The sequence below is a fragment of the Rhinolophus hipposideros genome (genome assembly GCF_964194185.1).
Source record: "Rhinolophus hipposideros genome assembly, chromosome: 16".
Lineage (NCBI taxonomy): Eukaryota > Metazoa > Chordata > Mammalia > Chiroptera > Rhinolophidae > Rhinolophus > Rhinolophus hipposideros.
Genome location: NC_138062.1, coordinates 50,766,974 through 50,988,207, shown reverse-complemented (window position 1 = coordinate 50,988,207; position 221,234 = coordinate 50,766,974). Strand labels below are relative to the sequence as shown.

The window sequence follows — 221,234 nt, the reverse complement described above, 5'->3', positions numbered from 1 at the left end:
TTCCATACCTTTAGCAAGTTCTACACCTTTAGCAAGAAATGGGCTGTAGGGACAGAGCCAGGAGTGCAGTTTCCAGGCTCTCAGCCTCACGTGGAAAGATGCAGGCTCAGGTAGTAAATGGCCATCAACTGTGATTGGATGGCCATCAGCTATGGCTAGTTGGCCGTCAGCTGTAACCAGTGAGCCATTGGCCACTAATATAACTGCCATGGCTACGCTAGCAGAAAATGGGGGCTAGCAAGAAAATGGTGGCTGAGCTAGCAAGAGCGGATTGCAGTTAGCACGGCGAATTGCACCTAGCAAGTGAAGTTGGTTGGCAGAGAGAAGCAGACGGCGGAGTGTGGATTGCGGATCTTGTGTCTCCTGCTTCCTGTGTCTCCAACCCAGCCGCCAGCGAGAATATAGTGGTATGACTCCCCTATCTATGGCTCTGTGGGTGTTCCTTTTTGACCTCAAGATATCCTGCATTCTTTTTTTTTATTTATTTATTTATTTTTATTTTTTCATTTCTCTTTATTATTCAATAAAGGTTAAAATAAGCTTTGTGATTTAATTTCTGATTTTTGTTATTTCCTTTCTTCTGCTGACGTTGGGTTTCACTTGTCCTTCTTTTTCTAGTTCTTTAAGTAGTAACATGAGGTTATTTATTTGGGATTTTTTTTGTTTCTTGAGATAAGCCTGTAACGATATAAATTTCCCTCTTAAAACTGCTTTCACTGCATCCCAAAAATTTTGGTAGGATGTATTTTCATTGTCATTTGTTTCTATGTATCTTTTGATCTCTCCTCTAATTTCTTCTTTGACCCAGTCGTTCTTTAAAAGTATGTTGTTTAATCTCCATGTATTTGTGTTTTTTCCTGCTTTCTTTTTGCAGTTGATATCCAATTTCAAAGCCTTGTGATCAGAGAATATGCTTGGTATGATTTCAATCTTCTTAAATTTGCTGAGGCTGATTTTATGTCCCAATATATGGTCTATTCTTGAGAATGTTCCATGGACACTCAAAAAGAATGTATAGTCTGATGTTTTAGGATGAAGTGCTCTATATATGTCAATTATGTCCATTTCATCTAATGTGTCATTTAAGGCTGCTATTTCGTTATTTATTTTCTGTTTGGATGATCAATGATGTATTTAAGTCCCCTAGTATAATTGTGTTTTGATCAATTTCTCCCTTTAGTTCTGTTAGTAGTTGCTTGGTATATTTTGTTGCTCCCTGATTGGGCATAAATATTGATGACTGTTATGTCTTCTTGTTGTATAGTCCCCTTTACCATTATGAAATGTCCATCTTTGTCTCTTGTTATCTTTTTCACACTGAAGTCTCTTTCATCTGATATCATTATGGCTACACCTGATTTTCTCTGGGTACCATTTGCTTGGAGTGTCAATTTCCACCGTTTCACTTTGTTTGAGTCTATGCTTGTCCTTGTAGCTGAGATGTGTCTCTTGGAGACAGCATATGGTTGGGTTTAGCTTTTTGATCCAATCTGCTACTCTGTGCCTTTTTATTGGTGAGTTCAGTCCATTTACATTTAGGGTGATTATTGATATGTGAGGATTTCCTGTCATTCTATCTTTAGTTTTCTGGTAAGACTGTGTCTCCATTTTTTCTTGGCCTTTTTGTTGTTGTCTATTATTTCTGTGTGGTGGTATTCTATGATGTTTCCCTCTGTTTCTTCTTTTAGTACAGTATATATTTCAGTTCTGGATTTATTTTGAGTGGTTACCATTAAGTTTATGTAAAAGAAAGTTTGATATTTAGAGTATTCCATTTTCTTCAGCACGCTTACTTTCTCCATTCCCATACTGAGGTTCAGGCCTTTACTCTCCCCCTTTTTATGTTGCCACAAATTGTCCCTGTTGGTGGTGGTTGAATAGCCTCCTTTAGTATTTCTTGTAGTGCAGGTCGTGTATTAGAAAATTCCCTCAGCTTCTGTATGTCTGGAAAGGTCTTTATTCCTCCTTCATATCTAAAGGATATCTTTGCTGGATATATAATTCTTGGCTCATAATTTCTTTCTTTCAATAGTTTGAATATTTGGTTCCACTCCCTCCTGGCTTGTAGAGTTTCTGCTGAAAAATCTGATGATAATCTAATGGGCTTTCCTTTGTAGGTTACTGTCTTCTCTTCTCTGGCCAACTTGAGAATTCTTTCTTTGTCATTGATTTTAGACAAATTTCAATACAATGTGCCTTGGAGAAGGCCTGTTGGGATTGAGGTAATTAGGTGTTCTATTTGCTTCTTGGATTCGAGGATCCAGTTCTGTCTACAAGTTTGGGAAGTTCTGATCAACAATTTGTTTGAATATATTCTCTGTTCCCTTGTCTCTTTCTTCTCCTTCTGGTATGCCCATTATTCTTGTATTGCTCTTTCTGATAGAGTCAGAAAGTTCTTGTAGAGTTCTTTCATTTCTTTTAAGTCTCAAGTCTCTTTCTTCTTCCATCTGTGTAATTTCCAGGTTTCTATCTTCGATGTCACTGGTTCTTTCCTCCATCTGGTCAACTCTACTACCTAAGCTGATTATTTCATTCTTAATTTCTTCTATTGAGTTCTTAATCTCCAGAAATTCCATTTGGTTCTTTTTTAAAATTTCAATCTGTTTCGTAAAATGCTCATGTTGTTCTTTGATTGCATTTCTGAGTTCATTAAATTGCCTTTCTGTGTTTCCTTGCATCTCGTTGAGTTTTTTCAGAACTGCAATCTTGAATTCTCTGTCATTTAAGTCACATATTTCCATTTCTTTAAGTTCCTTTTCTGGAGACTTTTCACTTTCTTTCTGAGCTGTCTTGTTGCCTTGGTTATTCATAGCAATTACTGATTTATTATTTCTCTTCATAGACATCTACAGGAGTGGCTTCTGCAACAGGTTGATTGGAAGAGGTCTTTCTTTTGTTTGCCAATACTTGTTGGTAGAATGTTTTATTTTCTCTCCGACTGCAGCCTTTTTTTTCCTCTCTCACACAGTAGTGCTATGTTTTCTCTGCACTATTCCAGCTCCCCACACAATGGGGGGATTCCCTGGGAAACGGGCTTCTCCTCTGTTAACAGTTCGCCTGGGTCATAGGGCGCCACGTCCCTGTGGGGATGCAAAGAGCTTTTGAGGTTCCAAAGCTCTTTCTGCACCAGATTCAGAGCCCGTATGTTTCAGCAGTTCTGTTTCCTCCTGCAGGGATCCGCCCAGATAGGTGGGGCCAGAGGCGGGGTGAGTTGTGAGAGGTGGCCCAGAGCAATGGCAGCGACCACCACCACAGCAGGTCCCGCTTCCACAGCTCCCCCTCCTTTTGCCGGAACTAGTCAGGCTGCGAATCTGTGTCTGCGGTCCACAGTTCTCAGAACAGCAAATATTCTGTTCTTTTGATCTGTCACTGCTACTGTTCTGCTTCTAGCACAGAGCAGGTGGGGGCAGGGCAAGCTCTGGGAGGGTAGGGAGGTGGCGGCTAGTCTCAGTGCCTAAGGCTTTCGTTCTCTGCTCAGCAGTGAGGGCTTAAACCACCGTTTTCAGCCTTCTTCCCTCAGTCTTTTCTCCGAGGTCTCTGCCGTGAGCGTTGGGTTCAGTCGTGTTATATGCTGCCCCCTCAGCCCTGTGGGCCGTAAGCGGAGCCCTAGCAGTCCGAGTTCTTCCCTCTCCTGCAGCTGCGGTAGTTCCCGGATGCAGCGAGCTCAGAGCACTGAGCTAGGTCTGCGTCCTGCGCCCGCGGGGCTCCGTACTTCTCTTTTCCCTCCTCCCCTACTCGCGCGATTCTCCCACCTTTAGGTGAATTCAGTAGTGGGCCTGTTCATCTTGCCTGTCTGCTGTGCAGGGAGTCCTTTGTGGAGTTATTGTTGTTCGATTAGTTGTAAATTCCAGGGCAGCTTTACAGAGGCTCACCTCACACTGCCATTTTGATGACATCTATGTGTGTCTCTGCATTCTTATGTGAGGAGCGGGACTAGAGACCCCACCTGACACCCTGCATGACAGGGCCTTGAGAGAAATTGTGGTAACTTATAAAGCTTTGGAAGTTATCGCTAACATTCTTTAAACAGACTTTGGAGTAACAGAGCAAAGGTCTATCACGCCTACTCTCCATGGTACAATTCTGAGTGAATCATCTCCTTATACTAGAGTTATTTTGGGTTTTAGAGTCACTGTGAGAGTTCTGGGATATTTCTGGAGTAGAATTCTAGAAAGACATATTTGGACTCTAGAATGACTCTCCCTCATTTTCTTCATATGCTCCTCTTCTTTGGATTGGGGGTTAATAAATTTTTTCTGTAAAGGTCTAGATAGTAAATTAGGCTTTATGGCCATATGGTCTCTCTATACTACTTAACTCTGCCATTGTAGTGCAAAAGTAGCTGTGATATATCAATGAATGACACCGCTGTGCACCAATATCACTTTATTTATAAAAACAGCCAGCTAGTCCATAGGCCACTGGTTTAATGAAGAACTAAAAATTCTGGCTTGTGTTTTAAACCCCCTCGGCATTCTCAGTGGTACCCACTGAAAGATATACACAGTACTCCAGAGCAACCTTCGCCATGACTCTCATTTCACCAGAAGTTTCATACTCACCCACCTGGGGGACCCGTGTAGGAGGGGAGGTAGCTGGAGAGGGAAATTGTGGTAAGCCAGCGTTCCAGACCAGCCCTACCCTCCAACCCCCGACCTTATCCCCACGGTAAGCCATGGCACCCTGGCAGGGTTAGGGGACAGGGATGCCCATTCTGAGGGAACACACAGCCATACCCTGAGGAAGTCTCAGGGATCTGGTGGAGAAGAGAAGGCCCTTCATGAGACAAAGACATGAAGACGAGAACTGATTCAGACCTTTGGAGAAGCTTAGTCATTCCCTACGGTAACTGAACTCACCACGACCAGCAGACAGTACCCCCAAACACAGCAGCTCAACACAGAGAAGGCCAAAGATGTTAAGGTTTCCAACCTAAGGAAGTCCATGTACCCATCCACTCCTTATGCCTTCACCTCAGGCCATGCCTATGTCGGGATAGGGAGATTCCAGAATGAATGACTCATGCCTGATAGAGATTAGGACTCAGCGATCTAGACACCCAGCCCAGGTCTATGTCCAAAAGCCTCACCCACTCATGGGCCTCGGGGTGCTGGAGAGAAAAAAGGGCCCTGTCTAGAGGAGGAAGCTGGGATCTGAAGCTGGCTTGGCTGGGTTTCCCTGGGCTCCCCCACCTCTGTTAGGCCAGCTGGAGGAATAAGTCTTGGGAGACAAAAATTGGTCTGTTAGAATTTATTTGGCATGGCTGAGCTGTGGGAGGTCAGGCTAGAAAGTACCATAACCTCTCAGATCAAAAAGGGGTGTGGAGTTGTACAAGAGGGGGTAAACTGGGCTGTTCCCCCTTCAATGCTTCAGGGGGTTTTCATTGCATTGTCTCTAACAACCAAGGGTTTTGGGGCATGACCAAGCCCTCTGACTCCATCCCCTGCCCCCTCCCCTCTGGACCACCCAGGCTCCCCAGGTCGGCTGATCACAAGCCCCTAGGAGAGAAAACAAAGTATAAAGCAAGACAGGAAAGATGGTTTCTACTTTCTACACAGCTTCTCCAAGCCTAAGGCAAACACAAGCCTGCAGATACAAGGTACAAAGCAAGACAGGATAAGATGGTTTTTAAGATAAAAAGGTTTCTGTTCCTGGCCTAAATATGGTCTAACAACCTTCATCTCACTCATCACACACGTGAGCTCTCTGAAGCAGAGGGGACTGGGCAAAGCTATGGTCTGGGCACTGGACATGGATGATTTTGCTGGCTCCTTCTGTAGCCTAAGCCGATATCCCCTCCTACACTGCAGCCAGAGCTAAGTGAGAAAGGGGCCATGGACCACAGGCAGAATGCAGGGATAGAGTATGAACCCCCCACTCCCTGAACTGCAGATTTTGGCTCCTTCTGAGGAAATGACTGCCCGAGTCCTACGATTTGCCAAGTTTCATGCACACCCCAGGAGCTGAGGAAACTGTTGAAACAATTCTCTTTTCATGCTCTTCTTCCTCTTTCTGTTTGTAGCAATGCCTTCCTGAGGTGTTGGTAACAGGGCTTCCCTCCAGGGGCCCTCAGACTGGGAGCAACAGCTTGCTTCTGTCTTCTTCAGAAGAAAACCTGTACTCCTTCCTCCTGTAGTGTGAGACCTCTGCAGGCCCTCACCAGTATGTGGCTGGGCTTTGCAGATGGTAGATGGCGTTGACTGCCTGTTACACGTATAGCCCCAGTGTTTTCTGTTGAGCTGTGCTGTGGCCCTAGATGTGGCTGTTGTCTGGCTGTTCTCTGCCTGTGGGGTGTGGGGTGTTGAGCTGATGCCTGCCTGTGCTTGCTGACTGTGCACGTGGCCTGTGGGTTTGGGATCTCTTAGGATTTCCTGGGTTTGGGGATCTTCTCGGTATGTGGCCTTGGGCCTCCCTAAGTCCATTTCCTCACGTGGAAAGTGTGAGAATCTACCTCTCTCACAGGTTCTCCTGAGGACTCAGTATCATATTAGTATCATCATTGTTCTTGCCCTCACCCCTCCAGGTGGAGCCCAGGAGAAAGTTCTGCACAGTCCCTTCCTGCTCTGAACCTTATCACTACCCTGTGAGGCCTGCAACACAGGATCATCATCCCTCCATCTCCCAAATGAGGAGACAGAGGCCCAAAGAGGGGCAGTGACCTGCTCAGGGGCCCACAGAGGAGAGGCCACTTGCCCCTCCCAGCCAGAGGCTTCGTCCCGGCTGCCTTCACCTAACCTTAGCACCACCACTGACCACAGCCCTGACTGCTGGGCTCTCAAGTTGTGCCCAGGCCCCCATCTGGCCCAAGCCATGGATGGAGAAGGACGGGGTGTCTCAGGAGCCTGGTCGAGCAGCTCCTGCCTGCCCTAGCCCCCTGGAGTCTCTGCCCAGTAAGCTAGAACCAAGGCCATGCCACGCCTTCACTTCCCCAAGGAACACCTCGGGACATTTCCCTGCACAGCAGTTTCTTCATCTACTCGGGAACAGGAGCCCCAAGGTACCACATCTGATTGATAGGGTACGGGGTGACAAGACACTTTGCTTCTTCGTTTACATGAAGTTTCTGAGGTCCATTCAGGAAGCATTCACTAAGAATCTATCAATTCCCCAGACCCCACAAGCCATCTGGGGCATGTGTTATTGCCGACTAGACACCCATGTGAGAATCCTGACCGTGACTGACTAGCAGTGACTCTTACAGGCGCACCATAGGAAGTTATAGAGTACACAGTATCTGTCTCTGATCCAGCAATCTGAGCCTGAAGCCAAGCAGACTTTCTGTTCACCTGGCCCGTGGGAATCCACGGCAAAGCCCATCTCTGGGGCAGGCAGGGTGCCCTCCCCTTGGGGATGTGCTGAAGATAGAAGGAGCAGCAGGGGCTTGACTTCCTGAGGATAAGGTGGCCTGGTTTAAGGAAAGAAGGTACCCCACCCGATTCACCAAACAGGATTCTTCCAAGCCTGGAAGAAGCAAAGTGCCAACAGGATGGACAAGCATGGAAACCAGAGACCCGCTAAATCTGCCATCTTAGCGTCCCCGCCAGCACAGCCCGACCCCACCACTTTATGCCATGACTGAGGCCTCCTGCCCCTCAAACTGTCCCCCACCTGTCTGTGGACCAAACAAGCCCCTCTTCCTGTTAATCAGCACAAGATACAGTAAAATTTTCCAGAGAAACTTTAAGAGACACATTATCAAAGTCGCATCCTACCCAGTCCCCCATTCCCTCTCACCCTCCTCCTTCGAGACCTCAAGCCTCCCCCTACCTTGATGAGCTGTTTTCTGTCCAGAGAGTAGTCTTTACTACACAGCTTTTTCAATGTTCGAGAGCTCTTCCCCAACAGAGGAGAAAGAAGGAAAGAGATGTTTAGGATAATGTGTGGGAAAGGGATTAACTGCAAATTCTTTTTATTTGAGAACCTAAAAGATTCAAACTGCCTGGATAAAGGTTTTCACGAGGTTCCTCCGAGCAGGAAGGTCTCTGTGCGACTGGGGCAGGAGCTCTCCTTCCTGTTAGTCACCTGGGCCTCCACTCCCATTTCTATCGAGCAGCTGTTTTGACCAGTTTCAGTTTCAACGGGGCATAGAGGTCAGTTGCTGTAAAGTGCACACTTGAAAATCAGTTTTGCTCAAGCCAGTATCTGACATTTGAGGAACTTTATTCCTAAAGCAGAACTAGTGACCTTAGGACCCAGGAAAGCTGAGACCCCGCCCACCAGCCCAGTCCCTGTCCTGTGTTGGCTGCCTCCCAGGAGGTCCCAGCTGCTGAGGGGACAATGGCAGACATGTGGGAGATGCCTCACCACCGTGGTCCTCCAATGGATGGAGGCCTATGGTTTTCCCCCATGGCTTCTTTAGACGGTGAATCCAGGAACTCTGCAGAGCACAGAGGATGGCGTGCAGTGAGAAGTTCCTGAGGGTTTATTTGGGGAAGGGAAGAGATAAGCTGTGAGGTGGGGAGCTGGAGCTCTGATTGCTCTAGCTTCAGTCCCCCTCAACTTCCTTCTCCCCTTCTGGGTTGAACAGATGCTCAGGGAGCCTAGAGAGGGCACACGTAGGACCCAAAGAGTAACACTCAGAGAGGATTTTAGCTCAACCCAAGGAAGGAGCCAGGTAGAAAATGAGCTTCCCACCACTGGGACCTGAGTCAAGGTCAGCTTTCCCAGGGTGGGAGGGGCCTAGGGACTATGCAGCGGCTCCGGCTACAGACTTCACCCCTGTGAGCTGATAAGGAACAGAGACTCCGGGTAGGGACTCCGTGGGCCTCCCGTAGCACACCCTGGCCACCTTGGTCCAGTGCTCCACCATTCTGGCCCTGTCATGCTCAGATTCCCGAGGCAGGTGGTGATGACGCAGTTGACCACACTGTTGAACTGGGTGACAGTGGCATGAACAGGGGGTGTCAGGTGCTCATTGCCAGGCTTTTTCCTCTGCGACCATATTGAACCCAGGAATTGGTGAGGCACCACCTTCTTGCACAGCTCCTGGGGAGAATGGGGAGTGTCTCCCAGCCCTGGCCCACCCCAACTCAGTGGCCACAGTCCCCCAAAGTCCCAGACAGGTGGCACTGGTCAGACTGGAGCTCAGGAAGCTGAGGATGTGGTGTGAGCCCTATGGGAGTCCCTGGGTTTCTTTTTCTGTCCACCGAGGGGACCCAGGATGCAGTAATGGCAGGGATAAATGTCTGCTGTTTACACCACCCAATCTGTGCTACTATGTTATGGCAGTCTGAACAAAACATACCAATACAGTCCATTAGGACACATTTAAGTGTTCCTGGCAGCACTGATGAAATGGCACCTGAATTGAGTTACCTCAAGGTCCAATAGCACTGAAAGGCGGCATCCCTGTGGCAAATGGCCTCTCTCATGGAATATTATAAATACAAGTAAAGCCACAGTTCCTGACCTGGCAGGTCATGGTGGTATGTTCTGCGAGGTGACAAGTTGCAGAGAAATGTATAGAATAACTTAATCCCGTACCCCCTGTTCTGTGTATAAACCATCCTGTTAGTGTGATGATGTGTAAGGGCTTGGAGAAGGTCTGTAAGGGCAGTTGAGCTGACTGCTACACAGGATACCTGAGGCAGGTTGGTAAAAAAACATAACAGCAAAATGCAAAGATGCTCATAGTCTCCTGTGAAATGAAAACAGCATAAATTATTTTCTCAAATATTCCTACCCTCCCATGTACATGGAGGAAGTAGAGGTGCAGATTCCTTTGGGAGTGGGACTGTGGGACAGTCGAATGGAAAGTCCTGCGAGGGCCCCAGACAGTTCCCAGATCTGGGCCCTCCCTGGTCATCTGGGGGTCCTGGATGTGGAGACTCCTCTACGCCAGCTGCCTGAGGGGTCCCATGGGAGGACCAATGACTGTAAAGGGCCTGGCAGGTGAAAAAGCAGCCTAGTTATGAGGACTTCATATCTGAACTGCTCAGGAGAGTCCCAATTTCAAACGTACTCTCAAACTTGTGATCTTACATCTCAGATTTATTCACCCAGCGGTATTGGACACATCTTCATTGCCAGGTGCTAGGCTAGGGACCTGTAACATACACAGAACCAAGGTGTGGCCTCTGCTCTCGGAGGGCTGAGCAACGATCAAACTATCATACAGAGTGAAGACCAGTCGTAGGCCAAGTGCCAGTTGATTAAAACCATCACCTTGTCTCTCTCCCACAATAATGATACCATTTTTCACTATTCTGACCCTGAGGCTCTTTTAGAATATAGAAGATTTCAGCAAAGTGCCTCAGGGGAAAGCAGACTCAGTGCTTTCAGGATAGTAGCCAGGTGGACCCGACCTTGGCTGTGCTGAATAGATCTCCTATTTGGACAGATTCCCCTGGGCTCTCCCGCATTTTACCTTCACCAAGTATCCCAGGGTTTCAGCAACATTTCCAGAGTCTTATAGCACAAAGCAGGGGCAACGTGATTGACAAATATCTTGCTACCCAAAGATTCATATCACAAAAAAGGGGCAATATGATTGACATATACATCTAATACATCACATCTAAGGTCAAAAGATATTTAACAAAGAAAAATATTTATAGATGGGTGGAGGGAAAGGGGAAGGATAGAGGTGAACACAGTCGGGGGTCAGACACATAATTTTATATTGTCTGTATGTGTCACGAGAGACATCTTCCTGTCGGTGGATCATCTTATATTTGGCATTTGTAGTGGATTTTCATTATCTTCTAAATCAAATCGAAGAAGAAAAGCAAATAAATATTCCTTAAAGAAATCCTCTAAGGTTATAAAATATGTTCTTAAGAAGGCTAGCTAGTAAAGGAACCTTGGAGGAGCAGTCATTGTCATGAGCACACACACACACACACACACACACACACACACACACACACACACGGCCCTCTGGTGGCTAAGTGAGAAATGGCATGAGTGTTCAGGACTCAAGGCTCTGTCAGCAATACTAGCCAACACCAAACAAGTGAGACATCTTCCCAGACTTGCAGTTAGCCCAAAATAAATTATGTCAGATGTAATGTTCTGGGGTGCATTCCAGTGGAAGTAATTGTCTTGCTATTTCTCACTGTGAAAAAAAAATAGGCCAGTTCCCAAGTGCGGTATTTCAGGGAGTATTTATTGAGCACCCAAGTCAAGTACAGGGTTCCAGGATAGAAAAATAGGGAAAAAGTGTTAGGAATAAATTGTCTACATCATAGCCCATGTGTCTGGTTTTTAAAACTTAGTATATCAAACCAAAGGATATTTATGAAATCCTTCTGATAATATGAAAACTAAAATGTTTTAGAAAATTGGAAAATCACAACTCAGCCTATCTTGTAAAATTTCATCTAAATTGATAGTTTTTTAAAAAGAATCACTCTATATTCGTGGTCATTTTTTCACTCAGCATAAACAATTATTCCCTCCCTATAAAATTTCAGAAAATGTGCTTTTCATTGCTGTATAGTATTCCTTCTAGTAACTGGTACATTGGTATATAAATGACCTGCTTCTATCCTTCCTGCTGCTATCTTCCTCCACAAACCATATTTTGTTCATCTCTGGAAGTGGAGTTCTCTTGCAGTCATCTCCAGACAGCTCCCAAATCTAGAATTAGTTACTGAACTTCCAGAGCGTTCCCACTCCATTGCTTTCTCCTAGGATGGCAGGCACTTTATATTATATCCTATCTCCTTTTTCAGATGTAGAGCTTCTCCCAGACCGAGATTCTGCTCACTCACATCTCAGTTCTGGGGCCGGCCCGGTGGCTTAGGCGGTTAGAGCTCCATGCTCCTAACTCCAAAGGCTGCAGGTTCGATTCCCACATGGGCCAGTGGGCTCTCAACCACAAGGTTGCAAGTTCGATTCCTCGAGTCCTGCAAGGGATGGTGGGCTTCGTCCCCTGCAACTAAGATTGAACACATCACCTTGAGCTGAGCTGCCTCCGGGATGGCTCAGTTGGTTGGAGCGCGGCTCTCAACCACAAGGTTGCCAGTTCAATTCCTCGACTCCTGCAAGGGATGGTGGGCTGTGCCCCCTGCAACTAGCAATGGCAACTGGACCTGGAGCTGAGCTGCGCCCTCCACAACTAAGACTGAAAGGACAACAACTTGAAGCTGAACGGCACCCTCCACAACTAAGATTGAAAGGACAACTTAACTTGGAAAAAGGCCTGGAAGTACACACTGTTCCCCAATAAAGTCCTGTTCCCCTTCCCCAATAAAATTTTTAAAAACAAACAAAAAAAGAAAAAAAAAAAGCTCATTCCAGCTCTTGGTACAGCACTTGGCATATAATAAATACTCAATAATGATTTGAAAAACACTGTAAATCTGAATGACTTACTCACTGTTGCAGAGAACTTTACCTATCCATCAATATCAATTCTACCCTCTTGGGGCTCATGGCTGGACTGCATTGCCTGGCCTCCCTTGTGGCCCTATGACCATGTCATTGCCAATGGAAGAAGAAAGGAACTGACATGGTCCACTGCAGGCCTGGCCTGTGAAATCCTCCCAACATGCCTTTCTCCACACTCTCCCCACTTCTGCTGACAAATGCAGATGGGGATGAAATCCTAGGAATGGAGAAGGCACATGATAAAAAACTCTGGGTTCCTGAATGACTACGTGAAGAAGTACAGTCTCTTGCCAACCTGAACACCCACCCAGCACTGTTATTTGGAATAATATATAGTGGTATGTTGATAAAATAATTGGTAATTCAGCATAATATACCAACAAAAATTTAATCACAGGAATCACTTAAATAGGCCTCAATCTAATACATTAAAAATAACAAAATTTAATTTGGCCGTGCTAGTTTTACCCTCCATTGTAACCCTGCTATTCTAACCTAGTCCTTTTACCTCAGAAACTTCAATCACTCAAAATATTTTGATTCTGGATGTAAAAACACTGAAATCAAAATCATAACATTTTCAAATGTTTGTGGGAAAGTATTTTCCAGAGAAAACTCAGTAAGACATTTTAATTCCTTGATCCCGCTTGAAAATAGAGCACAGTACACTAACTGTAGTTTTTCATGTTTATTTTTAATTTGTTGACGTGTTTTAATTGGGATCAATTTTGTTTTAAATCTACATGGCAGGATTTCTTGTCTACATCATAATTTACTGACAGTAGATTCTGCCTTTTGCCTTCTCTAATTTGGAACTGCATTGAAAATTCTAATGAGAAAACAATTACAGTAAAGCAGAAATATACATGTTGTTTCTCCAAAACTCTGATGATCTTTGAAAAGGCCACGAGGAGCCCCGACGAGGAAGAACTGACTGCCCGGTAAGTTGTTCAGTGTTATGCCAAAAACTCATACAGCAAAAGAAATGACTCATTTTTGGAAATAAGACTGCTTCAGAATTCAAAATGTCATCGGTAAAGGACACTCAAACTAAATAATACAGTCTGTTTCTTTCCTAAATATGTAACTATTTGGAATCCAATTTTGATTTCACAACTTCAAATGTACCTCTATGCTTTAAAACCATTCTCCCTGAGAAAGGGAGGTTTCATTTACGACGACATCCAATGTGCTTGCGAGTGTTCAAAAATAATGAACATTTTGGACACAGATAGCAGCATATAATTATTTTGCAAATGCAAAGACCTGGTTGACAAATAGCTGGTTTACAAAACAAACCTGTTTGAGAGAGTTAGAAACGAATTCCTGAAAATCAAAAAGTCTGTTGTTGCTGGTAAATAAAATATATGCTGAAAGGCTTTAGCTGAGAGGGTATGGAGCATTGGAACGACACCAAGAATTAGAGTAATTGTGAGCTTGATAAGAGAATGGACGCAAGTCCAAGTGATGTCACCTTTGATCGCTTAGTTTTATCACTAGGTGAAAGAAAAGGATTCAGTTCCTTCAGAGAAGTATTATTAGAAAAGAGAACTGAAAGAGTTAAAACATCCTAGTGTGTAACTGTCCAGAAATTAATGTCATATATTTTGTTAAATATATTTTTTAATATATTTTTATTTTTTATTTTGTTAAATATATTTTGTTAAATATATTTTTATTAAATATATTTTAAATATACTTATTAAATATATTTACATATTTAATAAATTAAATATATTTATTTAAATATATTTGTTAAATATATTTTTATTAAACATATTTTTATTAAACATTATCTAAGTCCTACTGCATTTAAGTTCTCCTTTTACAAAGTCTTCCACTTATGTACTCGTATCTTAAGAATATGCCACAATGCAGCCTAGAAATTTAAATAGCCAACAGAGTTTAGAAAGTCGTTCAAATAAATTGCTGTACCAGAGGACACAAAGAAATATTACAAAAATATTGTTATACTGTTTTCTCCCACATGCTGCTTCATTAATCCTACTGTTCATTACCATTGTCACTGTTAAAGCAGTTCTATTGTGGTTTTGTTCACATGACGGCATGTATGTAACAGGAAAGTAAATACAGAAGAAGACAGCATTTCAAACAAGCACCAATTTTCCATATTTGTATGTTCAAGTAGTAACTCTGTGCGTATTTAACTATCGGTTACGTGACAGCTCTCGGCCAGCGTGGCTGTGTCCTGGGTGGGCTCCCTGACCCTGCCGCAGTCCCGCCCAGGACTCCAAAGGAGGGACCCAGCCCGGCCCAGGAGACTAACCTGGGACACACGGTAAATCCCACCCGTCAGCGCGACGAGGCCCGGTTCTCCGCACGCGGGCTTGTCACTGCCCGGCCCCGCTTCCGCCGCGTCCCGGCGTCGCCCCTGGCGCCCCACACAGGCCGGGGCCGGTGCAGCCCCGGAGGAGGGCCAGCCGCTTCCGGTTCAGGTTGTCAAAGTGGCGCCCAGCCCCCTTGCCGCGTGTGTTCCGGGCTCAGGGCGGCGTGGCAGGGCAGGGAGGCGCCGGAGCTCTTTCAGACCCGCTCTGTCATGGCGGCGCCCGGACGCTCTTTCCGGCCAATCCTGTCATGGCGACACCCTGAGTAGCCGCTTCCAGCCCCAGCCCCCTACGCTGTCCTGGCTCTTTCGTACTCGCGGCCGCTGTGGCAGCGCCCAGGGGTCACCGGATGTAAAGCATCGGAAGTGAGGCGGGGCCTCTGCCCGGAAGCGAGCGCGGCGCTGGGAAAGATGGCGGCGGCGGTGGCTGTGAGCAACGCGGTGCCTTCCGGGGCCCGGCATTGCGGGGCTCGGCCCGGCGGGCAGCCCAAACCGCGGCCGCAGCCGCGCACGCTCCTGGCCGCCGGGCCGGCGCTCATAGCGAACGGCGACGAGCTGGTCGCCGCCGTGTGGCCATACCGGCGGCTGGCGCTGCTGCGGCGTCTCACGGTGCTGCCGTTCGCTGGGCTGCTCTACCCGGCCTGGCTGAGCGCCGCGGCCGCCGGCTGCTGGGGCTGGGGCAGCAGCTGGGCGCAGATCCCCGAGGCCGCGCTGCTCGTGCTCGCCACTATCTGCCTCGCGCACGCGCTCACCGTCCTCTCGGGGCATTGGTCGGTGCACGCTCACTGCGCGCTCACCTGCACCCCGGTAAGTGCACGGGCACGACCGCGACCCCGCACCGTCGGGCCTCGCCGCGGGTCCTAGGCGCGGCGTTCGTGTCGATGCCCGATCCGGGCCTCTCCTGCTCACTTGGGTCCCCAGGGGCGCACTGCACCCTTTAGCGCTGGCATCATTCTGGTCCCACTCCGACTCGTTATGCGATCGTGGTGCAGCTTACCTCCCTTGTCTGGAATTCCTCTCCGGTGTGGGTATTTAGATTCCATAAGGTGAAAACCTATAAAAAGTTTAGAGCAGGGCCTTGCATGTGTTACTGTGTGACAGGGCCAGTTAATGGTTGCTCCCCTCCTAGCGAGTACTCTATTGTTTCTCCTGGAAACGGTCCTACCTTCCTGGACGTCTCTCTCCCACCTTGGTTTTCAAAGTGTGAGGCTACACCTGCGGGGTGGATTTTCCTGTCTGGGAAGCTTTGTTTGAAAACTGAACATGATTCCTGCTGTCCAGTGCTCAGAGGCCTCCAGTACTGCGACCAAAATGAGCTTGAAATGCAGTTAATCACTGCATTGAGAGGAGCAGGAGCTATTTGTGAGCAAGTGACTTAACTGCTTGGCGTCTCTTATGTCCATCTGCAAGATGAGGGTGATGATGGTGAGGACTGCTGTCAGGATGTGACCCTTGCACCCAAATCTGGATGAGAAATATCTGCTGGGTCAGCAGTTGATATCCGTAATTGTGCTACTGCGGCCCTCTGGGCGTCCCTCAGATAACACTGGCTGGTTTGGAGCCATGGGCACTGAGGTCAGCCTCCACTTTGATCCCAGGTTTGTGCCAGCTGAAAGAAGAGGGAAAGGGAACTGCACCAGGGGCTGCAGAAAGAGACAGGAGTCCCCATCTTTAACTCCAAATCTGAACTGAATCCTCCTCTTCTGAGAGTGAAATCTCCCTATCCTAACAAGCCTTATTCCAGGAGTGGGGCTCAAACTTCTGGGCTTGGTGGATTCAAGTCAGTACAATGAAAGACCTCAACGAGGGACAGAAAAATAGAAGGGAGTTGGGGGGAGTGTGACCCCCACCCCCCAATCTTCCAACTGCCTTTTGGTCCAAAGCTTAAATATGTGACTTAATTTCCTTTCCAGGGATGGAGAACAAGGAGGAGCTAAGCAGCTGTGGGGTTAGGACAGGCAGTTCTGGGATTGCATTAGAGATCTCAGATGCCAGTTCTTCTGCTCTCTGGGTTTCAGTTTCCCCTTGTGTCAAGTGAGAACTGTAACACTTACCTCAGGGTGCCATTGTGAGAAGAAATAGATAACATCTGCAAAGCACTTTGTATGGGCTAGCCCTGTGTAGTACTTTGCACTTTTTTCCAATGGCATTACCAGAGTTCGTAATGTTATGTCATTATTTTCTGCCTGTTTCCATTGTCCATGAACTCTCTGAGGGGCAGGACCTTGTTTTTCAGGATCACCACTGTGACACACACACACATACACACACATATGTGCCTTGCCCTCAAATACATATGCAGTGCTTGGTCTAGCACAGCAGCAGTGGGGTGGATGCACTCATGACTGAGGAGTGTTAATTGAGCTCCATTCGATGCCTACATTGTCTTAGGTACTGAGGAAACAGCAGTGAACAAAACAGACAAAGCCCATTGCCTTCATGGTGTTAGTGGGGGAGATAGAACTCATACTTTGCAATCAACACTAAAGAGAGAGAATTCTCAAAGGCTCTTCCAAGCACAGCATGGACAGCAGACATCTGCAGATTTCTTTCTGGCTCCCGCTAGGTGGCCCTGCGCTGAAATAGACCTACAGCAAATCCCCTCAAAGGTGGTCCTGGGGCTGGCTTCCCCCAGTGGCCAGCCTCAAAAGGAGCTGGAGCATCTCCTCTCGTTCTCCAAGTACAACACACCCAAGGGGCGAATTGGGCAGAGTCCCACAGAGGTTGATCCTGCTCTGTAGGATCAGCCCTGGCACAACAACCCTTCTACTGTAGTCAAGGCCAGTCCTTACAAACAGTGAGCCCAAGGGCCAGTCCCTCACATTGATGTGTGATTATCATCCAAGGCTCCCTATGAGAGGAGGGCACACAAAACCCACACAAGGTACATACCTGGAGCACATGGCTCAGGTGACCAGAAAGACTGTGCCACTGAACCCCACAACACACCTACTACATAAGGCTACTCTGCTAAGACCAGAAGACATAGCAGCCCTACCTAATACATAGAAACAAACACAGGGAGGCAGCCAAAATGGGAAGACAAAGAAACATGTCCCAAATGAAAGAACAGAACAAAGCTCCAGAAAAAGAACTAAGTGAAACGGAGGTAAGCAATCTATCAGACGCAGAGTTCCAAACACTGGTTATAAGAATGCTCAGTGATCTCATAAAAATGGAAATGAAAAACATGAAAAAGAACCAGTCAGAAATAAATGATACAACAAAGGAAATGAAGATTACAGGGAATCAACAGTAGATTAGATGAAGTAGAGGATCCAACCAGCAATGTAGAAGATAAGGGAGCAAAAAACACCCATCTAGAACAGCAAAAAGAAAAAAAGCCAAAAAATTGAGAGTTTAAGGGTCCTCTGGGACAATATCAATATCAAGTGTACCAACATTCACATTACAGGGGTACCCGAAGGAGAAGACAGAGCAAGGAATTGAAAACCTATTTGAAGAAATAATGATAGAAAACTTTCCTAACCTAGATCCTAGGAAATGGACATACAAGCCCAGGAAGTACAGAGTCTCAAACAAGATAAACCCAAAGAGGCCAACACCATGGCGCATCATAATTAAAGTGCCAAAGGTTAAATACAAAGAGGGAATCTTAAAAGCAGCAAGAAAAAAGCAGTTAGTTGCCTGCAAGGGAGCCCCCATAAGACTGGCAGCTGATTTCTCAACAGAAACTTTGCAGGCCAGAACATGGCAGGAAATATTCTAAGTGATGAAAATCAATGACATACAATCAAGATTGCTCTACCCAGCAAAGCTATCGTTTAGAATTGAAGGATAGATAAGGAGCTTCCCAGGCAAGGAAAAGCTGAAGGAGTTCATCACCACCAAACAGTATTATAAGGACTCTTAGAGGGACTTCTTTAAGATGGGAGGAGGGCTAAGGATGTGTGAAAGGGGAAGGGATTAAGAAGAATAAATTGGTTGTTATACAGTCGTCATGGGGATGTAGGGTATAGTATAAGGAATATAGTCAAAAATATTGTAATAAGTAGGTATAGTGCCAGAAAGGGACTAGATCTGTCAGGGTGATCGATGGGAATGTGTTTGGGGGCAGGTGAAAAAAGTAAGGTGTTAAGAAATACAAGTTGATAGCTAATACAGTATGGGGAATATAATCAACAATATTGTAAAGACCATGTAGGGTGCCAGATGGGCACTGGACTTACCAGGGGGATCACGTCACAGACTGTGTAGATGCCTGACCAATGTGCTATGCACATGAAGAGCTGAAGTAGAATATTGCATGTCAACTATAACTAAACATATAGGTGTATATAGTCACGGGATGTGGAGCATAATATAGGGAAGATACCAGCTATATAAGATGTCAGAGGGGTAGTGGCTTGGGGAGTGGATTATCACTTTAGGAGGGGTTTAAATGTCTACTATGTTGCTTTGTACACCTGAAACTAATTTTTTAAAAAATTTAAAAAATAAAATAGAGAATAGCGATGAGGATAGAGATGTCATGAGGGAGCTTTACCTGGGGCATCCAGAGGTGGCCTCCTGAGATGACATTTGAGTAAAGGCCTGTTTTACTGTGTCTAGGCACAGAGAACAGCACATGCCAAGCCACTTAGCTGAGGCAAGGACAAGCCTTCAGCCTCATGCGTCGTCCTTGCGGGAGGACACAGCGAGAGTAGTATGGAGTGGGGGTAGGAAGCTGAGCCGCTGCAGGCCAGGTGGGCTGTGACAGGGCTTGGCTCACGTGGATCAAGGGTTTACCTTGTGCTGGACAGTGTTCTTCCTCTTTGAGTTCATGTCACCTGTCAACAGAGCCCTGGGCATTGCATGCTGTCTGATGCCCTGACTTGATGACATGGGACCAAAGGAATGACTTGATGGTGTCCCTTGTCCCAGTGACAGACTGGGGAGTGGCCAATCCAGCACCCGGAGCCCAGTGGGGGCTGTGGGGTTGAGAAGGGCTCAGCGGCATCGCTTTGCCTCTCGCAGGAGTACGACCTCAGCAAAGCAACCTTCGTGAAGGTAGTGCCAACCCCCAACAATGGCTCCACGGAGCTCGTGGCCCTGCACCGTGATGAGGTAGGGACCTCCTGCCAGACCGCCCAACTCAGGGCTTGGGTGGGATTCCCAGGCGCTGACACCCCCAGGTGAGGGGCCTCTGCCACAAACACGCCTTCTCCTGCAGGGCGAAGGTGGGCAGGAGGTGCTGTCCTTCGAATTCCAGAAGATCAAGTATTCCTATGATGCCCTGGAGAAGAAACGCTTCCTCCCCGTGGCCTTTCCTGTGGGAAACTCCTTCTCTTACTATCAGAGCAACAGAGGGTTCCAAGAGGACTCAGAGATCCGAGCAGCTGAGAAGAAGTTTGGGAGCAACAAGTGAGTCCTGACATCCTCGTGGGTTGTACCTGTCCCGGCCGGTAGCCCCTTTCCCGTATCTGCCCCTTCCCACTCCTGAGTCCAGGGGCCTGAGAAGTGGGGTGGAGGAGTCCACCTTTTCCATGAAACTTCCCAGGTGAAGGTGGCACCCTTTGAGAAATGTGCTCTAGTGCAGTTTCCCCTGAACTGGCCCGCTGACAGAAGCCCTTGAGGGCTCGCGGCCAGGAGTCCTCAGGTCTTCCTGGGGAGCTTGGGCTATGGCCTACAAGAATTGACTGTTCACCTTTGTTTTTGTAAGCCTCCTCTTCATTTCGAATTCTTCCTTTAAATGCAGTTTCTTGCCACTCTCCTCATACACATCCTGGCACTTAAAGAATGGTGATAAAAAAGACGTCATTGATCAGAGTAGCTCTTCTTTGTACCAGGTAGAAGCAGGTGCTCTGTGTGTGCACTTGCACCTTTAATCTTCATCAAAACTGCCAGTGCTGACACGCGGCTGGGACAGGGCAGAGCCCCCGTCCTGGCCACCATGACAGGAGACCTGAAAAGACTCGGAATCTCTAGGGAATTCTTTCCTGACTTAATTGTGTACCACAACTGTCAATCCAATAGGAAGATTTGCAAGAAATGTTTACCGATCCCCAACCACCAGGCCAGCCACAGTGGCAGCCTGGGACATCCCCTCTCACCCCATTGTTGCTCATGTAATGGCACCCAGTGCAATACAGGGTGGGACCACTGTGGTTTCTTTCTCTCACATCCCCCGTCCAGGACATCCCTACGGTTCAAGGGCAGAACGAGGACGGCCCTAGTTGACCTGGCTGGTCCTCTGGTCAGAGGGCGCCCACTATACACAGTGCTGCAGGACAGGCCCTGCTCCTCACATTCCGAAGCATTGATTCGGGGAGTTTTTTGGAAAATCCTGGCTCCAGACCTTCCCTCTCCAGGGTGGGGTGAGGCTCAGGCACCATATTGCAGGCCCAGTGGGGCTTCTTGGCATCGGGCTGCCGGGCCTCCTTCAGGGCTCTAGTCCCAGTCAGATGTTCCTTCTCCACTTGCCTTATCACCCAACCAGATGAGGAGTTCTCATCCCTCACCAGCCCCACTTGGGGGCAGCTGCCTGAAGGACCTGTTGCTACTTCAGAAGCTTCATCTGGGTTCTGCAGAGCAGGGGGCCGCAGCAGTCAGTCTGCCTGCCCTGGTGCTCCGGGGACGGGGACAGCGACAGCCATAGTTGGATGGAGTGTCCTATCTAGAAGCTTGCCAGGGCTTCTCATTTCCTGGGGAGGCCCAGGAAGAGGTGTCAGGGTGGGGCCTCCAAGGCCTGCCCCCATGAGTAGGGCCTGGGGTCTGGTTTCTTGCAGGGCCGAGATGGTGGTGCCTGACTTCTCAGAGCTGTTCAAGGAGAGAGCCACGGCACCCTTCTTTGTGTTCCAGGTAAAATTGCAGCTCTGGCCCTTCTCCCCACCCCGTTCTTTAGGGCTTTCACAGCCAGAGCGACCTGCATCCAATTCCAAACCCCAAAAGCTCCCTGTCCCGGTGGGTCAGAGTCCCTGGGTAGAACAGGCCTCGGGGTGCAGCAGGCATCCTCATTGCATTCCCGGGGACAGGTGTTCTGCGTGGGGCTCTGGTGCCTGGACGAGTACTGGTACTACAGCGTCTTCACGCTGTCCATGCTGGTGGCCTTCGAGGCGTCTCTGGTGCAGCAGCAGATGCGAAACATGTCTGAGATCCGAAAGATGGGCAACAAGCCGCACATGATCCAGGTGAGGTCAGCAGGGTCCCTGCAGTCTCGGCTAGGCATGGTGCGGGCACGTTCCCAAAGCTGACCGCACCCCACCCCACCCAGGTCTACCGAAGCCGCAAATGGAGGCCCATTGCCAGCGACGAGATTGTTCCCGGGGACATCGTCTCCATCGGTGAGGCCCATTCTGCTCCCATCTGGGTGGCAGCCCAGCCGCGGTTTCTCCTTGACCCTCTGGCCCTGTCCTGCAGGCCGCTCGCCACAGGAGAACCTGGTGCCATGCGATGTGCTGCTGCTGCGGGGCCGCTGCATCGTGGACGAGGCCATGCTCACAGGGGAGTCAGTGCCACAGATGAAGGTGCGTGGCAGGGCCGTCCACTCGGGCGCATTGCTGACCCATTCTCAGAGGAGCCCCAACCCAGGAGTCGGGAGGAGGCAGAGTGGGGGTGGCATCTGGATTGAGCTGCCAGGTCTCCTGGCGGGGTCAGTGCCCTGGACGGAGGAAAGGTCGCTGGTAGTGGAAGAGAAGACGAGAGTTTCACGGCATTGGGACATCTAGGTGCCCTGAGGTAACAGACCGACATGGACTGAGGGCAACGGGGAAGGTATGGTTCCTGGGAGAGACCAGGTTACAGGGCGTGGACGCAGGTGCAGAGAAGACCAGGTGGGGCCTGTGTCCCTGGTGAGATGTGCTGGGCCTGGCGAGGAGCTCTGTAAGGAGCAGGTGGGCTCCTCCAGGCCCAGGCTCCAGGTCTCCAGAGACGGCCTGGAGAAGGAGGCCGAGGGGCCCGGCCGTCAGCTTCACTGTCCGCTCCTTCTCCCCAGGAGCCCATCGAAGACCTCAGCCCCAACCGTGTGCTGGACCTGCAGGCCGACTCCCGGCTCCATGTCATCTTTGGGGGCACCAAGGTGGTGCAGCACATCCCCCCACAGAAGGCCACCACGGGCCTGAAGCGTAGGTGCCTTGGGGTGTCTGGGGGTGTCCTGGCCCCACCACCCCCACCCCTCCACGTCTGCTTGGCCGTGAGGGAGTTCAGAGGAACAGACCAAAACAACGCTGGCTCTGCTTTTCTCCACAGCGGTCGACAGTGGGTGTGTCGCCTACGTTCTGAGGACTGGATTCAACACATCCCAGGTGTGGCGCCTCACCTGGCTCTGGGAGGGGGGGGCCCAGGACAGGTAATGGACACTCAAGACAGCAGCCCTGTCAGACCCCAAAACGTGCACCCCACTCCTGGGCCAGAGGTCGTGCGGATGTCAGCCCCAGACCAGGCCCACTCTCCCCAACTGAGGGAACTGGTGGGGAGCAGACAGCAGACCAGCTGTTACCATGTGCTTTGGGGTCGTAAATAGAATGGAGCTCATAAACTCGGTAAAGCAACAGGTGGACGGCCTGGTAGAGGTGATGGCCAGACCTCCTTCCAGGAGCTCATGTGCCCACCTCAGCCACGTCCTTCCCCAGCACCCAGGCCTCAGCCGTTGGTCTCCATGGCTCTTGGCTGAGTTGCAGATGCCCATGTAGCCATGTGGTTTGGGCGTCATCAGTTGCAGGACTCATGGGTCCTCCCAGGGCACGTGCTTCCTGTGAGCTGCGGGAGTATCTGGCCCTGATGCCCTCAGGCAGGGGACGCTGCCACCCCCACACCCCCCGCTTAGGAAAGGCCCCATGTCTGTCCCTCCAGGGTAAGCTGCTGCGCACGATCCTCTTCGGAGTCAAGAGAGTGACTGCGAACAACCTGGAGACGTTTGTCTTCATCCTCTTTCTCCTGGTCTTTGCCATCGCAGCAGCTGCCTATGTGTGGGTGGAAGGTAAGCGCCATGCCCCCCCCCCCCGTCTGCTGGGTCTTGTGCCCACTGCGCCAGGCTGGCAGGCCCTGTCTCCGCAGGCACCAAGGACCCCAGCCGCAACCGCTACAAGCTGTTTCTGGAATGCACACTGATCCTCACGTCAGTCGTGCCCCCTGAGCTGCCCATCGAGCTGTCTCTGGCCGTCAATACCTCCCTAATCGCCCTGGCCAAGCTCTGTGAGTGCCTGGGGCAGGGCCAGGGCACCGAGTGGTGGGGCCTGGTGGCAGGACCCCTGACCTTGGCTCTGTCTCCCAGACATGTACTGTACGGAGCCCTTCCGGATCCCCTTTGCTGGCAAGGTGGAGGTGTGCTGCTTTGACAAAACAGGGACCTTGACCAGCGACAGCCTGGTGGTGCGCGGTGTGGCCGGGCTCAGGTGAGTGTGGAGGCCTGTGCCACGAGGCACCTAAGCCAGTAGCGGGCTTTCTGGGAGCTCCAGGGACTAACCGCTGCCCTTCCCAAGGCCCCAAACTGAGGGCCTGTCAGAGACCCTACTACCCAGTCTTGGCGTGAGTGACAGTGACATGGGAGTTACCTTGGGCTCCGAGCAGCCACGTGACCTCTAGGGACATCCATGAGACAGGCGCAGGTGTAACGAGGGACACATGAACATCCCATAACCCCCCACAGTGACTGGCATGAAGTATGGGGGCCCATCCCTTATTCTAGCTGGCACTTCCCAGGGGTCCCTCCACTCTGTAACCAGCTGTTTCCCATCCTTGCAGAGACGGGAAGGAGGTGACCCCCGTGTCCAACATCCCCATAGAAACGCACCGGGCCCTGGCCTCATGCCACTCCCTCATGCAGCTGGACGACGGCACCCTGGTGGGTGACCCCCTTGAGAAGGCCATGCTGACAGCTGTGGACTGGACACTGACCAAAGGTGAGGGGCTGGAATCTCGGACCCAGTGCAGGCACACTGCCGGCTCTCAGGCCCGGGCAGGCAGGCCAGACCCTGAGAGACTGTCCAACTCGGGCTGGTGGGTGGACACAGGCACCTCTGACCTGGGGCAGGCCACACTCTTGGGTTCTCAGTTGGAGCCAACCACACCTAAAGCTACGGGGCGGGGTCCTCCAAGCCCAGGTCTCCCGCTTCTGACCCCCTGAAGCCATGAGCCCCCGCAGGCCCTGGTTCTGGGGGTGGGGGGAGCGAGGAGGGGCAGGCGGGGGCCTGGCTGCCTCTTTGGAGCGAAGGCCCTCAGGACTCGTACTTATTTGTTTCCAGATGAGAAAGTATTCCCCCGAAGTATTAAAACTCAGGGGCTGAAAATTCACCAGCGCTTTCATTTTGCCAGTGCCCTAAAGCGAATGTCCGTGCTCGCCTCCTATGAGAAGCCGGGCTCCACAGACCTCTGCTACATCGCGGCTGTGAAGGGGGCCCCTGAAACCCTGCACTCTATGGTGAGCCAGGCCCAGCCTTGGGGTTTGGGGGAGAGGTTGGTGCGAGGCAGTCGCTGACGTCCCCTGCGTTCCCTGCAGTTCGCCCAGTGCCCACCCAACTATCACCATATCCACACGGAGATTTCCCGGGAAGGAGCCCGCGTCCTGGCTCTGGGATACAAGGAGCTGGGGCACCTCACTCACCAGCAGGTAAGGGCCCAGGCTCCCCATCTATCAGCCTCCCGTCTGCGTCACCCTGTGTCCCCACAGTGCCACTGTGAGCAAACCTGATTTCATCTTCCTCCTCCCCAGCCTCTACCTTTGGAGGCTCCAGGTGGCACACAGTCCTCAGTCCCTTCTCCTCTGCTGGGTGCCCTGCCCACATGGGACTATCTCATGGGACCACTTCGGCCTCCTATACCCACACCCACGGGGCCTCACCCACCCTTGGGGAACGTCATCTTAGATGGGCAGGAGCAGTTTCCAGCCCAGCCCTGCCCTTCCTAGCCCAGCCACCTGGTCACTGAATGGTTTGGGGGATCCGCAGCTCCGGGTCAAACCCCACATCTCATCAGCTCTCCCACCTTTGCTGCCAACTTTGCTCCTTCGCCTGCTTCCACCTTGGCCCTCATGCAGCCTGCACCCAGTGAAGGAGAAGAGACCAAGGGATCCTTCCAGCATACACACCTCGGCACATCCCTCTCCGAGCCGCTCCTGCTCGACCTCACCCCTGGCCCTGTCTGCCCTGTTCCTCTGCCTTCATTTCTCTCATCACATTCAGCACTCTGATCCTGATTTTTCTTTATTGCATACTTCTTCTGGTAGACAAGTTCCACGGGAGTGGGGATTTTTTGGTTTCTGCTGTGACATGTGTGAGGATGAGTGTGTGCTAGGTAGTTAACAAAGGAGAGTCCCTGACTTTAATGACAGCAGCCAAGGCACAAGGTCTCTGCAATGTGCCATGTCCACACCAGGGAGCACAAGCACCCGTCAGGCGGGGAGCACCCACTTACTGTCAAGCCCCTGTACCCCAAGGGAGGATACGGCCTTCTTCTGACCTACCCACCCACCCTTGGGAAATTGAGGAGAGACGGGTCATGAGGGTATCCCCATGTCCATCCAGGCCCGGGAGGTCAAGCGGGAGGCCTTGGAGTGCAACCTCAAGTTCGTCGGCTTCATCGTGGTCTCCTGCCCACTCAAGGCTGATTCCAAGGCTGTGATCCGGGAGATTCAGAACGCCTCCCACCGGGTACGGCTGCTGGGCCTCTCCACCCCGGGCCCCTCTGGTGGTGGGCTGGTGGGTCTCAGCTCCTCCTTACCGGGGCGGAATGTGATAGCAGAGGACACTTACACCCTCGGCAGCAAGGGGGTGTGGGTGTCCGGGTTTCAGCAGTGGATGCTGTGGATTTGGGCCAAGCTCCATTATGGCTTGGGCATTCGTGCTGCTGGGCTGAGAGGCTCTGGGACCCAACCCAGGCCTGCCCTTCTCGCTGTGCATCTTTGGGCCTCCAGCATCCCTGGGGGACTGAGGCTGAGTCAGAAGCCATGGCGGCAATACCCAGGCCGGCCACATCTGTGTGTCCCATGGCTTTGATCTGTATGTCCTGGTGGTTGGTATTCTCTAGTTTGAGACTCAGGATGCAGTGTAGGGGGTGGTAGATAAGTGAGCAGTCTGGGAGAGAGGGTGGTGACGTGGTTAGTCCTCGCCTGGCATTTAGTAGGCCTCGCCAGCTCTAAGCTGGGAGGCTGGAGTGTGGGGTTCCCCCCACCCCGGACACAGCCTCCTGGGCACTTACCAAGCCAAGAAGGTCCACACCAAGGTTCGTAGTTTATACTGCAAAGAAAAGTAATGGGTGTTCTCAGGAAGACACACATCCATGTGTCGTTTTCATGAAACACCCCTGGGTGGGCGGATTGTGGCCCTGGAAGCCCAGTCCCCAGTGAGAGGCAGGACCTTCCTCTGTGGCCTTTGTTAGAGGGAATTCAGTCACCGGGTCTCCAGGTTAGAATTCTGCCCCCCTGAGCCTCCACCCTCTCCCCAGGTGATCATGATCACAGGTGACAACCCTCTCACTGCCTGCCATGTGGCTCAGGAGCTACACTTCATTGAGAAGGCACACACGCTAATTCTGCAGCCCCCCACAGAGAAAGGTGAGAGCCTGAGTGGCGGGGGGGACTGTGAGTCCAAGAACAGCTCCTGTCCTGGTGGCTCTCCTGCATTCCTGACCTGAGTGAGCATGCCCAGTTCATTGAGTACCTGTGATGGTGGCAGCAGTGTGACATGGGCCTATGAGTCACAGCCCTGCTCCTTGGGCCATGTGGTCGAGGAGCTCCATACCCATGTGTCAGTCACTGGCTCCTAGATGAAGGATGGCTTCCGACCTCAAGGCAATTGAGTGTAGTCACATCAGCCCGCATTTCATATTGTCGTGCCCACCTTGGGCCTGGCAAGCTGCCTGTGCACAGCATGTGCCCCCCTCCCAAGCTCAGAGACTGCTGGTGCCGGTGCTTGGCGTGGCCAGGCCCTGGGCAGAGGGCTTGGTGTACATTGCCACAGCCCTCCGCCCTGCACAGGAGGGCTTGCCATTCCCATGCCACCTAGGGACCCTGCTTTATAGACATTGAAACAGAAGTGAACCCACCCACCCAGGTCAGTCAGTGTTACATTTAAACCCAGTTAAACCCAGGCCTGACTCCAGACATTGACCACTTCTGAGTGGCCAAAAACTGGTCCCTCAGTTCTCTGCAAAGTGGTGCCCCAGAGTTGCATCAATCAAGGTGGGATGGGGTCTGTCAGGTGCCAAAGGATGGTACCCAGCGCAGGGCCTGGCAACATATAACCAGGGATATCACGGGGCTACAGGCCAGGGGAGGGTGTTGGTAGTGCCCAGCCAGGGCGGCTTCTGGAACCTCCCAGCCTTTCAGTCTGCACTGCTGGTCCCTGGGCTCCGTCCAGCTCTAAGTGCTGGGCTCTTCAGAGCCCAGGGGTTGTTGGCAGGTGGCTGTTAGGTCTGTTGATTGGCAAGCGCAGCTGCTCTAACAAAAGCACAACGAAAGCTGGGTGGAAGTTGGGTTTCCTGCCCAGCCGAGACAGTCCAGGGTGAGCCATCCAGTCCCGGGAGGGCTAGTGGGCCTGTCAGCTGGAAAGAGGAAATGGATAGCAAGTGTCTGGCTGGAGGAAGTGACTTGCAGTGCTCCGACCCGGGAAGAATGGGGTTTCAGGCAGGCTGCAGGGCTAATTAAGTAACAGGCTGAGGATATGCCTGGGTTCGAATCTGACCCCTTCATATGGTCTCAGGAGAGTGGCTCAGGCCCTGGGTCCTGTGGATGACCTCTGTGGGGGACCCTGTTGTCCCAAGTGCATGAGGTTATGGAGGTATAAGGACGGACAGGGATCACGAAGGTGTCCAGAGAGGAGAGACAGGGACCAGGCCTGTGAGGTCCGCGTGAGGGGGTCTGCCCGGGCAGCTGAGCCCCATCACTGACCCTGGACACTTGGCCCTGCAGGTCAGCCTTGTGAGTGGTGCTCCATCGATGGCAGCATAGTGCTGCCCCTGGTCCAGGGCTCCCCGAAGGCACTGGCCCTGGAGCATGCGCTGTGCCTCACAGGCGATGGCCTGGCCTACCTGCAGGCCACGGACCCCCAGCAGCTGCTGCGCCTCATCCCCCACGTGCAGGTGTTCGCCCGCGTGGCCCCCAAACAGAAGGTAGGTGCAGGGGTGACAGGCGGGCAGAGCGATGGGGTGGCACACAGCGCTTACTTGGCCCTTCTCTACCCATGTAGGAGTTTGTCATCACCAGCCTGAAGGAGCTGGGCTACGTGACCCTCATGTGTGGGGATGGCACCAATGACGTGGGTGCCCTGAAGCACGCTGATGTGGGTAAGCCCCATGGGCAAGGGCTGTTCCTTCCTTCACTGTTCTGCCAACATGGGCTCAGCATCAGGGACGTGTCACCATGCATGAGGAGGCAGTGTGGGGATGGGCAGGGCCAATAGGATTAGGAATACAAGGTCAGGAGGGACACAGATATGTGAGGAACAGTGTGGCTGGGGCTGCAGGGAGGCTCCGGGGGGCAAATGCTACTTGGTTTGTTCGGGCCCTCTGACCAGAGAAAGATGGGACAAGTGGGGACTCACTGCTGGGGCTGAAGCATTTGCCGGTGGTTCACGGCCTTCAGTCTGTGTTGATGGAACATATTTGTTGGCTTTATTTATTGACTACAGCCTTTATCAAGTGTTATTTACCTCCTGGGATCCTTGGCAATAAACTTTAGAAATCAGTTTTTGACCCATTTAGTGTTATCTGCCTATAGGTTTTTGTTTTTAAGTAACTTGTAGAAAGTAAGATAGGTGCTCTCTGAGGTGCTTCTTGGGGAGGTCTGGCTCAGGCCTGTGGCACTGCCTTGATGTTGAGCGGGCACCCCGATCTGGCCTGATGCCGGGGATCCCCTGGATCCTGACATATACCACCCCCAGGTGTGGCACTCCTGGCCAATGCCCCCGAGCGGGTCGTCGAGCGCAGGCGGCGCCCCCGGGACAGCCCCATCCTGAGCAACAGCGGTGGCAGGGCCCCCTCCAGGGCTGCTAAGCAGAGGCCCGGGCTCTCGCCCTCAGACGAGCAGCTCATCTCCCAGAGGGTGAGTCTTGGGAGGGAGGGCACCAGCACCCCCTTGTGGCTAGATCTCACCCCCTGCGGCCCCCCCACAGGACCGCCTGAGCCAGGTGCTGCGGGACCTGGAAGATGAGACTATGCCCATTGTGAAGCTGGGGGACGCCAGCATCGCGGCGCCCTTCACGTCCAAGCTGTCGTCCATTCAGTGCAGTGAGTGCCACCGCCCTCCGTGTCCCCCCGCCCACCCTGCATGGCACCCATGCCCACACCTACCTCCCCCACCCCCTGTCCACACAGTCTGCCACGTGATCAAGCAAGGCCGCTGCACGCTCGTGACCACACTGCAGATGTTCAAGATCCTGGCGCTCAATGCCCTCATCCTAGCGTACAGTCAGAGCGTCCTCTACCTGGAGGGCGTCAAGTTCAGCGACTTCCAAGCCACGCTGCAGGGGCTGCTGCTGGCTGGCTGCTTCCTTTTCATCTCCCGCTCCAAGGTGGGCTGGCACCCCAGGCAAAGCAGGCTCCCACCCCAGCCACGGGCCCCCTCTGCCTCGCTGAGCCACGGCATCCTGGAGATGCTGAGAGGTTTCGTGGCCGAGGACGCCCTCAGGATGGGAGCTGTTGTCTGCCCATTACAGATGGGGGCGGGGGACAGGGCAGGTGCCGACTGAGGCTCTTTCGAGGGGCACAACACGGGCCCTAACATGGGCCCTAGCACTGGCCACAAGCGAGCAGGGTTCTGGGGGCTGGCGCCAACCCGTGGCCTCAGGATGTGGTGACCGCTCTGCGCCTGGCCTGCAGAAGGCAGGCTTGGTGGGTGGCCCACAGCACTCTAGGCTTGAATACCCATCTGTCTCCTCACACACACCCCCACCACTGCAGCCCCTCAAGACCCTGTCTCGAGAGCGGCCCCTGCCCAATATCTTCAACCTGTACACCATCCTCACGGTCCTGCTCCAGTTCTGCGTGCACTTCCTGAGTCTCGTCTACCTGTACCGGGAGGCCCAGGCCCGGAGCCCTGAGAAGTGAGTGCTGCCCCAGCAGGGGGTGCAGGGAGTACCCAGAGGAGGCAGTGTCCATGCGGTGGGATGTGGGAGATGGGAGGAGGGTGCACTTGCAGATGTCAGCCTGGGACAGCCGGGGCCAGGCAGAGCCCGGGCTCCGCGCAGAGGCAGCCGCAGAGCGGCCCTGACGCCCCTGTAGGCAGGAGCCGTTCGTGGACCTGTACAAGGAGTTCGAGCCGAGCCTGGTCAACAGCACCGTGTACATCATGGCCATGGCCATGCAGATGGCCACGTTCGCCATCAACTACAAGGTCAGCCCCCGCCCCAGCCCCAGCAGGCTTTGCCCAGCCGCCCAGCCCCCACACCACCCAGCCATCCGTCTGTGTCCCCACAGGGCCCGCCTTTTATGGAGAGCCTGCCCGAGAACAGGCCTCTGGTGTGGAGCCTGGCAGTGTCGCTCCTGGCCATCGTGGGCCTGCTCCTTGGTTCCTCCCCTGACTTCAACAGCCAGTTTGGCCTCGTGGACATCCCAATAGAGGTGAGTGGCCCTGCGGATGTGGCCCCAGGACTCAAACTGGGCGCATCTGGGGGCACCCAGCTCACCGTCACTCCCTGCCCTGCAGTTCAAACTAGTCATCGCCCAGGTCCTAATCCTCGACTTCTGCTTGGCACTCCTGGCCGACCGCGTCCTGCAGTTCTTCCTGGGGACACCGAAGCTGAAAGTGCCTTCCTGAGACAGCAGTGCCACCACCTATTGGTCACCCTGCTGCCGCTAGGCAGGAGCCCCATGTGGGCCCCGCGAGGGAACACTGCCCCACAGCAAGGCTGCCCCAGCCTTGCCCACCAAGACTGAGCTGGGACCCCCCGCCCATGGCTGTCCACAGGCCTGGCTGGCAGAACCAGCCCCTGGGCAGCACCTTTGGTAAATAAAGAAGCATCCACAATTTTAAGAAGCCCTGCCTCTCCATCTGTCTGCACCACACAAGGGGACACTGGGAGGCCGGGTGGTCACCGAGGATGGTCCTGGCGTCCTCCCAGAGGCTGTGTGAGGTGAACGACACTGCAGTCAGCACTTGAATGGGCTGACCTTCGAGTACGGAGAGTTGTGCGTGTGTCCTGAGTGGCCAAGCACCTCCATATTCCTGTGGTCTCAGCTTCACATTTGGCATCTCACTGGGGGGAGTCTTAGGATCTATGACATTTTCCCCTTTTCAATAATATGCAAACAGCATGCCTCCCTCCTGTGGGGTCTTAGATGGGAGGAAGTTACAAATACTGACTCAGGTCACACTCGTTGGAGTCCTGGGGTTCTGAGCCACACAGGTGCTGTGCCACCGCAGTCAGCCTGGCTCAGCCCTCGTAGTGGCACTGCCCTTCCTTCTGCCTTTCAAAGGGCCCTCACTGCGATTCAAGGATGTCAGAGTAGGCAGCCTGAGAGCTAAAAATCACAGCCAGTTGGAGATAGGCCTTTCCAACAGCCAAACACTTCAGGAAGCAGTTATTTCCAGACAGAAATCCCACTGCGTGAAGGGTGTGGGTGCTTTTTTCTTTGGTAACTGACAAGCATGTGACAACCTCAGACCAGGGGACCCAGGCCCAGGCTTCTGGGCAACTTGTCCCTCCCATGCTCAGTGGGGCAGCATCTCAGCCCTTTCCAGCCCTGGCCCCTTGGCCATCCTCAGCAGCCCACTCCTGTCCGGCTTCCCCATAGAGAAGTGTGGCGTATAGTCCCAGGAAGGTATTGAGAAGCAGAGTGACCAGCCTATGAGCATCACGTGGGCCTTGAGTGCTGGCCAAGGTCTCCAGAGTGGTAGTGGCCCCAGACCCCACCCAGCAGAAGAGTGGCTGTGGTCATGTGGAATGTAGGTCACTAAATCCCTAAGACAACTTGAAGTGACTGGAAAGAGCACTCTGAAATTGGGTTTGCCGGGGATGATTCTTTGGAGGCTTAAGACAGGGTCTCTGTGCCCCTCTTCCCAGAGATGCCAGGGGCGCTTCTGGCTGCACTATAATCGGGACCTCAAGAGCCTGATCTGGGAATCCCCTCCAAGCCGGGTGTCCCTGGCCACAAACCGTTAGGAGACTAAAGATTCGCCTGGAATTGGGCAGGACATCAAGCGTCCACCAGGGGGCTCCATGGCTCAGGTCGGGCGGAATGGGTTCAAGAGTTCCGGAGACCCCTGGGCAGGGCTGTCACTGGGAGTTTGGAAGGTTCAGGTTTGGGAACAGGCAGACTCTGGGGTCACTCCGGGGGAAAGTGTGCTAGGAAGGGAGTCTTGGCCGGGATGGAATCCTGGGGTGTCCAGGTCTGGGAAGTTTCGGCCTGGGGTGGTCGCCCTTACAGCACGTCTGGCCGTTCTCCGCTCGGGCCGGGGGCGCGGTCTGCGGTTTGCGGACCTCAGGGCGGGGCCTACAGGCAAGGGCGTGGTCTGGGCGGGGCCTCCACTGGATGAGGGCGTGGCCGGCAGCGGGGCGGGGCAACGCGGAAGCCTGGCGGCAGCAGCCGCAGGAGGAAATCGGGGCTAGGCCCCTGCGCTGCGCGATCCCATCCCAGTCCCAGTCCCCGCCGAGCGATCCCTGGTCCGGGCCATGGACGCAGCAGAGCCGGGTAGGCGGTCTGGGATACGGGATCCGAGAGGGGCATCCCCCGGCTTACCCCACTTGAGGGGCCAGGGCTGTCCCTCTCCGTCCACAGAGCAGGGAGAAGAAATGTTGAATGGGGAGAACTCTGGGATCCTCCACTGTGCGGACCCCCAAGCCCAGAGGGGCCTGGGACATCAGTCCCTGACCTCCCTCCCCCTTTGGAGTCTTCACCCCGGATGCCTGGGGGAGGGGGCCCAGGAAGGGGAAGTGGCCGCTTCTGCTTCTGATATTTGTGATGGGGGCAGGGTGTCATGACCGCTGATGGAGAGGGCGACGCGGCAGGATCCCCGCCCGGCTCCTCCAAAGCCCAGGGAGAGGAAATGCTGATCTGGAGACCCTGGGGCGGGGGGGCTGTGGCAGAAATGTGGCAAGGTCTGACCTGTGTTTGGGGCTGTCTTTTGTGTCTCTGCTGTGTATGTTGAGTGTCATTCGGTCTTTAGGTGCCTCGTGGTTTCAGTCTGCCCCATGTGTGTTTCTGCCACAGCTCTGCGCCTGTCTGTCCCGTGTGTATTTCCATCTGTCTGGCCTGAGATCTTTGTAGTTCCATTGTCAAGTTAGCTGTCCCTTAGGGACAGCGTGGCTGCATCTGGGGCATCTGTTTTGTCGCTTTGCTTCTGAGCTTGTGCATTTGTGGGTATCTCTGCTCTCTGTGTTGTGCCTGAGTCCATCTGCCTGCCCTGAGTCAGCCCCACCCAAGCGCAGGCTCTTTGCATCCTAGCTCAGACACCCACACCATACCATACTCCCCAAGGAGCCAGAACTTTCTGTCTCTGTCTCTCCTCTTTCTGTCTCTCTTCCCCACCCTCCAAACAACCAGCCAAGGTGCTGTGGGTGGAGGGAGGCTTCTGTTGGCCCATGTGTGACATTCCCCTCCCCCAGGGCTACCCCCGGCCTCCGAAAGCAGGAAGAGGTACAGTGACATCTTCCGGAGCCTGGACAACCTTGAGATCTCACTGGGGAACGTGTGAGTCTAAGCCTGCCCCCCTGGGTCACCCCCAAATCCTGCCAGGATCTCCAAAACACCTGAATATCCCCAAATTCAACCCCCCAAATCCACTGGCAATCCCCAAAGTAGTCCTAGAACACTCACATATCCTTGTGACCCCTTTAAACATTTGAGATCCCTATCATCCCACTCTGTGGACCCCAAAGTTACCTGTAACCCTTCAAACTCTGTCTCAATCCCATAAAAAAAACTCACCTGGTTTCTCACCCCCCTGCCCCCACCTCCCACCCCATCCCTCAGAGGTTTCAGATATAAGAGATGTCACAGAGTTGATATCCAAGACCATCCCCCAAGCTATCCTGGGGTCCCCAGCACCCCTAGGCAGGACAGACTGGGTGGAGGGTGGTATCCTAACACCCTTACCTCCCAGGACCCTTGAGATGCTGGCTGGAGAACCTGCGCTTTCAGGAGAACCAGAGCCTGACAAGACCCCCACAGCCTCTGTGGTGAGGGGTGGGGCCACGGGGACAGGGCGGAGGGGGCCTCTGGGAGCAGGGGCCTCTGTTCTACATGCTCCTGAATACTGTCTCCCTCCCTCTTAGACCAGTGAAACCAGCCATTGGAGTGGCCCCTCCCCAGAGGCTCCTGCACCCCTTACAGGTAGCGGACTTTGAGGACAGGGGGTGGAGGCAGAAGGAAGTCAGTCCCTCAACAAGTCATCACCGACTGCTTGTCCCGTGCATGTGGGACACTGCAGTGTACACAGCAGAGCTGAGCCCCTGTCCTCAGGGAGCCCCAGTCTAGGTGGAGAATGAGTGTAAAATTGAAACCTGGGCAAGTCATCACAAAGGGGTGTTTGGGGGAGCCTTAGGGTGTAGAATAAGGGCCACTGGTCTGGTCTGGGGGCTCAGGGAAGGTCAGGGTTCCGTGAGAGGTCAAGGTTCATAGGTCACAGATCCACCTGTCTGCCCCAGGGGAGGAACTGGACTTGCGGCTCATTCGGACCAAGGGGGGTGTGGATGCAGCCCTGGAGTATGCCAAGACCTGGAGCCGCTATGCCAAGGAGCTACTGGCCTGGACCGAAAAGAGAGCCAGCCTCGGTGAGGGCCCTTCCGCCTAGCCCCAGGCTCCAAGCCCCAGGCCCCAGACCGCAGGCAGCGCCCACACCCTACCTGACTCAGACCCCTGCTGTCTCCCCCAGAGCTGGAATTTGCCAAAAGCATCATGAAGATCGCTGAGACGGGCAAGGTGTCGATCCACCAGCAGGTAACCATAGCCGGAACCTCCCAGAACCCCAGCCCAACCCCCCTAGATTCTCAGCATCCTCCAACCCACCGCACTCCTCACCCCCAGAGCCACATGCCCCTGCAGTATATCTATACCCTGTTTCTGGAGCATGACCTCAGCCTCGGAGCCCTGGCCATGGAGACAGTGGCCCAGCAGAAAAGAGACTACTACCAGGTGAGGGAGCCCTGCTGTCCCTGCATCATTCTGTCACAACCACCCAGCAGGAAGGCACTGTTACCAACAGTGCCGTTTTGCTGACGAGGAAGCTTAGGCCCCTGGATGCTGAGGAACTTGCCCAAGGTTACCCCGCAGAGATTCAAACCAGGCTTCCTGTGCGATTGCAAAACTGTGCTTTTGTTTGTTGGTGGGGCACAGGGAGGTACTGAGTGTTCCAGGAAGAGAGCCTTGGCATCTCTGGGTCCAGACAGAAAGGATAAAGTGACCACTAAGACTCCGGAGACATGGGGGCGGGGGAGAACAGGTCTGGGTGAGAAGACCCCCGAGAGAGTGAAAGTCGCATGGCCTCGGGTAACGGAAGGACCCCGAGGCCCTGAGGCAGTATCCCCATCCCTCATCCTCGCCAGCCTCTGGCTGCCAAGCGGACTGAGATTGAGAAGTGGCGCAAGGAGTTCAAGGAGCAGTGGATGAAAGAGCAGAAGCGTATGGTGAGGCCCAGGCTGGGCGAGGGCACCCTAGGGAAGGAGAGGAAGGAGCGCTGCCCCTGACCGTGCTCCTGGCCCGTCCTCAGAATGAGGCGGTGCAGGCGCTCCGGCGGGCCCAGCTCCAGTATGTACAACGCAGCGAGGATCTGCGGGTGCGTTCCCAGGCATCGCCCGAGGACCCAGCCCCCCAGGCCTCGCCCGGACCCAGCAAGCAGCAGGAGCGACGGCGGCGCTCGCGCGAGGAAGCCCAGGCCAAGGTGGGGACCCCCACTGCGTGCCCCACCGCAGTGCTTTGGGGCCCCCTGGTCCGTGCTGTCTCCCACATGCGCCGGGCCTTGGTTCCTCCAGGCGCAGGAGGCTGAGGCCCTGTACCAGGGCTGCGTCCGCGAGGCCAACGCAAGGCAGCAGGACTTAGAGGCTGCCAAGCAGCGGATTGTGTCCCACATACGCAAGCTGGTGCTGCAGGGGGACGAAGTGATGAGGCGGGTGAGACCCTTCTCCCCACCCCCTCCGCACCCTTCTGGTTTGGGCCCCAGCTGGGTGCCCCTACTACCAGGATGACGGCCCAGCTTTGACCCGTCACTACCCTCCTCCCTAAGCCACCTCCCACTGCCGGGCCCCGCCCCCTAACTGAGTAAGCTGGCGCCTCCAATGGTCAGCTCCCTGCCTCCACCCTCCTCTCTCACGTGTGGTCTCCACCTGGCAGGTGACCCTGAGACTGTTCAGGCTGCGGGGGGCACAAGCAGAGCGTGGTCCCCGCTCCTTTGCCGCATTGGCAGAGTGCTGTGCACCCTTCGAGCCCGGTCAGCGCTACCAGGAGTTCGTGAGGGCACTGCGGCCTGAGGCCCCCCCACCTCCACCGCCTGCCTTCTCTTTCCAGGAGTTCGTGCCTTCCCTGCACAGGTGGGCCTCTAAGATCACTGTCAGGTGGAGAGGGAGCTCCAGAGTCACAGTGCCAATTGTTGGCATCATGAGGCTTACAACTCAGGGTCAGAAAACTCAAAGCCTCAGTACTTGGACTTAGTACCCAAGACTCTCTTTTTGGAGGTGGGGAGCTTGTCCCAGTCCTGAGAGGGTCAAGACTTTGGGCTTACTGCACTGGGGGCCACCGATACGCATGCACATCAGGGCTTGCAGACCCTAGTACTTGGAGTTGGATCCAAGGCACGATGCCTGAGTAGTTACCCCTGGCCAGTGTCCTGGTTCTTAGAGCCCTCAAACCTCTCTTCTCAGCTCCCCTCAAGACACAAGAAAAAAGCTCTCCGGCCCCCCACCTCCACAGCTGGATGAGAGTGCTGAGCCAGGCCCTTGGGAGGACACAGGCACAGGCTGGCAGGGTGAGTGTAGTGAAGGTTGGGCAGGAACCATGGTGGGACAGAGGGTCATCCTAATTGGCTTGTCCCCTCCTAGGGACTCCGGGCCCCACTCCAGGCAGTGATGTGGACAGCGTGGGCGGTGGCAGCGAGTCTCGGTCCCTGGATTCTCCCACGTCCAGCCCAGGTGGGGCCAGGACCTGGCCTGACCCACTCCTGATCTCTGATCATCCTCCAGCCCCTGGCCAGGCTCTGACCTTCAGTCTCTAACCTATCCTTTGACCTACCCACACCCTTGACCTATTTCCTCAACCTCTGAACTATCTGACCCCATCATGACCTCTATCACTTTCCCCAAAGGGCATCTGTGGGTGGTTCTGGAAGGCCTGAAAACTAGAAATGTCTCCTTCAACTTGGAGCCTCCCCATGAGCCCTGTGACCCCCGACTTCTGTGACCCTCTGACTCCAGGTCCTGGCATGAGGCGACTGGTGAAGATCTCGTCCATAGGCACCGAGTCCTCGGATGATTTTGAGGAGCGAGACCCTGGTGAGGCTGGAAGCAGGTTGGGCAGGTGGGGAAGTGGTGGCCAGGACCCCTGACCCTATTTTCCTGCAGACCTGGGAGATGGGCTCGAGAATGGGTCAGGCAGCCCCTTCAGGAAGTGGACGCTGTCCAGCGCAGCCCAGACCCACCGGCTGCGGCGGCTGAGGGGCCCAGCCAAGTGCCGGGAGTGTGAGGCCTTCATGGTCAGCGGGACCGAGTGTGAGGAGGTATGTCCTGGGCCGATGACTCAGTGCCCTCTGCTGACCACCAGTGACCTCCCTCACCCCAGGCACCTCCATGACCTGATCTTCCTGTGACCTTCCCTCCCCTAGGACTAACCCTAATCTGATGACTTCCATGAGCTTCCCATTCCCTGAGGATCCTTACACCCTTCCCTTCCCTTGCTGACCCGCAATGACCTCCCTGACCCTGTGACTTTCCCCCCAGTGCTTTCTGACCTGCCACAAGCGCTGCCTCGAGACTCTGCTGATCCTCTGTGGGCACAGGCGGCTCCCAGCCCGGACAGCCCTTTTTGGGGTCGACTTCCTGCAGCTGCCCAGGGACTTCCCAGAGGAGGTGCCCTTTGTAGTCACCCGATGCACAGCCGAGATAGAACAGCGCGCCCTGGGTGTGCAGGTGCCACTTTGATCCTTAACTTTTGACCATTCCCAGCAGTGACCCAGACCTCTATGGCTGTATTAAAACCTAGGTGTCTATTTCCCACCCTACCCTGCAGGGCATTTATCGAGTCAGCGGGTCCCGCGTCCGTGTGGAACGGCTATGCCAAGCTTTCGAGAACGGCCGAGCGTTGGTGGACCTGTCAGGAAACTCACCTCATGATGTCTCATGTGTCCTCAAGCGGTTCCTGCAGGAGGTGGGTGCTCGGGGGGCAGGGGGCAGGGGGCAGGGTGGGCTTAGGCTAAGGAACCTCTGCAGCCCACCCACACCCATGTCCCCGCTGCCCTTCCACCCCCAGCTCACTGACCCTGTGGTCCCCTTCCACTTCTACGACGCCTTCATCTCTCTGGCTAAGACCCTGCATGCAGACCCTGGGCACGACCCTGGGACCCCCAGCCCCAGCCCTGAGGTTATCCGCTTGCTGAAGACCCTCTTGACACAGCTGCCTGACTCTAACTACAATACTCTGCGGCACTTGGTGGCCCATCTGTTCAGGTGTGCACTGTCCCTGACCTAGAAACAGGACTTCTGACCTGAGGCATGGATCTATGATCCCTTCCCTGGACATGTGTGTCTACTGACCCCTGGGACTGACCCCTGACACTGACCTCTGACCTCTGCATGTATTTCCTGAGCTCCAAACCTTAATACATGACTCCTGACTTTGGGTGCCTACCCCTGAACCCTATAGCTGGGCATGTAACTGCTGGTCTTAAACAATGACCAGGACCACTCACCCGTGACTTAGGCAAGTCGCCACTAGCCTGGCCTTCAGGTCCTACCCAATGGCCATTGACTGTGTACTCTGTGCCCTTACCCTTCTCCTCACCCCATCCCCAGAGTGGCTGCACAGTTTGAGGAAAACAAGATGTCTGCCAACAACTTGGGCATTGTGTTTGGGCCCACACTGCTGCGGCCACCGGACAGTCCTGGGGCAGCTGGCACCGGCTCTGTTACTTACCTCCTGGACTCCGGGCACCAGGCCCAGCTTGTCGAGTTCCTCATCGTGCACTACGAGCAGATCTTCGGGATGGACGAGCTCCCCCTGGCCACTGAGCCTCCACCTCAAGACCCCAGCCCAGCCCCGGGGTCCCTCACAACCAGCTCCCAGCCACCACCCCCACATCTTGCCCCGGATCCCTTGCCCACAGCCCCAGCCTCAGACCCTGACACAGACCCTGAGCCCCAATGTGCCCTGGAAAAGCATCCCGAAGCCACGCCTCCCGAGGTAGGAACCTGCTGGGTGAACAGACATGAGGAGGATCTTCTCTCTGTTTCATCATCTTTCCTGTCTTCCTTTCCTTTTAAAGGTGTCTCTTTTGTTCCTTCCTTATTTACCCTGGGCTCATTTTTGAAGGAAAAGTGAGGAATGGTGTAGTGGGTAATGGAGTAACATTAGGGTAGACTCCTGCAGAGGTACTAACATGGGTGATCATTTCTTCAACAGAATATTTATTGAACACCTACTGTGTGCTAAGCATTGTTCTAGGCATTACAGATATCTCAGTGAGCAGAATACTCAAAGACACCATTCTCTTGGTACCTGCATTCTCCTGGGAAAGAAATCAACGAAAAACAAGAAATATGATACAGAGTCAGTTATATAGGATATTAGAAGGTAACAAGTACTATAGAGAAAAGAAAGGGTAGCATAAGGTAAGCGATATCAGGGGCACCAAAGTGAGAGGTGATGGGCAGTTTGTAGCAGTAAGTAGGATGGTGTGAGCACGTCTCATTAGAAGGTGAATTTGAGCAAAGATTGGAAGGATGTGAAGGAGGATTAAAGCAGGAGGAGATCAGAGGGAGTGTCTCCCAGGCAAAGGGAATAGCCAGTGCAAAAGCCCTGAGGTTGGAGCATACATACCTGGTATGTCCAGGGCCCAGTTCAATACTGTGATGAATGAGTGAGGGGAATGTGGTTGAAAGTGACACCAAAGAGAGGTCTGTAGGCCACCACTTACTATGCACAGACGCTTTATCAGCTTCCTGTCATCCTCACCACAGCCCCGAGTGATGGATACTGTTAGTGAAAAACATTTATAAATGAGACTCCTAGGGGGATTTCCCTGTCCTTCAGATCCTGCTACACCTGCCGTTTCTGAGTGCACAGACCTCCTCCACAACCCCCTAGAGCTACCAGTGTGCTGTTGGATTCTGAGAACTGGAATTGCTCAGAACTGCTCAGGACAGTATCTGACATATAGAACTTCAGCTGCTGTTAGCATTTAGCTAAAGGTAGAACTGAGAATAAAGAGCTAAAAAGTAGGTATAAGGTTGCAGAAAACAGCAGGAGGGAGATTCATCTCATCCTAGTGTGGAGATGGCTAAGTCACAACCTGGCCTGGCTCTCTGCTAAACAAGGACATTCCTGCCCTCAGGGAGCCCACAGTTGAGACTAATGACGTTGCCCGGCACGACGGGACAAGCAATACCCTGTTAAGGGCATCATCTCTCCCTCGACACCAAAACTGCAAAGGAACTTGCATGTCCAGGAACAAACCCTCAGTTCTCCAAGAGTCTTGAGTCTCAAAAAAACTGGGATTTTATTGTTGGCGTCTTGGTCTTGGATTTCTCCCTGCAGATTCCCGCTCCACAGAGTGACCTGAGAGGGGAAGTGGCTAAAGACACCAACGAAGAGAGAGTGGAAGGTGAGTGTTTGGAAGGAATCCAGGCGTTCTGGGGTTGCCCAGGGGAGCTTGACTGAGAGATGAGTCCTGGGGGGATATCCAGAGGACTTAGGGATGCTCAGTATTGACTACCCCATCCCACAGTGTCCAGCCAAGGCCCCGATGACTCACTCCTGGGGACACAGTCTCGTGGCCACTTCAGCCGCCAGCCAGTGAAGTATCCCCGGGGCGGTGTGCGGCCTGTCACCCACCAGCTGTCGAGCTTGGCCCTGGTTGCTTCCAAATTGTGTGAGGAGATCCCTGTCACACAAGGGTACCAAGGGAGCTTGGGGAGGAAGGGGCCCGGTCCTCCTGCTGCCTCCCGGGACGGCAGCCCCCTGCGCCGCGCCCCACTGCCCAAGCATTTTGAGATCACCCAGGAGACCGCGCGGCTACTCTCCAAGCTGCACAGTGAGGCTGTGCCCAAGGCCACCTGCTGCCCAGACCTCCAACCTGAGGAAGTCGAAGACCATCTCTGACCATCCCAGCACTCTAACCAAGCTGTCCAGGACTGAGGAGATGGACACATTTATCCCTAGAAGTTCTATGTTAGAGGGTCTCAAGAGTTCATAAAGAAAAACTACACTCCTGGGGTAGACTAAAACCCTTTTGGGGGTAATGTAGCAGCATCTCCCCACTACACACAGGTCGCTGCCAAACATCAGGGCCACTCATGTTCAGAGGTCACTCAGGGTTAATACTCAGGTGCAGTACAGGTCACAAGATCCTTGGGATCCATCCTGATTTCAGACCTTTGGGACAGGGGTGCCTTTTGCCACTTTGGTTGTAGCCACTTCCCACTGCCCTACCTCCACCTGCCTCCTTAGCTGGCCCCAAGTGACCAGCTATTGGAGGGGGAGAAGGACAGCTCAGACACATCCCTGGTGGTGCCTGGGGTCTGATAACCTCTGAATAAAATGTGTCTTTATACGCTTGAGTGTTTTTCTTTGCCAGGTGAGGGCAGCATCCTCTGGCCCCATTTTACCTATCAGGAAAACTGAGGCCTCCTTTCTTTGAGCACCTACAGGCAGTCTGGGCTGGACTTGGGCACCGGGCTGAGTCACACCGGTCCGGCCTTCCCGGAGCTCCGCATCCCCACTCGGCCATGCCTAATCAAACAAATAGAACACAGTGTAGATAACCGGGACAATGGGGCTGTGTGCTCTGGGCCGTGGGAGCCCAGGGCCACCACAGGCCTGGATTGGGCAGGGGATAGAGCCGCCGGGGGCGGGGGCGTGGGGGCGTGATTGCAAGAAACTCGAGTGTGTTAGTACGGTCAGCTGAGGCCGAAGAGGTCCACAGGACTCGGGAGGCCGCGGCGCGCGGCAGCTCAGCTTTGGGGAAGCTGAGACTGGGAGGGGGTCCGGGCGGTGGGAGCCCGGTCGGATCAGGGCGTGGCTTGGAACTCGGCGGCGGATTGGACGCGAGGGAGCGGGGTGGGGCCGGGACGGGGGTGCGGACCCTGGGACCACCCGGAGCTGAGCCCGGGCGCCGTGAGGTCACCGCGGGAATTCTCCGGCCGCGAGTGACTCAGCTGCCCCGAAGGCCCGAAACTGCGGGCGCGCGAGGTGTGCGGGGACCGGGAGGGGTCCCACGCCGGAAGTGGGAAGGGGTGACCAAGGAGCCTCGAGGCAGGCAGGAAATGGGGGGCTACGGTTCCGGGCGACCCAATCCTCGCGGGGCCGCGGAGGCGGGGCTCCTCCAGGTGGCGGGGCTGGGGCGGGGCTTCCCCAGGTGGCGGGGGCGGGGCGCCGGGGCTGGACGGGGACGGAGCGTCGCGGGCGGGACCCCGCCTCCCGCGCTCTCTCTGCCGCCCGCGCTAGGCGCACCCGCACGCTACTCCGCTCCCGCCGGTTTACTGGGCCATGGGTCTACCGGCCGCCCCGACCCCCGGCGAGGCCGCTCCGTCTGCGGCGTGACGGGCGGCCCAGGTGAGGCCAGCATGGACGGGGGCGGGTGGACACGGGTCCCGGGGAGGGCGTGGCACGTGCCCGCGGGGCTCGGGCGCCCACCCCTTTTCTCCTTCCCCGCCCCCCGCTCCTCCCTCGGCCTTGGGGGCTCTGGGAAGCCCCTCCAGCCGCTGCCACCTTGGGTCCCAGAGGCCACCAGGGTCCTCCGTCCCACCCGGAAGAGCCCGATGCCCCGCCTGCTTCAGGAGCGCTCTTGCCCAAACCCTGCCGTCCAACTTTTGGAGCTGTCTCGGAAGTCACCTCCACGACCAAGCACTGGCCTCCTGCAAAGTCCCAAAAATGACCCCACCCTGCAAACATGCCCCCTGGGCTCTATTCTCTGCAGTGACTCCGACACCAAAGTGACCCCCCTCTACTTTCACATCTGACCCCTTTGTCCTGCCCCAACACTCTCCACCAACACAGATTGGACCCAGATCGGCAGCATGTGGTCAGAGGGGTTTTCTTTAGATTAAAAAAGGAAACCAATTGGAAAAGAAAAAAACAAATAAATAAATCCAGCCAGTAGTTTGACTTGGGAGATATCTTTGTCACAGTCTTAATAGTAAATAAGTGACAGGTGTCCCTATCCATCCAGCTTCTTTTCCAGGTCACCGTGGTCCCCACTACCACCACTTTGCCCTGAGGCATTTGAGTTTGAGACCCTTGTCCTTTCTGTCCTGACCCTCTCCTCTGGGTGCTGCTGCTTTCACCAAGCTCTGCCTGCATTGACCTTTCCCTCTGTGCATCTAGATGGTCACCATGGGCCAATGTTACTACAACGAGACCATCGGCTTCTTCTACAACAACAGTGGCAAGGAGCTCAGCTCCCACTGGCGGCCCAAAGATGTGGTTGTGGTGGCACTGGGGCTGACTGTCAGTGTGCTGGTGCTGCTGACCAACCTGCTGGTCATCGCAGCCATCGCCTCCAACCGTCGCTTCCACCAGCCTATTTACTACCTGCTTGGCAACCTGGCTGCAGCCGACCTCTTTGCTGGCGTGGCCTACCTCTTCCTCATGTTCCATACCGGCCCGCGCACAGCTCGGCTCTCCCTCCAGGGCTGGTTCGTGCGGCAGGGCCTGCTGGACACAAGCCTGACAGCGTCAGTGGCCACACTGCTGGCTATCGCCATGGAGCGGCACCGCAGCGTGATGGCCGTGCAACTGCACAGCCGCCTGCCCCGCGGCCGTGTTGTCATGCTCATTGTGGGCGTGTGGGTGGCCGCTCTGGGCCTGGGGCTGCTGCCTGCCCACTCCTGGCACTGCCTCTGTGCCCTGGACAGCTGCTCACGCATGGCCCCCCTGCTCAGCCGCTCATACCTGGCCGTCTGGGCCCTGTCCAGCCTGCTCGTCTTCCTGCTCATGGTGGCTGTCTACACCCGCATTTTCTTCTATGTGCGACGACGGGTTCAGCGCATGGCGGAGCATGTCAGCTGCCACCCCCGCTACCGCGAGACCACGCTCAGCTTGGTCAAGACTGTTGTCATCATCCTGGGTGAGTGGGACCCCACTTCCCCCAACTCCTCCAAGACCTGATGGAGTATGATGGGAGGCGATGATTGGGTGGGGAATGTTCTCCAAGGAGGTGATATCTCAGCAGATACCTGAATGCTGGAGGAGGGAAAAGAGTTCCAAGCAGACAAAACAAGAAGGTGAGAGTCCAGGCAGGACCCGGCCAGCACCTCCAGAGAGGAGAGGAGGTCAGCATGGCCTCAAAGGGCACAGACGGCAGTCTAATTTTGTTCTGAGTTCTGTGGGAAGCCCTTAAGAGTTTTTAGTAGGGAGTAATGTGGTCACTCTGGCTGTTGAAATGTAGGGTGGTCTTTGTGGAGGTGACAGGAGGCTTTCCTGTTAGGACACACACACACACACAGACACACACACACATGGAGCAACTCTTCCCAATGATCCCCTTCTCCCCACCAAGTAACTGGTCTGTCCCACAGTGACCTCCTTTCCCCCATAAAACAATCCTCCTCCTTTGTGTGTGTAGAACCATCCAGGCCTAGAGCCACCACGTACCAGATAGGAAAGGTGCCCCCTCTTTGCAGTTCTGCCTTATCACACTGCCAAGGCAGCAAGACAGACCACCCTGGCACTGCGAACCACTGTCCAAGCTCTCCATACCCCTCCAGTCCTGAGCTCAGAGCCGTGGGTGCCAGGCCCCCCGACAGCTGACCCTGCTCACCTCAGGCTCCATCCCACAGGGGCATTTGTGGTCTGCTGGACACCGGCCCAGGTGGTGCTGCTCCTGGATGGTCTGGACTGCAAGTCTTGCAACGTCCTGGCTGTGGAGAAGTATTTCCTACTCTTGGCTGAGGCCAACTCGCTGGTCAATGCCGTGGTGTACTCGTGTCGGGATGCCGAGATGCGCCGCACCTTCCGCCGCCTCCTCTGCTGTCTGTGCCTGCGCCAGTCCACCCGCGAGTCCACCCGCAGTGCATCCTCTGCCCGGATAGGGGCCAGCACTCGCATCATGATTCCTGAGAATGGCCACCCATTGATGGACTCCACCCTTTAGCCAACCTTGGACTTCAACAGGACGCAGCAAGTGCCGGAGGGCACCCCTGACAACTCGTGGAGGTGCCTGGCGCAACCCAATCTGAGGGACAGAATTAAAGGCAGACCCTTGGTCTAGATGGCACGACACCACTGCCAGGCCTTCCCAGATACAACTCTACCCCAGGGCCTGTGGGTGTGGGCCTCTGGCTCTTCAGTGATCTCAGGTTGTGGGGTTCTTAATGAACTATTTTCTGTTTTTACTGCACATCCCTGGTAAACCCTGTGGACTTCTTCCTTGTCCATGGTGGCATGGCTGTTAAAGGTGGGAGAGATGCGGTCTCTCTCAGGCCACGCTGCCCAGTGTGACAAAGACGGACCGTAGCTACACCGTCTATCTGCCTGAGGCTGATTCTCCAGGGGCACAGACTGAGGGGTGCTCATTGGGAGCTAGGAAAGCTGTGTGGCCCCTTGCAGCCTCTGGAGCTTGCCTGTCCCCATTAGACTTAGGGGCTCCCATGGGGGAAGGGCATGTTAAGGAGTAAACCCTTCTTTCTCCTCTGAGGTCTCCAAAGCACTTTCTGTCATCAACTCGGTCTGTCGCTGTGTCTCAGAATTGTCCTCCTCAGCTTTAGCCGGGCAGGGATCCTTCCACGTGGCCTCTCCTCAGTCCTGTTCTCATTCCCCTTCAGTCTCTGACTGGCTGTCACTCCATCTCTCTTGGAGTCTTGCGTCTGTTCCCTCTTGCCTGTCTTCTCCACTTCTTCCCCTGCCTCCAACTTGCTGCCTGCCTGTCTCCATCCTCTGGAACCCAGAGTCGTCTGTGACCTGTGGGAGTCTTCTCTCTCCCACCTGCCCTTTTATCCGAGCCCAGGTTGTTACCAGTTAGGTGTGTCCATCCCATTGCACACCACACTTACGGGCCAGAGGTACTGGGGTCCATGGAGCAGGGTGAAAATTCGACTGTTGCCATTTCTCAGGCTCCTCTGATGTTACCTGGCACACTGACAAGCATTTTAGGTGCATTATTTTTTCATTACCTGCAGGTATTACACTTATTTGCATGTGAGGACAGTGGCTCAGAGAGGTTGAAATCTGGCCCATGGGTACACAGCTTTGAAGGGGCACAGAGATGCATCGAGGGACACTATAGAGGCCCCTGGAGAAAGGGATTCAGGTTCCCACAAAGTGCGGAATTGACCACAAGCTCAGCCTGGTTTTCCCCTCACCTCACTGCCCCCCAAGGCCTCAGACATGCCATACTCGTGATGATGAGCCCCCTCTTTGATGCTCATAGCTAAATGTGGTATAGACCAGGATCTGGATTCTCTGCTTCCACCTAAGGAGGAGACAGGGTGATGACCCACTTCACGTGCACATTGAATAACAGCCCAATTGGAACCCAGACCCTCCATCAGCGGCCAAATTCTTAAACTAGTAAAGTATGCATTGCCAAAGAACCAAAAACATCTAGGTCCTTCTACATTAAATGAGGCTGGGATTCCCTTTGAGAAAACCCCCTGCCCTAAGGCAGCTCTGTGAGGAAGCAAAATGAACTGGGGCACTGGGTAGTTCTCCAAGGTCCAAGGTGGGCAGCACAGCTCCTAGGACCTGGGACCTGTACCTCCAGAGGTGATGACCCAAGCCAGCAGCTTCCACCATGTGCCTGGCCACATGCCCATGAAAGATGCCATCCTTGCCTCCATGGAGCTTTGGGCTTTTTGACAGACATGTCACTTTGGGGGCCAAGGAAGCCAAGCAATTCCTATAGTTTCCAAAAGGCAGCTCTGTGTTTTACCTGCTTTGAGATGGCTACTCTTACAATCAGTATCCTCCAGATTCTAACTCACACTCCTTAAATATCCTTTGGGATTTGGTCCCTTCAGTTTTTCCCTCTTGTAGGTCTCTCTTCTCTACCAGGTGACTTCAAGTTTTCATCTCTGCTGGTCCTTGAAGCTTTGAAACATCCACCCACCCACCCCCACCTCATTCTCTGAAGGACACCAACGTTACCATTTTCAGGCCTCCTGTGCAAGTGCTGTGCCAGCAGCTAGCTGACATTTTGTACACGGCATCTGCTGTCTATGGTGTCCACATGTTCTAGTACTTCCTGTTATGGGGGCAAAGTGGGGGGTTTCCTTTGTTAGGGAGCTTTCGAAGTTGTTCTTACACTGGCCCACGTCATTCATTTCCATTCCCTGCTGTCTCTTTTGGAGTCCCCCAATCAAATCACACCAGATGGTTATTGCATTTCTTCTCCAGCAGCAATGGGAAAAAGACCCTGCCCTGAAGGGTTGGCAGCCAGGCTGACCTTTTATGAGCCTCCATCTGGAGTCTGCCCTCAAAGCAAACAAGCTCAAGGCGGTCCCATGACTTTGGAGAAGTAATTCGTGTCCAGTTTGTTCCTTTTCTGTCACACTCGGGGGTGCATCACAAAGTAGGTCTTCTGGAAGCACCCATTCATTCGGTAACCAAGTGCTAGGGTTTTCTAGGTCTGGAATGCTGCAAAGAGAATGAATAAAAGAGGGGTCACGTTTAAGCCAGATCTTGACAGGTGAATAGAATTGACTTCTACAGCTGAGAAAATCATTGTTCTACTCTCCCAGCCACCGTCATCACAAAACTGTTCCCCTCATGGAAAGCTCCCAGGGAAGAACCAGGAGGCTGGGAGTCCTAGTGACCCACCTGATGGGACTGAGAGGAGCATGAGGGGGTTGAGCAGGGTTCTGGGGCTCGGACTTCTAGAGATGAATGGGGTGTTGAGAGCCACGGGAGGTTCTGAGGACGAGTGAGCTGCTCTGAGAAAGGGGACTCAGGAGATGTGCAGGTCTCAGGAGTGGGAGGCTCAGATATGAGGGCCTCAGGAAGAGTGGGGGCTCTGAAAAGGAGTGGAGATCGAGGAGTGAGGTTCTGAGCGCGAGATGCGAGAGGCGGATATGGGGGGGGGGCTCTGAAATGGGGCGGAGCCAACCTCACCCTCTCTAGGGCAAGAGGAGGGTGGAAAGTGCCGTTGCCTCGGCAACCCCGAACCGAGTCCCGGGCCGCGGAGGGCAGCTGTTAGGGGCGTGTCCGTGGGCGGTGCGCGGCGGCCCGGTCGGGGGCAGGGGCCCGGCCCAGGCGCGCGCGGCTCCCCGGCGGCGGCGGCGGTTGGCGGCGGCGCGAGCGCGAAGTGCTCCAGGCCCGGCGGCTCCTCCTCAGCGCCCGCCCGGCCCCACAGCCCATGGACGCCCCGCCGCGCCCCGCGCTGCCGCCCCCCGCCCCGTCCCTCCCGCCGCCCGGGCCCCCTCCGGGCCAGGACACGGGCGACGTCCTGCAGCAGATCATGGCCATCACCGACCAGAGCCTGGAGGAGGCGCAGGCCAGGTGCTGCTCGGGGGCGGGGGCCACCCAAAGCGGAGGCCGTGAGGGGGGCGGGTCGAGGGGCCAGAGCCTGGGCGGCGAGGGGTGTGAAGCTGAGGAGAGGGCTGGGCGAGATTGTGGGGTGCGTCTCTGAGCCGGGATGGCAGACGTGGGGGCCTTGAGGAGGACAACGAAGGTATTTATGGGGTTAAAATGGAACGGACTGAACGGCCGATGGAGGTAAGCAGAGGGCAGTGGGTTTTAGGAGCTCATCTTGGTGCGAAAGGGGTGGGTTTAAGGGGAGTTTGTAGATGGGGAGGTTTATGGTGAAAGGTGGTTTCGGGGTTTATGCAATGTAAGGGGAGTGTTGGGGGATGTAAGTGGATGGGTTAGTGGGATTCGTGAGGGTGGGAAGTTTTGAGGGCAGATAAAGGAGAGTGAGTTGTGGGACTTGGGAAAGAATAGACGGTTGACTCGGTTGTGGGAACTGTCGGGGAAAGTGGTTAGTGGGGGAGCTGGGTGGAAGCGAAGGACGCTTTTTAAATTAATTTGGTAAATATTCATTAGACACTATATGCAGAGCACCTAGCTGGGTGCTGACATAGTTGCTGTTCTCGAGCTCATGGTTGGAGGGAGAGAACGTAGGTGCAAAACACTAAGTATAAATTGTGAGAAAAGCTGTAGTAAGAAAATGGATGGCGTGCAGTGGGAAGCCAGATGGATGAGGCACAGCACTGTCAGAGGCCCAGAGGTGGGAAACAGCAGAAAGAAAGCAGAGCCAAGAACTGAAAATCCCCAGCTGAGTCTGGAGAGAGGCCGGAACCAGATCACACAGAGTCTACAAGTCTCAGAGTTTGAGGTTTTTGTTTGTTTGTTTTTCAGCTGCCATGGGAAAATCACAGCAGTTTTAAGACCACTGCCCACTTACCTCCACTCACCACTGTCAGCTGGCCAGGATTGGTAAAATCTGCTTCACAAAGGCAGCACATTGTGTTTGGGACTTGCTGGAATTACACTGGTACTTCGGTTTTCCAACGTAATCCGTTCCGGAAGACCGTTCGAGTTCTGAAACGTTCGACAACAGCCAACAGCTAGGCCTCAGGATCTTGCACTCAGCGGAAGCCGCATGACATGTTCGACTTCCGAGGTGTGTTTGAAAACCAAAGCATTTACTCCTGGGTTTATGGCGTTCATAAACCGAAATGTTCGTCAACGGAGACGTTCAAAAACCGAGGTACTACTGTATAGAAAATAGGAAAGGACCAAAGTCCTTTTGGAGGGTAAGGCCTTGTTGAATGGGGGCTTGTTTGAGGGAGGAGGATGGTCCCTGGATGGGATCAGGGTTTGGTGGTGGTGGACTGTGCAGTCATTAGAGCCCTCTAGTGAGGAGGGGTTAAAAAGCTACCGTGTTTCCCCGAAAATAAGACCTAGCCGGACCGTCAGCTCTAATGCGTCTTTGGGAGCAGATTATATAGGACTGGGTCTTAAATTAATTTTTGCTCCAAAAGACGCATTAGAGCTGACGGTCCGTCTAGGTCTTATTTTCAGCCCCAGGAAAGAGGAGATAAAGTAAAAGGTGGATGCGGCATTCATTTGTTCTTCGTCCTTTCCTTTGCTTCTTGTGGAAAGTCAACTCTGCAGTTTCATAACCTCTACCTGAAAGTTAGGGGTGTCACCCCACCACCGTGTTCACTCTGCTTTTTGGAGCATTGTGCTGGGTGCTAGAGAAACCAAGATGGCTAAGATATTCTCTGCCCTCTTGGAACTCATTGAGAAGTAGGGTGTGTGGGAGACTGATTTATAAATAGTGATATCAAGAGTATGCTGAGTAGAGATAATTCTGGGCACGAAAGAGCTGGGCTGGGAGAGGGTGTCTTTGTGTGATGCCCTGTTTGCTAGACTAGCCAGAGAGCAGTGTCTTTGTTGTGCTTTCCTTTGTATTCCCAGAGCTGTGCACAATAGCGTTCGTAAAGTTTTGTGGCACTTAGATTCTGGAAGGATTCGCAGGATGTGGGGGAGAGGGGGCATGGGCTCTTCATACCCAAGTGCTCTTCGGTTTGTGGTGCGACCTGTGTATCTTCTGTTCTAGGGGGGAAGAGTTGCTTAACCAGTGAGCTCTGCCCAGCTGTGGCCTTCCTCAGGCACCTGTCACCCCAGCACAGCCACAAAGCTGTTTTCTTGTAGCAATCTCTTGAGACTCCCCTAGACAGGCTTTAGAATAAAATGCAGTCAGTCACCTCTTCCTTGCTGTTCTTGAAGACAGCTCTTCTTTTCAGGCTAAGAAATTGAATAGTGGGGCATTATGCATGCTGACAACATGGCTGTTAGATAAGCTGGTTCTGGATTTCTTTCTGTGGTAGAAAAGACTCCCTGGGGCTTTTATTTTGAGCTCTGGCAGCTTCAGATCTGCCCCTCTTCATTGGATGTAGCCTTTAGATGAACTCTAAGCCCTGAAAGTCCCACAAGTGCAGACAACAGTCACTCCCCAGGTGGGCCACTTATACCACTCTGGAGCAAACAGCTTGGATGGGTCTTTTCCTCAGTATCCTCTGCAGCCTGGTGAGATCATCAACCTGAGATCATTCCGCACCCCCCCACACCCCCACGGGAAATTGTGTCTCTAACATCTTTCTACATTATCAGGGAGGCAGCTCCAAGGGCTTTTGAATAATTTATTTTGTCATTATGGCTAACTAGTCTCAGGATAGTCACTGTATATTGTTCTTCCTTCTGACTACACAGATAGGGGGGCGAGATCAGGAACTTTGGCACGCACCATCGTAGTTTAGATGCAGCCCAAGTCAGCTGGAGACTTTCTGTGTAAGTGGCGACCAGTCTCCTTGAGTGATCTTGTGACCTTAGGCTATACCCTGACCTCTTCCTGGAGAAGGGATAGTTCCTCATCTTCTGATTTGAACCTTTCACTGATCACAAAGGCTGATGGAATGCTTTTTTCCCTAGTAGTGAGATTCCTAAGAAGTCAGTATGAAAACTCTAGAGCTAGGAATGGCTGAGGGGTGAGTTTTGGAAACCCGATCAAAAATAGGGGGCAAAAATGGTCAGCAGTGTCATCCTGGAGACCCCAGGCTCCATACCTGACATTCTGGTAGAAGCAGCTGAAGAGGACTGACCCTTCTTGAAGTCGTTCTGCCTATTGGAACGACAGGTTAGTTGTGTTGCAGGATTGGCAGATTTGGCTGTCATGGTTGCTTCTTGACTCTTTGTTTGCAGGTGCCTTCAGATACGCTTGAGAGCTGCACTGTCCAATGTGTGTAGCCCCTCCCACATGCCTTTTTAAATGAAAAGAAATTAAAGTGAAATAAACATTCAGTTCTTCAATTGCGCTGGTCACATTTCAAGTGCTCGGTAGCCACGTATGGCTAGTGGCTATGATATTAGCCCAGATGGAGAACATTTCCATCATTGCAGAAAAGTCTCCTGGACAGTGGTACATTACAACAGTGCTTCTTACGCTCATGTGCAGCACAGCTCTGTGGGAATCTTAGTGCAATGCGAGTTGTGATGTAGGAGGTCTGGATGTGGGGGGGCAAGAGTCCACATTTTTAACAAGCTCCCAAGGCTGCCAGTGCTGCTGACCCCAGGCCATACTTGGAGAGGTCAGGCTCTCAAGAGTGGAGATGATAGGGTCCCATTTATTTCAATTTTCATAAATCAGTTTACCTAATAGACTGTTAATCTGACAAACGAAAATTATTTTTGAGCCAAAATTATATTTGTGGGCATATGGATTTTAAATTAATCACAAGGGTCACATGTTAGCATTGTTTTGCCTACTTAATGTAGAAAGAAAATTAAATTAGAAATAAATAAAATTCAGAAAATAGTTGTGTTTTTTTTTTCTCTAAATGAAACACTCGGCCTGGAGCTATGGGGCCCTGTTGTTTCAGGATCTGTTTGTATTTTCAGGAAATCAGGTTTTAGAGGGTCCAGGGTTGTTTCTGTATTTCCTTTGTATATAGTCTATAAAACCACAGTTCAAATTTTGTTGTTTGTAGAACTTAAGTGTAATAGAAAATGACCATGGAGGAATGGTAATAAGGCTTTTAGGGGGAAAAAGAGAAACTTTACATATAGTGAATAAAAGTATGGTGGAGAATGGTCACTGTTATACATGTTTTAGGAGCAAGCAATATGGTATATGCAGGAGGTGGTGTGCCTAAAACTAAAATTACATTTAGAAATTAGCTTTGAGGAAATGTAACAGGTACTACAATTAGGGCCTTCATAGCATTTCTTAGGAAGAAAATTCTCTGAACTGATGACTTCTTTAATATTTTCTCCCAGTAGAAATTCACATGACTTTCCTTTTTTGTTTCTTCTTTTTTCTTTTCTTTTTTTCTTTGTTGCTTGACTTTCTTAATTCCTCCAGTGTTTCTGCAGATTGACTTTGCTTATGATATAGATTCAATTCTAATTATTAAAGGGAGATTATGTAGCTTTGACTATCCTTAGAACTTAACCAAATGGCCAGGCATAAACCGTCCACTGACTGGTGTGATCCTCATCTCAGTACCTCTAGAATCCTAAATAAGGGGACATAGACCTTCAGAAGTATGCACGTTAATGCATGTCAGCCGCAGCTTTCAGCATGCGCATTCAAAGAATGCGAGAGGTCAGAGGAGGAATTTGTGATGTGGAATTTCCCAAAGCCAGATAGCAATAGCATGAGAGACTGTTAGTCCAAACCTGGGAAGTAGAACTTGCATTGAAATTTTCTTTTTCATCATCCTGAAGGAGCTTCATTAGATGCTAGTCAGCTTAGTGCCTACAGTCTTTGTTCTTAGCCTGCTTACAGGTTTTAGCTTTGTGCTTTGGTTAACATGCTTAGCTTGTCTTGGTCTCGTGCCAAAGGAAAGTCTTAATGTCCTTGTGTACTTGGAGTTGAATTTTATTGGTTTTAGAACGATTTCCTGAAGCTATCCAAAATCTAGGATCACAACACAATCCCTTTTGAAGTAATTTTATTAATAAGTAAAACAATATGCAGAATGTTTCAGAAAAGTTTCACAAATGAGCAATTCATTCCTTTAAGTGACAGTTACTGAATACAAACCTCCCCAGAGCCCTAGGAAGTGGGTGGTTTTTCAGTGAATCTCTAGATGAGGAACTGCTCCGAGTGAGTAAGAACTTGTCTGAGGTCAGACAACTAGGGGGTGGTTGGGTGGAGATTTGGCCTTGTTCCCTTGAGCTCTGGTGCTGACCTGCCGCCCTCCCTGCTTTTCTCAGAGCTCCTGCAGGCTCACTAAAATAGGACATCCCTTCCTGCTTCAGGTGCTGTGGGATTTCAGACAGTTGGTCTAAGGCTTCAGAGGAGCAGAAAGAGGCTGATGAGGAATTCGCCAGGGCGAGGGAGGCCACCTGTCAGCAAAAGGAGAGCTTCTACGATGGGATCCTAGAATCCAGCTGAAGTCAGGCTTGGCCACAGGAGCATGCCCCAAGGAGCCGACCGTGATCTGGACGAGGCTTTTTGCCCAGCAGAGAAAGGAAGTGTGGCATTCTAGGCTAGAGGCAAGCATGTGCGCAGGGAAAGCTCAGAGTGGGAAAGCATGTAGCATGGTTCCATCAGGCCTGAGTGGAGGGCATAGCCTTTGAAGGAGAACTTGGGAGGGCGACTGCTTGCCTTAGCTGCTGTGCAATCAGGCATGACCTTGAACTCCTTGGCAAGCAAGGAGTGAGCATGCAGTTTGTTCTGTTCATTGTTTCTTCTCAAAGTATTCTGACCTGAGGTATTTGTTCTGGATCAGAAGAAAGAGTCATCGCATCTCTTTCTCTGACCACAGCGGGGAGTTTGTGCAGTTTTAAGGCTGAGAGTGTGATTAAATTGGGTCCGTCTGCATAATCCGGATTAATCTCCCATTCTCAAAATCCTTAATCTTAATCACATCTGCAGAGTGTTTTCCCTTGTAAGGCAACATATTCATGGTTCCGAGGATTAGCACGTGGACATTTTTAGGGAACATTCTTCTGCCAACCACAGTTCCCATCACAGGCAAACAAAAGCCAGAGTCATTCCCTGGCACACAGGCTGTCCCAGTCAGCCCCACTTGTCTCTCTAACTTCACCACATGGCTCTCTCGCTCACCTATTACCCTATAGCATCCTGGTTTCATAAAATGCCAAGTGTGTTGGGGCGGCCAGATGGCTCAGTTGGTTAGAGCATGAGCTCTCAACAAGGTTGCCTGTTCAATTCCCGCATGGGATGGTGGGCTGTGCCCCCTGCAACTAAGATTGAAAATGGTAACTGGACTGGGAGCTGAGCTGTGCCCTCCGCAACTAGATTGAAGGACAATGACTTGGAGCTGATGGGCCCTGGAGAAACACACTGTTCCCCAACATTCCCCATTAAAAACTTTTTAAAAAGCCAAGTGTGTTCCACTCAGGGCCTTACTGGTTATTTCCTCTGCCTAAATTATTACTCTCTTCAGCCCTTCTCTTGCCTAACGTTTTGGCTTAGATGTCACCTCAGACACATATAAACTCCAATAAAGCTTCTATCCATCACCCTAGTTTACGTCTTCACAAAGCACCTGACACAGCGGGTGGTTTTCTTGCCTGTGTGTATGTTTGGTGTCTCTCCCCCCCTCCATCTTAACTGCTACATGGGTACAAATCTCATCTGTCTGTGTCTCTGTGACACTAGAATGGTGTGTGACACATAGTAGGTGTTCAGTAAACACTTGCAAAGATCACATCGCACAGCACAGGTAGGATGGCTGGGGTTTCTGCACCAAAGTGCCGCCACAGGGCAATAGCAGCTTTCAAATCCCTGCACCTTGAAATTTCATAGTTCTTGATGAGTTTTGGCATTGTTTAAATTATACATATGAGGGGAAATTTTTGAATATTCGTATATGGCTCTACTTAAACTTTGCACAAATCGAATTCATATGAAATGCTATGGTACTGTATCTTCCTAAGGGATTTTCAGGAGAACGGGCCGACTCAATATGGAGGATCTTTATTCTGACTGGCAGGATGACGTTTCTCTCACATGCTCCTCTGTCGCCTCTCTTACAGAAAGCATGCTCTGAATTGCCATCGGATGAAGCCTGCTCTCTTCAGTGTGCTCTGTGAGATCAAGGAAAAGACAGGTAGGCTGTTGGGAAGACACTTCCCATGTAGATCCAGGACCCAGGCAACCGCACACCTCTCATCCTGGCTCAGCCCTAGCATGCATCATGGACCATCTTGCCCAGATCACATCGCTTTCTGGCAGCAGATGACTCATTTCTGTCTTGTCGGAGCCCTGCTTTCTGGTGTCTCACATCCTTTTATTTTGCAGTCTGTAACTGGAGCGATACTGTTGCCAGTGAGTAACAAGCAGCTGCATTTGTCTTAAGCAAGACCGAAGAGATGCTGGGGCATTCAGTTGTTTTGGAAAAGGAAAAGATGATAGAGTTAGAAAGGTGGAATAATAATAATTTTGTTTTGTTTTAAGTATGCATTGTAATCCCCACGGAAAGCATCTGCTACTGCAAATCCGTTGTTCAAAAACAAACAAACCAGAAAAAACGTTTTATTTTGAATTAGTTTTAGATTTGCAGGAAAGTTGAGAAAAATAGTACAGAGAGTTCTCGTCTACCCTCCCCCCAGCTTCCTCTAAGGTTAGCACCTTCAGAACCATAGCACAATGATGAAAACCAAGAAGTTAACCTTCGCACAGTGCTCTTTCACTGATGACAGGCCTTATTCGGATTTCCCTCGTTTTCACCCTAATGCCCTTTTTCTGGTTCCGGCTCCCACATTGCATTTAGCCTTCGTGTCTCCTTCGAGTCTCCTCCAATCTGTGACAGTTCCTCGGTCTTTTCTCATCGTCCACAACCCACACTCCTTTGCTGACAACTGCTCAGTCATTTGTAGAGTGTCCCTCGCTGCGGTCTGTCTGATGTTTCCTCGTGAATAGACTGAGGCAGTGAGTCTTTGGCAGGAATCCTGCAGAAGTGATGCTGTGTCCTTTTCAGTGCGTTTTGTCAGAGATACATGCTGTTGATATTATCACTGGTGGTGCTGACCTTGATCACTTGGTCAAGGTTAATAACAATTTGGAGATCGTTTACAAGAGAGTCCACCAAATAAAATGAAAATATCATTGAAACCAAAGATCATCAACAGAAAGGTTGTCACTTGAATTCTTCAAGTGAGTTGGTCTCTTGAGATCAATTATTTGAATTTTCTCTGTCACTTCGGAGCATAGCACTTCAGATATCCTGGGGCTCATGGAAAGTGTGTATGTGGTACAAAAGTATGTTTCTTTCAAACATGGTTTTGGTGCGAGATTGACATGTAGTTGACGTGGACAGTAGCCAAAAGCAGCAATAGGGTCTGAATTCTGCTTCACCTCTGCATGAGCCTGGTGTGACCGAACCTTTCTGTCTTCAGTCCTCCTCTGTGAGTTGGGGACAGTGATAACACTTAGCTCCCGGTTACTGAGGACTGTGTGAGTTCATACATGTAAGGCTGTGGGTACGGTGCTGGCCTCCGGCAGTTATCTGGTGCCTGAAAGAGAAATTCAATTTTAAACCTACGTTTAAGTTTCACCCAAATGCTGTAAGGATGTGTGATATTCTTTATTTCTTCCACAGTTTGAGTATTTTTTTTATTATGATAAAACATATATAACGTAAAATTTACTGCTTTACCCATTTTTAAGGGTACAGTTCAACTGCATTAAGTGCATTCACACTGTTGTGAAACCGTCACCACCATCCATCTCCAGAACTTTTCATCTTCCCAAACTGAAACTCTGTCCCCATTAAACACTCACGGCCCGTTTCCCCTCCCCAAGCCTCTGGTAACCACCATTCCACTTTCTTTATGATTTCGACTGCTCTACGAGTAAGTACCTCACATAAGTGGAATTATACAGCATTTGTCCGTTTGAGCCTGACTTATTTCACTCAGCATAATGACTTCAAGTTTTCGCCATGGGTGAGCATGTCAATTTCATTTCTTTTTTAAGACTGAGTAATTCCGGTATGTGGATAGACTACATTTTGCTTATCCAGTCATCCATTGTAGAACATTTGGGTGGTTTTCCACTTTTTGGCTATTGTGAATAATGCTGCTGTCAATATGTATGTACAAATATCTTTTTGATCCCCACTTTCAGTTCTTCGGTTACGCACGCAGGAGTGGGATTTCTGGATCATATGATCATTCCATGTTTAACTTTTTGAGGAACTGCGAGACTGTTTTCCACAGTGCGTGCACCATTTTACATTATTATTAGCAGTGCATAAAGGTTCCAATTTCTCCACATCCTTACCAACACTTGTTATTTCCTGTTTTTGGGGGGTTTTTTTTAGATGTGATAGCCATCATAGTGGGTGTATCTCATTGTGGTGAACATGATATTCTTTTATTATTGTTTGACATTTTAAAGACTCTTTATTTGATGACAGCAGATTTGGGGAACCATATTAGTTCAAAGAACTATCTCATGGGTCTTCACAGTGTCATTCCTTAAGCCAGGTAGAAGTCAACATTTTATCTGTTATCTTTACTACTTTCCCTTTTCATAGGAGCTAGCCTGTGCTATATTTCGGTTCTAATTCTTTTTCCTTTTCCCTTCTAGTGCATTTTATAACCCGAAAAGTTATATTCCTTTTGGTTTACAAAACCATTGTAGCTTGAGTGCTACATTTCTTCTCAGAGGTTTGTTTGTGCATGTTTAACTTTTTATTGTGAAATAATCACAGATTTACAGAAATGTTCATTACATTTTCCGTTTATTTATTTTAGTGTCAGTTTGGATTCATGGAGTCCTATTTTATCATGGTCATTTACTATTATCATTCATTTTGATGCTCAAATGTTCCCAGATTTGGATAGTAGGAGCCCTTTCAAGGTGACCTTGCGTCCTTCTGATGTGTCCCCATCATCCTTTTGAGCACGTCCTTTCTTGCTGGTAAAAGGTTCTATATCCAATTTCCATCGTGTGGCGAGAGGTTTTCTCACACCACCGAGTAAGTCTTGGACACCAGCTGAGTGTCCTACCGGTCAACTCAATCCTGACACTGTCTACCTGGGCATAATCGTCAGACCCCACAGGTAAAGGGCTCAGTCCCACAAGACTGCACACTCTCACCTTTCACTTCAGATGCCAGTCTCAAGCCCAGGTTGTCACCTGTGATTCTGACCCACTGGCTATAGATTGGAGATTCCAGTGGTCCCTCTTTGGGCTCGATAAATTTGCTAGAGTGGCTCACAGAACTTAGAAAAACATTTCAATTACTAAATTGCCAGTTTATTATAAAAGGATATAACTCAGGAATAGCCAGATGGAAGAGATGCTTAGGGCAAGGGGCTCAGAGCTTCCATGTCCTCTCTGAGCGTGCCGCTCTCCCCAGTCTTCACATGTTCACCAATCCAGAAGCTCTGAGCCCTCTCCTTTTGGGTTTTTATGGAAGCTTCATTACCTAGGCATCATTGATGAAATCATTGGCCATGTTGATCTCTTCAACCCCAGCCCCTCTCCCCTCCATGGGAGTCTGGAGGTTGGGGGAGGGACATGACTGAAAGGTCCAACCCTCAAATCACATGAATAGGTCCCCCAGCAACCAACCCCCTAGTCTTAGGTGCTGTCCCAAAGTCACCTTATTTACTTAACAAAAGACACCTTTTCCAAGACTTTAGGAGTTCTGCCAGAAATGGGGACAAGACCAAATATATATTTCTCATTATAAATCACAATATGACAGCTGCCTAACATATTGGGGGCTCAGACTGTACTCTCTGCCCTGGCCAGAGGCAGCCATTTCTCCCAGGAGCCCTGGCTCCCTTTAGAGTAGATCTTGGCTGTAGGCGTGCTCATGCTACCGAGGTATTCCTGCTTTGATCCCTCTTGGGACTGAGCCAAAGAATATTTGTGGGTGATACATACATATTCACATCTAGTTTTTCTATATCTGCATAGATTGAAAACTGTGAGTTCATTCCTATATATTTCATTCTAGTTTAGTACCACAGGGTTCATTGTTTTTCTCTTTCCAGATTTGTGACTCCCATCTCTGGTAGTAAGAACCCTGCTCCCTTAGCCTCTGTACTTACACTTATTTAATCAGCCATCCCCTTACCGTGCACACCCAGGCTGCCTGCCCCGCTCCCCTCTTCTCTCCCTCTGCTCCCCCGAGAGCCCACTGCTGCTGACAGCGCACGCATGATGCCCTACTCACCTTTCTTGGGCTGCAACACCCACGACCAAGCCGCCCTCCTCCCAAGACACCCCCTTGCCCGACTGGGCCAGAACGTCCCCTCACTCAGGTGCCTCACAGATGGTCTGTGTCACCTGTTCTTTATTTAAATTATGGAGAGCAGATATGATGGCTTTCAGTACATGGGAGCGCAAAGGTCGGCCTTTTGTGGGGTTTAAACAAGTTTGCCCTCAACCCCTCACAGCACTCCCTTCAGTGTTTTATATGAACTGCCTAAGCAGCATTCCTGAGACGGAATGAGCAATACACCAGACAGCCCCGTGGGCTGGGAGACACTGCGCACAGGGGCCGTGCCAGCCAGCGCGCGTCTGTCTCCGAGAGACACTGGCTCCTTAGTGCGGTGAATTGTGTATGTTGCTCACCCTGAGAGGGGTGCCCTTCAGCCTTGGGTCACGTTTGCTGTCCTCACCTTGCCCAGTCTGTCCCTCCCAAGCTCCTGGTCTTATCTTCTCCATCAGCACCTGAGGACACAGCCAAGGAGAGGCCTCCCTGCCCTGTCTGACTTGAAGCAGTGCTGCTAAGGGGCCCCTAGTAAGTCTGAGTGTGCCGTGCGGTTTGGGGAGATGACTGTGACCAGGTTAAGGAGCGTTCTGTCTATTCCTGGTTTGCTAAGGGTTTTTATCGTTAATGTCGTTTTGCTTTTTTTTCATTTTGTATATTTTGAGTTATGGTTTTTCTCCTTTAGGTTACTGCAATGATATATACACCGATAGATTTTCATTCACACTGATGAAAATTCAGTGTATCCATTTATGCTGATGATTCACACTGACAGATTTGAAAGCGCCTGTGTGCAGAGATAAATCCTCTTGGTCATGATTCGTGTGTTTATGCACATACACACACATACAGATGCCACTGGCTTTAGTGTAGTGGTTTATTGAACTGTTTTGGCTCTTCATGAATGAGGCTGGGCTGTGATTTCCTCATGGAGCCCCCGTCTTGAGTTCTCTGTATGGTGAATAGGTGGCTTTTCTTAAGTCTCATCTCTGAAGAAGTTTGTTGGAGAAAGGGGCTCTCTCTTCCTTGAGGGCCTGATAATTCTAGTCCATAAAATGTCCTGGTGGCCTTCAGGGGGAGATTGCTTAGCACAAGTCCTCTTTCTGGAGCATAAGTCTGCAAGGCCAGGTATGTTTCAGGAGCTGGGGCGATGGCAGTGAACAAGGTAGCCAGGGTCCCTAGTGAGCAGGGTCGTTCCACACAGCGATAATGACAGCTGTGCCCCGCTAGGTCCGTGGGGAGTGCTGGGGGCATTCCTGGGCCTCAAGCCATGGTCTGATGGGGTTTCACAGCACCAGCATCTCCCAGGTACCGAGGTGCGTCTATGTGGGGGAGAGTACGCTCCATGCTTCCCTGGTGGTCTCATTGACTCCTCATGTGTGGAACTAAGTTCCTCATGCAGGAACTGAGGCTCAGACACTGCCCGGTACCAGTAACAACTAGCACTGAATCTGTATCAAACTGGTTTCCTGTCAGGAAGCTTCTGATCTGTAGCCCCTGCCAGCTCCCAGAGCCTCCAGGGCAATTTGGGGCTGCCAGACATAGTTTCATGGCTCCCAGTTGAGTCCGGAGTTGGTTTGGGAGACCTCTAGCCTATTGGATGAAATGATAGGAAAAGACTCCTGGGCCCCATGCACATGCTCCATCGGTATCCATCCGAGGGAGGGACCCAGGAGACACCCAAGAGGTAGCAGCCACAGAATCAGAAAGAGCAACTGCAGGCCATCGAGACTTTCTCTGTAGCTGGAGTTTTTCTTAAGCAGTTGCAGTCCAGGTACAGACGGGTATTTACCTCCTGCCGCCAGTTTCCACATCCTCTGATGTGAGAGGCATCGTTTAGGGAGGACGCGCTCTCACAAAAGATGGTGAAGGTGGTTGTTGGGATTAGCACTTTGCACAGTACTAATTTCCTTACTACTTCTGTACAATTTCCTTATTACCTCTGCTTCTTTGACTAGAAGAGCTGCTGGAGCTGGTGGGAGCTGAGCTCAAGTTCGAGAATGAGGACAGGAAAGGTTAACCTCAGCACAGGGCACAGTAACCATGCTTGGTGCACACCTGGAGGTTCCTGTTCCTGCCAAGATTTAGCCCCCAAAGCCGCTATTTATGCCCAGCACTTAGTTGGTGCTCAGCAAGTGATCAGAAAAGCATCAAAAGGTTTCTGGAAGCAACAATTCCTCAAGTTTTTCTTCCTAATGATCTTTCTCATCCGTGGCTTCCAGACTGTTCTGCGGACGGGCATGCAGGCAGACGGATAGGGGGACTGGTCTGACCAGAACGATCCCGACTGTAGGTGCTCAGCCTGTGTTTGCAACCCTGGGGCTCAGGACCCTACTCCTGAGTTCCCAACACCAGGCTCAGACTTCCTGTTGTGAGAGGGCTCCTTAGAAACAGTTTGGTCACCGTATCTTTCACTCAGCTCAACGCCTCTTTCTGTTCTAGCTTCTCGAAACTTAATCCATCTTAAGTGATGGGTAGTGGAGGCCCCACCGTGCAGGTGAGGGAGGCCTGGTTGCTAGTCCCCTAGCCTGGGGGCCCAGAACCTGCCCATGGTGCGTGAGGGCAGCAGCGAGGGAAGAAGAGAGGTGAGCGTTTTGCTGAGTCCCACTCTTTGGTGGGCTCCAAACCAGGCTTGTCCTGTGTCATCAATGAAAAAAAAAACCCTGAATCTCTGAAAATAACTAGAATGATTTTTACTTAGGGTCTTGCTGAGAACTATAGCCCGGGAGGACAGTTTCAAGAAGCCTTGAAGCAGTGCTTCAACTTCGAAAAAGTGGGGGAGCTTATGTAGGCAGAGGAGTGAGTGGAAAGTACATGTGGTGCCTCAGAGGTTTCGGTTAGGTTGCAAAGGGATCAATGACTCAGAGTTTACACCAAATGGAAGGAATGTATAGGAAGGAGAAGGTTGAGTTGCTGTGCCCCTTGGCGTCAGGAAACTACTTCCACACTTCAAGGTGATTTTTATGAGGCTATAGAAAGAACAGGCACTGTTTTCTATAATCACTGGTCTTTAGTGTTGAAACTGTGTAGGTCGTATAATAATTATCCAGATGGTTTGTGCTTAATAGGAAATTTCAGGAAAGCTCACTCTTCTCATGGTCACTGATTAAGTAGGCGCCCTCTCCTTTCCTCCGTCCCCTCCCCAGCCAAGGGCTGGCTGCCCGTGCTGCTTTTACAGTCACATGGTCAGAAAGTGGCTAATCAGAGGGACCTGTCAGGTCATCGGCCAGCCCTGGTGCTCAGCGGTGGCGTAAATTTCCTGCTGGGCATTCGGAGGTTCTCGAGTGGCTCCCCCCAGCCTTCCATCCCAGCACAGGGGAAGCTGGAGCATGTCCTGCTGCTAAGCACCAGCACCGCCAAAGGGATGAGCATACAGGCCAGGGAGCAGGGGGCAGTGTGGGGGCGTCAGGGCGAAGGAGGCTCCCCTCTGAGCCTTCCTTCCTCCCCAGATAGCCACGCCTTTGTTCCATGAGAAAAGAAAAATAAAAACAACGTAGGGTCACGTTTCTGTCTTGGTCTGCTGGGGCTGCCATAGCAGAAGGACGACACGGACTGGGCGGCTCACACAGCCACCATCTATTTCCACCCAGTGGTGGGGGCTGGAAGTCCAGGATCAAGGAGGCAGCTGATTCAGCCCTAGTGAGGGCCGCTTCCCGGTCTGCAGCCGGCTGCTCGCTGTGCCCCAAAGGGGGTGGGGTGGGGAAGAGGTCTCTGCTCCTCTTAGAAGGCCACAGTCCTGCAGACCAGGGCCCAACCTCGTGGCCTCGTTTGACTTGAATCGCCTCCTCACATGCCGTCTCCACATACAGGACACGGGGTGCTAGGGCTTCCACGTGTCATTGGGGCTGGGGGAGGATGCAATCCAGCCCACAGTAGTTCCGTGTTGTTTCTTACAAAAAACAACGTGTTGATAGTCACAGTTTTCTTTTACTTCGTTTGGTTTGCTAAGGCTGTTTTCACATTCAGTAAGTTGGGAACAGAAGGAAGTCTGGCAGTTGGGGAAGAGGGGTGCCTCAGACAGATAGTGTCCCTGAGCTGAGCTCCTGGTCCCCGAGGCCTCCCTCCCACCCGCCACCGTCCAGGGCCCTGGAGGAGCTGAGGAGCACAAACTCCACTCTGGAGCAGCCGAGCGGAAATAAGCTTGTTGTAATGGAAGGTGACGAGTGTCTAATGGCATGATTAGGCCAGTGACAGTGCACAGGGAGGACACTGTGCGCAGGAGGGGCCGTGGGTGGAGGCAACAGGCACTGCGACACGGTGAATGAAGCCCAAACAGCGCGCTTGGCATGGCCGCGTCTGCAGCTGGGGCTGGTGGTGGTGACCGAGGCCCGGGGTAACTTGTTTTTTTGTGTTTTGCTTTTACTCATCTATGTACATACTGCAACAATGTACAGTCTTAAAGAAATAAGACTTGTAGCGTGTGACTGCTTGTCATACAGCACCTCAGACATAAGCTCGGTTACCAGCGTGAGGTCTGACGGGAATGGTGTCTGCTCGTGGACATCTGGGCAGTTTCTGTTTTCCATTATCAACAGTGCGGTCGTGTGCACTGTAAGGGGTCAGTGTTCCTGTGGGATAAATTCTCAGGACAGGAGTTTGGAGATCAAAGGACTTTTTCATTGTTAATCAGCATTTCAAACCTGCCCTCCAAAAAAAGGCTGCACCAGTACATACCCCTGGAAGAGAAATAAGAAAACCCTCAGGTGTGCTCTTCATTGTGTGAGAGTTTTCATTTTGAAAACAATAAGTTTCTTATTTTTTGGTCCCTGGCTTGTGATGGGGTCTCAGATGTTTGCTGTTGCATAAATAAAAGAAAAACTGCCACGCCCCACAGCATCATGCGTGCACACACGCATGAACACACGGGCCCCACACACCCCTTCACTAAGCTGTGCGTTCCAACCCTGACCACTCCTTTCCCTAACCGAACTGAAGCTGGACTGGAAGGTGTGGAGTGGCCTCTCCACCCCCAGGTGTCAGGGCATGCTGAGGGCCCTGAGGGAGGGCCTGGGAACTGTGTGCCTCTTCGTCCACTTCTGACCCCGGCCTGGACTCAGGGAGGAGCTGCTCGAATCAGCCTGGAACAGGAGCAGAGCGTCTGCGCACTGTCAGAGGGCCGAGCAAGGCCCAGTAGAGGGAAAGTTCATGAAGGTGGGTTTGGAAGGACGTCAGGCAAGACTGTGTGCCAGATGTCGGGCTCCAGGCCCTACCTGTGGGTACCAGGGAGATGCTGAAGTCTTGGAACAGAAGACTGGTGTGGGAAACAGCGTTGGGAAGCGGTCGGCCTGCAGGTGTGCACCATGGATCAGAGGGGAGAGGGTTTTCCTCCGCAGGTCACGGCGGACAGGAGAGGAGTGGCATGGCGGGGCCCAGGAACAGCATTAGGGAGGCGATGAATGGTGGGTTGATTGTAGAGGCGGAATCAGTAGGATGTGAAAACAGGGACTGAGGGAGGAGGGCGACCGGGAGAGGGTGGCGGGGGCTTACAGCTCACTGTGCAGGTGAACTCTGGGACAGACTTCGGGGCCCGTGCAGGAACGCCCAGCTGCTGAGGCTGCCTCCCAGCTCTGCTAGGACCAGGTGGGGACGTGCACAGCCTGTGAGCGCCCACAGCTGAGAAGGCTGCCCTGGCTCACGGGCCTAAAACTTTCATCTGGTGCTTCTTAAAGATCAAGTAAGGTTGTTAGAGACTTGGAACTGGACGGGTAGTGGGGAACTGATAAAAGGGGCGCTTCTCCTTCAGTTCTTGCAGAAAGAGCCTCGTTGCAACCCAGTGAGACTGAGGAGGTGCCACGGGTCCCTGAATGTGAGGAGGGGAGGGTCCCTGCATGTGAGGAAACTTCCTACAAGGATATCTGTTGAGCTCCTTCCGTTCTCCCTAGTGAGTTTTTGACAGAAAAGGTAAATCTGTTCTAGGGAATAAGAAAGGGACAAGTGATTAATAAGTAAGTAATATGATTAAACTCAATTTTTATTTCAGCCCTTAAGTCAGTGAGTAGCGGATAGTATTAAGAGAGACTGTTCCCAAGAAAACACTTTAAACTTTGTTTTTCTGGAAAGTCAGAACTAGATGGACATCATTCCCTGCTCCATCACCTCAGGAGGCGCCCCACCTCAGTCTCCCACCTGTGCCTTTCTCTGCTAACGTGGCTTCTTTCACTGAAGAAGCAAACGAAACACAGGCCCCGCTGGACTGCCCTCCTCAGACCTGTGCCTGGTTCTGCCGCCCCTGTGCCACCTGGCGCCCAAACATCTGGAACGTTCTCGCTGGGCTCCACCCCGCCACACCCTACCACTGCTCTTGCAGAGGTTACTGACACTGTCCCGATGACTAAGCCCGTGTTTCATTCCTCTGTGGCTGCTGCTGGTTTCTCTTCAGCCTACCTGACCATTCTCTCCATCTCCTTCTTTGCCTGTCCCTGAAATGTTGGTTTCCTGGCATTCTTCCCAGAAGTGTAGCTGCAGGTACAGGTAGATACGTTCAGATTTCCCAACCACAGATTTCACGTCAGTACCCGTCTCCCGCCCCAACTTGTTAGCTCGGCCCGACGCCCAGTGAGCAGCTGCCTCTCAGCCACCTGGACCCGTGTGCTTAGACCAGGCTGCAGTGCCTTGTCACCTGCCCACTTGCTGCTCTCTGCGGTGTTTGACAGAATGCTGCACCATCTAGGGCAAATGTGGCAGTCGCCCTGGCCTCTTTCTTTCTCTCCTATCCACCTCCAGTGGTCACAGATCCTGGGGACCGTCTCCCTGGTCACCCCATAGCTGACCTGCTTCCACCCGGATGGCAGCAGCTGTCCCCACCCTCTTCCCTCCCTGCCAGTCTTGCCATTGAGCAAATCACCCTCTCTGCCCAACAGGGATGGCTTTTCCAAGTTGCAGGGCCAATTGTCTCATTTCTCTGCTTAAAATCTCTCAGTGGGTTAGTTCATCTTCTCTGGCACCTCCTGGATCAGGCTTTTCCTCTCTGATTCTATAGCAACAACCTCCTTCCACACACACAGCAGAGGCCCAGACACCCCAGGCGCAGCCCTGGGCCAATGCCAGGCTGCTGCGCCCCTTTGTATCCACACCTGTGCTGGGCGTGTCTGCAATGTGCCATCTTGCTTCAGGAGAGACACTGCAGGGCTTCAGGCATCTCCAGCGCCCGTGCCGCCCTGCCCCTGCCCAGACACCCCTGTGTGGGCCCAGCTGTGGGCTGTGAGTTCTGCCCTCACAGCCACACTGAGCTGTGGCCTGTCTGTCCCCGCAGACTGTGCTCCTAAGTGTGGTTCCTGGACAGTGTCACAGTGAGTAACTCGGTGTCTGTTGCCAGATAAAAGGAAGTCTTCCCTCCTCCCCAAGGTCTCTGTGAAGAATGCTCAGACGTGGCGCCAGCGCTGACAATCTGTTGCGGTTGTTTTCACTCAGACAGCGGACACTGATTCGGTCCGGTCTCTCTTATCCAGTGTTAAACCTCCGGGGCGTTCAGGAAGAGGGTCTCCCCGACGCTCAGCTCATGAGGCTGGATAACATGCTGCTGGCCGAGGGCGTGTCCAGGCCGGAGAAGCAAGCAAGAGGAGGACCGGCGGTGGCGGCCGGCACAGCAACACCAGGTGGCTGTCCAAATGACAATAGCCTTGAGCACTCTGACTACAGGGCCAAGCTGTCCCAGATCCGACAGATTTACCACTCTGAGCTAGAGAAATATGAACAGGTGATCTTTCTGCATGGAAGAGTTTCTATCATGTGAATGCACATTTGTCAAAGCAAAACATGGACCGCTAATCGCCTTTCTTTTGTGGCACAGACCAGGGAATTCACACGCTTGGTCTCGTGGCAAAGGTGCCGGTTTTCCTGGAAGCCCTTTGCATCCACTTCCCCGTAGCCAGTCTCTGTGGGAGCCGAGGGGGGCGGCAGGGGGCTGGTCCCTGGGGGGCCCTGAGCCAGCCTGCTGGGTAGTCACAGGCTGGCGTGTGTGTCCCTGCCCCAGGCCTGCCGTGAGTTTACCACACACGTCACCAACCTTCTCCAGGAGCAGAGCAGGACGAGGCCCGTCTTGCCCGAGGAGATGGAGCGCATGGTTGGTGTGATCCACAGCAAGTTCCGCGCCATCCAAATGCAGCTGAAGCAGAGCACCTGCGAGGCCGTGATGACCCTGCGCTCGCGGTTCCTTGATGCCAGGTCAGGCCCTGCCCGCCCCCCCCCAAGTCCAGGGTCAGCGTTTAGGAGGAGGAGCTGAGTGGGTGCTGGCTTGGGCTTAAGTCCCCTGGTGGCCTTCAGGGGTTCTGGCCACGGCTGCGGGGGTAGCCCTCACGCAGCCTCTTGGAAGGCGAGGGGAAGTGTTGGCTGCTGTTTCTATAACCTCCGTAATCATCGGTGGGGATGAGGGGACATCGATAGAGTCCCAGCCCATGAACCTGGCTGCGGTTGTCTTTGCAGGCGTAAGCGGCGGAACTTCAGCAAGCATGCCACAGAAGTGCTGAATGAATACTTTTACTCCCATTTGAGCAACCCTTACCCCAGCGAGGAAGCTAAACAAGAGCTGGCCAGGAAGGGCGGCATCACCGTCTCCCAGGTGACAGGCCTCTCCTGCCATGCTTCCCTGAACCCAGAATGGGAAGAAGGTTAGACCCGGTGAGGAGGACACCGAGGGCACTTCGCTAAATGTGTGGAGCAGGAGCCGAGTGTCCAGGCGTGGAGTCAGCCTGACCGGCTCAGATTCCGGCTCTGTGCTACGGGACTCAGGCATGGGACCCCCAGAGGTGATGCTGGTAGAGTGTAGCCCATGGTGCTCAGTGAATTGTAGCATTTACTATTTACTGTTCTCGTATCAGAGGAATGTGCTGTGTTGCGTGAGAGAGGTGGGATTATAAGCTTAGGAGAAGAAAAAGAACTTGGAGCAAAATTAGGTCTTGTTACGATAGACCAGCTCTCGAGCTCAAGTACCAATTCAGTCATACTGGGATAAGTTCCGGCGCATGCATGCTTGTTTGCTTCTCAGATAGTCCAGTGTGAGTGACGGGGGTACGAGACAGGCAACGTCGGGCCCCAGATGGGGAATGCCGGTGCAGAGGAGAGATGGGACCTGGACGGCCTTGGGAGACCCTGGTAGTCTTCTCAGTGGAATTGGAGGCAAGGGAGGGAGAGCTAAGAAACAGCCCAAGAAACATTTCAGAAGGTTTTAAAGTGGGAACGAGGATTACAGGCAGCGCACCAGCTCGAGGCGGGGCCAGGCCACACCCACAGGCAGTGACAGTGTGCGTGTGGGGGGGTCTGGGCAGGGCCACCCACGCCTCAGGCAGCCAGGGTGACGGGTGCTAATGCTTCCTCATACTGGCTTACGGAGGTGCCCTCTGAGGCAGCCCCCTCCGCCCTCGGTGTGGTTGGAGGGGCTGTTTCCAGCCTAGTCTGGCTGCCGCCAGGGCCTGTGCCCTTAGCCACTACCCTGTGCTCCAGCCCAGGCCGCGTTCAGCGGTTACTTTGTGATGAAGGCACTCCAGAGCCCCAAGGGGTCATGCAGACAGCAAAACCTTGCAGATGTCCTCATCACAGCTGACGTCACCCTCCTGGAACTGCCGGGGTGCCCTCAACATCAAGGCCAGAACTTAAGCGAGGGGCCGCACCTCTGGGGCTCCAAGACCCCGACAGAAGCGTGAGGCCTGGCAACCTGTTTACCACCATGAGCAGTTGTCTGAAGAACAGCCAGGTTCCCTTCAGGGCCCGGCACCTCCGAAGAACAGATAGGTCTTGGGTCGAAGACTTTATCTGAGGAGAGGGTTCATTGCAAACAGAATTTTGAGAAGCACCAGCCACATTCTAGTGACTCCCACTCCGTGACCAGGCCCTGAGACCCTCACCCACCAGCAGCAGAATTGAAAGCTTCTCCCCACTCAGTGGGTCCACCAAGTCGCAGGACAACTTGAAATGGCTGACAATTTGATGAGGGAGGGTTGCAAAGTTGGGGTGCAGATATCATGGAGGCTGTAAGGTTCGCCTAAGGAGAAGGTAGTGAGAAGGGAGAGCACCATTAGGCAAAGGGTGTCACAGATGAAGCCACAGACATTTTCAGGACAGAATCAGCTGCAACTCCAGGTGAGGAGGCCTGAGGGAGAAAGGGGCAGGAGAGCTGAGGCACTGGATGGGGGGCAGTGGGGAACCTGGGCAGCTGCAGCTGGCTTGGCTAGAGGGACGGGGTGGAGTGGCCAGTGGCTCCAAGCTACAGCCAGTGGAGAGGATATCTAGAAGCCCGTGCTACACCCGCACCTGTGTGAGGTGCATGTTGGGGCACTTCCCACTGGGAGGAGTGGACCCTGGCCGGGGACCAGCTCTACCAACCACTGGACCCACCCATCAGCCTAGGAAGAGGGCCAGCCTCCCCTCCCACCCACATAGGAAGTTTGCTCTTTGTCCCTCGAAAATGCAAATTGAATTCAACGTGGGAAACTGCTTGCTGCCATTTGCCTGCAAACTTAGTTCCACAAAGACATTTCGGCACATTCCTTGGAGATAAGTGGGAACCAAGAGGAGGGTGGGGTCACTGTGTGAGGAGCAGGGAACACACACTCAGGTGCTCTTTTCATGGTTAACATTGAGAGGGGGATATAGGAACTTTAAAGGAGGAGAAAAAGTTGTCCACAATCTGCCACCGCAACTCAGCTGTTTATTTCTTTTTTTTTTTTCAGACATTTTGAGCTACTTTTTTTTTTTAGACATTTTGAGCTACTTTCTTTGGGGTGTGGGAAGGGGAACCAGATTTTATTGGGGAACCGTGTGTACTTCCAGGACTTTTTCCAAGTCAAGTTGTCCTTTCAGCCTTAGTTGTGGAGGGCGCGGCTCAGCTCCAGGTCCAGTTGCCATTGCTAGTTGCAGGGGGCACAGCCCACCATCCCTTGCGGGAGTTGAACCAGCAACCTTGTGGTTGAGAGGACGCGCTTCAACCAACTGAGCCATCTGGCACTGGCCCATGTGGGAATCAAACCGGCAGCCTTCGGCGTTGGGAGCACGGACTGCCTGAGCCTCCAGGCCGGCCCCAGCTGTTTATTTCTGTTTGATTAAATGTGTAAACATCTCAGTGCAGCGACAGCTGCTCCACTTTGGGGTATTGAGGTATTTCCAGCTGTGCATATCTCTACTCTCGGAGGCAGGCGCTGGCTCAGGGTCCTACCTAGGCAATTCTGTCCCTAGGGGACGTTTTCATCGTCAATACCAAGGGGTGAGGGACAGGGACACTGCTCCACACCCAACAGTGCCCAGGATGGCCTCACCCAGAGAACAACCTCCGGGGGAAGCCCTGGCCTGGGGGTGTGCTTCATGCGGGGAGACTGCTGGCTGACAGAACGGGTGTGATGACCCCCCTCCCCCCAAGCTGGCTATGAGCACTAAACCACGAGCACAGGTGACAAGGTGCTTAGCTCAGCGCTCAGGATGCGTGTCTCCTGGCTCTGGCTTTCCCTAAAGAGGAGTCCAGGATTTAATCTGTTGCCTGCCCCTGCGGCTCTGAGTGTGTCGCAGACGTGCCTGTTTTCCTTCCAGCAACACCTTCGGCAGCATGGTTCCTCTTCTGTAAGACATGCCAGCTCTAGGATGTCCTCAGCCCCCTGCAGACATTTCCCTGGGTCCACGGTTCAATCAGCACCACCTTCTCCTGGCTCAGGACTCACCACCATGAGTCCCGGCCCCTCATGCAGCCCCATGGCTACATGTTGTCACTCAAAGATGTTCCTCCTGGGTGGCGGAAGCAGGGGCACCTCAGAAGGAACCTGCCATCTGTTCATCTCATCACTGGGTCAGCTCTTTCCAGCAACTTCTGTCTCGGTGTCCACAGGTTTCCAACTGGTTCGGCAACAAAAGAATCCGGTATAAAAAGAACATGGGGAAGTTTCAAGAAGAGGCGACCATTTACACGGCTAACACGGAGGGAAACACCACCGAAGCTGGGGGTCCAAGGAGCCAGGCCAGCTGCCCGTCCACACCCAGCTCTGGTGAGTGAGGCCTCCCGGTTCAGGGGCCATAGTTGCCATGCGGCTGGGCCCACTGAGCTATGAGGAGGGAATTGGTGAGAGGACCACACAGTCCCCTCCGGACCTGTCACTGCATGCGCCTCTTTCCTTCATTGAAATCATGAGATTTCTATTCTCGATGGCAATGATCCTGATCAAGTCAGCAGATCCTTGTAGGCTGTGCTGGTGCTGTGGGGACCAGAGCCTCCTCCCCCACCCGTGGGCGGCCTCTGCGTTCACGGCCTCTTCCTGGTGAGGGCCAGTGGATCCCACCTGAGGAGTCGCTGCAACTTGGGGGCTGGCACACTTGTCCTGACTCCTCCCACCCCTCCAGGTTCCTCCGGACACTTCCCGCTGACCAGTGCTGGGGATGCGCTTATCACCCTGCAGACACTGGCCGCTCTCCCGCCCGCCCTTGGCAGAGGCGGCGTGTGGTCCCAGGTGAGTGTCAGGGCATAACCCTGAGGGTGTCCTCAAGATTCCTGATGGGGTGTCGGGGCGGACACACGGAGCCCAGGGGGGTGGCGGGTCCTCGGAACAGGCCGTCTCGTCCTCCTCTTGGCCTCTGCAAGACTTCCCCGAGGTGCTGGCAACGAGGCAGGCCTGTTGGTCACTCTGAGTCCATCATCGTGATGGCTGCAGGTTGGCAGAGCCGCCTGGGGGCACAGTTCTGTGGGGCCTACTCTGCAATGACCTGTGCCATGCACCTCCCCTCGCAGGACTCAGTAACTGGCCACAGCCGTTGAGTGGTGGAGGTAAGGCCCCGAAACCGCTAAGTGGTGGCTGCTGAAGGGAAGCCACCTGCCTCTCAGGGAACAAGTGCACTCCGTGGGAGGAGGGGCCAGGCAGACAAGGCCCTGACGCCTGACCATGGGGACGTGCAGGCAGCCCTGCTGGGCCCAGAGCCGCTGCCCTGTTGGTGCCTGGGCAGTGCCAGCCTGGCGGCCCCCTTGGCTGGTGCCCAGCTGGGCCACAGTGAAGATCTCCTTTGGTGACTGGGAAGAAAATACGCCAGGGACCTTGGGCACCTGAGGACTCGCCCCCCCCAACTTCCTTAGGGTATGGGACAGTGTGCCCGGCCAGCCAGGATCGGGGGTCCCTGGGGCCTCCCCAGCCTCCCACTGATGGGCCCTGGGGCCCGACCCCACACGCGGGGTCATCATGAAGAGGCCGCCCAGGCACAGGCGTGCCGTGTCCATGGGAGGCTGGGTGAGCCCTTATACAGCCCACCTGTCTCCTTCACATGGGTGTTCGCTGCCGTGCCAGAGTCGACCCCCCCACTGATTTACTCCCAGCCCTTAGGAGGGGTACAGGGGATGATGCCTTCAGAAAGTGATGCATCTCCCGTCACCATAGCAACCCCACTGCCCATAACACACACCTGGGCTGAGCTCAGCGCTTCTATCAGTGGGCGCAAGTGAATCAAAGTGAGTGTCCCAGCAGGGGGCCCTGGCAGTCAAGGCTGACCCTTAACCCTGGAGCCATCCCCAGGAGGTCCGGAGCTTCTTATGTCCCCATGCGGCTTCCCCAGACCATGACCTTGTAGTAAGTGGGAACGTTGGGGTCCTGGTGCAGATACCACACCCTGTGAGCACCCCTGCCTGTGCCACCCGTATCCCTCCCAGCTTATGGCAGTCCCCTGCCTGGGCTCTTTCAGAGAGCACATCTCCGTGACTGAGGCCACCCAGGCTGGGAGCTGTCACCTCTGCCCTGGGTGCCCAAGGAATTTCTGAGCTGCCCTTTGGCTCCCAGTCCCACCCCTGAGTGCCAGCCTATAACCTCCCGGTCCTGCAGGTGGACACCTCCCCTCACCACTCATGTCCACCTTTCTGGAACACAAGTGTCTATCCGAGGGCAGAGTGTCACCCTGAGACAAGTGTCCTCATCCCAGCTGCTCTCAGACTGATGGTGGAGTAGCCCCAGTCTCTTGGTGCCTCATGTCATGTGCTGACACAGCCCTCAAAGGAAATCTTTTCATGCACTTGCCCAACACTGTCCTCTGAGGTACAAGCACCGTAGCAGCTTCTTGAGACACATGTGAGGAAATACCTGAGACGAGAGGGGGCCAGGCGGTTTGGATGGGGGTAGAGTGCCATCAGGAGGTCTTAGCCTATAAAGGAAAGTGTGGGAGAGGAAGGTGAAGGGGCTCACTGTCCAATGGCAGCGACCCTGATCTTAGGTAGTGTCAGGAGGGCTGAGCCCTCAGGGTCACATGGAGGGGGTGACATCTGGGCACCTGCGAATGGTTGGTTCAGGAGCCAACCCCAAGCCTGAGTTGGGAAGGGGAACAAACAGCCCTGCTCTCGTGGGCTGCAAACAGGACTTGCCACGGAGCAGGCCACCCAAGATGAGTCATTTTCAGTGGTGCTTTCCATTGGGTGGAGGGGTCCATGGACAAACATCCCCAGGTCACGTGTGCCCAGGACGTCTCTCCACCGCAGACGCAGCGCCTGAGCCTCTTCCCGCTCACTGCACCCCGCCATGATGTTTCAATCATCATCAGCTCCACACCTGACTGAGTCTCCCCAACCCTCAGACTGTGTAGAAACCCCAGCTGTCCTCAGATGCCACATCATTCCTTCGCCATAGCCCCATGGAGTGGCCCATGGAGGCAGGGAGGCTGGCTGTGACTGAGGACTGAGGACCGCTGTCCCTCCCGTCTCCTTTTCTTGGTTCTTGGCGAAATAGGGGCAAGACAGGCGGTCAGTCTCCTGGCTACCCCTCTGACGCTCTGTTGCTATCTTTTCAGGCCGGGGAAAGCTGGCAGGGGACCACCCCATCGGTGTCGACTGCTTCCCCTGCTGGAGATCCCGGCAGTGTCAACTCAGATGCATCTAATTAAGCTTGGGGGACGAGCAGAAAAGAGGATGTGTGACCTACCGTGGTTTGCCAGCATTGGTGTTTTTACTGTGCGTCGCAGCTGATTACCTCAGAAAACCCAGAACTGACAGCAGACAGTGCTCCCCGAGCCACACCGCCTGGGACACCTCTCCGTTTCTTGCTTGTCAGCTGGGATTTGAAATGGGCAGAGACACTGTTCATTTTCACAACTCAGTTTGGTGGTTGTTTTTTAAATAGTAATTTTATGGCAAAACTATGAATTGTCTCTTCTAGGACTTGTCAGAAATTCTCCCATTAAAATTTTTGGTTTTCATTTCGATATTGTTCACCAGCAGCTCTGTGTCCGGCAGTGGTTGACAGAACGGGGGCAGTGTCGTAGCTCCGCAGTGGAGCGAGCTGTGATCCCATCCATGTATTTGCCTATTCGTGTGCCAGCTCGCCAGGACACTGTGCTATTGTATGATTTCCTACGGTTTGCATTGGTCTCTTGTGGGCTCTGAATTTTACTGGGGATTAGTTGGAATTTTTGTTTGTTTGTTTCTTAATACAAGTTCTACCATTTTCAATTGAAATGTTATTAAAGATCATGACGGGGTGTTTTCAAGGAAAATGAGACGGTTGCCAGAGCCGGGAAGTGCCACTTTGGCACACACGTGCCCACTTGTGGCCGTGGTGTGAATGCAGATCATGGTTCACTGGGCCGCTGACTTCAAGCTGGGTCTTTTGGAAGGAAATTGAAGGAAATGCCCTGTCATACAGGGTGTCATGAGGGGTCTCTGGTCCCACTCCCCACATAACATGGTGAGGCCAAAAAGGAACACCCACGGAGCCATAGATAGGGGGGTCATACCACTATAGTCTCACTGGCAGCTGGGTTGGAGACACAGGAAGCAGGAGCCACACGCTCCGCAACCCGCTATCTGCTTCTCTGCCAACCCACCTCACTTGCTAACTGCAGCCTGCCTCTCTGCAATCCACAACCCGCAATTCACACTTGCTCCCTCAGCCCTGGGAGTTATATTAGTGGCCAAAGGCCATCTGGTTACAGCTGACGGCCATCTACTACCCAAGCCAGCCTCTTTCCACGTGAGGCCGAGAGCCTGAAAGCTGCTCTCTGGGACTCTGTCCCCACATGCCCTAGGTCAAATTCTACACGTAAATGTGCATTTTACACCATTTTGTATTGCACTATTCAAAAATACCTGCAATGCGGCCACATGACAGTAATCAAGCTGTAAAGATTACAGGAGCACAAAAGAGTCACCCCAGCACACACTGATCCTGCCCTGCTGGCCTGGAGCTTCCATGCCACAGAGGGGGACGCTGAGGTTTGGAAGCTTCCTGACCTGCCCCAGGCCCCCAGTTAGGAGAGACTGGGAGAGCCAGGGCTGTGAGCCTAAAGGCAGTGTTGGTGGGACTGCTTGTCGGTACAGTTGCTCAAAACAGCAGTTTTCTGGAATCTATTAATGTTAAAAATGTACGCTTTCCTTCATCAATTCCCTCTTCTAGGAATTTTTCTACAGATACATGGATATGAGTGCAAAATGATGCATTTCTTGCCACATTTTGTACAAACTGAAAGCAAACATCTGTCAGGCGGGGACTGTTTAAATCAGTGGTTGCCCAGCCACACCGTGGAATACTATAAAACTGTTAGAAAGAGTAATGGGGCTTTTCTCTACATTAGTGTTCAAGTGGGGTGGGTGGGTGGACTGACCAGTGGCTCAGGCCGCTGGAGTGCCATGCTCCGAAAGCCGCAGGCCGCTGTTTCCATTCCCACGTGGCCGGCTGCCGTGAGCAGCATTTGGCGACCGACTGCCTCAGCCGGGGATGGGGTGCGCGAGGCTCAGAATACCAGAACGGGTCAGGGAGCCGTGTCCTACACCACTAGGCTGAGAAACAACGGCTGGAACCAGCATGGGGAAGGAGGCGTGGAAAGAGTAGGGAGCGCAACACTCTACGTACATTTTTTGAATTGGGGGGAGGGACTTTGATCCAGATATATAATCTGGAAGAAAACACAGGTCACAGCTGTGGCCTCTGGGGAGGGAACCAGGGATTTGGGGGTTGGCGGGAGGCTGTTTCTTGTTTCCCTTTGGACAGTTTGTATTTTTAAAATCCCTAACTGTCTGGTGTAAGAGCCAGAGTCCTTGAAACTGATTACTCCCCTCAGCCGGTCCTGCTCATTATCCTCCCACTAACCGGACGCCTGGAGGTGGGTGATCAGGGCTTTCAGTGAGAAGGGATGCACCAGGAAGGAGAGGTGAAGGCCACAGCACACAGAAGGGTTGGGATGAGGTGAGAGGTTCAGCGTTGTGTCCCACACTGGCCACCAGGGGTCGCTGTGTCCCACAGATCTTGCAAAGAGAGAAGTCTGAAGTCCTGGAGACCTACCTCTTCTGAGCTGGGGCCCCTGGGATGTAAGAACCCCCTCACTGTGTGGTTGTAGGGTCCAAAGGCTGATCCACATAAAGGACTGGTGTCATGCAGGATGGCATGCAGGGTCTCTAGTCCCGCTCCCCGCAAAAGAACGCAGGACATAGTGAGGCCAAAAGGAACACCCACAGAGCCATAGACAGGGGGGTCATACCGCTATAGTCTCGCTGGCGGCTGGGCTGGAGACTCAGGAAGCAGGAGCCACACGATCCACAATCGCCGTCCACTTGTCTCTGCGAAACAACCTCACTTGCTAGCTGCCATCCGCCTCTCTGCAATCGCCATCCACACTCCGCCTCCTGCTAGGTTAAGCCACCACAGTTATATCAGTGGCCAATGGCTCACTGGTAACAGCTGACGGCCAACTAGTCACAGCTGACGGCCATCTACTACCCGAGCCAGCACCTTTCCACGTGAGCCGGAGGGCCTGGAAACTAACTGCTCTCTGGGGCTCTGTCCCCACACTCCACCCCTACAGGGTCTGGCCTCACAATCTATGCAACAAGCGTCTTCCGCGAGGGTCCCTGTGCCATATTAGCCTACAGGCACTTACAGACGGAAAGAAACGGTAGTCTTAGGAACCAACAATGGCAAATCCCTTCCATCTGGGAGGATACACGCTAGCTTTTTGTCCTGGGAAAGGAGGGTCGCTGCCACTGGCACCTTTCCCAGTTTATGGTACCAGACTTTATAGCAGTGCTTGGGGTCCCTTGCGTAGTTTCAACATGTAACAGAACAGGGGACCCCATAATAGGCCATAGTGAGAGCACATAGGTTCCCCGCAAAATCATCCCGGTATCGGGACCTCCGTATACTACAGTCACTTGAGGTGGCCACTCAGGCACCACCCCTGGCGTCACTTGCAAATCATGAGTCAAACCGGCCCCCCATGGGGCCACCAGGCCCAACGATCGACAGTGGAGGCTTTTGACCTATCAGGGTCAAGTCCATTGCTGCCGTTCCCCTGCTTTCAAGCATGTGGGTGCTGGCAGCAAAATGTTTCCATTCCTGCCGTAGCCTGACTTTAACAGTCTCACTGGTGGTAACTTGTAATTGAATGGGAGCGGCCGTTCGATGTAGCAGAGCTTCTACTGGTGCGGGCCCTCCCTTCCGTGGTCTCTCATTCAAGATTCTCAAGATGTCCCAGACGCGAGACCCAGGTGCGCATCGCGGGAGGGTGTTTTGACACCCAGAAGCCTTGCTTCAAAAGGCCGTTGTAGCGTTCAATCATGCCAGCTGCTTGTGGGGTATACGGAGCATGAAACAACCATTGCACGTCCATCCTGGCAGCCCAGTGCTGCACTTCTTGCCCCGTAAAATGGGTACCCCTGTCACTTTCAGTGGAGGGTGCATGGAGGGTAAGAGCGACCACTGTGTGCCGCTGATCCGCAGCTGGACACAGCCAAGCAAACATCAACCCCGCAGCAGTGTCCACTGCTGTAAACGTGTGTATCGCATTGCGGGCCTTAGGCAGGGGTCCAATGTAATCCACTTGCCAGCGAGTGAGGGGCACCCTCCCTCGCGTTATCTGCTGTGTCTCCCAGAGGAGCCTCCGCCTTTGGGGACTGTACTGGGCACAAATGACAGTCATAGCAGGCATCTGCTATTTCCTGCCATTTCAAAGGCAGACCCCAGCGTCTGCTCACCTGCCACATGGTTCGGCTTCCGGCGTGCTGCAATTTCCTGTGCAGCCAATGGGCCACATCAGTGGCAGGAGCTCGTTGTAACCATCGGACCCGTGCTAGGGCATCTGCTTCATCATTACCTGGGGACACTAAGGGGGAGTGACCTGTGACATGCATTAGGGTCACCTCCTTTCTCTGCCCTAGGTCCCAGAGGTCCTGCTACATGGTTTGATCCCACAGTGGACGGTGTCCTACCAACCTGTTTTGATGTTTCCATGTAGGGAGCCACAACATTAGGCCCCAAAACACTGCCCAGCTGTCAGTAACTAGGGGCCCAGACTCATGGCTGATTACCATCCACACAGCCCGTAGCTCAGCCCACTGGCTACTCTGGCCCTTCCCAGTATCAAACCAAATGGTGTCTGTTTTGGGCTGCACACAAATAGCCGTCCAAACAGGTGCAGCTCTTCAGCTAGAACCATTGGTAAACCAGGCATCCTCAGGCACTGGGGGCTGTTCTTCTCTGTAGGGCGAGGGCTCCAAGTCCTCCCCTCTAGGCAGAGCGCTTGGCTGGTCTGGGCACAAGCTCCACAGGCCCCAGGACCTGTTGTAGCTCTGTGCTCAAAGGGCTTGAACTAAGGGTGCTACGTTGCTCCAAGTAGGCACCCCACTTGGCGAGGGTGGTGGTCTGTGCCACCCCCGTTTTTGGTCCCTGGGTCCACGTATGGACCCACCCCTGGACAGGATAGGTTGTTTGAACCAACACCCGTGCCGTTCCTGTAATGGCTTCTGTGGCCACTAGGGCTGCGTACACAGAGGCCAGCTGTTTCTCTATTAGAGAGTAGCGGACCTCCGCTCCCTTCCATAATTGGGACCAAAATCCCACTGGCAACCGGAGACGCTCCTGCCGTTGCCAGAGGCCCCGTCCATATCCTTCTTGAGTTACATGAACATCAAGTTCAAACGGGCGGCCGGGGTCCACTACTTGCAGAGCCTGTGTCTGCTGCACTGCCCGTTTCGTGGCAACGAAGGCTTGCTCTATAGCCTCTGTCCAACCCCATGAGGCCCCTTTTTTATCATATTGTACAAGGGCCTTCCTATTTGTGCTAAATGGGATACAAACGCCCGCCATATCCTAGCAGACCCAAATATGTCTGCAGTTGGGAGACCTTGGTCGTCCGAGGAAAGGCTTGTATCTTATCAATAATGGCCTCAGGTATAACCTTTGTCTTACCCGACCACACAACACCCAAAAACTTGACGGATAAGCCAGGGCCTTGGACCTTTTCCTCATTCACCGCCCAGCCACGTGACTTCAGGTGGCGGAGAAGAGAGGGAGCTGCTTGCTCTAAATCAGAAAGAGAATCTGATGTTAATAGAATCTCATCAACATAATGAAACAAGGCCACAGAGGATGGGCGATCCCACTGTGCCAAATCCTGGGCCACGAGCCCGTGGCAGATAGTGGGGCTGTGCAAGTATCCTTGCGGAAGGACTTGAAAAGTCCACTGCCGCCCGTCCCAAGTAAAAGCAAACTGCTCTTGACACTCGGGCGCAATGTCAATGGAGAAAAAAAGCATTGGCCAAGTCCACTACATAGTGATATGTCCCCAGGCTGACAGTCAGACGATCCATCAAATCGTGTATTGAAGGCACTGCAGCGTGCAAGGGTGGTGTCACCTTGTTTAACTCCCTATAGTCCACAGTCATTCGCCAGGTCCCATCTGGCTTCTTGACAGGCCATACTGGGGAGTTAGAGGGACTGTCCATTGGCCTCACAATATGTGCCTTCTCCAATTCCAATATTGTACGACCAATCTCCTCCTGCCCTCCTGGCAGGCGGTACTGTCGCACTGTAACCACGCGCCAGGGCTGTGGCAACACTTGAGGAGGGTGGTGAGCATGCCTGCGTGTCACCGCTTTCACCACCTGGATCCAGAGACGGAACTCTCCACCGACGTCTATAAGCTGAGGCCATGTAGCACGTCCACCCCTAGAATATACTCCGGGGGAGACATAAACCTTGTAGGTACGAGAGGGAAGCCTTCCTATACCCAGTGGTAAGGAAACGGTTTTCACAGTCACAGTCTTTCCCCCGTAGCCATCAATGCAGATTGCTGGTCCGGGGAACAGTTCTAGGTTCCCATAAAGAAGACTGCAGTGTGCGCCAGTGTCAATTAGGGCCAAAACCCTCTGCACATTAGAAGGGGACCAATGTATGGACCGTTCCACGTGGGGCCTCCAGTCCCTGCTTGTCTTCTCTGACTGGGTATCTTGGCCCGACCCCTAATCAAGCTGGAAGGAGTCGGCCTCAAGTGGCCACATGAAGTCCTGGAGGGACACGGGTCACGCTTTCCCAGACTTCTCCTTTAGACTTCTCTGGAATTGCAGTTCCGAACGCAACTGTTTCCAAATTTCCAGTAGGAGTGCATTGGGTTGTCGGTCTATTTTCTTCCCATCGACCCCTGCTGCCACGAGATCACGCCACATCTGTGCGCATGTTACTCTCTGAGGCCCGCGACCTCGCCCCTTTACCTTTGGTTTGGGCTTCCAGGTCTCAACTGCGCGGACCTCCTGTCTTAACTTCCTTTGCCGCCGGCTTTCAACATCCCCTAGGGTGGCCATGGCAGTTGTAACTTCATGGATCCTGCTGCCCCACATAGGGCGTTGAGAATGGACCAAGGATCCAAAAGCACTCGCAGGGGCAGTATCCAAAACCAGATCTCTCCTGCTGGCTGTAAAATGCTCGTCATCCGGCCCCTGCATATTAGGGTTGAAGATAGCATGTCTCCTACCCATTTCACAGATGATTTTCCTATTTTTTCCTTCCTCCTTTTTTAAAATTTCCATTGGGAAACAATGCACGCTTCCAGCACCCATCAGCTCCATGTCAGGTCACTACTCTCAATCCAGTTGTGGAGGGCACAGCTCATTGGCCCGTGAGGGAACTGAACCGGCAACCCTGGAGCCATGAGCAGTGCGCTCCAGCCACTGAGCCAACCCGTTGCCCATCGGTGGCTCAGCTCCAAGCTCAAGCCGTTGTTTCTCACTAGCCCATGTGGGATTCGAACCGGCAACCTGCCTGGGCGTGGAGTCCACACATGACGCCTATTGCTTGGGGCAGAGTGCTGGGCTGTCAGATCCTTATGGGTCCTCATTGTGGAATAGCAAGAATTTGGAAAGAGAGGGACGGCACTTGTCATCTCAAAACATATCCAAATCTGTAAGAACCTGAGGTGGGGGAGCCAGAGAACCTGAATTTTAAAGTAAATTACAGGTCATCGTGTCCCCATGTTGCCACGACGGGAAGACAGGAGGCCGATCATCTGATGGAGAGCTACCACGGTGAAGGGGCTCCCCCTGGTCCATGAAGACACCAGTTGATGTGAGAATCACCATTAGGCACTAAAACCAATGAGGGAACGTTTGAGGATGGAGGTGGTGCATTGTCATTCACCTCCCTCAACCAAAAAATCAGGGAAACTGAGGCACAAGGCGGGGTCCTGGGGCGGGGGATACAGGTGCAGGCTTCCTCCCCCGCATTCTGGACTCTTCAGCCCCCCACCCTGCCCGCCTACCTGCAGCCTTCACAGGTCCTCACTGCCTCCTCCAACTCCTGACCTGGCCCAGCAGCCTGGCCAGGCCTCCTCACACCAGGGACACCTTACACCAGGGACACCTGTCAGGAGGGGCTAGACTGCCACCAGGGACTGGCCTCGCCTGCCAGAACCCAAATTCAGGTCCTGCCTCTACAGCCCATGTGCTCCCTGAGCTTCAGTTTCCTGTTCTATGAATTGGAAATACAAGTAGCTTCACCTGTAGGGCTCCGTGGGACTCTCATAAGTACATCCCTTCCAAGTGCTGAGCATGGTGTCCACACTTGCAGAGAGTCTGGGGTTATATTGTCTGCATTCTGCCAAGGGGACACCAAAACAGGAAGACAGGGGCCCGTCGTCGGACCAAGTTCGGCCTTACTCAGGCTGCCACACCTTCTGTGACCCGCCATAGAGTGGACCAGTCCCGCCTCCCTGTCGGTTCTCCACTGTGCCACCAGAGGGCCATCTTACAATGATCCCGGCCTGTTTACTTACTGGGCACTGGTTTCCCTTCCCTCTAAATCCAGTCCCCCCTCCTCTCCCACCAGGCCCTACTGGGTCCGACTTTGACATCATCTCCCTCTTCACCGGCCCCCTCAGGACTTCTCCCATAAGTACATTTCTACCCCAGGGCCTTTGCACTGGTCATTCCCTCTGCCTGAGCGTCCTCTCTTCCCTTCTTGGCCTAGCTAACTGCCTTACCCTTCTCCTCTACTCCCAACCCCTGCCCCCTCTTCCCAACCTGACCCCTCCCCAACTTTCTTCTGCCTTGAGCCTCCTCCTCCTCACTGGCCAGCCAGCATCCTAGGACCTCAGACAAGGGCTAAGGGTGCCTGAGGGGACTAGGTGCATTGTTTTTACAGCCTGGCACCTAGTTCTCTTCTAGAGTAAAGATGAGGCAACTCTGGCAGCTGTGGGCCTGGCTTGGGCTGCACTCTGGGCCTCCAGTTACAGCCCAGTCTCAGGCGTGGGGCTGGGCTGTGTGTCCCTAGAGACCATGAATCCAACCCTCTCTGGTTCTCAGCCTTATACCTGCCTGGCCAATGGGGATTTTCTGACCCAAAGCCAGGCCTGGAGAGGGTTGAAAGGTGAGGAGAGCTGTGGCCTGGGGGTGTTGGTGTGTGTCTGCGATCTCAGTAACCCTATGTAGGTTGAATTTTGTGATCTCTGCTGGGGCAGGCAAGCACTGTTCTCATCCACCTGGACCCTGGCCCTCACCTGATCCACCACCTTTCTGGACCTCCCTGAATCACCCCCCAACTCATCACCCTAACTCTGGATCCTCCTCTCACCTGACATCTGACCCCACCTCTTCTCACCTGAAGCTCTGTTTGTGACTGTTGTTTCCACCCTGAACCTTCTCCATCTCCAGAGAGTCCCTTCGAGTAACCTGGGAGAGGTGGATGTTCTGTCCATGGCAAGATTGGCTGCTCTCCCTGGGCCCTGGGCCTCCTCCCCAGGCCCTGGAGTCAGAGGGGCTCAGGTCCAAACCCCTTTCAGGGTTCCCTCCAACCCTCTCTGCACCTCAGTCTCCCCCCTTGAAGAACAGCCATGACCTCCTACCTTCCCAAGGCCACCAATAAGGGTGTGATCCTCGGAATGGGAGTTTTGAGGCCCTCCCACATGTGAATTTGGAGGCTACCCAGGCCCAAGCCCTAGTAGAAGTTTTCAGACCCCCTGGGTCAGTGCATGAGAAGATTTAGAAGGCTCCCAAAGTCCAGGCCCAAGTTAAGTGGGCTGTGGTAGCTTCAAGGTCCCCCACATGCAGTTTCAAGGCCCTCCACATCAAGTTTCAAGATGGAAATTCCAAGGACCCCTTCATCAGAGCCTAGTGAGGCTCCATACCCAATCCCTAATAAAGAGCTCTGTTCCACTAAGACTCCAGGAGGCATCTCAAGATCTGCCACACCAGAGCCCTAGAGGAAGTCGGTAGGCCCTCACAGCCTGGTGGGGCAATTGAGGCCCTGATTTAGGTGTTTTCTGGAGTTTTAATGTCCCTCACCCGACACTACCTCAAAGCCCTGGGGGGAGGGAGTAGCCTAGGAAGGAGAGCTAGGGCTGCTTGGGACACCCCAGCTCCAATCCCTGCCCCTCTCTTGCTTGTTACTGAGCACCTACATGCCAGCCAGCATTCAGCAAGACCTGAAGAAGAAAGACTGTTGTTGGCACAGTCCTCGGCAAAGGTACTTGAGGCTGTGAGGTTGGCTGGGAGCTAGATTTTGTGCTCAGAGGTCTCTGTGGTGACCCAGCAAGAATTCACCCAAATCCCCTTCCTCCACTGAGGAACCATAGGAGCCATGCAGGGTATGTGAGCAAGGGAGTGACCAGAGCTTGTGGGAAGCCAGAGACACTCAGGCCCACAAGACACTCAGCTTCCCTTTTGGCCTGCAAGGGCTTCCCCAGCCCAAAGACAAGGCTCCTATCCTAGTGCCAGCAGGGAGCTGGATCCTACTTCCAGAATCGGCCCCTCCTACCCCAGGACACCAAACAAACCCTCTGAGCCTCAGCTTTCCCATCTGTAAAATGGAGCAATAACAGGAACAAATTCACTGGGAGGGGTCAGTGAAGAGATTCAAGTAAAGTGCCTCGGAATCCAGTAAGGGGTCAATAGGGGTGTGGGCCACCTGCCCAGCTAGACAGATAGCTAGCACTGAAACATGCCCATGGGACGAGGAGCGCATTCTGGGGAGAGACACTCAGGTCCACTTGGGACATACTAAACCCAAAGGGCCTGGGGGAGGTCCTGAGGCCCAGAAGTGGGTTGGGCCCATGGAGAGGAGTGGGGTGGGGGGTACTCAGGCTGCTCTGACCTCCTTCCATGTGGCCAAGGGAGCCAGAGCCTCCTGTGAAAAATCAGCCCAATGATTGTGTCTCTGCTGCTGGGTATGACAGCTGTAAATGGGTGAGCTCCCCGTTGTCAGGGGTATGCAAGCAGACAAGGATCTCCAATAGCAGACGGAAGGTGGCACAGCCCAGAGGCTGGATTCTCTGGTCAAATAACAGGTTCCAAAGAGCTAGAGAACGGACATTCCTCAACTCCAGCACTGGGCAGGCCACTCCTGCCTGGTGAAATGTAAGCTGGGCCTGGCCCCGTGGACTGCGTGTTTTTCCAGTGGCTTCTTCAGCCACGGCCTGACCACAACCTAGATTCCGTTGGGTTGGCTATTTCCAAGTGTTTGTTTTCAGCTGGGCCAGACGGCGGATGAGGGCTAAGGCCAGGGGCACAGGCCTTCCAGAAGGTCTGAAGAAGCACCCCAAATCCCCATTTGGACCTCTCTCTGCCCAGAAGCTCCTCATTAAATCCACTCAGACAAATGAGTGGGATGGCAGACAGTCTTGCTGAAGAGGCTCAGGGGAAGCTTGTGTGTCCCATGAAGAGGGGCCTCCCTCCTCCACCAGGACCCAAGGTGCAAAGACACAACCCTGAGCACAACTCACTTACTTGAGCCTTCCCGTTCTAGCCTTCAAATTTTAGGATCAGCTTGGAAACAGGTCAGCAGACACAATTGCAGGTAAGAAGCCAGGGTTTCTGAACCCTCCCTAGGCAAGGTACTTCCCTCTCTTAGCCCTCGTTTCCTCAGCTGAAAATGGGGATGATAATGAAACCTGCCTTAAGGGGTTGTTGACAGAATCCAAACCAGTGCGTGGCAGGTGCTTCATAAACTTGAGGCCCCTTCTATCTCTCCTGGCTGCTTCTGGCTCTGCCCCAGCCCTCTGACTGAAAGTCCCTGAGGGCAGAGGCTGGGTCCTCAGGGGGAGGGAGTGAATTGGGGTTTCTCTGATTATGTCCCTTCCCAGATCAAAATCCTCACAGACAAAAGGTAAACTCTAAACACCAGCATTCAAGACGCTTGGACATCTGATCTTGGTTTGGCAAACTCCTGTTCACCCTTCAAAGCCCATGTCAAAGGCCCTCTGGTGCAGCAAGCCTTGCCTGAGCGCTCCTCTGGGTTTTCGCAGCCCCTGGCCCTCCTGCTGGTTCAACCCCGACCCCACAGTCTGGGGTATCTGTGCCTGCTCTGTTTTGCTCCTCAGAATGGGGCTCTGTGAGGGCCAGTCCAGATCTGAGCCTGTGCGTGATCAAGCATATCTGTACCCACAGGTCTGCATGCAGACATCACATGGGAGCACATGCATGCGTGTGCGTGTGTGCGTGTGCGTGTGTGTGTTCATCCCTGTGCCAGGCCCCAGGATGGGCAGCCAGACCACTGAGAGTGGTGTCTTTAGGGGAGTGGGCTGAGAAGGACTCCTTTATGAAGAAAGAACTGGGGGCATGAGCAGCCGGCCTCAGCTTCCACCATTAAAACTCAAGCTCCATCTGGGGCAAGGCGGGGCTGAGGCCCAGGGAAGAGCTGAGTCCTGAGTGGGAGCGCACCCCCTCCCCCGCCGTGGTGGAGGCCCCGCAGGCAGCCTTCGAGGACATACCTGAGGTTTGGCAGCACCCGCTGGCCTGCCCCCAGGGCTGATTCAGCAGGAAGGGATGCAGGACTTCCCAGGAAAAACTTGAGCCCCTCCAACCCCAGGCCCACACCCTCCCCAGGGCCCTAAGAGGGTGGGAGGTGCACGTGCCCCTGGTTGTGGGCCAGTGTACTTGGAGGGACGCAATTGTAGGGGCCTAGAATTGGCCCTGACTGGGGCAGTCTGCAAGTCTGGGGGTCAGAGGGTCCCCAAGTGCACGGAGGAAGCAGGGTGACTGTGGGTGTGTCAATGCTCGGTACTACTGAGTGCCCCTACGGCATGGGCCTGCATGCCAGGGTGCGTCCGCCTGTGTGGCTGTGAAGTGGGGACAGCACCTAGCATGTCCCGTGTGTCCAGTGCATCTGCAAGTCCAGCCACGTGCACCTTGGGCAGGCTGACTGCATCCAGGGCTGCAACTGAGAGTGGCATTGTAGCCAAATGTGTGACAAGAGAGTGGCTCCAGTGGTGTGGGAGGCAGTGTCTGGGGAGGACAGGGTGTGACACGGACAGTAGGACTTGGGAATGATGACAAGGGCAGCCCCTGGCTCCATGTACCACAGCCACTGTGCTGCCCGGTGGCTATGACCCCGGGTAGGGCAGTGTATGTTGTCCCCACCTCCACCCATGAATGTCTGTGCCTGTTGTTCCCTCATCCTGAAGCCCCCTCCCTCCCGCCTGCCCAGACCCCCACCCCAGGCCCTGTGAGGGGTCAGGACAGTCACCTGGACTGCTCTTTCTCTGCTGTCACCCTGCCTCTGTTTCCACCATTAAAGCCCAAGCATTCCCCCCAACCTGACAGCAGCCAGGTCTCCCCGCCAGACTGGCTCCAATCTTTGGGGTCTGAGACTGGATCATTCCCAACTCCGAGGACTGATGAGAGAGACAGACAGCGCTGGGGAAGTGGTGGGTGGCCGAGCCAGGTCCACGAGGCACCAATGGACGAGCCAGCAATGTTCAGCCAGGACAAGAAGCAGCTGGAGGGGAAGGGGCGCTGGGCTGCAGGGTTTGGACCCCGCAAGGGCTGCCATGTGGGAGAGAACAGACCTCAGTTCCATAAAATAAACACTTTGCAACAAACTGAATACCACACCAGCTCTAAGGGAGTCTTTGTAATGAGAAATTGTGCAAGCTTCCCCTGCTCTGGCACCTTCTGTGGCTCCCCATCACCCGCCAGAGACCAGACGACTCAGTCTCCTCGCTCAGCCTTCAAAGCCCTGTTCACGTCCCTGTGTGTTTCCCTTCTGCTGCTGCTCTTCACGCACGCCTAAGGTTTCCCTCCTCCAGCCTTCACATACACACTTCCAGCTACCCTTTCTGCCTCGCCCCCTGGCAAACTCCTACACATCCTTCAAGATCCAGACCCCATGTCACCTTCTCTGGGAAACATTGCCCTTCCCCCCAGCCCACAGTGTCCCTATTTGCTGTGACCCTGGGCAAGTCTCTTTAGCTGTAAAATGGGGATGTGTATGAAAATCACTCTCCCTAAAAGCCTGTTTTGAGCCCCACTATAATAAATACACACGTTACATGACCTTAAAGTGAGTTAGGCCTCGGAGCAGGGAGGGTTTGCATCCAGTCAGTGCTCAATGTGTGTTCATTTTTATCTTCCTCTTCCTGGATTCTGTGGTTTTAAGACTCTCGTTTTAAGGATTGTTCCAAGATTTTTCTCCCACTCACAGTGCTAGGAATTTTAAGAACCCCTGGTTCTAAAATTATAAAAGTTTAAAATGCTGTGGGCGGGACCAAGGGACTCCTTGTGCCCTGAGTTGACCCCAGGGTGGCTGGAGCTGGGGTCTCTGAGGGGCCTCATGCTCCCCTCTACCCCCCAGGCTGGTGGGTGTGGTCTGGCAGCTCCAGCTGTGGGGAAAGCAATGGATTTACCAGGAGACTGATGGCCAACTTTCCAGGAGGGAGGGGACAGGACGCCTGGCTCGGGTGCTAGAATGGGGTCATAAGGAAGAGTCAAGAGGCACAGGACCGGCAGTTCAGGTTGATGGCTTCTTTCTCTTAGAGCCTCAGTTTCTTTATCTGGAAATTGGGGCCAGGAGCTGCCTTCTTGAAGAGTTGTCAGCAGGGAAGGGGAGGAGCTGAAGCTACAGCTCCTGCCGATGCCAAGTATTCTTGGGCTGTGCCCTTCGCCTGGAACACCCTCCCTAGTCCTCTTCCCTATGGGAGCCCCTGCTCGCTCATGGCCCAGCCACGCCAGCCGGGGAGGGGGCTTCAGGATGACGATCACCCACCCTTGCCCCACCCCAGGGAAGGGGAGCCAGCTGTCTTCCCCAAACCCATCTGCCCCAGGCCTGGCAGTGGCCACAGCCCCAACACTTTCTCAGTGAAAGGTATTTGGCCATGGAACCTGACACCTCATCACCCTCGGCCTGAAAGCCAGCTTCTCCTGTGTGCTGCAAGGGGAGGCCCCCAACTCCTGCTGTTCCCCAGGACCCCAGCAGGCAGCCCTGAGCAGGGCTCTGGGGCAGGCAGGCTTGGAGTTGGGTCGATTTGGGTAGGGGGCCTGCCCCTCTAAGCCTCCTTGTCAGCTGGGTGTGTAGCCATGGGAAGGTCTGGATAAATTCACAGGCCTCTGGGCTCCTGAGGGGCCTCAAAGCATCTCCCCTCTCATCCATCACAGCCTATCCTGGGAGAGACTGGGGTGCCAGGACATGGTGCCTCCGAAACCTTAACTCCAGCAGAGCCCTGGGGCCCACTCTCAAAAACTGGGGCTGATGCCCTTGGGTTTGCCATCTTCTCCCTGACACTCCAGGACCCTCAAGTCGACCCCCTGGTCAGGGGAAGGTGTTTCCATGAAAGGAATGGCCTAAGCAAAGGAGTGAGGGCGTGAGAGATTAGGAGTTGTCAGATGGACAAGAGCTGGCAGGCCATGTGAGCTGAGCGCTGACCGTACAGCTGTGTTGGGGTCTGCATGTGAGCCTATCTCCCCAAGACTGGGCCCTCTCCAAGCCCCTAGTCTTGGCACAGAGCTCACACCTCTAAATGCTGACAGGCAGATGGTGGGTGGCATGGAGGGGTGGGGGTGGGTAGGTGGCTGAGTGGACAGGTGGTGATAGCAGGGCAAGTGGATGGGTGGGTGTGCAGAAGGCCCAGCATGCCCTGCGTTAAGGGAACACCCTGCACCCCCACTCCCTGCCATCACCACTTCCCCGGGGTGATCAGCCAGACACAATACCTCCCATCCCAGGTCCCCAGCAATGCCATTTTGATGTCTTCCAGGGGCCCATGCCCATGATGTCTTCCAGGGGAGTCTCACATGTATGTTCAGGGGGCCACCAAGGGAGCTCCCCTCCTTCTGGGATTCACTTCAGGACACAGGAAGCCCTTTGCCTCTCTTTTTGGGGCGTGTTTCTCTGTCTGGAAAGTGGGGGTGTGGTTGGAACAGTGCCTGCCCCTTGGGTGCCAGGAGGACTCAACTGTCCACATACACAGAGCATGAGCAAGTGATGGTTCCACCGCCTCCAGACTAAGAGTCCCAGCGAGGGCGGAGGGCCCAAGACCACGGCCTTGGGCAACCCAGTCAACACACCAAGGCATGGCCAGGTGTCAGCTGGGTAGAACCCAGCGTGAGGCTGCTGTGGCCGCAGCTGAGGAAATCCATGGTGGCCTCAATTCCTGCCACCTGGGGCATACGTGCTTACCAGGCCCCCTCCCTGCCCACCGCAGCCCCCAGGCACACGGCCAGGCAAGAGACACTGCCACAGCCAGGGCAGTAATGTTCAGTGATCGCTTACCAGTTGGCTCTGCACACACATCACAGACACACTTCTTGTCTCAGCTGGGCCCACCCGCCTATGAGAGGTACATCTGGGGCCTTGTGGGGGCCCCTGAGCTGCTTGCACATGAGTGTCCTTGTATGTTTGGGGCCTGTTTCAGCAGTTATAACCTCCATCCGTCATTCCTCAAGATTGACACCATGAGTTGGAAATGAAGCATCTTTAATTGATTACCCACCCCAACCCCCTAGAGGTTTCCAAGCACCAAATGTGAGAATTGTGCTGCTCAGCCTCAGAGCCAAGAAGCCGCTTCCCCAAACCTTCACTGGATCTGGACCCCCCCACACACACTCACCCCCATGCCCATGACCAGCCCCACAGGCTTTGTTTCAATAAATAACCCCAAGAACAAAGCTTGGGGCAGAGGACCCAATAAAGCCCCAGCTTAGCGACACACAGGAGGCTCCAGGCCGAAGGTCAGAAATCCCAAGGGGCATAATATTTGAAATCAGGGTCAAAATACAATTGAAATCAGAGCTGGCATGTGAGCTGGGAGCAATTCCCTCCAGCCTCAACAGTCACCCAGGCTCCCAGAATTAGGACGAACTTGAACTCTATTTAACGTCACACAGCAACAATTGCCTGCCTGGCATTTCCACCATCAGACTTGACTCTGAATTCTGAGCAAGGTGCGGGGTGGGGACGTCTGGAGAAGGAGGTGAGACTTCTTGGGGACAGAGGAGTCTGAAGGAAAGCAGAGGAGTGAGGCTGGGGCCCAGGTCACTGCCAGGCCCTGCCCTGGCGGGTACCGAGAGGACCTGCAGGTCGGGCCTGTGCCTGGGCCGCCTCACTCATCTCCCTGCGGATGTCACCAAGTGCTGTCGCTGGGGACTCCAGCAGCCTCTGGAAGAGGCTGCGCCGGCCAGCAGGAGGCTCCCGGCACTGGAAGGTGACAGCTGTGCCAGCATCGGCCTTCATCTCTCTGGAAAAGCCATCAGAGGAGCCATCAAAGCAGCGGCCAATGGCAATCTCCTTGGCCAGTCTTGGGCTCTGGTCAGTGACCGTGTAGACACCGTAGTTGTGACCCAGAGGGTCCAGCGGGGCCAGCATGGCAAAGGCAGCTATGTCATCAGCAGGGGCTGGTGGGGGGTGCCGGGCCAGGTAATCCTGGAGGAGCCCATTCACTGCCACGCGACGGCAGCTGCCCTGGGGCATGATGGTCACCAGTGTCCTGTCCACCTGTCGCTGATCAAACAGCATCCCACTGCATTTGAACTCCACACAAGCGGCAGAAGTTCCAGGGCGTTGGGGGTCTCGGACACTGCGGGCATCCCGCAGCCCGTAGAGCTGGCCCTGGGTGCGCGGGTGGCTGCCGCCCACATTGTGGGCACGGACCATGTACTCCTGCGGGCCTTGGATCTTCACCTTGAGGAAGCAGGCCCGAAACTCCTGAGGGTTGGGCCACCAGGCCAAGAGATCTCCAGTCCAGGAGGCTGGCGCGCCCTCGCGGAACGGGACCACGTTGTACTCATACTTGTCAGCCTCCACCCGCGCGAAGCGGAAGTGGCTGGCCGTCACCGGGGCCTCCTGGCACTCCCGAAGGCTGCGCCACGGGTACACGGGGCCATTGGCCTCGGCGGAGTCGCCAGGCCTGGGTTTGGCGAGGTTGATGCGGAAGCCATTGCGTTTGAGAGCAGGGTCTTGGTGGTCTGTGCGGCGGTACCCCAGTTTGTCCAGGTAGGGCTGGGCCACGCCCACCGTGCGGGGCAGAGGGCGGGGCTGCGAGGGGGCGGGCTCCAGCTCCTCCCCGCCCAGGGTGGCCGTGACCAGGGCCGTGTAGGCGTCAGGCCTGTCAGCATCGCAGAAGGCAGGGAGGCAGGCGCCGTTGGGGCCGGTGACCGCGCTGTCGAAGCGGCCCCAGGCGCGGGGATTGGCCGAGAAACCGGGGGCGGGCTCCAGGTTCACCAGCGTGACCACCACGCCCTCCACCTGCTCGCTCGGAGCGAACTTGTCGTTGGCGTAGGCGCGCACCTTCACAAAGCAGCGGCGGCGCTCCGGCACGTCCAGGTTGAACAGCCGCCGTTCGCGGATCTCCACGTTGCCCACCAGGAAGACGCGCTCCTCCCGGCGGACCCGCGGGGCCGCCGACCCCTCGCGCTGGAAGCCGCTCTCCTCCTCCCACAAGCCCGTCTCGGGATTGAGCGACCACAGCTTGAGGGCTTCTATGTGGCCCGCCATGTGGATCTGGTTGGCGGCGACGCGCACCGCCACAGGCCCGGCCTGTAGCTGCTCCGCTGAGCCGGCGGCTCGGAGGTCCACCGCGAACATGCCGTAGGTGCGCAGCGGGGCCAGCTCTCCATCGCTGTCCACGAAGCGCAGGTCACTGGGGGCGGCGGCTGCCGAAGTGAGATCTCGCGGGTCCACGAAGGTTATCCTGGCTTCCACAGCCCCCGCATAGGGTTCTCCCCCGGCTCTGCGGAAGGCTCCAGGTGGGAGGACCAGCTCGCCCAAGGGGGGCTCACCTTCCAGCTCCCCAAGGGGAAGCGTGTTGATCTGGCTGGCATCTAAGATGACAGGGGCTCTCTTCCGCATGGCCTTGACCTCATGGTACACACCAGCACCTCGAGGGTCAAAAGGCAGGACCCTGACAGTGTCCATGAACTCGCCGCTGGGGTCCACAAAAGTCATCACCAGCCGCTGGGTAGAGGGCAGCACCTCGATGGTGAAGTCACCCTGGTAGGAGGTGAATCCGATGGGCTCCTGGCCCAACAGGATCTGGGCAAAGCGCAGGGGCTCCCCTGAGTCAACAGCCACCACGCGTCCCCGGACCAGCCCCCTCGGGGGCAGACATTTCTGGCAGCCACACTCCACCACCACCTTCACTGGCAGGACATAGCTGGAGCAGCGGATCTCCCTGCTCTCCAGGCGGCGCACAGAGCAGCAGCGGGAGCCTGAGTCCCCACACCTGGGGCTGGAGCCTACAGGGCTGGGGCAGAGGGTGTCAGGGCAGAGGCCCACATCCAGGTAGGCAGGGCCACTGCCCGGCTGACTGCAGTCATCTGGGAGTTTGATCAGGTGCTCACGAGGCTGGGGGTCGCAGGCTGGCTGTCCCGGGGCTGGGGAGCAAGAAATCAGCCAGTTCAGGGTAAAGGGGAGGACTCCATCTGAGGCCATGGGTGGGGGCCTGGACTGGGGTCAGGGGTTCAGTGGGGGCCTGGGATCTTAATCAGCAAGGTCAGAGATCAGTCTGACATTGGGGCTCCATTTCGGGCTGAGTTAGGACTGGCTCAGCATGTGTATGTGGGGGCAGGATGCTCACCAAGCACGGTGAGCTGGGCGGTACCCGAGCGCACAGCGCCCGCGTCATTCCACGCTTTGCAGTGGTAGGTGCCTGCCTGGTCTAGGCGCAGGCCCCGCAGCTCCAGGTGGGCTCCATACCGGTGCTCTCGTCTGTCCAGTAGGGTCCCGTTGTGGAACCTGGGTGGCGGGTGGGTAACACCATGGGGGCCCTCGGCACAGAGGCAGGATTGTACCCACCCCACCCTGCACACAGCCCAGGGAGGATGCAGAGCAGCTCCCTTCGGGTCTCTGAGGTACCATATATCGCAGGAAATTCAATCCAATCCCAAAGCTGGCATGAGGCCCTTGAGCATGAGTCGGGGCACTCACCAGAAATATTTCTTGGGCATAGGGATGCCTGAGGCTTTGCAGCAAAAGGTCACATTCTGGCCGGCCTCTCGAACTCGGGACTCAGGATGCTTCACCAGGTAGGGTTTCTCTGGGGGCAAAGACAGCAAAGGTCAGGGCACTGCCCCATCCTAGCTTCTCCCAATGACCCTGCCCAAGAGCAGTAACCATCCTTTCATTTCCAAGGATGCCCTATTCCCCCAACTCAAGTTCACCCCATATCTACTCAAGATAATGCCCTATCTTAATTTGCCCTCCACAATTCCATGTCTCACCTTCCAACTTTGATGACTGCATCACGTCTCATTTCTGACCCAGGGAATGCGCTCCATCACATCATCCCAATCCCAAGCACTGGGTGTCACCCAGAACTTCCTCCCTAGTTCCTTGTCCCGTCACCCCCTTTACCACAAGGCACTTACCCAACTTATCAAGAACAATAGTGACCACAGCAGACATGGAGCTGTTGGCCTGGGACTGGGCTATGCCAGCAGAGAAGCCATCCATTTGGGCACTAACATTGGCACGGCTGCTGGCACAGACTCCAGGCATCCCAAAGGTTCCATGGGCATCACTGGTGGCCACAGTGCCAGGCCAGTCTCTCAGTGACACCCTGGCCCCTGACAGCGGTCGGCCAGATGAGGTGACCACTGAGCCCAGGAGGATGTGGTTGGGGCATCCGCACGTGCTGGGGCTGCACCCTAGAAGACAGAGGAGCAGAGGAACCTATTTAGCAAAGATATCTCAGCACGGCCCTGCTTGGAGCAGCGCCTTGTGTGAGGGGAAACATGGGGCTCAGTGGTCAGGGCTGGGCAGGGGGAAGAACATGCAGTCCAGAGAGGTGAGGAAGGTGCACTGGAGAAGGGGACAAGAGAGGGAACTTTCACAGGACCAAGAGGCTCCTTCCAGCATAAGAGAAATGCCCAGGCCGGGGCTGGGGGCCCAGCAAGGGACTGGGTCTTGGGCCCAGAACATCTCCTTCCCCTCCCAACACGGTGGTTGCTCCATAAAATGGAAAATTCCACTGGAAACTTCAGGACAGAGGCGCCGCTGGGAGGGCAGAGCCAGGCGGGGTAGGGTGGGGACCCCACTACCCCATTGGCCACGGTGCTCCCCCACCCTGCAGTGGGCTCTGCGGGCACAGTCTCCAGACCGTGTTTGTGGAGCCCAGGCTGGATTGGAATTTCCAGTTGCCTCCTGGCTGGCCTGGTGTCTGGCCTTGGGAGGGCCTCGGTATCGTGTCTGCCAGGGTGTGAGCGCGTGTCCGCGTGGGCGTAGGGGACCAGCAGAGGCTGAATGCCGCGTGTGTGCACCCCAAGTGTGAGCCCACTTCTGTGCGTGTCTGCGTCCACCGGGGGAGATCTACACACTCGGCCGTGCACATGGGGGAAGCTCCCCCTCAGATCTGCCCACGACTGGAAACGCCCCTCCGGGCGTCCTCTAGTCCAGATGTACGGTGTCACCAATGCTCCACGAGAGGCGGGGCCCAAAAGGGAAGGAAGGGCCAACCTCCCGGTGAACCAAGTTCGGGCCCTCCATGCCAGCCCCTGAACCCGAGCTCCGCCTTTCACCCAGGCCCCTTCCTTTCTAAGTTCGCTCCTCAACTGGCCCCGCCCCCTCCTACCTGGACATCGAGGCCGCACACACTTCTGCGCCTCCAGGGGACGCCCGGGACATGCATTCCCGGCAGGGCTTGAGCAGCGGCGGCGGCGCAAGCGACGGCCTGGCCCGCAGCTCCCTGAACAGGAACCCCACGGGCCCCACGCACTCCACGCGGCCTCTGTGGTGAGGGCGGAGTGGGGGGGAGATGGTTAGGCGGCTGCCCACCCTAGGGACTGAGCTTCCTGGTGACAATGTGGGCCTGGAAGACGTCCCCGCCACGTGCATCCAAGGGCAGGTACTCCAAAAAGCACTCCTGCCCACTGCTTCCACCAGTGCTTCCCCAGGCGCACCTGTCGAAGGTGCAGTTGAGGTAGCTCCCCGGCCCCCCAGGTAAGCTCTCCGAGGTTAACCTGCTGTTCTACTTGAGTCCCTCATACAAAACACGCCCCACAATACGCAGCTGTTACAGGTGAGCAAATTAGGGCAGCGAGAGGAAGACACGCTCCTGTAGGTTTTTCCTGTACCCTACCTGAGTCCCCAGCCCCTCCCTCCCAAAGCTCCGCCCCTATCCTGTCCTGCCCACTGCTTGGGCCCTGCTCCCAAAGGACCCCGCCTCTTCCTAGCCACGCCCACACCCACAGGCCCTTGCGTCTTCCCCAGCACCACCCATTCAGGCCCCACCCACCTAGGGGTCCCTGCCTCTCACAGCCCCGCCTACCCCACGCAGGCCCTGCCCTCCCTGGGCCCCGCCCTCACCGAGCGGGCAGCGGAAGCGCACGTGGTAGTTGGAGCAGCGGCGGCCGCGCGGCTGCTCGCGGTTGAGGCACCAGAAACCACGCACGGGGTTCAAGTGCACACGCTCGCCGACGGTGGACGGCAGGGCCCAGTCCGTGGTGCGCGCCTCCAGCGCCAGCGGCTGCGGGCACACGCGCGCCGGCCCGTAGTAGAAGCGGATGGCCGCCAGGCTCTCGAAGTCGCCGTCGCCGCCCGGGTGGTCCACGTTGAACCAGGATGTCCATTCGCTGGCCTCTGCGGGCACCGCAAGCGCTAGGACCCGGGCCGCAGCCTGTCGGGCCCCATCTGCGTGGTACGGGCCTTGCATGCTGTCTAAGCCGGCCCCCTTTCCTGCCAACCTAGTGAGCACGGGCTAGCTCAGACCGCCTATGGCCCTGCCCGGATCCAGAACCATTTAGGACAGAAGGAGCTGTGAAGGGGTCCCTGGGAGGTTGACCTCCCTTTGACCAGCCGTAGTTCTGCCCAGTGCTTGAGCTGGGGAATTGGCGCATGCTGAGGTCTTGCCACCCCCTCACCTGTCCCCATCTTCAGAATTCAGAATCCCTGAGGTGTGAGAAACCCGCCTGACACCAGCCCTAGCTGTGGCTTTCCACTGTCTGGCAGCTCTCCGCTAACAACAGCTGGGGCCTTGCTCACTTACCCGTGAACCCACCACAAGCAGGAAGGGACTGGCCTCCCATATCGACCCCGCAGGGGGAGCTCACTCCATTCAGATCCAAGAGCCAGTCAAATAGAGCCGTCCTAGCCTGGAAACTGGAGACCCAGGTTCCAGAACTGCTTTACCTGTGTGGTCCCACCACCCCTCGGTTTTCTCCTTAACAAACAGCCTGGATTCTTACCTCCTACTTCCTAAAACTTCGACCTCTTAGGGCACCATTTCACAGGGCTGTCATGTTCAGGGACCAGAGCAGTACTGGGCTCTTTACACAGCTTGTGTGCCCTCCTCACATGACCCCACCAGTCAGAGCTCACACAACAGTCCACAGCAGAGCCAAAACTCGGACCCAGGCTGACTCACCTTCCCAGTCCTCCAGGGTTGGTGAGGGCTGGCCAGGGCCCAGCGATGGACCTTCAAGGCCCCACGCCTTGGCTGTGGGCTCCTCAATGGGGGTGGTGCCTGTGGAAGGGGTGAAGGGTGGGAGAAAAGAAGGATGCTGATGGGGACCCCTGTGAGCTCCTTTTATGTGAGGTGCTGCCATGATCATCCCCATTTCACACGGAAGAAAACTGAGGCTCTTAGAAGCCAGAATCCAGTTCTGGCTGACCCCAAGGACTGCAGTACCCCCATCCGCCAGGGAACTTCCCCATGACCCTACAGCCCCCCATCCAAAGCTCAGACCCAGCCCTACTCCACGAAGTCTTTCCACCCTGCCCCCCAGACCCAGTTTTCCCCCTAGGAGTGTTCTGCCCTCAGGTTAAGCTGCATTCCCCTTTGTCCATTTGCCTGCTGAAGTTCCTCCCTCTGTCTATCTTCCATCCCTACACTTGGGGCCAACACTGCCAGTAGGAGGTCTTTGGAATTGAGCCTGGCTTCTCTGGCCTCGAGTTGTCTGAGATAGTTGGGCTGGGCAATGACCTCAGACAAGTCCCTTCCCTCTTGAAGCCTCAGTCTCCTCATCTGAGAAATGGACCCAGTTCTCCACTCCACTGAGTGTTCCAGGGATTGGACTTTTCTGAGTGAGAGGTGTATGGACCAGAGGATTCAGTGTCCAGACGCCGCGCTGAGACAGGTACTCCACGGTCCGCAGGAATCCAGAAGAGCCTAACAGTTCATATCCAGACTCCAGGTGCCCCTACCACTCTTCGAGAATGGAAGAGAGTGAACAAGATCCCATTCCCGCCCCAGGCTGTCCTTGGGGCTCCATCTCCCTGGTACCCCCCCACACTCCCTCCCCCCTGCGGTCTGGCAAAAGGGACCATGGCCTGAGGAAGCGAGTGGTCCCTTGGTTCTCTCTCCAGGCGTGGCTGCATGCCAGGCCCACTACCAGACGTTCAGGCGCCTAGGGGGCTGGGCTGGGGGTCTGGGGGCGTCTCACCTCGGGCCCCCACCAGGTGTGCGGCTGCGACGCAGAGGAAGAGCAGTGGCGGCAGTGACGCCATGGCCGGGTCCGAGCGTCTAAGGGAGGGTCCGGGCTCCGCCAGTGCGCTCGGGTCGGACTCCTGCGGGTCTGGTGGCCGCTGGGGCTGAGGGTGGGGGCGGGACGCGACCGCAGGCCCCGCCTCGCACAGGCCCCGCCCCGTCCAGGCCCCGCTCCTCGGCCCTGGGTGACTTCGGTTGCGTGAGCAACCTCTCTGGGTCGTCGCCCCCCCCCCCCCCGGGGCGTCTGCCTGTGCCTCCGCCTCAGGCTGGTCTGAGTCCCCCGTTGCGGGCTAGAAGTCCCTTCCTCCACCCACCTTCCATTCTCCACGTGGGGTCCCAAGCTGCCGGTGGGAAATAGCTCTTGGAATCTGGCCTGAAGCTGCCCGAAACTTCATGCTTTAGGCAGCCAGAAATACTCCATCGAATTGAATTTTAACGCTATGGCCTTAGGCCACTCGAGCAGGCTGGAAGTCCCACCCTGAATCTACCTTCCACGGAGGCCAGAGGAAAGTCCCACGCGGCTACTGCCCTCCACCCCTCCCGCCTTGGGCCGCCGGGCCACCGGTGGGAACTCCCTCCCCGAGTGTGCCCACCCGCGGCGCACAGAAGAGGCGAGGCGAGGCAGTGGTGGGTCGTCTGTTTATTGACGCACGTCCAAGCTGCGTGGGTGTGGGAGGCGGTCACAGCGCCGCCACGCAGTCGGTGCCCATGTACCCCGGCAGGCGCAGAGCGAACTTTCGGCGCACGTCGTCCGGCACAAACCTGCCTGCCACGAAGTGGTGGCGCCCGGAGAAGCGGCCGGCACAGAGCTTGGGCGCCGCCAGCGATACCAGCACGTCGGGTTGCAGCCCGTCCTCGCCGTCGCCACCGCCGGTCTCCGCGTCCCAGCCTGAGGGAGGAGGGGCGGGAGGGGGGATGGGGAGCTGGGAGGGGTGCTCGCCCTCAGAAGAGAGTCCTGCCACCCCACCAGCCATCAACCCTTCCCCATCAAACCCAGCCTCTGCTCTCTGACACGTGAGTCTTGGTCAGACCTGCCTCTGCATTAAAAAAACAAAACAAAACAAAAAAAACTGAGCCTCCACCCTTAGACCAGTCTCTTTCCCTCCTTGGAGGTGTTTCCCTCCCCTTCTAGCCAGAGCCTTGCCCTCATACTTTTCTGCCCCTCTTCCCATCCTGCTACCGAATCGTCCTTCTCCATCTGACTCAAGCTCTGCCTTCAATCTACATCATTTCCACTGCTGCCCTTTCCCAATCTGACCCATGCCTCTGCCAGTGTCTGTCCCCATACTCCCTCTCTATCAACCCTGAGCTTCCCCACTTGGATTAGAGCCTCTTTCCACCAGGACTTCCCAGCCAGCCTGCCCCCTTCTGACCAGATCCCCACTCAGGACAGCCTTGCCTCCACCCTCAGACAAGGCTCCCCCTCAGACCTGTCTCCTTGCCTCAGGTTCTTGCCTGACAGGATGTACCCCCTTCGCCACCCAACTTGAGCCTCCATCCTCCTCCCTGACTAGATAGTCTTCCCTCTGACTTGACATCCCTGCCTTCACCTGCAGGCTAGGTCTTGCCTTTTGACTTGGCAGGACCCCACCACCTCCCTCATTGGGCCATAGCCTCTGCCACATCTCAAAGGACCCTCCACCTTCAGACTAGGGGACTCCCCTTCTCTCCTGCCTCTGACTGGAGTCTGGGGCCACTAACTAAAAGCCTCCTTCCTCTTACTTTAATCCTATCTGTGACCTTATCCCCCACCCTCAGACTAAACAGCCCACCTCCTCATAGCCAACCCCCCCTCCAGCTCTGTGGCACCCTGCTGAGATGGCACTGGGTCTTGCAAGCCAGGGGACATCCCCATGAGTCCGGCCACCCCCTGTGGAGGGTCCAACTGGCCAGCAGCTGTTTGTTCCGTCTGCCCATGGCCTAATGGCTCCAACAGGCATGGGGCGGCGGCCAGGATGGGCGAGGCCTTTGCTGAGTGAGCTCACGTCTGCCTGGGCAACTGGGCCAGGGTGGGCAGCGGGCACGCTGGGCTGGGTGTGGGGGGGGCAGGGGGACACAGGGTCACCTGGGCAACAGCCTTGGTCTTCCTCCTCTGAGGGATGGACATGACTCTCTGCCATACCCAGAGTGCATGATCTATCCACACTGGGGAAACAGAGGCTCAGAGTGGGCAGACAAGCCAGGGCACCAGAAGCCAGAGCACAGGCCCCTCCCACCATGTCCCCCAGGCGCTGACATGCCCCCCTCTGCCTGGCATGCCTGAGGGAATGTCCAGGCTCACAAGGGGGATGGACAGCAGCTTGAGCGTAGCTAGCGCACGTGTGCAGGGGCCCCCAACCTCACAGGGCTCCACGCCGGGACCCATCACGGCATCCACCACCAACCCATAGGCGTCGTTGACGAGCTGGACCTGGGGAGGGCAGGCAGGGTCAGGTTGGCCTTGGGACACCATCCCCCACCTGCCCCTCAGTTCCCGCTCAGCAATGACCTCTGTGGGGAGATAGGACAGAAAGGGGATGTCCATCTTCTCGCACTGGGTGGTCAGGTCCTGGTGCAGCGGGTCCAGTGAGCGTGTGGGGTAGAAGATGGTCGGTTCGTACTCCTGGGGATGGGGGTAGGACGGGATCAGTGGAGGGGCCTGTCCAGGCTCTGCCAAGACCCCAGACTTGACACCAGGCAGCAGAGGCTGCCTGGGGCAAGCACTGTGCATATTCTGTAACCTGTCCAGCCTGTGTTCCCCTGGGACACTACCAAGAGGAGGAGTCAATTTCTACCAGGATGGGGTGGGGGTGTGACCCTGAGAAGCCAAGGGGGTCCTTGCTACTCACAAACACCCGCAAGTGCCGGGCACAGACCAGCCCCACTGCCCCGTTCTGCTCCGGGCCGCACACGACCAGCACTGTCCTCTGCTTCCGGGAGAGAGTAGGCAAGGGGAACACCTGGAAGGGGGCACAGCAAAAGCAAAAGCATGGAGCTAGAAATTACTCCTTGCTCAGGTGGGGAAACTGAGGCCCCACGTACAGAAAGGGACAGGGCTTTGGCCTGGAGGCAATAGGATAGGACAGAAAGAGGGGCATTCTGGGTGAGGGGGACAGCCTCTGGGGCCTCAGTTTCCTCCTTGGAGACAGAGTCCTTGCCTCAGGCTCTGCCAAGCCAGGAAAACGTGCCTCCTGCTACCACCAGGCAGCGGGACTGCGGTTTGTTTATTCTCGGCCTGAGTTGCAGACATTCTTCCACCTTTTTCCACTGCAGTGGCTGCCCTGCCCCCACCCATTTTCCAGGCCTCAGGCCCTCCCGGAGGCCCCAAAGTTGGGGGGGAGGGAGGTAGTTTTCCAACCTGCCATGCCCTCTCTCTGCCTGTGGCTCTCCCTAGCCTGTCTTCACCTCTCTTTCTGTATCTCTCAGACTCTCTTGTGTCTCTCTCCATCTCTCTCTGTGCCCCTTTGTCTCAGTCTCTCTCTCAGACTGTCTGTGTCTCTGTGGGTCTGTGCATTTCTCTCCCTTAACACTGAGTTAAGCACGCGGCTGCTAGAGTCCCAGCCTGCCCTGACTCTGCATGGCCTCAGCTCCATCTCCTCTCTCAGCCTGAGTCTGCCTTTATCAAATAGGAGTGACAATGGCTCTGACAGGCCCATAGGACCTCTCCCTGGCCCCAGAGTGGCCCTGGGAGGCCCAGCCGTACTATCCTCCAACCACACAGAGGGGAAGTTATTCCATTTTTGTCTCCTCAAGATCTCAGTGAGGTCCTGACCAGCCCTGGGACCCACCACACCCCATTCAGAGTCAGGGAGGGGGAGGGCGACGTCTCCTGGCTGGTGGGAACCAAGGAGTTTCCAGATGGACTTGGGACTTTCAGGGCAAAAACCAGAAGGTTGGTCACCAAGAGCCAGGCAGTAGTTTACTACATTGGCTTTGCTTCTGTGACTTAGATTTTCACCATTTCCTTCTCCTTTGGGCATCTCACTTAGGATGTTTCATTTGGAACTAAAAACATTTACGTAAAAAAAAAAAATGAGTCCACATAAAGAAATTGAGTGGTTTTTTTTTTTTTTTTTTAAGTATACAGCAGTAAAAAGAAGAGGAAGAGGAAAAAGTTTACATGCTTGAGCCCTAACTCTATTGGGCACTTTTTAAGGCGTTTATGTCCTATTAACTGGTGTCAGTTTTGTTACCTTTGTTCAGAGGTAACGTGAGATATTGTTATTGCTTTTACTCTTGAGTTCCTTGCAGGCACCTCGAGGATGGGGGATTTGCCCCAGAGCCAGACACAGCTATGCTTCCCATCCCCTGGGACCCTACTCAGGCTCCTCCCCACTTCTGAGCCTGTTTCCCCACGTAACACAGGGTTGTTTGCGGGTACTCAGACTGCAAGAGCGAATGTCTCCCATGCCCAAGACCCAGGAAGTGGCAGAGGCAGGTGTTCATTTCTGCACCGCAAGGGCCCTGCAGCAGCTTCAGTCTCTGCTTGGACCCGCAGTTACATCCTGGGCTCCTGCCTGGTCTGGCCCAGTGATGAGCCTCTCTGGACTTCAGTTTCCTCATCTGAGTGATGGGCTGGACCATCCTGGCCATAGGGGTCATGCAGCTAGGCCTTGGCTCTAGTGGGCTGGCCATCTGGCTGGGGTCAAGGTCGAGGGTCAGGGATTAGGTACCTTGGTCACAGCCACGGCACTAGCATGGCCACACAACTCCACCAGCTGCTGCCGCCCAAAGCGATAATCCTCTAGCAGCTCCCGCTCCAGTGCAGCCGCCTCCTCCGTGCTGAGGGACGGAGTGGAAAGAGACGCTCAGAGACATAGAGAGACGAAGACAGAGACCTAGAGACAGAGGCTCGGATAGAGCCAGAAATATTCCACCAAAGTTCCAAGCCAGTCAGTCCCTGCCGTCACTCCCCATCGGAGTCGCGCGCGGTCGTTGGAACTTGGCAGGCAGCGGGAGGTTTGAGCCGAAGCCTGAGGCGCGGGCGCCCTCTGGTGGTCGAGGAAGCACTTGGCGGCGCCTGTTGGTTCTTCTATTGCCCCAAAGGGTGGGAGACCGAGCGGAGCCACCCCCCCAAGGCGGGAGGAACCCAGAAAGAGGAATGGGGCGTGAAGAACTTTGATGGGGACTATGGGCAGGTTTTAGGCAGAGGGAACCATTGATTGAGCTCCAGGTCACCGGAGGCAGCCAATTGGACTAGGGGTGCCTGGGTGAGGAGGGTTGTGAAGGTTGCAGAGGAATCTGATGGCTCACTTAGGGAGGGGGATGTAGGGCTCGCAGCTCTGAGACTTATTGATGACTCCTCTTCAAAGGCAGTGGTAAAATTCGAATAATTGTGCCCAGAGATATGGGGCCAACTTACTTGAGGTGAAGCTCTGCCACCAACTTGCTGACTGACTAGGGTACATTTCATCTTTCTGCATGTTGCTTCCTCCTTTGCCAAAGTGAAGGTAGGATGGACTAGATAGTTTTAGAGGCCCAATTCAAAATGCAAATGTGGGGCCCCTTGTGGAAAAATTAAGAATTTCAAGATGGTGACAGCAGAGCATTAAACCAAGTGTTGGGTCATTCCTTCTAAAAGCAGGGACCAAGCTGGCCCTGGCTTAGGGGCCTTGCGAGGAGCCTGGGCTTGGTGGCCGCTGAGAGGGAGAACTGGCTTTGAAGACAGGTGTTCCTCACTCCACAATCAAGGGTTGGGCCGCTGGGCAGGGTCTGTGGCCTGATGCCAGACTTCCCTGGGCAGGAGCCCTCACTGCTGGGGAACAGTACCTACCCCCAGCTCAGCAGATCCTAGAGAGGGTAGTAATAATAATAATAATAATAATAATAATAATAATAAAACCATGATGATAATACCAGGCCCCAAAGAGTTAGAAGAACATCCAACAACTCAGAGAAATTAAGTGGCTTGCCCAGGATCATGCAGGAAGCAAGTAGGAAAACTGAGACTTCACCCTTGATGTCTGTCTCCAGCGCCACGGTCAAAGTGTGAGTAACACAGCAGAGGCACACCTATAGATCGTACAGGTTTGTGGGAATGAACCCTAGCTTCCCTCCTTCAAGTTTGTGAACAGGAAACCACCACCTTTGGGCCAATTTTACAGTGTGATCAGGCCAGGCAGGCCGGAGGGATAGAAGTGGGGAATAAGGAGTGCTGTGGGATGGGGAGTCAGGGATGGCTTCCTGGAGGAGCTGGCCTGGAGCACTATGGGAGATAATCCAGGTGGCAAGAACAGCGTGGGCCAGGCATTGTAGTGGGAATGAGTTTGGTAGGTTCAAGGGACAGAAGGGAGTCTGGTATGGTTGGAGCAGAGTGAGCGAGATTGAGAAACTGGGTCAAGAACACACTTTAGGGGCCCACGCAGATGGGGGAGATGAAGGCTGAGAGCAAGGTGGGTGGCCACATGCCCCAAGATACCAGCAACCAGAGCCAGATTCAACGCCGGGCTTGTGTTTATACAGTATGGGATGACACTGAAGTACTGGGTGGAGAAAGCAACTCACAGTAGGGACAGATGAAGAGCCCTGCCCACCCCCCAGGCTGGCCCAGCTCCCCAGAAAATCTTTTGAGAATGTGGCTTATTTCTCTGCAGTTCTGGCTGCAGCCCCCACAGGAGGGTGGGGGAGGGGGAAGATGAGGAGGGAGGACTCTCCATTCCTCCTCCTCTTTCTCTGTCCCTGGGGTGGTGGCTTTGGGTGGAGTGTGAGTGGAAATCAGGGCCAGTGGGGGAGGGGGATAGGTGGGGGCTCACTCATGAGGGTTCCTCTTGCTTCCCCCAACTTCAGCCCCCAGAGAGACGCTGAGGCCCATAATTTGCCCACCAGTCCCAAAGGGGCTGAGGTGACCTGTTTTCAAAGGGAACTGAGCCTGACATTCCCAAAATGCTTCGAGGAGGGAGCTCTTTTGGAGGTGAAGCCGAGGCCAGAGTGCCCCATGCCAGACCGAGATGCTCCCTGTGGTCTCGGCTCTCCCTGCCTCCATCCTCGTGCCTCTTCCCGGCAGCACTCCATCACTGCTCATCTGCCTCCAGCAGTCTATGCCCCGCTCCACACACACTCACTCACAACACGAGCAAAGGGAGTTTTGAAAACTTGAACACCAGATCGCAGCAGCCCGTCACAAACCTTCTTAAAGCTCCCCAGTATTCAGAGAATATTCAAAGCCCTCATCACACCTACATGCCCCTCACTGTCTCCAACCTCATTGCCTCGTTCCCCCCCCCCCATTCAGTGTTTCACTCCTACCCACCCCTAGAGCCCCATCACTTTTCAGTTGGTGTTTGAGGCCCCACACAACTGGCCCCTATCCCAGATGAAGTTATAGTTCCAGCTTCTAGAACATTCTTCTGGATGTCCTGGGTGTTTAGGCTGAATCTGGACACCAGACAGTCACTGGACAATATCTGCCCTGAGAAAAGGGGCTAATTAGACAGTGGGCAGAAGTGATGGGACAAGGGGCTGTTGGATGAATATGGTTTCCAGTGAGGTCCCCTCCACACACAGACTCACAGCCCTGCTTGGGGTCCCGTACCACACAAGATGATTTAGGACAAGGTGGGAGACAGACACAGCTGCCAGCTCAACCCCAAATTTACCAATCCACAGGCAAGTAGCTCGTGTTCAAGAACCAGCCTAGCCCTAGCTCAGGCAGTGGTTCCCCTTCCCAGGCCTGTTTCCTTCTCTGGAGTAGGTGACAGCAGCAGGTGGACCACCAGGGAGGGGTGTGTGCATTGGAGGAGCTGAGAGTTAAGAGTTCAGATGCAGGAGGTATGGGGGCTCCAGTCCCTGGACGTGGAAAGGGGAGGTGGACCCTGGTCGGGGTAAGGGGTGATGAGGGAGAGTAGCCATGCTCATGAATAATTCATGAGGGGCGGGCCTGTCAGAGATGCAGTTTCCCGGGCAACGCAGTTTGGAGGCATGGGCAGCTGGCAGGCTGCCTCTCCAGCAAAATGCCCGGTGGGCCTCGGATTCCGTGGGTCCCCTCCCAGCCATGCCCCTGTCCCCACGCCTATCCCAGCCATGCCCCCACCTCCGGCTCCCCGGCTGACCTGAGGAAATGCCGCTCCTCAGGCGCCTCGGCCAGGTCCCGGCCAGCCGCGCCGCTCATGATTCGAGGCGAGCCGAAGCGGAAGCGCAGTACGACTGCCGCCGACTCCTTTTAAGAGCAATCCAGGGCAGGCCCGTCCCCTCCCCGCCCACCCTGCGTGCTCGCCATTCAGGAGGCGCTGCGAAGGCGGTACACGCGGCCATTGGTAGGGGGAGCAGGCGGACTTAACCTTTTCATGGCAGGAGCGGAGCTGCTGCCGGGATGGAGGGAAGCCAAGACACGCTGATACTGGCAGGGAACGAAGCGATGGGTCAGTCACCCCTGCTAAGGGATGAAGGGGACCCACCCCTGTGCACTCCTCTCCAGGTCCCGACCCGCCCCGACCCCACCACGCTGTGCCCAGGTGAAGCCCCCAGCCTGGAGTGGTGGGCTGCGGAACAAACACGATTTCAAAAGAGGTAGGAGTCCAGGCATGTTTGGGAGTCGAGGCTGGTAGTGGATCCAGGGGCTGCCTCTGGGTGTTTTTTGAGGCCATCTTGTTTGGTGTTTTCTACAGAACCACCAGGTCCAGTCCCTGTGTCCCCACACGTGTGACCCAGTAGCGCCCCTCCTCGGCCAATCACTCAGTCCTGGGCACACAGGCGGGCAGGTCTCCAGAGCTTTTATTCTCTCGTGTGCGGAGGGGCTGAGGCTCAGTGGCTGAGGCGGCCCTACGTGTACCAGATGAAGCCGTAGGTGGCGTTGATGATCTCCTCATTCGTGCGCAGTCCATAGAGCTCGCCCAACATGGGGGTCACCCAGCGCGTCGTGTGGAACACAGATTCACCCACCTGCAGGGACAGCGGGTACAGGCTGGGGTGCAGCTGCCCCCTCAGTCCCACACAGCCTGCTGGCCACTGTGTACGAAGCTTCCGCCTCCCCTTAGCACCCACTACCCCTTTCAGCCCCAGGTTTTCTAGGCCACTGCTGCAGTGCCTTGCCTGCCAGGGACCCACCTTCCAGTCGGGCACATCCTTCATGATGATGGCTTCTTCCTCCAGGTTCTCCCGAAGGAGCTGCAGGATCCTGCAAGGACAGAGGAGGAAGTGGGGGCCAAGGGGCCCCTGCCTAATGTACCTGCCAGAACCCTCCCAATTCCACATCTCCCTCATCTTCTGCCGAGAGATGGAGGGACCTGCACACACTGACCCCTCCGGCTTTCATTCCCTCTCCCTGGCAAACGCTTACTGTCCTCCCGCTCCAGTCCCAACACCCCCTCTTGCAGGAAGCCCTCCTGTCCTCCCCCTTTGGTCTCCACGTTAAGTCAAGTCTAGGGCCCTTTTCAAGGATTGACGGCAATCCCGTGTGCAAGACGCAGCTGCCAGTCCCCGTATGCATGCTGGCTGTGTCCCGCGCTGCAGGCTGGGACACCGAGGCCTGTGCCCTCCTGACCCTGGCCGTGGCAGCCCCACCTCCGGTCCTTCTCTGCCTGCAACAGCGGCATCAGCGCGATGCGAGCCTCCAAGTCCTCGATCTGCAGGCGCCTGTGACACCCCAAAACCAACACTTGGATCAGATCATGGTGGGAGGGTGGGGGGCGGGCAGGCAAAACAGGGTGATTGACATTCAGGGTGATACATGGGGAAGGGGGTTGGGGGAAGAGGCAAGCAAGTGAGGCAGGGCGTGGGCAGTGGGCTCTGCCCACCAGAAGCCCAAGATGGGGGGACCCAGCTGGCGCAGGCGTTGGTCCACAAGACTGCTGGCTTCACACTTTCTTTTCAATTAAAAACTTTTTTAATCCTAAAATTAGTCCGGGATAATTGCAGTAAAGGGGGAGGGGGGGGCATTCATCACGGGGCTCTAGGCCTTACAAAACCACGTCCCCTTCATCTCAAAATAACCTCGGGTGTGAGCCCCAGGCAGGCGGCTTTCTTCTCCTGGCTTTTCAGCGTCTTCCAAGGCACCAGCCCTGTCTGTGCTGAGGGGTGGGGGGTGGAGCTGGATGGGCCCAAGGAGTGGTCTCCGACCCTGTCCACTGATTACCAGGAATCTTACAAAGGCACAGGGAAGGGGCAAATGAACTTCCGCCCCTCTCCCCCAGTCCCATTCCTCAGGCTGCTGCCCTCACCACAGCCACACAGTGCAGTCACTACCATGTCCCCCTGGGAGTCTGCGCCAGGTCTCGCCTATCCAGTGTGGGGACCCTAGCCCAGAGCACCCAGTAGGTGCTCCTCACTTCATTCAACAATGTGGGGCACCCTCCATGAGCTGGGCCTTCTCCAGCACCAACCTCAGGGATTCCTGGCTTCATGGGGGAGGGGGCGCTAAGGACGCATGACACAGGTGGGACAGGGAGGAGAGGCCCAGCCAGGGGGGGTCCCGCGAGGAAGAGCCAGCTCACAGGGCATCAGGCGAGCTCACAAGCAGCTGGAGTCGGAGCCGAGGCCACCGCAGGCCTTGGCTCCTGCAGCCCTGCACGGCCGGCCCTTGCCTTGCATGATCTGCTTTCTAAGCCCTTAGAGCATCATGGCCTGGTCACCTGGACAAACACCGGCTATGATAACCTGGCCCAGGCCTGCCCCTCTACCTCCACCCTATGAGCTATCCTAACCTGGACCCTCCTGTCGCCAGCAGCAGAGGCCCAGGGATGCCTGGGTAACACCCGGAGGCGAGCTCCTCGCTGACTAGTTATCCTCAGGGGTAAAGCCCAGAAATAGACCTGCTGGGTGGCCAAGGTCTGGAGGTTGACGAGGGGCCCTGATGTACCCAGCGTCCACCGGCATGGCCCCCCCTCACCTGCGCTCGCGGTTCCACTTCGCCATGCTCCAGTACCCAAAGAGCAAGGTCCCGATGCCCACAGCGAACATGCTGTAGCCTGTGGACAGAGAAGCACCGGCTCAGCACCCGCAGGAGGGACAGGCCACCCTTGTCATTTCTTCTTGTGAAGCATAAGCCACTCGCTGTGCAAATACTCCACAAATATGGACGAGGGAGAAGGTGAGAGCCCGTGACTCCTTCCCAGAGATGGCTCACATTTCTTCAGACTTTTCTTTTTTTTTTTTTTGTCTCTGGGGAATGTCCACCGCCCCCTCCCTTCTCCGCAGCTGCAGAACACTTTCTATCACGGTCACCCACTCTGCGGGCAGGGGACATCAGGCTGCCTCAGCTTCTCTCTTACAGGCGAGGCTGTGCCCCTATGCTGGGTTTTCTGGAAGGTAGAGGCAGGGCAGGGACTGCAGAAGGGCCCATGGGTCTAGATGTTTATGGCTGGGTGGCCTTGGCCCCACCATCTTCTAGAAGTTTGGTTCCCAGTCGGTTGGCCAGTCCCCAGAGGAAGTTTGGTGTCCATGGCTGGGTCCCAGCTCCATGGGGGCTCCTGGCTACCTGGGCCACCTCCCTGCATGCTGCCCACAGGGGGCTGGATGGGGCTGCCAGAGGCAGGCAGTGCCCTGCAGGGGCTGCCTACCACCTCCTGGGCTCCTGGGGTGCTGCTGTTCCAGGCCCAGCAGGGTCAACCCCCCATGCTCAGACTCCAGGGGACAGGCTGTCATGAATATTTACTGAGCACCAGTGGGCATTCAAGCTTTAATCCTGACTGACAGACTGTGGGCCTAATGGAGTCTTCAGGGAGGCCCGGTCACCTGGGGCCGGATTTGCCCTGCACCCCCTCATCTTTCGAGCCTCATCTCTTCTCTGGCCAGACCTCGTGGTTGCTGTGACAAATGGACAAACTCAGCCAGGTCACGCTCCAGTTAACACCCAGTAAAGGACTGGTAAATGGAGGGTAAGGCCACTCCCTGGGTCTTGTGGAGGGACAAAGTGGGGGCTCTTTCTTCTTCAGCTTGGCTCCTGCATAGAGCTCATCACACCCCTCTCCTGGACCTGGAGATAAATGAGACATTGGTTCCATTTTCCCCTTTTAGTTCAACCGGTTAAAAACCCCAGCTTAGGGTAAGACAGTTCCACATTATGGGTCCAAGTCAGCGAGGGCACCCTGGTTCCTGTGCTGAGAGGCAGGATCCCTCCCAGCACACCCAACTACTGGCTACTTGTGCTGGGCATTTCAGCAGAACTGCCTCATTCTTTTCAATAGCTGCACAGAGGCCCAGGAGCCTCCTCTTCTGACCCCGCCCCAGGGGACAGATCTGGGCTCTTTGTCAAAGCCCCATGCCCTTACACCGAGCACCCAAGTATGGGCCCATCTGTGAGAGAAATTCCAGGACTAAGGCGGCCTTTACAATGGTGCAGTTCTAACTCATCTCTTCCTCACTGACGGCTTCGAGGGTGGGACCCCAGGTCTCTCTGGAGCTGCCAATATGGTGAGGAAGGCCAAGGGGCATGCACGGAAGGGTGTGCAGGTCATGCCTAAAGAAGACCTAAATAAATGGAAATGCAACCCGTGTTCACGGATCAGAACCTAATATTGTTCAAATGGCAGCACTCTACAAATGTAGTTACATTCAAAGCAGTCCCCATCAGAATCCCAACCATCCCCTCCCCCCATCAAAAACCCAACCTTCCCCCCACAGTCCCACAGAAATTGACAAGCAGATCGTGAGATTCATATGGAAATGCAAGGGACCAGAACAGCCAAAACCATTCTGAAAAAGAAGAACAAAGTTGGAAGACTTGCACTTCACGATTTCAAAACGTATCACGCAGCTGTGTGTACAAGGCAGCGTGGCTCTGGTATAAGGATAGACATGTACATCAATGGAACAGAGCTGAGTCCAGAAATAAACCCTCACATTTATGGTCAATTGATTTTGGACAAGGGTGCCAAGACAATTCAATAGGGAAAGAATAGTCTTTTCAGCAAATTAGACAACTTGATAGCCACATGCAAAATAATAAAATGTGCTCCTTCCTTCCCCTATCTACAAAAATTAACTCCAAATGGATCTTATCTCAATGTAAGGGCTAAAACTATAAAACTCTTAGAAAACAGAGGAGTCAGTCTCGGTGACCTTGGATGAGGCAATGGTTTTTTACGAGACACCAGAAGCACAAGAAACAAAAGAAAAAAAAAAAAAGATGAACTGGACTTCACTGAAATTTAAAAACTTTTTTTGCTACAAATAATACCATCAACAAGCTGAAAAGACAAACTAGGGGAGAAAGGGAGAAAGTACTTGCAAATCATATATCTGATAAGAGATTTGGTATCTATAATATGTAAAGAACTATCAAAACTCAGTAAGAAGATAAACAACCCGATTTAAAAACGTGTAAAGGATGTGAATAGTCATTTCTCCAAGGCAGCTGTACAAATGGCCAATAAACACATGAAAAGATGCTCAACACCATTAATCACCAAGGAAATGCAAATCAAAACCACAATGAGATACCACCTCATACCCCCAGGATGGCAAGCCTCAAAAAAAAAAAAAAAATTTAAAATAATTAGTATTGTTGAGATGTGGAGAAATTGGAACTCCTATCCATTGCAGGTGGCAACATAAAATAGTACAGCCAATTTGGAAAACAGTTTGGCAAGTTCCTCAAAATGTTATTTGTGGAGTTACCATATTTACCATGGAGTTACTGTGACCCAGCAATTAGACTCCTAGGTGAAATTTCACCTAAGAGAAATGAAACATATGCCACATAGACACCTGGACACCTGTGTTCATAGCAGCACCGTTCACAACAGCCGAAAGGTAGAAACAACTCAAATGTCCATCAAGTGGTAAATGGATACACAAAATGTGGTCCATCCATACAAGAATATTATTCAGCCATGAAAAGGAATGAAGCACTGTCAACCACAATTTTAAAAAATATATTTTAAAAAGCATTTAAAATGGTAAAAAAAAAAAAAAAGGTGTTTTCAAAGATGAGAAAAAGGAATGAAGCACTGACACACTACATGAACATTAAAAACATCATGCTGAAAGAAATCAGCATTAAAGGACACATTGTAAATGATTCCATTTATATGAAAAGTCCAAAAGAGGCAAATCCAGAGACACAAACCAGATTAGCGGTTGTCAGGGGCTGGGAGGAGAATGAGAAGTGACTGACGGGGGTTCTTTTGGGGATGATGAAAGTTTTGTAAATTTAGATCATGGTGAGTTGCACAACTGCAAATAAACTAAAAATCAGTGATTAGTACACACGAAATGGGTGAATTGTACGGTATGGAATCCCAATAAATATATTAAAGACACAAGAAAAAAAAGGCCACACACTAGACATAGGAGGGAGTACAGAGAGGAGCTGCGTGTGAGAGATGAGAGGTGGGGGTAGCAATCACTTTGGGAGCAGCTTGGATTAAAGGCAGCCTGAGCCAGCTTGTCACTTTCTCGAACGCTAGTGGTGAGTGGTCCAGGGAAAGAGAAGGGCAGCTGGTGCCAGGCATGGGGCCACAGCGCCTTGACAAGAGCAGGGGACGGTAGGACTGATGGAGAGAGGGGCACTGTGGACCATGGCTCAAAAGAGGCAAGGCTGGAGGGCCAGGAGGACAGAGGATGAGGGCAGGGCGCAAGCTAGAGCACAGGGCCTTGCACTTGCTCTTCCGTCCTCCTGGGGGACTCCTCCTCAGAGAGGTACCTTTGGCCCACCCTGGCTAAAGCAGGCCCCACTACTCCCACAGCAGGAAATTCTGGCGTGATGTGTCTATCTCCTCAGCCTAGACAGTGAGCTCCTGGAGACAGGGCCTACAGCCACAACTAGTTACTGAATAAATGCGCGTATATAAACAAAGACCATACCACCAAAAGTGTATCTTTCTCACCCCTGTGCAGCCAAGAAAGACTGGGGTGGGTTTGTATGTGCTACAGTTGAACGTAGGTGTAAAGGGGTATGATTAGGAGACCCAACCCCAGGGAGTGGTATTGAAAGCCCATGGGAGACACAGCTGTGTCATGAACAGGAAGAGGACTGTGATAAAAGGTATGTTTGTGACTTAAAAAAGAGAGATGCTGACTTGGGCGGGGGAGCCCAGGGAGGCCTGATGGCTGTAATCCCTCCGCAGCCTGGTCTGGATAGAAGTCACACAGGAGTCTATGTGTAAACAGACATTATGCAGCACACTGGAGGGGTGCACAGACCTGGATGTTACGTTATACCTTCAGAAAAGAAACAAAGAGATTCAGATTACATTATATTCATTCAATCTTCTCCAGGATGAGTTGAGTGGCCCCAGCTGGTGCCAAATCTAGCCTATTACCTGTTTTTGTATGGACCTTGGGCTAAGAACACTTTTAGGTCTTATAAACAGTTTTTAAAAAGCAGCAGCAGTGGACAGAGACCATCTGGCCCTTACAGAAAAAGTTTGTCACCCTCTGTTCTGGGATACAAAAAAGCCAAGAAGGGAAAGGGGAGGATGAGTTTTCACTTGACATTAACTTTTCTACTGTCTGAATTATGACATATTTTTTACCATGCCCATTAATTTTTTTTTTAATTAAGGCATTATCTGTATAAGATGCACAGACTTTGAATGTCAAGTTTGATGATCTACAGCAAATGTATTCACCGTTACATGGTTTTATGTTTCTTTGTATTTCTCTGTTAACCCTGGGTGCGGAGTACGGGTGCCTTTTACTTTCCCTCTTACATTGTTCTGCGACGAATCTAACAGCAAATTTTTAAATGTTACTTAGAACGTTTGAAAACTGGAAGCACACACATTCCCGGAACGTCCTGCAGGTGGGGGCCACCAGCGAGGAACCACCGCACAGAACATCTTTTAAATCCCCTGGGTGTTCCGCGTTTTGGCCCCAGCTTCGCTCTGGGTGGTCCTGGCGGGAGGGGTCAGTGGCCCCACCTGTGACACCCAAGCGTGGCGGAGGCCGGGGGCTAGGGGCGCAGGCTGGACTAATCTCAGTTCAACCCACCGTGAAACGGGAACAATTAACAGGACCGACTCCTGCTGGGCTCTTCCGAGAAGGAAATAAAGGGCTTAGGAATCGCTCGACAAGGTATAGCAGTTACCTTTGTTGTTACCACTGACGCTACCTGGGATCCCCAAGCTCCGCCTGTCGTCACTCCGCAGGTAAACTGAGGCCCGCCAGCCGCCCAGCGCCCCGCCCCCGCCGCGGCGCCCAGCAGGCCCCGACGCGGACACCCCGGCGCAGGCGGACACTGACCCGACACTCCCCGACGCGGAAGGTTGCGCTTGTAATCTATGGGGCCGTAACCCCCCGGAGGGGGCATGTCCTGCTTCACCTTCGACGCCGCCATATTCGCAGGGATTTGCACGTCCGGCCGCGGACGGAAGTGACGTAGCCGGCAGCCGCCGCCGCCACTAGGAGTGTGGCGGAAGCTGTCGCGCGTGTCTTGGGCTGGGCCAGGGAACCTCGGGCGCTGGTGTAGCGACCCTACACCAGCTAGTGCTGCCGGGCCCGGCTGCGGCCGAGGAATCCTTCTTTCCTCTTCTCCCCGCCGGGGCGTAGCCGCCTGGAGCCCGTCGGGTCGCCCGGGTCCTTGCACTAAAGGACATCGCGTTGACCTTCCCTCTGGGGCATTGCTCAGGGCATTCAGGATCCCGAGACGGGCAGTTCACCGAGCTAAGCCCGCTTTCCCGTTTTCTCCCAGTCGGGAGCCCAGGGCTCCACATGGTCGGGGGTGGATACAAGAAGTTCGTGGGGCGGCTACTCCTTGTATTTGTTAACTCGCGAGGAGCCGTCCCAATCCCAGGCGCGGATTCCGCTCCCCAGTGGCGGTTGAGATCCCATGCTAGTGTCCTCTCATCGGGAACTGGACCATTTAGAGCGATTATGAGTCACAAAGCCCTAGGGCCCTGGGGGACCCCGGCGGGGCGGGGTCCGGGGAGGCACCCCGAGGCGGGGTGACGCCCGCGGTCACTTCACAAGGCAGAAATTGTTACCTGGGCAATAAAAGGCACCGCGGCGGTGGGGAGCCGGGAGTGGGCACATGGGGGTGCGGGTGTGCAGGTGCCAAGCGCCATGGGTTAGGCCCGAGATCGGAGTCCGGCCGCCCCCCGACAGCAGCCGTCTCCTGCTCCCCGCGCGCCCCAGGCGCCACCATGTCGGGCGACAAACTCCTGAGCGAACTCGGCTATAAGCTGGGTCGCACAATAGGTGAGGGCAGTTACTCCAAGGTGAAGGTGGCCACGTCCAAGAAATACAAAGGCACAGTGGCCATCAAGGTGGTGGACCGGCGGCGCGCGCCGCCCGACTTCGTCAACAAGTTCCTGCCGCGTGAGCTATCCATCCTTCGGGGCGTGCGGCACCCGCACATTGTGCACGTCTTCGAGTTCATTGAGGTGTGCAATGGGAAGCTGTACATCGTGATGGAGGCGGCTGCCACTGATCTGCTGCAGGCCGTGCAACGCAGCGGGCACATCCCCGGGGGGCAGGCGCGCGACCTCTTTGCACAGATCGCCGGCGCTGTGCGCTACCTGCATGACCACCACCTGGTGCACCGCGACCTCAAGTGCGAAAACGTGCTGCTGAGCCCAGACGAGCGCCGCGTCAAGCTCACGGACTTCGGCTTTGGCCGCCAGGCACACGGCTACCCCGACCTGAGCACCACCTACTGCGGCTCGGCTGCCTACGCATCGCCCGAGGTACTCCTGGGCATCCCCTACGACCCCAAGAAGTATGACGTGTGGAGCTTGGGCGTCGTGCTCTACGTCATGGTCACCGGGTGCATGCCCTTCGATGACTCAGACATCGCCGGCCTACCCCGGCGCCAGAAGCGCGGCGTTCTCTACCCTGAGGGCCTCGAGCTGTCCGAGCGCTGCAAGGCCCTGATCGCCGAGTTGCTGCAGTTCAGCCCATCGGCCAGGCCCTCGGCGGGCCAGGTAGCGCGCAACGGCTGGCTGCGCTTGGGGGACTCCGGCTAAAAGCCGGGGTTCCCTCCATTCCCACCGCCCCGAGCACTGCGCACGCGCGAGGCGCGCTTCCAGAGTCCCGCGAAGCCGGCGCGTGCCAGTGCGCATGCGTTCTTTCCCCTCCCCCTCTTCCTCGATGGCGGGGGCCCCAGTCGCCCCTGTTTGGAATCTAGTTCCTCCACGACCCGGAGAGCCAGGAGGGCGCGTGCGTATTCTCGATGTCCCGCAAGAAGGCCCCGGGAGGGGTCTGGACGAGGGGGAGAGAAAAAGCATCGCGCCTGCGAGGAATGAGCGACCACTGCCCGGCGCGTGTCTGCTACCTACGTGGAGGAGCTACTGGCGAGGGCAGGCGCGCAGTGTCCGTGGCCAGCCTGCCGCGCTTGCAGCTGGGGGACGGCGCGCTCCAGGTGCCGCCCCGTTTGTAATTTGCAATAAACTCGCTCTTCCTCGCACCTGGCTCTAGCGATGGCCCCCTTTTACAGAGCAGGGGAGAGGGGTTCGCTCCCCGGGGGCAAAGCAGGCGCGGGTGCTCCATTTTAGAGAAAGACTTGTTAGAGTTTTTGCTTCAGTTCTCAAAAGGGAGTTGGGAGGTTTCGAACCCGGACCTTTCGGGTCCCCCAGCCTAAGCAGAGTCGAAGGAGCTTGGAGGTCGTTCCCTGGGGTCGTGATGATCCTGGGAATGGAGATGCTGGTCTAGGGAACAAGGACTCAGCACCCTTCTCGTGTTTAAGGATGGCATGGAGGGAGGCAGGGGATGTCTCCACAGACGCTGAGCGTTTAGCGTTGAGGAAATTGAGGCCCACAGATTTCACCTGCCCGAGGACACAGCTGCGATTTGAACCCAGATATGGCTGAAGGGGGGTAGGGAGGTGGTGGCAGCTCTCCTCATGAGGGCCCCTTCCTTGGTGAGGGTAAGAGGCTCGGGAGGTCACGGCTGACGGTGAGTCCACCCAGCAAGCTGGTTCTTTCAGTCCTGTCTCCATTCCTGCGTTTATGGAACACCTGCTCTGGAAGCTCTGGGACTCAACAAAGGCTTAGATCCATCCTTGCCCTCAGGGGGTGGCAAGTGAAAAGTGAAGTAAAAAAGAATTGTGTGGGAATTAAAAAAAAAGTTACCTTGTGCTACATGCCGGGTGGGGGTTGACTCAGGAGGGATTGAAGTAGATATTTGAGCTGAACCCTAAAGGAATCAGCCACTGGAAACAGCAAATGTTCCACGAGTTCCCAAACAGGATGGAGCTGGCAGTGTTTGAGAAATGACGGGGAAGCTCCTGTGGCTGGAATGGAGAAGAGGTGAAGAGGTAAAGTGGTATGTCTGTAGAGGGGACCCCATAGAGCTTGGGGAAGGTCGGGTTTGCTACGTTACTGGTACGGGAAACGTCTCCCTAAGATTTAATCCTGCCTCCATCGGAGGCCCATGACCAGTCTCTAAGGAGGCTGCTCAGCGAGTCTGACCTGCCCCACCCCTGCTCACTCACCATCCATGGCTCTCAGGTGTCCTGGGGATGAGGTGCCAGCTCTCCCTTCACCCCCTTCAAATAGGCTGTGCCCCACCCCTCTAATTTTGCAGATTAAACAGGCTAAGAGAGGGGGAGTACCTTGCCTCCAATCCTGGCTGGTTCACATCTACAACAGAACAGCCAACCCTTTTGGTTTACACTGGAAGGGTGCATCTCGGGACATGGACCGTACCTCAGGCTCTACACCTAGAAAATGGGAGCAGGAATTCATCCTTGGGGTTGTTGGAGAGGGCTGTGGCTCACTGGAGGACTGTACCTCAAGCCTTCTCAAGGCTCCCACTGCACTCAGAATAAAACCCACATTCTCACCCCTATTCCCTGTGGTCCAGCCACTCTGCTTTTCTTGTCCTCGACCTGCTAGGCTTGGGCACACCTGAGACTTGTCACTAGCTGTTCCCACTCCCAGCAACACTTTCTCCTTTTCATTCAAGATATGGCCTAAAAGATCACCTACTCCGTCATTCCGTTCCCTCTTGGCCTTTGTCACAGGTACATTCCCAATGCCTGGGGTATGGCACAGGCCTTTTTCTGTCCCTCACTGATGAATCTGTATGAGCAGTGGGCCAAAGTATCCTCTCGCTCCATGGCCACACAGCCATGGTTTCATTCAGAAGGAACAAGGTTTCAGGGACCAGGGCGAGTATCCCATTTGTTAGCAGGAGGAACTGAGACTCACCCCTTGTCTGCTGAGGAGCCTGTGGCTGATCCAACAAAGACTTACTTGAAGGTTGAGTGCAGAGCCAAGAAAGCACCGCGTAAGTGTGCTTCTGGCGGTCAGAGTTGCAGCTTGGGGCACCAGTCAGGATGTTACAGGTAGACCAGGATAGGTTTGGGTTTAATTTCTGTCACCAGTTCTGTGCCTGCCCAGGTGAAACCAAGCTGGTTGGGGAGGGCAGTTAGCTCTCCACCCCCTGCCACCATCAGAGTCAGGATGTCCAAACGACAAAAAAAAAAAAAAAAAAAAAAAAAACAGCAAGAAAATAAAAGCATCTAGAAAAATAGTGGTAACATTACCAGTGATCAGTTCTCACATTATGAATAAAATTTGAAAGTGTCAACCACACAACAAACTTTCACCAGTAATTGTATATTTCAGGGCCTCGCTGGGTGGCTCCATCTGTACTTAGCACCCACACCTATAATATCCTGTCCTGCAGCAAAGACACCCAGTGTGGAGCTAAGCTTGAAAAGCACTTCGGAAAAACCAACCACTCCAGATTGGAAGCTGGAAAGGAACTAAGAGCCAGCCCGAGGGACAAAACCCACTGGATTCACCACCCTCTCCCAGGCCACAAAGCCCCAGGTTTTGGTAGAGATGGAGGCCTGGGGACGAGGCCATGGGGCCCAGTTGTGGTGGAAGACTCCCTCCCCAGGGGAAGTGAAGTTTGAAAGAAGCCCAAGCAGATGTCTCAGCCTTTGCTCCCCCGTTAGCCCTGCGGCCCTTTCCAGCCTCCAACCTACCCCGGCGCTGGGATGAAATAACGCAGGGAAATCAGGGCTGAAGGGACAAAAGAAAAATAGAGCCAACACATAGTCCATTTCTTTATTGTTCTTCAGGTTCTAAAACTTCCTCATGACACCATGTATAACCATTGATTCCAGCCTGTTTATTGGAACGTCTATTCTGGATTGGTGGTCAACTTTTTTGTTTTACATTATCAAAGATTTAGTCACAATAAATACAAGTGATTCCCCCCCCCAAAAAAAATCCACCTCCCAAATACCCTGCACTAGTGTAACTATTTATTACACTTTGTTAAGAATTATAAAACTTTAGCTGTCATTTTAAAAAAGCGCAGTCCAAGTTCTTTAGGCAAACGTTATGTGCAGCATAAGTCGGCATAAAAAATAAAAATTAAAAAAAACCAAACCCTATGGCAGAGCAACAAGGACCACCTCTTCCATTATTGACACCCGTGAGAATGTTTGTTTCTATTACGTATACAGAAAACTCCCCCCCCCCCCCGTCTCTCCCTCCACAGGAGAGTGACTTGGGGACACACAGCAGGGTTGTACTCAGTTGCTTCTTTCATTCCCTCTACATTAGGGCTTTTTGCTTCATGGTCTTGAAGACAGCCAGGACCAGAGGCCCCTGGAGAAGCACCATTCTCGGCCTTGTTCAAAGGTGTGGGCCTGATGTCAGTTGAGATACTGGGTGCCACAGTACCCATGACACGGGCAGGACAGCCAGAGCCCTGGGCAGCTCCCAAGGGGATATACGTAACACCTCTATATGCACGCAGCCACTTCAAAAATGCTGTGGCATCAAAACAGGAGGAATAAGCTTTGTGAACCTCGCATCCGTCCACAGAGAAGCTGACACTCAAGTTTCCAGTTACTGTCGGGTTCATGTCAGTAACTAGGGACTATTACATTTGTCAATTGGGCCTGGGCGCTCCCACATTCTCACTGCTCCTGGAAACCAGGTCCTCTCAGCCCTGATGCTCCTGGGGGGAGACCAGGACTGCACTGTGGCCAATTCTGAGGGGGTGAACTTTGCTGCTGGGAAAACACCCTTAATGGTAATATCTTTTCTTACTATATTCAAACCCCACCCCAGAGAGGTATTTACTGCCTTTCCTATAGCATCTTCAAGTTCAACGCACAACCACCCCTTTGGGACTTATCATAGAAGTTACGCTGCAAAGGCGGAAACTGAAGAAAAAGGGGGATAGGAGTTCTGAGGCAGTAGAATGAACTAAAGATGAAAGCCTATCATATTCTTGCCCCCTTTTAAAAAAGCTACGTTTCCATCACAGGAAGTTGTCCCTGATGGGAATGTGCCCGGGGCTACGGGAGCTGAAGGCAGAGCCAGGCGAGGCGAGGTGAGGAGATGGTTCCTGAGCGTGGTGCTGAGCCAGGGTCGGATGGGGATGGGGGGCCAATAGGGGCCCTCAAGTCACAGGCCCAGTCACCCCTGGCTGGGGCACAACCACCAACCCTGGCACACTCCTCCAGGGCAGAGCTGACCTTTGGCTCAGACACCTAATCCCGTTACTGCATAGAACTGAAGTCTGTTTGCCGAAGTGGCCAGCTGAGTTCTCCTTGTTTGAGGATTTGGAGTCTGGCCCATGTCACTGAACAGAGAGGGCTAACAGCTCAAGGTAGCATAAGACAAGTATTTATTTGCCAGGCACACAGAAAAATGTGAGCAATAGAAACGCTTGCATACTCTTGATTTTTTTGGTGTAAAAACACACCCTTTCCCCCCACTCCTTAATATCAATTTCCCTTTTCCCCCCCAAATCCCTGCATCTGGTAACGAAAGCAACCCTTCCCTGCCCTTCCCTCCTTCAGCCCACCTACTCAAAACAAAAATCAATGAGAACTTTAGGGTTTTACACAACAAAAACTTAGAACGTTTTGCAAAACTAGGTCTTCTAACCTAAGTCTTCTACCGCAAGTCAAAATTGTTTTCTAAACACTGATATTCACACAACATGAGAAAGGGGGTTAAATGAGCCTTTATTAGAATGTTGAAGCAGTGTGTTTGAAGAAGGCGGCCCTACAAAATAAGGGTTTTAAATTAAGTCCCTAACTTAATTTGGACAGGAAAACCAGGGCTGGGGCTGAAGTGGGGAGCGGCGGACTCCTTTCCACGTTGACACATGTATGTGTACACATGGGGTGCCCTCACACCTGCATGGAGCCGGCCCCGTGCACAGCACACACAGGGCAACTTCTGCCTTTCCTCAAGAACTGATTTTTAAGGAGTGGGAGAAACCAAAATGAAACACAACTAAGAGCAGACCTGATCCTTTGTAAGACATTTCTGTAGACTCTAAAAAAGGTTAAAAAAAAAAAAAAAAAAAAGTCTGAAGGCAAATGCTGGCAGCATGGCCCTGCTTCAAGGGAAGGTTCTAAACTAGACCCAAACAGACACCCTGAAGTCTGTGGAGGGCAGGGGCACCTCCCCCCCACCTGACACAGGCCAGGGCAGCTTGGGATGTTGTCCATCGAAATAAGTAGGAAAAGAAAAGGAAAAAATTTAATAAACCACAACAACAAAAAAACCACCACAGCCTGCCTCTCCAACTTCCGCTCAGGCTCTGGGCATTGCTGCTGATTCTCTCCTCCCTCCTCCTCCTCCGTAGGCAGCGGTGTGGCTTCCAGGATCCTGGGTGCTCTGGCTGGGTCTGAGTTGCAGTTTGTTCTTCTGCTAAGTGTGGGAGGACCGGGGTCTCTGGGAAAAGCAGCAGCACAAGCCTTCTGCTGGAGTGGGCGAGGGCTGGTCAGTTGGTCAGCAGCCCACCCTCCGGGGCATGGGGGCTGTGCTTGGCAGGACCCTCTGGGTCTGCACGGTTTACTTTAAACTCCATCATCGTGAGGTGATTTAAAAAAAAAAAATCTGTCAACCTAGAGATTGCCATGAAGGTAGGCAGTCAAAGATTGGGAGGCTAAGATGGGAAAAAGCAAAAACAAAACAGAACGCTCCGCTCGACTTCAGAAGCCCTGGGCGCCGGTCTTGCCCGAGTGTGTCACAGTATCCAGGCTGCCTGCGCGCCTTGTGGAAGCTGAAGGAGAGGGTGGGAGCAGATCCAACTCCCGAAGTCCGCTTTTCTGCTGGTGCTGGGCAAACTAAAGGCAAGGAAAGGAGGAAAGCCCATGGGAAAGGTCCCCCAGTGATACTCCACGTCCACCTGTGAATCGGCCCCCAGCTGCGACAAGACTTTGCAGCGATGAGACTCTGTAGCCAAGAATGGAGCTCTTGCTTCCGCAGTGTGGCCGACACTTGCGTGCTCGCTCTCTTGGGGAGCAGGGTGTGTCTTCCCGAGTGGAGGGTGGAGGGCCAGGTGGGAGGGAGGAGGGAGCCTATTCTCCACTGGGCCTGGCTCACACTATTTCCACGTGGCCGACTGGGGGATGGAGCGTGGCGGGATCATGTCCAGGAGGTACTCCCGCTGGCGGTCCACGGCCGAGGAGGTCTTGTGCACCGCCAAGCTGGGGCTGACAAACGCAAGGGCCCCGCCTGCAACAGAACAGAGGGACATGCCGCAATGACCCCGGTTGGGGGGGAGGGGGGCTCCGGGGAGGAGGCCCTGCCTCAGTGAGGCCAGCCGAATGTGGGAGGCCAAAATTCCAGCCTCAGAGCTGAAGGGATTTGAAGCCATAACTCAAGTGCCTTTTCAGTATTGCCAGCCTCTGCCTTGGCAACAGGGATCCATCCATCCCCTCCGCTACCGGAGAGCTCTGTCCACGGAGGGCTGCACTGCAGCGCTGTTTAGAACAGTGAAAAATCACAAACAGCTGAACTGTGCAACGGGGCAATCAATAGGACAGAATCCTACGCAGCTCTTAAAAATGATAGGGCAACGTTCTCTCATTAAAACATTCAGAGGGACACGGAACGGCAAACAGACATGGTACCTCTGTAGGCCACTCGTTTACATGACACGCGAGTCAAAAGGGAGACTGAGGAAAGACCCTAAGTGCTGCATTTGTTCTTTTGGGGTAGAAAGTACCAGCCATTGTCATCATCTTTTCTTTTTATGTCCTCTAAAGGCACTTGAGTTATGAACAAGCATTGTGTTTATAATTGGAAAATAAAAGAACCACCCCTCCCCCACCACACTTAGGTGATTGGCTGGCCAGGCTTAAGGACTGCCCTGGACCCCCAGTGACAGCAGGGCCCTCCTCACTGCATTACCCCAGAGTATTTCTGGTGGAGGTGAACAGAGCTGAGGTCAAATGCACCAGGACACCGCCCCTGCGTTTTCAAGGTATCACTGCCACCGGGACAGCACCGGCCAGAAAACCAGGGTGAGCCGGAGAGCTGGCAGAACTCTCCCGGGAAATGCAGCTTCTCAGCCTTGACACGTGTACCACTAATCCAACCACTGAACACAACAACTAGTTATTCCTTCATATTCCCTTTCAAACACTACCCTGAAGTGTACACAGTTTTCACACGGTTGCTATAAGTATATACACGTGCACACTTATACTTCCCTTTTCCCACTTATTTCACATGCTTTCAAATTCCCTACAAGAGGAATTTCCAAGGAGCATGTGAGTTCTTAGCTGTATCTTAAACATGCTGAGCAAAAGCACCTCGGCCTGGTTTGGTTACAAACGCTCTCTGCTCTCCAGGTGGCCCCAATTCTTCCATGGTCGGACAGACGTCCTCCCTGCCCTGAGTTCCTCTCCTGCGGGAGGCTGAGACTCGGGCATGTCTCTAACCCGTGGTCAGCTTCGTGCACAACAGCTCCTGTGTTTCGTTTGCACAGACAGCCCAGCTTCCCCAGGTCTGAGTAGGGCGCCTCTTCTTCCTAGAGGGGCGCAGCTGGCACTCTCACCCACCTCCTTCACTTGGACTTTTGTGCCTACCTTTCATTTTCCCGTTTTGATGGACAAAAGAAATACTGAACTCTCCTCTTAATGCCAGCACATAAATAATAAATTATAAAACATAAATGTATTTAATACTGTATACTTGAAACTCTTACTAACCAACATTACCTCAATAAATTTCATTAAAAAACTAAATTTAATAAAATAAAAAACAGGATGAGCCAGGATGGTGGGGCTGCAGGAGACTGAAAAAACCCACCCGAGCGTCTTCATATCCCCTGGATTGTTCCTCAAATGCTGTCTCCTCAGGAGCCTTTGCCACGCTCCTCAGTTAAAACCCTCCCCCAGCCCCGGGGTCCGCCTCCTCCCCCCCTGCATTCTTGTTCTCCTTTTGCACTTTGTACCACCTGATGTCCCCAAGCTACGAGGTGGGAAGAGAGTGTCCCACAGAGCAGGGAATAAAGGACACTGGTTGGGGGAGCAGGAAATAAAGTTAGTGCACCAGGAAAGGCACAACCTAACAGTAAAAACAGGCATTCTCCATTGTAGGAAGGAGGTGAGAGGTGACAGTGCCTGAACCAGGTCCGCCCCAGGTTTCATGTCTAGGGCTGTCTGGGTACAGAGCGAGGGTTGCCACCTGTTCAGGGCGTCCTATGTAATAGCGAACAAAAGAGATTCAGTTGAAGAGTCAGAGGCAGCTGCTCTCAGGAAACAGGTCCGGGGGGAGGTTCAGGGCCCTTTGTGCCCCTGTCCTTTCCCATGTGTACGTACGTCTTTGTTAAACATAAGGAAGGGATGGACCTGACCATGGCAAGGCCCCTCCTTTGAGCCCCCTGGGGGCCGCCCACCTGTACTCAGGGGTGCCTTCTTCCAGTTGGAGGTGGCATTGCCCTTGCCGGTGCTCACGGCTCTCTCGGAATGTCTGCCGGTCCTGCTGACGAGGGCTGTGGCTGAGGCTGCATTCTGCAGTTTGGGGGACTGGCTGAACGTGTGCAGGACACCTCGGGGTGTTGCGGCCGAGCCCCGGGACAGCTGGCTGGAGGCCTACAGTGGAGAGAGGGTGTAACGGATCAGGTGGGGACGGTGGGGGCAAAGGGCGAGACGCTCAGTGCAGCCTCTCCTTGCTCTGGCCGACCTCTTCCCACCCACATGGGGTCTCTAAAGTCCAAAATCAGGAGACCAGGTAAGTTATACTGAGGGGGCGGGGAAGGAGAGAGAGAGAGAGAGAGACAGGCAGCTGCCGTGGTCGCGGTCTGGGGCGCGATGGGGGGCTCCCAGCACTGCAGTTCTGACCTGTAACACGGCCCCGTTACTCCAGTCGCGGGCCTCTCCTGAGCGGAACGCCAACTTACGCCGCGGTTTTATGACCTACACAAACGGGGGTTGAAATCAAGGTCAGCACTGTCCACAGGACGGCCCTGGGTGACCTAGAGTGACCAAAGGGCAGCAGCTGTGGCCACACAAGCAAGGCCTGTCCCCACAGGACAGGCTGTTTCCTGAGGGCAGTATGGTCTCTCACTACGTAGGGACCTTTGAGAAGATGTGGTCATTAGTGAATTACCAATGTTTTCCAAGGGTACAAAAAACTGCCAACGGGGAGCTTTGGGTCTACAGGGGTTGGAAAATAGAGCATTAAAAAAAAAGTAGCCAAAAAAAAAAAACAATTTCAAACTTGCTTCTCTCCTTAATTTAGCTAGAACATTTCTTCCAAACGCCCCTTTTGTATTTCAACGTGGCTTTCAGAAAAGTCCTTTTAGACAAGAAGTACTTGTCGGCCGGCACAATGCACGTTTAAGTTCCAAAATCTGAAGAGACTGCAAATTAGTATTTTCACCATCAAACAGCACCATTAAATGCAATTTAGACGCACAGTTACCCATCAGGCAGATGCTCGCCTTGTGTGGGACAGAACGCCAGCACATCCTGTCTGCTCCCAACGCCCTGCCAGGAACCGGCCCCTCTCCTGGCGGGCGAGGCCCCTGCCAGCTCCCAGGCCTCGGGGCTGTGGCTCTGGCTCCCAGGCAAGAACTCACCTGCTTCAGTGCAGGGTGTGGGGCGCTGGTGGGCTCGGCCTTGGCCTGCACAGGAGCCGTGCCCTGCTGCAGGAGGCGCTGCTCGATCTCTTGCTCCTGCTGCAAAGCCTTCACGAAGGCAGCCTTCAGCCGGCTCGTGTGCTCCACTTTGAGTGCCTTCTTTTGGTTGGACGCCATGCAGTTCTCACACATGATGGCACCGCCCTTCTCCTCCCGCCAGCGGCACGTGAAGTCCGTCTTGCACTGTGCACACATGTAGGGCTCACGGGACAGCACGACAGCCGCCGACATCCTGCCCGCTGCAGGGGGAGACCAGTGGGCTCACATCAAAGGAACATGATGCGAGTCAGAGCCCCCACCACCCCCAGGTGGGATGTGGGACAGAGCAGGAGCCGTGCCCTGGGCCATGTGGCCCAGCGGGCATCAGGAAACCAAAGCACCAGTTGACGACATCTGTCCTTTCCGCAAAAACGTAATGGGCGCCAACTGTATGGACACTGGGCTGACCTCATGGAGTTTTGGAAACGCTGTGGGCCCGGCATCCCTGGTTTGACCTCCCAGCTTGGCTCCTCTGACTGCCGTGCTCATCCGCAGTGTAGGACCAGGAGCCACCGACTCCTGCCTCAGCCTCCCGCCCGTCCTCTCTGTACTGGCCTTGCAACAGCTCTTTTGCCAACAGCGTCACCTCGCCATACAGGAGGTGCCATAGGGAGCCAGACACACCAGGCCCTGCCAGAGCCTGCACTGCCTTCTGCCAGGCCCAGCGCTTGGCCCTGGGGGCCTCAAGGTAGCACGACTGGAGGAGCCCATCAGTCTTGCCCCTGCTCCTCTGGACCAGGCACAGCTCTGCCTCCCCCGCCCCGTCAGCTCTGAGCACCTGAGCTCACACAGGAAGAGGGTTCAGGCTGGTTGCCCAATTCAAGCCACCAGCTCCATCTTCGTGCACACGTCCCCGGTTCAGCATCTGGAGAAGCTCCCCACGGGCCAGCATGGCCTCCACCTCTGTTTCTAATACTGTTTTTGATCACTATCCTGCTTATCCCCTTTTATTCCTAAATGCAGGTGCACTTTCTAAACTTCTTTCAAGGAGGAGGACTGAGTGAGTCTGACTCGGGTGTCCCTCTCCCACGTTGGGGGCTCTAAGCACTCAAGGCTCTGGCCAGTTCCACCTCTGTGATGATTTCCTGCCTGAAAGCAAAGCCTGTCATGTCCGCCTCCTGCAGGCATTCCTCCTCACCGCCCACCCCCCCACCCCATGGCACACCAACATCACAGGGCCACTGCTCATCCCCTGGGAACACACATGTGGGACCCTGGGCTTCACCAGGGCCTGGCTTGCAGGAGGTCCTAACAGGAAAGGTGCCTGCAATGTATTTAAGAAGCCATCAAACATCATAGCAAGCAGAACCGATGACAATACATCATCCGTAATACCCGACCATCAGGACAGCCCTGGGTACACGAACAGGTGCACCAACATGCGCTGTGCATTGAAAACAACCCTATGTAATAGCAGAAACTTCAGTGGCCAGCGATGAAAACAGCCCAGGGCCCACTTACCTTGCGTCTCCAGCAAGTTCTGTACCACCTCCTCCAGGCCAACCAGGTAGATGAATTCGTTGTTGGCAGCACTGGGCAGGAAGTTCATCTCTGGGGCAGGGGGCTTGGGCGGGGGGATTTCTAGCAGCGTCTTCTCCAGCTGTTTGCGCAGCGCGAGCTTGGCAGCCGCCTGTCGGCTGGCTGGAGAATCAGCAGATGTGACCACAGAGGACACGCTGGTGGGGGTGGAGTTGGCCTGAGCAGAGGTGGCGGTCGTCCCTTTCAGCGAGGCTGGGGAGGGCTTTCGGGAGATAACAAGCTGGTCAGGGCGCTGGGGGTGCCCTACCCTGAGGCAGCCCCCCTGCTGCACCCAGAGCCCAGGGCAGCACCATTAGGTGCACTATCAAGTCCTTCAGATGGAAACTCCCAGATGCCTGACGCGTGAGCAGCAGGCAGTGGCGTTAAGCAGTTCAACTCTTGTGAGATGGCCAATCTCATGCACACCGCTTGTTGAGGCTTAGCTGATGTCCAACCAACTGCACACATTTAAAATCTGTAATTCCCTGCACTGTGCCACAGGAGGACACCCATGAAGCCATCACCATAACCAGATAGTGGGCACCCCGTTGGTGATGGCCTCCCGACGCCACCCAGGCAGTCCTGTCTCTGGGGCCCTCTTGGCCCTCCTTCCTCGCAGGAGTAGGACAGCGTCTCAGGGCGCATCTGGGGCATTTCCCTTGAGAACACTGTGTGCTTGTCTGAAGACACTAACGTTTTGGTCAGCTCGTGTCCCCACAGGGCTTGCAGGAGAGAACAGCACCCGTACCAGGCCCTCTCAACCCTCGCTGCTCCGTACTACTTCATTACTTTCATCCGCACCCCAGTGGCCAACACTCTATTGTCTTCTGGCTCCAGTCCACTCACCCCCAACATTGTCCAGCGCGCTCCCGAAACCTGGAGCCCACCTCACCAATGCCCTGAACTCTGTAAGCTTAGAAGCTCTTCTGGAATCTGAGGAAAGCTGCATACACCATCCCCGGGAAAATACACCTATCTGACAACTTGCCCACAATGCATCACGGGGCTCAGGAAGGCCAGGACGCTTTCCCAGAACCCTGACCCCACCCAGACAGGGTCTCCAGAGCTGACGAGATTCCCCAACATAGAGGATGCCATCGCAGCACCCTGGCCTGGCCACCCCCCCCCCGCCCCCGCCACTAACCGACCAGCTGGTTCTTCCCTATCTCCCTCTCGGGCTCCTAGCCCCTCTGGGAGCAGAGCCCCCCGCATTCCCTCTGCTTCCCATCTTCTTGGCACACTGAGCTGAGAACGGGGTCTGGGCACATGGGAGGGATCTATCTGATCAAGGTTTATGGGGTAAATAAACTGTCTGCATAGGTCAACCTTTTGCTTTGTCAGAACACCATGTAGTGGAAGGACTGCACTTGAACCCCACCTAGAGGAGCAGGGACGCTGCCCAGAGCCCTGCCAGCTTGCTCTTATCTGGAGGAGGCAGGCAGGGAGGCAGGCAAGGACACACCAGGCCACCGGAGGCAGAAAAACTAATTCGCCCATCAGCAAGAGTCCCTGTAGACCCAGTAATTTTATCTGTCAATGAGGCTCTTGCTTCCAGCCCGCCCACCCCCAGCCCCATCTTCCCAGCTCTGCTGGGGTGGGGGGGCAGACCCACCCCATCTCGGAGGCTCTGTCCAGAGGTGAAGGGATGTGTGGCTAAGAATAGACGTACTGGTGCTAGAGGAATCTGCAGACACTCTCCTCACGTGCTTGTGCCTGCAGTGGGGAGAGGGGGAGTCTGGTCCCCGCCCCCAGCTGTCTCCAGGCCTATCAGATGCTCATCACCTGGCCTCATCTACCCCCCAACCCTCGGCCCCCGTCTCAGCTCAGATTTGCACCCCTCACTCTCTCAGCAGCTCTCTACCTCTACCGCGAGACAGATGTGAACACGGCTGCGGCCCGTGTCCTGCATGCCCAACGAGGCCCTGAAAAGCTCAAGTTCAAACCCCACAAGGGTGTGAGGCCTCAACGAGCTCTCAGGGAGCAGGCAGGTCATGTTGCACCACCCCACTGTGCCCTAGGACTGTGGGCCTTTTGGGGGGCAGCTGCAAAGCACACTCCCCACGCTGGTACAACACAGCCCTCACCTGTGGGATATTGACGAGCAGACTTGTGTTGGGGACATTGGCGACGCGGATAAGGCCCTGCTGGATGATCCTCTGCCCTTGGATTTGCACACTGGGCACGGATGCCCGGGGAGCCAGGAGGAGCGGTGGCGGCCCCGTGCTGGAATGTTGTCTGATGTTGTGGATTTGCTGCGAGGGTGGGAGGACAAGACAATGAGGGACGATGGAGGGAGGCACAGGAAAGGGCTCAACCCCACGGCCCCAGCCTGAGGACTGGGACAGCTGCTTGGGGCTTCCTGGCCAAACCCGTCCTGAGCGTGTGCCTTGCTCACCTGCGCCCCCCTGACGAGCGGGGGCATGACGACCTGTGAGCTCGCCTGCGGCCCCAACTTCGAGGATGCCTGCTGCCCGCCTCGGACCAAGGGAGGCGGAATGACACTGCCAGGCATTCGAGTCGAAGAGGTCTGTCAACGAGACCAATCCCCAGATCTCACATGGCCTTTTTTTAACAAACAGGTTTGCTATTTTTGTAAAAGCACGTACTTGTTAACAAAAAAAAGCAGAGGGTAAGAGAAAAAACGCAAAAGAACAAGGAACACAGACTCGAACGAGAGCCTAGAAACCTGGGCTCAGTCAGGACACAAGCTGCACCACAGCAAGAGTCCAGCCAACTAGGCCTGGCGCTGCCGCCTGCTGGTATGAGCTGGGAGTTTGGGCCTATTTGAGGGGAGCGAGGCCCGTCCACACCTCAGTCCTGTGGCTGGGAATTCTGCCTGCCTCACCTTCGGGCAGAGGAGGCTGTGAGCTGAGCTGGGAGGCCCATCCGGGCCCCACAACTGCCCTCGGGAGACTCAGGATGAAGGGAGCCCAGTCTGCCCAGGGAAGACCTCAGTCCTCTCTCCACTCACTAAGGGCACTCGTGGGAGGGGCATCCTATGCGTTGGTGTGATTTAATGATGTCAACGGTGGCCTACTTTGGGAACACGAACATGCTTTATTTGGGGGCTGCTGGCAGGAAAACCTCACTCCAGTTTATTCAGAGGGAATGGGCAGCCTTTCGTGGGGCTGCTCAGGAGCCTGATGAGAAGGGAATACTGACCTGAAGTGATGGCTTGCCGGAAGGAATGTTCTGGGTGCCCCGCACAAGCGGGGGAGGGGTGGTCACAGTGCTCCCAGCGGAGCCTGCGGGCTGCAACAGAGCAGGACACATGGGAGATGAGAGGGCCACCAGCCTCACCTTCCCACCAGCCTCACCTTCCCACCCCCCCAAGTAATCCTGACAGAAGAGGACAGATTTTTAACTCTTCCAAAGGTACTAGGTTCGCAAAGGTTTTGCTTCCAGCCTGGTGCGTGACCCTGTCTACCTGCGGCAGGAACTGGGGAAAGGGGAGCTTTTCCAGCATCCTTCACCCGCCGGGGACTCGGCGTCACTGTGTGGTTCAGGCGCCAGTTCTGCACGCCGGGGGGTCAGGAAGGGCTGGCAATGGGAAAGGACCTGGGGCCTGGACAGGTTAACCCCAACCTGTGGATTCCTAGTCACATATTCCACTAGGGGAGGGACTTGGGTCACTTCACTGTCTTCAACAACTGACAAGGAAACAAGTAACAGGCAGGTTCTGTTCACCCCCGAGATTAACAGACGTCAGGCTGAGTCCACTTGCTGACTAGGTGGGAAGGGAGCTCAAACAAACCCCGTCAGACCAGTGTGTGTTCTGCTCCTGTCCCTCTCCCTCAGGAGACAGGTGTTCCAAACACTGTCAGCCATCCTGCCAGCCATGCATTCACTTTCTGGTTTAGTGATAGTGGTTACGGCAAGCAGGAGGGCAGCTGCATTACCGACCAGAAACTTTCCCAGAAACCCAACAAAACATGAACTGCCCTACACCGTGAGCTGCACTCAGAGCTGCACCTCAAAGAGCCTTGGGCACCAGGGAAGCAGGAGCAGGAGGCCCAGGACAGGGCCGCTGTCCACAATCCCAGCCACCTCTGCACCAAGCATAGCCATCCAGAGTAGGAGAAATGGGCTTGGGGCAGAGCTCTGAACCCAGAAGTGTGCTTCCAACAGCTTTCCATTCCCTTGATGCCTTTTTAGGGAGTTTTACATACTCGGATCTGGAACATTCCAGACTGAGTAGGACTCTGATATTCTCTCACTGACATCCTTTTAGCTAGATCCAAAATTGAACTTCAGTCTGCAGGTTTCCATTCAGACTTTGGCCCTCTTGCCCCCAAGGAAACCCGGACACCCGCCCCTCCCCGCCCCCGTGACCAGCCTTTCAGCCTCTGGCTCTGAATGGCTCCCACTGACCCTTGAGGACAGAACAGATGTGCACACACCTTCTGGGTGGTGGTTTCCTTTTGGATCTGACTCTGCCGCAACTTTTTCAATAAAACAAGTTTTGCTTCTTCTAATCGTAACTCTTCTTTCAGTTGCTTAATCATCCTTTCCCGTTCTTCGGGACTGCTTTTCTGCAAGCAGAGAACAGGGCTGACGTGGAGGGCAGGCCGCCAGGTGCACAGGCCCACCGCCCCCAGCCGCACCCAGGGATGCTGCTGGGCGGGGTGGTCCCCAGCTCGGGGACAAGGCTCACCATGAGGGCCTCGGTGCTGGTCTCCTGCAAGGCCTCCTTTGGAAGTCCATTCACCCTCGGGCTCACAGGCTGCTCGTTGTCAGACAGCACGATCACGTCAGGCGAGGGCGCTCTCCTCTCGGCCGTCATGTCACTGTGGAGCAGGGAGAATAGGTTGCTACCAGAGCTTCCTGACTGCGGGACACTGTTACCCAGAGCCCCACACCCACTGCCTGCAGACACCCAGATCCAGACACCCAAAGAGCACGGAGGTGCGAGCACAGCTGCCCCACTGGCCTCCACAGCCGCTCTCCTTGTGTTCTCCCTGAGGGCCTCGCCACCCCTCCACCATGCTGCCTTCTCCCACTGCACTCACCATGCAGCGCCCAAACCCGCCGGTTTACAGGTGGGGCTGTTCTTGAGGACCACCTCTACGTCCCCAGGGATGAGGACACCTGTGTGTCTGAGGGTGAGACAGACATTTTGGGAAATAGCACATGGCTAGGTGTCAGATTAAAAATGCTGGGCTCTGGATCCTGGCTGAGGCGGACTGCTGGGCAGCCCTTCCTGGGCCACATGTGGCCTCTTCATCCTGATGGTGGCAATGTGTCAGTAGTGACTGCATGTTTTGAAACAGACTAGAACCCGGAACACATTTTCTCGTGCGGATCTGGGTACTCTTTACCACCTTATCTACTCACAAACTAGTTTCCAGCATCTCCCTCTCCTCATGTTCTAACAGTGGGTTGACAGCCTGGTGCCAAGGCCACACCTGCCCATTGCCCTCTCGCCATGACCCCAACCCTGCCCCACCCACAAGTCCCCTAAGATACAGATGCACATTTGAGCCTCTGCTACGGCATCACTGACCCAGCACACAGAACCAATGGGCGGGTCCCAGACACAGCACTTCGCCCCAACCAACAGGCTGTTTGCTGAGGGTACGATGTACGCTCCCCAGAAGATCTGGCCTCAGCACTTACGTTGAAGGAATTGGACGGATCCTTTCTTCCAACAGCAGCAAAACCAACCAAGCACCAAACCCGTCCACTAGGTGGCACTGTGGCCCAGAGAACAAACTCAGGAAGTTAGCTGGGATGAACAGCTCCAAGTTGTCCCACTCCTTCCACTGACAGCCGGGCTAAGGGGGGTGGAGTTCTGTTCTGCATGGAGAACTGGTGCTTGAAAAGCACTCTGAATCGCCTCTTCCATTCTTGGAGTGAGCTTCACCTTCACAGAGGACCAGACACCGAGGGTTCGTTGACTTCCCCTAAACCTTGGACACCCACCCCCACCCCGGCCAATCCCGATCCCGCCTCCCAGAGCTGCATGGCGGCTGCACCTCAACACTTCTAGCCCTGATCTGATTTAACCAGCACAGCTGCCAGCTGGCCTCTCAACAGACCAGAGGAGTGGACAAAAAGGCCCCCATTTCAAGGTATACAACCCCTCCTTGGGGTTATCAGCCCTCATCGCATGTCCAGAAACCAGCTGCTGTTGATCAAGTAACCCAGGACAGGGCCTCACCAAACCAAAGACCAAGGCAATTCCGGAACTGCTCTTTCGAGTCTCTGTCTCCCTGCTGGCTGCCCACTCCACCCAAGATCAACTTTCAAGGTGACTTCAGGGCTCCAATTCCAGGCTCTTTGGCTGCACACAGCGACACCAAGATGACACAAGGCCTAGCACGCGAGCTGTGGCGCTGGTCCCAGTCCAGGTGGGCTCCCAGGTACCAGATGTACGCGGGCGGAGCAGGAGCCCAGGCAGACTCATGTCTAGATTGAGACTGCAGGCGCTTCCTGAGCAAGGGTGTGCTGAGACTACAGTGAGCTACAGGGATTTACCACTTTTGATCATCTCACTGAGGGCGTGCACTTCTGAAGGTGAGACATCTAATAAAACTGAAATGTGCCTGAGGGAAGAGACCAGCACGAGGGACCCAGACCACCTGGAGGCTGAAGCTCCCTGAGATGGCCACTGTGACCACAGCACTCCCAGGTCCCATCTTGGATGAAACTAATCAATAACTCGTCCAAGAGATGACATCATCTCCCATCAATGATCACTCAGCATCCCAGCAGCCAGCAGGGAGTGAACTTCCTGTATGCTAATCAGGCCACCCAAAAGTCATGTGACAAAGGCATTTCCCTCCTTGGTCATGTGACCCTTTAACTGTGCCTTCGAACGTGAAAACCATGGCAACAGCCAGTTCTAACCGGTTTGTGACATGCAGCCTTCATTTTGAGAAGTGAGGTAGGGTTCAGGTGCTGTCAGAAAATGGAGGCTCCCACTTCACACTGGGGCTGCCGGGCTGCAGGCACTTCCTCTGTGGCGCCCGCCCACAGGGCCTGTGCTGTGTTACAGGGACCAGGTCACCACCTCTTCCACACACAGAGGGGCCACTGCCCTTCTAGTTTCCAACATGAAAAACTTTCCTAAGCTCCATCTTTAAAGCAAAGGTGCTGTAAGTCTCTCAATTCCTTCCCAGTTATTTTAATTCGGGAAAAAGAACACCCCTTTGATACGCGCTCAGAATTAATGTGGGTCCTCTTTAAAAAAAAAAAATTGTTTAGTAGAAACATTAAGCCAGGAGAACAAAAAGAGACGGCGGCAGGGCATGGCCAGGTGCACTCCTTCAGTCCACAGTAGCTGCCTGGGCACCGAGTTTATTTGGAAGCTACATGATTTCCAGGCAAATCCAATTAGCCCACCCTGCCCATCTTGGAACCCTTATGTAAAATAATATGATAGAAAGATTTTACGTGACTTATGAAAATCCCTGGAAGCAGGCCAGGCTGTTATCAGCAAAAATGGTCTCACCACCTCCTCCCCCTAAGGCCAGCCCTGGCTAAACAAACACAAAAGTTCTGTTACCTGTCAGGAACTTCCCTCAAGTTTTCTGGAGGGAAGGCCAGGATTACGGCCTTAACTTACGATAGGATCCCCTGGCCACAAGGCCAGGCTACTGTCCTAGCTGCTCCAGCCATCAGTGGTCAGTGCGAGCTTGGTATTTAGTGTCCCCCTGGCCCGTGCCAGGCAGGCCGTCTCATTGAGGGAATGGAGAAATTAACCTCAGTAGCCCTGCCTTTTGTCATTCTCGGAACAGCCGCCCTGTGGTCAGGGAAGCCATGCTGCATCCACACTTGTTCGTTAGTTCACTCACTTACTCACGTTTGCTGAATGACGAAGCAGGTACGGGGCCAGGCAGTGGGAATAAGCCCCTTAGGGTCTACACCAGGGCAAATAGGATCACCAGCACCCACCTCGGCTCAGGAGCAGCAGGGGCAGCTTCTCCAGAGCCTGTACGTAGAAATGTAGCACCTTGCTGCCCTACACCTGCCTGATCAAAGCCTGCATTTTAACAAGCTCCCTGAGATTCTTGCACACACTAGGGAAGGTGGGGATGACCATAGGCCCTATGAAGCCTCAGGACAACAAATTCCTCCTCAGGACTAGTGGCAACCAGTCCCCCCTCCCCACATCTCTCCAGCCCAGTGGCTGGGCAGAGGCAGGCGGCTGCCAGTCTGGCTGTGGTTCAAGATGGAGTGAGAGCTTTGCAAGACCAGCCTCCCCTGCTCCTGCAAAGCCCACTTTGGGCACAGGGCGTTCCTCCCACTGGAGCCTATTCACACCTCCCAGGCCGAGACTATTTCTCACCCCTAGCCCCCCCAACCTCTCCAGCCCTCAGCACCTGTACCTTGAGCTCCTGCTATGGGCTCCTCCAGCCTTCACCACCTTTTCCTCCACCATACCCCTAAATCCCCCTTGTGAGCCCCAATTCACACCTCAAAATGCACTTCCAACACCTGTGCCTTCAGAACGTCCCTGGCTGACCCAGCCCGGCCACGCCCCACTCCTGGAGTGTGGTCAGTGCCCCCACAGTACACTCCAGGGGAACTCCCCCAAAGCACTCATGCCTAGGAAGTCTTCCTAGACCTGGCCCCCATGTCCATCCTGGGGCTGGGGAGCTCAGGGCAGAACTCTGGGGGCTCCACTTAAGGGCAACACAGGCCTGAGCAGCACCCCCCACCGGTGACCGGCTCCTTCACACCAGCAAACTCATCCCAGTAGGGATGTCCCTCTACTCCCCACACAGCCAGTCAGCCCACATTGGCCTCGCTGGCTTAACACGTGGGTTCCCCCACCCCAAATGGGGCTGGAGGCTACCATGGGAACCACAGCCAGGGCCCCAGAGCCCCCCTTGTAGCCTGTCTCCACAGGCCTGGGCAGTGCAGTTCCCAGTGAGAGCAAGCAGGTTCCCAGGGCGAGAGAGAGGTCCACTCCTGGTACGACACCATGGCCCTAGAAGAGGGGGTGAGGCTCCCCACCTCCCCAGAGTCAGAGGAGCAAGAATCTCCTAGTGCCACCTGGCTGGGATTGGGGGACAGCCCAAAGGGCCTCCTCCCAGAGCCTGGGGTTGTGCTCACAAAGGCCTACCGTGAGTGGGCACCGTGTACCACGCCTGCACACTAGGGGTGGGGGAGGGTGCTGTCACACACCCACAAAGCTGCCTGGGGTCTCGCTTGGTTCTGCCTCTTTGAAATGAGGAGCCTAGGGCAGGACACTTCCCTCTGTGCCTCCTACAAGGATGGGGACAGGTTCCTGCCCAGCTGGCCCTCAGGGTTACCCGAGGAGGCTATCAGGGCCCTGACCTTTCCTAAATCCGTAAGGGACTGTTTGCCATGAACGTGGGTTTGGCTCAGAGCAGACAATCAGCCACTGAAGTTATTAACATTCGAATATTCTCAATCCTGGGAGGTCAGGGATATGTCTGCTCTGTGCGCCGCTTGGGTCCTGGGTGGCTGGAGCAGGGCCCAGCACAGTGGGTGCTCAGGACACATGGCTGGCACGCACCCACTTCCTCCTCTTCCCTGGAACCTGGTTGGTTCCAGGATGCGGATGTGTGAGCTCACGAGGAACCCAGTGATGCCTTAGACCGACTGAGAGCCTTGCACTTGGGTGGCTATGTCCACAAGCACACAGATACTGTGTTGCTCACAGACGCACAAATTCACTTAAGATTTATGAATCTGTGTCTTTTCAAGCAACAGGCCCTGGAAGTCCCACCCCTAGGCTGTGAGTCCAGGGCTTTGGTGCATGTTAAGAGGAAGCCCCAAGACTAGTGGTTGGCAAAATGACGTACAGAGGTCCAGGGCCGTCTGCCCAGCCTTGAGATCCCTGTGGAGGCGGCTCATTCCAGCTGACCCACGCCCGTGCTCACACCTCATCCAGTCCTTTCCCCAGGATCTGGGCTGCTTTTGTGGCTTGCTCTCTCAACTACAGGAATGTGGAGGAAACAACACTGCGAGCTTTCAAGGGGATGTCACGGAGCCTTGCAATTTACATCTGGGCCCCTGGAGTTACGTGCTGGGGGGGAGGTCCTCAGTGTGCCGAGACCACCCTAGTGTAGGACACCAGGCTAACTGCATGGAAAGAGGGTCTCTAAGGGTCATAGAGACAGGCATGGAGATGGGTCCAGCCATCCTACATAAGAGACAAAGCCATCAGGGATAGATATCCAGCCCAGCTGACTCAGGACTGCAAGGCTGAGAGCACAAGCAGCAGCGCCCAGCTGGGACCAGCCAACCAGCAGACCCCACAGACAATGCCACGGCATTGTGTGGGGTGGCGCTGTTTTATTTACTTTAAACCACCAAGACAACGTGGCCTCCAGCTCAGCTCTGCCTGTAGGGAGCTAGCCCACACCACTGTAACTGCCTGTTCTCCCTTAGACTGTCCCCAACTTAGGCCAGCCCCCCTAAACACCACCCTGGGATAGAGCACGGAGAGACAGGTACTTACTGGTTTCTCCCAGTTACCACCCCACCAACCCTCAAAAGAAAGAAACCGGCGCAGTTCTCTGCACACGCAGACTGCCTGTAAGAGACACAGGCTTGGGATAAGATGAAATGAGAAAGTGCCGTCCAGGAAAACCCAGCAAGAGACCAGAGCTGCCCAGCAAAGAAAGGGCGTGAGGAGAAGGTCTCACAGGAAAAGGGGAGCCGTCCTCAGGCCTGGGAGCTACCACAGCTTCTGACACCACCAAGAGTGGTCTCTGAGTCAATGCCAGAAAGCAATTCCACATGCTGAATCCAAAGGGCACCCCTCTACACTCCATTCCATAAACACTTCTAGAAAAGTCCTGCAAGAAAAAATACGAGTTATCACCAGGTCCAAGGTAGTCCTACCACCTGGCACCATCTCACTGACAGGCCCCAGTGAACTGGGTGCCTCGACACATTTTTCTGGGACCTTCCACGGCCACCTGGGCATGGCAGCTGCTCACTGGAGCCTCACAACACCCCACCGTCCTTTTCTCAGGGGCGCTGTTCACTCAGAGACACTCAATGTGATTAGAAAGGGAAACCCTGCTGCCCATACAGACTGCCCACATTCCTGCCTGCCCCAGGGGGACCCCGCCCCAGACCCCGGAGCACACGGCCTCCCACCCCTCTCTTGGACTCTCTTCTTGGCACCCACTGCCACTTCTCCTAGCTCTGTAACTTGACACCCTGTTGGCTGGGATGTCAAGAGAAAAGCCCAGAGCCTGCTTTGTGGAGGCCGGGAAGTCAGAACACATTTTGCTTCTCAGCCACAGAGGCCATGAGGGTGAGCGACTTCAATGAGATTTTTGAAACCCAGTCATCAGTCTTTCCGGAGCCTTCGGGTCCCACTATGGCTGTGGGACTCCATTACGGTGCCCCCTGTACAACTCAGGACAGTCGGGGAAAAGGAGGGAGCATGCGTGGCCAGGCTTAGGCCTGTAGCCTATTCCCCTGTCAGGGCCCCAGCAATCCCTGAGGCAGGCAATCCCGGGGTGAGTGGCCAGGGCAGAGAAGCCCTGTGCGTCAGCATGGTCAGGAGACAGCCACCCTGTCTTGCTGGGGCTCGTTCTAAGAACACAGAAGCCTCTGCAAGTCACACAGCCTGGCCAGGGAGGCCCAAAGGACCTCGGTGTGATTGGAAGCAGCAATAGGGGCCAGTTTTGGGGACGTGCAGAGTTGCCAAGAGCTGCAGAAACAAGCCAAGGGTGGGCAGAAGAGAGAACCTCCTGGGCCAGCAGTTGGCAGCAGCCCCATGGAAAGACCCCAACACCAAATAGCCAGGGAGCAGCTCTGCCCAGGGAGGTCAGTGCGGCACGACCCTGCCAGCAGCTGAGACCCAACACTACCAGGTTCCCCCAACTCCCACCAGACCTGCTCCAGCTGTTCAGAGCCCAGCAGCCACGGGATTCTGTCCAGGTCAGCCTAGAGGACCGGCTGGGTGGGGAGGGGCGGGGAGGGGCAGGTACATCTCCACCGTGCAGGAACCTGAACCCATCACTGAAGCTCAATGAGCCTGTTTCTTCATCTGTAGAATGGACGCCACTGACGTCCAGGGGATGTTGTGAAATGTAAAAGGAACTCCCAAATGGATCTAGTGGGAGGATGGCAGCTCCCCTCTCTTCCAGATCCTCACAGAACGCGATGCGCACACTTGGGGCAGTCCCATCACCTTTTTTGCTTTCAATTAGCTCATGTGGCCACCTGCCCTGCCATTGGAGGTCCCTGGGGACAAGGTCCTAGGCTGAGGGCTTCTCTTCCTTCCAGTACCTGACCCCTGAAGGCCATTAACCACTGTGCCACCTGAGATGTGAGCACCGAGCCCTGCCAGGTGTCCTGGCCTCTGCTCACACTGGACAGCTGACCTGGCCCGCCTGCACCCTCTGCGTTGCACTGGGCTGCTCTGACGCAGTGGCTCCCCAGCGTGGTCCTGGGGACGCCTCCAGGGGCTCTGCCCAGGCATTGCAACGCTAAAACAACGTCGGCCCCTTTCGACAAGTCGTAGTGCCAAAGTGTGCCAGGACGGTGCTGTCACATTGTGGGCAATGCCCTGACGAAGGACAAGCTACGGATTGTATTAAACCTCAGCCCTTGAGTAAGCGTCTTTTCGACATTCTGTGATAAAACAAAGCATGTCTAATGACTGAGGGAAAGACAGACACGCTACAGTTGCTCAGACTTGGGTGTTTGGCAGCCATTTGGCAACCCCAAAAGGGTTGAAACAAAACCTGTTGTTTCAAGGAAAACAACCAACAGGATTTGTCACCAATAATTAAGTCTAAGCTTCAATAAGCAAAAAATATTTATGTTACCACATAATGAATGTACTATTGTCATCTTTAAATACATTAAGAAGTACTGTCAACAGACATTTTCCACACAATCAAATATTCTTTGGGGCCCAGAGATGGGGAAAGGGGCCATGCCAGTGCTTGCGGCAGAGGGTTTCCTCTCCCCATGGCAGACGCCAGTCTGAGATAAGGCACCGAGTGGAGTCCACCTGATAATGTGGACTTTCTCTTGCTGCCAAAGTTGTGTTCTGAAAATCAGGAGGTACTAAAAATGCAATAGCACTCACCCCACAGATATGCCACAATTTCCCTATAAAATCTATTCAATTATAAGCCGACAAAATTTGGTAACTCTATTCTTCTAGCCTTTACAGCAACGTATAGTATAAGGACCCAGTTATTCAATGCAGAGAACTGGGCACCACCCAGGGCAGCCTGACACGGTGCATCGGCAGATGGGGAGGACAAACTACCCAATGGCCAGTCGGGCGCCCAGGGCCCCAAAGCCGGAGACTACCCTGCACCTCCTGCCCCACTCCCCACAGACCGCCACTCGCCAGGCAAAGGTCCTTCACCTGCTCCTTCCTCTAGCAGGTCTACCTCTGCCCTGAGTCTATGTGTCCCTGGGCTCCACCCAGGCTGAGGGCACCCACTCCCTTTCCTCCACAGGGCGCTGCACAGCCTGCCCTTCCCAGCCGGACGCCACACTGCTCCCACTACCATGGGCCTTTTCAGGCCCTGACTCTGCCCAAACAAATCCAATGGTTCCAGGGACGTGAAACCCTGAGCACCCCAATTTCAGGGCTGTTAGCTCCCTAGAAAGTGCCACCAGGACCTCTCTCACACTGCCCACGGACCTTCCAAGTGCTCCTGAAGGAGGGAAATGCTGCAAGCCTGGACCAGTCACGCTCCTTGGCAGGCCATTGTGTCAAAGCTGCTTCTGAGAGGAACACTGCAAACCCCCAGGTCTCAGACCCAAAACTGTAGAGTGTGGTTACATCACAACTATTTTTAAGATTAAGCTCTAAAAGTAAGTTGTCTGACGGCTTCGGACCCAAGGAAGGGGACACACAGCAACGGCTGGTATGTCTCCTATGGCTCCGCCCCTCAGACACCCCTGAACTCTTGTCCCACCTGTCCCAGGTGGGCCCCTTCACGGTGCTGCCACCAGGGCTGCCTTGGCCACAGGAAGCTCAGTCTCCAAAGGCAGCGAACCCCACCTGGCGATGTGTCACCTGCCCTCACCTGTTGTCCCTTATTCCTGGACATGCGTCAGTCCCACGGCTCCTTTCCATCAGCACAAAAACAAAACTCACTGGACAGCGCTGGGAGATTCGGAGGCTTGGGAAGGACCAGCCTCGCTTCAGAAGAGATGGGGGCGCCAAGGGGGGGCTTAACTGTCCTGGCCACATAGGGGTGAGTGGAATCGGGCTGCCAGACAACCTCCTTCTTTTTCCACCACCTGCCGTCCCCCCTCCCCCAAATTATAATTCACATGTTTGTCTTGAGGGAAAAACCTTGGAAATCTCTTGCAAACAAGCCAACTCTCCTTTTCCTCCAGAGCACTTCTGATAACTGAGAAAATGCTCCTCTCCTGGTGCGACCCCTGCTTGTCTTATCTGGGGTCACACACGCCCTTGGGCAGTCCTGGGCATTCACTCCTGTTTCCACCTGTTCTACACACAGGCCCCCTTCATCCCTCTCCTTCACCAGGTTAGGCGGTGGTGAGGGACGGGGTGCGGAGAGCCCTCAGCTCTAGCGCTCCAGCCACCCCCGCCTCCCGGCTGGGTTCTGGTTCTGGTCCAATTGCTCTCAACGAGGCAGAGAAATCAGCTGCAAGATAAAAAGCAGCATATATAAGAGGTTGGATAAAAAGTACAGTGAATGTTTAAATAAAAACATTATTACAGTAAAAGACACGTTGCCATTAATCCCCCTCAGAATACTTCCCCTCACTTCGGACACACTTGTCCCATCGGTCTTGCCACTTTCTGAAGCAGTTCTGGAAGTCCTCTTTCGTGAGTGTCTTTAGTTGTGCTGTCATGGCTGCCTCGATGTCCTCAATCGACTCAAAATGTTTACCTTTCATGGTTATTTTGACTTTGGGGGAGAACCAGAAGTCACACGGCGCCAGATCCAGTGAATGCGGTGGATGAGGACGCACCGTCATATTTTCACCTGACAGAAACTGCCGTACCAGGAGCAATGTGACACGGAGCGTTGTCATGACGGAGGATGAAAGACACTCACGAGAAAGGACTAACTGCTTCAGAAAGTGGCAAAAACGATAGGTTCAGTGTGTTCGAAGCAAGGAGATTTTGAGGGGGTTAACAGCAATTACTATAATAAATTTTTTTTTAATTTAAACATTCGCCCTATCTTTTGATCACACCGCGGAACAGCAGTTTTATCAGGCACAATGGAGGGCTGGCCAGACCCTCCCTCACGTATCCCCGCAAACGACCTGCAACAGCAGCCAAGGGCACCAATCACAGGGTGAAGAGCTTGTCAGTATGTGACAAACAAAGCACTAGCAGGAATATGTGCTGTGAGGAAGTATCGGACACCACACTGCAGAATTATACCAAATAATCTCAAAATATCTGCTTAACTCACATGTGTGGAGAGAAGAGCTCCTGACTGCCGAAGGCTGAGCACGACGGAGCTTACCTGATGACCATGCACAGAGGCCGTCACACAGGACACCCCAGAGGACTCGCACTGTCCAGTGGGACAGCATCCCCTCCCACCAGAGGAGAGAGCCACGAAGGCCACAGGGAGGTGGCGACACGGTGGAGCTCCTTACCTGTCACCAGGCTGGCTCACGCTGATGTCCAGTGTGAGCTGGGTCACTTTAGGAATGAGAACAGGGCACCCAGAGTCTGTCACCCTAATACCCCAAAATAACCTAATAACTTTTAGAAGTCCAGGTGAACCCCTCAAATTTCAATTATTTCAAACCTGGGATAAGACGTGGTCCATAATAAAAGGCAGGTGGACAGAGAAAGAACTGGGAGGAGGAGCCCCCAGGGAAGAGGAGAGGCAGAGAATGAGGAGATGGGGCGAAGCCCCCGAGGTTTGGAGGCAGCAGCTGAGGCAGGGAAGAAAGCACGGAACCAATTTCCAAAAGAACGTACCTCTCCGTTCCCACGTGCTGAACATGCAAAGAAACTCCAGCAGGCTAAGATTTCCAGTTGGAGCTGATGGAGCCACTCCCTGAGACTGCCCGGGCTCTCCTGGAAGTTGCCCAGCAGCAGACAGAGAATTAGGAGTGAAAGGCAAGAGCCAGCCCACAACAGGTGCTGGGGGGGGTGGGCTCCTAAGAGCCTCCCACAGAGCGCCGGAGCCCCACCCAAGGAGGTGATGGGCACACAGAAGGAACAGGCTTCTGGCTGCAGGACTTCCAAAGCTCACACCCCAAGCCGGGGGGTCAACCCGTGAGGCCGACTGCAGGAGAGCTGCAGTGAGCGCCACACCAGCCACACCCGTACCTACCCGGCTGTGTGAGAGCGGGAGCCCTTTCCTGAGCCATCAAGCCCACAGCTGTGTCACATTCACCCAACTCCCTCAAGAACGCACATTCCAGCAGACAGCTGGCTGGCGGGCCAGTCACAGCTGCAGTGGGGCATGGGCCTGAGAATAGGATGGGTGGGGGCTCAGGTCTGTACATGGCGAGCAAGGACCCGCCACCCACCACCAGGCAGGCAGCCAGTGCAGCTACGATCACCCTTCTGTCACCAAGGAGGAAAAACTGATGGTCACACAAGCAGGCCAGAAACTGGACCCAGACCTCTCTGGAGACCCGCTGGCTAAAATTTTAGACTGACACCACCAAGGAAGGATACGGTAGCCAGCCCCCATACATGCAAGAATAAAATGGCCTGGATATTTTGGGGAAAAAGCCTGGTAATTTCTTTACAACAACTCAACACACACCTACCCTATGACCCTGAAATTCAACTCGCAGGTATTTAGCAAGAGAAGTGAGGTCCAAGGTCCACAGGAAGACATCTGCAGGAATGATCACTGCAGCTATGCTCACCCGGCGGGGCTCTGTGGACAGGTGAGGGTGTAACTGTACACATCCACATGGGAGTCACTCAGGAAAAGGCTGCCACACACACACAAGGGTGAATCTCAAAGCACACGGAGCGAGAGAAGCCAGACTGCACTGAGGAAGGCTGACTCCATTTCGAGGAAGGCTGAGAAGATGCGATTCGTCTAGAGCGGCCGAGTGCACCAGAGAGGACAGGAATTGCATGGAGGGCTTGAGGGAACGTTCTGGGATGGTGACGAGGTTCTGCTTAAGGCTGTGGACTACACAGGTGGGTGCATGTGTGCCAACTGAACCAGCAAGGCTCACGTGGCATGCGCCGCCATCAGCTGTCAGGCTGGGCAGCCCCACTGTTTACTTTACCCTTCCCCTCCCAAGAAGCCGCTTGTAAAGTGTCACCCAAACGGCAAGAGCTCTGCTTATGACCCCTGGAGTCACTGTGGAAAAGTCTGGCAATGCAAACCTTTTCCTGCAGGCCCCATTCCTATACAGAAGGGCAGCCATATAGCCCCACTTTACAAACAGGTGGCTGCACTATCATGTTACTTTCAGATTCCTTTTTGCTTTGGAAGACTCGGGTCTGAAGGTGGGTGTGGGTGCTGCGCCCACACACACCCTGCTTACCCCTGCAGGCCACCAAGCCCTGTCTTAATTCCGACTGAAGAGCCAATGAGGTCCCTGGTGTGGAAGAGTTCGCTGGTTTTCATTCAGGTATGTCACCCCTTGCTATCCCTTGCTGAATGCCAAAATCTCAAAAAGGCAGACAGGACAGTGATTTTGTCATCGAGGACACCAGCTCAACAAAGGGGCTCTGCTGTGCGGGCCCAATAAAGAGCACTTTTAGTGCATGTTACAGGCCGTCAGCGCTTCCAAGTGCTTGACCAGGGAAGTGGAAAGCCAGAAACACTAAAGCCCACAGCAACGCTACCGCCTAATGCCAGCTCCCAGGAGGCCAAGGGCCCCTTGGTGGGGACAGGAGTCTCTCTCACCCACATCACAAAGGGGGGCAGCAAGCCCTTGGTTCCGAGTGAAGCCCCATCGCACAGCTAATGAGACACATGATGCAGGGGGGGAGGGGAGAGAGGAGAGAGACATACGGCTGCCTCAAGGCCACACACCCTAACGGAAGCCAGGGACAAGCAGTCACCAGGACACCTGTGCCACACTGAGGCCCACATGGCAGACTGTTAAGAAGTGGAAACAGGGCCCCTCGTCAGCCCCTGCCCTGCCTGTGCTTCCTCCCAGGTAAAATGAGGAAGTAGAGATGGTTTGCCCAGGCACCAGTGTCTTGCATCCCCCCAGAGCCATAATCCCTCAACAGCCTCCCCAAGACCTCTGCATGTTCTTTCGTAATATGGCACCCCAGAAAGGAGTGTGACCAGATCCTGTCCTATTACTTCTGTCCGAGGGGACCCACATAATGCCTGTCACGGAGCAGGCCTGGTCCTGGCCTGCCAACAATCCAAGGAGAGCTGGCACCTCAGAAAGAAAAGGGCACACAAATGTGTTTTCAGTGAAACATGGAGATGACTGTTCACGGAGCTCCCAGCCCACAGAGGCCCAGGATGATGAGGGACCCAGTCCTTCACTTTCAGGTGTAGAAGCTCTGGAGAAAAGCTCTGGAGCAAAAGAGTAAATGCTCCTCCATCCAAAATGGGGGGTAAAAAAAGCTGTCCTCACCTGTGTACGGCCCAATTACTTCTGAAGATAATCTGTGACACAGACTCTCCTCTACAGGAACGTGCAGGAGTAGAACCTGCTTGTCACAGACACAAAACAGAGAACGCAGCTTTCAAAGCCTGCTCCAGCCTCATCTAAAATGGTCCCAAAGTTGGGTGAGTGGGGGACAGGCAGCACGTGTCCATGACCTTTGGGTTGGCCTCATGAGACCAACAGGCTCACAACTTCCTCTGCGGAGTTTTGTTTTTTCGTGAGCGTACTAATGGATGCCAAAATGGAAACCAAACTGTTTTAACCTTTTTTTTTTAAATCCGTATTAAGGTATAATTTACATACCACAAAATTCATCCATTGTATGACCAGTAATTTTTAGTAAATTTACAGTAATTTTTAGTAAATTTAGAATTGTGCAACCATCACCACAATCCAATTTTAGAACTCTTCCATCACCCCGAAAGTGCCCATGACTGTTCATCATGCTCCTCCCGCCCCCTCCCCGCCCCCCCACCCCACCCCCACCCCCAGCCCAGGCAGCCACTGATTTCTCTCCATCTCTACACTGTTTGCTGTTTTGGACACTCCCTGGAGGTTAAATTCTACAACATGTAGCAGATCTCGGGGTCGGGTCTCCCTCCCTCGGCATGACGAGCCTGAGATTCTTCCATGTTGCAGCACCGTATCGATAGGTTTGTCCTTTTCCTTACTGTACGGACATAGTACAAGGATATGTAGATTGTTTCCACTTTTTAGGTATTAGGAATTGTGCTGCTATGAATGCCCATGTACCTGCCTTTGTATGGACAGACGTTTTCCTTTCTCTTGGGTACGTTCGTTGGATAGATTGCTGAGTCACAGGGAAAATTCATGTCAAACTTTGTAAGAAACTGTCAAACTGTTTATGCCATTTGACATTCCCACCGCGTATCTGGGTTCGTTTCTCCATATCCTTGCCAACAATTGTTACTGTCATCTTTTTTATCACAGCCATCCTAGAGACTTGTTTTATGGCCTAGTACATGGTCTACCCTGGAGAATGTTCCATGTGCTCGTGAGAAAATGTATTCTGCAGCCACCAGATGGAGTGTTCTATAGATGCCCATTAGCCAAATGAGTCGGCAGTGCTATTCAGGTCTTCTAGAACCTTACTGATCTTCTGTTTAGTAGACCATTCACATTTAATGCGGTTATTGATGTAATTGGATTTACATCTGTCATTTTGCTATTTGTTTTCTACAGGTCTTCCTTCTTGTTTGTTCCTTTGTTCCTCATTGACTGCCTTCTTTTGTGTTAAATATTTTAGTGTACCACTAAATTATTCTGTTGATTTGTTGATTTTTTAAGCTACATTTTAAAGTAATTTTTCTTTATAATTGCTCTAGGGATTACAATAAATATCTTACTAACTTATCACAACCTACTTCAGATTAACACTAACTTGATCCTGATAAAATGTAGAAACTTTACTCCAATATAGCTCCATTTCATTCCTCCTGTTTCGTACCCCATGTTATATTTACATATGTTATAAACATAATACACTGTATCTATGATCAATTTCCAGAGAGCTGAAATTGTTGTTTTGTCAATTCTGTCCAGTGTTACAGTCAATGTTGCGTCCTTTAAGTAAGAAGAAATGAGGGGGGCAGATCTTTTATATTAGTCCATGTCTTTACCATTTCCAGTGCTATTTATTCTTCCCTGTGAATCTAAGTTACCAAAATGTCATTTCCTTTTGGTCTTAAGAACTGGCAGGTCTGCAGCAACGAATTCTCTCAGTCTTCATCTGAAAATGTCTTTTTCGTCTTCATTTCTGGTGGACAGTTTTGCTGTGTATGGAATTCTGGGTTGACAGTTTTCTTCAGTTTATATTTTGTCATTCAACTCCCTTTTGGTTTCCACTGTCTCCGGTGACAAGACTGCTGTTATTGTATGAAAGCTCCCTTATACGGGAGGAGTCATTTTTCTCTTGCTACTTCCAAGATTTTCTCTTTTTCTTTGGCTTGCAACAGTTTGACTACGTACAGGTATGGAGCTCTCTGTATTTATGCCACTTGAGGTTTGTTGAGATTCTTGGATGAGCTTCTCCTCCAATGTATTTTTGGCCATTATTTCTTTAAATGGTTTTTGTGCGTGTGTTGCCCCAACCATGGCTGCAACCTTGGGCTAATAGAGCCACTGTCTCCCCTCACTTGCCTGTCTTCAAGACTGTCACTTCAATCCATAAGGCCACAGGCAAGGCTGCTGCCCACCACTCTAAACTGAGTGAGTCCCTCCTCACCCTTGCAGAGAAGCTGATGGTCCTCACAGCCTGCCCCAGCCAAGCAAAACCTTGCTACCAACAGAGCTCCGAAAGGTCATGGGAGGAGCCCCAGGCCAAAAGTCACAGATTCCCATTGTTCTCCCCAAAGTTCAGCAGTTTCTTAAACACCAACACTTCTCAGATTGTTGTATGCCTCTGGTGCATTTCCAGAGTGCTGAAATAGTTGATTTTTTGGGTCAATTCTGTCTTGCTTTATAGCTGTTTCTCTGGGGAAAGGATCTGACAATCTTTCCTCCTTCAATCATGGCTAGAAGCTGCCCTCCAGCCTTGCTTTATTTTGAAAATAACACACACACATATTGGGAGACTGAGTCAGAACTGCCAGAGATGGAGAGGGTGATTATGGAGAAGGGAGCTGACTCTCCCCCTTATCTGCTTCCGTACACTCCAAACTGCCCCAATGTAATTTAAAACACGTCGAATCTTGGTGATTTCAATTTGTCAGCCACTTTCTTAAAGAAAACGGAAATTTTCTCTGCTAGAAGCCAGCAGAAACTCCCTCTAGTCTTCAATACACCCAAATTGGGTTAGAGTAAGACAGCATGAAAGAAAAAGTGGCAGTTTTTAAAGAGCCAATTAGAAATTCTATGAAAAGAATATTATATAACAGTGAAAATGAATTACTATTGCTACACTCAACATGAGCAAAACCCACAAACATTATGTGGCATGAAAGCAAGCAAGGGCACAGAATGTAGAATTCCATATAATTAATGTGCAAAAATAGGAAAAATATGTGCTGTTCAAATCAAGACAACGGTTACCCTTAGAGGGTAGTGACAACAAGTGGGCAAGGGGGACCTCCAGAGTGCTAGCAACTTTCTGTTTCTTGGTGGAGCTACAGGATGTGTTCAGTTTGTGGAAAGTATCAAGTGGCACACATGTACTTTTTATTATCTATGCTATACTTCAATTAAAGAAATAGGAAATTCTCTTAGCATAATAACATGAAATTGGCATGCTAGTCTTACATGACTCAATGCACCTGAAGTCCAAGGGCGTCCACCGACCTAAACTGTGACTAGATACAGTGCCTTTTCATCTGCCCTAATTCACACCAACCTAGGAAACCGATGGAGCAACCGCACCACAGATCTGACCCTTGAACAACACGGGTTGAACTGTGGGTCCACTTATACACGGATTCTAAAAAATATACTGTTTCCAATCCATGAGTACAGAGGGCCGACTGTATGCCCTGATCTGCGTCACTTTATACAGCAGACTTGACTATTTTCGCAATTTCGGTATGGGGGGCGGTGTCCTAGAACCAATCCCCCATGGATATGGAGGAACAACTATGTTTTTAGGGAGTTAAAAGTTATACGCAGATTTTCAGCTGTGCAGGGGATTGGCACCCAACCCCCATTGTTCAAGGGTCAAGCACAGGTTTCCAAAGGACGTCCAGAGCCCAGCACTCTCAACGAAGATCCAAAGATGGCCCACTTTTAACATCAAATTGTGGCCAGTCGCTCCAGAACAAATTGCAGTTTTAGAGTGGCTCTGGGTTGGAACCGATCTTACGAGTCTGTCAAAACTCAAGACTGTACATCTTCAATGAACTAGACAGAACAATCTGTGTGGGCCTCAGGGAGACACGAGCTGTACACGTGACATTACATTCTGAGTGAAGCTTAAGACTAAGTGTTGTTGCTAATACTTCTTCCCCTCACCACATGCCGCGCACCCGGGCCGATTTCTGGGTGTACATCTGTCACCCATCAACCCATAACCAAGGCAGAGGTTATCGCCCACTTACAAATGAAGAAGCACAAGGGAAGATCACCTGCCCTCACCTGCCCGAGATCAGTCAGGGAGCGTGATTTCTGACCTCCACTCTGCCTGCTGGTCTCGTTCCAAAGCCAGGCTCGTCCCACATTCTCATAGTGCTTCGCGATGCCCTGGGTGTCTCCAGACCTGCAGGAGGACCCTGGCCTTGTGCCCAGGTTCATCTGTCCTCTACTCCCTTACATCCTTTATGTGTCGTAAGGCCCATCAACCTCAGAAACATCACATCATCTAAGTGCCATGGCCCTGGGTTGGAAGCCAAAGGGCCCAGGAGGGGAAATCGGGGACCACGAGGCCCCGAGGCCAAATGCAGCCCAGCCTTTGGTAACAGAAAGACATGTTTTGAGTTCCAGCTCTTTCAACACTTAAACTCGCCCTCACAATTCACCGGTCTGTCCTGCAGGGGAGCGCGGTGATTACAGGAAAAACTGTACACAAGCAGCCCAGGAAGAAAAGGGACCCAGCAGATCTCTACAAACACAAGCTCCTCCTTCTCCTCACCCATCTGAGACGTTGCTGAGGACCAAGGTAGAGAGAGAGAAAATGAGACACCGACTTCAATTTTATTTCTGGAACTTAAAGCCTCTCTGGCTTTAGAACAGGGGCTGCAAACAGCAAAACCAGACAAAAAAGGTTTTTCTGGGTAGCAAAACCGCAAAGCACACCCCCTCCACCCCCCAATTAAGATGCTTTCCTAGTCGGAGGGGGTTGGGTTTTCCGATTTATGTCGAGGTGGTTAAGAATTTTTAATACTGAAGAACTCCAGGCTAGGTAATCTCTGAAGTCCTTACGATACCAGCAGTCTGGGTTCCAAAATGGATTTAACACCAAGACTGCAGACTGGGCCCCTCTGGAAGAAGGTGAGGAGCCTCCAAGCTTCCCCAGCTCTGCACTCCTGCCGTCCACCCCGACCTGGGCAGATACAAGGGAGACGAGGGATGGCCACACCGGCATGCCCACAGTGGGACGTCCGGCTCATGTGACATCTGGGTGTGAACATTCTGGAGAGAACGGTCTCAACAGAGCCCTGAGGGGAGGGGTGACAGCAGGAGCAGAAGCTAGGCCTGAATTTCTCTTTATAGGGTGAAAAGGTTTCTGAGTGCAAACATAGGGTGGTACGATGAGTCTTATCTCTTTCATGCCTTTTCCTTGAGAGCTCATGAAAGCCAAGGATCAGGAAAGTTCCTCTTGAAATAATCAGTACCGACTAAGGAGAAATCAACAGAGCACGCCACAGAAGCCCAGAGCCGAGTGGCCCCTCTTCAGAGACACGCTGCCTTTGAGGAGCAAGGGCACATTTGAGAGGTACCCTGGGCTGGGCTCCTAACTCTGACTCCGCCAAGTGACCCAGGGAGGGCATAGCATCCCCCTGCCTTCCTGAGCCCCAGATCTGCAAAGCAGGAAGGCATGACCAAATGGAAAACTCAAGTTTTCTTACAAACCAAAAGCACCAAATTGGACAGACAGCATGTACGAGTTTAGCGAAGACCCGCTGCTGCTGGCAGGGGAGCTCACACAGGACACCGTCCCCGTCCTATGAGACCCACACCGCACGCCGCTCACTGACGTCCAGGCCCTAGGAGGGACGTCTCTCGGCCAGGAGGGCACAACAGTGCCAGGGCTGGAGGGAGGGGCAGCCTCAAGCTCACCTCCTCACCCCTGCCTGTCCCAGTTCCCAGCCCTTCCCACTCACCTGTGTGAGGTGCGCATGTCCACAGGCCCGTCACCTGCTGGCCCTTCACCTCTGCCCATGGCTGTCACCTCTGTCCCCTTCAGCAACGCTTGGGCTGGGCCTCCTCCTGGCTCAGGTGTCACTCTCATGTCTCCATCCGTGTTTAAATCTGAAGCCAATAATCCTCTCTCCATTTTTATTTTCTTGCTCTCCACATCCTCCTCCACTGGGTCCTGTTCAAGTGCTCGTTTCTGACTCCGTGTTCGGCATGCTTCTTCGGTCATTCTGAACTTTGAGGAAGCAGAAAACACGACATTTACACTGGGCACAACGGAGGGGCTACCTTCTTAGAAACTTCAGAGTGGCAGGCTGGAGGACTTTCCTCGCCCCGTAACAGTGGCAGAAGTAAGTACAACACAGGGCCTGTAAAATGTGCCCGGGACATTTCTCCTCAGCTCTGAGGACAGCTGGGACAGGAGCAGTGGGGTACCTGAAGAACTGAGACCTACGGACCGGGAAAGGAACGATGGAAGGTGGCCACTAATCAGAAACAAGGGGAATTCTCAGCGATCCAGACTCCGAGCAAACAGAGGAAAACTCTGACCTCCCTGCTGCTAGGATTCTGAACACCTGCACCGCACGGGGAGGCCTGGGATCCAGAAGGGGGACAGCCCTGCACCGCACCGCCTCGGACTGACCCTTCTCCCCTCCAGTGGGGGCGGCCTCCTCTCTCCCTGCTCACCTCAGGGTGGGTGAGGAGTAGGGGTCACATTTAACCCTTTGACTGCTGGGGAGGTGAACTTTTAGTGAGGTGAGGCCTGGCCCAGTACCTGCAGCACACACATATCTTGATTTACAGAAGAAAGAAAAGAAGAAAAAACAGCTGAGTCAGTTTTTGATCCCATGACATCACTGGGCTCCACATGACCCTTCCCAGGATTCAGTCTGAGAGACAAAGCACTTTCCAGAAAACTAGTCTGAACCGGTTCCAGACAACAAGCTGAAGCGTTAACCCTCACGGAGACAGAAGACAGGAGGGAGGACAGGCAGTGAAGTCTGCCTGCAGGGAGGCAGCAGGCATTCCACAGGAGTCTGGGACATGGGCACGTGCTCTTAAAGGGGCTGCTCCAAGCTGGGCCTCGATGTCCCGACAGGGCAGGACACTAGAAATGAGACGAAGAGTTTCCCGGAGGACAGCAAGGAATGTAGCTGCCAGGCTCTGACAGAACTCCCGAAGCGCCAGTTCTCAGGACAGTCAGCAGCCATGACCAGCAGCACAGGGAGGAGCACACCGTGAGAGCCCCTCCAAAGTCTCAATCCACACCTGTGGCGTGCTTACACTCGACGCCTCTGAGCTGTTTGCGGCCACGCAGGCAGGGCACCCAGCGCCTCAGTTTCCTCATCGGCAAACAGCCTGGGAGGTATGTGCTGGGCTGGGCAGACCCGGTCCCAGAGCCCACCCTCTAGGAGGCTGGGGCAGCACCAGCCACGGAGGAGACGCGTTCCTGAGCCGACCCCCTCGCAGCCTCCTTGAAGGAGGGCCCGCCGTGGACTCAGCCTGAAAGGAGGAAAGGACAGCGGCTTCTGCCCCCGGGTGCAGGAGGCAGCGCGGCCCTTCTGCACACCTGTTAGGCCAGCGTGGCACTGACATCCATCTGCTCCTACAGGCAGCCCAAAGCACTGAACTGAGGTCTCCCCATGGCCATGTCACCCCTGGGGTGCTCCCTAGCCAGAGTGATCGAGGGCGGGGCTAAGGGCGACGACTTGGCTTCCACCTGCCCCCAGCCTCTCCCTGGCACCCCAGCCGGGGCCTGCCATCGACCCTGCAGCGACTGCTCAGCACCAGCTGCTCCCATACAACCCCCCCACTCTGCTCTCGCCCAATCTCCGCAGCCCCTCAGCCAACTCCCTGTCATGTCCACGGCCCCAGTGAAGCGAGGGACGCTCCCATGTGCCTCTCAGACTAAAGTTCTACGGTTTCTGTCTTTCTCCAACATGCCTCGACCACCAACCCCGTCAGCCTGCTCACTGAGCCTGTGCATCTCGTCTCCCCGTGGGACTGCAGACAAGTCACTGCCCTGAGTGGCTGTCACTGTGGGAGGGGAGGGTCATCTCCTTTGGGCACAGCCTGAAACAGAAGCTCCTCAAACATTTAGGGATTTTGATGAGGAGTGATTCTGGGACCACCTTGGACGGCAGGTACGTGCACCCCCCAGGACGAGGGAGGAGTCGGTGTGGGTGGAAGATGAGGGGAGACCAGAATCTCAGGCAAGGACCCCCACTGGGGTCCGGAAAAATTCTGCCCCGGAGGGAGAAGCTCCCAGTCTGGCCTGGCGCCCATTGGGGGTGAAGGGGATCCAGGCAGATAGGGAGAACACACCCCCACGCACAATGCTGTGTCCCCCAATACTGCACTCAGAGCGCCCCATGCTTCTCCACTCAGCGTCTGCTCCAGCTCAGTGGGGTTCCCCACAGGTTAGGTCCCAGTATGTTCTCCATGAACCTCAGCTGAACCCCAGACCTGCGTGAAGTCCTTCTAACTGCCCACGGATAAGGAGGGGAGTCGATGACAAGATCACGGTGCACCAGGTGACCAGACCAGCGACGCGTGCCAAGTGGCCTCACTTCACTGTCATTGGTGGATGACAAGCAGTCTGTCACAAGGGTGAGAGCAGAGCCTCACCCCCACAGTGCCGCTCCTGCCAGTCCCTGCCAGCAGAGGGCCAGGGACTCCGCTGGCTCGTGCTGCTCAGATAGTGTCCGGGCAACTCACTGTGAAGCCCACGGGCTGGAACGATGCCAACCCTAGGCCCAGAACTGACGGCCTAGCCTATGCCTCTGGTGGGCCACTCTGGGTGAGGGGAACCTTCCGCACCCCTCCCCCACCACACAAAGGACAAGCCAGAGGGGGTGGGCCCGCCAGGGGTGATGGCACCTCCTCCACAGAGCTCTGGTTGCCTTAGCACCCACTGGGGCCTGCTGTGGCCAATCCCTTGGCACCTGGGGCATCGCTCCTGGGGAGGGCAGGGGCTGGTAAGCAGCACTCCTCCTCTCAGTGGGAAGGACCAGTGTCCCCAGCACCTCAGGGCTGGAGGCCACAGCCCTACAGGCACAGACCCAGAGATGGTGACAAAGTTTCAGAAAGAAACCAGCGTTGAGGAATAAAGTATGACTATGACCGACCGAGGATTTCTGCACAACGCAGGGAGGAAGTGCATTAGAAGACTTTCTAAAGAGCAGGTGAAAAGGCTGTCCCCGTTGGTAAATTCGGATCAGCTTCACCATTCCTGGCAAGTGAGGGGAGAATGGAGGGGAAGCTGTGACTGCAGAAGTTGCACCGCAGGCCTACTTGTTCAGGAAATGCAGGCCCACAGAGGGCCTCCCCCTCTCAGAAGGATCCTGTGCTGGCTGCTGCCTGAAGGCAGATCCAATCAGCAGCCCGCCCACTGTCAAGATGTGGCCACCAGGGTGCCAGGATGCCCGAGGCACACGCTGCGCCCCAGGGAGAAGGGCTGGAACCCCAGCAGCCTCAGCCCTAGGCCCTCCTCTCACTCTCCAAACAACCTGCTCTGACGCATCCTCCCATGGGTCCGGGCAGAAGGCAGACGGTAGGATGCACACCGTCCAGGGACGTCCCGGCCACACCAGCAGTGACACCAGCACAGCACACCCCCATCTCAGGACGATGGGGCCACCAAGTCCGAGGCAGAATGCTGACACAGGGCTTAGGGGCAGATGCAAATTTCAACTGCCCCTACCAAAAGCTGTTTTATTTGAGTAAAATGCCACCATCCAACTGGTCTAAGAACCTGGGGCATACAACTCCAAAGGGTGAATTACGCTGCAGCAGGAACCAGAATTTTTAAACAGGACTCAGGAGACCAACAGAAAGCAAGCAGCTCAGGTCAGGCACATAGGCCAGCAAAAAAGAGTAAACAGACACGAGTCACAGAACCACAACCCCGAGGCATTATCATTAATACTCTCTGGACGACCTCACTGTGACTAACGTACCAGCAGTACTACCAGGAGTAAGACTCCTGTCTCAGACATGAGGAAAGTGAGGCTTAGCAGTATGTGCTTGGAAGATGTGACAGAGCCATTATGCTGAAAGCAGACTTGGGATGCTTTTCCCAGAGGCCAGAGAAGAAAGGTCATGTCCAAAAAGGTGGGGGAAGAAAGGTGCTGGGTGTGGACTGACCTGCAGGGGAGCACAGGGAGGTCTGGGATACAATCCGTTCTACAGGATCACCTGGCTGATTTGGGGACAAACTGAGGGAATCTGTATCTTGCGCTCAGGATGGGAAGGGGATGGAGCAGTGGGGAGACATGACCAAATGCTGGATTGTACGTTAGACGACAGAGACATCACAACATGCCAACAGCTGAACGTGAGGCAGAAGAGGGTTGCTCTGTTTTGTTGGATTTTGCCTGAGCAACTAGAAAGAAAAAAGTGATTTTCTGAGAGGGGGAAGAGCAGACGTGGGGGAGGAAGGCTGAGAGTAGAGGTAATTTGGACATGCTGAACATGAGCCATCTACCAGACCCACACAGAGAGGCTGAGTGAGGAGTCTGCTAACAGGTGGAGGCCTGCGCCTGGGGCAGCCCCTGTCCTCAGAACGGCCTGGGGCACCCCTTCCTGCCAGGAAGGAAGGAGGGCTTGTGAAGCAGTGGTCACCAGGGTGGGTGACAATGAAGTCCAGATGCCACCTCACCAACTACTGGCCACACAGGCCCCACTGGGCAGGCAGCTCCACTGGGCCAGAGCACCCCTAAGAAGCCACACAGCACAGGTGGGTCTCTGCACCCCGGTGGTCCCAGGATTGGGGCTCTGTTCTTGCCTTCCAGAACAGACGTCACTCTGCTTGAGGCCTGAGCCACTTCCTGATGCCGATCTCTGAGCAACAGTGGCAGGGATGCGGTGGCTGTGTTTTGGAAGGAACTCACACCCAAAACCAGTTTTAAACGATCATCAAACCCCGTTTAAGGCTGAGTACAAGGGCTGCAGTCTAAGTTGGAAAACAGAAAAATAATCCGATAACCAGCCTGCCCCACCGGACACAGCAGAGAACAGAAGTGGGAATTCAGGGAGTGACTGGCCAGGGCAGCTTGTCACTCCGAGCCTCAATTTCCCCAAACATACCTTACAGATATGATATATGAAGAGACACAGAGTGACGTTAGAAATAACCTGAATGAGAAAATCAAGTTGCACAAACAGTGGTACCTCAGTTTTCTAACGTAATCCGTTCCAGAAGACCATTTGAGTTCTGAAACGTTCGAAAACCGAGGCGCGGTTTCCCGTAGAAAGTAATGCAAAATGGATTAATCCATTCCAGACCTTTAAAATCGAGTCCTAAAACAGCAATTTTGCATGAATTTTACTATCTAATGGTACCACAGATCCATAGAACGATACACAATGAAAGCAATAAACACAATATACTGTACTGTAAAAGCAATAATAAACACAATGGAAAAACAATATTGTAGGTGATAAAAATGAAAATGTAATTTTTTCTTACCTGCAAGGATGATAGTAATGGTTTGGATGGGGGGGTGGGTCCCCTTCAATAATCACAACAGGTGACTGTTGTTCAGGTGTTCTGTAGCCCGCTTCCAGAATCACTGTAGGTGACTCCTCTCCTGCCGTTCCTTCCCTTGATTTTTTTACACCACTGACACCTGGTTTATACTCTCTGGATCTTTTCCTCACTAAACATCTGTCAATTGACATTTGCTTTTTCTGATGTTTTAAAATTTGTCTAAAGGGGGACAATAGCATCATCACAGAAAGTGGTAGTGGCCTGACTTACAGCAGCTTTATCAGGGTGATATTTCTCAACAAAAATTTTCCCTTCGACCCATTTTGCACACATTTCTTTGATCAGTGCAGTAGAAACACTTTGTCTTCCCTCCTCCTCCGAAGACAGTTCCTCAGTAGCTGCCTGTTGCTGCTCCGTCAGAATGTTTTGAAGTTCTCCTGTGCTGAGTTCAGTCCTGTGGTGCTCCACTGGCTCCTCCACACCATCCCTGCTCACTTCCAAGCCCGCGGACTTTCCCAGAGACATAACATCCTCAACAATAGCGTCCTCTTCAACATCCTCAAACACACGTTCAGGGACAGTGTCCGGCCACAGTTTCTTCCATGCTGACTTCATTGTTCTATGAGACACATCCCTCCATGCTTTGTCTATGAGATGTAAGCAATGTAGGATATTGAAATGATTCTTCCAGAACTCTCTGAGGGTTAGCTCTGTGTCTGAGGTCACCTCCAAGCACCTTTGGAACAGTGCTTTGGTGTAAAACTTCTTAAAATTAGACATGACCTGCTGGCCCATGGGCTGGATGAGAGGGGTCATGTTGGGGGGCAAAAACTTTACGATGATAAAACTGAACTCTTCCATCAACTCGTTCTCCAAGCCTGGGGGGTGAGCAGCAACATTCTCCATAACAAGCAGGCACTTCATTGGAAGGACAAGAAGACTTTTTGTCTCGGAGGTATTTTTTTACACTTGGCCCGAACACTTCATGAACCCACTCAATAAAAAATGGCCTGGTTACCCAAGCTTTGCTGTTTGCCCTCCACATCACACGCAATTTGCTTTTTATGACATTGTTTTTCTTAAATACCCTGGGGTTCTCAGAATGGTAGACTAGCAAAGGCTTCAACTTAAAATCCCCACTTGCATTCCCACAAAACAAAAGGGTTAGCCTGTCTTTCATGGGCTTGTGTGGTGACAATGACTTCTCCTCCTTTGTCAGGTAGGTCCTCTTTGGCAATTTCTTCCAAAAGAGGCCTGTCTCGTCACAGTTGAAAACTTGTTGGGGAAGGAAACCCTCTGCCTCTAGATACTCTTTAATTCCAAAACAAACTGGTCGGCGTCTTCTTTGTTGGCACCGGCAGCTTCACCACGTCTCACCACATGGTGTAGGCCACTTCTCCTCTTCAACTTTTCAACCACCCTCTACTTGCCTTGAAAATATCACTCTCAGCACTTGTTCCCGGAGTGTTTTTGATGAGGTCAGCATGCAAATGTAAAGCTTTTTCACAAATTTTGCTCTCAGAAATGCTGTCACCGGCCAACTGTTTTTCATTTATCCACATGAAAAGCAATTTCTCCACTTCTTCCATTGTCTGCGTTCTTTGTCTTGTAAGTGTTTTAACACCTCTTGCGACATTGGATCCTTTAATGGCTTTATTTTTTAAGATGGTACAAATTGTAGATTTGGCAATACCGAACTGCGTTGCCAGATCACACACACGGACACCACTTTCATGTTTGGAAATAATTTCCTTCTTCACCTCTATTGTTGTTCTGTTAATGATTCTCTTGGCTTTGCAGCTTTTATCCATTTCTCACAGCAAGGGGTGACTGGCAGAGGGCTCCTGAGAGGACGTGAACACAGACTGCACACAGTCACAAACACAAATTGGCTGCAAGAGTGCTCCCGAGATGAGATGAGCACGGATTGATCGCACAGTCACCAAACAAGCCCAAATACCACCTCCGTGTTGCGCGGGTGCTCAGGACTCAACAGCCGACAACTAGGCCTCAGGATCTTGCACTCAGCAGGAGCCACGTGACATGTTCGACCTCTGAGGTGTGTTCGAAAACCGAAGCACTTACTTCCGGGTTTACGGCGTTTGTAAACCGAAATGTTCGTCAACAGAGACGTTCGAAAACCGAGGCACTACTGTAGTGTAATACCATTCACATGGTTTAAAAGTACCTTTACAGAAACAAAATACTGACAGTTGACTAAAATTGAAACTGAAAGAGGGCTAAAATCCACAGCACTCATCTCTGAAGAGTGAACGGTTAAGAAACTTTCACTTTCTGTATTCAATTATTTCTCATAACAGTGACTACGTATCGCCTTCCATTCAAAGAAATTAAAGATACAAAGTAAAGCTAGATCAAATAACACCGCCACCTCCGGAGGCTGAGAACTGAAAGGCCCGCGTTAGCAGTGAGGAGGGAGGTGCGCCCACCCCAGCCCTCGGCCAGCACGGCGCTGGTGATGCCCGGAGGACACACGGTCGGCTCCTCAAACAGGCGGAACCAAGAGGAACCAAGAACACAAGAGGAACACGAAACCTCAGGGGGCTGAGAGGGAACCCTGCTGCTCCTTTTCCACTTCTTACTGGCAAATGTCCCCGTAGCGTACAAGTCCACTTTGTCCGTCACTTACTACCACGCCTCTCAAGCTCCACACAATACGCCCAATCCCCTCAGCTCATCACTCAGCCCACCGTCTACCTGGGCTACTAGCTGTCCCGAGCCGGTGTTCAGTGTGGGCTCCTCTGACAGCGCCCATGTCCTGCACGGCGCTGACCAAACGGCCCACAGCGGCAGCAACCCGCGCCCCCCCCCCCCCCGCCCCAATCAACGGCTTCATCCCTCCTCTTGGATCAATGGTAAACTCTTCCTGGCACAAACTTCTTTTTCCCATTCATCTTCATTTCCAACGTGGAGCAAACACTATGGGTTTAGTACGCGCTACTGAGTTAAACCTACAGTTCTATAAATTAGTCTCATGAAATGTATGATTCCTGGGGTTGCCCTAAGGGGCAAAATGGAGCGAACAGGTTGAGTGCTTTCATTGAAGACTCCTGCATTCTGAGAGGTTATCACTTCGTGAGGGGTGTAAATGTCTAACTATTACATTGTTTTGTACACCTGAAACTAAAACAAAATAAAATAAAATAAACAAGCTCCTCGTGACAACAAAAATAAAAAACTCCTGCATTCTGACTTTCTGGAAGGTACTGAGATGGAGCTCCACAGACTGATGCCTAGGTGGGAACAGGAATTCGGGGAGACAGTCCAGGCAGGGGAACAGCATGGGCTGAACCGCTGAACAGAGAGGGTCTCAGGCAGAAGAAGGAAGCCACAGCAAGGTTTACTCAAAAAGAGAAATCTTACCTACATGCAAACTGCCTGAAGCCAGGTTCTTAACCCTTAGTGGTCTGAACACTTCCGACACTCCAGAGACACAGGCATCTTCTCTCCTGTACACACACCATCAGGAGGGCCCCAGGCCCCGCCACCTGACTGGGAGCTCCCTGGGCCTTCAAAAACACAAACTGAGAAGACGTTGGGGAGATTCTCCCTGCAGCAGTCCTGGGGTGTGGGGGGCACACCAACACTCGCTGGGGGTGTCACTCATCCAGAGCCTCTGCTGTTGACAACGGGATGGGCATGCCACGCCGTGAGGTGGGGAAATCCAAGTCTAGGTGGGCCAAGGTTCTGAGCCGAGAGCCCAGGTCCCTACTCCTTTCTACCTGGCACTTTCATAAGCTGCCCACCATGGACCATTCTACTATACGATCTAAAGACCTTTAGTAATTATACTTAGGTGGTTTGTTTTCATCTGGAGTGACAAGGACACGGTGGGGCTAAGACGTACACACCAGTGAGGAGGCTGGAACCGCCATCCTCAAATGCCTGTACGGCAGCCACACCTGACAGAATTAAGGTTTGCCCTGCCCAGGGCCAGGCCACAGAAAACCCCGCAGCCCCCACCCTCGGATGTTGTCACCACCCACCAGGTAACAGGCAGAAGGGCGTCAGCATCAATGTTCCTGCTGTGTCCCTAGTCCTAGAAGACTACTAGCCACACAGAAGGTGCACAGTAAACATCTGATGAATGAACAAATGTAGGTTTTACAAAGAGGAGCTTGGGAAGGGGGGTGTTGGACCAGATACCTCAGGCCCCATTTTTGACACTGGGATCCTCAGATCCTGATCCACGTTGATTGTCCCTCTGTTAAGAGAAATGTGGGCTCTTCTAACTTCATTTACTCCACATGGATCACCTCAGATCCTCACAACCATCTGCAAGGTGAGTGCTACCATCAGCCGCATTTTACAGGTGGGAAAACTGAGGAAGGCGGCGGTCACACAGTGAGTGGGTGGGATGGTGCTGGGTACTAAAGGCCATGCTCTGCCAGGCAGTATCTATTGAAACACCACATCAACAAGGCAGAATCAGACTTGAGGCTTCCAAAGGACACTGCGAGCTCCTTGAGAGGGGGAGTGGGCTTGACTTCTCACCGCACAGGTGAGATGACACAGGAAGTGATTACAGCTTCATGGAGTGGCATGAGTTTGTTTTCAAAGCACAGTCAGTTCTGCTGGAGCACAACAGATATATTTCTAAAAATTACCACATGTTGCAAAACCATGCAATAGAAACAGAGAGCTCCTGGGAACAGTGGGGTTAGTTGCACAGCACCCCAAAACTCTATCAGTCACATAAAAAAAGACAGGAACGTGGTTTTAAAAAGGCAGCATGTTCAATAGCCAAGAACTACACAAATGCTCCCTGAAGCCTGACCCCTCCCCGGGGAAGACCTGTTAGGTGCTGTGGCTGTGGGTGGGCTGCAGTTTCTGAGGCCCTGTGATTAGCTGGTAGGAGTCCGGCTGACTCCAGAAGGGGATGGGCGTGGCCTGAGAGGGGTCACGGTGTGCGCGCTGATTCTGTGTACAGCAGGTGATACTCTGGCTGGGAGCAGTCTTCTGCATTCACCCGGTACAGCAGTCAGCCAACCTTTTCTCAAAGTGACACTAAATATTTTCAGCTCCATGGGCCCCTCGGTCTTGGTCCCGATTACTCAGCTCTACAGCTGTGACAGTATGTCCTCAAATGAGTATAGCTGTGTCCCAGTCAAATTTTATTTACCAAAACAGGTCACCAGCTAATCCAGCATTTCTCCTGGACAAAACAGCACATAACCAAACAGCACAAAACCAAATTGTGTATTATGCTCCAACTAGGCCCTAATATATCAATGGTGTTGGAATAAATCTACTTTTCCAAAACAAACATTACAGCAGAACTGACTACAGAGAAAAGTAAGTTTCAAAAAAAAAAAAAAAAACAGACTTAAACATGTAAATTCAATGTGAGCCCAGGACTCAAAGTTAACCCTTTTGACAAGTCAGAAGAAATCTAGTTTCACACAGAGCCAAGAGCCCAGATGACTGCAGGGTCAGTCAGTCTCACTACACGGGTCTTTACACCGTCCTAAAAGCCCCACACGCTCAAGATAAATAGTCTCCTCCTAGAAGGAAATTATGTGCTATGAACTCAATTACTGCACATGAAACTTTAACCCAGTTACAGAAACAAGCAGTTCCTCAGCACACGAGCCTGAGCATCAGATCCAAGCGCCAAGGAGAAACCCAGGGGCTGAGAAGAACCTGATGGGCAGGGCAGCCAGCAGGGGGGCTGAGGGGAAACCCCACTAAGGAGGGATGTTTGAGCTGGGATGGAAAGTGTGAACAGCTATGGACTGAGTCACTGCAGACCTGGGGGCCGCTGGAGATGCCCTGGAGCAGGAGGGAGCCACAGGACCTGCTTCTCCAGGTAACCAGGACTCACCTTTGCCCTGGAGGGCTGGGTAGAGAGGCATCATCTGTACCAGGGAAACCCTGAAAAGGGCGCTTTACCTGGTTTGAAAGGGGGGGCCCTCCAGGAAGACCCAGGTCCACACCACACTGCCCCCGACTGCCCCACTCCAGGGCAGGCGAGCAGCGCCATCATCGCCCCACATCCTGGGTCCTGTCCGGCAGGTGGATCAAGATCTCTGAACAACCACGATTTGCACCCGCTCTGCCCGGGGCTGCAGCTCCACAGCCCAGCCCAGGGACGCAGGGAAGCCTTGGAGACCTAAGGCTCAGCCTCCACCGGTCGGTACCTCGATCCTTCAATTCTGCTGACCTTTAACTCTGTGAACACTGGGCCTGACTGTTGGGCGCGTCCCTTCACTCCCAACCTGGTGGTGTCCTGTCCATCACTCACTGGAGCTCCCTGGGCTTCGAGACTCAATGAAGGGTTCCTGAGCCTTCTGCCTGCACTAAAAGAGGCCAACGCAGCCTGCCAGGTGGGCAGCCACTTGACAAAAATGAGACAGGTCCTGCTATGGGGCTCTTCTCAAGGCTTCTCATGAGGTGGGCAATTTCACTGTCAGCCTTCGAGGGCCACGGTTCCGGGGTGACTGAGGGCAGTGCAAAGAGAGGGAAAGGGACAAGGAAAGCAGTGCCCAGACTTGCCTTCCATCTGACCCCACTCGATGGACACCCTATCGGCAGAAGACGAATGCAGGAGACAGACACCTCCCCACTCCCCAAAGTGCTGCACGCAAGGCTAGGTGCACACCAAGCACCACACCCACGCGCGTGCGGCCACACCCACGCATGCTCGCACATGCACACCGTACCCACTTACACATGCACAGTTTTCATCCCTTCCTCCCACTTCTGAATCCTCTCTGAATCTCTCAGAAAAGGTCTTTTTTCTTTAACCTGAGCAAAGAACAGCAGTTCTTATGGGTGATCGTGTCCGCTCAGCTCCTAACCCTGTCGCAAGGAGGACTAAAACCATGAAGTACGAAATGAGATTAGAGATACAGGGACCAGGACCACCAACCCCGAAAGCGCGGAGGAGCCCAGAGCCCTGCAGAGCCCCGCGGGGATCCCCGCACACGCCCACCATTTCAACCCACACTCCCTCGAGCCCCGACTGAGCTCCTTCGCACCCGGCTGGAACAGCAGAAATTTTCAAATCACTAGCACTGCAACCACACTCCTGTCTACGATTCTGTGCTTCCAGATAAGGCAAAGAACTTTGCTGCCGTTTATCTGAGTGATGTGTGAACCCTGAAAGGAACTTCTGCAGCACAGGCTGCTTGTTACTCAGCGCCTGGGACACCCCTTCTCCTAGTACATGGTCCACCTGGCCCAGCAAGACATGGACACCAGCGGGCTCCTGACTAATAGTGACCCTGCGCCTGACGGCGACATCCAAGGAGCCAGTGAGCTGGGGGTGCCTCCCCCGTGGGGGCTGGAGGAGCAGCCTGGGGCACCATCCTCAAGGGGGCACAGACACAGCAAGTGCTGTAAGGTGCGTGTGGCAATCTCCATTGTGTAGCAAGCCAACACCAGAAAGGAGTCCACCTGGTGGTCCGGAAGAGAAGAAGAATCTAGAAATGCTTCACATGAGCTGGGCTCCAAGGGTAGAATCTGGATTTGTAGAGAGAAGAGGAAGAAATGGTAGCAGAAAAGGTGAAGAGGCTACCTGAAATAAAATAAAAAAATTTAAAAAGAGAAAAGATGAAGAGGCAGAAACATACAGGCACGTGTAAATCCATCTCCAAGAAAAGCTGATAAAACCAAATAAAAGGAGATCAAAATTTTTATCAACTGTTTTTTAAATGGAACGAGGTTGCCTAGAAGGAAAAAAGCGTCCCCGTTACAGCGAGGCCATTGACGTTCAGTGCTGAGAGGCCAGCAGTGGTAATGGGCCTCCCATGGGCTTCCCTGGGCTTTGGGTGGCCCTCGGAAAGTCCAGGGACTGGGGGTGGAGTAGGGTCTCCACGGGCGTCAGCCTGAGAGCAACGAGGGCGGGAACCTTTCATTGGGTCCTGCAGCACGGGGGGGGGGGGGGGGGGGGGTGTCAAAGAGCTGGCTGTGAGGTGGCACACAGCACACTCCAAAAAGACCTGGACATGCACACACCTTAAATGAGGTCCTCCAGTCACTACATCCAGCCAGTCATTCTGAGCACCAGTGAGCGCAGGGGACCACACTGCCCCTAGCCCCCACAGGTGTTCCCTACCTAATCCTTCCAAGAAAAGGCACCACTTGCAAGTGCGGTGCTCAGCACAGAAGCAGGAGTCGAAGGGGGAGGGGAAGTTCAGGAGCTTCTCAGCCTCCTCCTAACAGCACTCCTAACATACCAGGGGTGCCTGCACATGCTCTCCATCGGAAATGCTGGCGACCCATCAAACAGAAGCCAGCACGCAGGGGGAGGGGGCTCATGCACAGCGAGACCAAGACATCCATCCTATCCGGTCACCTGCAGTCCTAGGTTCAAGAATCACCCAGCAATGCAGGTGGTTAAGACTGAAGTGAAGTCAAAAGAGCGGGCACATTGGGCGTTCCCATTTACAAATAAACACACATTTACAATCGGATTATTTTTTAAGGTGGAGGACTTGTAAATGCTGCCTATGAGTGAATGCTTTTGGAGCATATATTTAACAAAATGAACTTGGAGAGCAGACGCTAACATACTCAAGTGGTGGCCATCCACATTTGTGAAGAGAAAACCTTAACCGTCTTCAGATTCCTCAATGCAAATCCCACAGAGACTGCACAGTGAAGCCAGCATGGCGAGAAGCTCCCCTCGGCAGTGTGTGGGGACAAAGTCAGTTTCAGGATAAGTTATCTCCAGAAAGAACCCTCGGTCACTCCCCTTGGAGCGACTTATGCCACAGAAACGCCAACCCTGTGATGGTGCACCCAGCTGCTCACGCTCAATCTGGGGCAGCCAGGTCCCCACCCTCAACCTCCCTGCCTGGAGTCATGGGGAAGAAAATGAGAGAAAGTGGAGCTCCTAACCCTGGGAGGTGGTAGAGGAGCTATGCTTTTATCTTCCCCCAAACAGAGCCAACCTCCTGAAAACTCTGAACACAGGGAACAACCCTGAGCACAGGCCACGTGGATCCCACTCAGCTGTCTGCACCTCAGCCCCACGCCTGGGCCTCTGAACACCCTTCCCGGCGACATGAGATGAAAGGCCTTCTTCTCCAAGACACTCAGTAGGAGGGAGCGCACCTACACTGACCACATATTAGGAGGAGGAGAGACTAGTAGCAAGTCAGTGTCTTTAAAACTGTCACTAGCTGCCCCCGGCTCGCACTGCAGATGAGGACGTGGCTTTCATGTCTGCCACCTCAGAGGTGCTCAGTAAGCACCCAATGCCGCACACGCAGGACCACTTCCAGGTGGGCATCTGAGCCTTTGGCAGCTGGACTGTGGCCAAAGCCCAACCCTGAGCCCCGGAGAGAGAGAAAGACAGAGAGAGAAACATATGCTGCCGGAGGAGCACATGACCCAGAAACAAAAGTGCCACATGTGAAGGGGAATCGGAGAGATATTAAATGTCCATAGGGAGACGGTGACCAGGAGTCCCCCGGTGCAGGATGTCACTGTGAGGGCTAGCCAGCCACGCTTCTCTCCCATGAGAAAGGACCAGCCCTCTGTCCCCTCCCAGCTGCCTCCTGGGCCCTGAGCCTCGTGGCCCACAAAGGGTTACGCCTGCCATTTCCATGACATCGGCAATGTACCCATCGGGTATCACATCACAAAATGGGAGGCCCTAACGCTTCCAGGGCCAACTCCCTAGGGACCCAGCAAAGATGCAGCCTTGACTGCCAGCTCCTTCAAGGCCTGTGGATGGAAATGGCAGGGAGGTTTTGCACAGAAAATTCCAGGAAGGGCCAGAAAGGCCTTCTCCATTCTGGGGGGGGGGGGGAGACATGAGTAGAAAGTGGGGGAACCAGGTGTGCATCTGCTGTTGTCTTAATCAGGGTGCCCAGTAATGTGGTGACACCACTGCCTGGAGGCCCTGCCGGGCCTTCCTTTGTCGAGCTCCTTCCTGTACACATTCGTCAGTGTCACGAGTCTGCGGCTGCCCCAGGAGGATCCGAACCAGCAGGGAAACTACATGTAGGGCTAAAGCAAGTTTCTGGTCTCAACCAAGCCCACGGGCCTAAGAAACAGTTCTCACAGCATTTTCTGCACAGCTGTAAGAGCTGGAACAGACACCCACATCTCCCCTCCACCCTGTAAGTGGAAATCTTCCCCTTGGGCAGGGGTTGTTCTGGTTATAGACACCCTCCAGGAAACAGCTGAGCTGAGCTAAAGGGTAGCATGTTAGTGGTCCTTTTGTAAAACCAGTTACATCCCAACTGCTCCTCTAGCAGCCAAGCTCACTCCCAGACCAGGGCCTTTGCACTTCCTGCTCCCGGTGCCTGGAAAGCTTCTTCCCCAGGTGTCTGTACTCCCTTTATTCAGGTCTCAGCTGAGAGAGCAAATGACATGCCTCTCCCTCCACACATTCTCCTTAATGGAGTTCAGCCCCGTGACCACTTCATCACCACCTACCATTCTATTCACTCCTCTCTGTGTGTCCTCCCATGCCCCACAAGAACAGGGAGCACCTCTTTGTTCAGTGCTACCATCCCAGAGCCCAAGACAGAATGGTGCTCAATACATATTTGTTATAAAATTAGAAAAAGTACTTTCAGAATCCCCAGCATCACGCTCCCATTCATTCCTGGTTAAATAAGCCAAAATGTCTTCATGCCAATAGAAAAGATAATGATCAACAACAAAACTCTTCTCTCACACCACATACAAAAATTAATTCAAAATAGGTCAAAGACCTAAACATTAAAAGCTAAACCTAGTATAAAACTCCTAGAAAGGGCTCAGTTGGTCAGAACGTGAGCTCTTAACAACGTTGCCGGTTCAATTCCCACATGGGCCAGAGAACTGCGCCCTCCACAACTACCATGTTTCCCCCAAAATAAGACCTATCTGGACAATCAGCTCTAATGCGTCTTTTGGAGCAAAAATTAACATAAGACCTGGTCTTATTTTACTATAATATAAGACCTGGTCTAACATAACATAATACCAGGTCTTATATCAATCTTTGCTCCAAAAGACACATTAGAGCTAATTGTCCGGCTAGGTCTTATTTTCAGGGAAACGGGGGTAGACAAAACAATGGTTTGAGCTTGGAACTGAGCCACCGATGGGTAACCGGTTGGCACAGTGGTTGGAGTGCAGTGCTCATAACACCAAGGTTGCTGGTTCGAGTCCCACATGGGCCAGTGAGCCGCACCCTCCACAACTAGATTGAAAAGTAACAACTTGTCATCCGGGAAGAACACACTGTTCCCAATACAGTAGCACCTCGGTTTTTCGGTTTTTGAACGTCTTCTTTTTGAATGTTTGAATGTTGACGAACATTTCGGTTTACGAACCCGGAAAGTAAATGCTTCGGTTTTCAAACACGCAGAAGTCGAACTAGCTGTCGGCTGTTTTAGAATGTTTCAGAGCTCGAACCATCTTCCGGAATGGATTTCGTTAGAACACCGAGGTACCACTGTATTTCCCAATTAAAAAAGAAAAATGAAACAAAAATAACTCTTAGAAGAAAAAATAAGGATAAATCACGACCTTGGATTTGGCAACAGATTCTTAGCTAGATACCAAAAGCACAATAATAAAGAAAAAATTGGACTTCAACAAAATTCGTATCTTTTGTGCAAAGGGTACTACTAAGAGAGTGAAAAAACAACGCAGAATGGGAGGAAATATTTGCTATCTGATAAGAGTCTAGTGTCCCAAGTATATAAAGAGCCCTTACAACTCAACAAAGAGACAGCCAATTCTAAAAAAGGTCTTGAATAGATATTTCTTAAAGATGAGAAATACATACACAAATGGCCAGTAAGTACATAAGATGTTCAACATCACTAATCACTAGGGAAACGCAAAGGAAACCACAATGAGATACTGCCTCCCACCCACTAGGATGGCAATAATAATAATAAAAATTAATGGAAAATAAATATTGGCGAGGATGTAGAGAAACTGGATCCCTCGTACATTGCTGGTGGGAATGTAAAATGGTACAATGATGTGGAAAACAGTCTGGCAGTTCCTCAAAAAGTTAAATACAGAATTACCATATGATCCAGAAATTCCACTGCTAGGTATATATCCGAGAGATGTGAAAACATATTCAAATAAAAACTTGTATACAAATGTTAAAAGCAGCACTATTTACAATAGCCACGAGTAAAAACAACCCAATTGTCCATCAACAGATGAATAAACAAAATGTAGTCCCATCTACACAATGGAATATTATCTAGCCATAAAAATGAAGTTCTGATTCACGTCACAACATGGATGAATGTGAAAACATGCTAAGTTAGAGAAGTGGGACACAAAAGGTTACACAGTGTATGATTCCATTTTATCTGAAATGTGCAGAACAGACAAATCCATAGAGACAGAAAGTGGATTAATGGTTGCTAGGGCCCTGGGGCGCACAGAGGTGGGGGAGCAGGGAGTGAGTGCTAATGGGTACAGGTTTCTTTGGGGGATGATACAAATCTGGAATTAGAGGTGTTGGTAGCACAATCCTGTGAGTGTATTAAATGCCCATGAATTCACACTTTAAAATGGTTAACAAGGTGAATTTTATGTCATTTTTTTTAAAGGCAGGATAAAAAACAAAACAATCCTAATCCCAAGAGCCACAACTCCTCTAGAGTTGCGAAACTTCTAAAAGACAAAAGCAGGTTTACTCTGACCCCAAGAGCAGAGAATCATGTCTTCAAGAAAAGACTCCTTTGTGCACCAAGCTCCCCAAACCCCGAAGCGCCCTCACCCAGGGGGCCGCAGCCTCCTTGGGCGTCACTTGTCTAGCCGTGCTCCCAGCGCAGCAAGCCCACCACACAGATAGGAACTAAGTAAGAACCGTCTCCGAGCAAAGGAAGGAGCTGATGATGCCCTGGCGTGTGACTCTGTGGGATGGGACACACAAGAGACATTTTATTGATGGAAGGCCAGGGTGGAGGGTCACCAGGCCACCACAGGCAGAGTCCTAGTCAAGTCAGGACCATCAGAGGCTTCTCACTGCGCGTGTGCCACCGGCCTTAGTCTCACACGTGTTTCACTCATTCATTTGTCCAAACATGGGCTTAAGTTTCTACCAAGGACGAGGGCTGGTTGGGCCCCAGAGACACTCCCCCAGGGGGGTTCCAACAACAGGCCTTCCACCCAGAGCAGCATGGGCCCCAGGAAGCCCCAGGAGGATACACACGGAGGCGGGAGTGGGTAGCGGATACATAGCAGGTGAGTGACGTGGGGCAAGGTCCCCCCCCATGCTACGAGGTACAGTGATCCCTAGATGGCACAAAGGCTCCAACTTGTAAGGCACTGCTTGTTATGAGACAAAGTCGTGTAGAAAACCAGCTGCCCACCTACTTGATCCACTCGACTGCCTATGGCGGCTATGGATGGACACCACCAATGGGAAGGTGAGACTGGTCTCTAATTAAGAATGTATTAACGTGGGTCTGCAAACAACGTCCGGGCTGTCCAGAGCCAGAGTGCTGAGGTGGAGAAGCACAGGTGGTGAATGCAATGTGCTCCAGGGTGTGAGGGAGGGACGGGCAGACCAAGGCTCACGGAACAGAAGGGGCCACCCACCATAGCACGCCACGTCGAACCAGAACGACGCCTGGTTCCCCTCCACACGCTTCAGCTTCCTTAGCTGTGAAATGGGAACAGCACCCACCCACATTATCACTAGTGCTCTCCGAGGGCCCACGAAAGGCCGCTGTGAGTGTTATTACAGAAAAGAATGCTGTAATGAGAGTCTGTCCCACTTGACAGGCCACCAGACATAGCCCCTCAAAGCAACTCCAGATACTCTGCTGAAGGTTTTCTGTTTGAATTTAAACTAACCACAGACTAATCACCATGACTTTGTAAACAGCTGTTTCCCTGGCCTGGGTGATGTGCATTATAAAGCTCCCGAGGGAATGCCTGGGTCAAACCTGTTTTGTAAACTTTGATTATGGAAAATTGCAAACGTACCCATACAAGTAAGGAAAGCAGCATAATTATTAATAACTGCACATGCCTACCACCCATGCTCTTCAGGTGACCAACACTGGTGTCCCACACCCCACCAGCTTCTGTGAAACGAATCCTATGCAACATGCATTTACGAAGAAGAGGGTCAGTATTTATCTCCACAGGACAAACCGCCACCACCCCACAATCATACCTTCAACAATTTAACAAGCATTCCATAATCTTTATCAGAGTCACATTTGGTTGAAATCTATAGGTTCCCAATCCCCTTCCTTTCAATCATACATTGAAGAAATGAGGTCATCTGTCCTGTTTCCCAGTTAGGTTTTGCTGGTTGCGTCCCTGTAGTATAACGTCACACGCCCGATTTCCCATAAACTAGATTTTGAGGTCTAACCAAGCACACGTCCCTCCGGAAGCACATGTGCCCTCCTTGGGGGCTGACCACTGAAGACTGCTGTTGGGACCCACCATTTCATTAGGTATCTGAAAACTTATAAACGTAAAATTCCATCACTTCGTTCTAATTGGCCAGAATATGTCAATGGGTGCACTGTTCATTAGCCACATGTGGCTATTTTAAATAGATTAAAATTAGGGCTTCCAGGCAGGAATTTGCGCCCATTCCCAGGAATGTTTCTCGGTTTCCCATTCCGGAATCCTGAGATATAAACTGTTTTCTGTTCTCTACGATGAATCGTTCCCACAAAGTGACAGCTGATACTACCAACCACCTGGGTTCAAGGAGCCGATTTTCCCGATTTCCTGAGCAACTTTTCTCGGGATTCAGGTCGGGAAAGTAACAAAAAAACTTCCAGAGAACGGGAGGGCATTCCTGCCTGGAAACCCTAATTAAAATTAAATAAAATTAAAACTTGACTTCCTCAAACTATTCCAGGTGCCACACTGGATGGTGTGGGTTCAGAGCATTCCAGAAAGTTCTGTAGGGCAGTGCTGATCTGTGAGGGAAACTTGCTCTCACCCACTTATTTTGTTCCTCATAAGTTCGGGCCATAGAAAAGAGGTAATAAACACTTGCTTCTTTCCTTCTATTTACCAATTTTCAAAATGAGTTGGGTTTCACCCCCTCCAAAGGGACCAGGGAGTGTCTTTCCTTTCCTTTGAGCACCAAAATGACCCGTGGGTTTTTAACACATTTGATGTTCCAACTCGGGGACTCCTTGATCTCCCTCATGCTCACCTGTCTCACCTTGGCCAGGAGTGCCCCGTGAATCCTCCTGGCAACTCCAGTACCAACTGACACAATTGGAATAGTCCAATTCAAATTTAGAATTAAAACATTTTAACTTAAATACTTTGATTTTATATTTACACTTTTCTTTCATGCTGAAAATTTTGGTTCTTAAAGATACTACTTAGAAGTGTTTTCTTCTATAAGACTATTGGTATTGTTCAGCTGAAACTAGAATTCCTAAAAACAGTTACAGATTTTTAAAATTTTCTTTTTGCCTTTATGGTATATTCACTAAAACATTCACAAACCACTGTGTTTTAAAGTCGTGTAAAATAAATCCTGTCTGAGAGGTTAAGTCACCAACTTGAGTTATAACTGACATGCACCTAGATTCTTTCATTTCGCTTTGGTTTTCAGGGATTGTTGCCCCTCCTCTCCCATTTGACATACTTTTCGTTTGTAATTATGGAAAACACCCCCCCCCACACTCAGAAAGGAAATCCAGGTAAGTCTCCAGTAACCCTGTGTGTCCTCTCATTCCTCCTCCCAACTCACCATGTGGTTAATTTATGAGTTATATTTCCATTTTTAAAAATTAAATATAAGCAAATACACATCCATTCATATCCCCCCACCTCTCCTTAGATAAAAGCGAGGGCACTGCATCTCTCTATCCTTCACCTTGTTCCTTTTCACCCACTTGCCATTTCACCCTAGAAATCCCATCAACATGATGGAACATCCACCTGTCCTTCACTGAGGGGCTCACCTCCACCCCATCGGTCCCCGGCCCTCACTGACAACTATCTAAGTCACTTTCCAGTTTTGCTACTTCAGAATGTTGTAAAGAACAGCACTATCACAATCCTTATTTTTAACAGTATATCTTCAGGATACATTTTTAGAAGTGGAATTGCTGGAACACAGGGGAAGCCATCCCCCCTCAGAAGTGATGAATCCTCAAAAGCAGCTCACGGTGCTGCCTGATTCCCATCAACAAAATGGAGTCCACCTCTGTGGACTGAAGGTCAGAAATGTCTTGAAGAAGCTCCAACATGCATTACTCTTAGTATCAAAAAGACTGAGCATCTTCCATACCTTGGTTAAGGGCACTTCTCTTTCTGTAAACTGTTTTTCTATAAGGCTCCCATTTTTGATCCTGAACACCCAACACAAGGCCCCTGGCACAGGAGCAATGCACAGCTGCTGAACAAACAGGACCCCAAAGGCCAACTTCGATGGTGGACATCACGTCCACTGGCTGAGGCCGACAGCCGGGCCTTCCATGTGCACACCAAAATCACACTCAATGTGACCACCATGGGAGCTGTGTGGGCCTCAGGACTTGCCTGGAGCCAGCCCTTCTCCTGCCCTGCCTCTCCTCTGTGCCCAGTGGGTCCTGGATGATAAGAATGGGGAGACCCCAGCTGACCACAGGCCATGGTTCAAATGAAGTAGGTACAGGCTGGCGTTGACCAGAAAAAAACTAAAAATCTATCTGTTCAGCTTATACCCCACGACAAAAAGCACATACGGTCACATATTTACAAACATTTAAAAATAATTACTCAAGGGTGTTTTTTTGCCTGTCTAACATTGACCATCATGTGCCATGATTAGTCACAGGCCATCCTTTGCATCAAACCCCTTCACACAGTGAGTGGGGAAAGGCAAGGCCTGAAGGAACACCTGGGATGGTTTCCGGAAGTTCCCTTCTGAATTCCCAATGACTACTTGTAATGCTGTGGCTGCCTCTTCCCTGCTGGCCCTGTGACAGGATGAGGTGTCACTCATTCGGCAAGTACTTATTGCTCAGACCATGTACTTCTTTCTGAATTAAAAAAGGGCCAGGCACAGGTGGGGCACCAGCCTCGGACCTTGGAGAACCTAAGCCAGCCTGCTGCCTTCAGACAGTGCCCTAGGCCGCAAGTAAGACCTTTTGCAGATATCAAGTTTCATGATTTGTAAACACTAATGTCCACAGAGAGCCTGTTGACAGCCAAGGGCCAGACCACACACGTCATGGCCACCCCATTACGTGCCGCCACCAGCACATGTAACAAGCCAACACCGATGATCCTCAAGTGGCTCTAGGACACCGGCATAGACTTTTGCATGACTTCTGCTCTCCAAAGAGCTCTAAGGAAATCGGGCGGGGGGGCGGGGGGGCCGTAAATGCTGCAGCCACCATGACAACAGTCTGCAGGTTCCCCAAAACGTTAAACACACAGTTACACATGACCCAGCAATTTCACGCTTCTGTCTATACCCAAAGGGGCTAAAAACACGTTTGCACCAAGTTCGTATAGACAAATGTTCGTAACAGCACTAGTTATAATTGGCAAAAGGTGGAAACAGCCCAAACGAATAAGCAAAATGTGGTCCATCCGTGCAATGGAATATTATTTAGCCATAAAAATGGATGAAGCACTGATTCATGCTACAAAATGGATGAACCTCAAAAACATGCTACGAGAAGTCAAACAAACACACAAAGTCACTGACTTGTATACTATAAATGGATGAATTGTATGGTATGCAAATTACATTTCAATTAAAAACATTTTAAACACCAGTAAAGCTTATTTCTATTAGAACATTCTGGAAATGTTTTCTTGACACCAGGATTACTTGACCATGTCTAATGGTCTATAGTTTCTTCCGATAGGCAGATAAAAACTGAAACTTCACAAAACCGACCCTACCCTGTCACGTACTGTGTTCCGCCCAGCAGGCAGGTCAAGCAGTCAGTTGTCACCCAGGCCGGCCAGCTGTGACGCTGTTTAGGACACACACCCCTCGGCAGTCACCTGCCACTGGACTGTAAGAAGCAGCAGCTGACCAACCCAGGAAGTCTCCAAACTGCCCCTACTCCTAAGATGACTCTCAGTTCTACCTTCCCCAGGTGGGCAGCCCTAAGCCAAAACGTCACTAGCTGAGCCCTGACGGCAACAGACACAATGCAACCTGGATGACGGGCTCTGCCTACTGGGTCCCAAGAGCCCTGGACAGAGTCTAAGCAGGGGTGGTGGGGGATCAGTTTCCCCACAAACACAGGGCAAGGTAAGGACATGCAGCTTCAAGTACCAGGGCAGGGCCCTGCAACACTGACGGTGGTTAAAGAAATAGTCTACTTGTTTTGGTCAGCACTGGGAAATCACAGCAATGGCCTGAGGGCAAAGGCCACCTGGCTGGGATTACCCCCACAGAGGACAGCTCGGCCTATTTAAGCCAGGATTTTTCAAGTGAGTGACCCCTGAAACAGTAGGGGAGGTGGGCACTTCTGGGTGGCCCTGTGGAGACAGTCCAGCGCGTGAGCCTGGAGGGACTTGCCTCCCTCCATCCCCTCTAGGAGGTGGCTGTCAGCTTCTGCCGCAGTGCTGTTTCCAATGTCCTAGGAGCTGAAGGAGGCCCAGTGGGCAAGTCAGAGCCTTCATTACAGGTACAAGACCCCAAGCACTCACCTGGCTTCTGGGCATGGGACACTGGTCCTACCAGCTGGCCATGGCTGCAGCTACGTCAGAAGGCAACTTGTGTCAACGTGCTGACCAACCTAAAGTGAAGGACAGAGAAAGAAACATGAGTTTCTAAGGAGTTTTTGGAACATTCCAGCAGTTTTAAATGCCTCCAAAGCCTGGGATTACACAGTAAAATTGCAGATTTCAACCAAAGCTCTGCCTCTGCGACCTTCCAGGGGGCGGCTGAGGAAATGTCTATCAGTCTATGACCTGATGAAGTGCTAACCAGTGAACGCTCGCATCACAGATGCCGTCTTCAGCAATAAGGATGGAGACGTTAAGTCGTTTCACAGCCACACACCAACAGGCCAAACACAGAGAAGATGGTTCGTGGTTTTGATTGTAACACTGACGTTAACAGCAGAAACAGTAATACCCAGCATTTAACAGGTGCTTAGTAGTGAGTTCTGGGTACCATGCTGAAAGCTCAGTATTTCTATGAATCCCCAGGACAATCTCAGGAGACAGGGTCACCCAGGTCTCCCTCTCCAGATCTGACCTCTTTGCTCCCTGGCCTGTGTTCCCCAGCATAGGCCCCAGGGAAACCCCCGCCATTCCAGGCAGTGCAGGGTTTGCCCTCCGAAGTTGAGGCTGTGACATGCCTGAGACAGGCACACTTCACCTCCCAAATGGAGGCGGCTTCCCCTCTGTGAGACAACTCCCAGTTTTACCCCAGGGCTCATCTCCACAGGGCTCATTCGACCCAGGGAGACGGGATGCTGTTTTACAGACAGGAGGACGAAGTCTCCAGAATGTTGAGGAACGCTCCTGAGGCCACAGAGACAGCCACCTCCAGGATTTCCCCTTCTTTGAAACATCAGACATCCAGGGCTCCAGGCACATGGGCTGAACGCGGTGAAGCAGCCAAATCCCACGCTCACAGGCAGTGCTGGCAGGTGTAGCTTGCGGAATATTGTCAGTGTCACCTCTGTTGTCATTCTTTGTGCCCACATGACTACCAGGAGCTTTCTCTGATATGAAACCTTTATTTTTAAACTGGGTTCACGGCAATTCATACACACCTCATGAATGGCAAGAAACACTCCCACAGGAGAACTTGCAAACTAAGCAAATATCGGGGAACTCTATGGAAAGAACTTTGGGCACCAAGGAGCAGACAGCACCCTCCTCAGTGAGGCCCAGAGCCAGCTGTGGCCACCACCAGGGCTAGCTCCTAGGAAGGGGGACCCTGTCAGGGTCTTTGGCCCCATCCAGGCTGGGAAACGCAGTGGACACACCATTAATCCTAGTTCTTCCATTCCTCCTGAGCCGTGGGCTCTCTCTGCCATGGAGGGGAAGCCTCAGACGGTGGCCCTGGGCTTCCTGGGCACCTGTTCTTTTCAGGATCAAGGTCAATACACAAAAGTCAGCAGTATTTCTACACACTGGCAACAAACAACCAGAGCTCAAAGCTTAAAAAAAAAAAAAAATCACTTAAATAATACCATAATGTGAAATACTTAAGGATAAAGTCAGTTTTTGAAAACTGTAAGACCTATAAACTGAAACTACAATGATACATCCCTGCAAGAAATTAAAGGAAACCTAACTAAATGGAGAGATAGGTCTTGTCCATGGGTCAGAAGGTATCAACTCTCCCCTCCAAAGTGATCCACAGATCCAATGCCTTCCCAATCAAAAATTCCTGACATCATTTTTTGTAGCAACAACAAGCTGATTCTAAAAATTTATATGGAAATACAAAAGACTTAGAATAGCAAGAACAACACTGAAAAAGAGGAACCAATTTAGAGGGCTTACCTGCGCTTAAGATTTACCATAAGGCTACGTAACCAGGACAGTGTGATACAGACGTACGGACAGACATGTAGACGGACCAACAGAATACACCCACGCACATGTGGGCAACTGACTTTCCACAAAGATCCAAGTACCCGACTCCGTGAGGCAACAAGACACACTGGACATTTCCTGGAGGGTTAACCTTAACTCTGCAAAGAGGAAGGTCATCTTAATCTGTTATCACAACACACAGTGCATCATGGGTAAAGTGCAACAGGCAAGAAGTTTTAAGGTCACCTCAGACCTTCACACTCCACCACAGCTTTCCCCATTTCAGTTCATGGCACATCCACCATCTTCTAGCCGCTGAGATGAAAATGTGGAGTTGCCCTCTTGATCGGACTACCCACCCTCCAGCCCATCAGGAAATCCTGTTGGTTCTGCCATCAAACACATCTGGGGTCCAACTGCTTCTCACACCTCCACTGGGTTCCCTGCTTTCACTCCTGGGCTCAAAACCCCCTGAAGGTCCCACATTCACGCAGAATGAAACTGCCGTCCCTGGCCTTGGCGGCCAGCCCGCCGCCAGCCTGCTCATCCTGCTCCAGCCACGCTGGCCCTGGCCATGCTTCCCACACACCAGGCCCCTTCTCACCCTAGGGTCTTTTTATGTTTTAAGCAAGATTTCCAGATACCTCAGCATTTTAACAATCAAGTCCTCAACGTGCCTCCCAAATTCAAAAGGAACTTTGACACTACCGTACAATCGTCCCTAAATGTCGGCAAATGCCCAGTCCACATTTAGTGCACATAGTTTCTCAGAAATGTCTGTACCGGCCGGTTCCAATGGTAGGTGCTAGGGAATCTGTGCTAGCTGCTCCCTCTGCCTCAGGCACTCTCCCCGAGAAGGCTGCTCCCTCCATGTCCCACTGCTCAAATGACTCCCTTGCAGAGGGCCACCCTGCCCCTTCTGTCCCACAGCCCTGGCCTCTCCACACCTTCCACACAATGTGGCTACTGTGTCTGTGGACTTTCTCACCCAACAAAAACGTAAATGCCACAGGGAAAGGGGTGTCTATCTGCCTGATGCCAGCACCTAGAACTGTGTCGGACACATACCAAGTGCTCGATAAATATTAATGGCATGAATGAGGCAGGTTTAACACTGAAGAAGGAACCAATTTGAGGAGCAGCAGCCCCTCAGATACAATTAGTGTGAAATTCACCAAGGAGCAGAAACTGAGCAGAGAACACTTAGCACCATGAAAACTGGGAGCATATCTCTAAAATAAACTGTAATCTCTTTTCACTGATACATCATTTGGACTGTTTTGCCATCCACCCTGCACTGGCTGGGTTAAGAGAGCTTTTACTGTTTTTATTTCCAACCCATACGTTTAAAACAGCATCAAGTAACCCTTAAGTACACAATTACCAACACCTAAGAGACTCTTCTGCTCCCTTGATAAATCATTATGGTTTGGCTTTAACCCTGCACCTGGGTACTACACTCACGCGCACACGTACAACTCTGCAACCCACCCCAAAGCAACAATTTCCCAGTCTGAGAGAGATCACACTTGGTGGTGGGCAGCCATGGTGGTTTACATGAAATCAAGCCACTGCACTTTAGGCAACAGAAGTCCTTTGTGCCATTTCATCCTCTTGAGCTCAGGCAAGTGAGGTCGGCTCCCTTTTAACTTGAGGGGAGGAGCCGTGGCCAGACATGGGCTGCTGTCTGGGGAGCTCCGGTTCCGAGGAGACGCTCAGGTTGCAGCACACTGAGCAGCACCCGTGGCCAGAGCAGGGACAGGTCTCTGGGGCGAGGGGCACCTGACCTGCAAACCTGGGCTCTCTAAGGCACCCCCAGAGAGCCCATCATCCCTGCTGAGGCTCAGCCCTATGAAAGCTGCATACCTCCGGTCTCCTACCACCATCTGCGCTCACCAAACATTTGTGCTGTCTTTAAAATTCTTCAACTGTGTCTGAACCTAAATATTTATTAGGTTGGTGCAAAAGTAATTGCAGTTTTTGCAATTATTTTTAAGCTTTAAACAGCAATTATTTTTGCACCAACCTAATACATCCTGGCTCCAATCCAGTCCTGGAAACACAACATTAGGCAAAAAAAAACTCGAAGGTGAAACCCAACAATATGTTCACCTTCTCCCAGCCCTAGGTCCACAAAGGCCACTTGTGCCATGCAAACTGAATGGCCCTGAAGACAAGGGTCATCTAGACAGTCTTAGCAACTGCACTGCCCAACCCTCAAGAAGGGGAACTCCCCAGTCAGCCCTTTCAGAAAGGAAGAAACTGAGGCAGGGGAACAGTGAAGCATCTCAAGGAAGCCCAGAGGTCACACTGCTCCAACACGTGCTGGCTGGTTGGGGAAGGATTCACAGTAAACTACTGCCTGGGCCTGTGGCAGTAAAGGGTTTTCCTGGGACAAAGCCACACCCACCCGAGTGCACACTGTCTACAGCGGCTCCACCCACAAAGCAGAGCTGAGCAGCAATAACAGAGACAGTCATTGGCTTTGGCCTCCAAAGCCAAAAATATTGACTACCTGTTCCTTGAAAGCAGGAGGAAACAACAGCCCTGATGGGCTGTGCTGAGTAGTGAAGGGACAGTGGTGACCCCGGCATGGTGGCACACCCGACAAAGTTAGGGCAGAGGCACACCAAGGAAGTGCTGCAGCTCCGTGCCGGCCCCTGGGGACAAAGCAGGACCTGCTCTCCCCAAAGCACAGAGCCTATTAACCCGAGAGCAAGGGAGAGCATGACTCGGCAGAGAGAAGCAAAGCAGCAGCCCCACGAGGGCCGCAGAGCCCACGGCAAGGCCACACAAGCCCGTCCTTGGCAACCAGAGCTGGCCTGTCTCCACTGTCAAGCCAAGGCGTCCACTGGGGTAACAGCCAGTATAGTATGTGTCCTCCAGGCCCCTGGTCTATTCCTGCTTGTCCTGTGATTCCTCAGCCACCGTAATCACAGCCTCACTGAGGGACGGACTGTCCCCTCCTGGCACTGCACCAATGAGGCCATTCCTAAAGCCCTGGAACCCCCCCAATGCTCGCGACACCCCAACATTGCCTTCAAAGCCCTGCCTGCTTTAGGCCCAGGCACCCTACGAAGGCATCTGGCATTCACAGACTAGGTGTATACACACGCCACGCTCCCAGCTCCAACCACACTGGCCTTGTCTCGATTCTGCATACCCACCACACCGCCTGCCCCCACCATCCAGCCTTTGCACATGCTGTTCCCACTGCCAGGAGAGCCCTTCCTTCTTCCCACCCATCCTTCAGACACAAGCACCTATGACTCAGGCCCGGTCTTCCTCACTAGTTCCTACCCGCCCCCTTCCAACCGGAGGGCTATAATCTCATCACTTGACAGAACTGAAAACTGACATGACAGTCCACTAAGTTCTCTTCCCCAAATGCTCCAAGAGAAATGGCTCTTGCTCATCTCCTTATCCAATGCCGAATGAAGCACGCAGGAGGAAATGATGAAAGCGCATCCTTCGTGAGTTATAAATACCCAATCACTATGTTTCCACCACGGACTTGAGGCAAAAACAACAGTATAAATATAAACTCTATCTAGGAAGAAGCAACATGGAGATAGGCAAGGCCACAGCCCACCACAACCCTACCCTCCCGCACACGCAGCTGTTTGGAGAAAGGCTCTCGTCGGTTCCAGAGGCCTCTATGGCCTTGTACCTGAAAGGGTCACCCGCCTCCCCTGTCATGGCTAAGATGGTGAGCTGCCCCCGCACCCATGCGCCTACACCCTGCACCCCACTCTTTCTTTCCCATCCTGCACTCCAACACCCAGTCCTCCTTCCAACAGATCCTTGTTCTCTCCCCAAGGCTTGACGCTCCCACTGGGCATCCCAGGAGTCCTTCCCTTCCACATCACCACCACCCCGTTCCAGGGCTTCGTCCTCAGCCTCGGGACCATGCGGAGGACCACAGGACAGACCCTAGCACCAGGCAGGTTCTCAAACAGAAGCAACTCGAGCTTACTTTTACTACTGTGATGAACGCTCTTCCTCAAAATATTGACTCCTTTCTAGAGGTTCCTTTCAGTGTTTCCCACCTCACTCCCCAGCAGCTGACCAGGCAAGTCCACACGGCAGCTCAAAACTTCAGATAAACCCCGTATTTAAAATGCCCAGGAATGAAATGTCCACATCTAGACTAGTCTGAGACTTGGGGAAGTGTTGGAAGTGTTTAGCACTGAGGATGTGTGTGGTGAGTTCCAATATTGAAGGTCATTCTAAAGAAGACGTCACAAGAACAAAAGAGGAAATGACTTGTTAGTAAGGACCTATGAACTGGTGTCTCCCACTCGGGGTACGTGCACCAATATGGGCTGTATTAAGGGAATTCTCTGATGAATAGCCAAAGGAATACCTTTGATCTCTGAGCCAAGCGCTGGAGCAGAGAAGACCTTGTATGTTCCTGGTCTCTGCTCTCCGAAGTCCCCTGAAGACTCCAGGAGTCCTGTGTCACCCCACCAAGCTGGAGGAAATACATCCAAGCCCCACCCCTCTAGGGACTAAAGAACACCCACAGAATCTCTGTGCTCCAACACTCCCAAGATGATGTTACAATGATCCTTCTAGAACCACTCATATCCTTTTTTTCTTTAAATCCCACAGTATCTGGCACATAGTAAGTCATCAAATCATGGGTGCCTTTGTTCCTTTCTCCCTAGCTAACTCTTGGATGATAAAATGAATGCTCTCATAATGATGAAGGATATATTTCTGAATTCAGAAAGATCCCATTTTTTGTTAAAATATACATGATATAAAACTTACCATCTCAGCCATTTTTAAGTGTCCAGTTCAGTGATGGGAAGTTCATGCACAATGCTGTGCAACCCTCCAGCTCCAAAACCTTTTCATCTTGTAAAACTGGAACTCCGTCTACATTAAAAACTGATTCCCCATCCATTCCACCTTCCGTCTCTATGAATCTGACTCCTCTAGGGACCTCATAAAAGTGGGATCACCCAGTACTTGTCCTTTTGAGTCTGGCTTATTTCACTTAGCACAATGTCTCTTCACGGTAGAACCACACACATTATTTAACCCTTTGGGGCTTACGTGTGTACAGAACAAAGCCCATGGGCCTGGCACACCACACCGAAAGTTTGACTCTAGAACCCTGCTTCCCAGACCAGCCATCTCCCTGGCACCCTCCACTATCAGTCAGTCTTGCCCATCACTCCTCAAATAAACTGCACGCAAAGCCACTAGCACTGTAAAGACTCAGAATGGGGAGCTGAGCAGCACTGAATGCTGTGCCTCAGGCGCACTTCAATGCTCCTGTCTCACCCCAGCTCTTACTTCCCACAGCAGCGTCTCCCTGGACGCACCTCGTCCAGCCCCATCTTACAGCCACAAACCAGGGAGTCAAAAAGTATCTGTCAGGTGAATAGTAAAGATGACTAACTTGTCTTGGGCGCAACTTTTTCCAAAAAGTGGAAGCCAGAGTCATCACAGCCCAATCCAAACCTATTCCCTGTGCACCGGGGCTACACATGGGACCCGTATATGGACCGACCAGGGACTGAGCCCTGAGCTCCCAACATGTCCAACTCTAGCCAAGGGAAACCTAGACAACTAGCCCAAATGGCACACCCCACCGATCCATGTCACCGAAAAGGAAAACACTGCCTTCTCCTCAAGTTCTGAGCACCAAGCCTGTCTATCTTGCGAGGCAGAGCCAGGCCCAGGTCCTGGCTGAGACCAATGGGTGCTACATGGAAAACACAAAGGGAAACCATGTGAGGTACCCTCTCACAGAGGGAGGGCACTGTTACCAATCATTTCGGACAGGAAAACCCAGAGCACCTCAATTAACTCTAGATCAACTATTCCTGAAGAGAATAAGAGGGCGTGAAAATGACAGTCTGGGAGTCCACACCAAATTTGGCTCGGGCAAGCAAGCAGTTGGTCTCCTTGCAAACACACTTCCCTGTGTCACCTGTGACTACAAAACACGCCAAGAGTCTTCCTGGGAGGACTAACAAAGGGAAAGGTTGGAGAGGGAGCAACTGATCTCCAGGACCAGTCGAAACAGGACAATCTGGGAGTGAGGACCACAAAAAGCCCCACCTGCAGAAGACATGGCCTCCCGTGTAGCAGCGGGCCAACGGGAGGTTCCAGTGTCAGCCAGTCTCCCTCCCAAGGAGCTGGCCTCGCTGCCGTGAGGCATCTCAACCAGCTTTAGTCGCTTCAGGGCTGGGTTGTGTATATTCTCATGCCAAGAAATAAATTTTCTTTTCAGCCATTCTTTTCTTGTGGCAAGTTTTCTTGAGTTTGTTTTTAAAGAAGCCAACACCTGATCACACAGGTAACCTTTCACCAATAGACAGGGTGTCCTCCACTCCGTCTGAGGGGTCCCGGGTCCCAGCTATAAGCTGCCTCAACCTAAGTCCGAGCAGCCTCGGGCCCGTATGCACCATGACAGCGGGAGCGAAGCCATCAACTGAGCACTTTCTCCGTGCACGGCAGACAGCTCCCACTCGGCAGCCTGCTCACTCCCCCACTTGGTGACAAGGCACCAACGCTGATCTGCATATTCACCAGCAAAGACCAGAGAATCCCCCAAGTCTCTCTGAGGGGCAGCATGGAGGCCACTGCTGAGCCATCTTCTAACACGCTGGGCACAGGCAGCTGAATCCAGCACAATCTTGTATCCTCTGGTGGATGCTCGCCACAAATTAGGAACCTTATCTTCCTTTTTGGAGTATTTTTCTTTGGAACTGAGAAGGGAAAATTTCTGTTGTTCAAGAGCAGAGGGAGCAGCATTCTGGGGCGGCCCCACTGTATACAAATGAAGACCCGAGCCTAGAGGAAAAGAACTTCATGGTCCTGGAATCCAAATGGAATCCACCCATAGTAGTTCAGAGAACACGTGGTAAGACTACTGTGGTCCGTCAGCAGCAACAGGAGGGCAAAACTTTCACTGAAGAAAGGTAATGGGGAGGAACCCCAGGCTCACCTCTAATCCCCCACGTCTCCCCGCCACCCCCGCCTCACTACAGCTGGACAGACTTGGAGCTTCAGGGGGCCTCTGCCACCTTGATCCCCAAGACCAGTCCCACCCCCTATGCTGGCAACAGGAGACCGCAAACAAGTGACTGAGGTCTACTGAAGCCAGTGGTTTCAGGACCGCGAAAGGAGAGGCTAGTGAGCACTCAAGACAGCAAGGTCACCGTCATCCACCCACAAACCTTCCAGATGTTCCTGACCCGAGTTTCGGACAGGAGGGTGGACTTGGTCGAATTCTAGAAATCCAATCTGACACTCGGTCTTCAAATAAGAACAACATACAACCATCTGACTAAGTGTCCCAAAGGGGCAGAACTGAGTGTGACTGTTAGGAGCGGGTCAAATAGTCTACACCATCTGGGGACGTCTCAGAAGCAGCCAGAGCTGTCCACCACACACACGTGGTTGGCCCGAGGGGTCCTGAGACGGCACCACAGGTCCAGGCCGGTGAGCTGGTTCCCAGCCCGACACTTCGTCTCTGCTGCACACTCTGGTAATGAAGCACCACAGCAATCGCAAACGTCACCACGACTGACTCAAAGGCTGCAAAGTGTGGCAACATCCATCAGTACATCGTGGCTTACGCTACAGACACCAATTAAGAGCAAACTGAGAATCGATGTAGACAGACGCCATACTTTCCTGACAATACACCCAACAATAAAAGCATGATCAGAGGTGCCAGGAACAGAGGGGCTCCTAGGGAGTGTTCATGGAACCGTTCAATATGCTCACCGCCCCCAGACCTACAGGGTATAATGAGGCACAGATGGAGGCGAAGGTGGGCTGCCTCTGGCTCTCTCAGCTGTCAGAGCGTCCCAGCCCTCTGCACGGCCACTTCCCATCACATAATCCTCCCAGAAGGGCCACGAAGCAGGGAAAGGGGGTACCAGGCAGACACAGCGCCCCGCCCGCTGGGAGGAGTTCTGGTTGACGTGTCGGACGAGCCAGCACCTAAGCAGGCCGCAGGAAGGAAGGTGCACTGGGATCAGTTACCTGGAGAGCCCTGCTCTAGGAGAAGGAGGCAGCAAAGGCCAGACTGCCCCGCGGAAGCCTGAGGAGTGAGAAGGGCCTGCCTCTCAGGCAATGGTGAGACCAGTCTCGTAACTCTCTCAACTCGCTTGCTGCTTCTGCCTCCAGTCGGGAGTTTTCCTCACTGCTAAGAGGTTTCAGTACTAAAACTCTGATGTGTTATATGAGGTGCAATGCAAAGATCACGTGAATCTCTGCCCTAAAATTAGAAGGCCTGAAGAAATCTGCACAGGCCACAGGGCTCTGGCTGTCTTCTCAGTGGAACCTCGCCCATACCTGAGACTAACTCCAGAGTAAGTTGTGGGTGCCCCAAAAGGCCGCACACAAACTGGAATGTCTCCCTTCCACTCGCACGCAGCGGAGTGACTGCACAGGTCAGGCTCCTCTCCAGCAGGCAGGGCCAGCACACGCACACACACACACGCACACACACGCAGCTAACACATGTGCACACACAGGACAAATACATTCAGGCCACCACACAGGCACACATGGGACCAGCACACACTTTGTCTCCAGGCAAAGGTGCCCTCCTAAGCTGTTGGTTGTTGAGAATACAGACTGCACATGTCCTAAGTGGGGTCAGGTTCCCAAGTGACCCACAAAATCCACCTCCCTCCAGTGTCTGAGCACAATCCTACTCAGACAACCCAACCTCAAGCAAGACCTCCCCTGGGAAGTCACCCAGGATCCCACCAGCTCTCCCTGCAGGGAGGCTGCAAGGAAGGCAGGGTTAGGAGGGGCAGGGCCATGGACGGATGGAGGGTGGGGTTTATTCACCCAAGTCTTTACCCGGCCAGCCTTGCAGGGGACCCTCCTGCCTCATGCAAGGCCCATGCTACCTCCCTGATCCGCCTTCAGCTGCCTCTCACAGACCACCCTGAGATCCAGCCTGAGCCCCAGGCGTTGTAGGTCTGTCTCCGAGACCTCTGTGACACCACTGCCAGGGCAGGGGCTCCACTCTCCCCAGGGTACAGGTCTTAGGGTTCACTGGTTTCGGTGGGACAGGAAGGAGAGTGTCTGACTTCATTGAGAAAGGTACCGTTGGGCACGAAATTCAAACTGCTACAGAAAAAGCACACTGAGGCCAACTTCAGGGACATTGAAAGAATCACCTTTAACATGTTGAGAAGAGATTTTGTTACTAAAGGAAAAAATGAAAAGCGTAACAGTGGCTAACAATTATTGAATTCTTTATTTGGTGTCAGGCATCGTGCCAGCACTTTACATGCCTGATTTCATTTAATCCCCATAACCACAGAACGAGGTACTGCCAATGTTACCCACACTTCACAAGGGGTACTGCCAATGTTACACCTCACAGGGATTGCCACTGTCACTCTTCACACAGGAGACTGCCAGTTACCCATACTTCACATAACTGACTGCCATTGTTACCCGTAATCCACACAACTGACTGCCATTGTCACCCACACTTCACATGACTGCCACTGTTACCCACACTTCAAATGTTACAATTGCCAATGTTACAATTCACACGAGACTGCCAATGTTACCCACACTTCACACAGGGGACTGCCAATGTTACACTTCACACAAGGGACTGCCACCCACACTTTATACTGGGGACTGCCACTGATGCCCACACTTGACAAGTGAGAAAGCTGAGGCTGAGAGAAATCGAAGTGACTAGCAAGAGCCACAGGGTTAAGAAGTCAAATGGGGAGTCAAACCAGCTCCGCCATCTCCCAGGCCCAGGCTCAAACCTGAGCCACTGCAAACCAGGGACTGACTCTGACACCATACTTGGGCTGGGTCCTTCCCAGGACTCTAGGGAAATTTCCTAGAGCAAAGATCAGCACACCACAATTCTTCTTCTGAGAGCACACTAACTTAACCCTTTACTGAACTGCTGGAAACCTGGGGAACTGAGCCTCACTGTGCCAACCAGGGTACTGTGGCCCTCCTTCCTTCTGTTCTAACAGCACAGCCAGCGTTCACCCATGTGCGGCAGTAAACAGAGCAGAGAGAGAACAGTGGGAGAGAGACCAGTTCCCCTTGCCACTGACACAGCAAGGATAATGTGAGGACGGCAGAAAACAAAGAACCTAAAGGACACGGGGCTAAGAGGACAGCCCAGGCCCTGCAGGGAGGTCTTCCCAGGTGGGCAGTCGCCAGGGCACACGCTGGGCATTCCAGCTCTGCATAGAGGGCACCTGGCTGCCACCTTCACCTAATTCACCTGATTCCTCACTCCCATTCTCAACCCCAAATCAGGACGCTGACAGTATCTTGGTCATCACGAGGCAGGTGCCATTCTGTGACCCAAGTCATTTTGTCCCAAGTGCCCAATCCCCAAGGTCCCTTTCCACAACCACTTCCCACTCTAAAACCAGTGTTGTCACTGACGGGACACCCACCTGTCTTCTCCCCAGACTCTGCCAAGAGCCAGGATTTGAAAACATTTGAGCAATGTGTGAAACAAGGAAACTTTCTCAAACCAGGAAGCAGCAGCTGTTGGAATAATTCACGTGGATATTTCAGAGAAGCATCTTAATCATTCTGGGTCTTTCTGGAAAGTGTTCAGAATCTCAAGCTGGAAAATCCTCAGAATCTAGAAAATGTAGTTACCAACCAGTTCCCAGGGCACTGGAATCACACCGAGCCTCTTCCTGGTCCCTCTAATTGCTACAAAGCTCTTTTTCTCAGGCTAAGCTAACAATTATGTCCCTCTTTCCATCCATCCATCCATCCAATCTATCCATCCCATCCATCCATCCATCCATCACTACTTCATTGTTGGGAGCAGAGCAGAACAAACTTTTCCTACTATACGAGACAGTCGCTCAGATATTTTATTCCTTCACCTATCATTTATTGCAGTCACCTAACACAAAGCGCTGTTAGTTTGGGGAAGAGGGGGTGCAAGGACAGACCAGGTTCTGCACCTGGCCCTGGAGCCCTCAGCTATCCAGCAAGGTCACAGACGTGCCCTGAGGGTCCTGACAGTTACCCAGGACCCCCATGCCACAATCCACTGTATCCTCCCAGCCCAGAGAAGCAGAGAGTGGCTGGCCATGCAGGGCCACAGGCTAGGCTGGCTCAGTAACACCCACCTTTTCCCAGGCAGTAGACATGACTTCAAACCACACTCTCCAGGACCCAGCTCACTTCACCTTTGCTCAAACTCAGCATCCCTAAAACCAAAGACCCACAATCTGGGAACCTGTGTCACCTGCCAGTACTTGCTCTGCTGCTACCTCAGATTTGCTCCTGCCCACCCTTCCTCTCTCTCAGGGCACCCTGCCCGTCTCCCCAAGTGGCCTTAGATCCCTGAGGGCAGGTACAGGCCATCTCACCCATCATGGACCCCAGGAGCACAGCACAAGCCAAGCAGGGAAGGGACCCCAGTTGCTGAATGGACAGATAACCTGTCCTCAGCCCCTGGTATGTCGTTAGTCCCCACCCAATCTCCCTACAGTGTCTCTGGCACCTGTCCCTGCTTTTTATTCCCCACTAGGCAAATTCAAGGCCATATTAGCTAGCTCATGCCTGCCTTTTATCAGTGGCCCTTTTTCGTGACTAGCTTCCCTGCCCAATTCAAGTCAATGTTCTCCTCCTCAGAAACCTCTGAGGGCTCTCCATGCTTTTAGGATCAAGTGTAACCAGCCTTCATTTAAGGTCATCAACAAGAATCAGAACCTGCATTTTTCAACCTTCTTTCCTACTGTAACTTCCCATAAACCTGGCATCTGAGAGGGTGATCTGCCAATTCCATGCCTCCCTGACACTCCAGGGCAGGGGACACGCCTTGCGAATGGTCTAGTCAAGTGTGATGAATCTTCTCCACAAGAGCTGTAACCCCCCAAACCAAGAAAACTGTATCTCGTCTCAGAATGGTGAAGGAGGGGTGATGATGGATGGGATAGGGGACAGACACAAATCAGGCGCCCATCTTTTTCATGTCATGGCATGTAACAAAAATGATATTTGCACAACACACTGGAATAAAATGGGGCTACTCACAGCCTGAGGAGCTCGCCAGAGGCTGGAGCCACCTGGCTGTAAGGACATCTCTCCCCGGTTGCCCAGCTCAGCCCAGCCGAGCGGCTTAGAAGCTCTGCTTAGAGAGTCAAATCCCACAGCCAGTAACACGTCTCCCGCTGTGGTCATTTCACCATGTGGTAATGAGAAGCATCACTCCATGGGGTACCAACCAGAAGAGCTTACACTCTTAAATGTGAATGGCTTAACTTTTTTAAATAACTTAAAGGAAAAAAAAAGCGGTTCATAGACTTAGAAGACTGGTTAAATATATCAGAGCTACCCTAATCCTTCTGAGCAATTTCAGTTTCCTTTTCCCTTCTGCCATAAACTAAGGCAACAAAGTAGGCAATCTCCCACCATCTCAAACTTTACAGAAGGTGGGTGAACATTTCTGAGCTGCTCACCCAATGTGGAGCTCCTTTCTCCAAGTGGTGACCTGTACACTTCTGTTGCCTTTTGTGGCAGTCACCTGATCTTATCTTTGGAAAGTAAGAGGAACCCCTTTCGTACTCCCTGAGGGGGTGAGCAGGTGCCTGATGGCGCCAGCAACAGGAAAGGCCCTCCATTCCATCGTGAACGAGATCCTGGCTCACCCACGGGGGCCTCCTGGAATTCCTCACCGCCACAGCCTCCACCCCTTATCTCCTCTCCTCCAAACAAAACATGTTCAACCCCTCTAACCAGTCCTGTGATATGGTTTCAAGACCACTCTAGGGGCCAGAACAGACTATCGCAGATACAAAAGACATGCAATAAATAACCTCCCTCCATGCTTTTCAGTAGCCAGATTGTACTGCTCTAGAAGCATCTAGTATCCTCCGCAGAGTGTCAAAGCCCCTCTCTCCTGCCCTGGATTAGCACAGCTGACCATAGGAGCCTGGTCTAGGAAGTTAAGGTTAGCCAATTCCATGGGTTGCTTTTCCGGATCTTGAAGTGGTCACCTGCATGTTACCTGAAGGATGTCTACCAAGTAAGTGCCATTGCTTTTTTCTTAATAGATGGAAAAAGCAGTTTTATGCTCTTAAAAAACTGAAAGCCATCATCCACTCCACTCCAGAACAGGAAACAGGCAGAGCTGAAGAACAACAAAAGGCAGCCCTGAGATTCCAGAAGCAGCCTTGAGATCTCCCTCCCTATGTCCTGTGTCACCCTCACACCACAATGACCTCAGGGTTCACAAAAAGACACGGCCCCGAGGAAGGAAATCTGCCAATAAACCTACATAAATAAAGTGAGGAGGAACCTAAAACAAAACTAACCAAACCATGAAGCTGTAAGGACAACAGACACCGGACCGGGAAGCTCCAGGAGGGAACAGACAGCTATGTTCCCTTCTCTTCTGCCACTTAGCCCAGGGAAGACCACTCCTCCTTTCTGGGCCTCAGTTTCCAGAGTATAATATTAAGGGCTGCCCTGCTCATCTTTTTTGTTTTTAATTGGGGAGTAATGGGGAACAGTGTATTTCTCCAGGGCCCGTCAGTTCCAAGTTGTTGTCCTTCAATCTACTTGTGGAGGGCGCAGCTCAGCTCCAAGTCCAGTTGCCATTTTCAATCTTTAGTTGCAGGGGGCGCAACTGTGGGAATTGAACCGGCCACCTTGTTGCTGAGAGCTCCGGCTCTAACCAACTGAGCCATCCGGCCGCCCCGCTGCCCTGCTCATCCTGACTGAAGCCTGTGCCGAATGGTGGGCACACAGCAAAAATACAGAAGCAAGCTAGTCCTAGGTGAATCCTAAACTTGTCTGCTGCCCAAGGACCAAAAATAGTTACATTTCTAATGCCCTGCTTGACAAATCTAAATTGGCAGTAAGGCTGCAATTACATTTCAATCCAGCCTCAGTATGTTAATATCTTTACCCAAGAAAACTTCAAAAGCAGACCAGCCAACTCCTACTACTGACACCTGAGGCTCTCCGCCTTCTCCCCAGACTTCAGAATCAGGATATGTCACTTGGGTTGGATAGAGACCAAAAAAAAAAAAAAAAAAAAAAAAGCCTCAACAATACAAACTAAACATTTGGGGAGGGAAGGCAGGAGACAGAGGACCCACAAACTGCTGAGGCCAGTTAATCAAACAAAAAAGTGTTAAAGAAAACATTAATCAAACCCTTGCAATCTCCCAGGGTTCCAGTAGGTATGGGAGAATCCCACTCAGGGAGGAATCTAACTACATAATCCTCTCAAAGAACCACCGCCATTGAGGGGACAGGCATTAACCCTTTACATGCTTAGGAACAATACATGAGGCAACAGAAAATGGAGTCCAGGTGTTCCGTCAATGATGCATAAGTCCTGAGATCACAGGTCTGGAGACAACCAATTCAGCCCAATGCCTTCAAATCAAGAATTCAGTTTGCCATTTTCCTACTTTCCCCAAACTGGTGAGCAACTGGGGAAAATGTATTTCCTCTGTGGATATGAATAAAGGTTGTTAGCAGCAAAGGTTTCAGAATTGGTTGACATAGTGAGCCTGAACACAAGAAAAGTAACAAGCTGTTGTCATTGCCACAAAAATCCACCAACTGGAAACTAAAGTGACCTGCCGCGAAACCTGCTCACCTCCAAGGTCATGGAGAGCAGCTGCCTCGAAGGTAAGAAAAGTGTTCTGTACAGTTTAGCAGCCAGACTCAAGAGCTAATTGCACATAACAATTGGGACCCAAGGAAATGTTATGCTGGATTATATGCAAATATAAGGCCACAGGGTTTTTCACTTTACTTCTGTATAATCCGATGGACCTTTTAAGTGAAATCTCCTTACAATGAGCTCCCTACAGGTCCAAAATTGTTAAGTTTACTCTGTTAGGAAGAAAATCTGTCTCGATTAGTTTCCATTGTGTGTGATTCTGAGTGTTGAGACCCTAAGGGGATCACCCAGTAGCACCCAGTAACCTGGGAGGAGGATTTTTCCTCAGAGGTGAATGGCGGGAACAGAGACCGGCATACCCTTGACTACTTGCCCTCAGAGCCTTCCTATCAGGTCAAAGATACAGTCCCCATCTACAGATGAGAAAGTGAGGTCAGGTGGCCAAGCTTAAGGATAAAGAGTGGTAAACTGTAGTCAATGACAAAGCCAGGACTGTTCAATTCCCAAGCCAGCTAGAGAGCTGGAAGTCTGGCAGCAGGATTGCATACGGGACGGGCTCTCCCATTTGCCACTTCATACACGACCAGGCAACCCATTTCACATCCCTGGCCAGAGTCCACTCAGGGATAAAGCCCGCGACGCAGGGGCCCCTCTTGGTTCTCACAGGCAGGATCCCATGACAAATATGCCTGGCAAACATCTTCCCATCACATACAAGGAGGGACTGTCCCTAAAAGTCAGAACATGTGAAGGGTTCAGCAAACCAAGGGACAGGAAAGGGGCTGCCTCCTTTCCCCTGGTGAGGCCCCACAAACCTAGCCATTCTGTATCTCTAGGGAGGGGGACGACTAAATGCAAAGTCTGAAATCAAAAAAGCTAGAGATCAATCCAAGATGTAGAATAACAGCAAGGTGACCAAGGCAATGTCACTCTCTGTAGGGAACTGTGCCTTCTTCCATCTGGATGGTGGGGATGGGCTGTGGCTCCAAGGGGCATGTAGCAGTGACAATTTGTCCCACACACATGAATCCACACACAAGAAACAGAGCAGTCACAAATGCTTTTATGCTCTGCCTCATCTGTTCTAGTCGTAACAGTAAACTGACTGATTTCCAACTTATTCCAACTTATACATACCAGGCGCTGTGCTATGCCACTTGAATTTATTGCCTCACTCCCAGCTCAGCATTCAAGGTAGACAGTGCCACCCCCTTTTAGAAATGGAAACGGGGCAAGGTTCAGCAAGGCCAGTCACATCACTAGGAAGTGGCTGCGCAGAGCTCACACACCTCTGTCTAAGGCAAAACCAGGACTGGCCCAGGACGCTGCTGCCAGGACCTGCTGCCTGAGAACAGGCCCACAGCCTCACCCAGCAGACGGCGGGCGGCACTGTACACAAGCGGCCTCCCTGGCACCCGGAGGAGCTGGCTGGCCACTATACTGCAGCAGTATTTTTTAAGTGTGCTCAAAGGCATCACTTCATTTAGGCTGAATTAAGTTTGAAGGCTCAAACCAAACGATCTGACCGGCAGGGCAGGGCAGGGCAGGTGGTGTGGGGTCTGGGGACAGAACTGCAGGAGGCCTGGCTGAAGGATTCTCCAACCTCCAATAGAGACTTTCTATCCAGTCCCGCACTGCCACCCCCTTCCGGCCCCCAGCTGCAGCTGTACCAAGTAGCCTCAAAGTCCCACAGCCTCAAACCTTCCCCCAAACTCCTGCCTCAACTTGCTGGGAGCCCCCTTTGGGATACTGGCCATGCCCTGCCAGCACATCCTATTTCAGAAGCTGGCCTTTCTGTTCCTCAGACAGCTCTCACATCTTCAATCCTTTCATATAAGGAACCCAAGAACTGAGAAGCAGGGCAGGAAAGCAAAGTCCCTGACAAATTCACCTGAGAAGGGGTACCTTTGTGAGGATCCACAGAAAGTGGATGCAGGGCCCTGAGAAACTGTAAGGTCCCTTTCCCCAGACTCTGGAGGATTCCCAGTCACTTCCTAAGGCTACCTGCAGGTATTCTATTAAATCCTTTTGTCTTCTAAAAGACTAACCTACATTTTCATCAGACAAAAAGAGGTCACAAATACAGCCTAGAAAGCGAGGGGAGGGGTAAGAAGACCATGGTCTGACATTCCTCTTGACTAAAAAGTTCTAGATCATGTTTGCCAGAATCCACATGTGTTCAGGGTCTGTCCCCAGCTGGTACTTTTGTTTCTAAGAACACACTCTCACTACTTTCACCTCGCTGCCACCACTTCAGTTCCTCTGTTGTTTTTTAATCTCAACCTCTTAACATGCTGCCTTCCTAATTCAAGTCAAAGTCGTAGTTAGTACAGTAAGTTTTGTTACCTCAAATAATAGCAAGCTAAGTACCGACGGTCTAATTCACCTTCTAAAACAGTTCAGATAACTCAAGAGCATCCATTCTAACAATCGACCACACTTAGCAGGCAGCACAGTTCTGTGAGCCTCACACTATGACACTGCCAACTTGTTCTTCTGGTTCTGCCACACTTCCCAACCCAACAACTGTTACTAGGAAATCCCAGAGATGCTCTATTACCCCAGGACAACTGCTCATGAGGACCTCACCTGTTTCATAATCTTCCTAGTTTTCTACAATGAGTATAAAGTAACTCAATTCTCAAGGAGAAAAATGTCTAAGGAAACAGCCTTGGCCATTCTGTTTGATGGCACAGAAACACTCAAGTCCAAGCAGGTAGTTCTCCAGACAAGCACTTGAGTTGCCCACTTTTAGAGGTGAGCTCACTGATGGTCCTTTAACTGAATTCAGTGGTAAGGGCATTATATTTTTGTCTGAGATGGGAATTAACAGATTCAAAACTCTGCAGGTCAATCTTAATTTTCTCCCAAGAGATCAATCACCAGAAAATGCCAATATTTCATAAAGCCTTCGCTCCCTTCCCACTCATGTCCTTCAGAAGCATCTGTCAGTCATCTGCTAAGCCCAACAAGGCCCTGGCTGTGGACTCCGCACCACACCAGCCCCTTGAACCCTCCTTGTCCTCTACAATAGGGTCCCACTGCTCTCAAGGTGAATCCTAGACCCCCTCAGCCCCAGGACCACCCATCTTATCTCCCTCATCTACCCCCTCATCCCGGTGTGCGCCTGCGCTCTAACCACACCAATCTTCATTCAGTCCCAAGCACTCTGCCAGAAATGCTCTCCCTTTTTCTCTTTACCTAGTTAGCTCCTACTTGTCCTCTGATCCCAACTGGAGGAAGAACCCTTTGAGTCTTGCTCACCAAGTAACCGGTGTGCTTCTCTCCTTGGCCCTTGTATGTTTCCCCATGTCTATGAGATTAATTATGGTTTCTCTCGCACTAATCTCACTATAAACCCCACTGCGCAGGGATTCCTAACACAGTACTGGAGGCACAATATGCACTCCAATATTTATTGAATAAATGAATCCAGAAATCACTACTTGCAATGCCAGAAATTCACAATATAAATAATGAAAAACAAGTGAGAGGAGCTACTGAAAAATTGAGAAGTGGAGTCTTTAAAATGTGTTGTATTACTCAAATAAAAAAAGTTCCCTATTTTATTTTAAAAAGTCATAAAATACAGAGATACCCAAGTTGTTTGTTTTTTAAAGAAAACTACTGCTAATGCTAATCGAGAGATCTTGTTGTTGACATTTTGGTACAAACCCTTCCAGGATTTTTTTCTACCAATAGTAGCATTATTTCTCTCCTCACTATCAAAATATAAGTTTGTAAGATCTGCCAAATGATACTGCATTAATAGAGATGACTTGACATTTAAAAAAAATGACGTCAACTGAGTGGAAGTAACAATGCATCCAAACCAGTAATATAGAAGCCATCCCATTCTCTACACCACATCCCAGATGAGAGACAGTCCTCTGTAAAAACCAGCTTCAGAATCGTAGGAGAAAAATAACAGATGAAAGACGAAAGGTGGGGGAGTAAGGAGAGAATCTTAACAACTCACTCTCAAAATTCTCACTCTAAACTGCCTCCTTTAGAAAAGTTAACTTTTCTAAGTTGGAGCTGAAGAAGCAAATGCAAAGAGGTGACTCTGTGGCTTGACTCCTTAAAGGAAAGGCCAACTGGAAACTCCGCTCTCTGAAGACAAAGCATGGCTATAATGGTGTCACCAGGTCACCCCAAGCAGAGGTGCAATGAAGCTTGGACAAGCAAATGACCTTGTGTTTTAGGAGCTCCCAGGAAAGGCTCCCATATTGGGTTTGCAAACAAGAACATCCCTGGGTTCTGGCGCCCCACACATAAAGTTCAAGCCCAACTCTTCCTTTCCACTATTCAGCAGCTTCGGGCATGCAGCCTGGCCTCCAAGAGCCTCAGTTTCCTCATCTGTAAAGTGGGGACTGTACTCTCCCCTCCCCATCATACTGTTAACCGGCACCGAAGATGTCTGTGCAGTGAGCTTGGCATACAACACGGACTCAAATCTGGTGGCTAGTGTGATGTATTAGCCCTCCTCCACAGCTTGCTGTCAGGTCTAACTAATGGTCTTATGTACTGATCATACTGATACTAACTGGGTGTGAGCAAACATCATTTCACATGATCTAACTTAAAAGAAAACTTGTAACCACTACCAGAAGAAAAAGAATATCAACAAAACTGAAGCAAATGCACAGAAGTCTGTCTGTCCATCAAGATTCTCTGTGCTGCCACAGGCAGAAGGTGTTACTGTGCGAAACAGATACACAGAACCAGAGACCTAACAAGCACTGTGAACTCCAAGAAAACTGAAAGAAGTAAAAGGATGAGGAAGAGAGAAAATTAAAGGCTCAAGTGACTCACCGGACTTTGAACTAAAGAATCCAAAGCTCTTACGATAAGGATGAACTACTACACACCTAAAGACGTAGGTCAGATGCACAAAATCAAGCAGTCCCTGCAAAATTCCCAAGGCAAGGCAGAAACGTGCACCCAAGGGTTGTCAGTCAGTTCCCTAGGGAGGGGTCTCCATTCATTTCTGGGTCTCAGTTTGTGCGCACACACCAAGTGTCAGTCACGCTCTAGGCTGGGGCCCTGCCCATAAGCCTTTCCTTGTTGAAGTGATCAATTCCGATTCTTGGCAATAATCCCTTTAAAAGGCCAGCTGCTGCTGTCTAGTCACTGATGCCGACCCATTCCAGGTGGGAAAAAAGAAATCAATACGGCCACCGCCTAGATAGGGAGGCAAATTTAAAGTGGAGGACCCTGGGAAGAACTGGAGCCCAGAGTGGGGGAAGGGTCCCGCGGCTCCCGGGGGTCAGGCAGGAAGGGCGAGAGCGGGGGGAGGGCCAGCCCTGCAGGCGTGGGCGCGCGGGGACTCTTATTCTGACACTGGATCCGCCGTCGCCGCCGCCACGGGGGCCAGCGCCGCGGCCCGACCCGCCCGGGACCCCCGCCCCCCGCCCCTCGCGCCCACGTGCCTCCGGCCCACCGCCCCCCCAACCCCGCCAGTCCTGGCCGCTCGGAAGCGGCGCTTCAGGGCCCGGCCCCTCCCCAACCCCCAAGGAAGAGCAGGAGGTACCGGGACGACGCCGAGACTTTCCCGGACCCCCGCCCAACCCGGCCCCCACGTGCCGGGGCGGCGTCGGAGCGCGGAACTTTCCAGGGCAGCGGGAAGAAGACGCTCCCGGAATACAAGGAGTAGAACTCGCTCACCCTCACTTTTCCACGCTCAGGCAGGGGTCCCTCACGACCCCCGACCCTGTCCGGTCCGCGCGGCCCCCGCCGCTCCAGTCTCCACCGCACTCCCCCGGCCCCGACCCCCCGCCAAGTTTGGTCCGGAACTTACCGGGCCGCGGGCCGGCCGGGCCCTAAAGCAGCGCGCGGGTTCACGGGGCCGTGGGGCCGGGGTCGCCCGCGGGGCCGGGCGGCCGAGGGGTCGGGGGCGCCGGGCCGTGCGCGCTCGCTCCGCCTGTGGGGCCGCCCGGGCCCGCGGCGCTCGCTCCGCCGGTCCGCCCTCCCGCCCGCGCCGCCGGCCAGATAATGCGCCCCTCGGCCGCACACATGGAGCCCGGCGCCGGCGTCACCGCCCGGGACATGCGCACCAGGTCAGCGCGCCCGGCCCGCGGCCCCCAAAACACCGGGGAGCTCTTAAAGGCGACGCCGCCCGCCCGCGCCCGGGTGGGCGGGGCCTGGCGGTCGGGGGCGGGGCTTGAGTGTGAAGGGCGGGGCGAGACCGGCCGGTCGGCACCGCCCCGGAAGCACCGCCCTCCCGACCGCGCTCCACGCTACGCCCAGCTCCGCGCGTCAGTTTCCCACGCGGGCTCGGGCGGGTTCCCATCGCAGGGCTGAGGGGTCCGGGCCAGCTCACCCGCCGCAGAGCCGGAGGGCCGCACCCAGGGATGACTCACGAAGCGCTCGCGACGCACTCACAGCTGACCTCGCTCCAGCTGAGCTGCGCGACTAGGAGCAACTCCGGCTTTTTAAAACCGAAGTCAGAATGCCACCCCTGCGGGATCGTCACACAGAAGCTCCTCTCCCGGTGATCGGCTAAACCATCACTTCTCCAGCTCAGTGGAGAGAGTTCTACGAAGTAAGTTCCAGAACCACCCACTTCTAGACACTTGGGGATGGCTGCGCTCCCTCTCCAGTTACCTCCCAATCTGCCCGAGTGCCTCTGGGAGAAGGTAACCCCCCTTCCCTTCCAAGAAAGCAAATCTGCAACCGTCCTTCTCCAGTGACATGAAGGAAACACGCGCAACACCGTCTAACCTGAAAGATGATGGGCCTTGGAGATACTAAACTACAAAAAGCTGAACAAAATTTCAGTAGGGAAAACAAAATACCTATTAGCACAAGAAGGCTCTCAATATCAAGATTACGTTGTAAAGAATCACCAAAAAAAGGCCCTTTTCATGTTTTTTTTCAACGTTAAAACAACTTAATTCATGATGAGACATCTAGACTAGACTCTCGAATAGTGGCTTTTGGTGTTTTGTTTTTGTTAATCACACATTCTAATATATATTTATACAATTGAAACAAAAGTTTCACCAAACATACCTTTACCTTTACCACTTGCATGCAGTGTACTCTCACATTTTTCTATTCTATTTCATTTTAAAAAAGAAAATCAGTGTAATTCCAACCGGATTGCTCGACCCCAAACGTGAAAAACATTTAACGTAGAACAAGTTTTATAAATAAAGTTATTTTTCTTCTATGTGCTCCCCCTCAACAAGAAGTTCAAAAAAGCCCATCTTAATTCTGTGTTGAATTCCAAACACAACTGGAAACTTTTTGTAGTTGATTCCACCATCACCATCCCCACCCCAAAAATCTTCCAACTGCTTAATGCAAAATCTGGCCCAACTTCCCCTGGGTCTAAAGAGAAGAATTCTTCAAACTGAAAAAAAACGACACAAAATACAGTGTTGACCCTCAAACTCATTCCCTGACCCAGTTTTGTCAGCAATTTGCTTTGCTACAAAGAAATTCACATGTTCAAAGTCAAAAACCAAACAAAAACTATCTTATTCTAGAACAGATGACTTGGTATAGAAAAGCTCCCTGATCCAGTGCAATAATAGGTTAAAGCAAATATCCAGAATTTTCAGTTTTAATTTGGCAGCTGTATATTTTGAGAACTGCTTTACTCTACAATAATTAATCAGATGATGTATATTAAAGCAATACAAGCAAAATATTACCTCACTGCTCCTCACCTGGGTCTTGACTAATGCCAACTTAATTAACTACAAACAGCAAAGTGTGGTCAGGTGGGAGACCTGAGACTTGAGACAGATATAGGGATTCCAGAGTCAAAGCTGGCAAGCCCTGTGTGAGTCACCAAGGTGACAACCACCCTGTTTTAAAGAGGGAGGCATCAGCTGCAACATATTAATGACACTGAGGTGTGCACTGGTGACAGGCGGACTGCTCCAAAGGGCAGTGCCAACTTCTCCAGCTGGGAAAGCAGGGGTGGGGGTGGGGTGAAATAGCTACAAGGTTTATTTTTGTGGTAGGAAGAGAGACAGGTGTTTAGATGGGAAAAGGTGACAGTGAATCAAGACCTGATGCTCAAGTGGGCGAATGCTGAGCTTGGTTAGATGAAAGGCCTTGCTGCCTCAGTGCCTAGTACTGGACTAAACAGCAAATAGTTCAGCTAGATGATTATGAAATATGATGCAATCAACTTCAGATACCATTCTAAAGCTAAAGCAACTCTAAGAGACAATTAGGGCTAGAACCATGTTTTTCTCAAAATTTTCCCTCTACCCTAAGAACAAGGTAGTCAATTCTTACAGATACCAGTTACTTTAAAAACACTTGTTACTTAATTAAACAAAATTATCTTCCAAATTCACTTTAAATTTCATATCCTTCATAGGTCAGATCCTCGCTAATAATAGATAGCTAAGCCTCCTTCCACCCTCACCACTGCAAAAATATTCTAATCATCTTTCTAATGTACCATTAGATAAACTTCTAAACACCATCTGACCCTGTTCCCGCACGACAGAGGGACTAACGGAAAGAAATTTGAGCCAAAATCAGAGTTCAGGTCCTTTTATAGCAGAAATTGGTCAAAGACTTCACAATAGTGTGAAACTGAGAAGGAGTAGCATCACCTACTGAATGTTTAAGGTACTGTACTTTTTTGTTTTTAATCAAGAAATGTCTTTAGTTCCTGGTGGATAAAAATTAAGATGTCTTATGTGATAAACACTGATTGACAAGAACTGAGAGAACACCTGTCCCAAGAGGTTTGCAGGCTGAGGAGCCTACAGACACCAGCTCCAGAAGTTCACAGGCTGGTGGTACAGAAAGACACAGAATGATTTCAGTGCAGAAAATGCACTCATAGTAAAGACTGAGGAATCACAGAGGAAGGGGTTGTTCCTCTGCCTGGGGAAGGATGGGGGGAATCTTTGTGGATGTGACATTTGAGCCAACTAACAGATGAGCATCCGAGGCACCCGGAACAGCAGACGAAAAGGCCAGAGCTGGCTGGCTACACCAGAAAGGACTAAAAACGGATAGATTCATTATATTTTAAACTTTCTAGATGCCTTTCTCCTCAAACACAATAAATTGACAGCTAGTTACTTAAATTCACAAGCTAAGCAGATCTACTTGTTTTATGAGAAGCTCTCTAAAGAGTAAACAATGTACACATTGAAGTGGACCAAGTTTTTTTTAAGTACCCTTATGAAGGAGAGTATGACCACTTTCCATACTTTGCATTTTTAATATTCTAAAGTCTAAAAATGTTTCATTGAGTTTAGGGACAATATAACCATAATCTCTAAGAGAGGATTGTTTTAAAGTTTCTTATTTCACTGCAAATTCATGTTCACAGTGGTGAGATTACTAAGTAATTGGTTAGGAGAGGAAAGGAAAAGTTCATTTCTATGAATTTGACTTCCTTAGTACTTTGATATTTTTGGTACATTTTTCAAGGACCAGAAAATAGTGAAAGGCGCTATTACAGTGATACTCTATGAAAAATACAATACCCCTGAGGCATTACAGCTGCTAAAACAAATTTCATTTTTAAAATCACAACATTCTTACACTAGGAGTCTGTGGGAGACAGATCAGCACCCCTTTGCCCCATTCCTGTCGTGTATGCTGAAAAGCTCTCTGAAACACAGCTCTCTGGAGATGGGCCACTTTGTCAATGTGTTTGTTTTGTTCTGAGTATCATTTTTAACCATGATTCTGACCAACTTCATGTCTGTGCAATGTGGAGTTCAGGCTCCATCTGCGGTTAGTCTCTGTGTGGTCCTGATGTCCAACTATTACAGGGTTCTGAGCACAAATGCTTTCCTAAAGGGTTAAATACAAACTGCTCAGAAGTATCATTGTGAACAGGAAGTGTATGTCCCACTCTGTCTTCATCTCCATGTGTTACCAGTTGGCAAGGAATATCTTTTCTATATATATGTAGCTTACCAAAACAATGCCCACATAACTTATATCGATTTTAAGTCTGAAAAGTTAGTAAGTGAACCATGTTTTCTATGAAAATTAAAGAATTAAAAGGAAAAATAAATCAGAAAACTACCAGGAAAAAGAAAAAAGTCTATATGACAATTGTAAGTCTAGAGCTCAATCTATTCAAACCTGCTTAGCAAAGAGTGTTAGTCACATCATCAATCTGCGAATAAACATCCTTGGTTTAGACATGAAGAAAAACATGTTTTAAAAACTTGGTATCCAGTTCACACCCCAATCCCTGGTTGTTAAATGGCAGATCTTCCAAATAGACATAGGAAGGAGGGAAAACATCCTACCAAAAGTTTCCCTAATAGGATGGGTACTCTCCCTCCTCCCCTGATGCCTAGCATTTCACTATAGAAAAATACAGGTAGCGGGGACTTCCTAGTTTTCTCCACAGCTTGATAAGAAACGCCATGTCTTTTTGCATGCTGACCTAGTCAGGCCAACATCTTACCAATTTCTGGTGTGGGAAGAGTAAGATCTTTATTTCAAATTTAGGTCCAAAGTCAACCTTCAATAGAGATTTAACCTTTGAGAGGTTAAATATAAAGCTTGAAAACTTTATAAATATAAAGCCTAAACCTTGAAAATGCTATGCAAGTTAAAAAGTCGTCCTGCTATGTTAAAAATTTTAGACCAGCTTGAATCATAACAGTTCTCAAAGGAAAAAAATTCAGAAGCAGCCCCCAAATCTGTTCTCTTGAAGCTCCTTTACAGATTAAATTCCATGTAGACTGCATACGATTACAAAAAGAGTCTAGATGGTCTGATTTCACTGGCCATCATTGGTTTCTGATTGAAAAATGCTTATTGAGACTTCATTTTAAATATGATCTTAATTTGAGTTTAACCTTGAATCCTACTAAGGCATTATATAAAACTGTCTACCCCTGAAGTTAACTTTGGGCTTTACTTATCAATGGTGACCAGTTCAAACTCTGACTTTTAGAGTTTGAACATAACCTCCTCGGGTCAAGAGAGCTCACCAAGCAGGTTTTCATTTTTCTTTTTTTTTAACTTTATTGGCGAATATTGGGGAACAATGTGTTTCTCCAGGGCCCATCAGCTCCAAGTCGTTGTCCTTCAATCTAGTTGTGGAGGGCACAGTTCAGCTCCAAGTCCAGTCACCGTTTTCAATCTTAGTTGCAGGGGGCACAGCCCACCATCCCATACAGGATTTGAACTGGCAACCTTGTTATGAAGAGCTTGCGCTCTAACCAACTGAGCCATCCGGCCACCCCACCAAGCAGTTTTTCATCTCCAGGTCCTTGCCTGTGCCTATGCTGTTCCTCTCCCCAGAATATCTAGCCACCTACTAGCAAGCAGCTCTCTCTATCACCCCTTCCTTTGCTGGCCCCACAAATCATCCCCTCCTTCCCCGATCTAACTGCAGCGCTTCACTACACTTACCAGTTCATGTACCTGTCTTTTCCTGGTAGCCTAGGATGAGCTCCTGTGTCCAGCCAGGCGCCTGACCCTTAGCAAGTTAAATGAATATGTCCATCACCCTCAAAGGTGAGGCTTTTGCTAATGTAGACTGTAGTCATGTAAAGTATAGGTTTGAGCCTTTTTCCTAGTTCCCCCATTATGCTTCAGGACACATTACAAAGCCATATGGTAAGCACACCCGGTGTGAGTAAGGCTACAATGAACGGAGGGAATGCACTGGGAAAAATCAGTCAACCCACGAACCTCTAGATCACAGCACTTGGTCATGAACAGCAGCCTATGGCCTTAATGTGAACTGGTTTGCTCTCGAGCAGTATTAACTGCCCTAGATAACTATCCAAACTTGGGTGCCAACCTTGAGAGGAACAGTCAGCCTTGATACAATTCTGTAACAACTCCTTTATAGAGCATCTACAACAATCAGGTAACTTGCTTCGTGCTTACCATCCCTACCCCACAAATGATGAAACTGAGGCTCAAAGAGCTTAGGCCACTTTCCCAAGGTCCCAGAGCCAGCACGTGGTGAAACCTGGATACAAACTCAAGACTTTCCGGCACTAAAGCTTCTACGACACAAAGGGCCTCCCATGGTACCTCCACAAAGCAACGAAGACAAATAACGCAAACCATCCTTCAAGAGCACACTCGTGCAGAAGGACCTATGTGCTGTCTGCTTCCTTATGTTCTATACACATCTCCAGAGCATCCCTCTGCAGGCAAGTTCCTACAGGGAACACTGAAAATGCAACAGGAAATTATCCTGTGGCCACTCTGCCAGAGTTCTGAATTTGTGGGTACATTAGCTGAGACGCCAGAATTGCCAAGTGCAGGTCCTCTGGCTGCCCCCAACTCTGAAAAAGCCACTTACTCAAGGAAAAAGTGAGAACTTGAATGTGTTTTCTATGCTCAAATTGGGGCCTAAGAACTCAGCCTGGAGGGCGGGGGAACAGGAAGTGAGGAGGGTGCAAGCATCCACTTCCCAAGGACAGCAGGGCCCAGAGGTGGGAGCCTGGTCACACGCACAGTTGCATTATTTGTTCACGCCCACTTCCGGCCTGGGCCTGCCTCTTCACCTCCAGCCAGTACTTGGGTGGAAGGAAAGAAAAAGACAGGCTAACCAGAAACTCTCCTTATATTATAATACCCTCCCCTCTCTCTAGAGTCTGTGCCCCAAATGAGTATCCACCCCAGCCAGCTATCTGGCTCCCTCACCAATATGCCAGAAAAGCTCCCTCACCAATATGCGTAAGAAAAGCACGTGTCACATAACTGACCTATATTATTGTTTGGACTAACTTAAAACCTTGGTCACAACATAGGAAAAGTCAGAACAGCGCTTCCCCAAGCCCAGTATGAGGGAACCCCAGGACAAAGGGAACTTCATGCACCAAGAACCTATGAATACACAACAAAGCAGCCTATTTGAAATCTCACTTTTCCCATGCCATAAACAACAGCCAAGCACTCCCCCTTGTCTGAATTTTCCTTTTTTTTTTTTTTTTTTGAGATTTCAAACAAGGCAGGAAGGGCTTTTAGAGCTGTTTATCTCTGCGTAATATGCACCGCCATGAAGAAATGCCACAGGATTCCAAAAACACACTGCCACCAACTTCAAGAAAAGCAAAGCTGAAAATGCTCCTGGCAGGGACCATCCCAGACTCTCTCTTGTTTCTCAAAAATTACAGCCGCAGTCATCCTGGATCAACTAGTGCCAACAGCCAACAATCAACCAGGAAAATGCCATCATTTCTGTCTCCTTTTAGAGGCAGGAAACAGAAGCAAGAAGCCCAGTGAGGAAATGAGAAGGGTGGTGAGGTTTCACTTCTAAACCTCCAAGAAACAACACCGTCAAGCTCCCAATATCCAGGGATATTCCCAAAGGAGTCCTGCGATATTTTTATTGGTTCGTTGACTTGTCTGCGACTGGGATGTAAGCTCATTGAGGGCCGACTCCGTTTGTCCTGCTCATTGCTAGGCCCCCAGCACCCAGGATGGTACACCTGGCGCATGGTAGGCACACAAACATTGCTGAATTATTTGCTGGCGTAGGAAGTTATATAAGCCAGAAGATTTAACTGTTTATATTTTTCAATCCAATTTAAGTTGCACAAAAACAAACAAACAAACAAACAAAAAACATATACACCTTATGGCCAGATTAGGAAAACCTGAGATAAGTAAAGCCCTGCCTTGAGAGTTTGAATGTCCCTTATCAGCCAGTTTGGAGGGATAAATTCGTATAAAAATGACACTCCAGTATAAACAAAGGCAGCCAGGCTGCAGAGAGGATAAAGCCAAACTTAATACTAGAAATTAAAAATAACACCATTCATTCATTCGGATGGAACAACTCCATACAGTAGCTATTTCCCAATTCCAAAAGAGGTCAGTTTCTTTCTTATCAAGATCCCACAGGGATTTAATGCCCCCCATGTTGTCTCCAACAGGAAGGAAACCCTGACTTCCCTAGCTATTTCAGTTATATAAATCAACAGTTTATCGTCCAGAGTTAGAAGCTGGGCAATATTGGGACCCACATGCCTTTTAGAGCTGCCCACCAACGGATAACCACGTTACATTACATCTAATAAATGCATTTAGATAAATATAATTTCTAACTATCCAAGGGTTTTTATTGCTGTAAGGATCTTTCAATTAAAAAAAAAGTTTAAAAAACTTCCTGTTAGATAAAAGAGACTTGGTAGTGGCGCCACCATCCACCAGAGTGAAGTCTGTGGCACACAAGAGAGACAGCATAATTTCAAAAGGGATACTGATCCCTTTAAAGTTGTTTACCTTATTCTTTATATATTAAAAATAATAAACTTTGCTCCTTCCTCATATAACGGAATAACTCTCCTTAAAAACATTAAGAGAAATTTAAGATTAGTGGATATTTCTTGGCCTCAAAAGTCAACTTGTGTGTGTGAGACAGACAGACACGAAGGGAGAAAGCGGGAATATTTCAGGGGGGGGAACCCTTCAAACTTGGAAGCAGTCCAGAGGGGGGCCTAGCTCAGATTTTCACCCATTATTTCCCCTGGGTTTTAGCTATCAGGGCAAGCGCCATCTATCCCCACACTAGTAAGTGAAAAACAGCCTGGGCCCTACTCACCCCCATGATTTTAGGGCTTTCACTAACTGCTAAGAAAGAATCCTCTCAAGGAAAAAAACCAAAAAAACTGTCCTGCCCACCCCCAGAGGCAGAGTTAGCATCTCCACAGCTCTAGCCAGGGAGCTCAAGGTGAATTCTGATCTCCTCATGGGCACTAAGCCACACACTGGCCCTCTCAAAGTACCATTATTGTGTGGCGTCAAATGCCTTTGTACATCATTTTCCCAGTCTTTTGTCCCCAAATCTGATCCATTACCCTAAAAGAACAGTTCTTCTTTCAAGGTTCTAATGTGTAAGAGATCACTAGCCAGTTAACTGCTGCCTATCACTCACTCACCCAAAGTATGGATGTGATCCTTTAGGTTTGTGGTTCTCCTACTGTTGTCTTCCCACAATTCTTTGTCTATCTTGCCTACGGTCTAATTATACTAATACATCTCCCTACTTGCCCTTAACTCACAAATTATCCCATTTTACAGAGAGAGAAGGCAAGGCCAAGGCAAATTACAAATGCCTGCCACACAGCAAATCCATCTCACATCTGCTATCTGAACACAAAAATGCTATGAGACCCAGGAGGGCAGTGGGCTTTGCAAGAGACATACCAAGTTTCTTTCTCTTCGGGCATATTTAATTTAGTCTTGGCAGAATGTCAAGTGCTTCTTGGTCTGAGAGTGCAGGCCAGAACCCTAATCTCCTGAGCAAAACAACCGACCTTTACTACACACCAACCATGTGCTGGCCGCTTCCCATTTATTCTCTCAGATTCATTCATTCATACGTCTAGGAAGCACTTCCCATCTATAAGTGTCTTCACACACATTTACAGAGATGTAACCCCTCAAATATTTAGTAACATGCCAATTTTGTGCCATAACTTATGCGAGGCCACACAACTAGGGAGGACAGACCCAGAATCTGAATCAAGTCCTTCTGACTTAAAAGCTCCCCCCTCCCTTTCTAACACCCTACCTTGCAGGTTCTGTGGGTTTCATTTAATATAACAAATATGTGCCAGCACTTCTCTGCCCTGTCTCAGGACACCCTAAACCCCGAGCTTCCCATCATCTTTCCCTGCCCTTCAGGGCAGTGCCGACAGCTGACCAGGAAAAGGCAGTAGAAGAGCAACCAGGTCTGCAGCAGCTTCTTGCCTGGACTTGACAACCCCAGGAGCAGAGGGCCTAGGAAACTCTCCAAGAACTTCTCCAACAGAAGAAAAATAGCTCGAGTTGAAACTTGTGTCCACATGGTCCACAACAGATTTAGAACTCAAATTATAGCCTCGGCAGGAGTCTTCACAAAGGACTCAAATTAAGTAAGACCCAGATGGAAATGAACAGGAGAGAGACAGCCTTAAGTCAAACTGTAAAGTGAACTGCAGTTCTAGCAGTCAGAGGGAAGAACTCCTTGAAACACTAAACCAAACAGGAGTTCAGTCTATATTTCAGAACTCCACTTCAGGAACGTCCTCTCCACATTTTCAGCCTGAAACTTGTGCATGGACACAAAGTGGTTACAAGTTACTCAGGTTTCAAACTGAGTTCATTCCTGTCCTTTGGACCATCTCTCAATGCCAGCATTCATCTACTTGGGCTCCAGAGAGCTCTGCGTTCCGCAAAGCAGATAAAATTAGCTACCGGAGTGAACTTGGAATCCAGGGTGGGCCATTAAAAAAAGTACATGAGATTTATAAAATCCACGTAAAAATTTCCTTTGGGCCAGGTTGAAGTCACCTCAAACTTAGACAAATGAAGTCAAACCCCATGCCTTGCCTCCTGTCCACCCTTCCTGGATCTAAAGTGACCCATTTCCTGCTTCTTGCCCTGCCTTTCAAACCAGAGTGGCCCACAAATGAGGAGCTTCTAAAGATCAAGAGGTATATCAAAGGGCCTAGGGAGAGAAAAGGCAACAGAAAAACCTGAAGGAGCGTTTTTTTTTCTTCTCTCCCCCCCCCTTTGGGGGAGGAGATGAGTTACACTGTGCAGAGGGAGGACTCAGGCATGGGACAGGAAGTGGATCAGTCCCACAGCTTGACAGTGTGATAATGGGCAGACAATGTTCCAGCCCTGTCCCTCCCGACTCTGTACTGGTCTGACAACACAGTGGTGGCCCCATGGCTCAAACAGGGGGTAACAAAGGTGGTCATCTGGCAACAGCGCCTGTTCCCCCAAATCTAGCAGGTATTAAATTAGGACAAGAGTGAAGGGGGAGGAGGGAGGGGTCGCCTCTCTGTCTCCCCGTTTCCTTTCCAGCCACAAAATCCTCCAGGTTCCCATACGCTGAGGTAAACGTTCAGAGAAGACTCCCACTCTGGCAAGCTAGAGGACTGAAGGGGCAATGCATTTCTGGTCGCTCCTTCCAGAATGGGGGGAAGTGGGCACCACAAACAGAAATAAGGGTGCCTTGAAGTTCCAAGAAGAAATGAGGGGAAAGTTTCTCACTTAGACAATCAGGAAGGAAACCTCGGGAAAGGGGACATGTCCTCAGGCAAGTGCAAGGGGAACCCCTCTGAATGCAAGGATACCCCTCAGAGGAGTGAAGAAATCCACCGTATCTCCTACCAGGAGAGGGGATATCGTGGGAAAGCAGAGGCGCATTTCAGAGATGTCAAGAACCTGTAGGAGTGGGGGACATCTCACATTACGGGGAGAACCTCTGGAGAAGCCAGGGACCTCTCCGAACACGGCAGCATCCATAGATTAGTGGGAACCTAAAAGAAATGGAAAATATTCTGGAAAAGTGGACAACTTGTCCTCAGAAAACTAAGGATCCAGTAAGACGAATGGGCATATTTCAGAGTAGTCAGGGTCCTCTCAGGAAAATGGAGGCACGCGTCAAAAAGCAGGGGGTCCCATCAAAAGTGCGGAGAGCACAGAAAAGTGGAAAGCACCTCCAAGACGGCTTCTGACATAAGCAGGAATACCTCAGATTAGTTGAGGGACACTTGGGAGAAGAGGTCACCCAAATAAGTGGGGACAGAAAAGAAGGGAGAACATCTCAGAAAGGTAAGGGGGAAGGGGACCTGTGAAAAGAGGGAGACACCTTAGAAAAGCACGGGCAAAAGGGGACGTATCAGAAAGTGGGGCAACAGCTCAGAGAAGTTGGGAGGCGGTTCCTGAAAAGGCGGGATAGGTCGGTCTCTTCAGAGAGGTGGGGGACCCCAGAGAAGTGAGGAGGAGGGTGTCCTAGAAGCAGGAGTGTCTCATGGGAGAAGCGGGGTCCATCAGGGAGGCAGGCGATCCCTAGGAAGACAGGGGGTCCCAAAAAGGTGGGGGGTGGCCCTCAGAGAGGCGAGGTCCCTCGGGAAAGTAGAGGGTCCACCAGAGAAGGGGACTCCGTTCAAAAAAGTGCGGGTCTGCTTAGAGAGGCGAGGCCCTCAGAAAAGTGGGGTCTTTCACAGGTGAGGTCCCTCGATGAAGGGGGAGTCCCTCAGAGAAGCGGGGGTGCCCCTCAGAGGTGGGGAGGTTCCCTCAGAGAAGCGGATCCCCGCAAACAAGGGGGTCCACGCACTGGAGGCGGTTCCCTCGCAGAAGCGGAAGCCTTAGAGAAGCCCGGGGCACCGGAAGCCGGGGACCCGCCACCAGCGGCGCCGGCCCCTCACTCACCGAAGTTGTTCGGCGCCTCCACGGGTGGCTGCTGGGCCCCGGGCGGCTTCGGGAGGTAGGGTCGGGTCCGGTCCTCTCGGGTCCCGCGGCGGCGGCTCCCTCAGGTGGTGCCCGCGGTGGCGGCGGCGGCAGCGGCGACAGGACGACGGACGGTCGACCGACCGACTGCGCGGGCGGCGCGAGGCGCGTTCGGGAGACAGGGATGCGCGTGCGCGCGCCGGGGCGCTGACCCCGGGCGGGAGGAGCCGCCGCGCCGCGCCGCGCCGCGCTTGGAGCCGCAGCTCCGTCTCGCCGCTCTGTCTCACACTGAAATTGCCCGCTTCGCAGCCCGGCTTCCCCGGTTGCTAGGCAGATTTCGCCTCGCACACTTCCGGGTTGAGGCGCGTCTCGCCGAGTGGCGGCACCGCAGGCCAATGAGGTCCGGCCAGGACTCCTGGGATCCGCGCCCCATGGAGGGCGTGGCCAGTCTCACGATGGACAGCCCCCGGCCGCCAATGAGAGCGCTGGCCGGCTCGCCCTCGGGATCGCGCCGGAGGCCTGGGCGGGCCTGAGGAGGTGGGAAAGGGTGACTGACAGGGGTTCTGCCAATGGTAGAGTGAAGCGGACCTCAGGGCCAATCAGGGTTCTGCAGAGGAGGGGCTCCGGCTTCGGGGCGGGAACGCCGCGAAGGAGGGGCCCGGGGGACGCGTCAATCCGTGGCCGGCTCGCTTGGACCCCAGAGGGCTGTTCGACTGGGCTGCCCGGCGGCCGACAACTGGCTGGGCAGGGGGTTCCCCGCAGTGCTCAGCAGGGGCGCCCCACCCACAATGCACCGGAGGCGGCCTGGGCCAGGCGGGCGTGGAGCGGGCACGCTGGGCGGTGGGCGGTGCCGCGTGAGGCGCGCTCAGAGGAGACTGGGCGAGCCGTGGCCCAGCCTTGTTCCCGAGGGGAGTCATTGCCCCTGTGCTTTTTTCTGACTGGACTTGTGGGTCTCCTCTTCTGAGGAGAATCTTGGGTATTCTTGCCCCTGGCCCCCGTTCTGAGGAGAATCTTCGGGATTCTTTGCCTGGCCCCAGTTCTGAAGAGAATTTTCAGGAATCTTGCCCTGGCTCCTCCTCTGAAGAGAATCTTGGAGGTTCTTGCCTGCCCGCTTTTCTCAGGAGAATTGCCAGGGTAAGGCTGAATTTTAATAGATTCGGAACCCCACCTCTCTTTTTCTAGGAAAACTTGTGGGGTTTCGGACTCCTGCCACCTTTACTAAGGAGAATTTGGGGACTTCACTGCCTTTCCCGAGGAGTATTTGGGGAGCACACTCTGCCTCTTCTGAGCAGTGTTGGGGGGTCACTGGCTCTCTTCTTCCCTTGTGTGAGGAGCAATGGGGCTTGTACCCCTGGCCTTCATATCTGAAGAGAACTGGGGAAATACCTCGTGTGGCCCTAGGCCGACCAAAGGAGAAATCTGGGACTTCAAGCACCCCTCCTCTCTCCAGAGAGGAATTGCAGATCCATGCCCCCTCACTCCTTTTACTAAAGAAATGCCAGGGAGTGTGCTCCCTGCGCTTTTCCTAAGCAGTAGCTGAGTGTTGCAGGAAGGGATCCTTTTTTCCTAAGAATTGCGGCCATTTGACTCCTCTTTCCTAGAAAATTGGGGGGAGTGACACTTCCTTATTAGAAAAGCTACCCATTTAGCCCTCTTTCCCCTTTTATTGAGGGGGAGTTTTCTATCTACTCTTTCCCAAGTGTCAAATCTGTGACCCTTCCTGATTCTGTCCCTTGTCTAGCTCTTCAGTCCCAGTTTCTTTCTCTTCTGGGTGGGGCCCTTCCAAGAAGCACTCTTGCTTTCCACCCACACCCAGACAAAATTAATCAGTCATTCACACTCTTCTAACAGCGCTTGCACCTCTGTTGTAGCAGGTACCGTGTCCTACCAGGTGTTGGAGGCCTTCGCCTCTGTCTTCCCCAGGTTGGTCTGAACTCCTTGCCTGATTTTCCCCCTTCCACACAATCCAGTTTTGCTCTTGGCGGGGAACCAAACATCCATTGAATCAAAGGGGTGAAGAAGGCAGCAATGAAAAACACCTACAACCCTGTGAGGATTAAATATGGCAAACTTTTATCCACATACACACACACACACACACTTCATGCACGGAAGTGTGCAAGGTGCTGAGATACCTGAAGGACAGGACAGAACTTGGGAGCCAAGATGAAAACAACAAAGGAAAACAGGCCTGTTAGACAAGGCAGAATGTTACACTAAAGAGATACCAACAATATATTGTAGGAATGAAGAGGAGGCAGTGATTAAATGAGATAATGGATGTGAAAGTGCTTTGTAAACCATGAAGCAGTGTGCTCCTGTGGAAAGGATTATTGTTATTGTTACAAGTGGGCTGACATTCCCATAAGAAAAGTAAAAAATAAATTCTGAGAGTCGGGGGTGGCCGGTTAGCTCAGTTGGTTAGAGCACAGTGGTCTTAACACCAAGGTTGCCGGTTCGATCCCCAGATGGGCCACTGTGAGCTGCGCCCTCCACAACTAGATTGAAACAACTACTTGACTTAGAGCTGATGGGTCCTGGAAAAACACACTTAAAATAAAAGTTTAAAAACAAATTCTGAAAGTCACAGGGATGGGAGGTCAGTAGGGAGCGTTGTGGGGCCTGACTCAGCCTAGACCCAAGGAGCAAGGCTGGCAGAATCCTTGGCTAGGAAGGAAGCCACTGGAAACATGAAAACAACGTGTTCCCAGAGCACCTTGTTTGCACCTCTGTTGTAGTAGTACTTACTACATTCTGCAGGTGTCTGGGGCAGTCTGGGTGGACAATAAACACTTGGCATGGTGGCTGCTAGCAGAGTTGGGGTTGAACTCACGCCTGCTCCTCTCGCTAGGCCAGTTATTTTCCTCCACCATATCAGAAGTGAGAACATCCGTCTCTAAAGGTTGCACTGAAGATTGTGAGCTCTAAGTGTTTTGCACCATGCTTGGTGCACAGAAGGCCTCAGGAGGTTTTCCTTTCATTTCAGTCACTAACCAGGATTCTTTCTGAGAGTATGAATCCAGCTTTATTCATTTAAGTAATCCCTCAGTGCTTTTATAGTTGCTGAATTGAACTGGGATCAAAGAGCAGCTCATTGTCCAACCCCTTTATTTTATACATGAGAATCTGAGAGGCCCAGAGGGCAACTGTGACTTGTTCATATCTCACTGCTACTTATATGGCTGGATCCTAAACTTGCATTGCCTAAATCTCACTGTGGGCTTATGTGCAGGAAAGGGGAGAAGGGGGACCCGTGCCCTTGAGTCCTTGTGCAAAGCAGAGCCTTGTTGAGAACCTAACACTCCCTGAGCCTTATCTCTCTTTTAGACAAGCTGTAGGAAGTTTCTGGATACAGTCTAATAGAGTCCCCAAACTCAAGAGCAAAGGGCAAATGGGGACCCTAATTAGGGTCAAAGCCATCTAAATTAACTTTGTCAAAGGAAGATTGCAAATGAATTGAGGTTATTTCAGGGCTATTCTGTGTAATTTCCAGACTGATCCCTGGAAATGTCAGAACCTATAATTACATTTTACCTTTTTATTTTAAGAATGCACAGAATTTCTTTGATTCTCTGGAAAAGGGCATTGCCTGAAGGCAGAGATGTTGGATGAAGAGAGGTCCGTGAAGTCTGGAATCCTAAGCATAAGCAGGAGTCCCATTTGGCTAGAAAATTGTGTCCTTGAGGAATCCAAGGCAAATGGGCATTTGTCAAAAGGAGTGAAATGCCCCCACCAAAATGGATAACATGAGCACAGCTTCTGACATACAAAATGTGAACCACATCAAGGATGGGCTTTCCTTTCCACAGTGGTAGCACTGATTGCATCTCTCTGCACCAAGGTGTGTCCCTTCCTGGGTCTGAGAAATCATGTGGGCAAACTGGATAAGTGACATTCACATCCAAATATGGAAATGGGAACTGAGCCAGATGACTGCACAGTCAGCAAGGAAGGCAAGGCTTCAATGGTAGAAAAATGAGGGCCTGATGGGTGCCAAGCCTGCCGAGAACTCCTGTTGGTGTTATGGTCTTGGACAAGGAAAAGTACCTACTGACAATGAAAAATGAAAGCTGCTTAATACGAGTGGGAAGGGTATTAAGCACAAAGGTTAAAGCCCTCCAGTCACTCAATGACAGTGGCAGTTCAGGTGCCCACAGCAAACAGTGCACCCTCCATCATTGCCTCCTAAGATTCTTGGAGTGCATAATTCATTTGGGTTTGCCAAGCACTTTGAGGTACACCTATATGAATTGCTGATCTACTGAAACTTGTATCCTTCGTCAGGTCCATTGGAAATGGCCGTGGTTCTCCCAGGGAAAGGTTGGTAAAAAGTCAGGGTCTGTTTCCTGTGGAGGCCTCCAGGCTCTCTGCCTTTGGCTTCCACCCAGATCAAGCGAGGCTTGTTCTTTCTGCTACTGCTCCGCCTCTGACACATCTGCTCACCAAAGCTCTGGTCTTCTTTATGAGAATTTTCTCTTGGATTGTTGCCAAAACATTGACAAGAGAGCCAGGAGAGAGAGTTTCTCCCAGTCCTATAGAAATTATAGAAACCTGTCTGGTCAGCATTTAGTCTCTCCTCTTCCTTCCCTGTGGGGCTGGCACTGAGTGGATTGCTGGATGAGCTCTGAGAGGTTGGCCTGGAATGAAAGAGGAAGTGCCTCCATCTTATTTGTTCTTTTGGACAAGTAACCTTTCAAGAGTTCACTCGTTCATTGCCATAGTGGCCCTCTGTATCTGCAAGTTCCGTATCCTCAGATTCCACCAATTGCAGATCAAAAATATTTGAAAAAAAGATAGCTAAGTTGTTGCTGACCTGTACTATGTCTGTACTGAACATGTACAGACCTTTTTTTCTTGTCATTATTCCCTAAACAATAGAGTATAACAACTATTTACATAACATTTACATTGTAGTATGTAAATAATCTCAAGATGATTTAAAGTATACAGGATGGTATGTGTACATTGTATGCAAATACTCTTCCATTTTATGTAAGGGACTTGAGCATTCCCAGATTTTGGTATCCGTGGGGGTTCTGGAACCGATCCCCTGCGCATACCGAGGGAGGACCGTATGTTAATGTATTAAAATATTTTAATGGGCCTCTAACAGGAGCTGGGCATTTTTGGGTAGAACAAAGGCACCAGAGAGGAGGCATCTTTGCTCACTCTGGTCCTCAGACCTCTTGTCCCCTCACCCACAGGCAGCTGTTGTCAACAATCTCTCCCTCTTCTCTCTCTCTCTCTCTCTCTCTCTCTCTCTCTCTCTCTCTCTCTCTCTCCTCTCTCTCTCTCCTCTCTCTCTCTCTCTCTCTCTCCTCTCTCTCTCTCTCTCTCTCTCTCTCTCTCTCTCTCTCTCTCTCTCTCTCCCTCTCTCTCTCTCTCTCCTCTCTCTCTCCTTCCTCCAGAGAGGTTCTATTCCACAAACAGACCTATGAGGCTCCCTTTGATTCTGTGCACATACCAGAGGCATGGCGCATACGCTCTGATCTTTTAAACATGAAAGTAACTGTTCTGATGGGGGATCCTTCTCACTGAAGGGTGGTGCCACCCTTAATCAGTAATTCGGATCTGCCCTTTGGGATTTGTTTCCAGCCTCTTGAATGTTCCCGAGAACCAAGCACCTTCAGCCCCACATTGCAGTCCACCCTGCCTCGGGGACTTCCCAGGATCCTTTGGTTGGAGATATTTCTACATGTCAAGGGTTAGGAAAGGCCATACCTTTTGCTCACATCTAGAGACTAACTTACCTACTTTCCAGTGCAGGAGTCACCAGGACTCCATGGCTAGGAACCTTGGCTCTGCCCCAGGAGATCCTAAAAGCCAGAAGGTTGCAGCTTGAGGGCAGATGGGACCTGTGGCAGGAGGTTAGGTGCAAGGGCCCAGGTTCCCTATGGGAGCTGTCACCCATGGCTACTCAGAGGCCTGTGGTCACATCCTGGATGCTGTGGTGAGCAAGTCAAGTGGGGAGGAGCAGACCGACGAGGAAATGAACAAGATGATTTCAATACTAATGAAGAAGAGTAACCAGGTTGTGACGCTTGTGACTGGGGAGGCCTCCAGCCGGGACAGGAATTGGAGGCTTGTGAGCAAGTTTTGAAGAGAGACCTAAATCTTAACCAGGACTCAGCCTGGGGACGAGCTTTCCAAGCAGGGGACAGTGGGTGCCACAGTCCTGAGGTAGCAGTAAGCACAAGACCCACTGATATAGAGGCCTGGGAGAAGGCCGAATTTTATTCTGAGGGGAAGAAGTAAGCAGTAAGCGTTAGGCAAAGTGCCGTGAACTCTATTTCCCTGGTAACATTCCTTGTTTGGACTCAGAAATCTTCCAGCTGATATCATTCCTGTGTTCCTTATTCAGAGATGCTCTTGAGCCCCTAGGTTGGCCAGACTTAGCAAATGAAAATGCAGGGTGCCTAGTTAGATTTGAAATACTTCTTTAGTATATCTGAGTGTCAGAGCGTCTTCTATGTGCTAGATCCCTGCTACCGTTTTTCCCCAAAAATAAGACCAGGTCTGTCATGCAGGGCGGCCTGCGGGGCCTCTTCTGGGATCTCTAGTCCCGCTCCCCGCACAAGAACGCAGGACATGGGTAGGCCGAAAAGGAACACCCACGGAGCCATAGGTAGGGGAGTGATATCACTATAGTCTCGCTGGCGGCTGGGTTGGAGACACAGGAAGCAGGAGCCACACTGTCCGCAACCCTCACTGCTCCGCTTGCAGGCTCAGCCACCATCTTCTTGCTAGCCCCCATTTGCTGCTAGCGTAGCCACGGCAGGTATATTAGTGGCCAATGGCTCACTGGTTACAGCTGATGGCCAACTAGCCACAGCTGATGGCCATCCAATCACAGTTGATGGCCATTTACTACCTGAGCCAGCACCTTGCCACATGAGGGTGAGAGCCTGGAAACTGCACTCCTGGCTCTGTCCCCACAAGGTCTTATGTTAAAGTTTGCTCCAAAAGACACATTAGGGCTTCTGTTCAGGGGATGTCATCCTGAAAAATCATGCTAGGGCTTATTTTCCAGTCAGGTCTTATGTTCGGGGAAACACGGTAAGAGTCAGCCTGGATTTGAATAATTCACTTCAAAGGTGCCCTGGGAGGAACTGGTCAAAATGTGAAGGTTAGGGGCTGGTGTGGTATGGGAGAGAGAAATGAACTGGCTTCAAAAGTCCACTTTGGTCCCATACTGTGGCCTTGAATGGTGATTCCTTTGGGTGTCCCCAGCTTTTGTAAGATGCTTCCACTGCATTGATCAAAATGCCTTCGGCATCTTCCATATCACAGACGTATGTCATGTGTGGATGTGGAGCCTGACTTAGGTTCTAGCCCTTTTTTTTGGGGGGAGAGGGAATATTGGGGAACTGTGTGTTTTTCCAGGACCCTTCAGTTCCATGTCGAGTCGTTTTCAATCTAGTTGTGGAGGGTGCAGCTCGCTGGCCCATGGGGGAATTGAACTAGCGACCTTGGTGTTATCAGCACCGCCCTCTAACCACTGAACCAACCTCTGGCCCTTTTAATGTGAGTTAATAGAAGGAATAGGAGCTTGTTCAGCACTCCCAGCCATCCTCACTAGCCACAAGCCCCAGGTAATGTGTGAAGATTGGAAGATTCTGGAGAGAGATAATGTGGCCATGGGCTGCTAGTCCTGTCACAGGGGCTGAGTCAATGTGGCCATGGGGTCTTTGTACAAAGCCCACGCTAGCCCTGCACTCCACAGACAAGGCACGTGGGAGTCCCCACAACCAGGCTAAACCCAAGCATGGCCTGGGCCATTCAAGGACACAGCCAGGGAGGGACAAATGATCCCTGAAAAATAATCTCCTTAAGTCAAGGTTTTGGGCCTGCGAACAGAGATGCCCAGGGAGAAACAGATCCTGTGAATGAGGGATTTGGGTGTGGCCCAGCTGGGACTTCCCTCTGTCAGCGTCAGAGGACAGAGGAACTTTCCAGAGGCAGGAAGAACGTCCCCTAGAGATGAAGTCCCCTTTCCTGGGGAGGGGGTGGCTCAGGAAACAGCGTGATGGCTGCTGGCCAGGGGGTTAGGGGCACTCAGACTGGAGATCTGGCTCTGAGGCATGTGCTGGGGTTGATTCATGGTTCAGGCCAAGTTGAGCCTCTGCCCTGCCCAGTGTCAGAAGTGCCCTTGGCCCCCAGGCACTGGCTGTTGGATTCCATGTTATAGGAGGAGTCAGCGACCCCGTCTCGGTCATTGTCACTGGCTAACTCATACCCTTGCTGCCATTCAGCCCTGCCTGCACCACCCCCAACCCCAAGTTCAGTTCTGGGATGTGGGCCTGAGTGTGGTGGGGGGAGAAGGACCTGAGGGGACCCAGGATTCAATCCCTCCCCTGGACATGGGGGCTCAGCCACTCTCCCCATCCCTCAGTGTCCTCCTGGGAATGACAGATGTCAGCTGTGCTCGAGGCAGCACTCAAGGCTGAGGCAGCCCCCACCCTCTAGGACGCCACAGGGAGGGCCGTAGGAGCTGGTCTCCCCCACACAGAGCTGGCAGCCCGAGCCCTAGAGGCTTGGCCATGCAGTAGTGGACACAGCATTCCTCAGATCCCTGTCTTGGTGGCCATGAGCAAAAGTTGGAAACATTGTCTGGCTCTGACTGGCTTGGCTGAGGGAGGTCCCCCACATGCCCTTTGGTTGTCACTCCTACAGTGCGCTGGTCCCTTCTCACGGGTGGGACCACGCTCACTCCTATTTGAGGTCCATTGTCAGGCTCCTGGTAGAATGTCCACTCCCTGAGGGCAAGGACATTGACATGGTTCTTGCTGTGTCCCTAGTGCCTAGTAAGTGCCAAATAAATGGCCAATGAATGAGGGAATGGTGTAGCCCTGACACCTGGAGTACCCTGGGGGCCGGCATCTCCCACCCCACACATTCCGGGAGGGGAACTGAGAGGTCCTGAGGTGCAGCTCATTGCATATCCCTGCAGGTAAGGACAGCCTACCCCCACTGGGGTCTGATGAAGTCCCCACCTCCCTACCTGGTGGGCACACTACCCGGGCCGCCTTCGCCCCCTGGTGGCAGAGCAGGGAGCAGGCCAGGCTGCTGACAGCAACTGGTGACACATGCAGATGAAGACAGAGTGGGAGATACACTTCCGGTTCACGATGACACTTCTGAACAGTTTGTACTTAACCCTTTAGGGAATGTCTGTGTTCAGAGCTCTGTAGTGGCGGGACTTCCACAGGACCACACAGACGCGCACTCCGGACAGAGCATGCCTAACTGCAGATGGGGTCTGAACTCCACGTTGCAAAGTCACTAAGCACATGGAACCAGGGTGAGAAATGGCGCTAAGAACAAAGCAAGCACACATTAATAAAGTGGCCCATCTAATAAAGTGGCCCATCACGAGAGAGCTGTGTTTCAGAGAGCTTTTCAACATACATAACAGGGATGGGGCAAACAGGTGCTGATCTGTCTCTCCTACAAACTAAGAACGTTTCTTTGCTTTTTTTTAAGGAGGGCGCAGCTCACCGTAGCCCATGCCGGGATCGAACCAGCAACCTTGTGTTATTAGCACCATGCTCTAACCAACAGAGCTAACTGGCCACCCCAAGAATGTTGGGCTTTTAAAAATGACATTTATTGTAGCAGCTGTAATGCATCAGGAGTATCATTTTATTCATAGAGCACCACTCTAATAGTCCCTTTAACTATTTTCTGGTCCTTGAAAAAGTATCAAAAATATCAAAGTAC

The 221,234-nt window shown here is 52.7% G+C and overlaps 9 protein-coding genes across 19 annotated transcripts; 5 read left to right on the top strand and 4 right to left on the bottom strand.

The window, feature by feature from the left end:
* Window positions 1-15,065: 15,065 nt before the first annotated feature.
* ATP13A1 (ATPase 13A1) lies at window positions 15,066-31,579 on the top strand. 2 transcript variants are annotated; one of them, XM_081076790.1, is made up of 26 exons: window positions 15,066-15,484; window positions 19,655-19,744; window positions 19,851-20,041; window positions 21,406-21,478; window positions 21,652-21,807; window positions 21,891-21,960; window positions 22,037-22,143; window positions 22,611-22,740; window positions 22,865-22,920; window positions 23,468-23,594; window positions 23,672-23,809; window positions 23,889-24,009; window positions 24,359-24,516; window positions 24,859-25,034; window positions 25,113-25,223; window positions 26,137-26,262; window positions 27,056-27,164; window positions 28,521-28,720; window positions 28,798-28,894; window positions 29,491-29,651; window positions 29,722-29,836; window positions 29,924-30,120; window positions 30,509-30,651; window positions 30,830-30,941; window positions 31,025-31,168; window positions 31,254-31,579. In XM_081076790.1, the coding sequence occupies exons 1-26, from the start codon at window positions 15,089-15,091 to the stop codon at window positions 31,362-31,364; spliced, it is 3,615 nt and encodes a 1,204-aa protein (XP_080932916.1). In that variant the 5' UTR covers window positions 15,066-15,088; the 3' UTR covers window positions 31,365-31,579. The 2 variants fall into 2 exon arrangements, with proteins under 2 accessions (XP_080932916.1, XP_080932917.1); XM_081076791.1 differs by lacking the exon at window positions 19,655-19,744.
* A 1,533-nt stretch (window positions 31,580-33,112) lies between these two features.
* Window positions 33,113-42,300, top strand: GMIP (GEM interacting protein; the record flags this gene model as incomplete). Of its 4 annotated transcripts, none has more annotated exons than XM_081077349.1 (21): window positions 33,113-33,238; window positions 34,153-34,237; window positions 34,650-34,725; window positions 34,822-34,879; window positions 35,194-35,319; window positions 35,421-35,485; window positions 35,573-35,680; window positions 36,091-36,171; window positions 36,255-36,425; window positions 36,517-36,654; window positions 36,875-37,071; window positions 37,402-37,505; window positions 37,579-37,668; window positions 37,951-38,028; window positions 38,098-38,252; window positions 38,473-38,661; window positions 38,762-38,899; window positions 39,002-39,198; window positions 39,544-39,931; window positions 41,285-41,351; window positions 41,475-42,300. In XM_081077349.1, 21 exons carry the CDS (start codon window positions 33,220-33,222, stop codon window positions 41,846-41,848), a joined length of 2,904 nt encoding a protein of 967 aa, XP_080933475.1. In that variant the 3' UTR covers window positions 41,849-42,300. The 4 variants fall into 4 exon arrangements, with proteins under 4 accessions (XP_080933475.1, XP_080933477.1, XP_080933476.1 ...); XM_081077350.1 differs by having other exon boundaries at window positions 33,129-33,238; window positions 35,401-35,485; XM_081077352.1 differs by lacking the exon at window positions 33,113-33,238 and adding an exon at window positions 33,525-33,645.
* Window positions 42,301-42,783: 483 nt separating this feature from the next.
* LPAR2 (lysophosphatidic acid receptor 2) lies at window positions 42,784-46,379 on the top strand. Of its 2 annotated transcripts, none has more exons than XM_081077347.1 (3): window positions 42,784-42,937; window positions 44,072-44,813; window positions 45,526-46,379. In XM_081077347.1, exons 2-3 carry the CDS (start codon window positions 44,072-44,074, stop codon window positions 45,837-45,839), a joined length of 1,056 nt encoding a protein of 351 aa, XP_080933473.1. In that variant the 5' UTR covers window positions 42,784-42,937; the 3' UTR covers window positions 45,840-46,379. The 2 variants fall into 2 exon arrangements, with proteins under 2 accessions (XP_080933473.1, XP_080933474.1); XM_081077348.1 differs by lacking the exon at window positions 42,784-42,937 and adding an exon at window positions 43,115-43,300.
* A 2,634-nt stretch (window positions 46,380-49,013) lies between these two features.
* Window positions 49,014-75,529, top strand: PBX4 (PBX homeobox 4). Of its 2 annotated transcripts, none has more exons than XM_081076848.1 (8): window positions 49,014-49,180; window positions 56,195-56,268; window positions 67,839-68,086; window positions 68,405-68,553; window positions 68,812-68,947; window positions 72,197-72,353; window positions 72,706-72,812; window positions 75,121-75,529. In XM_081076848.1, exons 1-8 carry the CDS (start codon window positions 49,038-49,040, stop codon window positions 75,211-75,213), a joined length of 1,107 nt encoding a protein of 368 aa, XP_080932974.1. In that variant the 5' UTR covers window positions 49,014-49,037; the 3' UTR covers window positions 75,214-75,529. The 2 variants fall into 2 exon arrangements, with proteins under 2 accessions (XP_080932974.1, XP_080932973.1); XM_081076847.1 differs by having other exon boundaries at window positions 68,363-68,553.
* A 16,303-nt stretch (window positions 75,530-91,832) lies between these two features.
* CILP2 (cartilage intermediate layer protein 2) lies at window positions 91,833-98,335 on the bottom strand (the record flags this gene model as incomplete). The annotated part of the gene is made up of 7 exons (XM_081077394.1): window positions 91,833-94,168; window positions 94,372-94,529; window positions 94,722-94,830; window positions 95,162-95,440; window positions 96,364-96,519; window positions 97,098-97,370; window positions 98,155-98,335. The coding sequence occupies 7 exons, from the start codon at window positions 98,333-98,335 to the stop codon at window positions 91,833-91,835; spliced, it is 3,492 nt and encodes a 1,163-aa protein (XP_080933520.1).
* A 1,514-nt stretch (window positions 98,336-99,849) lies between these two features.
* On the bottom strand, window positions 99,850-107,364 carry YJEFN3 (YjeF N-terminal domain containing 3). 2 transcript variants are annotated; one of them, XM_081075953.1, is made up of 6 exons: window positions 107,244-107,364; window positions 103,869-103,977; window positions 102,045-102,155; window positions 101,705-101,818; window positions 101,476-101,626; window positions 99,850-100,105 (listed from the first exon to the last, which is right to left on the bottom strand). In XM_081075953.1, exons 1-6 carry the CDS (start codon window positions 107,300-107,302, stop codon window positions 99,897-99,899), a joined length of 753 nt encoding a protein of 250 aa, XP_080932079.1. In that variant the 5' UTR covers window positions 107,303-107,364; the 3' UTR covers window positions 99,850-99,896. The 2 variants fall into 2 exon arrangements, with proteins under 2 accessions (XP_080932079.1, XP_080932080.1); XM_081075954.1 differs by having other exon boundaries at window positions 101,555-101,626.
* A 523-nt stretch (window positions 107,365-107,887) lies between these two features.
* Window positions 107,888-115,466, bottom strand: NDUFA13 (NADH:ubiquinone oxidoreductase subunit A13). Its single transcript, XM_081075955.1, has 5 exons — window positions 115,315-115,466; window positions 110,018-110,096; window positions 108,694-108,765; window positions 108,238-108,307; window positions 107,888-108,072 (listed from the first exon to the last, which is right to left on the bottom strand). The coding sequence occupies exons 1-5, from the start codon at window positions 115,406-115,408 to the stop codon at window positions 107,953-107,955; spliced, it is 435 nt and encodes a 144-aa protein (XP_080932081.1). The 5' UTR covers window positions 115,409-115,466; the 3' UTR covers window positions 107,888-107,952.
* Window positions 115,467-116,213: 747 nt separating this feature from the next.
* TSSK6 (testis specific serine kinase 6) lies at window positions 116,214-117,035 on the top strand (the record flags this gene model as incomplete). Its single annotated transcript, XM_081075952.1, has 1 exon — window positions 116,214-117,035. The coding sequence occupies one exon, from the start codon at window positions 116,214-116,216 to the stop codon at window positions 117,033-117,035; it is 822 nt and encodes a 273-aa protein (XP_080932078.1).
* A 3,037-nt stretch (window positions 117,036-120,072) lies between these two features.
* GATAD2A (GATA zinc finger domain containing 2A) lies at window positions 120,073-211,895 on the bottom strand. Of its 4 annotated transcripts, none has more exons than XM_081076619.1 (13): window positions 211,497-211,878; window positions 176,882-176,970; window positions 152,766-153,034; window positions 133,139-133,271; window positions 132,885-133,016; window positions 131,647-131,736; window positions 130,880-131,011; window positions 130,569-130,736; window positions 128,428-128,707; window positions 126,868-127,166; window positions 126,128-126,202; window positions 125,683-125,878; window positions 120,073-123,512 (listed from the first exon to the last, which is right to left on the bottom strand). In XM_081076619.1, exons 2-13 carry the CDS (start codon window positions 176,894-176,896, stop codon window positions 123,382-123,384), a joined length of 1,920 nt encoding a protein of 639 aa, XP_080932745.1. In that variant the 5' UTR covers window positions 176,897-176,970; window positions 211,497-211,878; the 3' UTR covers window positions 120,073-123,381. The 4 variants fall into 4 exon arrangements, with proteins under 4 accessions (XP_080932745.1, XP_080932747.1, XP_080932746.1 ...); XM_081076621.1 differs by having other exon boundaries at window positions 152,766-153,029; window positions 211,497-211,514; XM_081076620.1 differs by lacking the exon at window positions 211,497-211,878 and adding an exon at window positions 199,171-199,308.
* Window positions 211,896-221,234: the final 9,339 nt, after the last annotated feature.

Excerpts from the sequence above, each read along its gene's own strand:
- ATP13A1 (XM_081076790.1), top strand. The coding sequence starts at position 15,089 with ATGGCGGCGGCGGTGGCTGTGAGCAACGCGGTGCCTTCCGGGGCCCGG. Across the intron at positions 21,961-22,036 it reads CGGGGACATCGTCTCCATCG|GCCGCTCGCCACAGGAGAAC; the intron begins GTGAGGCCCATT and ends CCTGTCCTGCAG. Across the intron at positions 27,165-28,520 it reads GCAGCCCCCCACAGAGAAAG|GTCAGCCTTGTGAGTGGTGC; the intron begins GTGAGAGCCTGA and ends TTGGCCCTGCAG.
- YJEFN3 (XM_081075953.1), bottom strand. The coding sequence starts at position 107,302 with ATGAGCGGCGCGGCTGGCCGGGACCTGGCCGAGGCGCCTGAGGAGCGG. Across the intron at positions 102,156-103,868 it reads GTGCCGTGGCTGTGACCAAG|GTGTTCCCCTTGCCTACTCT; the intron begins GTACCTAATCCC and ends GCCCCCTTCCAG. Across the intron at positions 100,106-101,475 it reads GAGCCTGGACATTCCCTCAG|GCTGGGACGCGGAGACCGGC; the intron begins GCATGCCAGGCA and ends CTCCTCCCTCAG.
- NDUFA13 (XM_081075955.1), bottom strand. The coding sequence starts at position 115,408 with ATGGCGGCGTCGAAGGTGAAGCAGGACATGCCCCCTCCGGGGGGTTAC. Across the intron at positions 110,097-115,314 it reads TCCGCGTCGGGGAGTGTCGG|GCTACAGCATGTTCGCTGTG; the intron begins GTCAGTGTCCGC and ends CTCTGTCCACAG. Across the intron at positions 108,766-110,017 it reads AAGTGGAACCGCGAGCGCAG|GCGCCTGCAGATCGAGGACT; the intron begins GTGAGGGGGGGC and ends GGGGTGTCACAG.
- LPAR2 (XM_081077347.1), top strand. The coding sequence starts at position 44,072 with ATGGTCACCATGGGCCAATGTTACTACAACGAGACCATCGGCTTCTTC. Across the intron at positions 44,814-45,525 it reads GACTGTTGTCATCATCCTGG|GGGCATTTGTGGTCTGCTGG; the intron begins GTGAGTGGGACC and ends TCCATCCCACAG.
- GATAD2A (XM_081076619.1), bottom strand. Across the intron at positions 125,879-126,127 it reads GTAACGGGGCCGTGTTACAG|GCCTCCAGCCAGCTGTCCCG; the intron begins GTCAGAACTGCA and ends TCTCCACTGTAG. Across the intron at positions 123,513-125,682 it reads GAAGGCACCCCTGAGTACAG|GCGGGGCCCTTGCGTTTGTC; the intron begins GTGGGCGGCCCC and ends GTTCTGTTGCAG.
- PBX4 (XM_081076847.1), top strand. The coding sequence starts at position 49,038 with ATGGACGCCCCGCCGCGCCCCGCGCTGCCGCCCCCCGCCCCGTCCCTC. Across the intron at positions 56,269-67,838 it reads TGAGATCAAGGAAAAGACAG|TGTTAAACCTCCGGGGCGTT; the intron begins GTAGGCTGTTGG and ends TCTCTTATCCAG. Across the intron at positions 72,354-72,705 it reads CCCGTCCACACCCAGCTCTG|GTTCCTCCGGACACTTCCCG; the intron begins GTGAGTGAGGCC and ends CCACCCCTCCAG.